The 245,692-nt window shown below is 38.4% G+C and overlaps 1 protein-coding gene and 1 long non-coding RNA gene across 14 annotated transcripts; one reads left to right on the forward strand and one right to left on the reverse strand.

Annotated features, from left to right (window-relative positions):
- Positions 1-49,696: 49,696 nt before the first annotated feature.
- LOC120756726 (uncharacterized) lies at positions 49,697-237,650 on the reverse strand. Of its 3 annotated transcripts, XR_005702230.2 has the most exons (4): positions 237,499-237,650; positions 202,065-202,195; positions 97,285-97,376; positions 49,697-50,013 (listed from the first exon to the last, which is right to left on the reverse strand). It is a non-coding gene; the product is annotated as an uncharacterized LOC120756726 (long non-coding RNA). The 3 variants fall into 3 exon arrangements; XR_005702231.1 differs by lacking the exons at positions 49,697-50,013; positions 97,285-97,376 and adding an exon at positions 122,768-122,806; XR_009208138.1 differs by lacking the exons at positions 49,697-50,013; positions 97,285-97,376 and adding an exon at positions 162,154-163,757.
- Positions 156,267-217,857, forward strand: LOC120756725 (uncharacterized). 11 transcript variants are annotated; one of them, XR_005702227.2, is made up of 6 exons: positions 156,279-156,719; positions 186,254-186,366; positions 192,119-192,236; positions 216,764-216,834; positions 216,914-216,985; positions 217,070-217,857. XR_005702227.2 is itself a non-coding variant. In XM_040073332.1 (4 exons), exons 1-4 carry the CDS (start codon positions 186,528-186,530, stop codon positions 216,919-216,921), a joined length of 288 nt encoding a protein of 95 aa, XP_039929266.1. In that variant the 5' UTR covers positions 186,512-186,527; the 3' UTR covers positions 216,922-217,857. The 11 variants fall into 11 exon arrangements, 2 of the variants coding, with proteins under 2 accessions (XP_039929266.1, XP_039929265.1); XR_005702226.2 differs by adding an exon at positions 196,164-196,262 and having other exon boundaries at positions 156,267-156,719; positions 216,764-217,857; XR_009208137.1 differs by lacking the exons at positions 216,764-216,834; positions 216,914-216,985; positions 217,070-217,857 and adding exons at positions 196,164-196,262; positions 213,459-215,996 and having other exon boundaries at positions 156,267-156,719.
- Positions 237,651-245,692: the final 8,042 nt, after the last annotated feature.

The following is a 245,692-nucleotide window of genomic DNA, read 5'->3' on the forward strand; positions in this document are numbered from 1 at the left end:
CAAGAAAAACACTTGCTCTGGACCTTCTGAAAGGAAAAACAATTTAAAAATCTGTCTGGGACAGCATCCCTGTCTCCCAGACTTGAGACATCTTGCAACCATAGGAGCACAAATGTAAATGCAAGATGACCTGCACTGTGTGCAAGGAATGTGAAGTTTTTCTGAAACGCCTCCTTCCATTTCCCCAAACTAATTAGCACGTGCAGCCTTTCAACAAGGCTCTCTTGCTTTCTCATGCAAATGCAGTAGCAGGGGTGCACCGCACAGCTCAGCCCTGGCAATGAGGGCAGGGTTACCCTTTCTAGAACTTGCTTTCTGTACGTGCTGCATGAAGCTGCAGCAGTGTTACGCAAACGGACAGCGCAAATAAACTCCAGCACGGTTACACTACTTTCAGGTTTGATTTACCTGGGCAAGGTCTCCTCGGCTTGTCTTTCCATGTAGCATCAACTGCTCTTTCGACCTGCAGGAAACCAAAGGAGAAAGTTTTCTGTGCTGGATATACACTTGTTTTCAAAAGAACTGTTGTATAAAACCCTCTATGCTTTCTGTATTGCTGGAGTTGCCTGAGGCAGCTCTGTCATTGTTGATAATACATTAAGCACAGTACATCAGCATGCCAGAGAAAAAGATTTCCCAGGATCAGCTATGTAGAGCAGTAAGCAAGAATGACTAAGGTATAAAAGGGCATACTGTGGTGAAGCTTTTATGTGACTGGGGACTGCAGGGCCAGAGAAGACAATAATGCCTTCTGCAAGCCATGAAGAAATTAGCAAGAAGTATAAATGGGAAATCAAAGACAAGTAGAACAGTCACATATCCAAAAATTCACCTGGACAACAGAGCTGTCTGAGTGATCCAGATCCAAGAATTCTGTTTTCATGTGATGGCCCAACTGGCTGCAGAGATGGGTTAGTTTGGCATCCAGGGGCTCCCTCCTGCTGACACTGCTGAATCAGAGGAGTTTATTGCAGAGCAATCTGAGCAAAATCTTGAATCCTGAACCCCAGTTTTGCATGATTAAACCACAGTAGTTCAATGGTCAGGACTGTAAGTGAAAAGAAAGGACAGAGTCAGTTTGCAGGAAGCAGATGTCCTGTGACAGATGACCAAGTTATCTTAAAGCTGATACATAAACAGGTTTCTTTGCAAATCAGCAGAATGCAGTGCCCAGCTGTTATAGCCTCCCCGAGTGTACTGTGTGCATCTGCACTTTCTACTTGATTTCCTCTGCCCTGTCCCCTGCTGTGCTCTGTGAACCTTCCTAAGGTTACAAAGGATCTTCCAAGTTACAAAATTGTCCCTGATAAAATCGATACCATAGTGGTACTTTTTGATGAAGCTACTAGTAAACCCAAATATTCCACAGTTCTTGCTTGTTCCAGCCAACTCCTCATGACTGAGACAGATGTGTTTGATAAAACAAAAAACCAAACAACCCTCCTCTCCTTTCCCTGCCCCCCCCCGCCCACCCCCCCCCCCCAAAAAAAAAAAACCCCAAAAAACCAACCAAAACCAAATCAACAAAATCAAAACCAAACAGGCCTATAATTATTATATTAGCAGCAGACTGGTGATTCTGTAAACCAAAGACATGAGGATACAAAACTTTGCATGGGCAAATATGCCCAGAGTTTTTGAAGTTATAAACTTTGTACTGGCAGTTGCTAAAATCCATTTAACAGTCGATTTTGGAAGGCTGACCAGAATGCCTTTGTAGAACTTCCTGCATTCAGGAAAGGTTCACTTATTTGAGGGTAATCAGCACATCACCTTCTCATTTTCATATCGTTTACATCCTTACAAAATGACTTATCCCAGTATCATTCCAGTCAAATTTTAAAAGGGTTTAATTGCTCCTGTCTCCAGTACAGCAACATCCCCTCAGTGATCCCTCCACCTCAGAGGGCTGCATATAACAGAGTGTTTTGAGTTGAACCCCAGTGGCCAAGGCTTTGAAAAACCATTTGAAAGCCCAGAAAGTGCCAAGGTGTATAGAGTGTGCCAAGGTGTTGGCTAAGGGGGTGCAACCCCTTTTCTCCAGTAATCACTCAGTTTAAGGATGTAGGGGCTGCTAGGGCAACCCAGGGCCATCCGTCAAATCCTTCCTGAAAGGTATCTGAGAGCTAATCTACATTTTACACAGCAGCTGCAAAAAGGAGCAGTGAGGCTAAATCATGAATCAGCAAGCCACTAATGTATCTAGCAAACATTTTCTTAGATTTTTCTCCAAGATTAAAGGCTTTCCTTCGGTCATCTTTCATGGCAATACAGAGAAAATAATGCCATTTTTGTTAGAGTGTCTTTTGTTAAAGAAATACTCCCTTTTGGCTAATGGAAGATGTGTGCTGCTTAAGACATTGAAGGAAATGACATGATTTGCTTAATAATAATTAACATTTTATAAAAAATAAGGGATTGTATTTGATTTCATATTCTTAAGTAGCATTAATGAAAAGTATCTGGTGGCTAAATAAAATCCTCCTCCTCCTCCCTGAATGTGGTCCCCTGCTGAAAGATTGGGAGGAGAAAATTGCAGTTGAACATCACAGCAGAGACTTGTCCCCAGTTCAGCTGTGATGGCCTTTTTTCCTCTGTTTCTGCCTGAGTGAGATGGTTCACTGCAGGGAGCACCTGAGAGGCCTTCAAAGGAGTGCAGGGCTGGAGAAGAGCAGCTCAGAGCTCTGCCCTGCTCCCGTCACCACAACAGCTACAGAGGGAGAACACTGCTGACACGGCATTTCCTTTGCTGCATCCTCGGCCACTGCGTGATGGGCAGCAGTAGCAGGAGGTGACACCGAGGATTTCAAGCTGTAATTCCCAGCTCTGTGGGGCCAGCTTCCAACAGGTGGGTGACGTGAAGAGAGAATGGGGCTTTTTTCATGTTGATAAATCCAGCTGAATCGTGAGCATTCCTGAGAGTGTGCAAGGCCCTGATAAGAGCTTTATCAAGCATGTATTACATCATCTGGCTGCCACACTGGCCCCCTGATCAGCTGCTTTTCCTAGCAACAGTACCCAGACAATCAGCTCACATCCACTGAGGGAGTACTTCACTGTCAGGGGAGGTGCTGTTACGGCAATTCATGAAACCAGGTGTAAAGAAGGACAACCAGATCCCAGGTTTACATACACAAAGATAGATACTGGGAGAACCGAGGATCTTTTAAAGATCCTCTTCAGCTCAAACTTCAGTTCAGTCTGAGAATCCCTCCATCTCCATAAGCAGCTCATTGGGGAGTAAAGAGAAATAACTGTTAGTACTTAAACAGCAACTTGTGAGAAATGTAATTTCCAGATGTGTTTTTCATACAACATGTAATTAAGTTTTAACAAGGTTTATTCAGCTCTAAAAGGACTTTGCAGAAAAGCTTTAGTGGGGATGTAGAGGACAGAACTCTTGATCTAGAAAAGAAAAAAAGGCCCATGAATATAATTTCTTTTGTTACAATGAGACTGAGTTTACAATTTCTTGGATTGAACTGGGACAGACTTGGAGAGACTGTCTCTCAAAGATCTAAGAATTCTGAGAGACTTCAAGCATTCAGATTTTCATCACTGGCAATACTAAAATCCTGGCTAAGAATACTCTTTGTCTTGTACTCATATGAATAAGGCCTAATTCCACTTAGGAAATACAATATCTTGATTTAAAGGGAATTAATTCTGACCATCAAAAGTGGTAGGAGAATATGTCTCACATTGAAAATAAAAGCCAGCCTGCCCATGGAACAGTAACATAACACTGCTGTCCAAATCTGTGCACCTCCCCTGAAAGAGGTATGATGGTTTTTCCTGAAGCTATCCTGGGATAATTATATCTTTGTCCTTTATAAATTCACATCTATTTTTATAAGAAAAGCAAGGGTCCCAATGGTGCCATTAGAAATAATCCTTTAAGAGATTTCCAAAGATATGTCTTGTTTAACTTCAACAGAGAGTTAACTAAACACTACAGAAATTTTATTTTTCCTCATAACCAACAATAGATCCCTGTAAGTGTAAAGTCAGTCATACACAATCAAATGTGCTGGCATAAAAGTAGTCATGCTCTCACTCCTGTAAAAAGTAAATAACTGGTGCCAAAAAACACATGCCAACATGTGAGAATAAACCTTTTGTTTTAAAGCACATGTAACCAAAGAACATAGTATAAGCTTTTAAATTAATTTAGTCTTGGCTGCTTGGGAGTCTTTCTGAGTGACTGGATCACCAGAAGACTATCTGGGGTGCTTTTTCATGCACAAATGCTATGAACTATCAAAAAAGCTTATTTTACTTGAAAGTGCATTCTTATTGAGTTATCACAGAAAGAGAATAGAAGTAAATTTGTCCTAGTCTGTCATGTCCTTGCAACACTACCCACTGCAGCTAGCACTAGGGAAGACTGGTTTTTCCAAGTCAAAATGCACAGTAGCATGATCTAACTGAATTATGCTTGCCAGGAATGGCCTTATACTATCCATGTAATAAAAATTACTCGTATCAAAGAATTAGAAAAAGGCTGTTCACCATGGATGGATTTACCAAATCATCTGACAGGATTATTAATAGAAAAAAAATGTGAATGTACTGCTTTTAGTAGAGACTTCTTTACCTCACAAACTAAGCAACAGTTCTTTCAGAAAATCAAACAAACCCCATGGCTGATTCCTCCATTTTTTTTGCCATCTGCATCACTTTAAAATAGTCACATAAAAATGACATATTTGAAAAGTTGTGGTGTTTTTTTTTTAACAGAAAAATTTAATTCTCATTCAGTGTTCTGTGAACAAAAACTTCAACACTTCTAAGGAATTAAAAAAGAAAGTGGTGAGCACATAAGGTTCTTGCTACATCTGTTAGGAAGCAGAAGAAAATCACAGAACCTCAGAAATGTGGAGCGTGGAATAAGAAAATTGGATAAAAGAGCTGTATCCCAAGGACAGGTATATGATGACTATGAGTCACAAGAACTCCCAAAAAACCTCAGAGTGCTTTATAATGACATAATAAGTAAAGGATGGGCTGTACCTCTAGTAAAGTATTTCAGAAAGCTCCACTGAACTTACTCCTCCTGAAATACTTTTTTTCAGGTTCCCTAGACAAAGGGAATGATCTAAGCTAATATATTTCACTGCCACTAAGACAGGGTGTGAGGCATGTTGTTCAGCCTGCAGTGCAGTAAGAGTGTGTGGTACCCAACTGATACAAAGCAACTCTTATTTCTCAGAGGACCGAACCCCATGGCTCAGTTGTGAGAATCCAGATTAAAAGATTTACAGTACATAAAATCATTATAATACTGTCTTACCTGGAGTGTGTGTCTTCCTCCATGGCTTCAGTGATAGGATTTCTGTCTCTGGCATGAATTTCTACTGGCTGGAGCTGGGAACATTTCTTGTTGTGCTGTTTGGCAAAGACAGATCTTAGATATTTTAGAAAACAGTGATATATGGTTGCTCCATAAGGGATATGTTGATTTATTCAACTAAGTTTTGAAGGATGTCTGTACCTAATAGTATTTTATTTTAACTTGTGGAGCTATAAAAAGATTTACTGGGGCTCTGGAGCCTTTATTTTCTACCTGGATATTCTTTGCAGTGCTCAGATCTGACCATGTATTATCATTATATGTTTATCCACCTTGTGACCTTCTCCAAAATAATCTAACCCAGTTGGTTTTGATCTTTTTCAATTTGCAAACCTCTAAATGTTTTCTAGTAAGATTATGAACCCTCTCTGCATTCCGAATTTGCGATAATGGGTAATAGCATTGCTTCCTTGGCTACCTTGGAGGGATTGCCTGGAAATGGTCCCTTTGCAGTGGTTACAGGCCAGAGGTTCAAACCTGTGTGTAATTTTATGGCCAAAGTCACAACTAGAGTAACTTGGCATAATTCTGCTGATTTCAAAGTCTTTTGATAGCAGCAGTTAGAATAATGGCTAGTTTATTGTACATTAACTGAGGAATTTCCCCTGCCTTTAGTTCTCCTCTTAGATTTCATTGTGACTGAGCTTCACTTCTATGTAATTGTATCTCCTTTGTACTCCTTACCTAGTGCTCGGACTACAACACATTGAAGAGCCCAAGAGGAATCTTTAAAAAAATTTACATAGGAAATCGCATCAGAAAATTCCTAAAATTTGATTTTATGCTTAGTCTCAGATGCATCCTAGATATCTAGTTTTTTAAGACAGCCCTTCAGTCAGGTATTACCTTTCATCTCAATGGCACAGTCTAACACATACACAACTCTGATAGAAATTATACAGTTACTAACATAAATTTTTCTTGCCTTCTCTGATCAAGCAGTTCTACTGTTAAAGTCTTGAGTGGGGTATTTTTGAACAGAGTTATGTTGATTTACACCAGTTGATCATATGCCCAATTTTCCCAATATGCATGAGGCTCTTCAGGAGTGAGTGCAAAGAAAATTATGTTTCTGTTATGAAAAAGAAAAGCACAAATTGTTTGGTAGATATTAAGAAAAGTAATAATTAGGTCTGAAATGTTAATACCTAGATATATTTTCTGAAGATAGTTGGAAGTATTTACATTTAAAAGACAAGAAAATCTCTGAAAAATTAGAGAAAAATGGAAAATTGTCTTTTATGCTGTGTCTGTGTAGCTCACTTTGTAGCTCCATCACATGACAATGAATAAGTAAAGAAAACTATTATTATGCAAACTGCTCCAGGACAAAAGGGTATTACATATCTCGTACAAAAGGGGATTTCTTTAAAAAGCACAGCACATTCAGTGTTTAGGGTTTGCAGTTGAAATTCATGGCCTCGCTTGCCAATATTATAATGCAGCTGGGTATTATGCTATTGATTTACTCTGAGGGGAGAAAAAATTCACAATAAACATTTTCAAATGGGCTCCTGTTAAACAGTTGTATTCTCTTATGTGGCAATATCAGTTTTAATGATTTTAAGCATTTCTTCTCTAGTGCAAAGGTCACCATAAAGACTACCACAGAGAATTTGACTGCAAACATAAAATGCCAAAAGGTGCTTCTTTTGACTTAAAAAAAATATCACTGGAAAAGATTATTAGGTATTATTTTAGTATTGAGAACCGATGGGCTTAATAATATTTTATCTCTTACTTAAAAGCTATGAGACAGAAGTCCATCTTTCTGTAGAGAAGGCTGCTGACAGAATCTCTTGCATTTGTTCTGTAAAACAAGAGTTTTAGAATTTTAGTTCAAATTCATTTATTATTTTTCCAGAAAGTTTCTCCTGTTTAAGTGAAAACAAACCAGCTGACCACAAACATTCCTGATGAATAAAAGTTTAAATGAAATCTTCATCTCTTCATGACATGATTAATCAAGCACTCATTTGGATGAGTAAATCACATCAGTATTTACAGATGGGTTGGGTGTTTCCTGCACCTTCTATGTGCAACTTTAGTCACATGTTTATTGTGAACTAGCTTATTAAGTATCAATATTTTTTCTAAAATTCTTTTAAATTAATGTTTTGCAGAAAATAATAGTAAGTCATGAAGTACAAGTCAAAGAGTTGCAGCGGAACAGCTTAAACTCTCTTTCATTTGCATATGTCACATTTCTTCTCTGGCTCTTAGATACATCCATCTCTGGGTATGTCCAGCTACGTTTTCAAGTCATTATTTCTGATTTTATTTTCTGTTTTTTGCTGTTGCCTCAGCATTGTCATCATAGGCTGCTGAACGATATGTACTCTCAGTGGTGTTATGTACTAAAATATGAAGGAATGGCACAAAAGGAACAGGTTTGTGGCATAGGGAGGGAAAAAAAAAAAAGCTATGAAATTGTTGCTTGGCAGGAATTAGTACAGAAGCCAATCTGAGACACTGAGCACACTATGGCATCCAAACACTAAATTCATACTAGCCCTGGGTGTACAACAGAGTTAGCGAAACAAAAGAGGACTTTGAAAAGCTCCGTCTGTAGCAGTCAACATACAGTTTGTTCATTTCCTTTACATTAATCAAAAGTACAACAGATGCCACAAAATACTGCCCCAATCTCACTTGTTTATAAATAACTGTTCTTTTTGGTGCTTACAGTCTTATTCCAAGACAAATAACTTGTTTAGTTATTTGGACTTGTTGGGTATCAGGTTTGTTAGGAAAAGTCGTGGTGACAGAAATCTAATCCCAAATTAACACCAAATGGTGTACTTAGTTGTGTGCCAGGATCAGCATTGAGATAGATTTTATTTGCACACCATTTTCATCCTGGTTCGTGTATAAAGAACCAGTTATTGAAATTTACTACACATGATTAAGCATTTTGATATTCTCTCTTCTATTTTTTTCTACTATTAGTTACTAAAAATACAGTTCCAAACCTGTGTCAAACGTACATCAAGAACAGATAGATGCATTTTGCGGTCACCAGTGTGCATGGTACTTATGCTCTCTACATCACTGCAACCTTCCAGCTTCCAGAAACTGAAAGGGGCTCAGCAATACAGATCTGTACTTCTCACAATACTCTGTGCAGCACCAGGGCCCAATGCCACAGCCCTTTTAAAAGAGTCAGACCGATAATCCCTGCTTTATCGAAGGGCAGGTTTGGACACAGATGCTGGAAGAAGTTCAAGGTGAGGGCAGATCTCTGCAGTGCCATGGCTGCTGTACCACCATGGGGAAAGTCTGCGCTGCTCCAGTGATTTTGATGACTGAAAATTTTTTTTTGCTTGTAAGACTGTTAGAAGATGAGCCATCCTGATAGTTTTGCGTATTGGCTTTAGTGGAATGTAAAAACTATGTATCGATCCATAATGGTTCAGACTCCTCCTGAGGAAATACTGGTTTGCCAAGATTTGTGTTACTCCACTTACGCTGTGCCGTTCATAGGACTAGGAGAGAAGGAATTTTGTCCAAGGGGGGAACTGGTTTGGAAGCTGTTTTCATTCAGAGGAGAGTTCTGCTGACGCACTGAAATCGCTTTCCTTTCTCTGAAGAAAAAGTCTGAAACTTCAAAGTTTAAAATAACAAAAGTGTATCCTAAACATTTGGATTAAAGTAACCAAAAGGAGTAATTTGATTGTTCAAATGATATAATCTTTTGTGAACAGTGAAGCTGCATGATTTGTGGTGTCCTGATACAATTTGTAGCTGTAACAGTCTCAAAAAATTAACTTTCCTTTTTGGATTTACATTAAAAATTCTTTACTTTAATGCTGTTCTTTTTAAAAAAAGCAGTAACATGGGAAAGCTAGGCTTGACCTTGTACTAGTGTCACTCAAAAAAGTGGTACCACTGACCACTTTAAACAAGTGGCACTTCAGCAGCTCAGAGAAAATGTCTACAGGAGCAGAATCACCTATCTTATCTTCATGGGTTACTGAGACATCTCCAATCATTTTGAGGATTAATATCTTGGAGATGATACGACATCTTCCTCCCCCTGCTCAAGAGTCGCAGTTCACTTTACTCAGTTATTGTCCCACCCATATCTCATGAAGGAGAGAAGGAGCAGATCTGCTGTGCTTCCTCTCTCGTGTGTACCACTTTGTGTGGGACAAGCTTTGGAACAAGTGACATTGGGAATGGCTGTGTAGAACATCCCATGGGATTGGCTGGATAGTGTCCCTATACAACCTTGCATAAATACTGTTTTGTTCATGCTTCCATTTAAGTAGGATTTTTTGTTTTTCACGTAGAAACAGTTTGTATTTTTTTTTTTTTAATTCTTGTTTTTTCTGGAATAATCAGAACAACAATAAGAAAATGCATTAAATGAGACATACTAATTGCTGGCTGTGATTAATTAGTGATTGAAAGCCCACACACACACATAGCTTCAATTGCTAGTAATTTACTTGCATGAATTCAATAGAAGCAGACAAATTTCAAAATACCTCAGTCACTATTACTTTAACTGACAGATAAATTCTTCTGTTGTAACTGCTCCAAAACACTTTACATTTCTTAAATTGATAAGAGTCAAAGTAGGATTCTGCTACCTAGTTTGATAAGGATCCTGAAGCCTACCCAAAAATCTTTAGTCAACACACAAAATAGTTTTCCTTGCAACGTTTTGCTTTCAGCCTCCCAAAAGAGTTTCTTGTCTGTAGCGAAGGAGAGGATTTATTGCTTTGTTTTCAAGCATTCTTCAGTTCCAATGACAGGAAGCCACTCAAGCCCTATGTCAGTCTTGACCACTTGGGGAACTATAATGTGATGACTTCCTAGGGAATTAAGTCACATGGGTTTTAATAGCATTTGGGATTCTGGCTATCCCTGGTAGTAACTCAGGAGTGAGCTTCTCACGCTACCCTGGAAGACTTCAGCCTAATGCAGCCTCATGCTCTCGCTGCTCCCCTCAAAATAGATCTGCCAGACATATTTTTGCTTCAAAATACAATTCAAAAAATCCTTCAAATCTTCTAGGTTCCTTGTGTATTGTCTGTTAAGTGTCCTAATTCTGCTGAAAGGTGAGGGTCAATTCTTACAGAACAGTGTTTGCAATTACAGTATGACAACTTTACACTGACCACAAGTATTAAACCAGGGAATATGAGTGAACATAGTTTATCCTTCACTTAAACCATCAGCATGGCTTTTGAATATGGTTTTAAAATAGCATTATCTAAAACCCCCAAACGTTATTAATCACTTCTTACAAGACCTTTAGAGGTTCTCCCTTTTCCTGTTCATAAATCCTTAATCTTTGCATTAAATATTTTCTCAGACAGGAAACAGTAACAATTGATTTACATGGACAAAATCAGCTTTTCTCAGTTTTCAGTCCAACTTCCTCTGAGATCTCATTGACCTCTAAAGTTCAACTTCTTCCAGGAAAGTTTTCTTTGGGATTAATAGCCTTCAGCATCAAATCATTGAGTGCCATAGGCATTAGCAGTGCTATAAGTAAGCTTCAGCCTTTCCACATAAACTCTTGTTTTCAGAGGTTTATATAGTTTGGCTACAAAAATACAGTTTTGTGCTGAAACTTAGTTTAAAAAGCTCAGTCTGGAAGTGATTTCAGTTTCTGAGAAATCTGCACAACTCTGTGGGAGTTTTCAGACTGAAATTCTGACCAAGACTATGACTCGCTATCTACATCCCATTAGTGCCTGACTTTCTAAAAGTGCAGATCCACTCCTGAAAAATTACGGAAAGGCAATCTAAAAGGGTGTTTTTAAAATGGTTATCCCATATGTTAAAGATTTTCAGATTGGATCTAGTCCCTGATTCTCTGGAAGACAGTCTAATCACTTGAACATCACAGTCTTTTTCAGAGGATTTTGGCCAGGCTGAGATGGGAGCCCAACTGCTCTGCAGTGATGGAGGGCTCTCCAGGTTTCTCTGAGTGCCTGCATGCAGAGTAGTGGAGGAGCCTGCTGGTCCTGCAGCAGTTGGAAATGCTGATGGATTGGGGGATGAAAACCTTGTAGAAAAGAGGATCAAGAAAACCTGAATTGGCAAGAGGGAAACTGTTGCCTCCTGCTTCTTCAGGAGCCATGGGAGTGGGTGGGGCTGAGTGCCAGGAGGGACAGGTGAGGGAGAGGAGGAGGCTGACACCTTTCCAGCATCCTGAAACAAAATCTCCACCAGAATTAGAAATGCCTAGATGAAAACCAACAGAACTTACTTACATGCTGGTTTGCACAATCGCCTTCAGAAGGGATTTGGAGGCACCATCTGGAGGGAAGGATGACAGAGCGATGCTGTGGAGTTTCCAGTTTCCTTCGCAGGTAATTCCTGTAAAGGGATGATTTGGTCCTCAGTCACTGCTGCTGGAGATGGGAATACAAACACAACATGCCATGCAAAGGTGTTCAAGGCCACAGGCTGCAAATGTAATTGCTTCAAAACAAAATTTTATCATCTGAGATGCTGACCCAGTGCAATATGCTGCTTCCTGTGGCCACTCATTCTTTCCACAACAGAAATTTGAACAAGCCAGAGGCAATATTCTGCCCCCAACTTCCCCCAAACTGGTCACCGAAACTAAGAATATCCCATCAGTCTTTCCACACAAGTACAGCACAATTTCCTATGCCTGTGTCCAGCAGCAGGAAGACTTCATTTAATCAATATAAATAGTATCTTAAACACTTGCCATTTGAAGGAAAAGGCCAAGACACCCTCTAGATTATCCTCTTGTTTCAGACGTGTTGCTCCTACAATCCAGACAGATCACCCTTATAATCATCCTATGTTTTCAAATGGAAATATATTTCTGCCCAACAACAGCAAGGCAACTTCCTCTGAAAAATGAGGCACCAGTAACCGTGCAGAATTGACAGCGCAGCATCTGAGTAGGAAATACCAACCTTCAGATCTTTGGGAGGGCTCCATTTGAAGTTGATCCAGAAATTTTTTTCTTTGGCAACAGCTCATTATAACTAGGCAAATTCAGTCCAAACTCTGAAACTTCTTTTGAAGGCATAATGGCAGGGGAACCTCACAGACAGGATTAGAAGGAAGATAAGGAGGTAGCTTTACAGATGTCTGAAGGAGCACTTTCCAAATGTAAGGAATGGCATGGGATAAAGCTTCAAACTGAGTGACTGAAAAGCTAAGAAGTCAATGAAGGAGGCTGGCATCATGGGCTAATCAGTGAAAGAGGTGATTTCTTGATCCTGCATGAGAGATGATAGGTAGGATGAGGTGCAGGCTTTGAAGGTGAAGACAAGCTGCTTATATCTGATAGAAAAAGAGTGTTGCATTTGACAGCCAAAGTGATGGGCTAGGCAAATGATCTCTGCAGTATAGAAGCATGCTGCAAAATTGCATTTTTCAAAAGCACAGGAATGGCTATTGAAATCATCAAGAGAGCTTGGTGATTACATACATATATAAATACTTGCACAGTAATAATCACTAAGTTCTATAATTCACTTCCATAAGACAATTATTTTTAATGATTTTTTTTTTAAACTTACACTAAGCATGTTGCGTGAGAAGGGAAGAATTTTATTGGATATTTCTAATAACATTGTTTTGCGTCAGCATTTTCATTGTAGCATTCCTTTAAAATCTCTATTTTATAAGAGAAAAAATGACATAGTAACAAATCCTTTTTACATGCAACTTTTTTTGGTTTTGGCTAAATCTTTTCATTTAAATACAGCACCTGAGGCCATTCAATGCTCATATCCATGGCAATTACATAACATCTTAGCTGGTGGTCTCAGTTTATTCCTCTCTGGGCTCTGGTAGCTGAGGAGAGGCTGTCCATTACAACTTGGAGATGACTGTGGAAACTCAGTATGCTGGATAACACAGACATCAAGTTGCTAAATGCACCACACCTCTGAGACATAAAGATTTAACAGCACTTCTCCACTTTGTTTGGCAGTATTACATTAGAGTGGTTCTTTCCATAATGCATATTAAATTAATTATATTCCCTGTTGTAGCATATCCTTCATTTCCCCCATGCAGAGACTGGTGCATACACATTTTTCCAGGGCAAGGCTTTTCCTATTAATAGACAATTTGGCTCCACACACTGAGATGAACGAACAAGGTTTGGAGTGCCTAATTTAAGGGACCATATGTCATAAGCTATAGTATCCTGTTAGATGGGAATAAAATAAAAAAAGATTGAGAGGAAAAATAGCTTCCTGCCATTAGCTGACCTCAGACTAAATTTTTCAAAGATGTTTATTTAAGTGGGCTCAGAACTATTTACTTATTCTGTGCATCATGTGAAGTTATGCGTATTTCTAATGTATTCTTGATGGGGGTACTCCCTCAGAAAAAGAACTTCTGAGTGTTACCACAAGACAAAAATAACACAGTGATCCTGATTTTTTTTTTTTTTTTTTTTTTTCCTGGAACTGCCTTCAAAGTGTGGCCAGCTTCACATTTCTCTGCTTTGACTTTCCAGCTTGTAAAAACTGGAATACAGTTGTTTACTGTTTATTTAGTGTCTTGTGATTGTAGGATATTGCAAATTTTCCTTTGCTAATGTAAAATACACTGGTGGATGAATGTCCTTTTTTTTTTTTAAGCAAATTATATTAATTACTATTATTGTTTAACCAACCCATCTCAGCTGCACAGTTCTAAGAAATGTGCTCTTTCAGACTCCTAGGGTGGTTATATAATCAGCATTCCTCACAAATATTTGAATGGTTAGAACTAGCAATCATATTTTCCTGGCAAGTTGTCCACTTTTGGGTGCAACAGAGTCAGAACTAGAAAATGTAAAAATCAGCATTTTCATTTACTTCCTCTTGTTCATCCCATACATTTCTACTGTATTTTTTCCTTCTCTGCTTTGTCTTTCTCTTAATTTCTCTTGAAAAGTAGCATTGCCAGATCATTTCATTCAGGTAAGGGAACGGGTAAAACCATGACCATCTGATGGGCATATTTTTAGTATGTGCCATTCCATACTTCCAGTTGAGTTCCAACTTCCATTCCCCTTATGATCTAAATTGGCAGTCACAGGTTTGTGTTGGTATGAAAAACAGAAAAGGAACACATTTCTTAGCTAACATAAATCACAACTTAATTGTTTTCTTCTTACACTCCTTGTGACAAAGAGTAGCAGAATAAAAGATTTACTCTACCATATGAAAGGGAAAAAATTTGGAGATAAAAAATATTATTTGGACTGAGGAGGAACTTTGTGCACATATTTTTACCCATGATTATTTGGCTGCCCTATGAATCTGTAATAGTGAATATTGCCTCCATTCAGATACTTATAACTTATTCACATTTGCAAATACTACAGACACTCCTCACCTTTCTTTTTGTCTTAATTTAGTTGGCAACACAGAGTCGAAGGTGATGCACAGAGTTAGGAGCCCAAGAGCTCTGGGAATAGGGAATAAGGCTGATTTTAATCAACAGCAAAAGCTATGCAATGCAAAGGGCTGCGATGTAGCACACTGCTCTAGAGAAAACATTCCACTGCCCCAAACCTAAAACCCCTTTGGTGCTTTGCGCCTGTGGGAGGTGTCCATGAGGACCAAACTCATGCCTGTGGGATCCCATCTCTAAGGGGAAGAAGGAAATTTGGAACATGACTTTTGATTGCAATTTAGATGTCTCAGTCCTGCTGTATTTCAGTGGAAGACATAAGCCTTTTACCTGGGAATTTCTGGTCATTTGGCTGTTTGGCAGCCCACCAAAAGGTAGATCCACTCTGTATTCCAAAGCAGAGCTCAGGGCCAGAAGTCTGACACTTCCCAGGCATATATGAGAAGGCCCACCTCATCTGTGCCATGGTTCCTGTACATTTGAGCCACGCTGTCCTTGGGTTCTGCAAAAGGGAAGGTAAATATTTTGGAATTTTGCGTTAAAATGTCAGGAAAAATACTTTTTTGTTTAGTATTTTCTCTTTTACTTAGACTAGTGAAGATGTAATTTAAGGAACCATACTGGCATGTGTCATTGGAATCTAGCAAACAAGGCTTTGGAGTTGCACTGCTGAATACGCTCAATGCAGAAGAAAAATTGAAAAGTCAGGCTTTGGCTAACTGTGTTCCCTTTGAAGGAAGAATTGTGATTGTTGGCAGAGGAAGGAAGGAACTAGGACAAAACAAGGAAAGGAAGAAGTTGGTTTTTTCCTTCCATCGGTCAGCTCCTTAATTTTTGCTGCCAATATTATTAGTCTAATTTACAAGTTAAACATAAACCTATTTATATATTATTTACAACTAAATTACAGAAAATTACATTGATTGTGTGTTGAAATCTTTGAGTATTAAGAGAAGGGAAAATGAGGCAAATAAACATATGAAGCAAAGGTCATTTTACTGTTAACAGAATACAGCCCCAGTCAGAAAGAAAAAAGTTTCCATTCACATTTAATATATCTATAACTCAGTACATATTTCATTCCTTTGTAATGTCATTTCTTATTACAGAGATATAGGCAGGGATCTAAGATACTTAGGTCTACAACTTAGGTGTTTCAATCTCTAAATAATTAAACATACCAAAAAAAATATCCTTGAAAATGAAGACTGAAGGAGACCTCCCAGTAGTCCTTCTTCAACAATAGATTTTGGATATAACTTGGACCATAAGATGTCAAAATAAAAGTATTATCCTGAAAAATGTGTTATTGCCCCAATTATTTAATATAACACCTCTTAAGACTCTTCATGATAGTAAAATCATTGATATTATAGCCAAGTTGCTTAGGATCTTTTCTGCAGCAACTCTTACTGTTCCAATAATTATGAACAAATTTGAAATATATCAAAATAATTTTCAAATGTTCAGCTGAAAGACATGCATACTTGTTTAATTAACAAAACAGAAATTACACAGGGATACCCCATTAAGAAATGTAACCAACAAATTATAACTTGATTCAAAAAGGACTTGGGCGAGTTTCTCATAGGAAATAAGGGATAAAAAGGTTTGCAAACATTAAAAAAAAACTGCATTACTTTTATGTTGTCTTATAATAAGTGCAGTTCTTGCCTCAAAGAAAAGCAAGAATTCAGAATTTTGTATAAAGAGTCTTTAAAGCAATGGAGGCCTCTATGAGATTTCCAAGAATCACTTTTAAACCAAAAATGGAAAGAATCCACTTCTTCAAAATCTGTCCTTCCTGCGGTAAAAATGTTAAAACAGAATGATTACAAAAGGGCCACAGTGCAGGAACACAGCTAAGAAACCTGTAGCACATTTTGGTAGAGGTAGAAGATAACAGTAAGGATTCTACTTGACCCCATTTCCACTGATGTATTGTCTTTCATTTATTGGAAGAATAATACCGTCTATCCATTATGTAAAAATTCAATCTTCCTTCTTTACTTCTTACCTTCCTTGCAGGTGGAGTAATTGCCCTGTGCCTAGAAATATAATATGAATCTCTGTCAATAAAGAGACTAAGCCTCAGACAATTAAGTAACATTTCAAAGAAAATAAAAATTTGGCCACCAGGCTCTGCCTTTAAAATTTTGGAGTTTTGTTAGATTCTATCCCAAGAAAATCACATGATCAACAAGATTTTGGAGCAAGTTGTAGTTTTAATATTTAGGCTAAAAAAATATGTGAGACTATAAATGTAACTCAAAACCTCACTTAAAATAGTATCACCATAACCATTAAGGTGGCCCATTCTCATAACCAAAGTGCAAGTAGGGAAGAAATCATGTCAGACACTGGAATCTTCACTTCAATTGCAAAATCCCCTCAGCTACAACTTCTTTGAAAGGGCACTGAAGGTACTGACCCCTGCACAGAAATTAATCCTTAACCAGGACTGAACAAACGGTGCTGCAAACATCCAAACAGGCTTTTCTGCAGTTTGGCCCAATTTCCTAACGACAGTCAGCTTTATTCTAAAACTCTGGAAATGACTGTGATCATCAACAAAAAGACACTGGGGTTTTCCTTGGTGTGAGTTTCTGCGGGGTGAAAAGCTTGCAGGATCTTCCAGTGGAAGATTAAAGTCAGTGGACATTTATTGCTGTGTTTTTCCTCAATATGATAGCTGCATTTACTTGGTTGGAGGTGCTTGATGCTGCTTTGGTAAGTAGTGCTAAGTATGACTCTGAAGCAAGAACAAGCACTTATACTTCCATGGTGTTTCTTTCTTGATCCAAACCGAGGACAGTAATCTCACAAAGCAGAAAGGGAGTAAGTCAGTATTTGATTTATGGTCTCTCTGGAAAAAGGTCATCTTACTGGGAGATCTGAGATTGAACCATGCAGTATTTAATTTTTGGTGGGAAAGAAGCAGCCTTCCACCTCCCCAATACATAAAGAACCTAGCTGAACAATCCAGTTCTTTGAAATATTCAAGGGTGTCAAATCTGTAATGAAAATATTAAATGTTTCCTCTGATCCTTTTTGGGCAAGTAACTCCTGTGAAGACAGTGTCTGGCATGCCTTAAAAACTGTACAGCTCAAGAGCCAAAGAAAATAGGAAAGGCAGCAATATCCAAGAAACTTCCTACTCCTTTTCACATGGTGGGACTTAAAATCCCACAGGATCAGGTAGTCTCTGAGGAAAGCACTGTGTGGTGGAGAAAATAGGTTTATGCTTTTGACATTTTCTTAAAAAAAAAAAAAAAAAATTACAATTTTTTATTATTACTTGGGCCCATTATATTTGAAATAATTCATTTTTAGAAAACTGTTTCCCAGCTGACGTGTATCCACCAGGATATCCATCAGGAAAATCAGCGCCATCCTCGACAGGCGCTGTCAAATGGAAAACCTTTTCACCAATGCAGTCTGAGGACTGAGTATCTGATAGGGAAAGATTTTGGAGCCAACATCCAAGTCTTAATGACTCTACCAGAGTGGATATTTGAATAAATACGTAAAGAATAAGTCCCAGCTTGGAAGAAAAAGCCTTTAACAGGAATCAGAACAGTGACGCTTGTTGGATGGCTTTCTCTTTTCATCCCAAACCTGGATTTGCATTTTACCCTAAATCTGACTAGTGTCTGGAAGGGTCTGAATGCTCTCCTCTCTTGTTCCCAAACCATATTTGTTGAAGGGTGATTTAAACTCTTTCTTTTTAGTTACATGAAGTTTCATGAGAAACCTTCTGCTGCTATACACAGACCTATTAGGGACAGTGAAAATAGAGCAAATGCTGATGATGTATAAGTCATTGACAGCACGTTTCTTTTTTAAATCTTTTAATAGGAAGAAAACCTAAGACATGAGTCACAGGACATTGCATTTTAGATTTTCAAAGTATTTGTCATTTAATGAATATGTATTTAGGTCCAGTCAGGGACAGAGTCCTGGTGTAGTTTCAGTGGAACTCTCTTCATGGCAGCTGAGAACAAAGCCATGGGTGGGCTGGTAAATCCCTGTCCAGGGCACTGACTGTGACCAAGAAAAAGGGAATTACAAGGAGCATATGGAATCACAGTAGTTTATCTAGCAAAGCCTGTGCTTCCACACACTGTTCTTACTCTAGAAGCAGTACAGTAGCAGCATATTAGGAACATTTCCTGAAATTAATATCCACACCTTCACCAACAGGGTCTTGAAATGCTTTGAAAAAATAACTATTAGTCTATCTTTGCTTTATTTCTGTAAGCTATGGACAGGCTCACTGTTGTGATGTTGCCTCTGGATTCTCTTATTGCTGACAATAACCGAGGCATTGAACCCCACTGCTGTGTGTTCTGCAGGAGGTAGTCTGAGCAAAGCTTTTATTTTGTTTCCTAGTATGAAAAGATGGGAAAAACTGTTTTGCCAAACCAACATGTAGAACATTAATGATAAATGTCCAAAATGTTTTCAGTGCTGGTTAGCTAGAATTATTTTAAAATTTGTCTAGCAGAGTATTTGGAATGAGTCATGTAGAAATGAGTATTTATGTTCCCTCTGACCTCAAACATTCGTGGCCTTGTACAAGGTCACATAAGGAGACTGTGGAAAGCTTCCACATAACTTACTTCTGGATAATTTCTCCCCTTAGTTCAGCAAGCTGTGTATGTGATACACAACACATGGTTTTTGGTGCATTCAGAAGCACTTTAAGTTCTCATAAAATTCAGTTTATAGCTATTTAATTGTGAATGATAGTAACTGAAAATATAGAAGAAATGTTGGTGCAGGGAGACAAATTGCAAGGGACAGCATTTTGCTGTTGCTGCTGGGGTTATTTTTAAATCTGGCAATGATTCTATCACCATTACACACACTGTTTTACCCAAAAAGATATTCTGAAAACAGCATAAAATTCCCAATCCAAAGACTAAGAATTTCAGAAAATAAAATGCAAAGGCAGATGTCTAGGTTCTTGAAAATTTTCTTGGATCTCCTAAAATTATGTTTCCAGAGCTACTTTCTTCTGCGTTTTCCAGACATATTTAGAGTTGTAAAAATATTTCTGAGTGTGGTGGTTTAACCCCAGAAGGCAGCTACACAGCCACTCATCCCAGCAGCTCATCCTCTAGGAAGAAAATTAACTCTATCCCAGCCAAACCCAGCACACAGATACAAAAGCACATATTAAAGAGCGTGATTCAGTTCAGAAGGACTGATGAGTCAACCACATCAACCACAGTGGAAAAACTGAAATGGCCAGACAAGGATTTCCTTAACACCTGATTAGGAGAAACTTGGATTCCACTAAATACCATTTCATACAAGGAATTATTTTGCCCCTTGAAAATGTGGACTAGCTGGCAGAACCTAGAATGGTGAAAATCCAGTACCTAAGAACCACAGACATCTCTGGAATTGTATGTATTTCTTAGCAGCAAGATGAAAAACTTCAGAAATCACAACTTTCTACCACTACATTTTCAAATGCCAGACTGAAAAAAACCCTGTCCTGCTACAGAACAAATCTTCAAATACATGACTGTCTAGAGTGAGAATAATACAAATACCACTGGAAAGAACATTCATAGATAAATGAAACATTATGAAAAATATAATGAGAATTATATTGGTTGGAAAAAATTGGGGGGGGGGGGGGTGGAGAGGGAATTGAAAAGGATGGAAAGCATTAATTCACCTGTGTTAGCTGGGAGAACAAACATGACATTCTTTGTTTATTAAGTTCCCTTATGAATTTTGGGTTGCTCTGTTAACCTGAGGCCAAGGCAATAAACAAGTTCTTTTCCTTTCAACTTTTGAATCAATCTTTAAAGGCCAGTAGGATTGAGTTAAGTAGGAGCTACTCCTAACAGGGCTGCACCCATTCATACCAGCCTAGAATTTGGCCCACTGCTGGAATAATCAATTAGGTGATGACTTTATTAGCTAGAAAAAAAGATGAAAATGCTGTTGGAACAGCCTCAGGGTACATCTTTTACTTACTTAGGGGTAGGAGTTTTTGTCTGGGGGGGTTCTGGGTTTTTGTTTGTTTGTTTGTTTGCTTGGGATTTATTTTTGTGGTTTGTTTGTTTGACTTAAAAGATAAAAACATAGGGATTTGATTGGGGCACTCACTAGCAGTGACTTTGGGTGGTCTTCACTCAGCAGCCACAAGAAAGAACTCCACTCAGGAGCCTGATTGCTCTCTGAGAGTGACAGCCACAGATCTGGTATAATTGTGTCCCTTTCATGTCTTCCCCTCCCGACTGATGCAGACACAACAGCAGCAGCGGCTCAGAGTTCTGCAGGGCCATGGATTAGTGTGAAGCCTTTCCTCCTCCTTCCTAAGACATAGCCTGGGATCTTTTACTCCCTGAACAACTGCTCCTTCTTCCAAGAATAAATGCAGAGTCAGTGGAAGCCCCTTACACACTGGATTCAAGATTTGGGCTACCAGGTAGCCCTGCCAGAGTTTATCATATTGAATAGAAAAGTGATTTATTGATAAAAGTCCCATTACAAATGTGGAAGGGATCCCAGAGTGGGAGGAAAGGGATAAAGGAGGAGACGGATCCTCTCGGTACACGAGACTGAAGCTGAGCCTCCACTTGGTTAGCTACAAAAGAGGGAATTCCAAGCTACATGTCTGAGGCAAAGCATTCTTATGCCTGAAACTACAAGCATTTAAAACTATACAAGATACCTCATAGCTATTAAAAAGACTTGTGTTTTCTTCCACATTCTTAAGGTCTATGGCCATCCACGATTCAGTCATATGTGACTCTCATTTATATTCTTGTCATAACCTATATTCTTGTTATGCCTGACTATTAATCTGCATCAGCATAAGAGTTGCAAAGTATTGTGTAATTAATCTGTTCAAGTGAGATCGTTCTCCTGGCTCATAAAAACCATTACTTATAAAGGCCATATTAATTACTTACAAGAGTAAGACCAACTCGAGGCATTGTTACGCATTCCCTTTTCCAAGAAGAATGTTGTCAAGTGCTGAACTCCCAGGATCCTTTGTTTCACTCTGATTTCCTACTGCCTTCAGCATCAGCTATCTTAGATGCCTTCACAGACCCAGAACATAAAATGACAGTGCTCCTATAGGATGCCCCTCTGTAACACAGTTCCCTGAGACTGCCAGGTAGGTATTACAGTTTCCGTTTTTAGAATTCCTTTCAGAGAACTCGTACAGATTTGTAGATGTGAGATTTTTATAAAGGCTTACTGAATTTAGGAAAATAGACTGATCTTCTAAAATTGGGTCATTTCACTGAAATATGCTTGTTATAGAGTTATCAAATCCATCTTCCAGGAAAATTGTCAGATCTCAATAACAGCACTTAGTCACTCTTTCACACCATGACTCCCACGCTTAATCATCATCAATAAAGCTGGGGCTTGCCTGTTTGATCCTGCTAGAGAAGTTATTAAACCATGTTACTTCAGCTGAGCAATATCCTAATGGGGAAATACCACAGAATGAAATGTTTTCCAAACTAAAGGTTTTAATGTAATGAAAGAATGCTTCTAAATCAAAAAGAATGGCTCAAAATTCAAACTAGAAAATACAGTCATTCTTATTTATTCCTGTGTGTCATCAACACGGAAGAAATAATAAATGGCATAAAAGATTGAAGACCTGAAAACAGAAAGGGTGAACATCGACATTGTCAGATGCTACGGAATGCGACTTCACCAATTGATGCTCTTATCGTCCCTAGCCTGATGGAGCACTAGCAGGAATAGTTAATGGCTGAGAATGGATAGCAGGGAAAGGCAAGTGAGGATCTGTCACCCTGGCTCTCTCAGGCGGCTGCGGCTCGGCCTCGCGGCTCCCCGTGCAAAGCGGCTCTTCCGCAAGGAGCGTGCTGCGCCCGGGGAGAGGTTCTGCCCAGCCGAGGAAACACGGACGGCTGGCCCAAGCTTTCTGTAAGCCATGACATACTGTCGGTTTTAGTGAGGCACTACCCACGAATGTCTTCACACAGCCCTACCCTTTCTGCCCTCTTGGAGTGCAGCATTTCAGGCTCTCCACCCTGCAACACTCTCTAGTGTTTCCTCTACCTATCCTTCATCCTGAGCAGACCCAGGACTCCAGCACGGTTCTCACAGAAGCATGTAGCCTGCCAAAGGGCTAGTGTGAAACGCTAATGGTCTTGTTCCTCGAACAAACACAAAAGGAAGAAACTTAAAAAAACACAACCCAACAAGCAAACAAAAAACACCCAAACAAACAAACAAAACAATAAACCAGACCAAACAAACAAACAAAAAAACCCAACCAACCCCCAAACCCAAAGACAAATGACTGACTGAACACTAACATTGAACAGAAGCAACATCTGATTCCGATCCAAGTATATCTAGAGTAGGAAAGAAAGGTAAAATTGGCTGAAGCATGTGCAAAGCAGTTTATGAAGGGACCGCAAAACAACGAAATAGTTTGAAATCTGAATATTGTCAAATAAATTTTCATTGTGATGCAGCAAACAATGCAATAAACCCACTGCATCAAAACAAAACAAGAACCAAATAATCACACTATGTAGTTAACCCCTAGTTTTAATCTAGTGACATTTGTGGTAGAAGGCATAGATAGTCTCTGAAAGAGAGGCTGGTATACAACATTTTTCTCCTCTCTTTCCTCTGTGTTGGTAAGTGCTTTGAACAGTAAACCCATGAGCCACGTTTCTTCTTGCTTCCTCCTATCTGTCGTAGTTTCCTTTCTACAAACCTCATTCAGTACTTAGAGAAATAAAAAAGTCATAAGCACGAACAGGACTTCACAGCTCGAAAAGATGAAAAGTCCTTTCTTGCATCTTTAACTGAAACACCAATTGTAAACTTATCTTCCAAAATCTTAAAAGGAAAATGTGGTGTGGTTTTTTTCTTTCACAGGTTTTCCTACATCTGAAGGCATTTTTTCCTCTCACTACAAAAGTAGTTCAAATGTGCAAAAATAGAAAGACAAGAGCAAAAAACCCCAGCTACAACTTTTTTTTAACTAGCATTTGCATTCCATTGACAATATTTGCATTGGGCATGTTTAGACATGTCCTTTTTATTTTTTTAGTTTCCTCAGTTTTCAGAGCAACCACATTCAGATGTTGCATCACTTCAAGAGTAGGTGAAAAAGATAGCTAAAGTCTGAAAAGATCATTTTCCTCACTTGATTAGATAATTTTAATTGGAGTAGCTGATCTAATTGATACAAAAGTATTTAACTCTTCTCCACCTCGTTTCCTACATGCTGCTAAAGAAATATGTAGGGGCAGTAGGAGAAAATGATTCAGTTTTGAATGCATGATTGTAACTTTAAAAATACAGTAACATTAATTTTTGAGAATAGCTGTTGTAAATTTAAAGCTTAATACTTTACAGTTTTAATATGTTTAATAAAAATAGTTCAAATAATTACAATGAACCTAATGGATTAATATTTGCTTCCATATATGCTTCTGGAATTGAATATTACAACAGAATTAATATTAAATTGGATTTTATATATTATTCAAGACAAGTCTTTGTCTCTATCCCTTCTGACTAGATAGCAATAAAGCTGTGCCTGAATGCTGTTTCCTCTTACAGGGTTACAGCATAAACAAGGATCTGGTCATGGTGATTAAAGGGATTGTTAAAGTTACGAGAAACTTTGCAATCAGGCATGAAATTAATTGGTAGATCAGCTATACACTGACTCCATAGGAGAGCAGAAGTCAACCCCACAGCAAAACAAAAATCCACTGCCTCTGGGAACGAAATCCTGGTGATTCCAATGCCAGTTATTTCTGGAGCTAAAGCAATTGCTGCCAAGAGAGGCCAAAGAAGACTGGGACCCACAAGCTTGGCCTCTGTTCGTATCAACACGCTGACACAGGGATGAACTGAGCTGGGTCGGGGAAAGAAACGTCATTCCTCCCATTCACAGACAGACAGTGGGAGAAACTGTCCACCTCTGCTCCTAGTGAGTGCAGCAGAAGCAGCTGCTTTTAGTAGCCAGACTAAATGCAGACTGGCACTGTGCCACAGACATCTCCTAAATGACTTTCTCAGGCAGGGACAGAGAAGAAATCCAGTCAAATGGTCTCCAAAGCCACTGCTTTAACCACAGCTCCCTTTCCATTGCCCAACTCTGCCACCTCCTGCTGCCTCTCCCCCTCCATGGCCATGCTGTCAGAGGCGATTCACACAAGAGCAAGGCAAAATGTACTTTGTTAAAGACCACGCTGTGCAGCTCCCTGTTTTCCTTAGTTTTGGATCACTGGAGTGTTCAAATTTCTGCTTTTATCAGATTCAATCATCCTCTGTTAAACTCAGCAGAATTCCTCTAAACTACAGAATGACATTTCCTATCAGTTTCTTTATGTTTCACTAAAATAATACAGATTGTATGTAACCTGCAATTGGAGATTATTGAGGCACATCCTCAGAAGCCAATTAGAACAAATACCACACTTGGCAATTTTTTTTTTTTTTTTGTGTATAAAGAGGGACCGGTTTGGCCATCTTGCTTTAGTGGGGTTAAATATACCTCAATATACATACAGAAGATACTCATGGCTGTAACAATAACAGATCTGAGTGATAAGCACTGCAATTCAACAATATAGCACTGCTGTCATTTTTTGAACTATGGATGAAAAATATCAGAGCAGGTTTGCACTCCATTATGAAGTAATGAACACATAGAATTAATTTCACATCTCACAGCTAGAATAGTGCCTGTCAGAAGATGCACTTGGATTTTTAAGTGCAAAATCCACATTTTTCCTTGTGTGCCTTTTAGGCATACCAAGCCAGAGTACAGAGTCCACTGGGAGCTATGTTGTTTTAAGAGAATCATGCAAAAAGAAAATATTTGTGTCTTGGAGGCTGTGGGGGTAGGAATGGGGTTTGGATTTCCTTCTCACCATTCCAGGTCTGATCACTTCAAATAAAATAGACCAGAGCTATATCCTTGTGTTTTCCATGCCATCTCTACATAGGGTGTATTTGCTTGAAACAGGGATGGAAATGCAAATGTTTCTGATTTTTCTGCTGCTTACATAGATCCTGAAGTGGCTAACAGCTGGAACTTGGGGTTCTTTTTTCATCTGACAGGGAAGAGAACTCAATAGCTGTGGGACCAGACTAGGCACTTGCTCTGACTCTTTGCTCTGCTCAGAAAGTCCCTGCAGGCTGGCTAGGCCCATACAGTTGCTGCAGTGTAAAGGGTACCAGCCTAGTTCATGAGCCTTAACTCCTCTTGGCACCACTGCCACAGCATCCTCTTGGAGACTTTGGCAGCCAGAGAATGTGAGTAGGTGATCTGGACAGGGAGACTGAAACAGCTTTCCTTGCACCTTCCCTCCTCCTCAGTACCTGAAGCACAGGAAGTCCCTTGTATTCAGACTAAGCTTTATGTTAATTAAAATTTAAACAGCTAGACAAATGCAATATTTCAGTTCCACATTTAAAAAGAAAAACGTGATTGTCATGAACAGACAATCAGCAACTAAATACTTCACTTCCTAGGGGAAAACTAACTTGAATACATTGTACTCAACAGCATTTCTGTTTCTTTGCTCTTTAATGTGTTGGTCATAAAACCCCTTCAAGAGAGGATACAGGTGCTATAGATGATTGCCTGTATAGACAGGAATAGGCAGGAGCCTGCACATTATATTTATTGGCTTTGCTGTTTATCCTTTAGGCTAAGGTCGTACGCATTAACCCAGCCACTTCCTAGGTTTATTTTAAAAGGAAAAATAAAACACACGCCTAGAAATGCTAAAATTTAAATGATTCCAGGTGTGGTGTTCAGTGATCAGTCAGTTGGACCCTTGTTAAATCTTTTGTTAGAGATTTAATTTACTCTGTTTCTGTGAGGCATTGGTGCCTGAGCTATCTGCAGGAGGAGTGCAGCTCTGAGATGCATGAGACCTGCACAACTGGCAGCTGAGAGAGTGACTTCACATGGCACTGGAACAGCACATGTTCAGCCTGCTGCATCTCTGCATGCTGTTATCAGGAGCAGCTCTGGCTCTGGAGCAGGGACTGGAGCAAGGATTGGAGTCAACAAAGGCACCAGCAAGGGACACAGGCCTAGGTCCTGTTGAGGGGAGAGCGCTGCAAAGCCTCGGAGGACAGGGGCATGACAGGAAGAGAGCAAAAATGGTTATGTTAGAGAAGAGCTAAAAGGAACATTAGGCAAATCAGGGCAATCCACACCTCCTTCGTTTCCCTGAGCCTCCTTGGTAGCACTCACTGCGACACAATGACGGCTCAGCAGGAGTGACGGCTTGGTAGAGGGCTGGGGTGTAAAAGCAGAGCAAGAAGCCAGAGGAGCCTGTTTGTATTAGGGGAGTGGAATCAATAGAAACCTGGTCTTGGTTTGGGCTCTTGAGCTATTTGCAGTAGAATGGTAGGTGCTTTCCAGATGAACACCCGGAAAGAAAACAGGATTTAAGGGAAAAAATTGAGATTGACATATTTGAAAGGAGTGGGAATTGCAGTACATATCGACAGATCTTTTAATGGATATTTCATTAATTTGTTTCATGCAGGCTTGGACTAGACATTTAGAGGTTATTTAACACCACTAAATTAGACTGTATACAACTAACCTCACACTGTGTATGTGGGGAGTAGGTTGGTAAATGGTCACAGTTCCAGTCTTCTGCCTATGTTGTTTGCTCAGAGACAGCTTCTAATTGGTTGTGTTAAACACAATTGTATAACCATTATCACATAAAAAAACTGCACCTGCATGTCGGAGAAAGAGGGATAGGGGGACATGGAAAAGATCACAGGAAAGAGCAAGAATTTTAGAGAAAGCAAAATCATGGGGTCCACAAGAGCATGAATGATAGTGACATTTCATTTTCTTTGTATAAATGACTTTAAGGCACTTTTATAAGCTTCCCCAGAGCTGTATTAATTTTCCAGTTCTGCCACCAGCTTCCAATGTACTTTTGCAAACCACTTACTCTTTGAGAATATATAAAATATATGTTACTTGTTTCTAGAAATAAAAATGTGATCACCAGTCCTCCCCTCCCAAATGCAAACTCCATGACCTTCGTGGAAGTGAAGCTCTTTTTGAGATTGCAGTATTCTGAAGATTGCTGAGCACAGCTTAAAATCCACCCCCATCTTTTCCTCTGGTCCCTGGGGCCATCTCTTTCCACACAACTCACGCAACACGGGACAGTGCTTATACACTAGTTTGCTACTTTTGCTGTGGTGGACAGAGCTTCCTCACAGATATCCTCTAAACCAAAAAGGCTGAAAACAAGCTCCATTTCCCTAGGTGTGGCTAAGCCATATAGTATAAACAGACCTCATTTTTGTCTGCTTTTCATTTATCCCTAAGAAAAGTACTGCCAGGTTATATTTAGCATTCTGAACAAGTCACAAGAAGAAGCATTGGGCAGGGCTTGTGGTTGCTTCATGCAATCTCATGATTATACCGTCTTGGATAATTCATTAATTCTCTGCATAGTGAATTCTTTGGGTTTGCTTCTCTTTAGAGGTCAGTGGGACTCCTTTTCTCTCTTTCCCAAGAGAAAAAACCTTACCTAGAATGACACCCAAATGCAGCCAGGACAAAGTGTGCCTGGCAGGTCTTTTGTTCCCACCTCCCAGGCCAGAGCTTCTGCACAGCCAGTTCTTCAGACGAAGAAGATCAAAAGTTTGGCACATACTCTTTCCCCTTTTAACTTCTCTCCAGCACACACAGACAACCATATAGGAAACAGATCTGTGCTCTGTCCCCACACAGTGCATCAGGACTGCTGCCCGTGGGAGCTGCAGGAGAAGCACAATGACACCAGGTGACCCTTCCAGGGTGAGATGCCTCAAAGGGCACCCACAGCAGCACTTAGAAGTCAGATTTATTCAGGAATCCTCAATCCCATTATTTAAATGTAGAGCTAATGCCAAAAAAATGCTTGGGGTTACATCCCATAGACTGAGGTTCCTTAGGCTCTCAACCCTCTAACAGGGGATTCCTCACTGTTTATATCAACATATTTCTCCCAGCAGATGGGCCATCATTACAATAGTTTAAGGGATTCACCTGCAAAACCAAAGCAAAGCCTGTTAAGGAATTAGAGAACTTCAAGAATAGAGAAAAGAGCAGCTGTTCCCCTTTGTAGGTCAAGATGAGAAATTTTTACTTTCAAGAATTAGTTTAATTTCTAAATACCAAAGAACAGTATGAATCTTTTTTCTGATCAAAAGCAGGCTAAATATCTTTCTGATGTGGTACACATGCCAATTATTACAGGTAGTCTCAGTAAATTAGTAAAACTAATTTTCTTTCTTGGAGCAAAAAGAACTTAATTATCTGTAGTTGAGATGGAATTTCTTGAAATGGAGATCAATAACTACTAAACAAACAGGCCAAAAAAGAACAAATCTAGAGGAATGGGTTGAAATAGTGAGATACATCATGAAATGTGATTAATGACACCAAGGGAAATATAAAATAACATGTTTCCCTGGAAATGGACTGTAAGTGCACAACGTCTGCTCAATATTGTGCATCTGCAGTTCTCTGTCCTGCCACCTAATATCCAAATTGTCTGCCAGTATAAACACAGCTGCTAAATGTCTTCTACAACTGCAAAAATAATGAATCTCCACTTTTTTCCCAGCTATTGAAGTATATTTTTACAGAGACAAATGCAATGTTTACCCTTGTTCAACGGGAGAAAATGCCAATGCCCAACATGTATGTCTTATTAACCCACGCTGAGAGTCAAATATCATAGATCAAAGAAATCCGATGGCTGTTTTCTAGTATCCTTAGATGAGCTGAGATTTAATGTTTTTGGCTTGAATGGTTTCTCATCTGGTCTCTGCATAGACATACATATGCCTACCCGTCGGCGTAAAATCACCATTCTAGTTGGTTTTGACCATCACTACAACAGAATCTGGCAGGATTGTGAAGGAAGGATGAGAAATCTTTTTGTAAACTCTGCTTTCCACATTGTGGATTGGCCTGCAGACTCGTCTGGGGAAGAACTGTGCTCAGCTTCTTCCCAGCCTGGAGACATAGGTCTGCAGCAGCCGGGGGCATGGGAGACTCCAAGTAACAATTTTCATCTTATAATACTAGCCTGGACTGTAAGAAGTAATTTAAGATAATTTACTAGGTTGCATTTACTGAAACAACTTCTTTTCAGAAAATACAACTAAGGAAAACCCAAGAAAAATGGAAAATGATAGTCAGGATTTTCAAACACTGTACTCTGCTCGGACTTTGCATAGATGAAGAGAGAATAGGGAAAAAAAGAGTGAGAGAAAAAAGAGAAATAAGGCTCCATCAACCTAGGAAGGGTACCAATCCATTTATACGCTTCCTGGAATGCTTAGAACATTTAGTCTTACTGGCCACAAGAAACCACTTCTGTTGTGCAAAACGTTTCACACATGAACAGAAGCCAAAATTTTTTCATGGCACCATGGGAAGAAAAAAACATTACTGTAGAATTTGGTGAACTACAGACAGAAATTGGTCTGTAGGCCTCCCTGGTAAAACTTTCTGAATTTATGAAAATAGTATCACTCCCCTCAGCCTCCTTCAAATCATAGGCTTGAATTTACCTCTTCTGTTACAAGAACAGAAAAATGGCACCTAATCATGATTCGGCAAGTAAGCAAAGTACTACTGCTACTCCTGATTAGCTAAAAACTATGAACACACTTGTTTTTTGGCAGTTTGTCTCTCCCAACCTATACTCCAATTTTATTTTACTCATCTGTTACAACCATCAGCTGGCATGCTGTGGGGCAAGGAATATGCTTTTCTCTAGGCATGTACATGAAATAGCTTCAGTCCACTTTCCCCCTTATTATTTCCCCTTTTACTCTTACACAAGAAAGCAGGATAAAGCACAAATTTTAATAAAATTATAGAAAAAATTGCATAATTATTAAAGACAAATAAGAAAGATTCAGTAGGTCAAACCCTCATGATAAGGAGTAAGATACAACTTTAGTCCTTTGTTGGAAGTTCCAGTTACCTCTCTCTATTTAAATTATTTCTTCCAGATATTTAATTGCAGATGTTCCCTATCTATCACTCTGCCAGGCAGAACACAGTTTTTGGGTATCACTTTGCCAACGATCCCCTGTGATCTGGAGTTGTGCTTCACGGAGTTCAAAAGTCTGATGTGGATCAGACTTTTACACTGGGGAGAGGGGAGGTCCAAGACCTCTATAAATAATCTTTACAGCAGGTGAGTATTTCTGCACCCTTGCATCAGTATCCTGGAGCACTCTCTTTGACCATTAGAAGAGAACATCCTGAACTGGAAATCCAGACTTCCTTTCTGCCAGACTACAGTGCACAGTTGGATCTATGAACCCAGCTCTCCAAGTCAGGTATGAATTTGAACTCCAAGACTTTGTATTTGTTTAATAGCATCACATTTTAAGTAAAGGCTAGAGCTGAAACAAACAGTTGCTCCAGTGGAGAGGCGGTGTTTGCATGCTGTTCCCATCCTCTGGGCTGGCCCCGAGGAGCAGAGCTCGGAAAGCACACAGCACTGCTCTTCCCAAGCAGTACAGCTCGGGATGCTGCCTCACGGGGGTGGGATAAGGCCACAGTGCTAGGTACAGCTGTTGGTTGTGCTGCAGTAAAAGCAGGCTAATGCCTTTAAAGTCTGTGGATTTATTCTATCCCACAGTTATTCTGGCATAAATCACAGCAGGAATTCGACTACAGCAACAATATGGGAAGAGGTGGGCACAAAATACAATGAGAACAGACATGCTGAAGACAGTGTCTGATATTGTGCCCCAAAAGGAGGCAGGAAAGCACAGGGGGTAAACAGTGCAGAGCTGAGAGACCTCAGACATTCTGCCTGGAAAAGCAACAATTGAGAAGTGGTCAAGTACCAATAAAGAAATATAATTGTGCTCTCATGGTTTTTACACAATAGGCATCCATATCACATGATGAAAGAAGTGGGGAAGACTGTCAGCCTCATTTATGATATATTTCCCTCATTTACTCCGCTTTTAAAAAGCCCACAAGTTTTCCATGTTTATGAATCTGCTAAAACACTTGTCATTTCACAAAAAAAGACAAATATGCCTGCAGACTCTCAAGGTAACAAAGAATGCCTGGATAAGGATGCCGGTCACTGGGAAGGCACCTCTTACTATGAAAAACCCTTGGATGATGCAGAGGAAAGGCTTGCCAGATGCAATGGAAAAAATTAAGTGGCCTGATATTACAAAAGATCAGTGTGTGCAGTTCCCAACCACTTCAATGTAAGACGCTCTTAGGTACTGTCCTGTGATGGTTGGACCTGAGGGACTCCAGAGAACCGTGACCACAAAAACCAACCCTGGATCTAACTCTATATCCCCTATAAGGCTACAGGAGAAAAACATAACAAAATAAAATAGGAGAAGCAATTTTCAACAAAACTGTCCTCTTCCTGCCTCAACAACACCATTCATGTTGCCAACAAAACAAATCCAAGTGATCACCACAAACACACACCTCTCAGGAAGTCTGCCCTCACTGCTGGCTTCAAACATTTGCTGGGTTTTTACAGTGCTGAAATTATTCCTGCAGCAAATCCTGGAATTACAGTGAGGCACCACCCTGTCTGTGGCTACAGGCTGCAGAGACAAAGCCTTGGAGAGAATGCTGGGTGCTTCCTCTGGAGAAGCAATGGTGGAACGAGGTTCCAGCTGTCCTGTGCCTCCCCACCCCTCGCAGGGATTTGCCCTCCTGCCTGGGAGTGCCCTCCAAAGGCCAGGGCTGCCAGCCCGGGCAGCCGGTACGTGCCAGGGATGTGCGTGCGGCTCCTGCCTCTCCAGTCATCCCCACTGCAACCTGTCATCTTTTCAGTGTAGCCACACAACATTTGAAAGAACAAAACTGCGGGTAGGATACCTTTCATAATAATAAATAGGAATAGCAGTGCTTTTGTGAATTTAGGTCAATGCATCACCCTTAGAGCGCATTATAAATTCATCAGAATCACAGCCTGAAGAAAATTTTATTCCCTGGCACCAGCTGCTTTTAGCTACGCCACAGATCTTTAGCAGAATTTAAACTCCAGATTAAGTATTGATTGAGTTTAAATAAATTATAATATGTTATAATGAGAAAGCTGGACTCTGGTATGGATGGTTTCCCTTTTTACCTCCTTTCTCACCTCAAACATTAACAAATTTATTCACTGCATTTTAACTGCACCAAACAACCAATTCAGAAATGTATAATATTGAAGTACTAGTTTAAGCAGCACCTTCAGGTACTTGACACAGGAATGAATAGAAATTGTAAACTAGGTACAGAATAAACATATCAACTTAAAGGAATATGGGAATAGGAATAAATTCCTAAGGAATTAGCTGCAGGGGGAAAGTAAATGCAAAACTGCAGTTTATATTAACATTTGATTATATTTCAGATGCTTTTTTCTTTTTTTAAAGTTTGAAAATATCTCTGTAGTGATGGCTACAGACAGGCTGCAACACAACGATCCACTCTTTTGTCATGTTCAGTAGCTTCAGCTGCTTGTATACCCAGCACGTTTTTTCTGGATGACAAACAGATGAACCTATCATTTTAAACTCTATTTAATAGGGAATGAAAACTTGCATGAGCAGGTATTCAAAATGTAACAGTGATACAGTTACTGTAGCCAACTAAGAAACACAACAAGCCCAAATTTTACAGAAAAAACCGAACTATCTTCTGCACTGCTAAAAGAGGACAAGAGGACACATAAGGACATATAGTTTTGTGTTTGACCTATTTTGGTTGATTTAATTTTCAGATTTTGTAAGCCAAGCTCCAGTGAGTTCCTGAGGAAAAAATTCTAACTGGCATTTTACTGTGAGTCAACCCTTACACAAAAAGTGCTTTGTGAATCAAGATAACATTAGAAGCTGTCTAGCTGCACGTACCAAAGTAACAGTCTGGACAAAAAAAACCCAGAGCTGTAATGGACTTCTAATAGCAATAATACTTTGCACTTCTGAACTATGTTTCAGTTTGAGATCTCTAAGCATTTTGCAGTGCACTGACAATTAAGTCTATTACTTGGAAACTTGAGTAGAAACCAACTGTCATAATTTTACTGATGAAGACACTGAGATGTAGAGAGGTTGAATGACCTTCATAAGATCTTACAGCAAACACGATGCCAGTGCATCATCAGAAATGCCAGGCAGCATTTTGGAGCTCCAGCAAGGGCACTAACTCCCATTTACAAACAGCCTATCTGCTGTATGTTTGACTAATATTTCACCAGCTTTGTGACCAATAGAGTTCATCTCTTCATTTAGAAGTAGCTTATTTCCTGGTGCTGTTCTTACCAAGCTGATGACAGGAACAGTAATTCTTTTAATGAAAAGTGCAGTTTGGGGTAGGACAGCAATCCAGATAAAGTCCACTTTGAGATGGAATGAGTGCCTGAAATTGCACACAGCACCACATGGCATACAGACATAGAGTGATAAAACTGAGTCTAGTTAACACAGTTAGCAATCATCCATTTTAAGAGACAAGCCTAGAACTGTAGCAAGCAATATTGTCCTGAGAATATGCACATAGCAGGGTCATAATCTTTTTTCTCCTAAATTCTTCACTGTGAATAGAGATAGCAAGCTTTGAGTCTGACTGTTCTTTTCTAGTTACCACTGAACAGCTGTGTTATTTATTGCCTTTTTTCCATTCTCTGCTAAGAATGATGCAATTGCTTTCTTTTCCTGAAAAATATAAGGGAGGATTTCTCCAAATGTCTCTATTTTTAGTTAGACCTTCCACTGCAGTTAGAATAACCCAGCCCTTCTCTGAGGCTCTAATAAAAGCAAGAGGAAGTAGAATTAGATTTTGCAGTGCTGTACATTTTCACCTGCCTACACCTAATTAGCTACCACTGAAATCTTCTTGGTATTTAACCCTGGACATCTAAGCTTCTGTCTGGCCCAGCAGGGTTAGCAGTGGCACGAATCAGTGTAAGTGCATCGCTGCAAGGGTATATCCCAAGGCCTTCAGGGATTAGCACAGAAATGCCATCAGGCTGAGCACTTTGCCTAAGCCCCATCTGTGACCAGGGCTGTATATCCACTCTCCGGATGTGGCAGCCCTGTGTGAAATTGAGGAGCGGTGACAGGGAGGTGAGAGATGGAGTTCAGGGATCAGGCAGTAACAGCACAGTGACACAGTTATACCTGGTACACCATAAGATGAGGGAGGATGTTGCTGTACCAGTAGGCTTCCTTTAATATTATTCCCAAATCACTGCTCTAGCATGGTTATCTGGGAATATGTGAGGGACTGCCTCATGGCCTGGATGTAACCAGTTATTTTGGAGGAATGAAAGAGGCCCAAATTTGGTAATCCCCACTAAAAACGCCCTGCGCATCTTATGCTCCTGGTAGATGCATTCTCTACAGCCAGAGAACGAGGTTCAGGGATTAGCTGTATGCATTTCCCATATATCTGTCAGTTTGTACTTGGAATCACTCAGGAAGAAACAGCAGAAGGTGTGGCTAAGAGCAGTCGTAGTGCTAACTCACTTGGGTCATGGTTGGGTATGGTAAAGATGGCTAAGACATATCACAGCTGCAGAGCATAGAAACTTTTTCACGATTTCTAAAATTTTTGTCTTGCTACTTAAGAAAACTCTAGTTTATGGAAGAAAATTAAACAGTGTAACACCTCACTTTCTTCCTTGTCCTATCCTATGGAGGTACAACACCTTTCCAAATCTTTGGAGACATAATTGATATAATGTATGAAGCCAGTCTGTGCAGTGGTCACTGTACCATACAGATTTGATACATTACAGGTTATCCTTTTCTATGCATTTATGATTCTGATCAGATAGCTTTATATTTGCATGCTGTTGTTTTGTCTTTGCTTGAAAAACAATTGAATTTTAGATTCATAAAACAACAGAGACTATGCAAAGACCTATGTGATGATGGCTAGCTACATCTGAAAATTCTTTAGCCTGAAAGCCTGGCAAGATTCTGAAGGGAAGTGTTAAAGCAAGCTGACAGAAATCCCCTGCAGTGCTTAAGAAAAAAACCTCAGCTCTCCCTCCTCCCAGCTAAACCCTGAAACAAGGTCAATGCACTAAAAGGCTCTGGAAGTAATTTTTTATAAATAAATATCCTGGGGAATTAGTGCAGCAAGTGCCACAGTCATGTCTCTAAAATAAAGGTGGCTGTAAGTATGTAAGCATTTCCTTTTCGTGCAAGCATGGCACACATCAGTCAAGGTGAGATTAAATGCATCTCTGACTAAATGCTACAGAAGAAGCAATATTTTTTTCTCAGTTAGAAAACTTTGATCATAACCTTGAATCAGCAAGTTGTTCCAGTCCATGCCTAGTGTTGTCTGTGAACAATCTTTGATACGCTCCACTCACAGACCCCTGAAGGACACTTGTGGCCCTGACAAGTAAAATGTTGGAGTAAATGCAGAAGTCTCCCAAATATGAACTAGTGCCCAGTTTCTAAAGCTTTGGTCAGCTACTCCGCTGACCAGATTCTGACACCCTGATAGTCACCTCTGATTGAGTCCTGCCTGTCATGGAAAGTGCCTTTTTTACCCATCTAATCTGTTCACATACTGCATTATGGCACAGAAGTAATTAGTTTTTCTTTTAAAGGGATCAAAAGTTCCAATCTCCTATGACTGAAATCAATGGCAACCATTTCCCTCATCAACAGGGCATGAATTATACAAATATGCACTGTAAATCTAAATAAGGTGAAAAAATTACATTCTTTGGCAAGGATGTAATATTTTGGGAATTTACATATTTGGTGACATCAATGGGATGCTTTGCCCTAGCGAGGATCAGGCTTTTGAAAATTTTTTCAACTTTTCCTCCTCTCACTTTAATTTTATACAGAAAGCTTCTCTTTCATTTGCTGAAAAGGAGAAGAATATGGAAGAAGGGAGATGATTCAATCACAAACCCACTTGTCTTCACTGCATCTGTGATGTTGCTCCCTAAGCAGTAGTAATCTCCTACATTCAGGAAACCTCTGCAGGTTTCACACGGGAAAAGCACAACATCTGACCCAGTGTGAACACAGCAGTCAAGGACTGGAAGAAATAAAAGAAATTAAAACCCAACCTAAACAAAAGTCCAAACCAAAACCTTTTTAATTTCTTCATCAGGATATCAAGTAGCAGCCATTTAAATTAAGAAGATATTTATGCCTTCCTCTTTTGGAGGAAATTTCCTAAGGTTCAAAATGCAGATAAAAAGGCTTACAATTCTGTATTAGCACAGCCTGATTTTCAGTAGAGCTTATCACTGCCTGCCATGCAGCTGGCTTTCTTTCTTTCTTTGAAAGTTTGAGGTTCTTTACACAGAAAATTATGTTTTCAAAATACAGTTGAGAATCCTGATGTTATAATCATTTTCAGAGCCACTATGTACATTACTAATGGTGTACATGAGTCCCTTGACTGACTTCACTGCACATGCTGAGATTACCAGCTACCAAAACATCGTTATGAATTATAAGGTAAGGAGAATGAGGCCAGCTTTATATTTCTGACTTGGTGAAGGTGTTGATAGCTTGTAGTGAGTGGAAATTCTTGTAAAAAATGAGGTTGGAAAGTGTTCTTTTTCCTGAACAGTTAAAATGATAAATACTAAATAAACAGCTGCAAGTGAAATGGTTCCCTGCTGTCCAACAACTACTTTTCTAAACACCTAAGAAAGTATTCATAAATACAGCCAAGTTTAGGTCTGATATCCAAAGTAAATAAGGTACACACAAAGTACTGGTCACTTCAGAGTTTTTCCAATATATTCTTTTAAACTGCAAGCAGGAAGACCTCTAATAGTCCACAGCTCCCAATTCAAAAAAAGCAATGCCTAGATATTTTAACAGGATATTACTTAGAAACCCTGAAAACTACTATAAAGAGGACAAAATCAGCAAAATACTTAGCCAAGAAGGAAATGTATATGCATAAGGAGTTATGCTCCATTTTTATATCTCACAGAGAGAAGAATAACCTCTCCCATCTTATGTTGTCTTTCCATAGTATTCCAAACATGTTGGGAGCTGAGTTATGAACTAATACAGACTTCAAATACTGTGAAGAGTGGATGAGGAAAAATGAAACATAGATGCATTTGGCCAGTTTAAAATGTACAAGCTAGGAGTGCAAGTCATTTAAATATATACAACCTCTGTCTTATCTTGAACGCGATCATAACTGTCGCCAGTGAGTAGACAAGAAACTGCTTGGCACTTTGTTTCTGTTAACTCCTTCGAAGAGCAAACATAGTTCACATTGCAAAACTTGTGGGATCCTTTCCTTTACTGAATAATGTAAACAAACGTTTTCTTATTTAATCTGTTTAATTAAGTGTTATTTACTACCAGTTTCTGAAGCACTTCAGATAATAAAACCTAAATCCTTGATCCTAGTGGGAATTTTAAGTGTCATTTTTTTTTTTTAAAAAATACAGTTACCCATTAAATGTTTTAACTATGACTTTAGGAATTTTAAGAAAGTCTCATAATTTTTAATGTTTTGATCTCTACATCTTAAAAGGTAAGTAATTTTTTTACCTACTTTAACTGTTTCAGACTATTTTAATGGAATATGCAATCAATACTTTAATAACATCCCATGCATTAGCACTGAATATACCAGGTGAAAAGGGGCACAGATTTTCCATGAAGCCTTTTTAATGTTTCCTTTTCAGGATTTTTCTGAATCTGGGAGTCGGTAGATCCACTCCTAGATCTACTGCTCCAGTCTGGAGAATGATGCCACGAAAGCATTTGTAACCCCTTAAATATCACATGGTATATACCTTCTCAATTCCTGTACATTGCCCTCAATCCCATATCAGAAATTCACACCATGCATGACAAGGGTCTCAGTCTGCAGGAGAAAGGCTGCAGATAGGGCATGAGAGTCTGGAAAGGCCTCAGGAATGTTTTGCAGAACTGGAAAGGGACTAAATTCAGTTTTAGGCCATTTTTGAAGCGTTTTTTAAAAATAATGTACAACATTTCCATGAATGTTACCTCATTCTTCTCTGAGCAGTTTGATTTTGAAGTCTATTTTTTTTTTTTTTAATTGAAATAACATTACCAATTTTAAATTCAGATCGAACAGGAAGGGAAAATAAAACTTTATTTCTTGCTCCTACTAAGATTATTTTATCCATTTCTAATTTTAGTTCTTTTCACGTTTTGTTTGTTAGGCGTAACTGGGTCAACACTTTCATTCTTTCAGGTTGAAAATCCTGTCTGAAGAAAAGAAGTTACTTGTCATGAAGCAAAGCAAATGACTGTGAATAATTTATAAGAAAGTAAAAATATTCTGCTTTTGAGATTCTAACAGGAGAACAACCCCAAGTTATAAATTATTATAATTACACTGGAATATGCACTCCATCCTCCTATTCTTTTGCTCTGCTCACTGCCATAATACTTCTTGCTTGAATGGGTAACAGTATCTCGAGCAGCACAGCCATGGGTCTCCCCAGGTTCGGGGACAGTGCCCCATAGACCATGAATCCATCAGTGCTCACAACCCCCTCCACACCTCTCAAGATATTTATTAGAACTCCTGCAGGTTTCTGTCTTTATAGAGGATAAAATGCAAATATATATCAAAGTCTAGTGGGATGTGAGGTGACAGCTGTCACACAGCTGGGGGCTCCAGAAGCAAAACTGGTGCTCGCAGGAGATTCTGGGAGCATTATTAAGCTGTGTCACTGATCCACACCCCTATTGCTCAGTTGCAAAGCAACAATGAGAGATAGGTAGGTAGTTAAATTCTTGGGGTTGTTTACTTCTAGCTCCTAAAGGCCACAGTGGTCAGAGGTATTTGTTGTCATAACGTAATTGTTATACTACAATGTATTTCTCTGTATAAAGATGGTAAAGTGAAGAAATACAGTATATGTAATGGAAAAGTAGAGATGACACCAGCTTGGTTTGCTGAGAAACCAGTTTCACTAATGCTCTTATTAAAATGTCTGAAATTAATGTGTCAATTCTCTGTGGCTCCAAGGGAAGAAGACGAATTACTTAATATCAAAGTCTGTCACTTCTTCAAATGTTTTTATACACTTTCTGAAATACAACATCTCCAGTGTACTAATCCTGGCATAAACTACTGTGATTTCCAGCATCTTGTTCTCAATAATACACTTCTTATATTTCAGACTAACGTTTAGAAGCACAAGTGGAGGGAACTAAAATGTAGCCATGGGTATGTACATGACAGCTTCCATAAAGAAGTCCTTGCCACTGAACTTCACCACTTATTTGCCACTGACCTCTGAAGTTCCTATGCCCTCTTGTGCCAAGCAACCCTTAGAGATCCTCACCCACTTCTTTCACAGAGACCAGACTGGAAGGAGAGGGAAAGGACAGCCAGCACACAGGTTCTTACCCATGTGCAAGATTTCAGCCACGCATTCCATAATTTCACATAAGGCATGGTCACATACACAAAGACTGCTGCTACCAGTGTGTTCCCACAGGAGAGACTCAGTTATCATGGCCTGCAGGAGGAGATCAAAGTGTGTAATTCCTACTGCTCATCTTGCTTGCCATGTTGTGGGTCAGCCACTATTGGTGACAGTCTGAGCCTTGGAGGAAACAGAACATGTCCTTTTTTCAACCTTACCCTTGGCTTATGGCAGGTATTAATGTGAAACCTCTGCCCAATATTCCCCTAAACCTCTCTATAAAAAAACTAAATTCCTGACTGACATGTTTGCCCCCTTATTTATCACTCATGGAGGATGTAAAAATTCTTCAATGAAAAGTTGGTGGGGAAGTTGACATTCATTTTGAAGTGGAAGACCTATCTAAGAAATATTATAAGGGGGACCAGGCTTGCTGGAAACAGCCCTGCTTTAGATTTGCCTTTCTAGGACACTTATAATTTTAAATTTAAGTCCAAAAATTTTTGACTTCAGAAAAGTCAAAATATCTGTGAACAGATTCTGAACATCCCAACTGATTGGTCCCAGACACATTGAGTTCCAAGTGTTCATGGTATCTTTTATTTTTTCACACACTATTTATACAACCTTGTCTGACCTTCTTTTCCAGGACACTAATTAGATTCCTCTGAGCTTTACAGTCATTAACAATCTCCATGGAATTGCACCTCTCCATGTCAGAATTATGCTTCCCACTTTACTTATTCTCTTCACCACCTACAACCTTGAACTGAAATATCCACACTCTCATATTTCATTCTTACCCAACCACTTGTCATACATTCAGGAAAAAACATTAGTGCAATTGAGCAACTCAGATCTATACATTCTGGCTGTGTATAGAAGAAGATGTGCTTTGATTCTTCCCCTCAACAAAATGTACTAAGCATCAGAAATTAAAGTTTATTAGCCACAGTTGTACTAAGAATTAAACTGTCCCAAGCAGGCTGCTACTGAATGGTATCCAATATATGACTCGTCTGCAGGATTTTCAGGAGAGTAATTTGCTGACTATCCTCTAAGAAACTCTTGCTTAAGTTAAAAGCAGCCTTGGGTAAGTGCTGATCACCCTTCTTGTGATTTTCAAAACTCTCTCTGTGATTTTAATACCCAATTCCATTAACTTCAGCACTAGGCCTGCTAATCCTGTAGGTAGGCTAGAAAATCTTTAGCTGTATGCAGGTGCTTCAGAGATGATAATGCTAATCACTCACATTTAGCTGCTACTATCAATATGAGAAGGAAAACAAAGCAGAAGAGACAGACAAGCTTGAATTTACAGACATATCTATCCCATATGCTTTTTGCCTATTTCTGAGCAAGAATAACTCAGTCTTCTCTCTGTCATCCTTATCCTAAAGTTTTGGAGCCCAAAGCACTTCGAACAAAGGGTAGATTGAGGAACAAAAAACATTTTTGGGGAAGGAGGTTCTTTTGTTCCCTTCAGTGGGACATTTTCTTATTGTAATATAAAAAAATTACGAGTTTTATTATGGAGACTTTTCTACAACCAGGATGTACTTCTACAGGAAACTTGTGAGATACACTCTTGTCACATCATCATCATCTCTGGATGCGATTCTAGTGATCCTTCACTAGACAATGTTCACCTGAACACTGACAGCTGTTGAACTCTCCTCACTTACAATGCAATGGCCTTTAGAAAAACGATAAATGAGTGGTAAGAACCTTGTATTTGCAACAGATTTTACTCCAAGGAGATCAGCCGTTGTGCCCAGTTAACCTGTATTCTCCTCCTTAGGCATAAAAGGGGGAGAGAAATGGGGGATATTCTGTGATTGTAACTGTATTTTCACTTTTTTGATCTTGGTTTATAGATTTTTCTGTGTTTTTCTTTAAGCAATTATATCCAGGTCTTTTTGTGTTTGGGAATGTTTTCACATGGGAAGGTGGCTGTTGCATTGAACAGTTGAATTATATTGCAGAGACCATTGAGAGCTGCCAAATTACAACCAGGGCTCACTGAGAGTATAAGAGATATCAGCACATTTTATATGTCAGACTGAGAATATTTTTGTACAGTCAATAGAGAGTCATGAAAAGTTTGATTTTTCTAGGCTTTGGAGTGAAGAGAAACAAAAAAGGCAAATTTCCTTGATTTCATGAAGACTTTTCAATGCTGCTTATTTCAAAGAGATATTTAAGAGAATGTAAGACTTCTACATGTTAATGTTCTCCTGTGGAGAGGAGACATCCCTGTTAAGTGAAAATTAAGCCCAGAAAGCTTATGTTTGATGGAAGGTTTATTGGTACTGTAGCCAAAGATTTCCTACAACCTCTTGTCTTTGTCAGTAAAGGTTCAAGAAATAGCTTGATGCTATCTCTCTTTCTCCACACCTGCTCTTCCAGGGCTGAGTTGCTACTTGCTTTTATACTGTTCAATTTAGGATGTTACTGCACTGGAATGACTTATATATATATATTTTTTAAAATATTATTTTATTTACTTAACTGAAATAATGCACTGAATCATACTGTTTGGATTCTATTTTGTGTGAGCCTAAAATGAGACTCTGTGTCTTACTCTCTGTAGCCTTGGAGCTGATTTCACAAAGACTGGTGAGAAAAGTGGGTGGGCCACTGCGAGTTTGTGGACATCTCCAGTTAAAGTTCCTTTGTAAAAGTTCAAAGGACTGCACAGCCAATAACTGAAATATTTACCATGATGAATTACTTGCTTTACTATAGCCTTTACTGATACTGGAGCAACTATCTAAATAGCAATAATATAAAATAATTTACGCCTGTGGATCTTAGATTAATAGAATTGCTAACAATTTTCTTTTACTTCATTCTAAAAAACCTTATTATGGCACTTTTCTGCTACAGGCAAAAGAAAAAGAGAAGCTCTCCGTATATTACGGACTGAAATAAAGGAAAGTTGAGGAAAGTTAAGATTCCTTTGAATGAGTTTTTTCAAACTGTGTGTGGAAAACCACATGAGAAAATACATGAGTATTCACTGCAGAAAAACCACTCTGGCCTTCTGTAATGCCAATTAGAGAGCAAAGACTTACTTGTTTTACTAAGACAGTGTGTGTCTTCATAGCCAGAGTAAGAGAGAAGATGGATGCTGGAGATGGCCCTGAGCAGAAACCTAAATTTATTCCTGTCAATGCTGAAAAAATGATTTGAACCCTGTTTCCCCAGTGAAGAAAAAAAGAACCTGATAAGAAATGGCTCCAGACCTCCTAGGATGAAATGTGGTTACTGAAAAGACCTTAGAAGGGAGAACTAATAAGAGAAATAATAAGGACTGCAATAATTAAAAAAAAACCAAAAAACCCTCCAACAAACATTAATCAGCAGGAAAAGATACTTCTTAAAGGCTGGAATATGTAGAAGTAAACAAAGAATTGACAGAAGTGAAGTTTAGCACATATAGCTAAAGCAGTCAGTCCTTTGCAGATTGCCAAAGGACTTTCAACTGTACACACAAATAGAACCGGGAAAATAAAGGTGGTATTACAAGCATTTGAGAAAAAGAAAGAAGCATGGGCTAGACTCAGGTAAATGCATGGAAGTATGAAAACAGACCAAACTAGAAAGTGGGATAAAAAGCAGTATTGCTTTTGTACAGAGCTATCATGGCAGATCAGGCCATCAAACTCCCTGGCAAAACTGATTTGCTTAACAAAGGAATTTTAAAAGATTAGATGCTCGTGATCAAGGCATTTGAGGGTGGTGCCACATAAGAAATTAGTTCATCTGAGGAGAAGAGTACAAATGGGGATGGGACTGGTGGAGAGGAAGACCACTGTGTCATATGGAAAACAGAAGTTCTGGACTGGAGACTCCCTAGAAGGTACTATTCTCCAAGGACCAGTGTCGGAAAAAATGCCATTTCACATTTTCAATAATTATTGTCATAGAAAAGAGAGAAGTATGTGAATGAAATTTAGTGATAGCACTGAAGAAGGAGGGATTACATATATAGGGGATATTCCAAATACCATGGAGGAAATTCTAGTTGACAATGGAAAAAAAAGTGATAGTAACAGTGAGAAATTCAATAATAGAAAATTCAAAGGGAATGATAATTTTAATAAAGAACATTTCAGCCCAGGGTGTTGGAGTGGAAAAGGACAGGGTATGGGAGGATCACAGAAGAGTTATACATCCCTTGTAATTAATTTGTGAAAAATGCAAATGCAGTCCTAATGTCCTAGGTGCAGTATTTCCAGTGATGAGTAAATACATTGTTGACAAATTGTGTAGCATGTACAATGATAGTTCACTCAGAAAAGCTGTATTAAAGTATGTGACAGATGAGAATTACTAAAACTATGCTTATTTTGCCAAGGAAAAGAGAAAACGCGCTATTTTCAAACAGAACTTCAATAGCAAGCAAACCTGGAAAAGCATACATCCCAGTTTCCATTGTTCCACAGAGCTGACCTTATTGCACACTCGAAGACACCTGCTGCCCTTTGCTCAGCTCTTGGACGGTGCCTGGCTGCAGCCTCTCGCTTTGGGTGTTGTTGCATCCCTGTTGCAGAAGCCCCAGTGTGCATTCCTCAGAAATGCAGAGCAGCGGGGGAGTCCAGCATGTCTCTGCCTGGCGACTCGGCTGCTCTCCCTCAGGTGAGGCCCTTGGGTTGACTCTGCTCTCCCAGATCACCTTGCCAGGGAACCAGGCCCAGCAGTTCAGGGCCTGCCTTCTGTCTGGATGGACCTGCATGTCCTGACTGTGACAAGGAAGTGAAAAGGGAGAGCTCGTTCCCCATCTGTGACACCAAGACGTGTGTTAATCTCTCCACTCCGTAAGTGGCCCCTCATCAGTTCAGAGCTGCAGTTCCCACAACAGCCAGGTCATTCATTTGGCTCCCTGTTTCCACTCAACAAACCACTCAGTGCAGCAGTAACCAGTGAACTGTGAGATTTCCTGTGCAGAACCATCACCTGCTGACCGTGTGCCTGCTCCCGGGTACCCACTGCTCACCAGTCAGTGAGCAGCTCCGCTGGCCACACGGACAGATCTGCGGGCAGCAGCAGCAGCGGTTTCGCAGGGTGCAGAGTCAGCCTGGTGACCTCTTTATCTGAAATCTGGTGTTGCTTGGGACTACTGGGATACAGATAATCCTTTGACTTAATTTAGAGCTGCTCAACAGGCAAGAATGTGTTCCAGCTGCATGAAAGAGAGAGTACTTTCATAAAGATGGTACAACGATAAGAAGTGTGATATTTTTTGACTGCTGTTCCGGTTACGCTCACATGCTTGTCCAGCATGCCCATGGGTCATATAGCTCATGACTAAGTTCCTTTTATTTCCTACAATGATGAATCTGTAACCAGTGAATCTACATGTAGGCAATCCTACATGAGACAGAGCCAGCAGGAGACAAAACAAGGCAAAGAGGATTGCATCTGACAGAGCTGTTTAAATAAATTGTTAATTTTCTTAGAATACCAGGGGACCTGTCTGTAGCACCAAATCTCCATAGGCTGTAATCTTATGAGCCACCTGTCTCCATGTATAGTGGAGAAGGCTATGAACTCGGAAGAATGATGAAATATTGGGATGTAAATATTGAGGGGGTGGGAGATTATTCCAATATCTAATCTTGCATCTCACAAGATGATGGGTTCCCCAGCCTCCTACTGTGCTAAGGGAATACAGGCCACGCTAAATTTTCAAGGTCTGAGCTCTGAAATGCACACGCGTTTAGCAGATTTGGTAAATTTTACTGTTAGTTGGGTGAATATGCCTGAATTTTATTTTTCTTTTAAATAGATAATATATCCACTATAAACAAAAATGTTATATTAGCATTATATGTTGTAAATAATAATCAAAAACATAGACAAAAACCAGTCCATTCAGTTTTTATACCTTTAAGACCTATTACAAACCTGTTTTCATTCAGCTTTGCAAATAATAAGAACTGGGTTAAAACTAATTAATACTTGTTCATCTTTTTATAGGAGAGGTGTGTCTTGGAGGAAAAGAGCTCATAAGTTCTTAATGGTGTAGGGCATATACTGCATTTACTTTCTAAAATTAATAAACTCTGTACGTAATGATGTCCTGGTTTAGGGCAAATTTGGGAGGAAACCTCCAAACGGGGTCCCTCTAGGAAGCAGATTCAAGCGTCCCCTACCCCACCAATTCAGGAGACACTTCATCTCCTTTGAGATAAGCAGAAAAAACCTGTTTATTTAGCAAGCAAAGTACTCACAAACATGGAAAAATGAATAATATTAAACAATGGAACCTCTTGCTGTTCTGAAGAGTTGCTAAATTCAGACAGTCCTTGTCGTGGGGTGTAGCTCGGCTCGCTCAGTCTCTCATCAGCTCCTCCTGCTCTGGAAAATTCCACATCCCAGGCCTGGGTGGGCCACAGGTGTGAGCTCCTAGAGTTTATCTGGGTTTTCAGTTCAGAGCAGGGCCCATCAGTTCCAAGAAAAAGAAAAGCCACAGTCTGGGGAACTTCTCTGCCTCAGCTAGCTAAAAACTACCTAAAAGCAGAGGAGAGCTCTCTCCCGCTGTCCATGCTGCAGACAACACACTCCGTGAGAAGGAATGTGGGGCAGTGAGTGCAGGTTCTGAAAACAAACTGTGCACTTCTTCTCTCCCCTTCACTCCCAGAGCCAGTCTGAAAGGCACAGAACATAATATCCAGCATAAACAGAACAGACAGCTGGGGATACAAACATCATAAAGTCACCCTAGGACAAATGGGAAGTCTTCTTTTTAGTCTGAATTAAATATTCAAAATTAGGTCAGGTCTGTGGCCATGAAATGAATATATTTATACATCCCTCTCCTGAATAGTGATGCGACTTCTTTGGAAGACTAATAAATATCAACTCACAAACCCTTCAGTATAATAATTCATGCCCTCTGTGGCTTTGTATCTCAAGAGAGACAATATATACTTATGGTAGAAGATAAGATCTTTAGGAGACCTGTGTTTAAAGTCTAGTTTAAGAACTGAGAAGTTTGAAAGAGTAGGAACCTAGCTTTAGAAGTATCCTTCATTCACCTTTCTTTGAATTTCTCCACTGTAGCAGTATTTATATGCCTATGTAAAGCAATTTTAAAATCTTTGCCTGAACTCTATGCATATTTTTAATTGGAATCTATTATGTATTAATTATAATTTACAAAGAAACTATCACATACTTCAAGTTCTTACAGTTATTTTTAGATTTGTGCTGTGAAATGCAACTCCTGCATTTTAATAAATATTTAACTGAATGCCTTCTCTCTAACTGTGAAGATTATTGACTGTAAAACTCAGCACAAAATCTCTTCGTTCATTCTCCTTTAGCCACATAATTTAACAAACCACCACGCCTTCTCATAGAAAGCAAAACTAAGAAAGCACACATTCTAACTTAGCCCAAATCACCATCCACAAGCCCTGTTTTACTTCCTTTGCAGTTAACTGCCAAACCATTTTTTTTATACAAGAGATTAATACGACTTTTATAAACTAATTATCAACAAGTCTATAGGTAAAAGAAATGTTATATATCAACTTCACTGAATAGCGTAGAAGTCTTATAAACCAGATGACAAAGATCAATTTCCCCTTCTGATTATCTCCACTGAAAGCACATTGCACAGATGGACTGCCATCATTATAATCTTCATATAAATATATACATATACATGTACAGATACTGGCACTTAGAGCATTTTCCAAACTTTTCGAGAGTTCTATCTCCTGTATGGAAAGATTTTCTTTCTGGAATTCCTAAACATATCTTAAAAAAACCCTAAAACCAAAACCACAAAAACCTCACTTCCACTGAAGGAAGATGTCAGAACAGTAGGTTTCTCAGCTGAACAGCCCTAATGAATATTGACAAAGATGAGTGTTTTGGTGTGATCCAAGAATATGTATAAACAAATTTAAAGAAAAATTAGCAGTAGAATAATCTTTATAAAGGCATGATGGAGTAATGCAGAAATTTGCAATGTAATAAGTCGGCCAATAGCTAAAATAATTTTGCAGCTCTGATAATTTAGAAATGAGTTCTCTAAGGAACATTGGCAATGGATTTCAGATATTTGTTAGAGAATAAATCATGCTCTAATTGCTAAAATAGTTCCAATGAACTAGAAAGCACATGGCAGTGCAGAGCAAATGATGTTACCAACCTTGTCAGAGACTCCAAAAGCGCAGTATCTGCACGTCAAATAACAGCACTCTCATTTAACCCTTTATTTGCATACTATTTTTGGAAATAAAAAGAACTTGCCTTTATCTGAGATGTATCTGTTGCAGTAGAGACGGACAAGAAACCTTCACTTCATGCAACAAATAATGATCTTTATTGTTTACAGCTCATAGTTATAAGGTTTTGAGAAGCATCGTGTTTAATTCTAATTGGTCAGTAACTTTTTGCTACCCAGTTCATTGGACAGTAGTTGCTTGTGTATGTTCTTGCTAAAGGCTTTCTTCCTTAAAGATGTTTATATTTCTTCTCACAGGTACAAGCTGGTTCTCACAGGTACAGGCTGATCAAGTCAAAGGCAAAGTCACTTATGTCCGTGAGGCCTTCACAAAGTCACTTGTATGGACTAGTAAGTCCATTTTTTGAGCCATTAGACTATCGTTTTAAAAACAATGAGTGTGCAATTGAGAATACAGATTCCTTTCTTTTTACAAATGCTGGAACATTGTATAATCACTTTCTTCTGAATGAAACCAACAACAAATTCAATCCAAATACCCCGTACACAATATAGACAGCAAATGAAAAAAAAATCTAAATTTGAAAATTATATATTGGGAAGAGGCTTTTGAGCCATCAATACTTCGGTCTTGCTACTTGAGAGCTATAGACACCTCTTGGACACAAAACTTAACATCATCCTTACTATTTTATTACGGAGAGAAAAATGCTCTTTAAAAGAACCTCAGGATACAGACAAAAGAAGATGTGGGAGGAACATATTTATGTTCACTTCATCAGGAGGTATTCAGGCTAAATAGAAAAAGGAGTACATCATTATCTTGTTTGTTTGGTGCAGTTTTGGCATTTTCAGTAGTTGTTTCAGTAGGAGGTTGGTGGGACTTGAGACCAAAACTTTGTTGTATAACCCTAAAAAATTCCTCCTAAAATTAGGACAACTCATAAGACAGTGATGCAAATTTCTTTTAATGACTTTGGATCTCTTCTGATGGGAAAACATAAAATACATAATATATTATCCGTTGATATATAAATCTCATAGAAGCATTTTTCTTAACAAGGCATAAAATTGTGTATATGTGTTATACAGTATGTAGAAGATAATACACTTTTAATTGGGATTTTTATGCAGAATAATCCAAATATCAGAGGATTTACTGGCTTACTTCTCTCTTTACTGTCCCTTGTTTTAGGCAGTTCAGTTACACAAATTATTGACCTCTATTTTTACACTGTGATTGACACAACTGTGGCTTTTCCATTCTATTTTTTTTCTTGCCTTGAGTTTCAGAGGGGACATGCTGTAATGGCTACACATTAGCAAATGCTTCCCGGCCATGCTTTCTGTAAATTAACCTTTTGAGAGCTGGATACAAATGGACTCTCAGCCTGGGATTGTTATTCACCAAGGCCCTGCCCAGGACTGGCAGATGAGAGCAGAACTGCCGCCCAACACGTGCCCAGCTGCCGTGGTAGCGGGAGTCAGCCCAGGACACCCCACACTCAGCTACCTAAATTGCCATTCTTGTGTTCTTAGGTAGGAACAACTTGCATAAAAGCTTCTGGACCAAGACATCAGTGATTCAAATGGTGGCATAAGAGGGCAAGCAGAATAATTGACATTTGTCTGCCAAGTTCCAAGTGCAGAGAATTCTGTTGGGATAAGAGTGGAATGAGTGAAAAAAGATATGATGCTTTACCCTTATATTTGTCCTTTGGTCATGAAATGAATGCAGAAAAATCCATTTTGCAAGTGATGAGCCTGTTTCATGGAACCAAACGATGAGGAAAACTGTTTGGGGATTTTTTTCCCCCCACCAAATATAAATATTTTAGTACAGAACATGCTTCAGATAGGATTTTGTTTAGGACACTGGCACAGATGCTCTGCATTTTCTTATGCAGAGGATTTGGGTAAACATATCTTACCTCCAACCTATTGCAGGGCTTCGATTGTTTCCTCAACTACCTTTGTGCCTGTTCCCTCACAAATACTGCCCAGAAAACCTTTGCAAATTTATATTTCTTGGGGAATGAATAAGCACTTTACCATGTGGATTCCAAATGTATTTATTTCTAAATTCCACAGAAGCCTCTTTGTTCAGCGTGTTCTCAGCTCAGAAAGAACCACACTCAGGATTTTGCTGCTGCATATCAGTGCACCCTGCCAGTGAGGGAGGGCAGCCACACAGGACCTGTATTAACAAGGGTGAAGTCAGAAGGGAAAGGAAAGTGATTATTCCCCTCTCCCTGGCACTTGGGAAACAATATCTGGTGAATGACATCCAGAGGTGGTTTGCCCGGTAAAGGAGAGATTCACATGCAGTGAGAATCCAGTGGAGAGATGGTGAGGGGCAGAAAAAAGGGGTGAAGCAGGAGATGCTGAAAATTCATTTTTTCAGCTCAAAGAAGAGAAGACTGGGTGGACCCAGGGGAGGGTGCAGAAAAGATGGAACCAGACTCTTCTCACAGGTGCTGGATGATAGAACAACTAGCAATGGACACAGCTGACAGCACATGAATCCTCATCAGGTACCAGGAAAACCACAACTTTACCACAACAGATGTCAAATGGTGGAAAGGACTGCCTGAAGAATCTCCATTCTTGGGGACAGGCAGAACTGATGGGCATGTAGCACTGCGAACATGGCCTGGAAAAGGTCTGCTCTGAGCCAAGGGGACTGGCACATAAACTCAAAAAATAGACCTAATTATATTCTGAAAGGAGCAGTAAGACAGGTTCTTCTTATTAGTCTCAATGAGGCAAAGTCATATGAAAACAGAGGACAAGGGGCTGGGTAGAAAAAGAGTCCATAAGAATCCCTCAAATCCATCTTATTCAGAAGTTTTCTTGTGTTTTGCTGTCTTTTATTAACTTCACCTGGTTCATTTGAGAATATTTAAGATTATTTTGTGCTCATAAATGACAGCAGCATGTAGATTAAATGTACCATATATTTCAAGGACTTATAAAATGTGAGCACCACAGCACAGAATTCAGCACATGAAGAATAAAATGGTAGGCCTACAAATCCTGGTTTCAAGTCTAAGCTCTGTGGATCCATCCAACAATGTAAAAGCAATAAATTGCACACATAGGTCTGGCAACTGTCACAGGGAGTGACAATTCTGAGAGCTGCAGGCACCCTGCACTTCAGGATTAATACCTACATCTATTTTAAGTTTTGTAGATACTTTGACTTGCTCTGGGGAAAACACACCAAGAGTGTCTCAAAAAATTGTTATGACAGATATGATGCTCTTGTAGTCATCAACCAAATGATAAAAGGAACAGATTCCCAATCTCTCTTACTACAGAAAGCACTCTAAAAATCCTATTTTTTTTGTTTATAGAAGACTGAAATAAATGCAAGAAACGGCACTTTCTTATGCAACCTCCTGTCTGATTTTTTAAAAAATAAATTACCTCTGTATTGCTCCAAGCTGCCATGTCTGTACCTCTGTTAGGAGACAGTCCACCTCAAACAACAGATTTTAAATATCTTGACAGCAATAGTCGTCCCACTTGAAAACCCAGCATGTGTGGCTGTAATATTTTCATAACACCACTGAAAAGTGCTGGTTTACAGCAGTTGAAAGAATGTGTCTCTTGGTTTTTTTGTACAAAGAGGTTGTCTCTGAGTTGTATGTCTTATTTTTTGGTGAGGACTTATGTAAAAGACAGAAGATAAACCCAAAACTTCCCAAGCTGCCCCTTGTTATACCACTTGCTACCACAACAAACAGTCTGACCCTGTTGTCTTTGCAGCTGCTCTTCAAGTCGGTTTTGGCTGCTCTGAGCTTGGCCTGAGCCTTTTCTTCAGCTGAGTACACTGGCCTTTCCTACCACAGACCCAACTGCAGGTCCCACTGTAGGGTAAGTGAAACAGAGTAACACTTTCTATTTAATATTTAATAGCTGAATCATCCTTTTTGGAGTTCTTTCAATTTATAGTCCTGAACAACAATCAGTGTAACCCTCAGCGCAGAGTCTACTTGTACCAGTAGTCTTGCTAATGGGTGATTTTAAACACAATGTTCCTGTTTCTAGTAAGAGCACAAGAATTTCTGTTTAACCTACTATGCTGTCAATACCTAACAGAGCTCCTTGCCATAGGCAGTAGTGCTGTTCTGTTGTAATTCTAGCCATAAAAATGCTACATCTCTGCAATACCATCATCAGTAGTTGACAATCTGCCATCTTTCTCTTGGAAGCGTTATTTCTCTGACATATTATAGAATGACATGATGGCAAATGCATGGCTCTAAGAATCCAGAGTACATTAAAATAAATCTTACCTTACATCAATGTGAATACAAAGCTCTTTTAGTGCGTCTTGTTATATTTTCTGTGCTGCTTTTGGATATTACAAATGAAACTGGATCAGGCTGGATTAGTACCTTCAGAGATTACCAGCAACTACATTCTTCACGCACTGGTACAAAAGATAACAAGCTATTTGAGCACTTATTCCTAAATGAATATCCCAGAATCACCCCAAGAGAGGGTGTGATATAACACGCTGCTGTAACAAACTGCCATCTTTAGGAAGAACACAAAACAAATATGCAGCTAAGATCTGGTTGCAAGTACCATAACATTGGTGGCTTTCCAACTGGGAGATTGCTATTTTTAACTAAAAAAGTAAACGAAATAAAATGTGAATGCACAGCATGGCTTAGTTCTGAAACAGAGTTTCTCACAGCTTTTGTTCTCAGGGTGCAGTGCTGCAGGAGTTATCAAGGGGCTTTCCTGTCTGTTGATGCCTGCTGAACTGGCTAGGGAAGGGCAGGGGCTTTTCTACAAGGCAAGACCCCCTGCAAAAAGGGTCATCCATTTTTGTGCTCTTTTTTACTTTCACACTTTCTATCCCGTCTGAATTCTAAGAAAATCTCTGCAGGTTTAAAAAAATAAAACTGAGGCACTGTTATAGATATTGAAACTAATTGATTGTTTCAAACTGCTTCAGAGCACCTTCTACTTTTAAATTGAAAGCTTATTTTAATAGAGAGACATTCCAAACTGCCTGTATGTCCACAAGGGCTTCAAGCCAGGCCTGAGTAACTGTGGGTAATTACAAGTATTCTATAACAGCATCTGCCTTAAGATTCCCCTCATGCTTGGCCAAGGCTTTAGAGAGGCTTTCAGGTCAAAGCAGGCAGGAGGACACGAAACCCTTGGCCGGCGGGGCTGTGCAGGGCAGCGCTGGCTGTCACAGCGCGCTCCCCCCTGCAGCTCACCTCCTCTCCACCCTCCTCAGCACTGGCCTGTCACAACATTCTCCTCGTTACAAAGGCTCTGCCCCGCTCCCGTGAACAGGCACAGAATTGAAAAAGCAGAAAGCCATCAACCTGTACAATGCCAAAGCACTGCTTTTTATTAATCGAACAAAGTCAATCACAGTGAAAAACTTTGAGAAACTTTTATATGCAATGCTCAACAAACCCAAAACTTTTGGCAGGCCCTTGGCAAATAAAAATGTTAACACTAGGCAGTCGCTCTAATGATGTAACAGATGGATTTTTTCTGTTTAGTTTTCGTCATGTTACAGGCATATTGTTTGTATATTGCTTCTTTGGCATATCTTTCCAAGAGAAGGAAAGCGCTGCCTTTACAGGGGAGGCATCTTTCTATGACTCTGTTTGTGCCCATGGGCAATCACTGCTCACCCTGGGTCATCTTTGCTCATGATCTTTTATGACAGTCATAGGATTTCTTTCTAAAAAAGAAGCTGTAAAAATCAGACAAATTTAATCATCTCTCAAATTCAAAAGCAGCTGACTGAAACCCCACAGTAGAAAACAGATGCAGAGGACAAGCCAGATCAGAGCATGGTAGCATGGTGACAAGTACTGTAAAAGGTTTTCTTTGTAAATCAGACAAAACACATGTTTATTAAAAAAAAAAAAAAAAAAAAAAAAAAAAAGCTGCATCGTATTAATTTACTATAGTAATTCAAACTGAGCAGTGAATTATTTGCTCTGCTGCCTCACCAAGAAGTACTCAAGATCCCAAGCCAATACTTGGTCTTTAGTCTGTCCTTTGGGATTAAAATATATTATAGCAAAAGATATTTTCCATATTCTTGGCTTCAAGTTGTGTTTTCCTATTGATATGATAACTCTTTAGGCTTCCTTTTGCTTCATTTGAAGGGTTTTTTGACTTTTAGTACTAATTTATTTCTAAGTTTCAAAATTCACAGTAGTAGAGTTTTTAAGAAGTAATCACTGTGGAAATTCAAATATCATCTATGTTAATCCTAACAAACTGCATTCAGATAATATTAATGGGCTGATTTACAAGTAATAAAGGAAGGATGGGACTATTCTTAATTTATCCTGCTGTGTTCAGATATTACCACACATATGGCAGAGAAGATTACCAGCAGTTCTGAGACCCCTGTGATTCTTTAGGCATAACAAAGCAGATTAATGACAGAGTAATAAGGTCAGCTCAGGTATAACAACCTTTTCTCCTCCATTAGTCAGTTCAAAGCTAAATTTGGCCCAACTTAACACAAAATTACCTGTCACTTGTTGATTTGGTTAAATATTTGAGAGCAGAATAGTAGTGAATTCTGTGTCTGAAAGAGATGAAGGATCCACAACCCAGAGGATTAAATCTCTCATTTAGTCTCTCACTAGTCAAAGTCCTAGACAACAAAAACTAGCACTTGCCTTCACACAACTGGTGAGAAAAGGACTTGCTCTCCAGCTTTAAAAGCAGCACTTGTAAAGCATAATGAAACAAATCAGAGAGATAGCACAGACCATATTTCTGGTGAATTTTGGGCCATTTGGGAAGAATTAAACCAATCACATGTGCAGTTGAAAATAATTAGTCTAGCTGCTTAGACAAACTGCTTATTGTCATTGTGAGAAAGAAATGAAGACAGTAAACAGGAGGTGAAAAGAAGCTAATGGTGTATGTGATAACGCAACCCTGTCCCAAATGAATTCACTGTTAAAGAAGATAGTTACTACCTATAAAATCTAAGGCTATAAATAAAATGCAAATAGTCCTTGAGAAAAGCTGATATATCACCAAGATTTCATATACAGTTTTGGGTTGTTTTCTGACAGATTAATTATCTCATAATGAGACCATAAAAACATTTAATTAAATATAAAGTGAAAAGTCAGGTACTCCCATGTAATGGAAACATCAGTAGTGATAAATGCTGTTGAGCTGCAGTGAATATTTTGTTATACCTGTGTTTATTGGAAGGCAAAGAGAAACAGGTGTGGTCCATGGGATAAGCAAGGGATTTAAGGTGAGGGATCAGGTTTCTAGGTCAGGGATAATTCCTAACATTTAATTTCTTTGTTTATGGTTGGACTGATTTATAAGCCTACATAACAAAAAAAAGACTCCCTTCATGGCATGGCGCAAGACTGAATTCCCCATGCTTCTGAGTTAGTGCTCTGAAAATTACCATGTTAGTTTACATAAAGTCCTTTGTTATCTGGCCTGCAAACTGAGTTCTGCGCTCACTTCTCTACAGGATCAGGTAAAAGACTACAAGAAATGAGTTCCAAAGTTAAAGGGCAGATCCCTCATTTTCCTGATTGCACCCACTTCAGCCTTTACTCCCTCTTTTCTCTTTCTCCTCTGTCTCCCTTGAGACAGAGATGCACACAGTTTTCTGACCATAGGATAGAGACAGTTGGCTTGGGGCAGGGCACCTGCCTTTCCATCGAGCGATCCATGTGAAAACCCAGCCGGGGATGCCCCGATAGCACCATGGCCTCTAGTGCTTATTAATCACAGGTGAATGCTGCTGCCTTCTGCATGCTCTGGCCAGGCCCTGTGTGATCAGGCATGACAGCACACAGAGGCTCTGACTGGGTGTGCACAGCTGCTCCCACATGTGCCCATTTCATTAGTGTTCACTCTCCCTAGGAAACCAACTACCCATTGTCAGTGCAGGAACTGAGGCACCCTGATGCTAAAGCCAGGTACAGTTGAGATGGATAATGGGATAGGGAGTGGAAAGCCATGGTAAAACATCAGGGAGCCCATGTGGGCATCATCTGGGGAATGCTGACTGCCTCACTCTATTGCCTTTGGTTAGGGAACCTGCAAGAGCACAGAGTCTTCCTGCAAGACTCTGAATGAAGGACAGACAGATCCTTGTCATACACAGAAACTTCTTAAACCAGTTGATGAACATTAATACGGAAATAAAAATAAATTGTAACAGCCACAGGTATTGGAAACTTTTTACCACTCTGCTGTCACCCACATATGAAGGATTCAGGAGGCTGCCTAGGGATTTAAAAAGGGCATCATATTGGAGAGACTTCTGCTCCTGCTACTCCAGCTGGAACATCTAAGAATACCTTTCAGTCACCAGAACTTCTGCACCTCAAGAAAACATTCAAGAAGCATTAGCATCTCTAACCAAAGCCTTGAAAATATGTCATAATATTTTTACCACAAGAACTTTTTAGGAAAAAATGTTGCTTAGGTTATCTAGGACATTATTGGCAAACTTTACCACAATTTCATCTTTTACAATTCATTCAGACTCGAACAAAATAGTTAGATAAATGAGTTAATAATTTTAAAAAGTGGAAGATTTAAACAGGGCAATGCAAACAACACATCATCTGTAAATTTCTTAGACCAAATTCCTGTACTTTCTGTCTTAAGTCTCCCAGGCCACTTGAACTTTTACCACAATTGACTCCTTAGCCAATGATGGCACCTTTGAAGGAAGGGACCTTTTTTACTGAGAGTCCAGAGGGCAAATGCCTTTATTGCAAGAGAGGTGACAGGACTTCCTGGGGCAGTGTCTGTGCAGTGAGCCTAAATGCTCACAGCATGTGAAAACACTTGAGTGGAATGGTTCCTGGGCTTGGTCTTGCTCAAGGCAGACGGAAGGATGGGAGATGCTTGGAGTTCTGGGCAACATTCAGTTAATCAAACACAACTCAACAACCAAACAACCTATTATGGATCATATTTTGTTTAAACCAAATACAGTGACGCTTCTGAGATCTTAAGGGATTGATTATCACTAGCCCTGTGCTTACTTATGACCCTAGTGTGCCGTTATATTTCTGTTTCTTTGGCATAACAGAATAAATAACATTGATTTTAAATAGGGTGGGGGAGGAGTGAAAGGGGGAAAAGAAAGAAGCATATAGATGAGAGTTCACTATGTCATCTGCAAAAAATGTTGGCTTAGAATTCAAAAATATTGTAAATATTAGTTTTAGTAGAAAGTAGAATAAAATTGAAATATGGTTTGTCTAAAAATTCAACAGAGGTTCTACCAGTTGATATTTCTCAGATTGATTGATGTGTCCCTCCTTACTTGACTCTTTTCAGCCTCATGCTCCAAATATACTACTTCTTAAAGCCAACCGTCCAGACACAACACACTCATGCTCTTTGCCGAAGCTGACTCCTACACCATACAAAAAAAGGACAATGCGTATCTACAATTTTCTGAGGGATGGAACACAGAGCAAACCTCAATTAACACCCTATTACAGTGTTTAGCAATCTCTCCCAATTCTGCACTGAAACCCTTCACCAGCATTAAGAAAAGTCTTACTGTTAAGGCTATTTCTGAGGACATGGAACAGTGTAGCACACTTTATTATTTCTCTTATTGGATTAAATATTTTGCAATGTATTTAAAAGCACTGGAGGGTGTTCTTGTGAAAGAAAGCTATAAAAGTGTATTTGAAGTTTTTCCTCTATGACAAACAGTAGTATTAAAATGGAAAAACTACAGGGTATGAGATAGAATTTATTAAGCTTTATTATGTTGAATAATGTTTAGATTAATAACAATTAGGTAGAATAAAAGCATGATGTGAATGTGGTAAAAAGAAATACTTAAGCCAAGTGTTAGTTATTAATAAGTCAACATAATTTTTGATAGCTATCCAAATATCTTAAGAACCTTTTCGAAGTAATGGTCCCTCTAGACGCAAAATCTGTATTTATTTAAAAATTGCATATCAAAAGGAAGATAAATATGCAAAATCTAAGCACCAAAATATGTGTCTATTCTAATGAAAACAAGTTACCCAATGTGAAAATCAATGGAAAGGTTTTTTTATGGTACTTTTGAGACATTTTTAAAGATTCTTGCGTGTCTAAAGATACAGATGGATTTGTACAGGAATTTTTCAAAATGCTCTGAAAGACCTACAGGATTTGTGTACTTACAAAAAAGAATTTCTGAGAGAAGTCCTTGTCCATGATCTTTCATGCAATTACTTATTACACACTTTCTCATTTAATTGAAGTCTTAAGCTCTAGTACAGCACCCCATTGATTTAGGTAGGGCCCAGTGTTGCCTCACAAGCTGTTTACAGGCCTAGGGTTATGGCACTAACACAGAAACTGAATAATAAAACTCACCTGCCTACAATGTACATGGGTACTTTAAAAAAAGACAACCCAAATGTCACAGGTATTTATGAGAAGGTTTGATGAAAGGCAGCAGGGCCCTCAGGATCGACATGAGCTACCAGAGGCCTAGACAGAGGAGAGTGTTTTTAAGGGAACAAATTTAGCTACTAATTTAAAATAAATAACCCAAATGTTAAGCATGGCATCTGTCCTTTTACAAAATGTTAAATATTACATTTTCATTTGTTATATATCTCAGCATGACCAAGTGAAATGTTGCTTTTTTTGTGGTATCAAAAGTCTGTTTTTATTGATTACAGAACAGAAACTTCCACTTGTGCTATACCACCTTAGTGACAAAATCTTTTTAGTTACATGGGAGAAGAATGTCACAGAAAAAACAAGAAAGAAATTCAGTCTTTGAACGCATTAGATTCAAATACAGACTAAAAGTAAATTCTACCTCTACCCTTCTACTGACTTTGTGTAACTTGCTTCAGTATTTCTTATATGAATTTAAAAAACTCCTGTTCAAAACAAATTTCAAGAAACTTCAATTTAAGAACACACACTTTACGCACAAGTTTAAATTCCATGAAGTTCCAAGTATTCCTATCTCTTGATGCCTTTTCTGATGGTGAGCATTTGTTTCACTTTTCTGCACACAGTGAGTCCCTTTTTCTCCCAAGGCTACTGATCGTACTGACAATTGCTGCAAACCACGAACATTTCGTGCTGCTACCATTAGTTGAATCCGATTCAGTGTCTGAGGTACCTGTGGCCGCTATCGTTGTCCCCCAAAATAGTGCAGTAAAAGGCTACTTCACTCAGGAAGAGAATGAAGCATTGACATGAGAAAGCAATTATGTGGGAAACATTGAATCAAGCATTCCCAGGTGGTATGTTTATATTGAGAATAAACTGTAAGGCAGCCAAGTTGGAAGTCTGTGAAACTTCCACCATTGTTAAAGGGCCACTGTCCCTTAGACTGGGGCCCCCAAACTGCAAGGGGTTTGCAATTTCATGAAACTTAAGATGAAATCCAAAATATAAATTACAGCTCAAATCAGTAATTTTATTTCTCTTAATATAAACTTCCATGTCAAATACTAAGAAGACTAACAGTACTGTCATGCAAGGGTACAAAAAATAAAAGAAAATAAAAGTGGAAGTGGGAAGAAGTCAGGCTCAGTGTTTTCTAGTGTCACAGTCTGGGCTTTGTGAAACACAGAAAACAAACGAGAGGGGGAGAGATCCAAAAGGAAGTATTTAAAATTTGTTTCCTTTGTAGTAATCTTCATAGACAGGTCAGCATTTTCTATTTTTTATATTAAGTATCAGCTTGATTGACAGCAACCCCTTAAAGAAAACAGTTTGCTACATTAAACGTCAATGGAAAGGAATGAGTAACTGCCCAGATATAGTGACCCCAGCAGCAAGAGCAACCAAAGCAGAAAACAGTTTGGGTAAGAGCTGCAGATACTCTCAGGACTATTTATAGCACCAGACTCGACTTTTATGTAAATAAAACCCCCTATTTTAATAAGAACAGAATTTCCACCTTTGTCCTATTTAGCTTTTGGTATAATGAGATGCCAAAATGAAAAATAATAAGTGTAGAAATTTTGTACCCACCACCAGCAGTCACACTGCATATGCTTTCTCTTTCAGCAAAATTTTTGAAGGCCAGAAATGGATTAAATTTGTGACTTGTTGGTTTTTATTTCAGTTAGCCAAAATTCTAAGTGTTACTCTCAGGTCCACTTTCACTCCTCACAGAAATGAGAGGTCTCCACATTTTTTGAATACATTTGCATATTAATATATGCATAGCAATTTAAAAAATAAGCTAAATATGCACATTTTCTTGTGCATGTTGTCACAAATTTGAGCAAGAATCTGAGAGAAGAAACATTGTGAACATGAAAACTGGAGAGAATAAACTTCTCTACACATCTTTAAACCTCCTAAATATCTGGGTGAAGCTTCAAGTCAGTTAATACAGCTGAACTCATTTATGCATATTGAGACAAACCTACTGCAAATCTGAATGGAGTGAGTTAGAAATCAAAAATAAATGTGATGAAAACAAATGAACAATGTTAAGATAACAAGGAGCCATAGTGGATGTGCAAATACTGTAAGTAATGTTTTCATCGTTAAAACAGAAGCAGGTTAAAAATAGAGAATGAAATTTGAAAAGAAGCAAAATCAGAGTGACATAATCATAATCTTGGGACTTCATATATTCTTTTCAAAAGTCCCATTGAGTTCTAGCAAACAAAAGGAATTATCTGTTTCTTAGCAAAAAAGCATAGCTGGCATGACTTGACACTGCACTTGCAAAAGTTCTGTAGGCACTGCAGTCACTTCACAGGCATGGCAGCAAAGCTTACCTGCTGCCTGACATTATCTGGCTTCTTCACTCACCCCGTGGCCAAATGAAATGCATTGTAAAGACAGGCACCTATTGCACCTGACAAAAAAGTGCGTGAGCCACAAGATGTGAAATGGTCATTAGAGAAAAGGAAAATGATTCTGGTGAATAGCCAGAGCCTAGGACAAGTTGAGTTTTGGACACCAAGGACATTACTCATGTAAAAGCCTGGGCTTGGCTTTCCTCAGGAATGGGCAAAGTTCCCAGTTCCTTCAAACATCTGTTTGATATTACCAGACTCACTGGGGAAGGATTCAAGGAGTGCAGAGCTGGCTCAGAATGTCTCGGCTATGGAGGCTCAGTCCAATTTTCTGGCAAAGGGAGTTTAGAAGTTTAGGGGGCCAGAGGGGAAAAGGACTTGATGGGGTCATCTGGATTCAAGAAGAAATTAGAACAGAGCAGTTCTAGGGCAGGAAGGATCTCCAAGGTTAGCCAAACAGCAGGATGGAGAGAGGAAAGTGAAGTCTCAGGAGGATCTAGAGGCAAGCAGGAACTCATCAGGCTGGTCTGGGTGGAAATGGGCCAAAAGAGAGCCATGGAGCACAGTGGATGCAGCCACTGCTCCCTCTCTCCTTCTTGGCTACCTGTACTTCTCAGTCTCTGCTTCCAACTTACATGTCAGCTGGAGTGGCCCCTCCTTCCCATGTGCCTTCTGCTCACTCCTAATCCTTCCCAAGCTCCTGGAGAAGGGAGAGGGGATGGGTGTGGGGGGAGCCAGTCTGGACTCAGTGCCTGTGCTGGGGGAAGGAATATGGATGGGCTGAGGACGCAAGGGCAGGTGTGGGAAAAGCTTTAGAGCCGTGTGCAGGGGAGTGGGAGTCCCCAGGGTGGGACGCCAGCCTTCTCCTGCGGGACAGGTGCGAAACTGGTGCGGACTGGAGGAATTGCAGTGTTGGGCCAGAAGGAAACCTAAAAAACAAAATGATCCCAGTAAAAAAAAAAAAAAAAAAAAAAAGAATTCTGACAACTAAGGGAGAAGATTCATCAAGATGATTATACAAACTCCTGGAACAGAATGAGGAAATTGACTAAAAAAAATTGTGACTTTGTCCATGAACAGGAGGATGCTTTCTGACCTATACAGTGTGAATAAATAATTTCAGGATCCAAAAGATAGTATCATAAGCTCATATAACATCCTGAGTCAGAAGGGACCCACAAGGATCATTGAAAACTAACTTCAGGCCCTTCAGAGGACCACCTCGAGGTGAGGCTGCCCCAGTGCAGAGCAGAGGGGACAATCCCTTCCCTTGCCAGCTGGTGATGCTGCCCCTGGTGACCCCAGGACAGGGATGTCCCTCCAGGCTGCCAGGGCACTGCTGGCTCATGTCCAGCTCACCATCGAGCAGGACCTCAGGTTCCTTTCCACAGTGCTGCTCTCCAGTGTCTCATTCCTCTGTCTGTTCCTCCACCCAGAGTCCCTCGTTCCCACACACAGAGTGATTTTCTGAACAGCCATTTCTTCACAGGTTCCAAACCTTGGTGATCCCAGACAAAGCACTGTACCAGGGAATACCCAGTCAATTGAGCTGCAGGGGCATGGCAGTGTACCTGAAATTGCTTTCATTTATAGAAATAGCTATTTTCGGAAAGTTTCCTAGATATTTTTCAGTTCAGCATCCCAGCTTTTGAGACACAAATACTGCAGTAGTTGGCTGATTTAGACACCCTTGCTGATCACAGTATATCAGAATTAATAACTGGCTGATTCGTTTAAGCTGGCAACAACAACAGAACTTGTGGTCCAGGGACAGCATCCAAAACATTAACACAAATTGACTGCCCACAGCTAGGCCTGTTTGGGTTTCATCTGCATTCAGATTCACTGCCACAGCCCAAAAAAGACAAATAAACCACTAACACCTGAACCAGGGAAAAACCGAAATAAGCTCAACACTGCTTTCTTTCTCCTCCTGTAGGGTGAGCTCACATGTTACCTTAAATCACACACGCAGCACGTGGCGTGTGTGGCACACAGAGCTGCCCAGAGCTGCCCCTTTGGAGCCTCAGCTGGCAGGTGCTGCCCACAGCCCTGCAAAGCCGGGCCCAGGCCACAGCACGGGCAGCAGGGCACGGCTGCTCCCAGCAGCTGGCACCAGGCGGAACGGCAGCGGCACAACCATTCCCACAGCTCGCCAGGACTCCATTGGATCCATGGCTGGCTGTACCAGGAAAGGTGGGTGGCCTTTGCAATGCAGCCCAGTAATAATATTGCAGGGACTGAAGAGGAGGAGAATTGTGGTAGCACACAGCAAATAAAATATGCAAAATATCTGCATCTGGTTGAAAGAAAATGCAGCAGCAGAGTCTGTTATCTGTGTAATTTTCCCAAACAAGCTATAGAGCTGCACTCAGATTTCAGACCTGAGATCTGGGTCTTCTCTAACTGAAACAAATGGGTGTTTGCCAACTACTTCAAAGGAAGGGTTTAAAAATGAGACTGTTAAACAGCTAAGGGAGCTGATGTAATCATATTTTAACCCAATTATCCTTTCCAATATGTATTTGTCAGCATTTAATCCCATCTGCCATTGTGCTGCCCAAGTGCCTAAATTGTATTGGTCCCTCAAGAGTTCTCTAGTCTTGGCTAACCCAGTGATTTCTGTGCCATATGCAAATTCTAATTTGCAAATGTTCTCCCTCATTTCCAGACACTGTTAAACAACTGGTCTTATTATGGGCACTCCTCAGTTAATTCTTTGCTATTTTGGAATTTTACCAGTTTTTCTGGTTTATTTTCTATCACTTCACCAATCTCTAATCTATGCCAATGATTGACCTCTAAACCCTTGAATACATAGATACTCTACTAACCCTTCTAAGAGACTTTGAAAAAAACACTAAAACAGTAAAAATTACCTGAACCAAACAGTTCCTTTGGTCACTTTTCTGTTGACAATACAAACAGATGCTAGTAAATTTAAGAGTGTTTGTTTCTTTTCAATAAAATATTCCTTTTTATTGTTTTTATGTGCTGTTTGTATTTCTGCAGATAATTCATTATTGTCTCTAGTTACTATTTTAGTCCATTTACCCATTTACCTGGAACTTCAGTGAAGTCCCCTGGCTCCAAATTCTAAGGATATTTTAAATTCTTTTTCAATAAATAAGTCCAATATATGCTATCCAAGCTAATAGAAATTCAGGTAATGGTATATCTTGTGATAGGAAATAATCTGTGCCTGAACCAAACTGGTCTAATTCACATGTAAATAAAACCATAGTAGGGCAAAAAGTCAGCGGAAGTAGTTACAACAGTGTAAAAACTTATGAAGTTTAATACTAAATGGTATTTCTGTTTTTATGATTTAAGATTAAAGGTCCATGAACTATTTTTTTCTGCAACTCTGATTCAGCAAGGTATTTTAAAGTGAAAGATTCTAATTTTTGTTACAGACTTTTTAATAACACTCTTGAAGGAGAAAAGAATCTTAGCGTACATGAAAATAGTTCCAATTGGATTATGCACATACTTGAGTCCTATGTTGAATTGAAACTTGAGAGGAAAAATTGCATAAATTTTCCCTGCAGGAAAAGTCTATTGATATAATCCAAAGTAGAAAACAGTTTTCATTTACATCAAGAAAGTTTCTTGCAGAACAGTAACTGAAATGGTTATTTCAGTTGATGGATATTGGTAGCCAAATTTGTTTGAACATTTAGACCCTGTGTTTCAGAGACAGACTCATGCTAAGAGCAGAATTTAACATTTGGAGCCACAGGAAGGCCTCATTACTATAAATGTCTGCAATACTAATCAAGAGAGATAATGTTCTAGTCAGGATAATAATTAACATTTAACTGACTTGCAAATGTAAAAACCAGGACTCTCAAAATCCAGACATCAACGGATTGAAAGAAACAGGCATTACCTTTTTAACCACTTGAATTTCTTCCCCTAGAGGACCACGGCAATGCTCAAGGGGGATGCTTGCACATTGCAGCGCAGTCAACACTAGCACATGTGCTGAATGGACACTGTACCTTCTGCCAGGCCTGCTCCATCTTTTGTACTGAGAGCCAGCCAAGTTTACTGTATCCACACATGAAAAAAAAAGTAGAAGATTCCATCAAGAAGCTCAAATGTGAGTTAAAAGCAACAAAGTGACTGCGGTGTGATCCTTATTGCTTATATATGCCAGAATAATATCAACAATCTTTTTCCAGTACAACCGCCAGCGAGCAAGGAATAGTACTAGACTAAACACAGAATGTAAAAGAGCATATAGAACTGGGGTCTGTGCTAAAAGAAATGTGAAACCCCAATGAATGGAGCGGAATGAATTGCAGACCATTCAGAGCAGCATTACAGGTTTCCCACGTGGGCACTAACAGCAGAGTTCCGCGAGGTTTTGGCGACGGTACAATTTGCAACAACAACAAAAAGAGTTTGCTGAATTATTTAAGCATGAAATCAACATACCTCAGACAAAAGTAGCCAATGTGTGATAAGTGAAATAACTTAAAAATAAAGCACTGCATCTGAGAGGGAATGCAGTGACTTTAGTTCAATCCTCTCGGTACACTCTGATTTCCCTGGAAATGCCAGCTGACTGTGGGGCAGAGTGCTGTTGGAGAGCTTTTCCTGCAGTGTGCTCACTGGGATGGGCTGGGAGAGGGAGGAGTTGTATGAGCATGTACATCTCACTCTCCTCCCTTTCTTTTGCTCTGTCTAGCCTTCATTAATTCATTGTGATGTGATCCCTGCCATCCCTGGTCTTATTTGCTTGTTTCTCACAGAACACAGGTGCCTGTAGTTTTTTGGGTAAAAGAAGAGAGCTTTACAAGAAATACATCCTTTCCCTTTCTCCCTCTGCTAATTTTCTTCAAAGGTGAAGAGAATAATCACCTTTTGCTGGGAACTCAAACTTTTGTTTTAGGCTTCCCCCACTTTTCCTGCACAGTAATCTCAGGGCATAACACAGACATTTTTTAGAACTTCTGTTTCATATGGCATGGCCCCTGCATACAGCTCACACAGGGAAGTCCTGGGAGAAATGGGGGGTGAGAACAGAGGCTGTAATGTATCACAGGCCTTTCAGGATGCAAGCATCACACACTTTCAACGATGCAGAAGCACTGCTCAGACCTTCAAACAACAGAGAGGCAGAATAACTGAGCTATCAAACACACACAGCCATAGTGAGGGAAAACATTAAATGCTTTTGCATCTTTTTTAAAAGTAAAAAAAAATTCAATTTTAGAGGAATTCTCTTAGATGAACATTCTTGGGAAGAGCAGAATCAACCAGGAACCTTTCAGACCTCTCTCCTTTTGGTAGGAGAAAAGGTTCCTGGCTAATTCTGGTTCCTTTTGGCAGGAGGTTTTTCTCCCAGGGAGCAGTTACCACATCTGGTAAGCAGGAAGCAGGAGTGTGGCTTTGCCACAGCTGGGGCAGTGCTGCCTCTCCAACACTGCAGTGGGAGGGGAGGAGCCCTGAGGCTGCCCAGGGCTCCCCCTCCTACTCCTCCCTCCTCAGAAGAGAAGTTGAACAACAGTTGTATGTATTGGTGGTGATCCATGAGACCTGTGAGGGGCGTGGCCAGTGGAGAAATTCTGCTCATCCCAGTGCAGATACAACCATCTTTTGGAGGTGCAACCTTCTCCAGAGATGGATGGTGTTTCCTTCCAAGCCCTGCTGAAAAGGAATTCTGCTGTGGTGGACAGTGAATCAGTTGTCAGACATTGTGAAAACTCACAGCTCATGCTTCATTAGAAGTTGGCATTAATTGCTTTCTGTAGAGCACACAGAAATTAAGCTCTCTTATCAACATAGTGACTAAGAAATAATAGCAGCAAAGTCTGATTCAGAGAAAAAGATGCAGTAAAACTATCCACTAAAGGCTTCTAAGGGCAGGAGATTATCATAAAAGATCAAACCATCATTAAATTACTTTAATAATGAAATGAATGAATTTAGAAATGAATGAATTTCTTACCCAGAAGGGTTGCTGCTATAGAAACAAATATTGCATTCAAATGTGAAAATAAATTCCTTTATTGCTCATCCCAAAAGTATTTGGAAATACTTTTGAAAGGAATCTGGGTGTTAGAATGAGGAATCAAATAAAATTCCAAACCCAACCATGTTAAAAAAAAATAGCCAGTTATAGGACTGAGTTCTCAGCTAATTAAGGAGGAGCCTGACATCAGAAGATCACATTCCAGTGACATGACACAAAAAAAAAAAAAAAAAAAAAAAAAAAAAAAAAAAAAAAAAAAAAAAGGACTTTTTTTTTGGACATTGAGAAAGTCAGCTCTTTCTACTGCAGCAGATCAAACATCTCAGCTTTAAAGAATGACAGAGAAAATTAAAGTAAAGAACAGCCAAAAAAGCAATTTGATTCTGTGAAAATAAGCAGGAGGAAAACTGCAATGATACCTCCATTTTGAGACTGGCAAGGTCCATCCCTTCTTAGTTTTCCAATTCACCAGAAGTACTAGTCAAAATTTTTCTTTATTAGCACTGCTTATGCTAATATACACACACAAAACACATGTACAGTTAGAGTTTCAGAAATTCTTGGATACTAAACCCTCCACTCCCACAAACTTCGCTCTCTAATTCTCCAGGGTGCTATATATTGAAGGAGTATTTATTTTTCTACAGTGGCGCAAAACGAAGTTAGTGAAAGCAAGAGCTGGGCCTCAATGCCTCTCTGAAATTTGCCATCCTACTTTGCAGCTGTGCAAGGCAGTAGGAGTGGGAAGCTGTGGAGCAAGAGGTCACCAGTGCCACTAGTGCTCCTCAGAGTATTCGGAGGGGTTTGAATTCAGACCACTGTAGTATGAGCTATTGTTTCCACTGTTTTTCTCCTCATGGTCCATGAAGGCCATTTAATGTGGTGTGGGAGGAGGGGTGTACCGAAATAAGAAGGGGAAGCTGAGGACATGAGAAAGATTATGCAAGCGCTTCGGCGAGGGTTTTCAGTGTGCCTGTTTTCTTTGTAGCTGCAAACCAAAAAACCCTCGTACCTGGATTTTACATATTACACAACCCCTGAGACTTTCTATTTGTTGTGCCTATGCTCTTTCTAAGGCCAGCTGATACCGTGCCTTAACACTCCATTTGAGATGTACTGCATGTGCACTCACAGGAGCTACAGTGGGACCAGTGCTGTACTGGATAAGAGGGCCCCAACGTTGCTGTAACTCCACTGGAAGGTAAGGATGTGGACTTGAGGAATCCATATTTTCTCTCAAGATGCCTGCAGTGGTGCGGAGTCTAGCTGGACTAAGAGTGTTGCAGCCCTCGTGTGCATATTCAACTGCTGGAAAAGTTACAATCATTTAAAAAGAATATGTGATTCAGATTATATGATTTATATAAAATGATTTATACTAAATTTCACTGCAAGGAAAAGTAAATTACATGAAATTTTACCAGTGTCAAGAAGGGATTTTACTTTGTTTTAGCTTAAAAGCTGTTCTTCCAAAATCACATTGTCGCACTTAGTTGAGAATCTGGTTTTTAACTGCTATGCAAGGATACTTTTCAGTCTGATTTCAAAAAGGTATGATGTAAGTCAAATGGTTTTAGTAATTTTCATCATCGTTTTCCTGGGCCACTTTTGCATTACGGATTGATCTGTTTGGGACCTTTTTTTTTTTTTTCCTCCTGACATCCATAGAAGTCAGACCACACCAGCATCAACTCACTTCCTTATATAACAGAGAATTTCTCCCAGTTTGACCTTTATTCACCACCAGTGATCCAGGTCAGAGGCCTTTTTGGAAGTGCCATCTATAATATGTTGTAAAACATTTTAATATTTTTTTAGAATTATTTCCCCTTTCTAGGCTTGGTGCTAGTTTCCAGTGGATTTAAAAGTAACATTAAAACTTATAATTTAGTTTAGCAAATCATGTACCCTAAGACTGTTGTTTAATCATTTCCTCCTACGAAAAGGAGCAGGCAATTTGAACACTACTTATCAGCATAAGCATCAGTATTATATCAGCATCAGGATAGCAAAGAAAAGGTGACACAAACAGTCATGATGATTTTTGAGCCAGCAGACTTCCAGCTGCATGCCAAATTGTATACCTTACATTCACTGAGGGGAAGGAAACACAGATACAGATTCACACATGCAAAACTTCAGGTCTTTTCTGTGGAAGGCATTCCTTCTGCCACAGGAGCCTGCCTAAGTCCCATCCTACATGTGAAGCCATCTGGCAGAATCAAGAGCTCTAAGTCACCTCTGCACTGCAAACCAGGGGCATGGCTTCCCCCTTAAGTACACAAGGGTGGAACTATATAGCAAAGTGTGCAATATATGTGCTAGGCCACTTCTGGTATACAGCCAAGCCTGAAATTCCATCTCTTAAATTACTTTATAATTGTTACTTAAATAAGTGGAGCCAAAAGAACCCATTTAATGTTTTCAGACTCTTGAATATAAAAGACAAAATGGTCTATGCACATAAAATCAGACATGATTTAGGTGAAAAATACTGACATTTGATTGCCTTTATGTTGGCATATCAAACAACGAAATAAAGACTCTAAGGGCTTACATGTAAAAAAAAGTGTTGTTACTTTTCTCTGATTTTATTTGATATAAGCTTGATAGACTTAGCTCTACATTTAAGAAAAAGGATGAGATGCTCTACTGTGTCACTCACTACTTGGGATACTCAATGCAGAGAGAACCAGAGCTGTGCTGCACACAGAAAACATGAAGAGAAACCTCTCCACAGTAATTGTTCAAACCAGATTATTCTTGCATACCTCATATTTTAGTCTCTTTGTATTGTCTTATCTGTTTGCATTTAGATTTTCATTGCTCAAAATAATTTCCTCTCAGCTAACAGGTACTCGAATTCCAGGCTCCTGAATTTCACTATTTTTTTTTTCTGTTTGAAAAGCTCAGCTTTCCCCTTTGGCATGAGGTGTGGAGGCACTTTAGGAAGGTGGCAGCAAAGCATTCAGTTCACCTTGCTAATGCAGAATGGAGGCTTGTACCCTCATTCTCCCTGCTGAAACAAATGCAAAAAGGGTAAGAGAAAGGCAATAGGCTGGTGGATCTGAAGACGGTTTGGTTTGGTCTAGTCCAAAGCAGAACATAAGTGTGAACCATAAGTGTGCCTAAAGGTCAGCCGAATTTTTGAAATTTATTTTTAGGAGAGATGTTTGCCAAGGTCTACAGTGTGATTCTAAAGCATTTTTCTATTTCATTGAGCCAGTCTGAAATTCCCGTGCAATATATGCAGGAAGGAGATTGGAGAAAGTCTCACTTTGAAGAAGAAATAGTATCATGGACTTCCCTCTGTACTTGTATGGAAATGGGTGGCATGCAAAGCAGTGTCTGACTGACATGAGAACACGTGGCACAGTCACCAGGTTTTCTGTGCCTTTTAGTTGGCCTATAGAAAGCATTCACTGCTCCAGTCCTGATCACACCATCCATAAATGAGAAAGACGCCATTATCCAGCTCACAGAGATGCTGGGAGATTACGTAATGTTTGCACAGCTATTTTAAAATATGAAGTACTGTGAATTATGCAGTATAATTGCTGAGAGCAAAGACTTATCCTCTCTAAAGAAAATGAGAATGACAAATTCAAAGAAAATTATTTTGGAGAGCGCCTTTAACTGCATTAATCTACACTATTTATCTATTTGCTAATTAAAATTATTTTAGTCTGTTAGAAATTATTGGAACAATTTACATGAAAAAAGACACCTGACTGTAGTTGTCACTGAAGTGTACTCAATCCGTAGAGAAAATCATTAAAAAGTTAGCACTGTACTTTCGAAAGCTCCCCCTTATTCTACGCCACATCTTCATAAGCTACTTAATAATTTAATTTTTTCTGTGTCTGTGTTTCAAGTTGGTTAAATCTGGGCTGCTAAGTGGTGCTTTCCTTTCAAGGGATTCATTTACTGAGGAATCCTCTTCACTCTGATTTAGTCTTTCATCTTGCATGGATGCTGCTTTACTCATCACTAATTCACACCACACATCACAGGCTACATCAACATCTGCATCTTCTGGATGGAAAGTTTTCATTTCTTCCCCTTTAAGAATATCTGTCATTCTGCAGTCCCAGTCATCAGCTCCTAACAACCTTCCCAGCTGTACAAAAATGCATTCTGAATAAACATTGGAAGGAAGGAAGCATAAATATTTGACAGCATTCACAGTTGAAGCAGGTTATTAAGCACTCTGCATTTCAGAAGAATACTCAAGACTGTCTTCCAATGAAATATTACAAGTGATACTCCAAGTATTTTTTAATCTAAGTAAGCTTTTACTTGAGAAGAGGCTATTAGTGCCCTCATATGGGAAGAGAAGATTGTGGGCACACAGAGTATTTTACAATTTCATTTTCATTCTGTCTGGTTTTGTGATTATCATATTCTGCATACCTGGATCTTTGTAACTTGGAATTTTGAGCATGCCCAGAACGGACCCGGTAACAGAAGTTAATGTCAGAAATTAATGACTTCCTCCCTGTGGAGTTAGTTGATGCTCATCCCATAGGCCAAACTTTAGGTGATTTGGTCATCTGAAAGACAGCTTGGTTCTCTCATTCTCCATCTGGGAAGTGTTTAATGCTATGGTATTGTAATATAAAAGCTAAAGAGGAAAGCATTAACAGGGAGAGTGTGTTGCTTTTATTCTCTCTCAACACCTTCACTAGAACTCTGACAATTTTTCCAATAATACCTATGAGACATTAGGGTATCAATGAGGTAGAACTGAAGCCTAATATGAACACATTATTGGAAAGCCAGTCTAAGATGTTTTCTTTTCCCCAAAATATTATTTTTAGCTATGAGATGCAATAGCTTCTTGACAGAATTAATAGTTTATTTCAATCTGAATCCTAAAGTTTCTAGGTTTTCTTAGCAGGCTGACTTCAGAATAACTTCAATCACCTAATCTAAATTAGGTCCAAGTACATTATTTTATTCAAGGATTAGCACAAATACTTGTAATTCTTCCTACATTTATATCAATACCATTTATCTGTTACAAACTTCTTGTCCACAACTGTATCATAAAGTAACCATTGCAATCACTGTTCCAATCTGTTCCCCTAATCTGGGGCCTACTTAATTTCTGGAAATTTTATGGTCTGGGCTGCTGGAAGCCAGCATGCTCCAGCCTCCTTACACCTGTGCAGAGCTCTACTGCATCTGCACAATTAGTCCAGCTGTAGCTTCTGGCACAAGTGGCTGCACTGGCAGAGCCAGTTCTTCAGATTATAAAACATAGATTAGCAAGATTTTTCCAGTGATGTCAATAAAACACTTTTGGTGTTGAAGTTTGGCTGGGTAACGTTCCACATTAAAACATGGATTTTTAACTAGACATTGGCCTAAAATTAATCTTTTTTCCAAACAGTCCCAAACACTGCAAAATACTGAAAAAAGTTACTTACACACTGGATATTTTTTTTTTTTTTTTTTTACAGTGATCACACTTCACCAAATACATTTTCCCATCTGAATTCCTATTCCATGCTTCCTTTCTTTGTCGGTTAATGTGAGATTTGCCAAACAGTAGGGGACACAACTCCAGCAAATGCAGAACCTGCAGATGGTATGTACAGAGCATCCCCTGTGCAGGAAATTTTTCATTTACAGGAAAATGCTGGATATGTAACCAGCAAATCCAACCTGCACGTTTTTTCTTTCCAAATGAGGCTTCATCTCAGCATATTCTTTTGAATATGTGTGAAGCACACGCACCTGAAATACATACTGCTACTACACTGACAGTAAAATACAGCATGGGATAGAACAGTCAACCTGACCGTGCAATTATGAAACCTCCCAGAGTGAGAACTATCTTGCACACGCAAAATTGCCACATGCTATCCAAAAAGCAGACATATTCAGCACTGAGCACTCAGTATTTAACTACTTAATCCCTGTCGTCGAATAGAGCAGCTCTAACTACAGGGCACCCACTGCAGGAGCAGGCATCAGCATAACCGAGCACGTCAGTCCAGACCACAATGATAAGCTCCTGACAGAAAGGACAGAATTCAGATAACTTGTACTTCTGAATTTCCTTCAGGTATAACAACTGTTCAGGCTGCAGTGCAGAATGTACAGAAAAGTTTCAGCTTTAAGGTTTTTTTTATAATGGAAATCCGTATCATATCTTAAACTCGGTTATTAGTGAGAGCATTTTAGAGTATATAACATCTTTGGGCATTAGCATTTATGTACAAATGCTTGAGGTTATTTTGCACATCATACTGCAGTACATAACTGACCTCTGAGGAGACAAAAACCAGCAGGAAAAATCATACTTGCTGTCTTTAGGAAAAACACTTAGAACAACATGAGCACAAGTCATAAATGACTTGTAGTACATCAGCATTAAACTGATGAATCTGGCTTACAGCAAACCAAAATTGGACTGCACAATCCTACAAAATCCTGCAGCCTGTAATAGCTTTATAAGTGGTACTAGACAGCAAAAAATTTGCCCAGGAACATAAATATTAAAAAGAATATAGTCAAATATGGAAGTTGTTTCAAACTTTATAGAAAAAAACTTAATTGTGGATGAAATGTAGTTAGATAAATGGGATTTATTTGTTAGATAGACCCATGTCCTGTATGTACATACATTTGAAAATCTTTTTAACCTGATTTTTTGAAGTATCTCGTTCCATTTAAATGTAATCTTTTAAATGTGTTACAGCAACAAGAACTCATATGTCACATATATTCAGCATCTTCAATTTGATAAGCTAACTAATGTAGGAGCATAAATTGCATTTTTCTGCTTTGAGACTAACTACATTATTTTTTGTCTAATCCTCTATTTTACACCAAATCCTTCTTGAGGAGTTTTAAAAATTCAGAGTGAAGAATAACAAGTTTACAATTTCAAACGGGGACATATAAGTGGGCTCCACCATAACCTGCAAAAAGGCACACAACCTGCAGACACACCTAGAGTGGATACTTAAAGAGCCTTGATGTGTCTCCAGCCCTAGTGGCATGTGTTACAGGCCAGACAAAATGGCTAATAAGTAATTACACATCTTGTGTCCAAAAAATTAAAAGCATGCAAGAGATGAAACCCTGGTCCAGCAAGGGACATCTTCTGGCTGACTTCAAGTAGGTTAAGCCTGCACGCACGCCGCAGCGTTAGGATGTGCTAGAAGGCAATGCCTTTGTTCCTGTGCCCTCACAAGCACATGACTGGCGGCTACAGAAGTGCAGCACAAGCTGTACTGCAGCCTCAGTGACACTCAGAGCTGCGTGCAGAGTCTAGCACCATAACCCCGAGTGTTACTGTGAGATCGAGGCTACAGCCACACAGCTTCAACTTCCAGTGTGTCAGAATGAGGCAGCTGGAGCTTCAGCATAAGCTGTGTTCACCTGTTCTGGTTGCTAAGCCAGAGATACCAAACTCCAGTCACTAATTTCGTATTTTTTTCTCCAGAGAAAAAAATAAAGCTCACTCGAGGCTGAAAAAACCCCTTGCACCAAAACACAATTCTTAAGCTGAACTACAGTGAGGTCAGGAAATCCTGAACAGGAACAGTTAGGTGGCCTCTAGACACTTGTTTCATTTGCAATTGTTCCACAGAGAATCTGTGGTTCTCATAAACATTACGGTGAATCCAGGGTTTGTTACAAGTGCATTTTATATAAGACATGTCAAAATGCTATCATTATGCATGGATGGACAGAAAGTATGAATTAAATATTTCAAAAAAGGATCAGAGAGTTCAGTTCAGAAACCAAAGTCAGCTGGAAAATAAGTCCTGCTGTCCTTGGAATTTCTAAACTATTAGGTGAGACAAGCAATTTGAGGCAAATAGGTGCGAAGAAAGCAGTCTGTTTGTATTTGAAAAATCCCATCTTGACAAGACAAAAATTACATCAGTTATCTATAAGAGAATCACGGTTCTTTCTCCAGATGAAAGACAATGCCTCAAGAGTGGTTTGGTTGAGTTGTGCTTCTCAAATACAAAGAGAAAAATTCTTACTTCAGTCAAAATGCTTTTTTTTTTTTTTTTAAGATTTAAAACTACAATATCTTTGTGCAACAAGACATAATGTGTCTTTTACTGTACATTTCTCCATCTTGATTTAATTTCTACACTTTCCATAGCCAATAAACAAACTCCTAACAAAAACTGCAGTATATGAAGCATAGAACTATACTATTGTGTCTATGTTTTCATAACTAGGGAAACTGTAACAATACTATAAACCCAATCTAAAATAGCACATCCCAGATGGAACAGAAGGGACAAAAATATCTGTGAAGCTTTCCAAGGCTTACTATGCATGAAGCCATTTTTATGCGGTGTTTTTTTTAATAGCATAATGTATTCAAGTTCAAATTTTCTCTGAAAGAGCTTTCAGATGTCATAGCTAATCCTGGAAGATGTTATAGAATCTGTGATCTTTGAAACTGCACTCCATCATTTAGGGGCAAGAAGGCAATAAAGCAGTTCAACTCATACTTACATAATTTTATCTCTATGATCTAAACACTTTGCAAAGTGCTTCAGCCTTTTATAACTCAGTCCAGGAAAATGTAAGTACCCTCCACAGGGTGCATGATCATCTTCATCATGCTTGCCATGGAAAGCTAGGATTTTATTTGTTTTATACAAAATCTGTCTTAGAAATTATCCAGTTTAAGTAGGATTTAAGGGCTGTTCTGCCTTGATCACTGAAATGAAAAATCAGGTGCCAGCTCCTGACCAGCATAATCATTTTTTTTTGTTTTGTTTTGTTTTGTTTTTATAATATTGAAGCAGGGCATAGAAAGTTGTTCTAAGGACTGCCTAGTAAGACTGATGGTGGTGATATTTGCAAGACCTTTACAGAGTTCAGAATTAGCTTCTTTACAGGTGAAGGCTGTGGGAGGTAAGAAGGATGACTGAGGTCTGTGCTGGCCAACTGGTGGGTGTACTAGCACAAGTTGATGTACTTTGAAAAATCCTCTAAACTCTCATGGAAACCTCTCTCCAGAGAGCACATAAACAGACTCCTCATTGATGAGAATCCTAATTTCCATCTGATAATGAATAACTTCTCCTTTCAAACCTTTCAGATTTGGCAACATCCAAATCTTCTTTTGGATTCAGAATGTATTGATATATATTTAACCACGATACCTCATATGGATTGGGATGAAATAGGAAGTGGGACTCTTAAGTTCATATGTTCAGTGGCTCATGCTGCAGAAAAACATTGTGGCAAGCCCCTGGTTAGACTTCTGTTTTGTCACTTCTTTTAACATCTTCAGTATGTGCCATGGCAACTTGATTTCTCAAACTTTTGCGCCATTATAAGTTTTATAAAGCGCTATTAGCACTATTTTTGATATAGTCTTGTAAATAAACTGATCTGACAAAAACTTACTTCTCTCATCCTCTGTTAAGGAATATTATTTACAGTACCATTGTTTCAACCTTCATTTGAGTTTTAAAGGCCATTCCATCATTTTTCCCATGGCTGAAGTCAGGTGAGCAACACTTATAATTACTTGGATTATCCCATTTAACATTTTAAACAATGGGATATGAGATTTTTTTTCCCCCCAAGGCTTCTGAAACATTCTCAGTTTTCCAAGATGTGTTGAAAATAAATACTAGCAGTCAAAAATACTCTATGAGACACATCTCCTAAAATACTTGGGGGGAAATTTCTGATGACTGCCAACTCAGGTGATATTTAAAAATTCTCCTGATTAACTTTAAAAAATGGAAAATATTTAATCTATTCTATTAATATATTATCTATTGATTTCCTAGTTATAGAATTGAAATATTTATTGAAAACACCTACTCCTCCCTTTACCCGTTCATCTAGTAATTGTATATATTTGATTTGTTCTTTTAATTTTAATATATTACTATTCTCTAATGACTATAGACTTTTTCTAGTTTTTTCCTTCCCTGATAAATCTTCTATTAGTCCTACTTTTTTCAGTTTCATTTGCTGAATTATCCTTTTTCTGGATTTAAATACTTCCCTCCTACCCCATATGTTTCTTTTAAAATCAGTATAAGGTTTTCTTTCCTAGATTTGAGGCTTTGGGTTTAGGGATAGAAGAGTAAAATCTTGCCAACTACTGCCCAAGAATAATCAATACTTATATTTTTCCCTTATGACTGAACTCATAATCAACTACAGATTTATGCGTATTAGCTAGGATTTTAATATACTCATACATATCTCAACTAATCATTTCATAATCAGGACAACCACCAATATTTAGTTCCAAGATCAGTTCCTACATAAGCATTAAGATGAGGATTACTATGGATTTCCCATGGAAGATGTAATGCTTATCAAGTCAGGAAATTGATATTTATAATTTACAAGTTTTGAAAGAAATTCCAACATTCTCCAGCACAGAAGTTTGAGTGTCTGAAGGTCCATGATCATCCAGTCATAAACATTTGACACTGTGCTCACAGGCAGGTTTTTCTAGGCATGCTCTTTGTTTATTGTCAGTGTTTGCCACAGGTCCCCAAACCTTCTGCAGGCTGCCAGCAAGAGCACTGGATAAAAAATTTATGCTCAGGAATGTATCTTCCAGTAGTGAGGATTTTGGACCCCTCTGCTAAGTAGCACGTTCTGATTATAGATTTAAGTACAAGCAAACAAAGCTGAAGATATTCTCACAAACGACAGAATCCAGATCGTTTTATTACCCATATCCATAACAGAGAATAGTTTCTCACATCACAATGCCTTAAACAGTTTTGCTCCCAATACTTTGAACATAAATAAATAAAATAAAATAAAACAAAACCTCTCACACCCCCAAGGCAGACTCCCTCCAAAAGTCTTCTGGTTTTATGTAACTGGCCTGCTTCCCTCAATCCTGCAGAACAGGTAAATTGCTGAAATTTTGTTAGGAAAACCATTAGAATGAGAATTAAAAATATTTCACCAGTAGTTACAGCTGCCTAAAACATTGAAAAATCTGGTCATTAATTTGCTGGATTTTGGTTAACCCACTCACTTAAAAACTTTTTCCTGTCTTTGTAAAATTTTTTATTCTCTGTGAATCCAAAGTGATGGGTAAGAATAAGTGATCATTAGAGTAATTTCCTGTTCAACTTGGTCAAGTGCTTCAGATTAAGTAGATCGTTCTTTTCCATCCAGATCAGAATATTTCTTTTTAAAGGACAATTGCTGCTGGTTTTAGAAGAAGGAAATTTTTATAAGGGCTCTCTTTTACAAAGACTTGTCCAAATTAAAGATTTCAACATTTTGAACATTTCTCATTTGTAACTAAAATCTGAATAAAGGAGGGTGATTTTCAATGCCAATCTATGTTGTATTCCTCTTGCTGCTGAGTTTATTCATTTTATTGCTATAATCTGTGTACTTTCCAGTGACCCATATGACATCTAGGTCTGGTGCAAGACATGCAGCAAATCCAGATCTTATCAAACATGTGAATCTTCATTTTAACCCTGGAAACTGAGGTTCACATATGAATGTTTCACAGAAATATGCACTTTCAACCATGGCTGCAGGCTAGTGTTCCCTTGTGTAAGTCATCCATTTTTAGAACAAACTGTACAATTAGGCGGTTCAAGTCATGCAGAAGATCCATGGAATTTGTGCATATTGCTCAGACGAGGTTTTTCATGTTTTTAGTTGTTGTTAAAGCATTTTTTTGTTCACAAATAGATCTGAAATGCAGATAAATAACTGTGTTGAAATGATCAAGGATTGCAAGGGAGGCCATGTCAAAGGACATTTTCCTTGGGTGACTGAAAGTCAGCACGGTACTTAAAGCTAAATTATGGAAGGCTTTTATTAATCAGTAAATTGCAATATTTCTTTTGTTACCACAGCATTTGGCAAACATTTCTCACATTAGGCAATTAAAAAAGCCATAGCAGTGTTGTCAGGCAACTTTGGAAGCACTAAAGTTCAAAATTACGAATTAAAATGAAGACTAGAAATAAAATAATTATGTTTTGTTGCTTTTGACTTCTGGTCTCACAATCAGAAATCTGGGATACAGTGCATCAAGGCTGCCTGGGGGGTCACTAAGCTAAGTGATTTCAATTAACAATTCCATACGAGCAGCTTCTACACTCAAATGAAAAGGACATCAGAGCATTTATTTATGAAACTGAAGGATTTAAACTGTTTAATAAATATTACAGTCTCAAAAAGTCCTCATTAATGATATTTGAAAGAACAAAGCTGCGCTGTAGCCCTGTGTAGAACCCTGACAATATTCAAACCAAATCAAATTTTCAGATGCAATGTGGACTATTCTGAATACCAGTAAGATAAGTAATCCTGCGTTAATCCTGTGTTAACCTTTGTCAATTATTGATGCCAAGTATATTCTAAATATAAATAGAGAAATGAGTGCAGGAAAATGACTCCCTTTTTTATACAACCTCTAACCTGAGCAGCTTCTGAAGTTCTGGCATGTCCTGCTTTCCTAAAAGGACCTTTGAAAGTCCTTGGCTTTGACAACTTTGTTTACAGAGCCCCTCATCCAGTAAGAAATTAATTCCACTTGGATGATACCTGAGAGTTTCTGAAATGTATTCAAATTCCTGTAAATTATGGCAGTGTAATTTCAGATAACTTGGAAAACTGTTTAGGATAATTGCCCTCAAGAAGCCAGACATGTAACTGAGTCTCCAGAACAGGCCTTCTTTGTTGATTTTATGTGGCAACCTAATGCTAGACTCAAATTTGATTATTCACATAGTTTAAAAACTACTGATCATTGTGAGAGTACCTGGTGCTTACTTGTTCTGAAACTAAGGACAGGAATTAGAATAAAAAAATTTAGCTGCCTGTTTTTCAACATCTTGCACTTAAGCCTAAAATTTATGTCACATCTCTCCCAAGAATGAGATTTCTTGCATTTGTAATAATGTGTTCTCTTTTTGTCTGGCCTAAAAAAACAAGTACAGTCACCACTCTTTGTAACTAGAACTTATATCTATTTATTGGAAATTAAAAAAAAAATTCCCAAACAAGGAAAAGCACTAAAAATGTTGTTTCCACCCTTCCTCCTACTAGTAAACCCATTCTAGACCAAAGCTTGGGTCAAGAGCCCAGTTTCATCCAACCCAGGTTATCTTTTCTACAAATCAACTCAACAAGGTGACATTCTTTGTGGTCTAGGCCACTGGAAATTCCCAGAATACATTATAATTTATGAAACAGTTGGAGAGAGCCTGGTGGGGGAGTCAGCCATGCCCCTGAGTCCTGTCTGCTGAACAGTTTATTGACTGAGGTTGTCACATCAAAAATCTCTCCCCTCCTGGAGCACTTGTCTGATTCAGGGAACACAAGAGAACGGACAGGTTTGGCAGCAAATGGGCACAGCTCAAGCAATGCACGTGATTTATTCCACTTTTCTTCACAGCCCCTGTGGCTCTCCTGCAGCAGCAGCAGCTCTTTAGAGACTCTTGAAGGACTTCAGTTTTCACTATCAAATTTTCCCTGTCCTGCAGTCCACAATAGTTTATTTGCTTCCTATTCACACTGAGCACTCAAATTTTCTTACTCCCAATTTTTAACCCTTTTCCAGAAGGAGACTCCTATGGATGTCTCTTCCCTGCCTAGTTTCCTCCTTCTTCTTTATTGGTTAACTGAATGTCTATACCTCAAGGTGAGGTTTTTTTTCCCTTCCCTTTGCTTTTAGCCTGTGTAATCCCAACACAAGTCTAACAGGGAAATGTAAAACCGGATCTGAGCTGTTTTTAATACAGTGTTGAGAGGTGGAGTTGGCTGAAGTTCAATTTTGTGCTGAACAGCTCACTGTAGCTCAATAAAGACTTGTGTCTGTGTTTCTGTTTATATGGCTGGAGCAGAGCACAGAGTGTGCTTTTTCATTTATAATCATACAGACACAAGACAAACACCTCTTAGCTCATAGAAAGACAGGTCATAAAATGAGCTCCCAGGAGACTGGAAACCTACATTATCAGTCCTTTTTCTACTGGAAGCAACCCAATCCAATGGAAGTGCTTCATGGAAGTTTAGTTTGATGTCTTAGCAGAGTCTAGATGACCTGGGGCATACTCAGCATCTTAGCATCATGTTTACTCAATGCAACTATTTTAGACAGGGGTCAGCCATATAACATGAAAAAAAACCCAAACCCACACCAAAAAAACCCCAACAACAACAAAACACCAAACAAACAAACAAACAAAAAACCCCATAAAAAAACCACAACAAAAACAAAATATAAGCGATAAATCGGAGGCTCTACCTTACTCCACACCAGTGTTTTGTACACATATGTGTGGGGAGGAAGGATGATTGTGACTTAAAAATTCAGGACAGCATCTATTTGAAAACCAGATTGTCATGCTTAATGCATAAGGCCCTGCAAATTGCTGTGTTCAACAAACACAAAAGAACTTTCAAAACACATTCCATGCCTGGTTTCAACACAACACAGAGGAGTAAGAGTCATAGGTAATTATGTTGTAGCCTCATTTATTATGGCCCAGTGTGACCTTGTGCTACCCTGTCCCATAGAAGCACCTGCCCACTGTGACTTGCCAGTCAGGGTCACTTAGAATCACCCCAGGTGCCACAGCCAGACCATGACCCTCAGCAGAAGTTACACCTGGAAACGGAGTGGCCGTAACAGCAGGGACAAATACACACATTCGAGTGTGTGGATGCGCACATATGTGTTCCATATATTACTTATTAACATATACTTCAAGCATTGTAAGATATGGATTAAAACCCTTTCTTCTTATTAATAGGCATTTGCTTCAAATCCTGCTTAAGTTTTGGGCAGAGACACTGAGAAATGGCGCAACACAACAAAACGGTTTTGCTGATTATACTTTCGGATGGCCTCCCAAAGACACGCTGGGCTGGCAGGAAAAACAGTGCCACACCCACAGAGGATTACCCAGGTCATGCCAGGGAACAAACCCACTCAACACTTCTCAATTTGCCTTTGGAGCAGGTTGTGCAGCGCAGCCCTCTCTGCTCTCATCCATGTTAAACACAGACTGCGCTAAGAATTCCTGACACATGCATATCTGTCCTGAAACTACCCACAACAGGGATTAAAGAGATGTACATTTTAACCTCAATTCATAATCCTGCTTAAATCAGGAGCAAAATAAATCACTAAGAGCAATGACAGCACTGTTCTCAGTGCTCTGTATGTGACCAGGCAGATCCCTTTGGAAGAACAGGAAAGCCCTCTGCATGCACTAAAGGAGCATGTTAAGTGTCCACAGAGTCCTGTGTGCTTTCCATGAATCCAGGATACAAACCATGGTATGGACGGACATCACAGATGCATTGAGTTGACTTTCTCAAAGAAATAAATAACTTCCTAGGTCAAGCTGACTGTATCCCAGATATATGCCATATGCTAGAGAGAGGAGGTCTCTCTGGAGATAACCTCAACGGCATCAGCAACTGTTGCTTAATCACAGAGCCTACCCGTCTTTCTGCTTTTCAGTGTTAGGAGTTGTTTATTAGCAACTGATCCCCTGACTCTGGGTGCCAGCTGTGTCAGGATGCTCTACAATCAGGATGCTCCATTTACTGAGAAAATTTACAAATAGAGTGTGGCAGTCATTTTACAGCTGAGATCACTGAAAAGCTGAACTACAGGAATTCCATCCTTCTGGGAACATCTTAACACTTGCAGTTTTGCTGGGCCCTTGTGGTCAGTTCATGTCCTTATTCAGGTCAGAGCTGACAAAGCATGGGATTGTATTTCTCTTTTAACAGTGAATTCCTCCTCCTCTTTTAGTGAGGAGATGGAATTTCTGTAGCATTCATCCAGGCCAACACTAAGCCACAAAATTATTCCAGTAACATTTGTCTAAACAAAATGAGGATCATCCTGTTGTGCAAGGCAGACACTGTGCACCATTTCCCACCATGCTGAAATGAGTTCACACTCAGACTCGGTCCTTATAGGTGCCCCCTCTTTGCTTTTATGTTAAAGTGCATCATCTCTTTGGGAGAGATAACTGGAATGCTCTTCCCTGCCAGAAATATATGGCTCTAAAAAAAAAAAAAAAAAAAAAAAGGAAAAAAAAAAAGATTTTGTGGAAAAGCCTAATCCCATTACAAGGTCTGATGCAGCTGCAGGAGAGATAAACTGGACAGCCATTTAAAAATTTAGGTTGGTTATAATAGCCCAAGCTAATCTATTTCTTACTCACTGTATTTTCTAATTCCTTTCCTAACACATTGCCTACAAAATTTCATGGCAAATTATTATTTTTGAAGCAACATTATATGTTAGCAATAACCAGGATGCTCAGATCTGCACTTTCAGAACATTTGAAGGTATGTTCAGAGATGAGGTTTTGCACCGAGTCTGTAGATTGGGGGATGGGTACAAAGTTTATATTGATCAGATTTATTCATAAAAATAAGATCTCAGAAATTTGATACATAAGCTGATTCCTATAATTTTTAGAAATTATTATTAAAAACCAAACCCGAACTCACAAAATCTCTCATTCCCTCTCATCCACACTCAGCAGGTCTAGCCAGTGCTCTATTTTTACACTGAGGGACGGTAAATGGAAAGGAGCATTTGCATCACTTCATGCCGGCTGTGATCACACAGCTGCCACTGCTTTGGCTGGCACGGGAGCGGAGCTGGTTCCTCCTGTGCCACAGGCAGGGCAGAAAGGCTTTTCCAGGACAGCCCAAGAGTGGGCTCAGGCAGCTGTGAGGACGGAGTTGGGCACTGCCCCTCAGGCTCTGCTTTGTGCCGCTGCGGGAGTTCTGAGCGCTTCTGCTGCGGGTGAAGCACTGCTCTGCCTCTACCCTGCCTTTACTGCACACGGGTCAGGGAAAAGGCCACGGAATAACAGGTTACTTGTTCAATGTCTTCTGTAAAAGCGGGAAGGACTTATTTTAATTTTTTTAATTCCACAATACCTCATTTTGGATTTACAAAACATTTGTAGGAAAAGTTTGCCAGAAAACGCAACTCCTTCTCCTACCCAAAAATGGGAGTATTTTTAAATTATTTTTTCTCAGGAAATTTTTGGTTAATTTTGATTTAGCCTTTTAATATTTCATTTCCAAATGGAAAGAGAACAAAAGTCACAATTAAAGGAAAATTCCCATCTAAACTAAAAATAATTGCTACCTTTACCGGACAAAACTGGTTTTGATTTAAACTCCAACTTTTGTTGGCACAAGTTTTTTAGGCAAGACATTCCAGACAGCTTGAAATTTGAAGATAATTTGAGAATTATAAACATGACCACCTACCACATCTGTAAAAGCTACTTATTTAAAAGTTTGAAAATGTGAATATCCATTGATGCAAGTAAATGCCCATGGGGCAGACTTCTTTTTGTCTGACATAACGCTGACAGCAGCTTCTTAGCCAAGAAATCTTGGTCTCTCGATAGTCCCACAGGGAATGCAGAAGGGAGCACTTTGAGTAGGGAAGCTGGGGTCAGCCTTGCCATGCAAAGGTTTCAGAAGCTCCACTGAGCAGCACGGACATACCACGAACAACCTGGAATAACGGAGACGCGCTGCCCCTTGTCTCTAGGTCTTTCCTCATTTCCATGCTCAGCTTTTCCTTTTAAGCAGTCTACATATCAAGGGTTAGCAGATCAATCTTCTGTAAATAACACTCCTACCATGCAACTTTCAGTGTTATATTTTAAATCAAAAAATGTATTTTCATCCAGATGTAGAACATAATTTAAAGAAAACCTAGAATCTTCCATTTTAGTAGACGCATTTTAGTCTCCAAAACTCATAGAAAATAATTGCCAATGTCCGCCTCAGTGCAGATAGATTTCACTGTAATCCACCCCAATGCATTTAATTTCTTTTCCCTCTTTGTTCTGCCCTAGTGCCATTTAACTGGCTCCCTCTTTACACATATCCACGCTGCTTTTATATATCCTTCATCTTATAAAGTGTGCTTCACCAACAGGCTAAGTAAACATTTACAGTGATATATAACACTTACTGACAACGTCAAGCCAAATAGACTGTGATCCAAGAACAGGCTTGATTTCCCTCAGTCTCCTCTCCTCAGGCAAAAGCTCGAGTGAATAGATGAACCCTGTTCTGCACCTTGAAGGTCAAAAGAATAGCTCTGACAAACCAACAGGGAAGCAAATTCTGGGGCTGACAGATTTCCTCCAAGAACAGTCTGCCTCCAGCATCCCAATAACCAAACTTAAAGATTGCTAAGAAAATAATCCATTTATTGGGTGCTATCACAGCACAGAATAAGAAAAAATCACTGACCCCCAGACAGTCGGCATGCCAACTGCAGCCCCATGGCTTCTAACCAGCATTTCAAATTAGGCTACTTGCAGGCTTGGCATTTGAGAGCAGCTTCTTGTTGGTGTAACTGGGTTTTCACAAAATTGTACAGGCTTGCCTGCTCTGTCCATTATGATTTTTTAACCCTTTCAAATTTTTGAATGTGGGCTTCCCATTTTACTTTGCCTTAACAATCGCTTTTAACTCTCCTTAGATTCTTCCTTCTCTCAGAAAAGCACCACGTTCTCTCAGCAGTTCTCACCCGACTCTCTCGGATGGATTTTACACAACTAGCGCTATTCCTGCAGTGGACTCCACAAGCTGTACTGGGAAGCTCCCCAGAGGAAGCTGCCACTCCCCCTGTGCCCCACAAGGGCGGCGGGACCGATCCCATGGAAGGGTGCCACGCTGCTCCCCGGCACCGGGGGCACAGGGATGCACCCAGGGATGCGTCACACGTCCGCTGGCAGCGGGGGCAGCTGGGTCCCACATGGAGCCCCGGTGCCACTGCTGTGGCCACCCCCCTCCCAGCCACTGCAAGTTCAGGCTGCCTTCTGCCAGCACAGATATTGAAGTGAGAGTGTGAGGAAGAAAAGCTGATGTAATGCCTTCCAGGAAAGTGATGGAAGAAAGAGGAAATAAATGTTTGGCTTTTTGTCCTCTTTTTGTCTCAGAGTCACTCATTTATATTATTAATATCGTTATTTAAAACTGTTTAAGATACAGTGCATCTGCACTCACTTCATGGGTTTCAGAAGCAAGGGATTTAAGGGTTTTTTTTGGAAAAACTAAGAAACATTTAAGAATCTTTCAGAAAGATAATCCCGTAATTCCAGTCCCCATCTATCTCTTCATTTGCATGCCACAATCTTAGCATTTTATGTCATAGTGGTTTGTTTTTTGGGGGTTGTGTTTGTTTGTATTTTTGTTAATGAGGTAAAATAATATAGTCCTGTACAGAGAATTCATAATTTCAAATGTTGTCATATTTTCACTTGCTGCTTAAAACAATGAGAACTAAATCTGAATCTTTTCTACAGTATAAATAAACCAGTATGTATCTTATGTAACCCATACCCTCAATTTTCATGATTTTCCCTACAGTAGTAGTAGATGAGCAATAATTTTATTACAAAAGATGCCACCTATACTTCTATAAATTATTTCCACGTTGCCAGCAAGCCAGCACAGAATGAGAGTAGAGATGTCTGCTGTAAATTTAATGTAGCTGATTATTTTCAAGCAGATGGACAGAACAACAAAAGCTGTAGCAAACATCCATCTAACCTGTCTGTTCCGAGTATTGCATTTCTGCAGCTCAATTTTATTTAAATGTTAGGAAATTCTGCTGTTCTCAGTATGTGCCAGAATGCAAAGCACTGATCATCCCAGAACAACCATTAATCCAATCTGTGGTCAAGGAAAGAACATTGACTTTCAGCTAATAATCATTCTGGCATTACAGATAACATGTTTATAAAATGAGAGGGAACCATGTCCTTGTGTCCTGGTCAATGAATCCTGCAGTTTTATATTTATTATGACCTTAAAAATCTATATTCAGACTCTTTTGTGAATCACCCACCTAATTTCTCTCTCCTTTAGTGACTTCTGTATTTCTTTTCCAGAATTTCTATGAGAAAAAAATACCTAAATACCTCTTCAATGCACTTATGACATCACATAAGTGATGCTATCCAAATAACTGACCCACTTCCTAATGGCTTTGCTTTTAATGATGTCAATTTTTGTTTTCTTTAAAAGAAGAAAGCAAAACAAAACAAAAAGACCACTAAAGAAAAAAAAAAAAATCCTTCAAAAAAACCTCCAACCCAGCTTTAGTTAGGAAAACTTTCAAAGAGTTTTCCAGATAGTGTCTGAAACTTACTGGGTTACTTTGCAAGTCCAACTACAAATTGTTTTTAAAATTTTGGATTTTTTGATTGTCATAGCAGACAGGCATTTTTTGCACAGTCCCCACATATTGCAGGCTTAAGAGCAACTCAATTTGCACCATTAAGACAATTCTGGGTTGATTGCATGGAGGTTTGAACAACATTTCCTGCAACTTCACCTCTGTAAGATGGATTTACTCCCTTCCAAACCCTGCTGGCAAGAGCAATACAAACTTGCCAGAACAGACTGGTGTGGCACATGCAAGAAAACTACAGTAGCACTTCAGTCAAGCCTGTGCGCTGAAATTCTTAAGGAAGTTACATAGCATGGGCTTTTTCACAGAATTTACTGCATTCTTACAATAATAATTAAAAAAAAAAAAAAAAAAGTTTTCAGGTCTCTCCATAGCAAAGAAAAACAAAAACAAGATCTAAGTTCAGCCAAACTTGGGGTTTTTTTAGAGCTACTTTTAAAATGCCATGCCTAGAACATAGTTAGTGCTGGGTCCTCAATTATATTTAAAAGTGGTCTATAATGCAATCTGCTGGTATTATAAAGCTGACAGTCAAAAACTAGCTCCAGTGGTTTGAAAATTTCTGTGACATCTTTTCCCAAGTCAAAAATAAAAATAAAAACAAAAATTAAAAAAAAAGGGGGGGAGGGCAGGGGGGAGAATTTTGCTGTCTTATTGTTCTGTTTCCTTGCTGAAGACATGAAAGAGTTAGAGAGTTAATGTGGTAGTGTGTTCATGTGTTCACTGCCACAACCCAACTCCTGAAGCCTCTGCACACTCCTAAGTTATGCTGCAAACAGCTGTGAGTTGTGCAAAAATGACCTGCTACACTGGGGATTGCTGTATACATGCAGAGATGACCTGTTACAGTGGGGATTGCTGTACACATGCAGAGATGACCTGCTACACTGGGGATTGCTGTATACATGCAGAGATGACCTGCTACACTGGGGATTGCTGTATACATGCAGAGATGACCTGCTACACTGGGGATTGCTGTACACATGCAGAGATGACCTGCTACACTGGGGATTGCTGTACACATGCAGAGATGACCTGTTACACTGGGGATTGCTGTACACATGCAGAGATGACCTGCTACAGTGGGGATTGCTGTACACATGCAGAGATGACCTGCTACACTGGGGATAGCTGTACACATGTAGAGATGACCTGCTACACTGGGGATTGCTGTACACATGTAGAGATGACCTGTTACACTGGGGATTGCTGTACACATGGCAGAGATGACCTGTTACACTGGGGATTGCTGTACACATGGCAGAGATGACCTGCTACACTGGGGATTGCTGTACACATGCAGAGATGACCTGCTACAGTGGGGATTGCTGTACACATGCAGAGATGACCTGCTACACTGGGGATTGCTGTACACATGCAGAGATGACCTGCTACACTGGGGATTGCTGTACACATGTAGAGATGACCTGTTACACTGGGGATTGCTGTACACATGGCAGAGATGACCTGTTACACTGGGGATTGCTGTACACATGGCAGAGATGACCTGCTACACTGGGGATTGCTGTACACATGCAGAGATGACCTGCTACAGTGGGGATTGCTGTACACATGCAGAGATGACCTGCTACACTGGGGATTGCTGTACACATGCAGAGATGACCTGCTACACTGGGGATAGCTGTACACATGCAGAGATGACCTGTTACACTGGGGATTGCTGTACACATGCAGAGATGAACTGTTACACTGGGGATTTCTGTACACACGCAAAGGTGACCTGCTGCTACACTGGGGATTGTTGTATAGGTGCAGAGATGACCGGCTGGGTGATTGTTGGTTAGAGGCAGCAACACGCTGCAACACCGTAGCCCTTCGCAGCCTCTTCAGCCAACCCACTGCACTTCCCTTCTGCGCTGGCCTGGGAAGTGAGGGGTTCCCTGGGAAGTGAGGGGTTCCTGCAGCGTTACTGCACAGATCTCCTTGCTCCCGCAGCCTGCTCCTTGCACATGTACGGGGAACTGCAGGAAAATGCTGACCCTGACTGCTGGCTGGGCTGACACAGAGCTGGAGGAAACGCAGCAGCAACACGGCTGTCCCTCAAAGTGCTTCATGGAACTGCTGGAATATTAGTGCTTGAAGCCTAACTGGAGGGGGAACACAAACCTCGGTGTTTCTTTCCTTCTCCACGGCTATTTTCAGACAGCTTCACACATAACCCGAGGTAGGGGGGTCAGCCCTTCCCACTCGGAGCGGCCCATCAGGAAGGATTAGTGTCACCGCCCCGCACTGCAGCATCTCGGAGCGCGCTGCCCGCCCTCCTGCCGGCCTCACCTGCTCTTTCCAGGGACAGCTTCCTCCCTCCTCACGGCCTCACCTGCCCTTCCCAGGGACAGCTTCCTCCCTCCTCACAGCCTCACCTGCCCTTCCCTCCCTGCCCCTTCCCAGGAACAGCTTCCTCCCTCCTCACAGCCTCACCTGCCCTTCCCAGGAACAGCTTCCTCCCTCCTCACGGCCTCACCTGCCCTTCCAGGGACAGCTTCCTCCCTCCTCACGGCCTCACCTGCCCTTCCCTCCCTGTCCCTTCCCTGACCTGTCTGCAGCCCTGATGCTGCAAACGACATTTGACAAATTCAGGGATGGGCCTGGAGCGTACTTTGGGTTTTGGTGAGAGTTTTCTGGTACTGCTGCTTGAACGCTACTGTGACAGCCATGTGACCCTCTACTTCTGCAAATTTGTAGTGGAAAAGAGATCCAGCATCTTCTGTTTTGGCCAAAAATATCCTTTAAATATGTACAAAGTTATTCATGGCGTCAAGCATTAGGACTTGGAAGAAAACAAAATCATAGACACTGAGATTAAAAAAAAATGTCAGAACTATATTGTAGTATTCATAATTTTTTAATCTCCAAAGCTGCGTCTCTCCCACTTTATGCAAATACTCTCTAGTTAATTTATTTAATTATCTTAGCACTGTCCACATACCACCTAGATTTCATTTCTAACCCAACCAAATTACTGATAAAATACAATACAGGGACTGAATGTTTTTCAGTCAGCTTTTTGAGTTGAATGCTTTAAATATTTCAAAATGAAGTACATAAAGAAAACACTTTAGTTTTACATGATCATAACCCTGTCACAGGTTAAGAGGCTTTACAGGTCAGTTTCCCAGTGTAAGATAAAGATATAAAAAAGGAGACCCCCATCATGTATCAAGTAAAAATTGAGCTCTGGTACATATTTAAAACAATCCTAACTCAAAATTTCATTTTAGGGGAAATTCTACTGCATAAGCATGTCTGAAAAAAAATGAAAAAACCTTATTTTAAAAGTCAAAACAAGACGTCAAAATTTGAACTATGTGATATAAACACAAGCCATTTGTGCTGAAGATTTGAAAGAGGTACTATTGTGATTAATTTTTATGAAATCTGCAGTGCAATAATGTCATTGACATAGAACATGGAAACTTCTTTTGTTAGTTCCTATATTTAGACAAGCTGTAGCCTACCAGGGGGTTGCCACAAGTACATTTTATAGTCTGCCCAGTTATCACTTTTTAATTACAGAACTTCATACAGCAATATGGCAAATATGAGTCCAAACAAAAGTATGGTATAGGAAAAAAAAGATTAGTTACTTTAAATGGCCATTGAATTAAAGAAGAAAGAGGCTAAGAAAAATATGTCAAAGTAATAGTAATTTACAGCTCCTGAGTATTTAAAACTGCAATAAATCAGAGACAGATATTTTGACAGAAGAAACTAGAACTACTTTAACATGGGTAAAGTTTCCCCATCCATGAGACTGGTAACTTGTATTCAAACTTATGTCACCAAAAAAAACAACAAAACCCACAACAACAACAACAACAACAACAACAACAAGAAATTGGCCAAAACTCAAACCCAAACAACCAAATCAGACAATTCCCATTGAGAAGAGTTCACCTTTTTTGACCTGGTGAAGTAGAAGCAGTGAGAATGAACTTCACTTGGAAAACAAAAGAATTGACTTTATTTCTAATCTGTATATTTTCTAGGGCTAAGAAAGGCAGAGGCAAAATACGCAGGGTTACAGATGACAAGTGACTTTGAAAAGGAATCTTTGGCATCTGAAATGATGGAAATAGCTAAGGAAAAAAGGAAGCAGAAGTTGGGGAAGACCTTTGAGTGAGACAGTACCTTTCCTTCAACACTAAAGTAAACATTCTTTTGGAAAATGAGAAAAAAATATGTTCATTTGTCCTCTTAATGGCAGAAAATGTTGTTTTATGTAATTCATTGATCTCTGATAGATCCTTATCTGAATTCCATGACGAGGGCTCTGAATGCTTCACAGAAGATGATCTATTTACCTCCAGAATATTTTAGTGAAATAGGGCAGAGAGAGAAGATAAAGAAACAAAATTATGGACAGATGTGACACAAATCAGCCCTGGTAAAACACAAACTGAAGCCCACAGCCGAGATTATGTTACTGACTGGTGCAAAGCCATCTTTTCAAAGCCAATTATGCCACCAGTTAAATACACCATAATGAGAAATAGATCAGCAGCTTTGGAGGTTACTTACCTCTCTCTTTGTTTTTTAAATACACCAAACGTCTCCTTAGCATGCAGGACAGTTTGGGGAGGGGGTTGTGACTGGCAGGAAAAGGTACTCTGGTGAACAGCTGAGCTTACAGTGCACATCTTCGTAGCAGGACAAGGATGTACAGCTTTGGTAACACAATCTCAGGAATAAAACACCGGGGGGAAATAAATTCTTTCCAGCAGACATAAGCGGGCTGTATTCTTTCTCATGAACTTGGGAGTTAAGTTGGTTGCCTAAAATACTTTACAACACGATCTGATCAACAGGTTTAGCCCAATGCTGCCAACAAACTGAATGGTCTCTCTTATCTCTCTGAAAGGCTCAAGGGCAGACAGGAAGCTAATTGAAGAATATATTTGCCCTACCAGTCCTTAAAAATTCAAGGGAAATTATTTCAACCTATCCTATCTTCCTAACCCTTAATTAAAAAAAAAAAAAAAAAAAAAAAAAAAGTCCAGGCAGAAAGAATGCACTAAATTGATCTGAAAATACAGATTAAAAAAAAAAAAAAATCACTGTCACAAAAGAAGTTTATAATCTAGTTAACATATAAATATACAGAGCAAGTAAAAAAGCTCGAACAGACAACTGTGCATACTGCCAAAAGAAAATCTCAGCATACCATACATACATCTTCAGCATCTTCAGGACTCATATGACAAAGTCACTGTAGCCAAATGAAAAGGAACAAATGTATAATTCATGAGGAATAGCTTTTTAACACGCCAGAGCTTTTGGCTGTCTAAAAATAGTTTTTTAGACAGCCAAAAGCTCTGGTGTGTTAACATGTGTTAAAGTGTTATAGTGAAACATAAAAAGCAGTATTATTGTCTCTAAGACTACAATCATATTTTATTTTCCTAATATTGTCCTCAGTAAAACCTGTGGTTTGGAGCTCATTCCTATCTTCTGTAGTCCTTTTTTCTCCTGTTGATTTATGTATCTTTACTGGAAGGCTTAAGAAAGGAGTATGTTTACTAGTAACATTCCTTTGAGCTACAATTTTTTTATTATTATCATGGCACATATTTGACACACAAATTTTGTGTCACAAAATGATCACAAATGCAGGAAAATATATCCCCCACAGTCAAATATTTCTCCTTTGATACACATTGTGTGTAAGATAAGGCAATAGTTGAAAATTAATGCAACATAAAGACTGTCCAGCCTGACCTTCAGCTGTCCCTTGGATACATTTTCAGATTTCCATCACCTTTTATTTTTTTCTTCATTCAGTGTAAACATCTGCATTATAAGTGAATAGCAATGTTACTACAAAAAATAATCCACTTTTAAAGTTTGTGCAAGAATTAGAGGACCTAAGTGCTAAATGACTGGACAAATCTGGACAACAGGAGCAAATACCAGAAAGGAAATACATATGCACACTCTGGCAAAATAAAAATGCACTACTTGCAAGATCAATTATAGATGATCTCACTTTTTTTTACATAGCTGGCAGGTAGCTTTGAAAATGAAAATAGATGTCATCCTGCTGACAAGAAAGCGCCTCTCATAGAAGATTAGACACAAGTACCCCGTTACAGTTAAATACTAGAGACTTACATCTTCATGTTAATACACATACTCCAAACCTGCTGCAGCCCAATGGACACACAGTAGCTCAACCCCAGAACTGTCAGGCTATATTATTTTCAATACAGTAATTATTTCAGTGACCTACTTTTTCTGTGACCAGCTTCCTACTCTAGGCAAGAATCAAAGCATAAAGCAGGAAAGTTTTATTAATATTATCAGAAGTTTCCTCTCTGGTTTAGACTCTACATTTGAGTCAACAGGAAAGAAACTTGGTGTGGGCATTCTAGGTAAAATTCTATTGCACATCAAAACACAGAGGTTACAGAGGCAGTGGCTTCCCCTGAAAGAAATGTGGCTTTATGCTGATTCTTCCTCTATTTTTGCCAGAATGTGGAGCAGTGGACACACTTTTGCCAGCTGAGGACCCACAAAATGAGAAAAAATATGTGATTTAATCCAGCTCATTACTTTATTTGTAAAATGTACCTTCAGTTTCAGAAGAAAGGCAAATAAAAATGGTCTCAGCATTCAATTGTCCTGCGTTTATTAACATAGGATTACATTTCTCTATTACCCTAGTTTCTTCCTCACTTCAGGGGGAAAAAAAAATCCATTATTGATGCCACATAAGAGGCAGCTTGTCTCCTAATTTCACAGCACCTCTTGAAATAAAAATATATTTTGACAAAAGAAGGAGTATGGTTGGGAAAGGCCCTATCCTTTTGTATCGGAACAAGGGTGAGATTCCATCCTAGCGGATCGGTTTCCTACCAGCAGCTGGTGAGCACCGTAGGAGCAGCTGGAATATTGAAACCTTCATCACTTTTCAGGTTGTGAAAACTAAGGACTACGCTTGTCCCTAAATAAATCTTTTGCATGTATCACCAATAGAAGTATTAGTTCATTATTTATCTTCCTACGTGGGAAGAAGCCGCCTTCCCAGCTGCCGGGAACCATTTCACCGTCAAAACTGTCACTACTTTTAAACTTGCCAAGGGCTACTTCTCTGAGCTCTATTGTCACTGACTCATCAGATCTGAAATAAAGTCTCTGACCTTTGAATCTGTTGTCTTGTTTCTCTTTTGACACCAATGACAACTAGAGGAAAAATGTAGATGAAACAGATAATAACAGTGAAAGCAAGCTGACAACGCCAAATCCATCTAGGAAAGCATCAGTTCTTAAAGATGCTGAATGCTCTGTGTGAAATAAAGATGCTCTCAGCAGTTGCTGCTTCTTCGGGATTCAGTTGTTCAGCTCTAAATATTTTGACTAAAAAATTAAAAAGCAGAGGGATACCTGCAGCCTTCTCCAGTGACTTTCAGTGCACACAGAAGTGTCAAAGACCTTGCATAAGAGCCAGTTTTACATAAGGCTCAAGTCTCTCGTACACCGTGGGGCCAAGGAAGGAAATCTTATGGAACACTGGGGAACAGCCAGTCCTTTTCATCTGTCTCCCACCACCATTGTATTCACTGCACCTAGCTTATTGTAACTCTCAAAAATCAAACTGTGAGGATGCTTCTCCAGGCAAAAAAATTTGATCTGTCCGTGTCCAATATACTTCCTCTTTTGGATCAGTTAAAATGCAACAAAAAATATTCAAGTTGTATAACATAGTGCAATGTATCATTAACTTTGCACAAAGGTGAAAGTTTTAAACTTGAATTCTGATAAATGCTAAGCTGGTAAATCCCTATTTTAGGTCATCAGGCCTGAAATGCTGTGCTGAACTTTAAACAGTCAAAATTCACCCAAGCTATTTATTTGTATGATGGATCTTTAGGAATTATGGTCCCCTCTATGAATCCCTTTGAACTCCCCCAGGCAAATGGAAGACCTGACTTTCACACTAACCACGAAGCAGCTCTTCTATTTGCTCACAAATCACTTCTGAAAAACTCTTCTTCCAGTGTCTGTCCTTTGGATCTTTTCAGTGTTTCTAAGATGAAGACATCAACCCTCCTTTTTACTGGCATAGATTATCAGAACATGGTAGAAAACATTTCAATAGAAAAGAAAACACAACTCAAGGGACTGTGCTACCCCAAACTGTTACATACTCATGTTTTACAATAAAACACGAGTGTGTGACAAATCTCAGCAAGACAAAACCATTATAATATACCGCTAAAAACAGAGTGCTGGAAAAAAATGCACTTTGGTAATATGAAGTGCATGAAAGAAAAAAGGGAGAAATGCCAAAGGAGGAAAGAATTTCTCCTACTTCTGTGACTTCTTGAATAAATGACCTATTTCTATTTTGAAGCTGAATTCTCCCAAAGAACTACCATTGTTACAGATTTTTTACAACAAAGTTCAAACTGCAGATTAATCTGATATTACTAGCCATACTAGAGAGAGAGAGATTTCCCTTAAAATAAGCAGACACAGACATTGAGACATCGATGATTACTAAATGTCAAAAATTAATGCCAAGTTGTAAACCAATATATTAAAAAGATTGTAACTGCATGATGCTGCCTCATAATGTGTAATTAATGTACAGAAACAGAAAGAGTTTAGTACTGAATGAAAGATTTGTGTTCCAAGCTAAATTGGGTATCAGTGCATTCATACTATGTGGGGTAAAATCCTAAAAGATAATTACTTGCTCCAAACAGATTTTTTTCTCACTCCCTTTTCTAACCAGTCTCAAATTTGTCTTTCGAAGTTTTCTGTCTGTGCTTGATTTGGGAATTATTTTAATTTCTGTTCTTTGAGTAAGGATGGTTTAAGATTCTCACTCATCCGCTTATTGACATTAAATTATATTTTATTTTTCTTGTGCTGCCTTTTTAGTGAAGTAAATCTGTCTAGTTGTTTCTAACAGGAACTTTGGGATAGGTTTTGATGGAATCAACAATCTAATTATAACTCACATTTTCAATGTAATATAAGTATATAATAATAATATTTTCACCTCATACAGAATAAGAAAAGAGTGAGAGTGAGCATAGTGGCACATCCAGTCTAGAACAGTCTATAGTAAAAAATAAAAAAAAAAGAAAATCACAAATCAAACTTGAATATTTATTTGACTTGATTTAATTCTCCTCCATTTAAAAGTTCTCTGTACTCAAAACAATCATCCTGCATATGTATTTTCTCTAAATTTAATCCTAGCGACTTCAGGAAATGTCCATCAGGCTAACAACCACAGTACAACTGTAAACTCTCAGGTTACCGAACCAAACAAAAAGCAGCCAGCACATGTTCTCTACTCCGAGGGGATGCTACAGATGTTTGTGATGCATTAATGAATGGAGTTTACTCTTGCATTTCTTTAGATATTTAAAATATATTTTTCAAATTGTTATATTCTATAATATGTGGTTCCCATAAGCACCATGAATTCTTCCTTTGCCCTATTTCTGACTTACCTGACTGTTAGGCATTAAGTACTGAGATCTCAGTTTGTCTGTCTAGTCACAAGAAACCAAAGAAGCAACCATAGATAACCATCTCAATAAAAAGAAAAGCTAAAGGTTTGGAGATTACTTACTTAACAATGTTTTCATCAAAGGTGAAACTGTGTTATTACATAGGCAAGCTGAGATTTTAAAATCTGTTTTAAGGACGCACACATCACAACAAAACATCCAAAGCTTTGGATTAAAAATGTTATTCACTTGAGGAACAGTTGGGACAAACACTGGTTGCCAGAGATAGCATTGCATTACGGTTCTTAATGTCAGTGGCATTTTGCTTTCCAGGTGTGAAAAGAAAAATTCCTACAGGAACACTCTGTTTGTAAAAAACATCCAGATAATTCAAATTTTAAAAAATCCGTTCAAAGTTACTGAATTATGCAAAAGAAATAGCATCTACTTACCATGTCAGTTTGTTGGGATAGGAATCACACATTTCAGATTCAAGTATTTTTGGTAAAACAGGTTTCCAAATATGTAAATACATTCAGAGATTCTGTGGAGACAATAGAGAGACAACATCAGTGTTTGTGCAGGATCTGTTGCTTAGGAGTGCTACAGAATACAGTTACAATATTCCAGTGTAATTATATATTAGCCCTATGACAATTTTGAAAACCTCTTTGTATTAAAAAAATTGGGAATTTTGGTATATGTATTTTTTATTTCATATAGAGTCAATCTGTCTCTCTTAGGAACACCATGTCCTGGAAAAAAATGCCTTTTTTTTTTTTTTTTTTTTTAAACAAGGGAACAAGAATTTTCTATTCAGCTACAATAATCATTTTCCAACTAGCACATTCATCAAAGAATGAGCAATTCACTAGGGTAACATATGCAGGAGCTTGCCTGTATATATTCATATTGTCTTCTGCCTGAAAAGAGTTAAATAGAGCATATAAATGATGAATACAGAGCGTCTTGGGATACAAAACAACTAAAATGGGTTAATTAGTGAAAAATGTGCATCAGACTATAAGGCTCAACTGTAAATGTTACGGTTTTTTAAACCTATTATATCTGCTGATAGTATTTGGGATTATGGATAATATATATAAAAAGATGTTAATTTCCAAAAGGAGTTGAGTGGAACATATTAAAGAGTAAGAAATATTCATTGTTTGAATAATAGTTCAGATGCATTCACATTAAACATACATTAGTGAATACATTTCTTTGACATGCTCATATATAAGCATAATACGTAAGTGACCTAGAAAATACAGACATTGTATAATCAATGACAAAAATATTGAGACAGATAAGCCCCGAGATCTTTGATCAAATATATTCATTGGCGAACACACAAAACATGTTATGCTGACAAATAATATTCTTTGGGGCAGTGGCAGCGTGCTTTCCGCCAGCACCGCCCTCCGAGGCGCTCTGCGGCAGCCGGGCTGCGGGAGGGGAGCTGCAGCCGGCCGATGCACCCCACAACTCCAGTGCCCCTGTGCAGGGCAAGATCGAGCCGCTGCCTGCTGACAGCTTTCTGAGTGAAGACTGTCTCTCCCTTTGTGCTTTGTCACGTTACAGAGAGCTGTCCCAGCTGCTGTCATTTTGACAAATAAGAAATGCACTCTCAGGTTGGTAAAAAGATGTTTTATACAGAGAAAAAATGATGTGATCTCTATTCAAGTGCCAGCAAGGTGTTTTAGGATTTTAAGGACTTCTTCTCTGCCTAACAGTCCTGCACAATGCTGTTGTTACCAATTTTGCTTATACTCTTCTTGCTGGCGAATCAGTGAGATTTGCAAGCTGGCTGAAGTGAATACTGACACGCCATTATTATTTCAGTAAAAATGCTTTGACTTTTCTCCTGTGATTCCCTGCTTGGTTTGCTGTGTTTGTGTCTGTGGGCTTCTGAAGAAAGAGACACCAGAACAGAAGGGATAAATCTCCTCCAGGGTCTGTAGTTGAAGTGACTCCTGAGAGGCTGAAATACGCTAATTCAAGATAATAATAGTACTTTAGTTAAAACTATCCTCTGGAACTGAGAAAATTTGGAGTCATAATACTGTTTCATAAAGTCTTTGAAAACCCTCATGACACAGATGTGTGGTTCCCTGTGACCTGTGATCACTCATTTATCTGTACAATGTGCTCACACAGAACCCTAAACAGAAGAGTGCAGTGCTGACAGAAAACCCATGAACTTGCAGCAGAGCATTGAAGTTTGCTCCAATTAAAACAAAAGAATAAGTGATGCATTTAAGGAATACTTGTGGTATTTAACATCAACATTAAAGTGAAACTGTAAAGTCTTCTTTTTAAGTTACCCATTTTCGAAGTAAAAATGACATAATTCCAAACATGTAGACAAAGTCTTTTCATATATGGATGTTCTCAATTTGGGTTAGGCAATTGACATTTTAAATATGGGTTGGAAGAGGATATACATCAGAGTATGCAGATAGAAATGTTAAAATACATATTTTATTTTGACAAGCAAAAGCTCTGTCAGAAGGTCTTTGATTCACAAAGCTGGAATACATACATAGTTTTGAAATATGATTCTTTATCATATTCACTTCTTAGAGAAGTTAATGTCTTCAATACAAACAAATGTGCATCAGACAGAATCTGAGCCTGATTTGCTTGAGGGACTGTAAGAATAATAACAAAACCCCACTAATATTAAGTAGATTTAGCAAGGAAGGAAATGATTTTTTTCGATCTTTTCTTATTTGTCTGAAAAATAAATTCTACCATTATAGTGTGTAATACATGAGGTATCTGTTAATAACCACATTCAAATTAACAAATTTTTCATTCTAAGGTGTTGTCTAAGTATTCCCTGTTGTCCAAATATAATTGAACAGTGGCATTCCAGACAAATAAATTTTAGTAAAATACGAAAGAATTTGTCTGATAAAGAAAATATTAGTATCAACTTATAAACCATAAGGTTTATACTAAAATATTTCCATTGGAGAAACCCGATGGCAGCTGACTCTCAATAAGAGGCTTTGTAAAGAAAACCACTAAATCTCTTCATCTTCTGGAAATGCCACCTTTTCAGCACTAACAGTCTTTCAAGCCCTTTATAAAGGCTGCATTTGCAGACTAATTTTTTTTTTTTTTTCTTACTCCTTATTTTCAGCCATCTTTGATATCATGCTGATAGAGCCAATATAGCATAGTTTGGACATTTTTTGAGGAAGTTTTTTAAGGAAAGGGTGATCGGGCATTGGAAAAGGCTACCAGGGAGGTGGTGGAATCACTGTCCCTAGAGGTGTTTAAGGAAAGACTTAGGATGTGGCACTCAGTGCCATGGCCTGGTTGACAAGGTGGTGTGGGGTCACAGGTCTCTATGGTCTCAAAGGTCTTTTCCAACCTAGCTGATGTTGTGATTCTGCACTCTGTATGTATTAAATCCATAGAAACTAGGAGTGTGGCAGGAGTGTGTTTACTTCTTCTCTGTAAGTAAACACCTTTCATTTCAAACAATTGAGTATCTGCTACCCCCAAACATGGCCTGCAGTTCCTTATTACACCCCAGGACATTTCTTTATGTGAAGTACCAATGGTGTGAGCTTTGTACCATCAACACTAGCTAGGAGCTCTTCAGAGCCCTTACATTTAAATTGTTGTATTCATTCTCTGGATGTAATTTGCCATATTCAGTAAAGGGTAACAAAACCACATGAAAGGTACTTAAAAGTTTCTTTCAAAACTGGGCTGATATATTTATAACAGTGTCTCAAAGCTACATATTTGATGAACAACATGCTCAAACTAGAGGTGAAGCTGCAAAGTTCCTGTGACTCTGTCCGAACAAGATGCAGCAACACAGTATTTTGTGATGACAGTGAGTAGTAAAAATGGATACAACAGAGCAGAAATCTATCCATGGAATTTGCATTTCCCAAGCACAGTACCTGAAATACTGTCAACATCATCTTGCTAACTACCAACATTCCCTCATACCCATGACAATCTTTGAGCCAAACACAGATAAATATTAGCCAGAGGATCCACCCAAGTAAAATTTCCAATAGAGTTTTCTGTATGAAACTTTGAAAAATTGAATTATCTGTCAAAAACCTGTATTGTTTCCGATCTTTAACATGACCTTGAGGCAAGATATGTTTCATTACAGTATAAGCAAACATGCACCCAAACTGCCAACAGATAAACTGGTGAAAGTTGTCCCACCTTCTATTCTGTGTCCTCGTGTAGTCAGTTGTAGACTGAAATAAAGTACCAAGACTCCCCTAAAACAGAACAAGGCTCTCTCACCTCTCATTTTGAAGGAGAAGGTAAGTTTGATCCCTCTTTAAGTCAAAATTAAAGCCTTTTAAGAGCAAATCTATTTTAAAATCACAATCAGAATAGAAAGGCTATGCATAGCCCCAACAGCAATAGCTTTTTTCTGGTTTCTACTGCAATATTGTATTCAGAATGGATCTTCCATGATGCTAATATAAAGACTTCATTAGTCTGATAAAAATATCAGCAGGTGTAGGAATGAAATCAGACAAAACATGAGGTGGTGTGCAGAGAAGTTCCTGAGGGTTTATCTCCAGTGGCAGGGAGACAGAAGGCATGTGGGCTCAGGTTGGCTCAAGCCCTTGTTGCCGTGCCAGAGTGGCTGGGGCCAGTTGCCAGAGGGGGTGTTTTAGGGAGTGCTGATATCCTGAGGGTGGCTGCTTGACTGGAAACATCAGTTATCACCTTGGTACCACTGCCTTACAGAAGTCAAAACAGGCAGAGCAGGGGGAGGATCTGAAGTGTGAACATAGAGAAGCTTGCCTGCTAGTAGATGGGATGGTGACAGTATGTTATTTCTGCAGCCACTGGAGGAAGGAAGATTCCCGTGTGCTTTCAGGAGGATTTTTGGATGTAGAGCCCTATTAAGACCATGAAGCTAAATCCTGTTGCCTGCACACATGCAGCGGCTCTTTGCTGTTATTTCTTGGGCAATTCCCATACCAGATACAGTGTAAACTGAAAATTTTCCAGAGTTATCTATGGTCAATGAGCAGTTGGGTTTGCTGTGCAGTTGCACAGGAGCCAAGATGTGCCCTGGCTGTACATTAGAGCTCCTCCCTGTACTGCAGCACGTCCAAACACAGACGGGAAGCACTGGCGATGCATCTCTCAGTAGATGGTCAGGTAAACTCTCAGAAGGAGTCCCTGTCTTTTTGAATCAGTGTTTTGGCTGTCTTGTTGTCTGACATTCCACATAGTGATCATCTCTTTCTCTTAGGGTATGTTTCCTCACTTTCTTGGTCCAGTAGAACTAGTTTAAGTTATTAACCTGATCCTCATCTAACAGTTCTCCTGTTCAAACTGAAACAGCTCCTTGCCTTCCTCCTTTGGTGACTGAGCCTATGAAGTGGCCACTGAGAATGCCAAAGAACAGGACAGCCCTCTGCCACAGCTCTTGGTCTTCATACAAACATGACAAGAAATTTCTCATATTTGCTTGCATCTCAGAGAGGCCCCAGATATCACCAGAAACAGACCCATTCACTCAGACAACCGCTTCTTTAAAAGACAACCGAGTCTTTCTGGAATGGTTTAAAATTTTATCACAAAGTAAAAGACCTAAATGACAATGTCTTTATCTTATTTTTGGCTAGAGACTTCCTTCAAGTACCTGTTCTTACATTTACCATTCTAAATGGAGGAACAAAACACAGCAGCCTACATAAATTGTCTACTAGAAAGCCTGCAATTAAAAATATGACCAGGAATAACCCTGCATTAGAAAAGTAACTGTGAAGTTTGCCTTATTGAAATCAAATGTCTTGGCCACAACCACAAAGAAAGAGTCTGCATTTTCATAGTAAAATTTCTGTTCCATTAAGAAAATAGTTTCCATATTAAAAAACAATTGACTTTCTGCAAACAAGTTTCACTAAGTTTCTAACTAAAAGAAAACTCAAGAATCAATTAAATGCTAAAAAAAAAGAAAAGAAACAAATAGGAAACCAAGATGAAATGTTAGCAGCTACATATCTGGAGTTTAGACTGTTCTTATAGATAATTAATATGGTCACATTATTTAACTGAAACATCATGCATCCTGCCACATGTCATTCCTTAACCAATCAACACATATGAACTATGCTTACATGATAGAGAAACGATAGAGAATCATGGATTTTGTAGTGAGATGAAAATGACAGATCCCTTTTTAAGTGAGGAATAGAATATAGGATTGAGGAATTTGTAATGGTCACTTAGGCTAAAAGGATGGCCATATCATGTATTTACATTGCACAAGAGAACATATTAAACATATTTAGATAAATGCCCATTTTCTCACTTTTTATGCTTGTCAGATTACATATAAACTGTAAATCAAGTAAAAGGCATAAAACCTTGTAACCACTATGTCAAACAGCCTTTTAAGTAGTGGAGTAGTTCCATCATCTCTCAAATTTAACTTTCCCATTAGTGGTCATGCAACCCGATAACTCAGGGGGACAAGGTAGGTAAAACAGTTCAGCTTAGTCTAAATAGAGTCCTAATCAGGGTTAAAAAATCAAATTAATCAAATCCCAGGATTAATTCCAGTAATTATCATGTCTGAAGAAAAAACCAAAAACCTGTTGGGTTTTTTTAATTTATTTCATAACACTTGCTACTAATTACAGTAGGTTTTCATCATTTGTATATCAAAAATATGGACTCTTGTGTGGGTACACAGCTATCTCAAGAGAAACACGCTGCCAACATATATCCAGCGTCACAGAACGGGCAGGCTGGAAGGGGGCGCAGCGAATTGTCCAGTCACACCTCCTGCTCAAGCAGGGTCACCCTAGAGCACACAGCACAGGATTGCAGCCAGACAGCTCTGGAATTCTCCAGTGAGGGAGACTCCACACCCTCTCTGAGCACTCCGTTCCTTTGCACAGTAAAGAAGTTCTTCCTCGTGTTCCTGTGCATCAGTTCCTGCTCATTGCTTCCCATCCCACTGCCTGGCACCACTGAGCAGAGCCCTGCCCATGCTCTGAGCCCTCCTTAAAATCACTGACAGACCCTGACAAGGTCCCCTCTCAGTTATCTCTTCTCAAGGCTGGACAGTCCCTGCTCCCTCCGCCTTTCCTCGTAGCAGAGGTGCTCCAGTCCCCTCATGACCCTTGTCACCTCTGCTGGACCCCCTTTGAGAGCTATGTGTCGTGCTGAGGAGCCCAGAACTGGGCATAGCACTCCAGATGTGCCTAGCCAGGGCTGAGTAGAGGGGTAGGATCACCCCTTGTGTGATGTGAATGCTCTTCCTAATGCATCTCTTGGCCACTAGGACACACTGCTGGCTCATGGACAGCTTGCTGTCCACCAGGACCTGCAGGTCCCTCTCTGCAGAGCTGATTTCCATCGGGTTGATGCAGTAGTAGGACTTGGACCTGCATGCTCAACAAGAGGACTAAATAGGCATCTCCTCTACTCCTCTTCACATGCCTTGGGCACGTAACTCCATTTCACAGTGGTGGGATCTGTGCCTACGCTTCCAAGTGGGACAACATATATCTGCCTTTGATATTCCAGACAATACAGCCTGTTTACTGAATGCTTTGGTTAATGATAAAGCATCTTTCAGAAAGCTCTGTTATGTTCACCCTGTGAAGACAGTTTTGAATAAACGCAAATACAATCAATACAATGATCACATTTTAACTTGACAAGAGAAGGACTTGGTGTTTGCTACTAAATTTACTACAGAAAATCAGTGGTCTATTTTCTTCCCTTCCTTAGAAAATTTTTTGATTGTCTAGACATGCACAAATTTCTCTGTCTAGTTTCACTAAATACCACCTTCTGTAACTGTGAACAAGCTATTCCCACAAGAAATAACCTCTGAAAATATGTTTAACATTTTGTTGGTACCTGATCAGCCAGAAAAGTCTGTAATGATCTGAAACAGTTTGGTAAAGAACATGTGAGGGTTAGAGAGAGGACACAAAGAAGAAAAACAGAATTTAGCAGAAAGGAGCATGCTTTGGGTTTACCTAAAATCAACAAACCAGAGAATGAAATCCTGTTGATCTGCAGTTTTATGATGCTTGGAGAGCACCTCTTTTGTCATGTAAGAGAAGGCTCGCCCTACATTTGCTTGTAACAAACAATATTGTAATAGGAATCAGGGACAGTTAAAGGCACTTGGCAAATTTTAAAGGCTATGAGTATGTCCTGAGGGTTTCCAATCTGGCCTAGTAATTTTATAATAAACTGTAAAGAACCTTTTATCTGTGCTCTGTTTTCAGGGAAGTCACATCAAAGAAAAGAATGGATCATTTACCTCCACTTGGAAGTTACTCACCATATGCCTGGGAAAAGGGTGCTACATCACTTCTTTAACACACTCTACTCAAGCCCTGTCATTAAGATGAAACTTGTACAAGTATAAAATCAAGCTCCAGAAAATTCACAGGCTGCCCATGCACCCCCTTTTTTCCATCTCTGTTGGAAGTCTGCAGCCTCTAGAAGCCCTCACACCAATCTCCATGGTTTTTGCTCCCAAGCATCTGCCCAGCCACTTCAACACTGGGCTGTGGCAGGGTCTTTACATGAGAGCAATGAAATGCAACTGTCAGACGGATGCCTTTGATAAGATGACTATAGCCTTTGTAGTGTATCTGGACTCACCAAGAGGTCACTAACCTTGCAAGGATCTTATTGAGTCTGCGTGCTGCTCCATAGGAGAGAAGAATGAAAGTTTGGCGAAATCTCCCTTATGAAGAATTTTAAATTAAGCTTTTGGTAAACCAAAATTGAAACTTCAGATAAAGATCTGAAACTTCTAATTCCCTTAATTGTGAAGGTTACATTTGAAGTTTCAAAGACAGTGTTTTAAGAGACAGATTGTGGAAGTGATAGCTCTGAGTCATTAATTTTGTCCATTCACCAGAGGGAAGAATTAGCTTCAAATTCATTCGATCAACTGAAATAGTGATACTAAAACTGAAGAAACTTGGAGATTATGCTGCTCACAAGATCTGCGTGAATTTTATTGTTATTGTTTTCTGATGTACTGAAAAAGTTTGGAGACATTCCAACATAATTTTCATGTTTCAAGCCAATTCTGGAATAAAATAGAAGAAATATAATGCTTAGCACTTGAGGAGTAATATCAAATAGATCACTCTGGGGACAACAACTACAGTAATAGAGCGAAGACAGTGTTTGAAATGATCAAATGTTGGCTGGTGCAAAGGTAACTACAGCATAGTCTCTCCTCAGAGACACGCACAGGATGTAGGTGTTGAGAGCCACAACGCTCTTTTCCAGGACTAAGTGGGAAGGGAAACCAAACACTCCTGGTGCATCTTTCAACATCAGCTCATTGCAGACTGCTGAATCACTGACACCAGTACAAACTGCAGACATAATTCTAAGGAATATGAATGTAGTTCTATCCTCAGAATGCAAGACAAATCTCATTGAAAAAACCAACCAACCAACCAACAAACAACAAGCCAAACAAAAAAAAAAAAAAAAAAAAAAAATCCAAAATAAACTAAACTAAAAGTGTTATCCTTACCACAAGCTTATTAATCTCTACCTGGAATCCCCTCTGTACCTACAGTCACAAGTTTAGGAGTCTATCTTTGTATTCAGGCTCCTTGGTGGTTTTCATCTGCAAATTATTAATAAAGCTTGGCCTTTGTCAGACTATGTCTGATAGATTAGATGTAATTAAATTTTAACAGTCTATTTCATATCTCTTCAAGTTATACTTCTTTACAGCCCATAATATTTTTTATAGGTAATAGCCTTTAATGAGCTACAGCAAGATCTTTCAGAAGGGTTGGAGACTTCCAGGGACACAGAATATTTCATACATCTGTAAGTAAAATCACCCAAGGCTCCATAATAAAAGTGAGGTAGGGTCAATTTCTGGTGTAGGAACACGTATCAGTATGAAAATATAATTCTAAAGAATAAAAGCTACAATTTCTATTTAGATATAAAATAACCATCTTTATTTAAAGTGTAACTTCAAAAAAGTAAATAGGTATTATGCTAAAGCTGATTAAAATAAAGTAAACCAAAATAAAGCTTGATAACTCTTACTATAATCAACTGTGACTTCCCTGAGATCCTCTCTTTGAAAACAAAAATATAAATTAAAGGTTTTGAGAATTAAGAATAAACTATGGCCAGAAGTGTTTTTTTAAATATTTCAAGACATTTCAGAAAATGGTATGACATTTCCCCTAAATGCCAAATAAAACCAAGTATGACTATGTATATCCATAAAGTAAGGCACGCAGTCTTAAAATCCAGCTATGATTAAAAAATGAGCTTCTCTAAAATAGCAACAATTTAAACTGTGAGCTTACTTGTCACTGAGCACATGAGAAAAAACAAATCTCCAGCCATGCCAGCAGCGTTAAATTTGCACAGTTTGGAAACGCAGTCATCAGCTTTGCTGAAAGCCAGTCACCGAATCAGGCTGTACAGAACGGCACCTTTGTTGCACTTGGTATGCATAGACAAAAGATTAATTCTTTGCATTGTTAGACTGACTGCTGCAGAACAAACCACTGCTATTCAAACTTGTCAGAACAAGCTTGGAGAAGACTAGATAAGAGCACCTGAGAGATCTGTACACAAAGACAGTTGAACTGGAATTGAAGTTACACGAATTAACTACTGTGTGGTGCAGGTTTAACTATCTCAAACAATTCCTCCGTCTTGTTTGTAGTGATAATATTCCATTTTTAAAAGTTCTTGTTTTATGTATGTTCCAAGGCACACAGGTTGCATGCTTTTGGTCTTCAACAAAATCTATGCTATCACGTGGTGCCAGGTGCTTCACATGGAAATATAAATTTCCAGGCTTGTTCAGATTTAGTTTCATTTTACATGCAGTAATTTATGATTTTAAATAACTGTGCCACACAATAATCCTGTACAACACATGACATTCAGGAATGGCTACAGATGGAGCTTTCCCATACATAAAAATTGATGATTCTGAACTGCACCTGTTTCTACCAGCCAGACTATCTTGCACGGTAATCTTACGTTGCACTAATAATTGTCAGATTAGTATTTAACTGTTCTTACCTAACAGTTGGTATAAACTGTGGCATGCACGTCCCCTGAGATTTGAGCCTGCAGCAACTGGGCACATGTGTCACCACACACATATTCTCAGTCCCATGGGGTTGTCAAACCAGCTCTGAGCACAAGAGAGGAAGGTAAGGTCATATGATGAGGAGCCACCTTTGTACCTCTGACGCTGTGGCTGAAGAGGCTTTCAGGAAAAGTTTCTTCTCAAAGAATGGTCTAAGAGTGGAGATGGTTATTCAAGTGACATAGAAGGAAGATAAACAGGGGAACTGCATTCATGTTGATGCTCTGAATCTAGATTAGAAATTAAGATTTAGAAATAAAGCATAATGACATTCACGCAACCAAAAGTACTATGCCAGAGAAGCCCAAGTGAAAATGAACATACAAGATGAGATGAATGGAAATGGTCTTTTAGGGGACAATTTTTCCAATAAGAGAGCTAAAAGAATTCCAAAATCACAGATACTACTACTAATTAAATAGGCTTCATGTGGTATTTTCTGAAGTTTATTTACTTCAGTAAAAATAATGGCTGTCTAATCCTGTACAACATTTTTTTTTGTGTCAAATCATTGCAATTTTTTACTCTTCACCAAGTACTAGCTCAAATAGTTATATATCACACATATATATTCAACTCTGGCTCATATTTATCCAAGTAATACATGCATTTTTCTACTACCCAGGTATTAATGCATACAATTGGATCAAATAATAGCCTTAAACATACTTCAGTGCATCAGCACTTCGACAAAATTGGCGCTTCTTGCTAACTTTCACACTTGGAAAAAGACTAGAGATATCACTTGACTGTCTGAAAAGTTACATCAGTAAACTTCTGTAAATAAATGAACAATACTGTATTACGGCCAAATGGGAAGAGTCCTGCCCACAGAAGGGTGACATAATTAAATCTGCTACAAAGTACATCCTGTGTTGGATGCACCTATCCCAGCCTTAGGAGACAACATCAGACACTTTCAGAAAGGTTTGTTGGGTTTCTCAAGTTCTTGAGGAACTTTGATCTTAGCTATAAAAGAGTAACTTCCTTACATGGTATTTTTTAGTATTTGTCTTACATGCAGATTGCTGACAAATACAGGGACAACAGCATGATTAGGTGACTGCATAGTTTTTTACCATTATAGCTATTTTAACAGCACTGTAAATGAATTATTATAATTTTAAGGGTTAATAGTACTATTCAAGCGTTCAAAATTCTAGATTCATCGGTGAGGTGTGATTTAAAAAGATCCAATTGCAATAATACAAGTTGAGGCAGAGGTAGGTACCCTAATTTTTCAAGGTCAATCTGTGTCCAAATTTAATACTAATGGGATTAATTTTTTGTTCCACTCTTATGTTTCATACCATTTTACTCTTGTGATTATAATTTGTTTTTATTTTGGGATTATAGTAACTGACAGCTTATTCATGAATTAGGTCCTGCAGACTGTTTGCGACAGCTGTAGACTTGAATCATCCCCTGTGTGAGCAAAACACAAATTTCATAGACGTGCATCAAACTGTGTTCAACCAAAATGTGAGATGACTGTTAAAACCACAGCCCTCAAGCCTTCAGCAAATGTAAAGCCTGTCATGTGAAATTCAATGTGGATCTTAATGCGTGGTGTTCTATTGAGCTACTGTACTTGATTCAGAACTAAACTTAGGTGTTAGAGAACAAAATTATCAACACAAGACCTTAAGGAGGAAAGAAGGAAAACAAGAATAATGCAATTTATTAGCACAGTGGGACTGAAGAGCCTTTCCATATAAAGATAATGTCCTTTTTGTTGTTGTAAAAGTCTACAACCAGATTTATTTCTGATATTATTTAACTGATCTCATCTTTGCTGCTCCTACAGTCTTCACTGACATTGCTAGCATCTACAGCCTTTGGAAAAAATGGCATCTTGGTTGAAGCGTGAAATGAATTGACTTTGACAGGAAAGGGAAAAAAATAACTTTCATGATTTTAGACATAGTGGACAAAAAAATCTCTGCAATCAAAAAGTTTATAGTAAAGCAGATTGGAAAAGTGCTCATGCACAAGAACCCAAGTCCGTTTTCTGAAAAAGCTTGAGGGCTTCCAGAATATCACTTGAACCTGAGATACAGTATACAAGCTTAGGATATTGTATAAACTTCCATTGTTTTATGGCTATATTAAAGCTCACAAAAGCCCAGTAAAAGTTTACTGTGGCTGAAAAAGTATCAGCATTTTTATATCAAAGCTTCCTCATGCCTTCCAATAAAGGAGAAGTGCTTTAATACCACCCCCAGCAAGCAAATAGACATTTCGTTCAAATCAGCCTTTGCTGTTAGGTGCTGAAGAGAACTATTTGCTGCTTAGTTTTCCAACAGTCTCATCTTTCACAACTCTGATTCATTTACTCAGAGCTGCTAGAATTTAAAATCTGGATGCACTGCAACCACCTCAAAGATTCTGAGGAAAAGGCAATTGAAAACCTGACAAAAATTTTAGTATATTTCCATTTGTTTGGTATTTGCATGAAATTTTTAGAGATGAAAACCTATACTATCATTTACAATACATTCACAGTTACCAAATACACTAATAATTCTGCAGAATTACTTTCAGCCCAGCAAGGTGAAGAGACATGGGGATACCAGACAGCATAGCAAAAGGACCAGGGACTAAGAAGCAGGGATAGTGAAAGAAACAAAAGATAAGGGCAGCAGGAGTTTAATGATGCGGGATGTAAATCCATTGGATTTACAGGGTCCATAAAGCTGCACTCTGCTGTTCATAGAAAAGCTTGTTTGGGTAAACCACATACTGGATGGCACAGCTTCCAATAAGGCAATCCTTTAAAATGCAGAGCCATACTGGATTGAGGCTAGTTATAGCTGTGCTCCAGAGTTATTTCCATCAAAGCTCAGGAATCACTATCTGAGAACTGGAAGGCAGTTACAGACTATTATACATCACCCAACTCCAGCTGTACAAGCCAAATCCCTCTCAAATCTTAGCATTAGGCCTTTATTTCTAGAGTGGATGGAGCTGAAACCCAAGGAGAGAGCTTCTCACACTGGGAAAAGTCTGGATTCAGAGCTGACCTTCTGGGGTCCTGGGCTTACACAATTTGTGAGCTAGTGTGGAGAGGACATAGCATTACTGAAGACAAGGATCACAGTACTACTGCTCTTTTACAGCACCACTGAAAGGGTAATTCTTTAAGATAGTGATAAAAACATTCCTGTCTGGATGTAAACCCACTGAGTTATACAGCAATTCATACGGGAAGTGAGAGGATTAAGGCCTGAGAGCTGCCACACTGAAAACCCAGCCTGAATGGACTGGAGTAAGGGAGCAGTTGCTTTATCCAACAGCTCCATCACCCTCAGCCAGACACCGCACAAGGAATGGTTCCTCTGCACTTGCAGGATGCTGTACCCCCATCAGGCTCAAGGAACTATTTAGTCTGATTCAACGTTTCCAGGCTGCCAAGCGGCATTTGCTGTCTGAGTGTGCACACAGGAACTCCTGTCTCTGTCTCTGCTTAGAAATACACCAGTGTGGGGTTTATATAAGGTTGGGATTAAGAGAGTTGGATAAAACAGCAACACATCCATCAGAAACTGAAATTAAGCCTCTTTTAACGTCTTAAGCAGAAAGGAAGTGGGTCACTCAATTATCTATGCTTAAAATTAGGCATTTAACTTACTTCAGCTTATATCAAATTCTTTAAATCATTCATGGGAATTGACTGATAATTCAGGTTAAATATATGAAGTAATGAGAACCAGGCATCTAGAGACAGACACGTATCAAACCCAGACTACTTAATAAACAGGTTTTGATTTAACAATCAAAGAGGCATCAAACTTTTTAAGGGTAAATTCAAATTGCCTGTGTTTTGGTGAGAAAGGCATAAAACGTAGTAGGCTGTTGTTTTCTCAGGCCTGTGCAGAGAGCCTGGCTGTGTTGATCTGTCACAGTCTCCTTACCACACGTTAAGGGAATAACAGGGAAACAGGAATGCAAAGCGTCAGGTATAAAAGGATGCTTGACTTAAGTGTTAATGCTACAAAGGTGTTGTTAAATAAATGCCTAGTGAACGACCTTATCATCTGTTTTCTTAAAGTTCAGAGCAGCCTAGAAAGACCAAAACCAGGCTAATACGTAATAGTTTCAATTAAGTAGAGTATCAATTAAAACAAGCCAATATTAACACATGCATGATGAACAATCACCTTATAAAAACTGATTTGGTCAAGCATTACTTATTCCAAAACAGGCCTCTCTCAAAAATATTCACAAAGCAAAATACCTAATACTTAAATATCTCAAATTTGCAGTTAACATTTATTTTTAGCTTTTTATTACATGAGTATTTTGGGAAATGTTTAATGAGGAGACTGTCCTAATGATACAAGGGTTCTTGAATTCTGGTTTTTTGTTTCATTCAACCATAACAGAAGCCAGCGGCTGATGTTAGATGTGGATTGGCTTTGATGTTCAGCAAAACATAGAAAATCCCCTTTCTAAATCTCTTTCTAGTCCCACATTTTATGGCCACAGTGACCAAAATCCAGAGAGCCTCATAGGCCAGTCTGACCTAACTGCTTGGTGGGGAGGGGTATGGAGCAAGAGTCACCTCTCTGCAGACAGAGAGCATTTTTTCTAAAACCACACAGTTAGTATATCCTGTGAGGGTGGTGACAAAACGGTTCAATAGGACCTTTGTATTGAGCTTGTACTGCCCCTTGCTTGAGCACTCTCACTGATGGCTGCAGGACCTAGCAGCTTTTCTTTCCATCACCTATTCTCCCACAGCACTTTCCCCAAGATGACCCATTAGCTAACTCCTGGGGTACTTTTCTGAAGAAATGTAGCTGTAGCTAGAAATAGGAACAGAACCCTTTGGCTGATATAAAAATCCCCCAAGTTTGTGTGATGGCTGGCTCAAGCACGTTCAGATTGCCAGACTGCAGCTAGGAAGGCATTTCCACACAGGGCTGCCCGGCAGAAGTGGGTCTGCAGGACTCCCCTGCTCGCACAGACCCAGCCTTGCACCTGAGGCTCACCTGGAAATTGGACTCAGCAAGTCCCTGCTGCTGCCATGTCCTGTGACAGCAATAAAGCTGCTAAGTCTCCTGCCTTCTTCTTGTGGCACACTGTAATTGTGACCACAGATCTTTTATCATGGGTTTAAGCTTGTTACAGGGTATTAGAAGTGCTGTGCAGTCTCTGAGAGGAGGAGCAGATGATGTCCCCTGGGCCCGCCTGGATTGACTGCTTGTTACACAATTGTCAGTCTGACAGCCCAGTTGGTCCTTCTCTTGCTCGAGATTCTAACTTGTAAATTGTGAACCCACCCTCTTTACAAGAAAAATAAAGCTTCTCAATTTTTTGATGATTTCTTTCTTGTTCCTGGTTTTTTGTTTTCTCTTGGCAGTACCTTCGACAGATCCATTTTTTTCCTCCTGCACAGCAATTCTCTTCAGAGATAAGGCAGAAGTAAAATCAAGCTTAAAAAACCCCAACCCTCAAACAACACATTCTATTTAAACAGATGGATTAAAAAACAATTGTTAAAATGCCTTATTATCCAATGTGAAACAACCTCTTTAAAAGGAAGAGCATAAATTATTCATTCGCTGCCAAGGCAGTTCCCTGCAACATAAGTTTAGAATAGTTGAAAAGTTAAAAAGGTTTTAAAGTTTGAAAAGTTTAGAAGTGTTTTAAAATTTGTAAATGGATGTAAGGAATCAAGCTTCCCCTAGCTTCTCAGCAAGATAAACCATATGGATATTAAAGCATGTTTATGTTTCTGTCTGGAACTGTTTTCTTTAGCTAAAATACCGTCTTAACTCAGAATAACTAAGACTAATTTTTGTTGCTTTTCTCATAACAATATAAATGAAATATTTGTTTGGGATAGATTTATGCTGACTTCTAAAATGTAGGGGTAGTTTGGACTTAGAACCTGAATACAGGTGATGGAAAAAGTACTTTCCATGGAATGCAGACTTTCCTACTTTTGATAAGAAGACACACCATCAAAGGATCTGACATGCAGTTTCCTGTTTGGTTCGTTTCGGGGAACAAAGAGATTGAAAAACATATATATATATGTATGTAAAATAACGCAAGATTAGCCATCCATCATTAAATGTTTTCATGTCACATGACAATACAATGGCAAAAAAATTAAGCTTGTACATTTTAATAGTCAGTCAGAAGAAATTATATTGTTCTTTCCTTGCTACACACTTCCTTTGTACACAAATGCATAAATATTGTTCCATCTTTAGAACATGCATTTCTGCAAGTGGGAAAACCCACTTGCTAAATAAAATTCAATCATTTGTCCAGTGAAGAATAAAACTATGTGTTCATACTTTATGCAACACACTGACCAAAGAAATTCAAATTGGATAGCACTACTACAAAAGATTCACTGTGAATTTCTGTATTTGAAGAATGTTGCTACAAGGTTTATGAATGTAGATTAAGAGACTGTGCTGCAAAGGAGCCATTCTTCTCGTTAAGCAGTAGCAGTCTAAGACCAAAACACAAATAACTTTTATTTGGCAAATGCCACTTAGGGGTACCACCTCAGACCAACCAAATTAATCACTGTATACTACTGGTAAACAATGTACACCTTATGTACTCCTCTATCAGCCGAGGCCATGCTGCTCTGCAGTGCAGGCTCCATAAGAATTTATTTCCATTTTAGATGCAGAAAAACTTCAGAAAATAATTTTCTTGAGGTCAACCTCAGCCAGATTTTTTCTAGCTTGATCTACACAAGTAAGACTCAACCCCCTGAAAGGACACGCTGTAAAACCCAGAGAATGAAGAAAGAGAGGAGCTGGCACTGCTACACCTTTCTCCCATTAAACATTTCACGTTCTGGTGAAGGTGTGGCTGCACGGCTGCCCCTCTGCCTATGTGTTTGGTCAATGCTCAGCCACAAGCTCAGCCCCTCAGGCAGCACAGACAGTGGTCACCTAAATGTCTGCATATAACCAGGTACTGAAACTTCTCCACTCAATTTGTGCAGGATGATACCAGGGGCTTATTCATTTTCTTTTCCAACTCTTTCCATTTAGAGTATCAGCACCGAGCTTCTATGTTCAATATTAAATACACAGCAGAATCTAATGGTCTTCCCAGACTTGTTACGTGCCTGTTATAATAAAAGAGAATTTTATGTTTGCAGTCTTGTGAAGACTAAAGAAAGCTGTAGGTTAGATCAAATAGGAGGTTTGGTTTTGATAACCTCTGTAATTACTTCCTAACATCAGTGAGCATGCTCAAATACATCCAATAAATTCCCTAGAATTCTCGTGAGGGTAAAGAGGAGTTTCCATGCAAATGTAACAGTTCAAACACATGAAAGATGTTTGATTCCTTTTAGAAAAAAACAGCAAGTCTCTTTTCTGGATTTTCCTTTACAGACTATTTATAGTTCAAATGTATTTTCCATATTAACTTATTTAAAAGCAGAGGCTCTAGCAAAAGGAAACAACACATTGGGGAGAGGCACTGTGCTACATAATGAGTTTTCAGCTGAGACTTCATTTACCATACTGAACTAGTTTCACACAGTAGAACAACCTTATGACCAAAGAAGACAAAAGAAAATCCCTTGTGGGTATGTAGCACTGATCAAGGGAGCTTCTTTTGCCAAAAAAGACAGTTTCAGCGTGGCACTTAAGGGGTTTCTGACTAGAAAGAAAATTGTGTTGGACAAACAATTCTGCTAGAATTGCATATACTACATTGTTATGACAGGGAATTAATTTATTTTGTACTATACTATAGTGCAACTCTACATAACAAAAGATTATATTATGGGATAGACTTATATTTTAGAACTGAAAGGAAATGACATCTTTACATGAAATGCTTTTCACGTTATATATTTTTTTTATTCCACTTTGATAAACTAACGTAATGAATCATCCTTATACTTAAAAAAAATCTTTCAGTCCTTTATCTTAAACTGTTAGATTTAAATAGATCCAGACACAAACCCCCACAAAAATCTAAGTGATCCCAAGCTTTGTGACAGAGCCCTCTTTAGAGCATTCCCATGGTAGAAGACAGACACATGTTCAGTGTTTATCATTTCAGGCTGCTTCAACCTTTGCTGCAAATTTTAGTAAATATTCAGCTACAAAAGCTTTTTTGGGGGATGGGACATACATACATACACTTAGCGTGACCAACAATGGAAACTTTTCTTTCTAATCTTAATAGAAACACCATCTGTATCACAAAATAAACCCGTAAAAGAGAACATACACATTTTCTTGTAGGTCCCATATTGTTTCTGTAGCTATATCACAACAATTCTCTCTGTATTTCTCTCATCACAACATATTATCATGCTGATCCTAGCTCTTGGAAAAAGGGAAATGCAGAACACATATGTGAAATAAAAGAAAACACATATGTTTTAGATTAAGCCAATCTCAAGATGTTAAGTTGCAGACCTGCTCCACAGAAGAGTGAAAAGCTTATTAGCACCATATGATAACTATTCAGTCCAGGACTAGACTGTAACTTGTTTTTCCTAATAAAGTGTCCTCATTTGGTTCCATCTCACTTCTGAGACACTGTCTCATCAACGTTTGTTCAGAGCTACAGTCACAGCACCAGTAAGAATTGCAGCTATTTTTCTGGCAGCCTGCAGCTCCCTCATTTTATCCAATGCCGAGTGAGATCATGGCTCTCCTTTGTTGAGAGCCAAGCAGTGAGCTACTTAGTTTCTTGACCTCAAAAATTTATTGGGCTACAGAAGAAGTTGTTTCTATAGAACCCTTTGGTTTGGATGTGGAAGATTTAAACATTTGACTCTTCCCTAGAAAAAAAATTGTTAATTTACTTTGTGGTGTCTATCTGCCCCTTCTCTACTACAGCTGAAGAACGAAACATATGAGATTTACATACCTATTCTTACCCTATGTCTATCTACCCACAGAAAATAAAAATATTAATGATTTTTATTGCAATTCTCATGACGGTTTTTTATATTTTTGGTACAGACTTTAAACTGGCTAGATCACCATATATTCCGTATAAGAACTTTGTACCACCACCTACTCAGCCCAGTTTTGAGTGGAATATAAGTAATAATTTTCATAAAATATTTGTAAAACCATACATACATATGTATCGCTTGAGAACATACGTTGAAGTAATTATTAGATGTCCCTATTCAGAATGATATAATTTGAAAGAAATATCATGAAGCAATTCTCTAGTATAATCAGGAGAGAAAAGGAAATAATAGCACCACATCAAGTCTAAGGTCTGGTTGAGTATGGCTAGCAAGAAACCAGGAATTGCCAGGTTTACAGCATTTTTTTGAGGCTCCATAATTTGTTGTGGTTGTACATCAAAAACAAATGGACCTTTCACAATCAATCAAAAATAAAAAGAAGATTAAGAGAAGCAGGTCTCTCATTCTCCAGATCAAAGTTCAGACCTTCACTTGTGCTACCACATGTCAGGTAATGAACCCAATTACCTGGGTCTTCTGTGCTCCTCTATTCCCCTTCTCCTTAATTCCAGCATAACTCACCAAAGGAAAGAACCTCCCCACGAGAAGTCTGGTGTTCAAATAACCAAGACTAGTGGTCAGGGTAAAGTTTAGTTAAAATACATCTCATACGGAATGGTTTAATTTGGAAAGTAGTTCTGAAGATCATCTGGTCCAACTTCCTGCTCAAAACTGCATTTTGCTATGCTTGGTTGAAAAACAGATGCCAATTCCATTTTTACAGACTTTTCCCATCCTGTGTTTGATAATTGTGTTCACCTCCTCACCACTGTAGTGATCAGAAATCACAGTTACATAACGAGTCAGGATGAAAGAGACCACTGGAGTTCCTCTGGTCCAAACTCCCTGCTTAAGCAGGAATACTCTGGTGACTAACAATAAGTAATCTCAAGCCAGCACCCATGTAATTCTGATTTTTATATCAAATACAGGATTCACTTTATTCCCTAAAACATGTCAGCTAAAAGGGAACCATCCATGGGTCTTAGACACAAAAGCACACCTATTAGCTAGTGCTTTACTAAGATCATGTCTAGGTTATGTGATTTCTACAAAAAATCAAACTTTTTGTGCCAATCACAAAAATCAATAGAAACTGCAAAGATATTATTTGTCCAGTAACACTATCACAAGTTTCCTCACCAAGTTTATTAGAATTATTAGTGTAAGCCAGCGCTTTTCAGTCACTCAACAACTCTCCAACTGCTCCATTGGGGGGTAGTGGGAGGAACAGCTTGTGCTGTGTTCAGAGGGGTCTGTGTACAGAGGAAACATCGGTGAAATTGGCTCCAGCTTTGTGTTCTTATCTTCTAGCTCAGATCTGGCCCAATGCTTGGTCAGTGTTCCACAAGTTTATTAATCCACAATATTTATATAGCATTAAAATATATTAAATTCTTCCAAATTTCACCACTTGTACTGGAAAAAGTCAGAATTTTAGCTATGTATTTTCAAATAGACATAAGTGTCAATAGAGAACAACCACAAAACAAATTTAACTGCAGAGAGTTTTTGAGCAGTTTGCAGACAATTCAAGGAAATTTTTTTCCTACCCATTCAGTGAAACTAAGGAATAATAAATACATGTTAAAAAAAGAGAGCACTTTCCAAAGAAGGCCCACTGAAGTGTTTATATTTAATATTGGAAGGTTTTCTGGTTTGGTTTGGTTTTGTTTAATGAGTAATTAACCAGTCCTTTATAGTGTCTATGAGATTTTAACTAATGTGTGTCAGCAGTTAAAAATGAAGAGTCTGTCTGACAGCCCAGATACCCAGGCTTTGAGATTTAATATGACCCACACAGAATTAAAAAAAAAAAAAAAAAAACAAAAAAAAAAAAAAAAACAACAACAACAACAACAAAAAAAAAAAAAAAAACCAAACAAACAAAAACTTCAACTACTAAAGTGTTGTCATTGTTGTTTTAAATGAAAATTTAATGGGATGGAATTCAAGACACCTAATTATCACTTTACTTAGCCAGATGGTTTATTTGAAATCCCAGCAGACAAGTATCTGAATTTTGCTTTAAGTTGGGCTCAACAAGTTAGCAAAGGCAAAAGTTGCAAGAGTATGCAACACTCTTTTGCTTGCTTTAACAACTAAAATTTTGCCTGCCGACCCCCTTAAGCAATGTTTCAAAGGGAATTTATAGAAAAAGTGGCAGCCAAAGGAATATGAGTGTTCCCCAACCCTTCAGATATCTGTGGTCACTTGATCTTGTTACTCCCCTGACACTAAATTTCCACCAGTTTTTCAAAGAAAAGGATTTGAAAGCAAACTTCCATGAAAACAGAGACTTTTCTCTAAACCAGAAAAGGAGTGATTTGAATGGTATGCACCATTTTTTTTCTCCCTGAAATGTTTTGGCAACAAATAGGATTCCTCATTGGATGACTTTATGGGCGGTGGGGAGGAGTCATGCATCAACAACCCCAGAGTAAGAGCTGGTGGTATGACTTGGCTGTGCTGTGCTGTTTCAGCAGTCGGCTCTCGAGCGGCTCCTTCAAATGGTCTCAGCACTTCCACAGGAGTTTCCATTAGTGTCTGCTCCAGACGTGAGAAGAATCCATCAGTTTCATTTTCAAAATGTCATACCATGTAATAACTGCCTTTGCTCAAACAGCTTCTCTTAATACAGAATGTTGAATTCTGTCTGGTAACTGCATCCTGAATAAGTTTGTCTTGGGGAACAAGTCATTATTCTTGGAAGTTTTTCAGAAGTTTTTGGCTTTCACAGGCTGCCTGAGCTATGGACAGATACCATCTGCTCATATAAGAATATCCATCTCTAGTGTGTCATCGTACTCGTGTATGAAGTATACAGACACAGAAGAACATCATCTCCCATCCCACCCCCACTGTAGATGGGACAAAAGTCTTTCTTTTGGGGCTTGAATTAGAAGAGTTAAAATGATAATGACACAGAATGTCATTGTCTTTAAAATATTATTTCTCAGATGACCCTTTGAGAACTGAATTAGCACCTCATGTACCCACCAAGGTGCAGACCTCGGCAGGACTCTCTTCTCCAAAGTTAAAATACTGGTTCAGAATGCAGGAACAGATTGGAAAACTAGGCAATCAAAGATATTTAACATACGAGTATAAATACAGTGGCCTCTGAAAGGTGGTGTTTCCAAGCAGAGAGCTACCACAATTTTTCTTTCCTTACTGGAGATGTGAGAAACAGAAATATTAAATGGCTTGTTCAGAATGACATTGGTATCTCTGGCAGAGAAGAGTCATGCCTCGCTTCCCATACTTCAGACCACATACCTTTTGGATATCTGCCCAAAGAAGTTAAACCCCTTGTTTTATGTATTGCTCTGATGTAGCAATTGGTGAAACTTGAAACAAAACACAACAACCAACCTCAAAAATTCAAATCTCAATAATTTTCAGTGAGACTAAAATTTTTTAGCAATGAAACACAAGAACTTTGAGGTGTTGCCCAAGAGGATCAGCACATGGAAATATTAACACAAGCAAAACATTAACTAGGATTTCCAGTAAAGACAGCAAAGTCGATTTGGTTCTTAGTATCAAATAGCAACATCTGCACTATGGTAGGTATATACTAGCCCCATTACTTTTCTCCTTTACATAAAAAACAGATTGTCAGTATGAGAGAGAGTGTTTCTGGGTCATGACATTAAAGTCAAGCTAATGCATACCAAATGCATCAACATCTATGTATTTTTATAGTTTTGAGGTTGTCTGCACTGTAGAAAAGTTGCTTTTTCCAAGATTATTCTTGCAGAGGCTAAATATCATAAAGAACTGCAGACTATTCAGTGTTGTACCTTATCCTGGGTGCTTCTCTTCAGCTGAGATACATATGCTTAGATTTGTCTAGTCATACCAAAGCTTTTTGGATGAGTATTGCCATTCAGGAGCCTTTTGCTTAACAATTGTACCATGCTCTCCCCCTTCCAAAGAACGATGCTAAAACAATATAATCTAAAACCCGCATGTGCCTCATTTCCTAGGACTGTAAGTAGAAATGACCAAAGTAATCTACAGTAGAAGTACAGATTATTTTGCAAACAAAATTACCTATAAATTCCTCTCTATTGCTGCCTTGAAATCCTGAATACCAAAGATGACCAAAATAATCCTGTCTGGCATCAGGTTTCCCTTTCTCAGTTAGGCTCCCCAACTCCTCACTGTAGCAGGGTTTGCCAGTTTGTGCCTCTCAATATGTGTGAACTATCACATCTCTACCTTCTTCTTCATCCTTTAGTATATGAAATTATGCAGACTGTTCCTAGATAAAATGTATACCTCTTAAATTAGAAATGTTTATCAGTCCAGGATGTCACAAGCAGCTCAAACCCAACTATTACAAATTAAGTTATGGGAATACATAGCATATAGAGAAACATGAGGTTTGCACTACAGAGGGAGCCTGAAAAAAAGCTTGAATATTTGAGACTGCTATAGGCTTGGAGGATAGCTAGTTTTTGGGGAATATTTTTGGAACAGGTTTTTGCTTCAGAATATGTCTAAAAACACGCCACCCCAAGTGCAGCTCACTTTTTCTGTCGCTGAGGAGAAGTTCCTATGTGCTTGAGAGACCCAGCTTTGGGTGTCTCTGAGAACAAAGGGACATGGGGTTTGGGTGGGGGACATGTAGCTTTGTATAGACAAATGTCACTCTAAGGTGTATGACTTCAAGACTTGACATCACACACGAACACACATTCACTACCCAAAACAAAATATACTAAATGTTGCTTCAAAATATACAGATTTAAAAAATCGCAAAAAAACGTGACCAACCTTGCCTTGGAAAGGACAAAAGCAGAGATGAAATATCTTGTCTATGGTGACGTAACAGGTCAGTAACAAAAGTGGAACTAAAAAATGTGCCATCAGTTCAGTGAATCATGTAGTACTCTTATAAACTATAATATTGCTTCCCTTAAATCTCACTTGAAAGAAAAATATTGGCTTAAAGCGCATGCTGGTCTGCTTTGTCTCCAAATACGTACTTCAAAGAAAAGTTGCAAATATTTATTCCAAGGGTGCTAGTGGGCAATGCTTTATTGGAGCGGAATAGCTACCAACAATATGTCATGAGAAGTAAGTGATGAAGTTACTCAATGGCAGAACACTGGACATTTTTATGGGAAAAATAATCTGTCTAGTTTTTGAGACAGTCTAAGGAAAGTGGGGGAAGAAAGACGAACACCGAGCTGTCAGCTCACAGCTCCTGCAGATAACTGAATGACCCCAAGTCAAGGAAATTTTGCCCAGCCCTTAATGCAAAATAGCTGAAAGAATAAAGAAATTGTATGACTGGGGAGTGGGTTGGGTGAGGGAATTAATTACACTCAGAAATGGTTTTAAATGTAATTTTTCAGAAGTTACACTAGCTGCTATTTTTTGGCAAGCAGGTTTGTTATAAACTATGGAGCCATACTCTGTTTCAAAAATCAAAATTCACTATTTTCTTTCATAGTTTGTGTTTTTCAGTGCAAATTCTGAAGGCCATCCTATATAAATTTGATTACACATTTGCAATTTATTGTTTCCCTACTGTTAAATCCATCTTTTCTGTGAAACTGCTGAGCCTCTGAGAGGGAGTTTTTAAAAGGCTGCAGCTAATCAGTCCTCTTTCTAGAAGGACTCTCTCAGCTAGAAATGAGGTATAAGATCTGTGGCTTTCAAGTTCTACTGTCTAAATTGTTCTTCCGCAACAGCTGGAGAAAATGCTTTCAAGAGTTTTGTGCTTCTTCCTGTGTGGTGATGCAGCTTTCCTCTAACGACTATTTCCCATCAATACCCACAGACACCTACCTTCTTAACCACTGCTTTAACGGTCTCTCACCACTTCCACCTTTCCGGAAAAAGAAAAAAAAAAAAAAGAAAAAAAAAAAAAGAAAAAAAGAAAGGAGAAAAAATGAGAGAGAGAAAAAACCTCATCTGGGAGAAGGTTTACAAATACGCACACACCAGGCTGCTGAAGGTGATAAGATCTCAAAGAACTTAAAATTAGGTGTACCATTCTTGTCTAGAGGAAAAAAAACTCAACCAACCAACCAACCAAAAAACGGTCCTGGGCATGTGGAGGCAGCAGATGTGAGCAAAATGTTCAGTATATATCATTTCCCATGCTAAGATTACAGTGATCTTTACTGAAAACTTCACAGCAAGGAAGAAATAAGGGCTCTTTTTCCATGCAGTATAAGATGAATAGTTAATACAGCTCTATACAGTCCATTTTTCTGAATAATCCCATGTTCATTGAATTACAAGAAGTTAAAAAAGAATTTCTCAAAACCTGAAAAACACATGAAAGATCTGTTTTTATCAAGAGCCACTATCTGCTGAATTTTCTGGGAAATGTAATGTTTGCTATATTTTCCAGAGGACTCTGGCGATACACTGAACTGACAACTTAAACTCACACTGCATTAACAACAACATATTTTAACCTTATTAGGCTAATCATTCACCTACATGATTATTCAAAATTCAAGTAAAATATTTAACTAACTGGCGTTTCTTTAGATAGTAACCGAGAGTATCAGAACAGCCCAGAAATCAGTGTGTATTAATAGTAACATATACTCTAAATTATCATAAATAATAATCGCTCTCATCTGGTTTAGTTTTTTGTTAGAAAGAAAATAACAAGGACAGCTGCAGCAGAAGAACCTGTACACAACACAGTCTGGTACCTGGCCATATAGACCATTATTCCATGGAATATTCCCAAACTTCGTTTGGGGTAAAAGATGATTGCATGATTCAAAAATTCTGAACTGCCACCTGTTTTCAGACCTGTCTCTAACAAAAATACAAACCAGTTTCCACATAGAATGCTGAGGGTTGCCACCCCCACCCCTGAAAAAAGAGAAGTGCTTTTATTTAAATCAAATCATGAAGACAGTGATGACGATGTCACAGAAATGCATTTATAAAATCAGTTAATCAATAGGTAATTCTGAAAAAAGAAAATCATATAAAGTCATCGCTGATATCCTCTGACCTCATAAAGCACAAGTTAACATCAATGAGAGAATGGTAAGTAGACAGCCTGCAAAGGCTGAAGTTGAAAAGTGCCACAGAAGTATTTACTGAGTGTAAGGACGCTGCCTGCAAAGGCAAAACAAACATGAAAAAGACCTATTTTAAAACTTTTTGTTTTCCCCGCTGAAAATAGAAGGCTGTTCACAACCACAGGATTCCACTCATTCAAATTAATCATAGAGTGGAGTGGATTAAATTTAGATTAAAAAGAAAATAATTTTTACCAGAAAGGTTAGCTCTGAGGTATTCACGAGCAAAACAGCAAAATGAATGCTGAGGGTTTACAGAGAATCACCCAGGAACCTCCATCCAAAGAGCCCAGTGCTCCAGCACTAAACCCATGCCCCAGCTATGGTTTGTGTGGCAGCCAGGAGCGATCTCAAGGTTGGTCTCTGTGGCTCTGACAGACTCAGATGGGGAAAAGAGCACTCTGATCAGTTTGTTTTTATTAGCAATCCTTCATTATGGAATTGCTGTGCCACTGCACAAACACAACAGTCAGCATCACCACTCCCTCCAACAAAAACCACTAGAAATGCATTAATAATAAGATTGATAACACTGTTATTATGTGGCTAATATTACTAAGTGTGCTAATTCACATGTGGGCCTTTATGTAAAATATATTCAAACTTTTGAAGCAATATGCCTTAACCTGAGAATGAGAAGCTGCAAATTCAATTTGTGTGGCTAGAACATGGATTCAAATGCATTAACTCCATTTTTTGTTAGAGATTCTCTATAACAGCAATATAGGAAAAATAAAAAGTGGAATTTGTAAAGAAATAGGACAATATCAAAAGTTAGGTGAACAGTTAAAAGCTAAGTGGAAATTTGCAGTTGATTCCAATATTAGAAAGCTTTTTATGGAGTTAGAATAAGAACCATTTGGGTTTACTTGACTGCTACAGCAGTTCAGAAAGTTGTCTTGCATGCTGATTTGGGAGAGTTAGTAAGAGACAAAAGACTGAAGGACTTAGTGTAGGAGGGAAAAAGGAACAGTATCCAGAACCATCCACAAAAAGATGCAACAAAGACAATACGCAAGTAGGTGACTATTTTAATTTCCTCTACTTATTTAGGAGAGTATCACAAAGGAAAATTCTGAAATTGCAGGTTTTTATTTTTTCACTAAATTTTTTTATCAGCTAAAAATCAGAAGAGAATTATCAGCAATGTTTTTATAGAGCTTAGTGGAAATAGCTTTATTTCTACTTCCAGTGCATAATTAAAGGTTTTTTAGTTTGATATCAAGGCTGTTCAGATCCTTAATGTTTGTGTTCGAACATCAGACAAGTTCATCCTATGGTTTATATTTTCTTTTCACTTTTCTAATTCATAAAACATCTCTCTTTTTTTTTTTATGCAGGAAATTCAAATGAGATAAACATTCAAATGTAGAACATGTACAAAATTTTTCTATTGCAAAAAGCTGATTTTCTGTGTTTCCCATTCTCAAAAAAGCAGTTACTTAATTTTTGCCAGTTTTATACTTCTACGTCAACTAAAGCTATGGATATGACCTAAATTCGGTTCAAAATTTTATTTTAGACACTAAAAACCTATTTAAACATTTTGGTTTAAATGCACATTTTTAATTTAATGAGTACGTTCACCAATTATAAAAGAATTAAAGACTATTTTTATTGTAAAAAAATCTTAAAATTACCACATCTTAATTAAACTCTCCATGCAAATAGCCTTGTAAAGAAACAGCCATCCTTTACATTTTGTTTCATTTTTTAAAAAATGACCATGCAAACCACTAAAATTAGAAATAGCTCATTGTTGGTAACGAAACAAGTATCAGATTCCAACATACTGGTTCCAAATCAGAAGTAAATGTATGCCCTCATCAGACCGTAAGCATTTGATTGTTTATTTTTATTTATCCCTACGAGCTTGTTTGGAAGTTTCACATCCATAGATATGAATATCTGTCAGTGTGAACACAAACTCCAGCTTGTCAGCTATGACACTTTGATTCTCTGCCTTCACGAGAAAAGGAGCACTGAAACCCACGTCCCTGTCCTGTCCCAGCTCACCAGTGACACGCCACAACGTGCTGTGTGTCACAGCTTTCATCCTGTTCTTCCACACTTCGTGCAAACCCATTCTGCAGCATTAAGGCAGAGTTTAGATTTTGTAACCAATATTAGCACAAAAGCATTAAGCTTATAAACAAAACGTTTCTCATTTCTGTGCCAGCAAGTGCAGTGGGATGAGGAGCTTTCACTGACACTCCTTTCAGGCCTCACTCACTTCTCCCATGCACTGAGGTGTTCAAAATTTATCCCTGCCTTCACAGGTTAACAATGGCATCAGCTAATAATATGCCAAACCAATGGAGTCTTATTTCATTCACTTCAGGGCAGCCTAAAGTTTGGACTTGTGGGTTTTTTGGTCTTGGGCTGGGAAAGCAGGATGAAGACAGAATTTTACTATTCACACGCTTTTGTTTGTATAGGTGACAGAGCATTAGCAGAGACAGAGATACACGTTTTTTGAATGTAAAAAATTAACATACATAATCCAAGGAGACAATGCAGCAACCTGAATCCATTCACACACAACTGAGTAAAAATAATCTGTCCATATTGCAGCTAGTCTATAGCTAGCCACCATCTGTATCTGAGCTTTATATAGATGGATGATACACTGACTCCTGCAGCACTGCTCCAAAATCTTGCAGCAGAGAGAAAACTTTAGTTTGTCTTTCAGCTACCCCACCAAGACAGCCTTCAGCCAGTTCCACACCTCCAACACCGCTAGAAGATGCCTGACAACATCACTGCAGTTTTAGGGTGATTTATCCCAATGGCATTGAAAGAAACATCCACAAACAAGGTGTGCAGCTGCCCAAGGTAGAGGTGCTGCTGTGTCTCACAAGCCTAGGATATAAATGGGACAAATTCCAAAATAACTTGCTGCTAAGCTTCCTTTGAATGCATACTTTGCAGTGGTCAAATTCAACCCTCGGTCATTCACGTGGGCAGCGGCCACTTTCAGCCCTCACTGTGTGAATCAAGTCAGGGCTGAAGTGTCTCGTGTTTCTGCCTGCCACCACAAGAACTGAAATCCAGAGGCACAAAATTCCTAGCAAGGAGGGTCACAACAGTTTCTGCTATTCTACTGTATATTTAATGTTAAATTTTCTACCTCACTTAATTTATTCATCTTTGATGAGAAAAGGGGTCACTGGTAACATTTCACTAATTCGCACTGGTTGCCAGGTTGGCATACACAGCTGAAAAAATAGGGAGTTGCTTTTTTACCTTCATTTTTCTTTCTTTCCTTTCCACCCCTTTTAAATATAAACTAAAAAATATTACCTTTGTAAGACACAAGCAATCCCTTTCCTGCACAGTCTAGAGTTGTAGGCCTTCCATCAGTCTTTTTCACCACGCTTTTAAAGCCACTTCAGCATTAGGGAGCTCCATAACTGCACAGAAACTGGCTGGCTGCCAACCAGCTGCAAAACAAACGCCCCTTGTATTGACATTAGAGATTCCTTGATCATATTCAATAAAGAACCTTTGATGTTAGCACTATTGGCTAATATCATCTTACAGAGTCTTGAGGGAGAGTTTATCAAATCTGTAAGAAAGATCATGAAGCAAAAAATGACCCTCTAGTATAGGAAATACAACAAGGTTTGTGTTTTGTGAGGTAAAAAAATAGTATTTATAGGTGGGAAAAGGTCAAAATACACACAGCATCTGTGATTCACCGATTTTTTTGTGTAACATTTGGTGAACCACAGATCTCACCTTGTCTGGCAAAACCAAAGTTGTGCTCTCTTCTTATCCAGCCTCAACAGAGAAGTCCTCCATGGGACACTAAGCAAACCAGCCGTGCATGGGTACCTTTCTGTCAGTCCATATCCTCCCGACTGCCATCCCATATCCTCCTGACCTTCCTTTGCTCTAGCCAGGCAGCTGCCTCCTTCCTCGCCTTCCTGGCAGGCTTTCTGCTTTCAGAACTGTCTGTCACCCTGCCCACAGTGTGGCACTTCAACACTTGGCAGGTTCAAAGAAAAACTTCTTGTGCTCTAGTACTATGGGCTGTTTGGTTTAGTGAGACCTCTTGAAGTACATGAAGCCATAAAAACAGAGACTGACAGGCTGCCTGAGAGGTTCTGAAACAAAAGGGACACTGGCTCAGGAAAAAAAAAAAAAAGTGATGCAGTACACAGTGCCTTGTTACAGAGTGCTCCAAAGGAAAGACTCCTGGAAGGGTAGAAATCTTTCCACATCCTTTACTGAAATATGGAAGGTGTACTAGGTTTTGGTGGTGGTGGGTTTGGCTTTTTTTCCTCCCTTGCTTCATCTTTTTCTTTCACCTTTAATTTTCTGTTCCACTGTGGGAAATACCATAGAAAACCCTGCTTCTTGTCCTCTTTTTCAGCAATTGCAAAATTTCACCTTTCCCAGCCCTCTAGACATGGAACAGCATCTGGCTAAATGTTCTGATCTGGAGATTCCTTCCAACACTAAGCTGGAGAAAACAACTTCCCTAACGTACCAGGACATCTCCTTTCATCATCCATGTCCTGGGTGTGACAGGTCTGTTCATAAGCAGGTTAAGTGACCCTGCTGGAGGGCTGGTGTCAGTGTGTGGTGGTCTCAGGCTTGCCTCCAGCACTGGTTATCAACAAATGCTAGTGAAATGCACAAGTACCAAGCAGTCACGCTTTTCTATTATACTCTTCTAGCTTGCAACAACCAGAGGTTCATTAGCTCACAGATTTCTAAAAATTTCTCTCCCCTGATTTTTTAATAATAGGGGAAAAAGGCAGAGAAAGGCTATCACATATCACTTACATGAGAAACTAAGATACTCTGTTTCATTTTTGTGTAAACACACAGGCACAGATGGAGATGATGATGATCATAATCTTTTGAATGCTGGATTATGCTTACATGTTTGCCTGGCTTACTCAGCAAGGCACATTCTATGTCGTTAGACGTAGCCCATATGAAATAGTTGACATAATTCTATTTCTTGGGTGAGCTCCTCCCTCTTTTTCCTGTTTTGTCTGCCCAGCTGAAGGACTGCTGCCTCTTCACTCCCACCACCGGTCCACGTTCAGGGATATTTTCAGTTTAGCTCAGCACCTCGTGCACTCTCAGCTCTGCTGCACCTCCCGCTCTGGGAACACAGAACTCCCCACTCCCCACACAACACTCCCCACTCGTCAACACCAGTGGGAAAAACCCTCAGCTCTGCAGGCCCTGAAAAATGACTCACTCTATCTTATGTCAAGGACAGAAACACTAGAAATGTGCTTTCAATAATAAAAATATTTTCTTATTAATCTGCACGTTGGAGGGAACACCTGTAGATTTATTTACCATTTTGCTGTGTGAGATATTCAGCCTAATTGATTTCATGCCCTGTGGCAGATATTTAAAACTAATTAACAAATGTATGAACTTCCTTCAGACATGAACTGTTCAGGTTACCACATTGCATTGAACCAATATCCAAACACCAGCTCACAATATAATCGTAGCAGGGAGGAACTTCCCAGTTCCACAGCATCCAAAAGCAGTAACATTTTTCCTCCAGGTGTTCCTTTTCCTTCCTCATTGTGCTCCTTTTCCAGCTACTTTCTTCAGGTGAACACGTTTTTGAAAGCTGTTTTACATTCACTTCAATATGCTTTTCTGAAAATGTTATTGTTTCTTTGAAATAGAAAACTGAATAGTAGAACAAACTATGACCATACTTTGAAAAAAACTCCATGAATGTGTAAAATTCCTAATTTGTGAATGAACTGATTAGTTACTCAACTCCCCAAAGTTAAAAGTGTAAGATCACCCAAATGTTTTATACCATGGCTGTGACTCAGTTGCCTTTTAACAGTGCGTGTTCATTAAATTATTAAAAAATATCTGTTCTAATTTAAATCCATTTGTGTGTGTATCTAGATAAAAACCAAAAAATAACCGCCTGACATATAAAAACAATTTTCTTTAGTAAAGGAGGAAAGGTGACATTAAGAATAGCCAGAAAATTATATAGATGAAAAGAATTCAGACAGACAAGACATTGCTGTCCAACAGCTCTAATTCGCCCCAAATAAACATTATATTTTAGTAAGCAATTTTCCAAGCATTAGAAAACACTTTCAGAATGGAGAATAACTTATAGAAGAAAGGGGAGAGGGTGGCAGTTAAGTTGTAGTAGAAAAAAAGATATGGAACATGAATCCCTGAAAGTGTCATTTTCAATGTGTTTAAGAAGGGTTGTAGAGAAAGAGAAAGGGAAAAATTTGATACAACAGTGTCAAATTTCCTGGAACTGCTATAATTATTAATGACTTTAACTGTAAAAAAAAAAAATCACATATACAAAATGATGTCTCAAACTGTTGGTCCATGTCCTAAATTACATCGAGGGTGATTGTATTGTGTAGCTTAAAGAAGATGAATTACTAATTCTAATTGTCAAAGGTGATTTGAGATCCAAAGAGTTGAAATGTCTAGAGAAGCCAAAGAATAGTTCTTGCAAAGATAGACAGTTTCCAGACCAGGCAGTGAGAGAAGAGAGCTTTTTACAGAGCTGAAGTCCTGAGACTTCTGAACAACTTTGTAGATTTGGGCTGTGATAAAATAGAGCAAGCAGTGTGTTCTCAACATCTGATGAATAAAATTAGATCTTCTAAAATACTTTAAAGGTTTCCTGCATTTTTGCCCATTTTCAAACCTGATTTTTAATGTATACTAATATTTTCATAATTCTGTCTTTACATACATTAACTCCACTGCTGCTAAGACAGGGGAAAAAAAAAAAAGTTTCTCCTCACATTAGATATTACTTGGATAAAGCATTAGGAATAGAAAATTCAAGAAAAGGTTAACAAAATGAGGTAACCACATTTTAAGCATTACTATTTCAGGCAATCCACAGGTGTCTCTAACTTTCATGAGACCTGCCTTCATTACAGGTATTTCATATTGAGAAGAAGATGCCTACTTTCATTTTTCTCTTCAGATCTGTACATCTTTTTTTCTTTCATTTTCTTTCAATAACCCTATAAAATCAAAAAGATCACTAGTGATTTGCACATTTCTCATATCCAATGAACATTAAGATGAAAAAATGCAGCATTTTTTAGAAAACTGGATGCATAAGAGAAAGTTTAAAAACTGGAAATGTTTAGAGTTTGGACATTTAGTTCTTCACACTCTCGAGAACCTGTGAATTTCCTTTTTATAGCTGCAAGTTAATATGACAGTCAATTTTATGTCCACAAACGATGCTAAAGTGTTAAACACTAGATAATATTATTAATGGAATTTTAAAAGATAGCACCGTTCTGTTCATTAACACAACACTAAAGGTGAGTATTTTTCCTTCTTCAGTGTGAGATGACGTTTTGATTTCACATAATAAAAAACTGAAGCCAAACAACCTGGGTTTTCTTTTCCAACCTACCCTATGTTTTTCTAAAATAACAAATTTAACCATCAAAGATGTGCATGGCATAAAAGAGGCAGTCAACTGGTAGTTTACTTTGCTTTTTATAGCCACATTACTCTCTATTTTCACTGAAAAAGGCCACACATGCTATTTTAAAGTCTGATGACTCCAGCCTTTTTAGTGCAAAGCCTCAGCCCCTCCCCGCCTCCTCCTCAAATCCTCAGACTGTCCGGTGACTTGAAAATGTATTGCTTTTTCTGAGCAAGCATCTCCCTCCTAAACCAATATACCAGGGTGAAGGCAGCTTGTCATTTCCTGTCACAGGATACCCTTCTAAATTACCCTTTTCTTTTTAAGAGTTCAGCAAATCATGTTTCAAGGAATGACCATTTTTATTTCCTTTCTGATTTAACATGTTAAAAATAAACACCAGCCATAATGCTCATGAAGTCCAGAACCAGATGAGAGAATTGCCGATCTAAAATAAACATCAGATTATTTATTCTCATCTAAAACAAGTTATATTTGAAGTCAAAAAAGAAAACAATCTTTAGGTGGGATATTTTTAAAGAGATTTACAAAAGTAGAAAAGGGATCTGAAGAAATTACAGCAAATTCTTTCCCCTACTTTTAAGATTTTTTGTTGGAGCATGCATTCTTGATTGATAGAAAACAAATGTCCACAAAAAAGCTTAATACGCCTCAGATTTAAGCTGCAATAATCTGAAAGGTGTTGAAATTAAAACCAGTTAAAGTTATAGGCTTTCACACCACGTTTTACCTTGGAGTTCATATTTTAGACGAGGAATTACCACACATACTATACTGTTAGCACAGTTCTCAGAGCAAGAGTTACAGCCACAAATTCCACACAATGATGTCAAGAATAAAACTCTGAAAAATGGGAGTCTTACTTGAGTGGCCTAACCAAAACCTTTAAATAAATAATAGCCGTAGATCAAATGATAATAGAATATCTTATTTGATTTGCAAACTAACCTTTATTGAAACTTCATTTTGATTATGAATAGTTTCAAGCTATAAATGTCTGGTTTTAAGCCTGGGATGGGGCTGGCCCACGCCATGGGGTCGGTGTGGAAACACCTGATTTAGGACACACAGAATGTTTTGGGTTGGAGGAGAACCTAAATACCATCTAATTTCAACCCCTCTGCCATGGGCAGGGACACCTTCCGCTAGCCCAGACTGCAGACAGAAAAGACATTTTATACAACCCTAAAAACCTTGGCACGGCAAATTGAGGGCTCCAGTGCAACTTCCCTATCTCTGTAACTCCACTCATGCCAACACGTGCTTAACTGCTTATATGTGACCAATTTTGTTTCACTCATTTCCATACACTGTTAATTTTATGTCTGTTGAGATAATTTTAGAAATATCTAAGGTTTAAATCAAAGAAAGTCATTAGTAATCATCCACCCAAAATTACAGCTTTTAAATGTTTGTTCTGAGGTTAAAATAAAAACACAGGGTATTCAAACTTCTCCCATTTCTTATATGTAACCAATACTGAAAAAAGAAAATTAAAAAGTCCTTTTTTTGTCTACTAGAATTCCTTAATTTCTTAACTTCATTACTTTACATCTGTTTTATAGCAACATTTCACTACATTTGAGACTAAACGTGGTGGGACTAAACCAGTAGTCATTCCTCTACTTTAAATAATATGGCAAAATATTGACTCTTCGTATCTTCTTCTGTACTCTTTATTTTCATTTTGGAAAAGATGGACAATAAAGGTTAAAAACCCCTCTACAACCTACTTCAGCTTAACAGCATCAACGTGAAAAGCAAAATGACACATGCCAAAAAAACCCCAGCATACATTTAAACCAGTGATGTTCTGTACAGTCCCTAATGTACCTCATTAGTTCAATCAACTTTTACTGTTGAGTTGCATTAGTGTTTTGGTCCATTCCTCTGGTCTCTAATCAGATGTCCCATCATAAGAATGGATTTTTTTTTTTTTCCCTTACATATGTTGAAGATTGTTGAACATTAATCTGAGTGTAGAAGATCCCCAGTTTTAGAGAAGCACACAGTTTTTGAAAAGTAAGCAAAAGCCTGGCTTTGCCACATGTTGATTAAGGTTAAGAAAACCAGCAAATGTCCTAAAATTAGACCACGACTTCCACAGTATTTTCCACCTTTACTGGGTTTTTCTAGGTCTCACACATGACAGATCTTCATTATGTTAGCTATTCCTTCATTATTAATGAACACTCTGATTTCATTCCTTCTTGTGTAAAGAGCCTGAGGAAGTTGCAGTCTGCTTTTCTTCTCTGGGGTACCCCAGGTCGTTATTAGCACACTGGAGGGAGTTACTGCAGTGCCCTGTGTGCTTACTGCTGTTTATGTTTGGTAGTATTGAGATTTCAGTCAAAGCATTACTGCTGCAATAGTGAACTCAGCATAGGGAAACTTGATCATTGGTGTTTCTTTTCCTTACAAAGTGAAAGAAAAGCTTTAGGGTAAAATATAGCTTTTCCATTAAGCTCCTTTCTCAGCTATACAGAATGCTATAAAAGCAGCGGTGCTTTTACTTATTTGGTGGTTGTTAATTTACAATCAGATCAAAAGGTATGATTAGGTGTTTTAACTTTCTCTTTCCCTACTGCTCTATTTTAACTAATTCTACCAAAAGAAAGTCAACTTTAGTTTCTTTAAATAAAGCTAATAACTTACTAATAAAAAAAAAAAATTAAAAAAGAAAAGAGTTATATAGTTTTCAATTTGCATCCAAAGTACAAGGAGGTCAGTAAAAATACCCTCATTAAGTTTAAACAGGCTCTGACTCAGACATTTGTATGGTAATAATGGGACAATCAAGAAATATGGATGTCTTTCACAAGGCCAGAGCATTTTACATTAGATTTTGCCATTTATCATGTTAACATATGGATATCAATGACTTGGAATACAAACAAGAGGCATTACAGTATTTTACTGAAGGCACTAATAGATATTGAAGTTTTTAATTTATTTGATGAGGGGCCTCCACTTTAAAAAGTCAAGAACCTAAACAGATGAGCATCTCATTGTAATGTACATGGGTGAGTATGGACCTTAACTCAGAATAATCACAAGCAGAAACATTCAGAGATACTTTGCATTTCACCTCTATCTTTACCCACAGAAATCTCAACTGTTTTGCTGGTTGTTTCTGCCCTTCCCTGTCCTTGCCCTTCCGTGTCCTTACATGTAGCTTTTCCTCTACATCACTCAAACATTAATTCCAATAGGAGTTAATAAGTGAAAAGTCCTAACTTCGGGGTTTTTTGAAAATTAATATCAAAGAAAAACAATTTGGATTATAGTCACTTTTTAAATACCAGAAGATTTAAATTTGATTCTGAATTTGTATTAGCTTTAATTTTTAATTTCAAGTGAGAATTTTATAAGAATGTTTTTCAGCCAAGTAAAAAAATTCACAAGGCCCTTAATTTTAGATACTGAAAAATGCCTTTGACTTTAATGAGATCACACATACAATTAAGACAATTAATGTGCATTGCACATCCCAGACAGTTCATGACAAAGCTTCACCCTGGTACTGTGTCCATGGTGAGCCACTTCCCCACACTGGCATGCCAGGTTATTGTTGCTTACTTTTCCTTGCTCAGGCACGCAAGTACATAATCGGCATTTTTGAACCAGCACAATCCTTTGTCATAAACATGTAACATTTGCTGGACTTATTTTAAAGCCAAAGATGCTGTCAAAGCAACATTAGAGGATTCCTTCTAGTGTGGCTATAATGATTTCTGAAATTACAGCCTGTGCATCAATGGGTATCTCTGGCATAAGGAAACTTCAGGTTGAGTGAGCAGGGGCTTGTACTGCAACAACCAGCTGTGTTTGCCATGGGCTGATTCACCTGCTGCCAGCCACACACCAAGAGAAATCACTAACACAGCAGCCAGACTTCCAAATCCATAGTGCTCCTCTGTAAACCCCTCTTGCACTGTCAGCAGCATGCAGAAGAAATAAATAAAAAGCTTACCCTGCTTCATGCTAGTCAGATGAAAAAATTATGTAAAGGCTTGGTAGGCCAGAATCAAAGGGGTTTAGGCTTTGGGATGTTACCTACAACTTGCAAAGTGAACTTTTTATTTTGATCAGGGTTTTAAATTATTGTTAAGGAAAAAACAATCTGCCAGTGAGTTCCTCCTTGAAGAGGTCCCATAGACCACATAAACACTTGCTCAAAACCTTTACTCACTGTTATCCCTATTTCCCTTCCCTGTCATGTTAATTTTGTAGCTCTCCTCCATTTTTCAGACCTCCCACTTTTCCTCTTTTATGGCTATAAACACTCAAAGTCCTAACATTTTCTTCCTAGTCATCAGCCTTTTCTCCTGAGAGGTTTCTTGTTACCTCTGAGGTTTGCTGTGCACGGACAGCTTCCACGCTGGCCTCCCCACACCAGTGCCAGTCAACTATGCTAAATCCAGACATTCCAGATGCCACAGATACTTGTCCATGACATTATCTCCCTTCAGCCCATCTGCTGAAATCAAATTTGCTGGATCGGGGACTAAACAAATGCTTCCCCTTCCCTGGCCTCTGGTAGCATTAAGCCAGCTTAGGGTCAGTAATAACTTTGAACTCGGGACTTTTGGTTTTGCATGAAGATACCCAACTCAATAAATTAAATTTAAATGAACAATTGAGTTCTCCTGTCATATTAAACACTGTTACAGTATTGAAAAATATTTAGAGAAAGTAATCTTTGTGCTATTTTAGGACCTGAAAGACCTAATGTTCAAGCCCTAGAATGGAATCAGAACTTGTTAACAAATAAATAATAGCAGTATTTATCAATGCAGTTATCTTTGTAGTCCTCAATAACCACACAGCTATTTTGTATACACATGTAGTGCATACCATCTGCTGATGTTTATTTTAATTCACCAGGAAAGGCCTGTGTTTAAGTTGGAATTTAAGTGACAGAATCAGAACAAAAGAAAAAGGGCAGCAGAATAAACTGAATAAATTCCAAGTCTGACTTGTAAAGGCAGACAATATAAAAGCTATAATCTTAGTTTAATCCTCACACTTTTTAAACATAGTAATTACTAGACATCTGCTGGTAACACAGCCTTGCTATTGGATAACCTTAATTACCCTGTAATATTTCCTGACACTCCCCAAAATATGCCCTATGGATAATAATTCATTCACGGTTCAGCCCCATTATTAGCTACTAATTCAAACAATCAAGACAAAGACAACGAACAGATGACCTTGAACAATTACCCACTCACTGAACAGAATTTATTTCATGCTTTTCAAAGACTTTACTGCTTTCCTGGCTTCATGAGCAGCACCCAAAAATTAACAAAACTCAGACAAGAAAAGAGCTGCAGAATAATTTGCTGGGGTACCCCAGCTCCCTTCAACATCATTTGCTTGCATTAACAACATAATGGCTTTTGCAATACTGTTCATTTTCTAAGATTAAATAGGGACCCAGACAGACTGGGTGTAAAACCCTGTACAATTGTTTTAATAGACTGGGTTTGTAAGCTGTTCAATTATCTGCAATAAATGTATTGGGAGAACTGGAATGAAACAAAATAAATACATATAGGTATAAAGAATGGAATTCAGGCAACTGTTGCAGAAGCAGAGAAGTGTCAGTGACTTCAGTACTGAAGTAGATTGCTGCGAATGTCTGAGGTTTTTCTTTGGGCTGCCCAGGAAATATTTCAAGTCACAAATCACAGTTTCTCCTTGTTTGAGCTGCCATAACCTGGCACTCTTATTTCTGATTGCACAGGTAAAATCTAGTGCAAAAGATGGACCATTATTTCCAAATAAACCTAACCTGTACCATTTTGGGTGATTCTTTTATGTTGTTCAATTAGAAAAATTATTGTTGCAATGAACATGAAAGGGGCTATGGCTTTTTAAATAATTATTATCATAATCAAAGTTTAGACATTTTGTTTTCAGATTAAGGTAAGGAGAAGGTACACCAAGGAGTGTAAAAAGCTATTGCTCTTTTCTCTGTAACTCAGGTCATTCCCTCTTGAGAGTCTAGGTGGTCCTTTGCAACCCATCTGAAAGCCAAAGCATTCAGGTTGAGGTGGAAATGGGACTAGAATTACCGAACTGCTAGGAAAATAAGCTTGAAGGAAAAGATAGGAAAAAAAAATTCATTCAAATTCAAAGTCAAAATTAAATATCTCTTTTCTGAGATGGTTCTGAGAATGACATTATCAATGTAGGAATATAGTTAAATTCCTTAAATACCTGTGGAAGTGAATGGCAGAAATAGTATGTAGTGAATAAAATCGAAACACAGAGATAGTACAATATTTCCCCCTGTCAAAATCAGAACTATAATAAAAAATTAACTTCTAAATACAATCTATGCCCTAATCACATTGGCTTTAAAGATAAGATTTTTTTTTATGTAAAGTGCATAAGAATGAACAACCTTGTAAATTTAGAGCAGGATGTTTAGCCCTAAGTCCAAAAAAATAATCAAAAAGCCAGAGATAAAAGGACAACTTTAGTTTTCCTTGACCTTAAAAGGTATGCAGTCTGCAAATATAAAGCACTTCATGAAAGATGGAGAGGGAAAAGGAGTTTTTTCCTCCAATGGCAAGCATGTGATAAAAAAAAAAAATATTTGTGTCAACACAACTTTACAGACTTCTTGAGGTTTCTTGTTGAAGCTATGTCCTCTGAATGTGCTTTGCTTATCAATAATACCTAATAAAACTTCTGAGATTTTAAAGTCCACATTCCAGAAATGAGGTACACATGATGAAATTTCTTACTGTGAGTGGATTTCTTCTACTTTTGCACTACCCATCAGAATTTCCTCTTCGAGGATGGCACTGAAGTGCACATTTATATACAAGTCTGTATAATATTGCACTTTTTCAGTCTAGTTACTGTAAGAGGGAATCCTCACTTTGAGACATTTATCCAAGTAGTTTTGGAAGCAGTTTCAAAAGGAATATACTGGACTAGCCTTGGTATGGTCTCTTCTGGTTTCAAAAACCTATTAATTACATCAACATTCCTCCTTTTCTTGTTTTGCTTTGATCATTACAAAACACACAGCCCAACATTTGAGATTTTTGTTAGGAAGTATGCTATTTCTGTCTAGAACTTTTATAGAAATGAGCACTGGACGTTTCATTTCTATGTAGCTTCTCAGGTCATAATCAAACCTCTATGAAACAAATTTGTGATCAAGGCTTTGTAAGAATCATATACTCTGCTTCTTTTTAAAAAATTACTCATGTACTAGACTGTCAACATAAAATATTTTCTTGGGGATAAACCAACAAAAAACCCTTTGGCCAAGGGTCAGAAATAGCCTTTTCTTATGCATAAATATTCAAATTATTATTTTTGAGGGAAAGTTTGAAGTACATTTGTTATTAATTTCTATACAGACCAAATGAATGCAACTTGCCTGAAGCTCATATCCCTGTTCATTGAGGAACTGAAATGTCATCTACAGCAAGATAGTCTTTTCTTCTAATTAATGTGGACATGAAACAAATGAAACACAATATGCAAATAAGACCAATGATGACTAAATAAAATGCTGTCCCTCCAGGAACAAAACACTCAAAATAAACTTGTTTCATATAGTTGGTTTTGAAAGGCCCATCTGTTAAAAGTGAAAGTACTTTGCTTCAATTGCATCTGGTTACTAATAGGTGCTGTGTTTCACTTATTTCAGGGAAACTTAAAAGACTGAAGTGTTTGCAAGAGTTCAGGTCCAGAATGAACTATGTTACTGGGTTATCATGTATTAATGTTGGGCCAAGCTCAAAATTAAATTCACATTTCTGTTCACATCTGAAAAACCTCCAATGTGAATCTGTGAATGTGCCAAAAGATGTATTAAAGATTACAGATTTAACCTCTTAATCTTACGATTGCTACAAAATGCCATAAAGTCAACACAAAGAAACCAACCTTATTTACAGAGTGAAGGTGTCTTACTTGGACAAACATCTCAAAGTGAGGATTCCACTAAGAACTCCCTCTTACAATGACTGTGTGCACTGTGACAGGGACACATGGAGTTCAATGCCGTCCTCAAAGAGGAAATTCTGATGGGTAGTGCAAAACTAGAAAAAAAAAAGACTCTAAGAAAAACTACTGTTTTAATTCAGTGGTTCCATTTTCATGTAGCACATTTAACTTAATCTCCTGAAACACACAACAATATCTGGCATGATTACTTTAGAAAACACACATTTATTAAATAAACTCTAGAAACAGAAGAAAAGTGAGAGGATACACTAAGAGGAATTCTGTTTCAAACATTTCCTTGGCCAACTTGTTTCAACAGGGGGTGGTTTCCCTTTCAGACTGGAGAAGAAAACTTGGCTACTAACACCATCATAGCAGAAATTAAACCTTCCTGCCAAAACTCCAATGGGAATTTTGAAACTGGATCTACAACCAGTTTCATCTGCTGGACCCTCCTGAGGCCTAGAGTCTGTGACAGCCTAGACTCATTTGCTCTTCACTGGGTGTGCCCTTTTAAACGTGAAACACCGGAAGCCTTTACGTGGTTGTGGGTTTTTTGTTTGTTTTAGGTTTTTATTTGTTTGGTGTTTTTTGTTTGTTTGTGGGATTTTTGTTTGTGGGTTTGTTTGGGGTTTTTTTTGTTTGTTTGTTTTGGTTTTTTTTTTTTAATATTGTGTTCCAGCTATACCAGACAAGGTGAAAAAAAGATAAGGAAAAAGTGACCATTTCCTCCAGAAAATCCAGAGACCAGTCCACTGGTCATTGACATGAAGGAAATCAATATTTCCTGGAATAAATAGGGTTCAAGACCTGGCATGCAACTTTCTCCATCATAAGCAATTATTCTGACCACAAAATTGTGTTATTAATTAGTTTTGTCCATCTAGACACAAAACTTTTCCAATTAAATCTCTATCAAAACTCTTAGACTTCTGTGAGAAGTCTTAATGTCAAGCTTTTTTTCAGTTACACAAAATCTGCTTAATTTGATTTTTCAAATGAGAATTTAAAGCCCCTAGAAAAGTTACAGGTACAGAAGGCAGTGTTACTGAACCATCTGTATAGGCAAAGATGACATTTTGACAGAGTAGACACTCTAGCTACAAGAGAGCTGGCCAGAACCAGAAAGAATTTAAGAGAAGCAGGGTTTTTGTTGTTGTTTTTTAATTAGTAACACTGTTTAGGAATCAAGGCTTCAGAGCTTCTAAGGCCTAATCCACACAGTCAATGGAAGAGCTGAACTTCAATTGCTACCACCTGCTTTTAATTTTTTTTTTTCCTAGCTCCCTTACATATGAAAACTTATTTTTCTTTCTTAGACTGAATGCTTTTTCCTGATTATCTTTTCCCTCTCCTTCCTGAAGTCAGGACTGCTTTTATCTTCAATGTAGTCAATGCCAAGATTAAACCAAAGACTGTGTACAATGTACTTTTTAAAACTGATATTAAAAAACCTACCTGCTTTTTTCACTTCTCCCTTCTTTCTGATACCTTCTTGATGCTGCCTAAATTCCTATTTTATTTTCTTAGCTTAATCTCTATTTTTATACACTGCAAAATGCATTTGCTGTACCATGCACACCATTATTCCTTACTCTTTATCTTCCTACCTTCATTTTCATGCACTATCTTCAAAATCTAAATTTGATTTCAATTGCAAAGATCTAAGAATTTTTTTTCTCTTAAAATAACACTCTCATTCCTTGACTTTAGTATGAAGCAAAATATGTTTGGTTGTTTGAAATAGCAAGGATCATCCCACCTCCTACATGGTGAATACCAACTTGAGTCATAGAATCTTCTCTCTCTGAAGATGAGTGCTAAATCCTTGAAGGATTTTTAGAACTCCCATCTTTAGTTTTGCCACAGATGCGTTACATCAGTCTGCTTTGTAGTTTCCTACTTGACGGGAAATCTCCTGCATACTGCACCATTTGTAATTGTACTTTACTGCAGTCTGACCTGAAACAGTTCTCCTGGATGGTTTTTACATCTGCTCACTGCAGCATGACCTGTATTTCTGCAAGGGACAGAAATCATCATTTCCACATTTTTACTTCATAGATTGTCTATGTGAAGTAGAAGCAATACTATGTTGATACACAGAAAGCCGGTGGTTTTTCCATCGCTGTGTTGCCCATGGAAGCTCAAACATTGTCTGGCAACTATCCTCAAGGGCAATTGTCTGGCCAACGTAGCAGTGGGCCCACTGCCATCCTAACAGATGGGCACCAAGTGTAAGTAGCCATAAGACCATATAAGTGCATTTAGTGTGAAACTTGGGGCATAATTCCCAGCCTTGATCACCATATGGCTTTTCCATACAGAGTTTGTGATAAATGGGATGCGCGGTGCTAAATTGAACACGAACAGCATTAAGGAAAATAATAATGAGAATAGTTCCCACCATGTGATAAGCAGCAGGTAAGTTTGAAATTAGCAGGAGCAGTAGAAGAATAGGATTATTATGCATCAACATCTTCCCTACACTTTTGTTTCTGTTGATCCATTGAGCTTTCCATGACTCAACTTCTGAAAATCAAGGAAATGGGCTCCTTTATTCCCCTCCCACTCCTCTAGAGGGAAAGTGCAAATTTGTGAAAGCCTGTGCCTTCAAGAAAAAACTTTGGACTGATTCACAGTCTCATAACTGAACTGAGCCTACATTTCAGTCACTCCAGTCACTGAATTCTGCAGGACTGTTTTAGAAGAGAAGCTCAGGATTTCATAGACTCATTAACCATGCACATATTAACGCTTTTATTCTGTATTCTTATTGGACATGGAAAGTATTTCACCTCCCCTCAGCACACAGTGTTTCAGACATATCTGATCTAGTGCTCAAGGAAAAAGGGAAGTCAGTAGAATGTGTGATTATATTTGTGGCCACCATCTTTCCAGTAAGCAATTCTAAGTAATGCCTCGCTGCCCATGGATTCTAGTTATTGCAGCAAACTGCATTTGTGTGTGCTAACAGAAGAGATTGTAAACAAACAGTAAGTACTGAAAAATGGGCTTAGTTCCAAGAATGTGGATCTTAAAAATCCATACATTGGTTTAGAGTATTTTTAGATAGCACTTAGGAGTTTTAGTTATTGTCAGCAAAAGATGCTGCTTGTGACCTTTGAAGAGTGAGAAGTCCTGAAACTGTGAGAAGTCCTGAAATTATGAGAACTCTGAAGAAATATTTCATCTAATTTTAAGATTTCAAGTGGTAAGAAATCATACAGAATAGAATTTACCTGGTTATGTTTTTTCCTTTTCTATCATACTCTAAGGTGGAGTTCATGGTTGATTTACACCAATCTAATAAAATGATACCAGCAACAGAAAAATCCCACCTCTCCCATCCACAGATACATGTCTGTGCTGGAAAGGGCAGGGCTGTCTTTCAGTGAGGCAGGGATTGAGTAGCACAAGGTATTTACAGAACCATTGTCTTAGATTAAAAAGAGGGAATTTTAATGCTGTATAAACCAATACAGATTTTGCTGGAAACAGTTCCAGCTGTGCAGCCAAGAGTCCAACACAATATAGCTCTGTACTCTTGGCTCCTAAATCTGAGAGAGGAACACCATTCATGAACAGATATTTGAATTTGCTTGCTTTCCAACTGTATTCAAATAATCAACTCTGCTGGCATGAGCACTTGCAGAAAGCAAATGTCAAAGTTGCTTATGCAAACTTTTCCAAAAACACAATTTAAGTCTGGCCCTCCAAGAATTTCAGTTGAAACATTTATCTAATTAGGAAGAGAGATAACTGACAGGCAGTATGTAATCAGAATCCTGAAGTAAGCATAATAGAGAATCAAACACAGTAATGTTTTTGGTTGAGATATATGATCCCTTTCTGAATTAACTTCCTACTTACCTGGAATAGGAAGAGTTAAATTAGTCCCTATTTTTACATTCATTATTTAGGCTACCAATAGCTTGTCTCATATAAAGTTAGATATGATTAGAGACCATTATGCTAATTTCCTCTGAAGAAGATTGGATCTTTTAATTTTATTTTTAACTATTAACATAGAAAGCTTGAAGCTGAATCAGTTTCAAAAATCAGGGATTTAACTGGTCAATACATATACTATATATACACATACACTAGATGTATATATATGTATATGTATACATACACGACACACACACATATATACACTGGTGTGTGTATGTATATGTACACACACACACACACACTATAGTGTGTATATATATTGACCAGTATATAATTCCTAGTATATATTTTGGCAGACCTATGTACTCACAGGAGGCTCCAGTTTATTCACTCGTTGAAGACGTGAGTGACACAAACCAAACATACAAAGAGAACGTGTCCCAGTCAGCATCAGAGTGTAATTAGTAATGAAAAATCCCCTTGGAGATACAGATCTACCACAAGTATTAGGAGATCAAATTCACAATAGAGAAAAGGCCTTTGGGCTTCAATTGTGCCTCTGTTAAGTAATGAGTCTAAAAGTTGCACAGCTTCCTGTTTATGATCTTTCAGAAACTTCCAGGTCTGATTCACTCAATCTATCTGAAAGGTGTTTTTATCAGTTGTGAGATATCAGCCCTGTGAGACTGACCTTAAGCACAAGTGAAAGCATGGACTTCTTGTGATGCGTTAAATTTTAGCTTTTATATTTTTCAAATCACTACTGCTTTAGTGTATATCTCTAAAACTCCATAGCCTGTCAGCTACTGTTCTCCCATTTTATTTAGACAAAATGATTTCTCTCTAGGCCTGAAATTCAAGGACACCTTACTGTCTCAGACCCTGAAAAATATCAACAAAAAGTGAACTGGGGGAGGAGCAAACTGGGGGAATGTGATTGCATTACCTGGAGCTATAATTGGACAATTGACCTCTAATAGCAAATAGCCCAAACTTATATCTGTCTGAAAAAACTCCTGACTGTTGTCCATCTTGTGTGTAGTGTCTGTGGGACCACTGCAGTGCCCACCAAGGTGTACCCTTCGAAGGCCTTTCAATAAATACCTGCCTTTATCCCTTAACTCTGTCTAGCCTCTGTTCTAGGTAGCCTCTCCAAACATCACATCTGATGAGTACAACTATGAGCACACCACTGAAAATGGCAGGTGGAATCATGATTACTCCCTGTCGTGATACAATTCACTGCATAACTTGTCCATCGAAACTAGACATGGGTGAAGTAAACGCAACCAGCAAAAGTTGTCTAACAGGCATTTCTCATCCTATAAAAGCAGAAACACTCATTTTGATAAAAGAAGTCACAAAAGTACTCTCTTTAGGTTACCAAGAAAGAGACACATTTTTCACAACAAAACTAATCTGCAGAACTCACTACCTGCGGGTGATTGGACAAGCCAAGAGTTTCATTTCTTTAGTGTCCCATATATTTGTCTGGAAATTGAAATTAGGGAGGGAGGGTCTTTAGGACAAGAGGATAGTGCTTATCCAGCCCACTGCTTCCTGCTGTAAATCACAAGCCTGTGTGAGGGCAGGGCTGTGCATAAATTTTCCCAATGGACAGCTAACTTGCAGAAGTTTCTGATGCTGGCAATTCTAAGAGGAGCGAGAGCCAAACAATTCTTGGCTAAGTTTACAGGGTTTCAGCTTCCTCGCACTCTCCACTTGACTGAGGTGTGCACTCCACTCTGCACAGGCTGTGATGCAGAGCAACCCAGCAGGGACACAGCCCTGCCTCTGCAGCCTGCAAACTGGCAGAGTGCACGGGCAACACCACGATACCCTCAAGGCCTCAGGGGCTGAACTCAGAACAAAAGTTAAAAACCTGTTACTGAAGTAAATTACAAAGTATTGGTGCATCTTGAAAGGAAGTCAGTTCTATTTTGTAGCAGGTATGTTCGTAATATTAGCCATATTTCCAGAATTAAGAAGCAACCAACTTTTAGAGAAAAGCTTTCTCTTTTACAAGTTCTGGCTTTGTTCTACAGTACTCATCCTAGGTTGTGCAGACTACTGAATAACCTGGTGTCCATAGTAATTTATACTAGGAATTAAACCTTCCAAAGCCCTTTCAAAAAACTAATCAAAAAAATAAAATTCCTTTTTGTCTAACTTTTAATAAACTGGCAGTATTTTAAAATGTGTTAAGATTTTTCTCTAATAACTCTTGCCTTGCATCTTTAAGGACACAAAATTGAGAAATTAATGCAATAGAAATAATTTTTCAGTATAAAAAATCCGTTTTAAGTCTTCTTCTTCCCAAAATATTTTACTTTCTAATGTATCAATAATATGTTCAAAATTGCAAACTGGACAGTGTAGTGACCCTTTCAGATTCCACTTTCATAATCCACAGAATCTTTGCATTTAATCTTCTGTTAGAAGACCCTGAAGTTCTTTGATGCATGCGCATTATTTTCTAGTGATTGCCACTGCATGAAAAGGGTGTTAATCCTCTGCTAATTAACAACTTGTTGAGGTCAAAGGGGGTCAGTACTTTACATTTTTGGACTTGGTGAATTTTTTGTTCATTGGAACTTCTTGTTCTCATCAGTTCAGGTATTCTGTAATTTTGCATCCTCTGGCTCTCTTAGCCCAGCAAAGAGCACACTAAAAGGAGGTTTGACATGAGATTCAGTCTGCATGTATTTTTCTACTCTACAAGTCCCTTTATTACACACACTGTTGTTTCCGGCAGTTTAGGCAGTTTATTTACACAGGACATGGACTTCCACTCCTTTTGATAGTCATAATTCACGTTAATAAAAATAACACAATACTTCTAAAAATAGAAGATTATAAAAGGTATTAAACCCAATCCTTATTGATGGGGTAAAAGATTGAAGATGATCCTGCCGCTTTTATTTATTCAGTATTTTTATATATACATATACACATACTTATTTATATAAGTAGTTGTTCATTGCCTTATTAATTTGAAAAATAGCTTCATTAACTCCAGAAAATTTCAGCTTCTCTCACTGAAATACAACTATGCTGCCTGATCTGTGTATGTTCTCAAAAAGATTCTGCAACTTGAAGAAAAGCAGCAGCAAGGCAGTAGATGTTTTGTTCTGCATTTAGTTCCCACAAACTGGAAAAGGTGCGTGAGAAAAGGCATTGTAGAAACAAACAAAACTTGGGACTGGCAGAGACTATGAAGAAAAAACGCAAGGGCACCAAACGAGTTGACATTCATACAGTAATTAAGACAAGTCTCGCCTTAGTAATCCTGACAGTGAGTTCCACAATTTTATGACACATTGTATGAAAAGGCACTTCCTCTCATAACTAATGAATCTGCTCTATCTTTTTCTAATCTCTGCAGATCAAACTGAATCATCCCTGTGAGAGGTAAGGAATGCAGACATTCCTAAACTCTCTTCTACAAGCTTCAGGACTTATAATTTCTTAAAAAAACCTACCATAATCTTTGCAGTTTCCTTCACCCAAACCAATGCCCTGCATTTACTTGACAGTTTTCATCACCAATTGAACAACTGATATTTTTAAAATACCCTAAAAAAGGATGAGTAAATTCTCTTTGGTAACCCTGTTTCTTAGTCTAATTTAAAATGAAATGAAACTGCTTTGAAAGAAAAAGAGAACCACCACCACAGTATAATTTTAATTATAATTTCACCAAAAATTCTTTTAAAAAGTACAAAACCGTCTAAACTGAAGTGCAGACTTAGCCATGCCTGTGTAGACCCTGTCACTTATTCCCCTTTATATAAATAGTATCTCACAGACACCACTGTATAGATGAGAGCACAGTTTACAAAGGGAAGTGAGTGATCTTAACCTTTTAAATCTTGATTAAGGGAAAAAAATATTCTGGATGTGTTGCTTGGTCTGAAATGATTTAGTTATCCGGAGTGCAGTAGAACCTCAGCACAAGAGAGATGATTCATGATCCAGGATGTGCCTATTTTTTTTCTGACAAACGAAATCCCTCCAGGGTGCTGAAGTTGTGCAGCTCTTCCTCAGCCATGTGAGGGCTGAGGGTTTCCCTGAGGCACCCTCACCGAGTGCTCACCTTCAGCTCCTCTCACAAGGCACTGCCAGAATCCTTTCTGAATGCTTCTGAGTGTTGAAATGAAGCAACTTCTGACATTTCATTTATGCATACGTTATGTCAAAGTGAAAATAGCTGAAGAAAGAACACTTGTCTTTCTTTTCATGAGTCTCTTTTCAGAACCTAATTAAAGAATTTTCCCTTTTTATTAAATTATTAAGACCACTTTTTATTCATTCTGATATTAAATTTGTAGTGATAGATTTCCATGCAGATAAACTAATGATTCACTTGAAATTCTATCCTTTTCTTAACATATTAACCAAGTAAGGAATGTGAGTGTAAATAATGGCATTAAAACAGTGCTACTTTCATCATTTGAAGCAGTTTCATTACTTGAGAAATTGGAGTATTTAGATGAAGTTAAATTAGGCCACAAGAAAATATATTTTTAAAAAAGATGATGACCTAAATGGTGAATTGTGACAGCAGCCAAGTAAATAACTTAACAAGAAAAAGCTTTGCAGAATATTGATTTAATGCATCACTTAAGCAACAGAATATCTCAAACCCGCATTATCCATGCTCTATTTCCCTGTACCTTGGACAGTTTATCTATTCACCTCTCTCAAAGGAACAAGCACATATTTCTACATGGATTGTTTGCCTATGATGTACAGTTTTTAACACCATGATAAAATTAATCTTTAGAATAATTCTACTTTTGTGAAAGATACTAGTTGGTAGAAATTATTTACTGCAATTAAAGTCGCAGAATTTTAACCAAGATATATTAATTATCATCTTTGCTCTGGGAAAATCCATCACTGCAAAAAAAGATTTTCACTGTTTTAAAGGACTGCAAACTGCATTTCAACTTCATTGGAAAGTTTTTAAAAGAGCAGTAAAAATATCAAAAATCTGATATAAAATTACAGTGATTTTAAATCATGGCTTGAGATGTTACATTTAGGACAAAGACTATAAAGGCAGTGTTTTCTCTAAGAAGGAGGGAGAAAAGGCAAAAAAAAAAATGGGCTTTTGGGGTTTGTTTTGTTTTATTTTCTTTTTGAAGAAATGAGTGAAAGAATCTAATTTTTTAAATCACATTCTGTTTTATTACCCAAAGTAAAATCTGGTGTTGTAAAGACCATTTCAGCTAAAATTAGACTTTATCAGTGTTATGCCATTTAATATGCATGAATGACATCTTGATGGATAGAGAGGCATCGGATGTGAATTCTCTGATTTCCTCTCTGAGGCTGCAGAGCTGGAGCTGCTGCCTGACTCCATGTGCCCCAGCTGCCACGGCAGGTTCTGCACGTAGACCGCTCTGTTCCTGCAGCACACACTAAACAGCTCTACCAGGGTCCTACAAGAATTACGAATATTATGAATGAGGCCCTTCCCACACGCCTGTCCTCAGGAAACACTCAAACCACTTTTTCTAGGATACTTTTGATTTTTCCTTATTAAGAACTCAGTTTTGTGGGAAATGGGCTGAGAGTACCTGTGCCATTCACCAGGGTAACAGAAGTCCACCTAAAATTATGATTTCCATGGCATTTTTCAAGGATATGGACAGTCAGAATACAGTCCCCAGCATAGGATTTCAATCACTTTTTATTCGTATCTTCAGTATTTTCCATCACTGTTACTTAGTCTCAAAGATATCTCACCACAGCACAGCAAAAGATATGGAGGTAAATTCAATAGTGGGGAAATGAACCAGAGCTAAACTCCTTTTTAGCAATACCTGTTTCACCAGTCAAAAAGAATTGGTTTTCATTTTCAGGTCTATTCTCAGTCTTGAAGGGGTTGGCCACAAGCTCTCACTGATTTCCCTGCCTCCCTCTATGCTGTGGTAAAAAGGTCCCCAGCTATCTGCAGTTTACACTTTGTAGTATCTGCAAAGCAGATTTAAGGAATTACAGAAGTTACCTCCCGGCCAGTTTTATTTGTCTTTTACAGCTAAAGGAGGTTATAAGAGCATTGTTGGAGACTATTTGACCACCCTTTGTAATCTCTCCAGATGAGCAAGGCGGGGAATAAGACTCATCTGTTCACCTCATGTTGATTTGTCATTTGACATCTGTGTCAGAGCAACACCCTGTAAGAGCAGACACTTTGATGCCACTGCAGCTTTATCTCTGTCGAGACTAGAGCTGGGTGCACTATTTACTGAGAATAATTTATTCAGCAGATTTCACCCTTTCTTCAGTTTAAGAGTTCCCTATACATGTTCTAATTAGAAGAGATAATTGGCTTAATACTCAAGCACTTCATTCTTACTTGTTCCCTTTGTCCAGAGGTGTCCTGAATAAAGGCAGGGCAAAATCCTGGTGCCACTTAAGACACTGAAACCCACTCTTCTCCTTGATTTCACTAATGTCAGGATCTCAGTCAAGGTCCCTCAAGCAAGAAACCTCCAGTTTAGATCGTGATAATACCAAAAATGAAGTTCAAAATTAAACAACGGGAATGAACAAACGCTACAGAGTGCAGGATGGAGCAACAGGATATTTAGATATCATCATGATGGCTCTAATTAAAACAAAACAAAAACAAAACAAAGCAAAAAAACAAAAAACAAAACACACACACACACACAAAAACCCAAAAACCAACCAACCAACCACCACCACCACCACAACAACAAGAACAAAAAACAAACCACAAACGAAAAAAAAAAAAAAACAACCCACCAAGGGCAACAAGGGCAAAAAAATGCAATAGAGATTATTTTAAGTAGATGATATGCAGGATGGCTCAAGGTAGGATTCCATTCCCCTACAAGGATCAGACAAATATGCAAACATACTTTTGCAACTGGAAATATTTGAACAAGTGCAGTTCGCATTGACTTGCCCCCACTGCCCCAACACTTTGGTCCCCTCTGTCTCCATCTTGTTCATTAACCAAGATCAAAACCCTCCTGCTAAATGAATTCTTCACTCTGTAGTGTATAAGAAATTCATTAATCAATACCAAATGTATAATTAAAGATAAAATGTCATTCCTGGAGTAGCAGTTCTGTTCAACTATACAATAATCTATTTCTGAAAGCATCTGTACCCTGCATGCACCTAGCAAGGATCAGTGCCTGAAGGCAGTACTGAACTATATTCTCTAAAATGTCTCGTGTTTTGTTAGCATTTCAAACTCCTCTGTTCTTCAGCACTCGGTCACTAAACTATGCTGCTTAAATTATTAAATCCTTTTAATTTAAAATTTCATAAGCTACCAGAGGAAAAATGCACTTCCTTATAGTAACAAGTCTGACTTCTCGTAAGGAAAACTATGGTTTTGTTGTTGCTTTTATGCAGTATTAACATCCTTTAAAGAAACAACAAAATAAATTATTTCATTAAGGAGTAAAATGTGGAAGGCAGATGGTTTAAAAAAACAAATCCTTTTGAAACTGTCCTGGTTTAGGACCACCCAAAACTAGAACAGAAATCAGACAAACAGTCTACTATGTTAATCCCTAAAAGACTGAGCTATCAGACAAGAACTACGAATTAAAAATGGGAGATCTCATTACATCAAAATTATTGACAAAGAAGAAAAATAATCTCTAAGATTTGTTACACCAAACAATATACTACTTTGAAAAGTTTGGGATATTTCTTTACCTTAATATATTTTTACTGAAAAAGATGTTTCAACTGCTATGGGCTTGTCTCCTAGTGATGCTTTAATCTCACCTAGAATACTGCAGTTCTGTGCAACCAGTGCTGTAGGGGTGGGACAGTGCAGGGAATACATTATTTAATTTAATGAATTCATACAGTTTGAAATACTTTAACATTCATCTATTTTCTCTGGGAAGAGAGAGATGATTTATCCCAGGGAATAATAAAAATTCAAATAAAGATTCAATAAAAATATTCAAAATTAGACCATGTAGGATTTTTCCAATGAAAAGGCTTCTACATTTGAAACATGACCTGCTAAATACTATCATTCTTCACCAGATACTGGATTGCACATGATTTGATAAGCTCTAGATTTTGAAACCAACCTTACTTTACAAGGAAACTAAAATACAAAGTGTCAGTTGTAGACATCTATAAGGAAATGACAGTTTGATAAATAATTTATAATATATATATGGTTATATATTACTATGGGTTAATTGGGGATGAAATAACTTTCATCTGAAACCAGAAAAGGCTGCATAACCTCATAAGAGTAGTCTGCGGGAAAATTTCCTGTTATGGTCACCAGGTTTGACTGTCCCTATAAAACCTTCATCTTATAGGATGAAAACTGAGCCAGCTGAGTATCAGCTAAGCATCTTTTAGGAATATTAAATAGTTTATTCTGAAAGGACTTAAGAGAATAAATGATTAAAGGGACAAAAATGGAAAAATTTTTTAAACCAAGGCAATTATCCAGGGGGGGAGGGGGGAAAAAAAAAAAAAAGCGCATTATTCAAAAGAAATGACCAGATTTTCTGGAACACACAGATGTGAAAATGTTTACCTAACTTTCATATTTAGGTTTAACTGATCAAAAGCATGTTTGGTGCTAGCTTTATTGATCAAGTCTTTCTGGATAGCCTAATTCTATGATGATCTCATTTGCGGCCAAGCTTTAAAAGACTCATGTCACCCAGTTTGATCTGAGGTATACCGCAGTTACTACCCACAGTTTAAATAACATTTCGTTTTAGCCAGAATTTTTCTTTTACAAACACAATTCTAAAGACATGATTTTAATTTTCACTTGAATAAATGAGTAAAAATTTTAGGATTGATTAGCTAATAATCCAGGATTTTTCCTGTTGTATTAAGTTCACCTGAATGAGATCTGAATTCATCACTAACAGTCCTGTAACCAAAATTAGGTTTATAAATATACAACTACAAGCTCAACATACGTATCAATTCCAGTGCTCAGATCAAAACATCAAGATAATTTTTTTTATAGTGGTTAAATTACAGCCATACTATCTAAGCTACCCACCAAAAGCTGTCCCTGAGAAGACAGAAGACATACAGAGGAAAGAATAGTTAAGTCATTCTGACTTTCACTAGTGAGGGGATACCAGCTTCCTCCCTGACTGCTGAAAATCTTCCTGGCATCTCCTTAATTTCTTCTACAGAAATAGAGGAGACCAAGGAATAAGACTCAGTTGGAAAAAAGTAAAAGCAAAGCATACCACCCCCCCCCCAAAGCCTTGCAAAATCCCTTATGATAGTAACAGCTAAACTCATAATTTTTCTTTGTGGCAATGGTAGATATTGCAGCCTGCCTGCCTAGGTCATATACAGCAGAGATGATTTGCTCAGACATAGTTTTTCAGTTATCTTCACCCCTCTTGGTGCAGGAGATGAGAACAAACCTTCACTCACAACCTTCTGGTACCAGACACATCTGAAAAACTCCTGTTAGCTTTGGGCTGCTATTAACCAGTGTATAGAATGTATGCACCATTTCCAGAATGTATGCACACACTGCATGTGCGTATTTCCAGGCTCTGCAATTCCTCTCCATGAAGTGGCTTTTGGCTGCCCTTCATCCACTTGCTGTCCCTCAACGATTTTCAATGACTTTGCTTCTTCCCTGCCTTTTCTGGCTTCTCCAGTATCACCTGGGATATTTTCTCTGTCTGATTTCTTCTTTGCTTATGCACTACCAGCCTCAAGGGATTTTACTAGCAGTGACTAATATGAGCTTGAAACTTTAGCAAATACCACCTACTGCTGAATTATAAAAAGCAAAGGTGTATAGAACAGCAAAAATTCTCTGGTAAAGTTGTAAGCAAATACACAGTTATGAAGTTCAGCTACTTTCCACTGAAAGAAAAATGGAAAAGCTTCAAAATGTTGGGCAACATGAAATCTGCATCATACACCTGAGAGGACTACATTTGATTGTCTAAAGGAACAGTTAAAATATATATTTTCGGAAGTAACACACAAATTGCATTAGTTCCTTTATTCTGTTTCTGAAAGAAATTTACCTCAATTTTTGATTTTTGTCTTTCTAAATGTTGTATGCCGTACAAAGAAGGAGCCATGGGGCAAACCTGCTTCCTCCCTCCCAAGCAGACATTGAGTTTATATTTCCACATGAAAAAATAAAAAAAATCAATAGCTGTTTTTAAAAGTTATTTGTGAATGCACCCTGTACAAGATGTTCAAGGCCATCCTACTTTTCCTCACCCTCACACCAACCATCTGCTCTCTAGTGCTTCCACATATTGAAAATGCTCCTTTAGTAACTATAATTTCTAACTTCAGTCAGGCCTTTCCTTTCTTGGTGTTCCTGGGCAGAGAAGCTTAAAAATCCTTAGGGGCAGGATCTCTATTAGACAGGAGTTAAGTGTCTCTACCAATCTTTGCTAGATTAGGGGAAAAAACTGCAACACCCAAAAACTGTAACACAAACCCAGGAATGGAGATCTGTGGTGTTAAGGGATGGAGTCACAGAGGACCACAGAGCAGTAGGATCTCCAGACCCTAACAGGTCAGTCCATCCAGCATCTTATCTCATGTTAAACTTCATCACAATGACAGAATTTGCAAAGTAACTATTTTCCACACTGTGATAGTTTCAAGATGCTCTTATTCTTTGACTCTTACAATTATAAATTCATCTTTACTAACAACAGTGGTGAAAGAAGCAGTTTATTATTCAGGGAGAGTGAATATGATGTAGCCTAAATCTTCATGTGTCTTTCTTTTCAATGGACATGACAGGGAGAATAAAATGTCCATTTAGATGCAAAAATACATATAAAGATGCACTTCTCTCTCTGGAGGCAACAGCAATGCAAAGTATTCATTTGGTCTTCAAAATACTATGAGTCGCAAAAACGTCTGTTTTTATCATCTAGGTCTTTGATTCATGGCTCAAGGAATTCACGTAAATAATCATTGCTCCAGAGTCCCTAGATTTTCCTGAAATTCACTCCTGAGTTTTTTTGAGGAAAGAGCTAAAGAATAATAAATGAACTCAGATATTTATTCCCTCTCTGTAAAGAGCTTTTCAGCTTTTTAAAATCAGAAACTGACATTCGAGAAAAATATGTATTTAAGACAAGACCACGTATTGGTCTTAAAACCGAAGTTTACTACTCTCTAGAGTAAGGTTTCTTTTATTATTATTTCTTCCCTCTTTAATTGAATTAAACAACAACAAGAAAAAGCAACCAAAATTATGAAGACCACCAGCGCAGCGAAGAAAAGAAAATGTCTCCCAGGGTTTTCAGTTCTCTTCCCTCAGTGTTCTGGAGTCCAGATGTGGAAAGCCTAGTGGAGCTGAAAATTTTTGGTGGGTGGAGAGAAAGTTTTGATGCTACTGCTGTATCCTTGTTTTATCCAAACCAATTATCTTCATGAAGATTAAAAATCCAAACAACACTCACCAAGCCACACCTTTTATATATAGTTACTAAACAGTATTTAGAAGTGAGCCTGCTGAAGAAACCCCCACTCTGCATCTTCTTAGCACCAAGAAGCAAAGAAGGTCTTTATGAGGCCTTCTTAACTCAGAGTAGAGTATTTACTCTCTTCATCTTCTTTAAAATCCCATTTGTCAGGTGTGTCAGTTTATTTTTATGATTTGTATTTTTCCTGCTCACATATCAAGCAAACACATATCGATTTGCTGCAGCCATAGCAGGTCACAGGATATGGAGGAATGTCCCCATATCTTATGTGGCTAAACCTGGAATATGGTGTTCAGCTAAGTGATGATAAGGGTGGTCAGTGAGGTGATGATAAAACTCTATAAATAGCTTAAAGAGGGTGAACTCTGAGGAGGGAGAAACACTGGTTTAAGGTGGACTGAACGAGCTTGACTGGGAGAAACAAAAGATGCCCTGACAGCCAGGGCCAGGCATAAGCTGCTAAATAGGATCTCGTACACACTACGATTGCCAGCAGAGCAGTCTGGGCTTGGCCTTGCGTACACTACAGACATATAATGAATTTACTATTCCAGATTAATTATTCTGGGAAATTTCCAAGCATATTTAAGCACTTCAACTGCTAAATTGGGCCCCAAGTTCAACAGTCCGCCAACAGGAGTCACACGCTGGGTGTACTCAGAACTACACTCGACATAGCACTGGAAACACATAACAGGAAATAAACCTGCCCAGAGAGTAAGATGGACACAAACCCTGCAAATCTGTCATACCTCTGTTTTCTGTAGTTCTACAAAAACTTGCATGTGGGATTTGGGAAAGGTCTTTTTAATAAGGGTTAATTGGAGAAGTATGTCACACATGACTGAGTACCGTTTCAAATTACTGCTCACACTGGCATAACTAAATCAGACAAATGACAGAATACCAAAATAGGGAATAGTCAATCTTCTTCCCTCCTACTTAATATCTTCATTATTCTCAAAGATCAGCAATTACAGAGTTTCTGGAATCTGTTGCTTCTTTCAAAATATTACAAAGACCATATCATAATATTCCCCAGAGATCCAATAGTTCTGTAAATTCTTTCTTCTGTTGTCAAACTATTAGTCTAGGCTTTCAAACTGCTGGGTTCATTTATCTGGCTTACGTGATGCAAGAGTTCAGGATAAATGATCCTGATATAGCTCTTTCTAAGCATTAAAAAAAAAAAAAAAAAAAAAAAAAAAAAAGGAAAAAAAAAACCAGTTTAGTAAACCAGATTAGTTATTCCCATGAAAATCATTGTACTGCCTGTAACACTCTAAAGGTCAGGTCCCTAACCCCGAACCTGCAAAAGTCACTTCAGTTTCTCTCTGCTGCCCAAGTTAACTGCAAGCATTTCCTGACGCTGAGAATGCAGGCAGAAAAAGGAAAAACGTCGGCTTGAGAAAAGCACAGCTTCCAATCCCCACCCACCAGCTTCAGTCAAAGGGATGACTTCAGTCCCTTTCTTAACTAATCCTGTCACTGTAAAATCCTACAGTCATTCTTCCAACATAAAGGGAAAACGGACTCACTAGGAGGACCTAGACTCTTTCAGCTTGAACTGTTAACCAATGGTGGAAATGCAAGAATGCTGAAGTTGTGCCTTCAGAGCCAATAGAGTGGATTTGTGTGTCCCACATGACTGTGTTTCCCCTGTCTTTCACATGGGCAGTATTTAGTTCAATTCAGAACTGCAGATAGTATAGCGTGCAGAGCAGCAATGGGATGTCTGAGCACAAGTGGCTGACTTCCAGGCGACTTCAGGAAGCATATTTGTACATTTCTCCCGAATTAAACTGGGATTCTGCACCCTTGACATTCTCCAACCCTCCCTAGCGCTGGAGAAGGAGACAGCGACCTGCACAGCACAACAAAACTGTGAGTATGGGCTCTATTTATTTTTATTTTCACCCAGAAAAGCAAATCTCTTAAAAATGTCAAAATGCTATGTGCCCTAAATCAATGATTACTTTTCTTATAAGATGAACAAGGATCTAAAGTGTTATTCAAATTCAGAAATATTTTTTGCATGCTTCAATAAAAGAAAGGCAAAAAAAAAAAGCAAAAGCGAGTTATCCTCCAGGGCAGTGCCTGCATGCACGCTGCATGACACACTGCTTCCTGACATAGCCAGCGTGCTGCTTTGTTCATAAAGAAAAACAAAGACAAAAAGCCCTACACACGTATGTTGTTCACTTTTATTTGTACTCTGTGTCTAATCAGGCCTGATCTGTCCCCAAGGGGAAAACATAAAGGCAAACTTTAACTCTGCCAGCAAGGGCAGCCCAGACTTTGCAGACATCTGACAGTTATTCTAATTAGCTATGAAAGACAGCGAAGACACTTTGGGGCAAATAGCTCTTACATTTGGAACAATGAAGTCGAGCAAGGTTCCCATCCCACCCCTTCCACGGGGGGAGGGGGAGAGGCAAGGCAACGGGGGGAGTGTTAGGAAAGGGTTATGGCTGGACTGAAAACACACAACTAGTATGATATCTGCACTCGCTCAGCACGAGGAGAGGCTTTTTGATAAGGAACTTTACCACTAGATTGCAGCTTGCATTCACTCAGATTCCTGGTGGGGTGGGAAAGGGTGCGGGGCTCTTCACGGTGTAGCGTCAGAAGGTCGGGGTGGAGGGGGCAGCAGGGACGAAGGGGGCAAAAAGAAGAGAATATTCATAGCAGGAGACGTTGAAATTGTTTCCCAGAGCTTTACTGGCCAGATCGCCTTAAGCCCAAGTTGCTTTCTGGGCAAGATTTATGGGAGTTCTCAAACAGAAGCAACAGACAAAGCAGCGCTTTTTTTCTTCTTCTTCCTCGGAAAAATTGAATCCAAACGAATAACCGTACAATAAACAGCACTGATTTGTATTTTGCTCTTTTTTCCACCCCCCACGTGCTCGTAAGACCTTTAGTAAAGTCTTTCCCCCCAGTCTGCATGATCCTTCCCACCCCCCCTTCCCTACCAAAAGTTAGATTTTGAAAACTACGATCAGAAGGGAAAAAGCAAAGACAATAGAAATCTGATTCGGTCCTGGCTGGGCTGGATCTCTAATAATGCATGAAGTGAAAACAGTTTCTAAGTGAAAGATGAGCAGACTTCTTTAAAAAAAAAAAAAAAAAAAATTAAGTGCAATAAGGAGAAATTGTTGAAAGACTCCAGACGCTACTAATTATGGCTTAAATAAATCTTCCTGGACAGATGTTTGCTTGCTCCCACTGCAGGGAAGGGAACGTTAAAAGAAGCATTTTTAAAAAAGGATTTGACATGAATCTCCTACATATGATTTTTTTTTTTTTTTTTTTTGTAAATACACTGTTTTATTCTTTGTCTGCCCTCCTGTTATCTCCCCCTCCCCCAGCCGCCGCCCACTGTGAGCTGAGACACCTGAAGGCTAGACACAATGATCAACAGAGCACTGCGCTCGCCTGTCTGGATTCCAGCCAGATTTTTTTTTTTTTCCCTTCCACAATCAAGGAGCCTGCACGCAATGCACGGCAAGCCCCTTGCTCTGCTATGTGCAGATCAGACAGAAGTCTGAACCATGCTGCAGAAAAGATTAAAGACAAACACAAGCCTTTCCTCCTTATGTCGGCCAGGCTCAGTTTCAACTTTGTTATGATTTGCAAAAAAATTACAAAATAATATATTTACAAAACTTTGTAAACATATATACACATTATTGTACAAGACATACGCACACGCACTTTCCAACGCGGTGTAACTAGGAACATCCAGTGTTTCCCATTTTACTGTGATTTCTACTCTAGGTTTACAGTCAATGCGGTATTTTATGTTAAGTTCACGCATCACTTACATAATTGCTGTGTAGCTCTCAAATACATGTAACGATTTTGTATGCGCATATGATATATTACATAAAGGCGAAAAGCTACTGTACAGATACCCATTCCTGAATGCCCATCTAGCTGAAATCTCACAAAATATTTGTGTTTAGAGAGATTAGCAAGAGCTCCTAGGCAGTTTTACGATAGTTTTAAATGAGGCAGTAGCGAAATGCTTTGTGAAAAGGCTGACTTCAAGCCGAAGAAGGGGAGCATGGCAGGGGACTGAGCATGGCAGGGGACTGAGCTGGCCCTGCAAGCCCCAGCCTTCCTGTTGCCACAGCCCAGAGAAATGCCGAGTGGCCCAGTGTCATCGTGCCACAAAGTTGGGCTTGGGAATGCAGTACTCCCCAAAATAGTTACTCTCTGTTTGGTGTGGCTATGGGTGGGGTTAGCAGAGACATACAGGGGAAAGGCAGATTCAAAGCCTGTATTCTATTTAATTTTTAAACGTATGCTGTGCAGAACGACCTATTTTCTAAATTCTTTGGAATTTCATTGTCTTGCAGTACAAATTATGTTGTGATAAACACGATGAATAATTTTGTTTTTCAAGATGAACTTTATATGAAAAAGACCTAAAAGAAAATACATTTTAAAACACACAACCACATGCACGCATATACAGTGCTTTTCATTTACTCCCTGGAAAGGCTTAAACTATATTTTAATCACTCTAACAGGTATCCTAATAGAAAGAGAAGAAATTTCTTAGCTTTTTTTCCCTAATATTCCTTATAAACACTATGAGAAAAGGAACTCAGCATAATTATCCCATAAATTTAATCTTAAACAAAACTTCTTTTCCAAATAGCAGCAGTGACATGCAAACAAAAGACTGCATGTAGTGGCAGCAATATCCACAGCAAAGTAAAAATTCCTGAATAGAGATTTCAGAAAAATTAAGTCAATGAATCAAGAGCTCTGGTCAAATTTGTATTCCTGCCTTTTTTTTTTTTTTTTTCGTAAATAAGGGAATTAATGCTTCCCTAAAGGAGCAATTCACATTCCTTATATGAAATACATGAACAAACTCTACACAATGGTCATACGTGAGGAGTATATATTTGTAAATTATGTGTATGTACACATGTTCAGTACTATTAAGCTGATAATTTCCTTTCTACTTTTCCTGGCCTATTATGTTTTAAAACAAAATTTGTCACTTGTTACAAAAAACGTGTTTCAAAATAATGCCTGTAGCTAAATTATGAAGTGCTCACTTTCATTTCAATGAAAAGACAATCATATTTTTATCCTTTCCTAAAGGCTGAAATCCTATGCAAATCAATTCCTCTAAACTTCAGAAGTGATTTACACACTAACTTGTCTTAGAAGGGTATTTTAACTGGCAATTTATGCAATGTTTGTCAGTGTAAAAGTACTGTCTAATCACATCAGAGATAAGCCTTAAGCCAGAGAATATGAGTACAGGGTCCTTGCCTCCATGTTTACTTCAACACTCTCCCCTTCTCCCAGGAAGGTCTCTTGGGTTTTGTGAGTGTTGGGTACAACAGCTCTGACTAGAGTAGGGAGGAGAGACCTGACCAGTGTTGCTTTAAAAATGGCATTACCCTCTCCTGCTGTTGTTGTCCGTGCATCTGTGATTTGGAGCTGTGTGTTTAAGGTTTTTACAAGAAGAATTTATTTACCTTGTGTGAAAATTGCTGATCTCTGTTTTTTTACTGACTTCTTTAAACTTTTTAATAGTTGATGCTGAAATAATGCAATCATGGAAGCTCATGCATATTTATGATTCCATTCCTTAAAAATTTGATACCTATTACAGCTTGTCTCTTAGCCTTTGGCCTACATTTGGTTGTGCAAATTCCATGGTGCTACTCACACAAACTTGAAGTTCTAATTTCCTGTTTTAAACTCGCCTCTTCCTTCTTCCCCCCATGCTTCCTGTTGCATTGGCTTTTTTGAGCTTTTCCTAATTCAAGAAGTGTGATTTTTAGTCTTCAGAATAAATGAAAGATGTTTACTTATAGAGAAGGAGAAAAAAGTCTGCCACACTCCTATTTTCTACGGATTTAATACATACAGAGCGCAGAATCACAACATCAGCTAGGTTGGAAAAGACCTTTGAGACCATAGAGACCTGTGACCCCACACCATCTTGTCAACCAGGCCATGGCACTGAGTGCCACATCCTAAGTCTTTCCTTAAACACCTCCAGGGACAGTGACTCCACCACCTCTCTGGTAGCCTTTTCCAATGGCCAATCTCCCCTTCCTTAAAAAACTTCTTCCTAATGTCCAACCCAAATGCTATGTTGGATTTATCAGCATGATAGAATGCTCAGAATTACTTCCAAAACTTTCAAAAGATTGGTAGTTTCACTTATGCCTCTACAGAGCTGAAGTAACTTGAGAACCTACCAGAAACATAGACAGTCTCAATAAGGTAACGGGGTCAAATGAGCTCATGCATTACAGATAGTAAGAGAAGTGAACATTGCATTTTTACAGATAAAAAGCACGGAGTGTTCTAATGTAAATATATTTCTGTTTGATATTTTAACAAACTGTTGCAAAGCTCAAACTAGAGCAGAGTCAAAACTACTTTCAGCATGGTACAGTTAGACCAGATGGCCACGTGTTCTTTTCTTATTTAGATGAGACTTTTCCTTTCAATAACATCTTTCTTCCTGACCTGCTTAAAAATTCCAGCGAATGAAATCAGCACAGGATTTTCAATTCTAATTGACCATGTGCAGAGGAAAGGCCAGTAGAGAAATCAGTAGGACCATTGTAAGGCACGCTGCATCAATCTCTCCTTTGTCCTGGATCTTTTCTAGTATGAGCTAAAATAATTAAGAATATTTAATCTATATTATTTGTACAGCAGCAAATCTAGTAGCATTTGAGCAAAACTCATAGTGAGTTCCTCTTTTAGAAATGCATGTAATAAGGAAGATGTATGTCTGACACTAGACAAGCAGGTACTTGACATAATTTAATGGCCAAATATAAAAAAAAAAAAAAAAACAAACCCATAACAACAAAACCAAAACAAACAAACAAAACTCCAAAAAACCCTTCAAAACCAAAACAAAAACCCAAACCAAAACAAAACCCCATAAAACTGGAAACAAACATCCCAAGACGAACTCAAGGAAAGAAGGACCAAAAAGAGACAAATGTGTGTCTGAATTAAAGCGTGAACTGCTTTACCTTTTCTAATGAAAGCAAAAGATATGAAGGATATAAAGAAATTTTTGAAAAGCACATTTTAGAAGAGTCTGAAAAATATATTTTTCCACTGTCGAAAACATTGACCCTTAAAACATCTTTAATCTTCAAATTTGCCTACATAGATTTTACCCACACACATCCCCCCCCACAACTGGTTGTGATCAGCCTAAATTGTGTCCGTGTGATCTACTTGTGAGGTACAGTCTGTAAAGACTGTGTATCACACACAGGCATTATCTACAGAAATACACACCCAGACGACATCATTCATTGCAGCCTTGCCTACTATTTTATTTGCATTTAGTAAGATATGTGTGAAGGAAAATATCAATATTTGTGATTTAACAAGTACACAGAGGATGCCCAAAGTCCTGCCTCTGTGTTTATGTAGCCCATGGATAAGGTAAGTGGGTAAAAGGAATCCTTCAGGAGAAAAGGGGATGGGGAAAATGACTAACAGAGCAATATAGAACAAGTCTGGTTGGTTAAAAAAAGTAGCAACAAACTTATGGCTATTTTGTACAAAGTCACTCTACTCCTCACAGTTTAGTTTAACATTTTGCTTGAATGGCTGGCGGTTTCATATTATCACTATAAGCTTAAATTAATAAACAACACCTGTAGAATATAAACTCTGAAAAATAGTTATGAAAGTGGTTTAATTAAGAAGAAAAGAAGGGTTTCATTAAAATCCCAATTATGTTTAAGGTGAAAAACAATCCAGGAGAAAATTCAATGGGCAGCATGGCCTTTGGTATATGTCAAGCATGCAGTCCAAATAACATTTGCATGAAGAAACATGCCTGAGAACATAAAAGCACAGACCTTGTGTCTGACCAGGCAGACATGGTAAAAGGTCTGATTTCAGCTCTCTAGAAAGATGTTTCATAGCCTTGGGCAAGTCATTTAACTGCCTGGCTTCTCATCTACGTCATATTAGCAGAATTTAAGTTTTGAATGTATGATTATAATTACGAGGTCAGCAATGAGATACCACAGAAAAGGATTCAGGAGAGACCTCGGATGCTTGAAAACAACATAAAATACTTGACAGAACAATGGCCTTTTGTTTTTGTTATTAAGTGGGATCGGTTTTGGTGCGGTATTACTACAGAAAGAAAGATACAAAAAGACAAGATACAAAGCCTCTTTCTCAGGAGATCAATGTCATTCAGTTCTAGCTTAATTTTCTAAAGTTCTTCATGTACCTGAACATTCATTTCTTATTTTTTACTGACTTGCAACAAAGTATCAGAATATAGGATGAATGGAAATACTGCCCCATCTGTAAAGATGCTCTAGATTCGACAACGCTGACTCACCGGACTGTCCCAGAGTACAAATGAGATGGAGCAGATTAAATGCTGCACTGCATGACCAGAGTTCAATCCTAGGCCCAAGGCTTACACTGCCTCTGGTGTTCTTCCCCAAGGAGCTGATCTTGGAATGGCTTCGAGCATATTCTTACTTAAAAAGCCTGAAGGCCACTGAGCAAACCACTTCCACCCTTGAAGTTCGGCACGTGCTCAAAGCATCCTGCTGAAACAGGTCTTTGATTTCTACAGAGCACATTGCCCTAAAGAGTAAATACCTCTGCTGGGTTCTGCCCTCGTTGAATTGTGCTCTCACGTTCGCCTTTCTGTTTCTATTGATGGCTCTTTGATTCCCACCACTGAACAGACCAAGTTGGAAACCCTTCAGCCTCAATGCTAAAAATCACAGCGAGTAACAGAAATCAGTGAGCCTGCACGGGCCGAGAGACTTGACAGGAGACCTTTTGAGGCCACCATTTTGTGACTGAGTAATGACCATGTCACACACACGGAACTGGAAACTTTGTTTTCTCTCCCCAAGGAAATATGAGGGAACTCTGTGCAAAACAAACAAACAAACAAACAAGGAAACTTTTTCTTATTAGTGTTGTTACTAATCAATATTCATGAACAGTATGAAAGAAATACTTAGACTTTCAGCTATCTTGGGTCTGTTGCTCACTGGATGCAAAATTTAATGAAAAAGGCAAGGTGACAGAGCTGCTGAACGTCTCGACAGGTTTTCAGAAAGGCTAGGGTAGTGAAAAGTGGGTGAGAGGAAAATATCCTGCGTGGAAGCACAGCCTCGTGCAGTGCTCAGAACAAGGAGAGGAAGTGAGCAAAATGTGCACAGTTACTTGCAACTGATGGGCTGTATTTCACCAGCCTATTTTTGCTGTCAAGGCTCCAGGTTATATTAGGAGTCTATCCAGTCTCTTAAGCCATGGGACGTGGTAATGGGGGCAGATAAAATGATTAAAATCAGTTTGGTCTCATGCTTTCATCTAAGTGTAATAGATGCAAAACTGAAAGACTTAATTGTATAATAAAAGTACAAACACCTCTTTGTTTTACCTCTGCATTTTTCCAGTTTAGAGAAATTGATGAGGTTTTTCACTTTTTGTTTGATTGAAAAAAACAACAATGGCAAACAAGACAATTCTTTTCTTGCAGCATCCCAGCTGCAACTAGTTTCATCTATCCAAACAAATAAGCTCAGAAGTAGTTGCAGAAAAAAAATTATACCACATCCCATGAGGTATTTTACATAGAGTGTCTGGTTAATAAGCTTCAGAAACAAAGACTGCTTTTAAGTAGATAACAGAGTTTAACTGCCTTTTTTTAGAAGTAAAAATCTGATAGTTTCCCAGAATGTCTTATCCACACCCTGAGTTTGTATTGCTTTTCAAGCATTATTTTTTTAGATTATTTGAAACAAGAAAAGGGATTAAAAAGATAAGTCTAGCAAATGACAGCAGTGAAGAAAAGCAGTTCCCAAGGTTGATTAAAAGACTTGGAAAGGGTTAAAAATTCAGATCTTTATGTAAGAATTATAAATGAAAAGAGAGTTAAAAAGGGGGAGAAGCGGGGGAAGAGCTAAGCTGCTGGTAACTAGAGTGTATTTATGGATTACTATGTCCTGAAAAGAAGAAAACCAGAGTTGTAAGATGACACTGCAGGGGTTGTCTGGACTTTTCACCGAGTGTAAAGTCTGTTTAGTCAGTGTTTTAATGCCTAATGCTGACCTTTGCCCTCTTCACTCCTCCCTGCTCCAGGTGCAACATTTTTGCAAGTGCTTTAACATTACTGGAAAGATTTTGCAGGTTTCACACGCTGCAAAGTGCACAGAGCACTTTACACATCCATTACGCCCACCCAATATCAAGGGTTAGCACATTTTTTTATCCTAAGTACACGCAATGATTTGTTTTACACATTTTCCCTTATTAGTATTACTGCATTAAATTAATAAAAACAAAAGCTTCTTTGTAAGGGGATTTAATTTACATAATTCTATACAACAAGATACAGGATTAAGTATAAACTTGTCTCATGCTCCCCAGCACTGTGGAATTACACCAGGAGTATGCAATATATGCCGGCACTGCTATTGATCTCTCTTAAATTAAATCTCTTTGCTATGGAAATGGAAGACAAAACCAAAACGCATTGCTACAAAATAGTCAAGGCAATACAGTTCATTTTCCTCAGGAAAAAAAAATTGATTTCTTGTACAGATATTAATTAGATTTGGATGATGTAAATGTTAAAGAAAAGCAGCCATTTTAGAAAATAATAATAAAAAAACCTAAGCTACATAATGTCTGTACAATTTCAATTCTGATTTACAAAAATAAGGAGTGTATCAAATCTATAAATTCTACAGTTTTCGGTAATGAAGATAATATAAAAGGACACACAAAATTATTTCTCTGTGCTTTATGTTTAGTAGATGATTGCTAAGATTTTTGAGGCCTGCAATTTAACTTTTCTGAGGAGAAAGTATAATCTGGAAAGTAAACCATCATCTTCAAGACCACTAGCCATGCTGTGTTGTTTCTGAAACGGGCACTGTGGGCATTTCTTGCTACTGTGAGCAAGGACCCCAATTTCCTCATGCACCCAATGCTGCTGGACTTCGGCTCCTTTGGGTTTCGCCTGGCACTGAAGATGATTTTCACTGTGTAATACCAGGTACTAAACCAAACTTTCTCCAGAGGCATAAAGCTTACTGCAAATCCAAGACTGTCCAGTCATGGTTCCTGCACTTTGTTATCCGTACTAGCTAACTATGCCCCCCCCCCACAAAATTAAGATTCTGATTTAGAAATTTAAAACTTTAAAATAACTGGCTGACTTCCCCACATTCCTTCCTCACTGAGCTATGCTGAGAAGTGCTCATCACATTGAAGGAGAAGAAAGAAGGAATAGGATTGGTTTAAAAGAGGTGAATAGCAGCTGGTAGGCTTTATGGAAAACGCTACTAGTCTAGCCAGAATAACACATTTCTATGAACAGCATTACTTCAAGGTGAGACTTACCTAAAAAGAGTTCAGATGAGGGTTTCTATTTAGGGAATTGCTTTGTTAGAGATATGTTTGCATCTGGACCATAATATTTATTTTACTGGATTACCTTTCAGATATGCTAAGCACCTATACTGCTTACAGGACACCGTGCCTCTCTCTAAAAGAATTCTTTCATCTTTTACTATGACATTGCTAAATAAAAATTAGTCTACGTCATTTTTATTGCCTTGATAGTTTTAAGCGGTCTGATTTTGGCGGAGATTTTTCTTTTAAACAAAAGAGGGATCTTAATATAGCAGTTTATTCCAGGAGTAGGCACAGGTCAAGGGGTCAAAATATTCTGGGAAGTGTGTCCTGAAACAATTTTCTTGTGTTTTTCAATTTAATTTGTGACCCTGCAACTACAAGAGAATAATGGGGGAAAAAAAGGTTGTTTATTGCATGACAGACTATTTCTAGAGCTGGGTAGCTTTATCTCAGCACAAATAGTGCTCCTGTTCACAGTGCAGCTGTGAACAACTCATCAACATGCCTCGATTGAGGGTAGGGTACGATTAGAAGTCAAAACTTTAAAAACCTAAAAAGTTACTACTGCAGAAAGCCATGCAACTGGATTTGATTTCTAGCCAGACTGTATCCCTTTGCTCCCAACACTGTTTACAAGACATATTTAGTGCAGGTGGTACTCTCCTTAATTTCACTGAAGGTCAAGTGTACTTGTCATAATTGTATTTTTTGCACAGCTGAGAATTCAACTACTTGTGCAGACTGAAAACAGACATTGTTTCTGTAAAGGAAACACAGAGCACTGAAGAGTTGGACTTGAAATAAACAGAATTAAGTAAATTCTCACAGTTTTCACCTACTATCTCATAAAGATCATCACTTTTGTGTCTGCTGTGTATCAGTGGAAGCAGCCATTTGGGGCCTTCACTCCCAGAACTTCAGAATCCTCTGTCTGGAAAGCTAGCTTCATTTATCTTGCTTTAGGTGGCTATTTTAAATTTTTTTTCAGGACTAAAAACTAAGATGAAAATTTTGCATTATTTGAAAATGACTGACATTACAAAGATTTACAAGTATTAAAAGGAATAAAACTGAAATTTATCAAGATTCTAATTTAAGTAAAACAGATTACCAAAAATATAAATTCATTTTCCGCTATTTTGGAACATCAAAATCATGGCTTTCAGAAGAGACTCAGTCTCTGTAAATTCTAAACTGATTTCTTACAATTGTCAGATAGCAAACTAAATCTGCTGAAAAAATAGCATGGCAGAAATAGGGTACTATTCTTGTGCTTTGATTCATTTACTCTTATCAGACTCTCCTACGTGCCATACTAATCAGACTCTCCTACGTGCACCTAAAACACAAAATTTGTCCACTGCACCTCTTCTTTTTCCTGTGCATACATTTCGCTCATCCTCTAATCATTCCTAGTGCCCTCACTATGCATTTTACCTGGAGAAAGAAAATTAAAGCAAAACATCTCTGAATTGTGCTTCATTGTAATTTTTTTTTCATGTCCGTTGAAGAGAGCCATAACAAAAAACGCCTAAAACAACCAGGTGTCTCCTTCTGTAATTCTTACGTAATAGTTCAGTCTTGCATAACACCTAAAAAATCCTTTTGTTTTCTTCAAGTAAAATTTCTTAATATACCAGAGAGAAGGAAGAGAAATCATCCTTCTTTCCAGATCCTCTTCATGTCAGGACCAGAGCTCAGGTTTGCTTCAGAGCATCACAAAATTCTAAAACTAGAGACAGATTCCTCTTGTGAAATCCATTTGCTGGTTAGCAGCTTCTTACCCACCTCTTCTACCCCCATCCAATCTGCTTCTCTAAACAACTCTGCCCTGGATTGCTGTATTCCTCTGCAAACAGCAAAATGGAAAGATGTAAAAATCGGAACTGGTTACATAAATACACAACTCTACATATGATGAGAGTTTAAAAAAAACTTCACTTAAAAGCATAAATGCAAGGAAAATAGTGCATTTTTATAGAGCAGTTCGAAGATACAGAAATACTTTCATTAAATTGACACAAGAAAGTTTAAGACCTCAAATCTACATTTTCATTATTGTGGAAACCTCAAAAAATAACCAGGTTGCCATCTGATTATTTCCTCAAAGTACAGAATAATACAGTAAAGCAAGCAGCAGCGTCTCATGAATTTTCACTGAGTCAACTTATAGGACATTGGTATTTCAATGTGTGGGATTCATCTAACATTTTGTTTGTAAATTCACACTTCCTCTTTCCTCACCCCATTGGCAAATTTATTTTTAGTCATATTTATTTGTAATTATGAAGTTTTACTGCTTTATTTTAAGGTCAAATCCACAAAACACATTCATTTTGAGGGTTTTTAGCTGGTATTTTTAAAATTATTTTTAAAGAGGAGAAAATATCCCTCTAACTACTATCCCATGCCAGTTTTGTGTTTATATTCAGGGAATAAATTTTACACAACTTCATTTAGAGAATCAATAATCAGGACTATTCCTTCCATATCAGTATTCTAGCCGAATTTCTCAGACTCGGTATTAAATTTGGGAAAACTTAAGATCTTTTCCATGAAAAAAAAATTAAAATCTATCATTCTGCTAACGAAGGAAGTGAAACCTAAGTAACTTAAAAAGCTGATGAAGTTCCTGTCCTTTTGGAGGAGGAATTGAGACTTTTTTTCTGAAATACTGGTTTAAATTTATACTACCAAAAAAAAAAAAAAATCCTGAACTTTAAGAAATAGTTCAAAGGGAACAAGGGACTAACACTGAATGTGTATGTCGAGTTCATGGATCTAATTCTTAGATGCACAACTGCATTGTTTCTCTGAGGAGATGACAACACGCTTGTACCTTGGTAGCAACCAGCACAGGGAATCACATTAGGCTCATCCCAGCAGGCTCCAGTGGGGTAGGCCTCCATCGTGTTTCCAACACCCTCCTGGAGAAAGGAGAATGCTGCCTTGCATGCACAGGTTGTGCGAACATCAAGGCCATTGAAAGGACCAGTGGGACTTGGCTGAATTCCCAACTTTTTTTTGTATTAAGAAAAGGTCTCTACTCTGTCCTCCTGCAATGCTTCTCTGATGAGTAACTCACTGTGTCGTGACTATATCCTGTCCTTTTCTTTCCTTCTTTGGGATTTACACAGAACAGACAGCAATGATTTCCTGCTGGATGCCCTCAGGATTCACTGCGTGTTTTGGATGTTGCAAAGGAAGAGGAGACAGTCAAGAAAATTTGAGACTTTTATGGGAGGGGGTTTGTGGCCTTTGGCTACAAGATCTTAATGAGCTTCCTGCTCCTTTTTTCCTTAGCTCTCTACAACAGGAGGTGGCAACCATAACGAAGACTAGAATTGTGCACCCCTCCTTGCCAAAGATTTGTCCTCCAGAAACTTTAAATTTAGCGACTTAAATTGTCTGCCATTTCTTTTACTGCACAAATGCAAAATAAGTGATGTTAAGATAGAATTAAAGAGAAATGTGGGGGACACTGCTTCTCAATTGTTCTGTTTGAAAACTCGTACTTTATTTCATGACAAACAGCGAGATTCTTGGAAAAGGCATTCTGCACTGAAAGATATTGGGCATACTTCAGTATATGAGAACATTTCCAAATGAAGACCTTCTGTATTGTTTTCTATTTTCTTAAAGAAGGCCTCAGACAGTACCACCTGTCTAAACATATTTACAGTCTCTCCACTGGGCTGCAAGCCCACTGTAGCAGAATTTTTCTAAGGGTCAAAGGTAGCACACTGAAGAGGTTTTGTTTTGGTTTGTTATTTAAGACACAAGGAGATATCCATGAATATTCTGCAAATCTACCTGCAGATATAAGTAGCTCATAATAGAAACATTTGTTAATCTAATCTAGAGATACAAACTCTCTGGCTGCTAACCCTTCAATTAACTTTTTAAAAATTTAGTACTACATTCTGCAGTTTGCTCTTGACTTACCTACTTTGTTCTCTGCTGCCTGCTTTTTCCACTTTTTTTGTTTGGAAGATGTTAATTCAAGCACAAAAGCAAACCCTGTATCTCCCAGCATACTTGCCAAGTTAATTTTACTTCCTCATTGAAGGGGAAAAGATACATCCATATCTGAAGACAGGAGCAAAGATGAGACATAAAACTTGCCCTAAAAATGATAAGCAGTTATTGAATCACGAATATAACTTATTTATCACTTGGATAAATTGCTCAAAATTTGACAGTTGCCATCTTTTCTGAAATTTGTATTTGGAGGATCCCACCCCCATTCTCCAGGAAAGACATCTGGCTACCAGTGAATGGAGTGTTTGAACATCCCATCTGGTTTCATCATGTTAACACATGATTCCAAGTCATTCAAGAAGTATGAACAATGGATATTGTATTCCATATAGTGCCATGTGGATTTAATCTTTAAAAGATGGTGGCACTGTAGAACTCAATCTTTTAGTTAAAAGTCAAAACATCTCGTACTGAAAACTCATTTCCCACAGCCTCAGAAGCCTCACATTTTATCCTGCTCTGAGAACGACAAGGAGACAATGTCTCCCTCATACAGTGCCATTCCTATTGTTACCTACTAGAATACCTATCTTGATAAATCAAGAAGATATTTCCTAAACATAACAGTTAAAAGCAGCATCAAAACACATTTTTCATGAGAATACTCATTATTTTCATATTCAAATTACTTCCAGATTGATTAAAAACAAAAGCAGAAGTTTGCTGGGGCAAATGGAAGTTGGCGCTTTTGCCTTTCAGAGCTGGTAACTACCTTTCACTGAAATAAGCAAAAGCTAAAAGAGTCTCTCCAAGACAAACTGTAAGTGCTCTCCTCAACAGACCAGCACTACTTTATCTCAGTGATGCTGAAAGAACTTCTCATTTCTTTATACATTCTTGAATTAAAATTCAACTTTCAGTTAATAACATTTCTTATTCAAACAGCTCTTTCACATTTATTTCTTCATAAGGATGATTGACTCGTGGTCTTGTAACACTGATCCCAATATATTTTTTGTATTTCTTAAAGGATGCCTAGTAGGAACAAGTGTTCAATAAGTGGCTTATTATGAAAACTTAATAAAAACCTATTTCAGACTAAAAAGAAAATTATATAATCTTCAAGCGTAAGCAGGTATTTAAATATTTTCTGGCTGTCATTTAAGCCACCTAATAAAATGGCATTGCTTCATGAGAGCATTTTGGAAGGTGACTGGTTTTACCTGTAAGGGTGAGAAGATGAAGAAAAAATGTAGATATTTTGGAGGGAAACACCTTTTTTAGTGGAATGAAGCCGGGCAAACATACTTTACATCTCTGGAACTGGATCACAAAGAGTGATTAGTTTATCCTCAAAACTGTGAGGCCAGAGTCAGATTTGTGTAACAAGACATTATAGATGTGCTGATGAGAGAAAACAATCCTGTGAAGATTGATAAAGGCAATTGCACCACCCAACTTTTTCCAAATTCTGTTGAATGTATTTATTTAGTATCACCTTCAAAAGTTGAAGCTGGTTAGGTATGGATCACATGACACGAGGATTTTCACAGAAACACCTAAATCAAAAGTATTTAAGAGGCTACTGTTGATGCTTAAACAATCACTCTTTTCTGAAAAATTTCTTTACCTCCACTGTTTCAGTTGACAAAACCTGTTTAAAGGATGGGGGCTACAATATTTAATAAACAGAAAGGGCAAAAAAAGAAAAGATGTGCTCAAATTTATTGAAGTGAATTAATTCCTGTATGGAGAACTGGATAAACTCCCAGCAAAGCTGGTTTGAAGGCTGGCTCCATCAGCTGGAGATCATACAGACTGTTAAAACAGTGGATTATATGGATTGAACAGAGTAACTTTCAGCTGATTATGTCAGGGAAGCTAATGAAATCCCTGAATTCAGGATGAGAACTACAAAATGCAAGATTGAAACAGATGACAAACTATGCTGATTTTAACCATGTTCCACTGTTCCTACCACCTCTAATAACTAAATCATTAATACAGTAGTGACTACGTTCATTGATGACCACCTTAGTTTTACAGAACTAAGAGAATTTTTTGTTTCATTTGGCAGTAGTTCTATTGAGTCTTTTCAAGTAATTCTGGTTGAATATTCATTCAGCATAGATTTATGCAAACTATAGCAGACAGTCTGTGTCAGAAAGTCTTCAGAGTCTGTTTTTCTAATTCAAGTGCTCTCTAGAAAAGCATTGCTTTTGAGTGCTCAAAACCTATTCATTCAGTTTGTAATCCATCTGCAACACCTGAATTACTACAAGCACTTATCATACACTAAGGCAAAAAAAGGGATACTGACAAAAGGAATTTAAGGAAACTGAAGCCCTAAACTGAATCTCTCTGAAAGAATTAAAAAAAAAAAAAAAATATTTCTGTGCCCTTAAGCCATGAATGTCTTAAAACATGCAAGATCCATGCTTCAAAAGAACTAAAACCCTGTCTTCTAGAATTTAGGAAGTTAGTTAAACTTGTGGGTTCTATGTAAGTATTTTGTACTAGTGGAAAGTTTGACTTCTCAGACAGGATCCAGTATTACAGCCGGTTCTACTCACAATCAATTTCACTTAAGATGTAGCAAGAGAAATTTGAAGACCTAGCAAGACTTTCCCAGGGAGATAAAATTGATTTGAATGCTTTACTTCAAGATAGACTGCGCTGGCCTAGCTAGACCATGTGAAATTGGTGCCAAGTGATCCTCAATCAGATTAGCAATACATCCCTTAAAAAGGGCAGTGATACAGCGCCTTGATGGAGCTCTTGCTGTTGTATCAGTTCTCTAATTTGCAAAAATGTGTGGGATATTAATGCTAATTTTTTAGTTCTTGTATGGAGTAAGGAGCATTTATTTCCTACAACATTGTATTCAGTCACCGTGTTCCTACCTATGATGTTTAACTTCCCAAAACTAAAGCAGAATGCCTTCACAATCCCATCCTTCATTAGGGGAGAAGAGCACCTTTGCAATTTGACATAACTTTCAGTATTAAGAGAAAACCTGAGTGGGCATATTGAATCTATCCACTCTTTCTGGGTATGTACATAGATTCCACATTAAATGAAAGTAACACTTGTTAAAGTGAAATCTCACAGTGGCAGTCTGAGTTTTAACTTGGACTTAGCTTATTTGTAACTCATGTTTAACCTTAGCGAAGAGCTAAGTGCATTATGATCCAAATAACTAAATTCAAACTTAAATCTCTTCTTCTTTCAGTAATCTAACTCAGATATTTGTGCACTGCAGACATTGGATATCTCGCTCTCTCCCGCTTGCTAACACAATCTTGTTTTCCACACATAATGGCAAGCTGCCAATTAGGGAAGTACACATGGTGCAATGCAAAGGAAAATAAGTAGATATGTCTGTATGTATTAACTACAAGTCAGAGTATTGTCTAGTGCAGCTGGAGTGAAAAACACTCCAAAAAAACTAATTACAACTCCAGTCTTTATTATTACAAGCAAAAGCTTTTGTGAGCTAGGGTTACAGCTCTCACTGCAGTATATTTCTTGTTTTTAAGTCTTCATTATTCTTTTTCTACTGATTCAAACTCTTGAAAATAAAACTGTCTCAAAGCTATTAAAACAACAACAAAAATCTTAAGACAAGGCAATTTATCAAACTATAGTGCAAAGAATAAAATTCTCTTCTTTCATTCCATCACCTCTATGGCATTATAGTTGTTTTTTTTTCCATTTGTAGAACACAATTCCAACAAAAATGCCAGAGCGACAATTAAACAAAACCTATTAGTGTAGATTGAAACATTTTTATAAGTTTCCTTAAGGAGAAACCAAGCTACTGGTGAAGCCAGCAGGACAGCCAGGTTCATCTGGGCTCCTGTTCCAGATTCAGAGTCATGTAATATGAGAAACTCCTCTTTGTTTATTCCCTGATTCTCAAGCTGTGAGAAGCTGTGTTAGGATTATTCCTTTTATTCATCCTACAGTAAACCAAAGCAGACAATCTTTTGGACACTGCTACAGAGTAACAGTGAAGTCTAGGTAGTTCTGTGTGGTATGTGATGCACAGAATTGTGTATCACTCTCAAACCCTAGCAGCAGTAATTTAGATCAGGATACTGAAGTTAACAAACCTAAAAACCCCCATATATTATCTCTTCCCTCTCTGTACTTATTGTACAAGTTCTGTTAGTATATTGATCATCTATAAGCCTGCTAAAAAACATAACTAATTATATTTTATTCATTCTCCTCTCTATTTAAGAAAAAGAGACTTAACATGACTAAATTTTGTGGGCTCTGTAATCTCCACATGACTGTGCTGCATTCTCTCAAGAAATGCCTGGCATCTTCTTGTGCCACACTACTCAGCATAAGCTGCTTTTCTGTAATTCATAGGCCACTTCTGTACAGGGCCCTTGCCATTTTTCATTTCCAAAAGCAAGTATATGAAGTGATAGAACTCTCAGAAATGGAAAAAATGTGTCCTACTTTTAACTTAAGAGAAAATGGCATTTCATCTTATAGCCCTGCCAGTGCACTTGCTCGTAATGTGATGTGTCATGTAGGCTGAAGTGAATTTCTTTGCCTCAAGGATCAAGTGCCACTTCTCACCAAAAACGTAAGAAGATTTCACTTCATGTTTGACTCCTAATTCACAAGTACTGCAGTCTTTGAATATCAGCTTTTCTCTCAAGCTGGAGGATGGTGATTCATAAAGTCAAACTTCATGTGGAATGGTACCATTTTTAAAGAAAACTCCTTCAGAAAACATTTCCAGGGATTAAAAGGGAATTTATAGTCAAAAAACAGACACACTGACTCCAAAATAGCTGTTTCACATTTAGCAGTAAATCGGCTGTTTCAGACAGATCTCTTCATTCTTCCTAAATTTTAGCAAAATTCAAAGTAGAACAGGACTAGTTTTGAACTCAAGAGTTTTGTGGGCTGGAGAAAGTGAGTTTTCTGCTTACCTGTGGTCATGAAATATTTATCAGTTTGCCAGTTAAAAAAAAAATAGCAATGAATGGCATACAGCGATTCATTTCTTTATGTGACGGACTTCGTATAACTTAGCAATCCAGCATTCAGTGGTCACATGTATTCAACATACTGAGTAATGCTACTTTATCTCACCCTCATACAATCACAACAACATGGCCTCCCACTGAGTTATTTAGTGCCTAATGTAGCGGGCCAGAAGTACCTCAAAGTTGTTTGGCATAATTAATAACTCCAGATAGAACTAAATACAAAATTTGTGAGGAAATTTGCAAACAATCTCATGTGCAACAGTAGCAACCTAAATAGTTTCTAATAAAATGATTTTAGTCCTATTTGGACAAGTGCAACTACTTATCCCAACTTTTCCAGTAAAATATCCGGTAAAACCATTTAATAAAACATAAAAATGCCCTAAGACCAGTCCTCCAGTTAAGGTATATTTATCACAATCTCTATATATTCAAATCTACTTTTCAGGTGTTTTAATACACAATTGCAATTGCTCTGAGTTATGCAAATTTATTCAGGGAAGGAGAAGGACGACTTTTGGACTTTGATCATTGCAGTTTGGGGTGGAAGAGGGAAATAAGATTCAGCTCTGTTTTCAGAATAAATCTGCTGCTAGAAGATTCCACCATCACAAAATAGGTGATACCTGTAACAAGCCAGAGAAGATAAAGATCTTCTCAGCCTCTGCTTATGACCAAAGCTAAGCAAATGTGCAGCTGACAAAGGTAGCTGAGACCCTTTCTGCTGGCCTTCAAAACCTCCATCATGGTATTGTAGATAAGGATGTTAAAGAGATGCTTCTCTTCTTGAGAAACTTATTCAGCCTTTATCAAAGTTATTGCGGGCTGCAATTTCCAAGCCATACTAGTGTGGTATTTGGTACTGATTGCAGGGGACTTCTAATGGAGAAAACTCCATATTTCACAGGAATTCAGCAGAAGAGCCTTTTACTGCAGCTTTCATCTTCCATTTTAAAGCGATGAAGAGGGCAAGGTATATACTTTAAAAAAAAAAAAAAACAAACAAAAACAAAATGGAGGAGGGAATGTTTCAGGGGGTCTGCAAAGATTTTTCTGTTTGACTTCTGGAGTTGATGAAAATACAAGTTCAAAATATTTAAGTATTTTGATCTATGATCAAATTTAGGGCAAATCCCTTAAGAGAAATTTCTCACTGTTAATCATACGCCGGACTTGCTTTTGTTGGTTTTTAACACCAGGAAGTTTCCTCCCAAGTTAAAATGCTGGTTTGTTTATTGCAGTATTAAAAAAAAAAAAAATCCAACAAAAGAGATATTTATTTATTTACAAAGACAAAATACCATTCAATTAGAAAGGTTTATATGATTAAAAAGAGAGCTACATAAATATTTAACAAATATGTATCTTCCTTTATCAAGTGGAAGCCAATTATATGGCAGCATGCTTGGGATTTAAAGGTGGAGGAGGACTAAAATTTCTTCTTTTAATGGGGTCTCATTAAGGTTAGAGATCTCTAGATTAAAACATCAACAACCCCCTCAGAAGTCTCTCCAAAAAACAAAGCCGAAGACCACTTAATGCACACTACTTCATATACTTCAAATCCTTCTGGTACTTTAGGCTGTTGGGTTTTCTTCTCTACATGAATTTTTACAGAAGATTCCCTACACATTTTAAGGCAGCGGGATGAGTATAATGCTTTTTAAGAAATGAATATGCAATTCTGCACCATTTAGTGATTAAGGGAAAAAATGGTTTTAACAGTCAATCAAAAAGAGTAACAAAAGGAGCACAAAGGAGAACTCAGTTCACTGAGTACTGCTTGTCCTTGCAGAGAGAAACTTTGTCTAGAATCATTCAAAATACAGAGTCAAAGCACTCTTCTGCAATGTCAGAACTCGGTGTCATGAGGCAAAATGTTTTTTCTGGATGGAGAGTGATTTAAAAGTTTTCCTCTAAGTAGAAAAGAATTAAAATGTACTGTTGAAACTTCTTCAGTGAACCAAGAGCATTGGCCAGGCTGTAGTACCTGCACAGCAGCAACACTGCCCAGGCCACGCACGGCTCTGCTACCACAACTCGTGGTGGAGGAACAAACAAGAGGCCAAATTGTTTCAGCCAGGCAGAACCACCCCCAGAGTCTCCCAACTATGGCCTAACTGCAGGTGAGAAACAGATCGAAACTGACAGTGAAATGAGTTGGAGAGGAAACTTTGACAAGTATGACCTGCCCTAACTTGAAGGCAAGAAGCATTTAAATGTTAATGTCTATATATGCCAATTTAATTAGCAAAACGAGGTATTGTATGCCATACTAGTTAAAAAAAAAAAAAAAAAACAACAAAACAAAACAAAAAAAAAACCAAAAAAACACAACACCAACCTCACTGCATCCACCAAAATATTATTTGATGCATTATATACTTATGAAACAAGTTTGCCATACTATCCCACTTCCTATAATGACTTCAGGGAGAAAGTATTATACAGAGCCTGGCAAGAAAAGGGTGAAAGTCGTTTAACAAAACTCCCTTCTTGTACCATAGATGAAGACTTCTACTACACCTGTGTCAATAATACAGTCCAGTAAAAAATGAGAACTTTAAAAAAGTAAAAAAAAAAAGCACTGGATGCTTACAAAAGAGAACAGTACTTATTCTTTATGAGCATAGAAAATTATCTCCTTTTAGAGAAAAAGCAGTGGAAGAGGAAAGTATCACTGTCTTTTCTTCTACATCTCTAAATGCTTTATTATTAAAAAAGCCCTAAAAATCTATTTATTTAACTGGTCACATTATATTTAGGTCACCTGGGAGAAATAATGCATCTGGAAGGGTACACCCCAAGGTAGCTACAAAATCCTTCATGAGAACATTTAAGTAAACAAATAAAAATCTTATTTCATCCTCTCATATTCCTATCTCCTGGCTTTTCAAAAAATACAGGTAGGTGTGTTTAAAGGAGTAGAGAGAATATGAGGCACATTGATTTAGCGAGTCTGAACTTAAACTAGGACATCAAGAAATAATAGCTGCAGGTATTCCCTTACTCCTCTGCTGCCAAAAAAAGATGCAACTCTACTATTTCTTTCTCTGATTACAGTCGTGCATTTGAGTTTCTAAAGGTTGAAGGGGGCATTACAGGAAATTCAACTCTTTTTGTTTTTTCAGTCACTGTTCTGTGTAAAGCAAAAGTTTTAACTTGCAGAATCTGCATGTGAAGTATTGGAATTTTTCCCCATTTTTGACTCCCAACACTGACTGTCACAACAGTGAGAGCACAGTGAGGACTCTCAGGGCATTGCCCCTCCTTCTGAACCCCTTGTAGGATGCATGACACAAAGTCTTGGGAGATGCAGGAGGCCTCTCCACTCTACAGCATCACTGAAGTAAATGCAGCAGTGTCTGTCCCTTTCAAAGATCTTTTCTAATGTTAGCAGATATCTTCAGTTCCCACAAAGAAACTGAAAGTCTAAACATCTTTTTCTAATTGAATCTCTAAAGTGAACACCTTTGAAAATTAAATGCCTGGACTCACATATCCTGTTGGCCTTCCTTAGATTTTATTACCTGATGGAGTTCAGAACAGTTTTTCTATTTCCCTTCTGTTCTGCTCCCTGACAACCTGGAGAGCTTTTTCACACAGCAGGCCAATCCATTGGCTTGCTTCTAATTTAACACCTTCAGAGAAGGTGTTTTGGATTTTCATCCAAAAAATCATTATTTTATTTAAAATTCTTTAAATTGTATGCCAAAGTATGTTTATTGCTTTAAAGAAATAAGCAGAGCTTCCCAACTTCTATGAATTAAAGGGATTCTCAAAGACAACTTAGAGTAAATGTGAAGCACAATAAAAAGAGATTCTTTACATATTTAAATAATGGTCTGAAATGTAATTAGAAACTTTAATATTTGAAGTTGGATTAAAATTCATTTTTCTTTATATTCTTCTAGTTTGGTTTCTTACAAGGAGTCTTCTGTTGAATCAGAAATAAATCTTTACTGTTAGACAACATTTAAAAACTACAGAGAAGGGATGAACCAGGTCCAATCACAAGCACACACACCAAGAAAAGTATGCTAAAAGTAATTAAAAACTCTAGAGGACAAAAATAAATATTATATTAAAAGGTGAGGTATAATCATGGTACCTTCAGATACTTTGAACCTTGTGACTTTAACAGAGTAGGGTTTAGATGATACCCTATCAAAAAGAGTCTTCATTCTTTTGGAAAAAGGCACAAGATGATCCTTACAATAAAATGAACGGGAAATCTAGATAATGTCCTGGAAACTGCTAGTTATCGGGAGTTCCACTTGGAAACTATGTACTATAAGGTTAAAGATAGCAAAATGTTGCCACCAACACCTAGTCCCGTTAGAACTGTAGCTTTTCATATCAGCACCTTTTAGATTAAACGGAGGTTATATCAGCAATCTTACTCTACATTAGTCTAGTATTTACTATAGTCATTAATCTCTCTGAAATATGCTTTTAAACAACCTACATGTACCAGTGCACACAGCACTGGTAATATATAATCTGACAATTCAAAGAATTCAAACTGTTCCACTGATGGATCACCCTTCTTTCTGAAAGCAATCCCCTAAATATGGAAATTTCCACCTTTTTCATGCAAAACCACATCAAAAACTGAATGCAAAGATCAAGCTCATTATAAAAATAATTTCTGGGACATGACATTGAAGATACTCGAGTTTGGTATTAAAGAGACTTGTATATTGTTTCCTTCTTAATTAGAAAAAATTCTAACCCTATATGCTGCACATAATAGGTCTAGACACATGGTTTTCAAAGGTCCAAAACAGATGAAAAAGTAACGCAATTTTATTTGCAGCTTTTCTGTCTAGGGTAACTTTTTTGTGGCAAAGAAAATGCCCTGTTTCCACAATAAACTTCACTGGGAACTCATGATTTATTACAGCGCTGAGCTAGGGAAAAAAATTGACAAAATACCTCACAGATACCCTGAAAGTGCACCTTCAACAGTTGTCTGTGACTTTTCCCTGTTACAACAGGCATTTGAAGTGACATCTGAGCTATTTATTTTCAGTAAGAAGCCAAGCACTTGTGTCAAGTAGCACCACATTCCACAAGTTGTCTCATTTAAAAGCTGTAAGTCTAGCTAGATATTGGCATGCATGATTCAAGGGGACAGAACTCAGTACTTAGCAGGGGAGGGAAAGGCATTTAGAAGATAACAGAAGTCCGATTATGAACTGTGAAAATACAGAAACTCATTGAGGAAAATGGGAGAAGCCTATGCTCAAGTTAGATGCATGCGCTCAAATATCTCAATCAGTCAACAATAAAAGAAAAACTGCCAGGAAATATTTTAACCTGACAAGGTATTGTAAACAGCATGGTCCTCTTTTGGGATATAGTCTCTTGCTTTCATAGTACACGCTACAGTTGGTGGAAAAAGTTATGGAATACAATGTTGGGGTGTCTTTGAATTTACTGAATTCCTTCCAAAATGCCGTATGGTGGACTATTTAGTATTCATCACCATGCTTCTGTGGAGCAACGGCTGTTAATCTTCTAAAATACACAGAAAAGGAAAAAACATCAGCCCTACAAACAAGCTTATTTTGTCCTATCTTGTCATTTATAGCAGAAAGCCCAACAGCTCACCTATGGGAGGGGAAAAGAATTTAATAGTTAACTGTAAATTGAATAGCTAAAGCAGGAATCTACTGTCCAGTGTACCTAAGAATCAGTGAAACCAATTCCCTTCCCTTCTCTTTTCAAGGTCAGCACCAAGATGACAAACAGTCTGTATTACAGAGTTGTATCATATAGTCAGCATGCCAGACGATGAACCCATAATTCAACAAGCCCAGACTTAAGGTCCAGCACAAACACAGTGTTAAATGAGCTTCCCGGTACTTCTGAATATTGCATTCAGTCATTGCTGCTCCCTAGGAAAACAACCCAGCCACATAGACAGAAACCTCCTCCTTTTCCTGCTCTTCCAACCTCCCACTCCAGTGTGACCCAAAAAACCAAAGAAATCAGAAGTATGGCAGGCAAAGGCGAGGAAGAATTTTTGTCTATGCAATGTGGAGTTACTGAAATGAACTTAGCAGCTCCGTGAGATAAATAGCACTGCACTGGTTTTACACTGGCACAGAAGAGATGAGGGTCTAACCCCCCTTTTGTTGTTTAACTGATTTTAATGAGAGGAATTGGGAGGGGGAGAGAAGGGTTTCCAACTACTTTCTAAAAGGGTATCTTTGAAGGGAAAGTGCAATCTTCAAAAAGGAAGAAAATTGAAAGCTTTTCGTCAGTTTCCTTTCATTTCTTATCTTCCTAAAATACATATATACAGTTTGTTCCAGGAAATGTCTGAAATGCCTTCTGGTAGCTTTTAAATAAACATGAAAATCTCCTTTTGAGTTCAAAGAATTTCAAATGACAGGGGAAGAGTACTTGGACTGTAACACAGATGTAAACAAAGGTCACGAATCACTCTCAATAATTAAAATGCATTATCATTACTTTTTGACTTTTAGTCTGATATCACATAACTGAATTAGATATGAGCCAAGCTCTAATGTGCCTCCACAGTGATCTTTTCCTGTGCGCTAAAACCAACAGACCTCAGCTACATTTCTCAGTCAGGAGCTAATGTTTCTGGGTACATGTTACTGCTGCTGTTTCATTTGTCAGTAAAGCCTTATTTACTTGCTTCCTGTTATTAATTATGGGAAACAGGATCTCTTCAAACTGTAGGAGAGGCTCTTTTAACTCCTGTCTAGACTTTCCAAGACAAAATATTGATGAGCCCTTTAATGTTTGTGCAGTGACACAATCTGAGCAAAAAAACCCCCATCGTTACCTCAAACAGCTTAAGGCTCCTTATCACACATTCACCAAAAAAAAAAAAAAAAAAAAAAAAAAAAAAAAAAAAAAAAAAAAAAATCCTTTAAATCACTCGGGCTCACATCCTTATTGTTAGTCACTGAAGTAAGGTTTCCTTTCATAGTTGGATACTTTCTTCATCTGTCACACTGATTAATTAACAGCTCACAGTATGAGCCCTGAGCTTAAATAGCCTACTGAAACGAGGAGAGATCAACGTTAATACTCCATAAAAAGCTGAAGAGGAAAAATGCTTTCCTTAGTATGAAGGGATCTGTCTTCTAATAATAAAAAAATTAACTAATTTCTGTTTGGTTATATTACATGAGGAGATGAAAGCACCCAGCTTGCGAAGTGAGATTGCAGGAAAGGATTAGGACGGAAGTTAGAGAAGACTTAAGCATTTTAAATTAAGCTGTTGGTTGGAAACAACCAAGTGTTGAACACCAGTGAAATTATTTTCATCATCATTAAGAAAAGCCAGTTTATCAACTCATAATGAGCAAATCTATAAAAAAAGTACTGTTGCCTGTAATGATCTATGGGGAAAAGCCATGCAATTACATGAAATGGAGAGTTGCTAAAACCTTAGAGCTAAAGCTGGTTTTAGCCAAAGCTTTTGTTGTTTCTCTCATACACACCTCTTTCCCAAACTGTTACAGTCCAGTAATTATTTCAAGAGTTTGACTTGCAACAACTGCAAGTTCTCCCCCTTTTTTTAAAGCCCTCCAGTACTGCTGAGTGGGCAAAAATTACAGATGCAAGAAAAGCTGACAAATGAGTGCAAGGCCCCTCCTCTCGAGTGCCTCGACAGTCAGAACCCCTGCCAAAACATGCCTGAAAGCTAGTGCGGAGACAAAGACACAAAGATTCCATTTTTTCAGGGAAAATAGATTTCATGTAGGAACTACTAGGGAGAAGAATAGCACACTGGCACGTGTGTAATCTCAAAAGCAGAGCAGGAATGAATGTTTCAAGAAAAAACAAAATTATATTTGCTTAGTGAGTAAGCTCAACAAATGCTATTTAACACATGGCTCTTTTTAAAATGCAAAGTGCTACAGGGGGTAGGAGGGGGAAAGCTCCCATAAACTCAGAAAAATGTTTTCAGTCATGGAGAACCTTCAGTTTAAAATGATCCAAGCTGAGAGTTCATGGCTATTGCTCTAAATCATCTCCCAATAATGGCACTGTACACAACCAAAACAAAATAAATCCAGCTTTTTAGCTCAAATCTGTTCGACTATGTTTACTACTAAAAGATGCTTCCCCCAGGGTGTCATTAATAAAGCTACAATGAGTTTAAAAGCCTGGCACCTAGGCACATCCAAGTTTTTAGGCTTTTTATAAGAAGTTTACTACTTTCACGACAGGCACTCCTCACTGAGCTGGAACAGGTCTGCCTCTGAGCAGGGAGAGCAGCAGCAAGCAGAGCAGGAGAAAAAGCAGCAGGATTTCTCTATGAAACTAGCCAAAGCTGAGGGCAAATCCAATTTATGGCAGGAAGATTGGGACAACTCAAGAGTCTCACTAATTTAAAAATAAAAAAGATGTTCACAACAACATCTAAGATCAGAATTTAGGAAGTAGAGGTGTAAAATAGAGTTTTAGTCTTCAGAAAGGTTTTCAAAATGCTCCCAGCTCTGATGATTAGTGTTCATCAACATTAGCATTCTTACAATCTCACTGCTTGTAATGCACCTTTTCTTTGTCTTATGGGAGGCTGCTTCTACAGAGGCACTCAAATTCAGCCAAAGTCTTCTGCCCTTCAGCAGAACATTAATGCAGTATAAACAGAAAATATTATATAAATATTATATATTTTTTTTATATATTATATTATATAAACATAGAAAATATTATATAATAAACATTCTAAAAATGTGATTAATGCCCTGAATTGACGGGTTTGTGATTGAGGATAAACAACTGCTGAGAGCATTCTAAAAGAACCCCCCAAGGCCCTCTGCCTTGCAGGAATAACCATGAGCAGAGAGCTCAGCTCTGCTGGGCTCAGCTTCCCCTTACTCTCACATTCCTCTTCCTTCAGCCCAGGAGGAAGTGGCACATTTCTGACTCTGAACCCAGGTGCTGCCTCTCTTTCCTTCTGTCTGCTCCTGAAGACGGCTCTGCCAAAAGACTTAAGAAAGAAAGGACTAACTAATAAACCTCCTTCAGGATATAAACACTGATTGTTACACAGGGATTGTAGATAGTACAGTACAACTATTAAAAAAAAAAAAAAAAAAAAAAAACAAACCAAAACCAAACCTATTCTCCACATTACACCTGAGGTGAAGTACCAGGAACATCAGAAAACTGGAACACTGGACATTTGGTTACAAATCCACATTTATTTTTCATGAAACTTCCTCACATTCCTTTGGCTGATCCCACTATCCTCCCACTTGCTAACACCTCTAACACTTCATAGCCAGCCAGTATCTAAATTGTTTTGGGTTTTTTATGGGGGGCTGCAGTTAATGACTTAGGTAAGAGAAGCAGCAGAGAATGAAATAAGAATTATGAACAGTTACAAACATGCTTCATCTTATACAGCTGGTAAACTCATTCTTCAGAGTAGCATTACAAAGTAATCTTTACCAAGAAAACTCAAGTTAGATTACAGAAAAAGTGCAGCAGTGAAAAATATTATCACTTGATTTCACATATGTTCCATCACTCACCTAACACTATTCCTATCTAAATACTTCTAAAGATTACTTGAAAATCAAATGTTAGCATTATTTCAACCTATAGAAGCTGTTGAAATTCAACGTGAAATCTTGCATCTGTGTCTAATGTCTGTCGTGCAACTGAGCTCATGTTAATGGCTGCATGTCCAGGCAGTGTGAAGCACAGGGCTTGACAAGGAAGGAGACTTATGTTTTACTTGGCACTGGTACAGCATAGGTCTTTAGCATGAAATTTATTAGCGTTAATGGGCATTGTGTAATTAAAAGCACCGTGCTTTAATGCCCTGAGGAGTGATGGGGCTTTTTTCATGTCCTATAAAATAGACAAATAAAAAATGTGAGACTTTTCAAAGCTATTCAAAGAATTCAAACGTGCATGTTCTTCTATTAATCATAATAGAGAAGGCGTAGCAGAACAAGATGGATCCGAAATTCTCAAAATGTCTTCCATGAAACCACAAGATGGTTAATACTAGACACCAGTTTTTTTGAGAACACGCTGTGTAATTACAGCATTTTTCAAGGGCACAAGTTCTTCAAAAAGTAATCATTAGACCACTGAAAAGTATAGATTTGAAAAAAAATATTTTTAGATCTAATACACCATACTTACTTGGCACTAAACTTGTTTGAAGGAGTCCAATTTAATAAAGTAGCTTTGAGAAACCACTCAAATATTTGTTACTTGAGCCCTGGCATTTTCTTTCCTGAATGCCAAGAATTTAGGCTTTGAGAATCCCATCACCTAACCCACTGCACTTCAGGGATGGGGGGGTTTATGTAGCATTTGTGTAGTTCCTCATGTGCTTTTGAATATCACAGGCTGAGAGTGGAATAATATTCAGAGCTACTAAAAAAGTGCAGGAGTGTTGCGGGTGTCATCAGGATTGGTGCGTATCAGCAGTAAAGATCAGATTATTACCTAGACCTGCATTTCAGTAGTTAAGCAGGATTAATTTTCTGTAGGAGAAAATTAATTCAGAATTACACTATTGGAAAAAAAACAACACACCCACGTCTAGTATTTGATTTTTCAGAAACTGATCTTGCCAACACTTATCTGTACACTGCAAAATAATCCTGGAGCTCATTTTCTGGCAATTTTTTCTTGTTTTATATGTCTGAATGATCCCACATGGACAGCAAGTCAAAACAATGTGGAAAAAAATACCACTGATGTAACTATTTATGATGTTTAAACTATTAAACATGTAAGGCTTATTGACAGCATTGTGTCACATCTCAATACTCTGAATAATCTAATTTCACTTGGAGTTAAATTGAAGCAAAACCTATTTTATCTGAAAATCTGAAGTTAGTACAGATTGTATAAAACCCCTAAGACCTTTACAGTGACACTAGCAATTTTTCCTTGGGGAATGTCGAGATCAATTATTGGTTGATCTGTTGGACATATCCTAACATATTGAACAAAATTCTTTATTTCTTTGTCTTCTAGACAGATCACCACAGAGCTGCAAACCAGCAATGAAGGGAGCTGAGGGCAATTTGACCATCATCCACTGTGTCGGTTCCCCAGAAGTCGATGAAACATGTAATCAGGTCTCCAAGGTACATCCCAGAGATTAGTTGCTGTGCCATTCAATTAGTAAATGATTAAAACAAGATGTTTTCTTCGATTACATTAAGATACTGGCAGCAGGGAGGGCTATTACCTTCCATCGAAGAGTCCACCTTTCTCAATTACATAGTTTATTAACACATCATTAACAATGTGCCACCTCAGCCAAATGATCAGTGGTCTCAGGTACAAAGTAAAGATCTTTACAGAACTCCACCATCTGCCTCATTTGAGCAAATCAAGTAAGTACATCTGAATCACTGATTGCACAAAAAAAAATTTCAAACGCTAGTTTTCATCTTCAGCTTTGTGCCTTTTTTGCCAAGCCCATAAGCCTTCTTCTGAGAAATCAACAAAACCATATAGAGAGAGTTAAACAGAGAAGTTCTTGAAACTGAAACACTTTTCTTTTCAAAAGAACAGGAACCTCGGTAAATGATGCCTTTTAATACAGCACATGAAAATTTCAATTATGGAAATCATTATTCTAGGCACTGTGTGCCATTTTATATTCCCAGCAGGATGTTTTTCATCTCATCAAGAGTTTCCAAGGCTGTTTAGTGCTCCTGTATATGCAAAACACATTTACGGGCCCCCAAGAAGATCTGTTAATTAAAAAGCCTAGTCAAGTGGTCAGACAGACTGGAACTTGAGGATTATAGGTAAGAGGGATGAAATGAAGGCTTGGAAATTATAATTTCTCTTTCTGTGGTAGCAGCCAAAGCAGCTGTTATAAACTGGGCAAATTAAAGATGTGGCTGACTAAGCCAGCAGTCTGGAAACAAACATTGCAAAAACATAACAGCAAGTCGTCTGCACCCCACTTTTAAAAAGCCAAAAGTGCTGACCATTTCTTTTTTACTCTTCTCTTCCTGTTATTCTGATCTGTCACAAATATCCTCCAGCTGGTACCCTTCCAGCCCTTGTTCACCAGTTCTAGTTTCCCACCCCCGTCTGAGGGAGTTAGTAGTAATTCCCAGGACTGTGGACAAGTGCTCCATGGTGGGAGTAGTTAGCGAACAATAAAGGACATGTTTAAAAGAACAGGTGAAATAACAGAGTTGAAGTTCTTTTTTTTCTTTTTTCATATGAGAGCTGTTCATGTAAAAACAGTCTTTTCATAGTGAACAATATTTATCATTCCTTGAGAGCTGTTTCATCTGCCCAGTACAGTCAGCATCTAGGCACAGAAAGGTCTCCAATTATAAAACCCAGATTGCCACCTCACTTTCCAGACACATTTATTTGGTATAGTAGATAATAGTCTTGTAATTGACTATTTTCAGGGAAAGAACCCAAACCATCCAACCCTTCTTCTTTCTAAATTTTCTAGTCTGTTTTCACAAATATTTTTAAAAGGGCTAAAAAACAGTTTTGCCATGAGCTAATGAGGTTATACATATTTTTTCCATTTCAGAAAGTGATGAAGGATCTATGAATTACTACATAAATAAGTTACTTAAAGACCCCAAAAAACATCCCAGAACAACCCTTTGTCTTTTCTCAGCAGCAGATACGGACTTCCTTTAGAACCAGAATAAACATTAGCTGCTTTGTTTAGACAGCTTTTAGGTCAGTGTTGCCAAGCTAGAATTTGTCTCAATTTATATTAACATAGACCTGTGGCCTATTTTTGATCTCATTTTAGACATCATCATGAATGAATACCTCCCAATCTATTTCCTCTGTGTTTATTTGTATTCAAGACAAACTCATCATTTCAGATTTGTGGTAGATGAATTTTTAAGTGTTGCCATTTCAATACTACACTAACGATGCTGTTAATAATATTGCTGCATTGAAACATTGCATCTGATTTGAGGCACACTCAAGCCCTTTGCAAACAGTTATTCAATAAATACATTTGAAAACTGTTTATGAGATTCATACCATGAATCTTTAACAGACACAAAACTGATACAGGCAAGCTGAGTACTCCATTTTTTATCAGAAATTAGTTTTAGGTGGCATGGGGCCTTTTTCTGATGCTTTTACCTGAAACAAATCAATTGCAATTTCGCATTTTCATACAAGTCTAAGAGCATGATAGACCAGAAAAAGAATTCTAAAGGTTAAACCCCATATTCAGTACAGTCTCTCCCCCGCCTCTCTGTTGTAGTGGGTATTTGAGGAGGTTCTTTACATCTCCTCCCACACAGTTTCTCTGCTTCATAAGCAGAAAGCAGCTGCTGGTTCTTTCAAGTCTAGCGGTTAGTTGACATTTACCAATAGTTAATGGTTTTCATTCTACCTTAGCAAGGAAAAGAGCTAGAATATCAGCTTTAAAGAGTGAATACTAGATCTTTATATATCTCCAAACTGGAGGGGCCCACAGCCAAGTTTTTGGTGGAACTTGAGGAAGGGACAAAAACAATGCTCTGAACCAGCACGGAGAATAGAACCAATGGGACCTGGCTTTACTGTTAAAATTCTTTCCCCTGGAAAACACCTCAATGCAACCTTGACCAGCAGTGTTGATTTAATTATTTCCCTTTCAATCCCACTCTCTAAAAAACTGCTGCATACAGTGTTGGCTACATATCTGACTTGACAAACTTGTCAGCATTATTTAGAAACTGCCATAAAAAGAAAGAAAAAATCTTGCATAAATACCTATGATATGATGCTTTGATGGCAGAGATGGGAGGACTGAGAAAGGTCTAGGATACAGCACAGAAAACACCATTTTCCAGAGCAGGGAGAAAAAACCCTGCTGAAACATACAAAGAAAGATGTTATGCCCTGCCAACACTGCATAGCACATTCACGTGAAAGGTGAATGTGAAAAATTTAACTCCCCCATCCAGGCTGTGACACAGCCTTGATGTCTGACTTCGCTCCCAGATAACTGCATTGATGTGACTCGGTTTAAAGTTTATCTTTCTGAAGTTTATCTTGAAAATAATGAAAATTATGATTTGTTATATGTATGAAATTATTATCTCAAAATACAGATGAAATATAGTATTGTCCTGGCCACTATTTTAACAGTGGAATACTCTTGCTAAAATTATTTTCAGATTTGCAGGTACTCTGAAATCATAATAAACAAAATGTAGTTGGAGATAGCTCTCTTTTAGGGCAAATTTATATAAAAGGGAATTGAGAAAACAGAGGTGATCCAATTAGCAAAATTCCCCCCAAATCAGGAGGTAAAAAATGTCATACTTGTATTTGTTAACAGCTTGCTAAAACCCCCATTAAACCTAAACTCGGACTCAATTAGCTGGTAATACTGTGTTTATTTCATGGACTTTTTCAGAGCAGAAATCCCGAGTACAAAAGGTTTTATCTGATGATATTTACTAACAAAGAGTTTTAAAAGGGTAACATTAAGAGGATTGCTGTAGATGCAACAAAAAGGAACTTGGAACATGCGATTACTGGATGACTCCAAACTTTACCTAATGTGTTTAAACCCACAAAAGTAAACCACCCCAGACAGCTCAGCACACAGACAGTGCAAGAAGACTGGTTTTTTCCAGGTGTAGGTCAGGACATTTGAAGACATCGATGCCTGAACCTCGTTTTTTTTTCCTAAATCAAGGCTTCCATGACTGAACATCATAGAGGCAGTTATAAAAATCATCCTGGCTCACAACATCTGCAGGAACTCAGTGGTGCAGCACTTTGCTGCACACATGTTAAACAGGCAGCACTAAAAACTATGAAAACAGTCAAAGCAAAATTAAAAAGTATTTGGAATAAAGAATTTCACATCAATAACAGGAAGACAACATGGAAGCAACATTTTCTGCAGGTCAGCCAGCTAAAAGCAGTAAGAGAAAAAGCAGTTTGCAGCAATCCACACACAATAGATCTTGAGCATTACTTCCTTTTATCATGTATTGCACAGCACTAGATTTTTCTAAACCGCAACCAAAGAAATACTTTCAAGTCCATCCAGCAAACATCTGAATGACAGAGCAGACTGAAATATTTCCAAGCGATCAAATGTACACCAATGGCTACCTCTTATTCCCTTGAATTAAAAGTGGAGAGCAGCTTATCTGAAAAGCAGAATCTAATGAAAAATGATCTTTTCTAAGGAATAAAGGAGAAAAGCACCAATCTTTAAGGTGGAAGCTCAGCTGGAGATGGACTGCAGTGTCTGTTTCTTTTTGCAAAGTAATCATTCAGAAGCACGTTCAAAACCACATTTAAGTGGCAAACATTAAAACATGAAGTACCAAAAAAGAGGATTGTGGGAGCATGATCCAAGGACCACCCTTCTCCACGCACCAGTAGAAGCTTTAGGGAAAATCAGACATACCTGTATTCAAGTAGATAAAAAGGAAAAGAAGATCTGTAGTATCTTACCACACATGTTTTTAGACAGATATTTGACTGATTTCAATTAGCATCTGTACTTCAAAAGAGATGATGTAATAGAGCAGCTAAGATTTTTTCATGTTTTGTATGAATGGAAAAGAGATCCAGACTTATCAGACTGATTATTTTCTATTCTTCCATAGAGACTTACTGTGACTTTATGAAAAGGCTTTCTTTTTTCCCCTCAAACTTGTTTACTTCTGTTTGGTTTTGAATTTTTTAAAGAAGCCATCACATTTTCAACATTAGGTCATAGTTTTTCACTATGCACAAATGAAGTCAAATAGGTACAGGTACAAGTGTACAAACAGCAAGGTGTTTCTTTGTAATATTCAGTGGAATAAACACAAGAATTTTCCATGGCTCCAGAGCTCTTCAGCCACAGCATCCTCCTTACATACGGATACAGTTCCTTCAATTTTGTTACTAACAGCAAACTCTATTATTATTATGCTTTTTTCTTTACTAGACAACATGAACTCTGGATCTATGCATTACTGTTAAGATTGATTAGAAAATAATATTCCTGTCTCAGAGAGATAAAAAAGATTTTTGAAATTTTATTATTAGATTATAGAGAGGTATGTCTAAGTGATTTTTTAATTTTCTCTTGGGAAAGGAGTTTATCATAAAAGAAAGAGGAGAAAAAGTAGGCAGCACGATCACTTTCCATATAGATAGTCCAGTCATTAGGACTTTCACACACAAAGTATCACAAACCCACGTTTCCAGGCCCTTCTCCAAGGACAACAGAGCTCTGACATTCCAGAGGCACACCAAAACACCAGGCCATCAAACCTTCTAGGGCAGCAAGGGGGCTTTTTTTCCTTTCCTCACACAAAAGGCCTTCCCAGAAGAACTTCCACTAAAATATGTATTTCTTCAAAGCCTCCTGCATTTTCCCCACAGAGGAAAAAGCAGATTAAGTTTTCAACCAGATGTAGTTACAGTTTTGCATAGAACTGCAATTGCAGGGAAAAACTAACACAATGAGGAAAAAAAAAACCAAAAAACCCCCTTCTTCTATAAAGTTCTAGTAATACCTTTAATCATATTACAAGCTTAATGCATTACATTAATTTTTTAAATTAACACAGTTGGACTTTTAGATCAAACAGAGAAGAGAAAAAAGATTGTGATCCAACCAAAGCATGTTATAAAAACACTGCTGTTCAAAACAGCTCAAGTATTTTCTTGTGCTTGAAGACTAACAAAGGGGTTTTCCCTTAAGGCAGTCATTAGGTGTTTTGTCTTTATTTTTGTTACTTTTTTTTTAATGGTAAGATATAATTTCTACCTCTCTATTAAATACATTCTAATCTGTATTCCTGTGGAGAGCAATTTTCTTAAGACAGTTTTTTAGCTATTAGTTGTGATAGGATGGCTTTCTCTTATGTTTGCATTTTGCAGACCACAAGCCTCAGAAGACACTCTGGAAGAAACACACTGGGCCAACCCATCCTGTTGATATGACACAAAGTACAGTCCAGTTTGGTATTCTTTCCACTCTGAAGAAGTCTCACATCAGGTAGTAGAAGCTAACTTATTTCTTTGCTGTTGAATGACTACCTGTTCTTTTCCCCAGCATTTCCCCCTTAGGCAAAATTTATTTTAATGTTCTGGAGAACCTTTAAACTGCTACTGTCCAAGATCCACAAATAAGATGTGGCCATTCCACCCAGTCTGGGGGAAGAAGGGGGCTGGTTCTGGAGAACCCACACCTTCCCTTTCTCAAAGAACCAAGGAAAGTCCATTAGAAGCAACAGGCCATGCAGAACACAGGAGAGAGGGCTAATTGAGTTTAAAAGCTGGGTAGCTGCAGCCTCATTTAGGAAATGCCTCCAGACTTGCTCAAGAGTTTAGTAATCAACCTAGACCACAAAGCAAACTGAATGTTCAACTCTACATGCCCAGAAGGGAGAGAAGATCCTTTTCCCCATACTCCTAAGCCCATGTTGTTAACCCCTCCAATCTTTCTCCACAGAGAAGGATTCCAGGAATCATCTCCATTTTTCTTATCCTGAAGGCAGAACTGCATACTGCTAACAGTTTCTATAATCTTGATTACAAATTTCTATTGCAATAAAACATCAGTATCATTACATGAAATCAAGAGTCCATCTTGCTAAATCTTGTTAAAAAAAATTAATCATTTTCAGCCTAAGCCAATTAGGTAAATAGAAATGGCCACAGAGAGTTTCAGAATGGAAAAAAACCACATTTGATCTTTTCTGCCACAAGTGGCAACTACAGTTGGTACGTGAGAAGCTTTCTGCCCTAACCAACTGATCACTAAGGCATTTAAATTATCTGAAAAGAAGATTTAAAATGGGAAAACCCACAACCAGAATATCCACAGTATTTAACGGAGCTATTAAGTGTGGAAGGAACCTGGGACCAGCCCCCAACCCAGCCACAAACACATTCAAGAAATTTGAACAGATGCAACTTCGACTATAGTAGGACATATTCTGAAATAATACCAAAAATATGAGAACAACCACAACTAAAGTAGTTCTCACAGGCTTTGTTTTTACTGACTCCAAGCTTTATTAAGCTTTTAGTGTCCTATATAAACAGTTCCATGAAACAACAGGAGAAACACTGAGGCTGAACATCTAGGAACTCTTACATAGATAGGTTTATACACGAACTGCAGTCATGACAAAAGCGAGAAGTTGCATGATTAAAGTGGAGGGTCCAGTGCCCAAGTCCACCCAAGAACAGCTGAGAGAACTAGAGTTACGAACTCTGGAGGCTCAGGGGAGAATTTATCACTCTCTATAACTACCTCACAGGAGGCTGCAGCAGAGCATGACTGAGTGTCAAGTGTACTTTTTTTCCCAAGTAACAAAGTGATAGGATAAGAGAAAATGGCCTCAAGTTGCACCAGGGGCCATTTAGATTTGATATTAGGAAAACATTCTCTACCAAAAAGCCTATCAAGCATTGGAAAAGCATTCCCAGAGAAGTTATGAAGTCACCATCCCTGGAGGTACTTAAAAGACATATACACATGGTGCTCTGGAACAAGATTTAAGTAGTGTCCCTGGCAGTGTTAGGTTTGCTGATGGACAGTGATCTCATGAGCCCTTTCCAACCTCAGTTATTAAATGAATGACAGGCTCAAATCACAGGCTCTGTTACATGTATGCTGCTTTAGATAATGGTTAATTCCTTCCTTACCTGCCACTTAAAATGTCATCATTTTATTCTCAAATCCAAGTGGTTCTTGCAATCACCTGGGCCATATGAATGCGTTTTAAGACTGAAATCCATAATATAGTTTCTTTCCTAATGTATACACACATTCCTGCAGCCACAGTGAAAGTATTTCTACAGATAAAGCATTATGAGAGAGCCAAATTTTATCCTTGCTGTCCAACAGTTACAGCACTGCTCCATACAGCAAAACGGGAACATCTGGAATTCTGCTCTTGTGAGGGCAGCTGGGACTGCACTATTACATCAGGAAATGAACTGTGCTCAGGTTATAAAATATACTTGGGGCTGTTCACAGAAAACTAACAACCATCCTGGTATTGAAGAAATTACTTGTGTACAAGGCACTTACTTGGAAAAAATTGTCAAAGTGCATAGTATATTTTTCTGACACATAAAAAAATGTGCAGATTCACTCTATATTTTAATCCCATTGAGTGTGAATAGTTCCCTTTCATTTCAGAAATTATTTCCTAAGTAGAAAAATAGTGTGATAACCAAACCTGCCTCTAAAGAGAGTTTTTTCACTAACTCAGTATGATCTAACTAAAAATAAGTTTGGGTAAATGCTAGCTATTACTTCTCTCAATTTCTGCTTTGGTTTCATGTTACTCCTCAGAGTTTGTGGCAACAAGTGCAAGACAAATAATTAACTTCTCTTCAGACAAAACTGAAAAGTACTGATTGGAGTAGCCAGGAATAGTGGCCTATGCAAAATCTTTCTTTGTTAATATTCTTGAGTGTGGTGGTTTGAAGTGGCTTGGTTTTTGGTTAAGGGAAAAAACCAAGAAGGCTGGGCCAGTGCTCAACCTACTACATTGAGAAAGAAATAAACAAAGACAATTGCTTCCAGTTGGCCAATCGTACCATTTTTTATTTTATTGAGTATTCTGATCAAGATTCCTTCCAAGATCAAAACACACATAATATTCCCTTTTTTGCACATGTTGGCATCAATATTTTGGGAGAACCTGAATTGTTCTATGAATGCACAGGTTTAGTAGAAAGCCATTTTGATGAACACAGATTTGAAAGACCCTGTTTATAAACACTTGAGACACTAGATAAAGAAATTCTCAATAAATTCTTCTGCTAAGAACCAAAGATTAAGTTAATACAAACTTAATAAGAATAAATTAACTATTCTTCTTCAATTCTATTTACCTTCAGTATTAAGTAGATCCATGTCTACTTTATACACTTTGAATTTCAGGTATGATTTGTTTTTAAGTGAAAACAGAAAGACACCTAAATACCTACATTTACCACTCTGTACTATAAAGAGAAACAACTTTCCTGAAACTGTGTACCTAGCTGTTTAGGAACTTTTAATATTTCATTATAGTTCATGGAGTATCAGTTGGTTTTCAGTTTTGTTAACACTGCATGAATATTTTGATAAGAGTCCATCCACATAGCCAAAATTGGAAACAGCTAAGTATTTACATGGTGTAGTACCATGTACACACAGAGAACCAGTTTAAAGGCAGAAAAAAAGCCTAAGGGAAATTTACAAAGGCATTTGTAAAGAGATAATGTAATAATACAACTATTGTAACATCTCCTGCTAGAAGTGGTGGAGCACTTTAAGTAAGTTGCACTTATACAGCATTTCTTCTCCTCCTTTGAAATATGTTCTAAAAAACCTTCACAATTAACATATTGTATAAATTTTCAAGATTTTCAAAGACCAGGAACTGTTTCTGGAAAGACTCACTCCAATTTGGCAAATAATTAGAGCATACATTACACCAAGGTGCATTAAATGTTTGACATCTGTGAGGGTACAGAAATGTACTTACAGTGAAGTTCAAGAAGCAAAACAAAGTCAGATATAATTTTAGATGGGGGCAAGAAAGAAAAAGGAATAAAGAGAGCAAGGGAAAGGACAAGTCTAAGTGGCAGAAAACATTACAACAGCCAAGTGGAAACAAATGAGATATTATAGCTGGGGTGCAGTCACAGGACTATGTGTAACTCTGTTACAGCTAAACACCAAGAGCTTCTGGTGAAACTAGTTCTGTGTGTGACTTTAGGAAAAGTATAAAGAAGCATATTCAAAAGACAAGGGGCACAAAGAAAACACAGTCATGACTACTGACAATAGCGAATTCTCTACTGAATGTGTGAACAGGACATGAGTGAGGCAAAATAGAATCAGCCTCCCTTTGCCTGGGATTTTTGCAGTGACACAAGCCAAGGAATCTAAACAGAAAATGTCTGTCTGTGCTAGGAGAGGAAGAAAAAACACCACAAAAACAAACTGCTTTCCTCATGGAAACTTTGGACAACATTTGGCATGACAAGTTCAAAGGGCTAATTCATCTGCATTGTAAGTACCGACCCAAAGATTTTACAGTATTCCTGTCTCTATTGTTTTCTGTGCCATTAACGGCATTTAAATTATAGACCTGCTGTAGCCATGTAGTCAAAACAACCACATCACCCAACGACAGGCTGTATTACAATGTCAGTGTGTCTGGGCTTTAGCCGGGCTTTCATATATTCTACTTCTCTTCAATCACCCTTTTTCTCTGCCAAAGGATAGATACAGGAGACAAGTCTGTCTTTAGCACCACAAAAATTTCTTACTCAGGCAGCTGCAACACTTCATTCATCACATATCCAAGTCTCCTGTTTGCAGCAATGAAATTTTCAGACGTACAAATAATACAGAGGCAGATAAAAAAAATCATGGAGAATTTAAAACGAAAATACAGGATATTGCTAGAGAGTCAGAAATATGCTTCAAAGCAAACTAATTTCTTCTAAACTACATCAGGTGGGATTTCTTGTTTCTATTGGGTTATTTTGAGTATTAGGTATTTTTTGTATTTACTTTCAGTAAAGTATTCCATATTTACTGAAATACTGTTTCTCAGAAGCATAATACTGTATGTATTGACCTTTACATACAGTTATTAACAATGAAAAATACTGATTAAATAACAATTTATTCTTTGATAGCATCTTAAAAGAAAATATATTGATATTTCTTAACAATTGCAAGGCAATTCTGAAACATTTCTTTTTCTAAATTATACTACTAGAAAGCTAAACTGGTCATAGCAGGTCACTAAAGAGCAAGGTACCAAATTCAGAATTTTAGCCAGCATTTAAAACTTTTTTCAATCTCAAAAACCTCAAGCAAGCTATTTCAAGGTCACAAAGCTCTTGGGGGGTGTGCGGGGGGACATCTGCTCTTATAAGCTGGTCTGCTGCTTGTAGCCCTCAAATGGACAACTCCACTTAAGATGAAAGATTTTTACATGGAACAATCTCCAAGATTCCATTATTTCCTACTTTCTGCATGTGCAATTCATAATTTCAAGCACCCACAATATCAAAGTATTCACAGTAAGAAAAAAAAAAAAAAATCACAATATTTAGTCAGCTAATTTTACTCTGTATTAGCTTATTTTTAAGGCCATATGCAAAACATCAGTGATTTTTGCTTATTAAAGACAGTCTCAATTCAGAAAAGCCAGATATCAGGAATTCATGAAAACTTTTGTGCATGTTCTAAACTTGCCAAGAACACCTAGGGCAACTGAATATATTTAGCAGCTCAACTAAAGTTTTAAAATTGTTTCCATCGAGCAAGGGAAGACAAAAATTAGTCTACAATTTTCTTTCAAGATCTTGGAATTATCTTATTTTTTTCTAAATGAAAAAAGCATTTAATATCTTAGTGATGTAGCTTCTTTATTTCTTTGTTTTCCCCTCCAATGCCACATGATTTATCTCCTCCCACACTCCATTTTCAACTTCGTCCCAAGTTACAATGATTTGGCACTGTACAGAGGACTATGGAAGCATAACGAAACTCCACCCAGCTTTTCACTCATCCTTTCTCACAGTCAAACCACTGCAAAAGGCCACCACACTATAGGCATTGGAGAAAGTCATGTGTATACAGGAAGATCCCAAATGTTTGGGGTTTTTTTCAAGTGTCAGTAGTCAAAAAGATATATTTATTATTCCTGACCTTTAGAACAGAAAGCTCAGTACAATTCAGATACAGAAGTTCTTCTCAGACAGCTGACAAACATTTAGATGTAAAGCTCCTTTAAAGTCTTCTGCTGTCTGAACTATCAACAGAAGGGCCTCTGATGCAGTTCAATCAAAACCCATACACAGCATGACTGAAATCAGAGACCCTCTGGAAATAAGTGAGGTTGGAAGGGACCTCAGTCCCTCACCTAGTCCAGTGTGCTACTCAAAGCAGAGAAAATCTTGGCACTACCCTGTGCTGGGCAACTTGTCCATGTTTCAAGTATCAGTAAGATGGAAGACACCAGCCTCCCCTGACATGTCAGTAATAATACAAGGCAAAATTTTATATATTTACTTGATAAAAAATGTACATAGGAGCTTATATCAGCCTGTGACTGAATTGGAAGAAATGTACATTTAACTATTCTTTGTGACACGCATTCTCCTTTGTGAAAAGAAACAGCTGTGGTATGTGAGATACTACCCATGGTAACCACTGCTAAATGCACTCAATTTAGACCAGACCACTAGATAATGGTGTATTAGGAGACTTGGTACAATCTCCGAATCTTGATATGGACAATCCTTTGCAAATACTCTTAGTTTTTGAATCATTTAAATCTGACCATAGTTATCAATGCCTCACTAATATTTAATTTCTTATCAATTATTGTCATTCAGTACAACTGCCTCAAAAGCTCTTAAGGAGTTGGTGGAGTCAGCCTGGACTAGATTCATTCCAGGTACTGATGGTTTGCTCTAACAATTCAAACAGAAAATCCTCCTTGCACAGAAGTAATCATCCTTTCCTAAATTCAGCTTTAAAAGTCAGCACAAGAATTTCCACTTAACTTCGCTAAGAGGAAAGTCAAATAACATCAGGCCCTTTTCAACACCTACTTTGAAGACATACTGTTTAGCTCAGAGCTAGCCCTGGAACAATTCACTGTTTATAAGTGAGTGTGACAATCCCCCCAAAAGAGTCTATTAAAAGATATTCAGTTTGAATTCTCAAAAACTGGAGATCCTCTGCATAGTCTACTTCCTTTAGTTGATTCAGTAAACTTGATCTCTAACCTTTAAATAAGGGTTAAAATACCAGATAGTCTCTTCAGACATCTTCTTAAAAAGATGTGGTATTTCCTGACAACCATTTCATTCATACTTGAAAACAGCTAGCTGTAACCTGTGTTTCAGGTGTAGAATGAAAGGACTTACTTGGGAAAAAGTAGAATACCTTTTTGCTCTATCCTGTGCTGCAAACTGGGATAGCAGGACCATTTTTAGACTTACTGATATGTCCTATTGATGAGGCAATAGGAAATTCACTGAGAGAATAGGAAGGGGACTGCATTCGAACACTAACCAAAGTGAGAATGATCAGTACCCTCTGCATTCTCTCTTACAAATCACCAGTCCCCTGTTAAACTACATATTTCCAAGATTTTCAGGGATATTAACGACTGAATGCATTCCATTTTACAACTTTTTATATATTTTCATATCTTTTTCCTTTTAAATCGAAGGAAAACACCATTTTATTATTCAGTTCAGGATGTACCCCAAAGAAATGGGTGTACTGTGTTTCCACTACATGCATTCTTCAATACTTGTGTAGAACAACATAAGATTAAATGTTTAGGTCAGTATATTTTCTAGCAGATATTATTGATGGAGTGCTGACAGAAATAAGCCTTTACAAAAATCAGTATCAAAATATTTTGATTTTCTTCTCAACTACATGGAAAGTTTTTGCTCTGTGAAGTCCAGCAAACAAACAAAAATATTTGACACTGTAAAATCCTTTTCCACTCTTGACCATCATAGAAATCTGTTACATTGTGTCTCAAAGACCCTCTTTTATTCAGACCTGTTTACACTCAGACATGTACTTGGTGACCAAATTTTGACTTTCCTGATAAAATATATCTGTGTATTCATGACTTATAAAATTTTCAGCCATTTCCCTGGCTTCTCCAGATAAAGTCCTTCAACTACATCTTCCAATTTCAACTTGCATACAATGACTGTCAGGAATACCTAATTTCTACAGACAAAAATCCAGGTGCACATATTAAATAACTTCCTTGCACAGCCAAGTGGCAACCACCTATGTTCAGGGATGTGTGATGGGACTCAAGGGCACACAAGGAGGTAGGAACTATTCCTCCTGTCCACACTTTTCACTGCTCACCGTCACTCAGATGTATAGGGTAGTAGAGAAACTTGCAGCAGGCCTACCACATCTATAATTTTAAAATTAAGTTATAGATTTAATAATATGAAAAATCAAATAAATTTGAGTAAAATTTAAGCTACCACATTAGAAGGAGTTTGCATATCAGTTCAATAATTAATTACTTTTTTAATCAGATGATTAGATACTCTCTGGAGTGAACATAAATTCGCATAATCTGGGAACTGTTTTGCTGAGCTCATCAAGACACCTCTTTTTAAGGTGCAGGTCTGGACAAACATTTTTAATCACATACCTAGCAGATGAAACATTATCAGTTTTCATTATTAAGTGCGTATGTTTGAGTTGAAAAAATACGGAGAGAATACTTGAAGAGCAAAGAGACCAAAACCAACTCCAAAGAAAAGGAGACTTTTCCAAACCCACAGAAATATCTATGCCTGCATTCTGGTCCTGAAAAAAATACCTCTACCACTTAACATAGCAAAAGCTTTCTGACCAGATTTTTCCCAAACATAAGAAAAGCAGGAAGCTATGTGAACACAGTACGACGAAAATGCCAAACCTAAACAGAATCACAAGTGAACATACAAGAAAATTTAACAAGAAATTATATAAATAGTGCACTGAATTATCTTCAGTTTATAATTACCAACTTAGTCACAAGCCACAGACACATAGCCCCTTGCAATGCAATTGCCCAGCTGCCACAGTTCACAACAGAGAGCTCCCAAGGCTATTATTTCCCTTTTTCCAGTGCATTTTTGCAACATATTTTTGAGTTTTATCTTTAGAGTCCAGCTGGAAGCACACTTCTGTTGCCAGCTAGTTTTCCCCCTATAAACTCCCTCCCTCATGAAGGGAAAATGCAGATGGGAGAAGCAGGAAAGTAAAGAGGAAAAATACAATCAGAAGCAGTGGAAGCAGTAGTTCTACCAGACCTTTATATTAGGCAGCATCTTTTTAGTCATAATAACTCTTCAAATACACCTCACCATAAGCTATTACACACCACACCTCTCACAAGAATAGGCATGTTTGCCATGCTTCTGTGCTCTCATTTTACATAAGCAACCTTTGTTCTTCTTGCCTCAAAGTAACAAATGAAAAATCAAATGAAAGCGAGCAAGATTCACACTACAGCACATTTGTACAAGCAGTTTTTCCAAGTATGCCCAAAAGGCATCTAGAGAAGAGTAACTAAATTAATTTCAATCACCTGATCTTCTAAGCAATAAACAAAAATCTGCATAAAGTTTCAGTAATAAAGCAATCAAACATAAGTAAGGAAGCTAAAAACTCATTTCACTGCTTCCAAAGTCAATGTAAAAGAAAAATACCTTAAGAAATCCCCACCTGAAAAGGAAAGTACTCCTTTATTAGGACAACTTGAGTTGGCATACATAGAGTAGAAGAAAACTGCATATAGCACTTTTTAAGGTTCAGCTTTGCAGATAGGAAAGGCTAAAACTCTCTTACACTGAAGGTAAATCACAGCATCCAAAATAAAGGTTATTTAAGGAGAAAAACTGTCTTAAAATATTATAGGTTGCTCCCACTAGTAATTAAAAATATTAAAAATCTTTAAACAAGAAATTTCTCTCAGGTGTTTGTCAACATTTATGTCCAGAAAAGAGCTTATAAGATATAACAAGCCTTCTGTTTGTGTCTGTCTTGTTGACAGAGTAATAAACCCTAGAGTTTTCTACATATAAGTATTATTTTCTTTAAAATTCTCAGGTTTAACTTTCAGTGTAAGATTTAGCAAAAAGTTAATTTGCATTCTGAAAATCCTTTTCAGACCTTCAAATTCATATGCTAACGTTTTCAGTTGTCAAAGTCATATGCATAAATACTGGGTTCATACATCTGTATTTCTAGAATTAGGAGTTGAAGCTAAGGTTTTTGATAATGGAAACAGACTTTGGGGCTCTGGTTTACCTGCTAAACCTCTTCTTGAAAAATTATGGAGCTGGAGAAAACACATCCTGCATGCAGATTTCTTGGCTGTGCAGTATCACACATCACCCAGGAGCTGTCACTTCAGCAGAGGGAGCAATCTCAACTTAGACCTATGAGGAAAGAAGAACACCCAACAAAGAATACATTAGCTTCTTAGTTAAGGACAAGGGGAGTCAACCAAAACCCACAATCATCACAGCCATTTCCTAGTTAGAAGGCAAAGAAGAGTCCTGAAAAAGGGTTAGAGCAACCAAAGGTCTGAACTCACAGTTCAGCAAAACACTGCAGTTATCTTCCAACCATCAATACCCAAAAATATCCATAGAGATTCATGTCTAGGCAATACACAGAGCTGCCTAAAGAGCTGCACACATAAAAATACCCTCAGAGGTCTGCAGGTTGAGGGTAGTCCTTCTGAACTATATGGGGGAATAATGAGAGCCACAGGCCTAGAACTGCAATCTTTAAAGTTCCACTGGCCTTACAACAATACGGCCAGAATCTCTCTCCTGGAATTGGGCCTTGAAAACACTTCTCTGCCAACGGGCAAAGGAGCAGGCACTTGTACCACCTATCTCTGAAGAAACCGCTTACCCACCCAGGACATAGACCTTGGATTTCAAACCTAAACCCACCTCCAGCTACAAGAAGATATCATGATTGAGGGATGCTCCCAAATGCTTCCTCAAGAAGCAAAGAGCGATTTAAACATTGATTTGGCAATGGAGGATACACCTGGTAATGGAGACACCATCTTCCCTGATGTGTAGGATTTGTTCTAATGCCTGCTCAGAGGAGCAGAAAGCCGAGGGAAAGGGACCTGCACACGCTGTCAGCCTGCTGTGCAAGACGCGCTGAAGTGAGGCCAGCCAGGCACTTCTGCAGAGGGGGACTCGGCTCCAGCCTGGCCCAAGCAACAGAAAAGTTGCCCGGCAGATATTTTGTGGCCAGTGGCTTTGGGCTCCTCCATGGTGAGACAAGAACTGAATGGAATGTTTTGAGAATTCAGATTTTGTATTTTGGTACTGTGTGCTAATTAAGCACCTTAACCCAGCTTTGGAACATATTTAACAGAAATACAGCAGCTTGATTACACTAGGCTAATTTTTTTATGATTGTTTTAAATGCCTACTAAAAACTATCTGCATATTTTAAGTTTGATTGAAAAATTAATTCTATTTCTTCCTATACAAAGAAATGGCTCTTTGCATTTTTAGAAAGGTCCCTGGATGCTATAAGAATTGGAAATGCCATGAAGATGCATTTGCAATTATGAACAAATTTGTTTGCACATTTACCATCAGCATTACTTTTTCCGAGTTTAATTTTCATATTACACCATTTTAATTCCAGCATGTAAACTCTGCACAAGCATCATCTGTGTGGTGAATGCTGGGGGTAGCTGAACTGCTTTACAGGAACTCTGCTGGGTCATGTTCTGTGCACATGTGAGGCAGTGTGATATCGATGCTTAGACCTGACTGCAAGCAAACCAGCTCTTTAAAACAGAGGAATTTCTAAATTCACAGAGCTAAAGGTCTGGCAAGTGAAGAAGTAAATGACAAATACCATATCAGCTGAGCATAAAAGCGTTCCACATAATACAAGATACCCTTTCAAATGCACTTTCAGAGCAGAGACCACTTTAACTCCTTAACCATGCAGGATGGCAAAACGTTTGTTACATAACAGCAACTTCACATGGCATTTTACATCCTGCCATCTTTTCACTGAAGAACAGAAGATTAGACTTCTACCGACTCTGAGAGACGGGGAGTGGAGCCAGCAGCAATATTTAGCACAGAGTGACTGATTTCTGGCACCATCTAGCTTCTCTGCAACAGGAATCTGGCAGCGTGGTAGGTGCTTTTCAAAGTCTCTGGTGGAATAGTTGATACTAGTGCTATACAAAGGCTCAAGACAGCACAAGAAAGAATAAGAAAAAAGTAGTTTTGGGGCTTAAGACCTACTATTTTTTTTTTTTTCCCCACCAAATGAACATTGTGAGGTAAAAATCATGGGCAGCACACCAAAACGAAGAGAATGCAGACTCTGTTCATCATTCAGCTTCTGACTATGCAACTCTGCCAAATATCTCTAACATACATGAAAGTATTAGATACAACGAAGCCATAATGCAAGCAAGACTATTAATTGTTCGTTTTCATGAAACATGGTATAATCTGAAAAGAACAGATTTGTTTTGAACAGTGGAACTATTCCCAATTCCACTCAGGAACCACAAAATTCCAACAATTATTTGTAACTGTAAAGAGAGTGGATTTATACTCATTCACTGCACTTAAGGGCTTTTAAATGCTAGAAACTTCAATCCACCACCAGCTCTGTATGGAGAACTGCTGACCATTTGAGAAATGCAGTCATGCTTTATGCTGAACATCAAAATTCATTAACTGATGAGATATGCAGCCTTTGGATGCTTGTGCTCAGTAAAATTTTGTTGAAACATATTACTTGTCAGCATGCTTACAGACTCCCACGTTGGTAAACCAGAAAGGAAGACAAACAGGTTGGTTTATATTCTCAGCAGAGGAGGAAATGGCAGAGAAAAAGGAGGAAAAAAGAAAAAAAATCTTTCTGGACTATACCAGACAAGCAAGCACAGTCTCTCCAATTCAGAATTTTTTCCAATTCCCACAGTGTGACTTTCTTTCCATTTGCCTGAAATCACCTGTAGTGTGCTTTAGGAGCTAATCCCTACACATTTGGTTTACTCGGCACAGGCCCAATAAAAGCAAGGATTCTCAAACGCATGACAAACCCAACCCACTTTCTCACTTCGTCTTTTCAGCTGCATGTGACCACAGCTACTGAAAATAGAACATTAGCTACATTTACACACAAGTAATACATAGGAGTCTCCTGGATGGAAAAAATGGAACATAGTTACATGCTTTTTCCTATAATCCACTTAAAGTAATATTTCTCTCCCTCAGGGTTGTAACATATCCAGTTAAGGCACTTTCTCAGTAAAGAGGTCTAGGGCTATTCTGCTCTTGATTCATTCATGATCAGCTCTGGTTTTGTGATATCATCCAATAACTAAAGTGTAAATGCAAGGGAGGCATAGCTATGTGTTTTAACGTATTTCAAAGTTTTTTTATTAAAAGGGGAGTCTTACGTTCTCTTCTCCCTAGATATGCAGGTTTTTAGACTACACATGTTCCGCTACATTTGGTTATACAAGACTAAAAGGACCATATATTTTCCATGACATAGGGACATGTGATGACTGAAGATCAGTAAGTCAGTATTTGATGTGGCATGAATAATATCCAAGTGGGAGGGAATTTCAAAATTTAGATGTAAGAACTCAAATACACCCAATTTGAACCACAGGCAGAAGCCTAAACTAAAATTTGAAACTGCCTTCAAAGTCAGCACCCATTATTTGAAAACGCTTTATACTCACTGAACAGTTACAGATCAAAATGAAAGAGCAAGCAAAGCAAAATGAGGTAATGAGAGCAAAGCAGAGAACATGTTGATAGCGGGGAAAGGGAAATTGAGACATCTGTCATTAACATCTGACTTGGATGTCCCTAATGGGTTTATATTCAGTTCTATGTTACTCAGCTGTAATTACTACAAAGAATGAACTGTTACATCTCAGAATATTCTGGGTTGGAAGGGACCCACAAGGAACATCAAATCCCACTTGAGTGAACAACCCACAGGGGATTGAACCCACAGCCTTGGTGTTAGCACCACACTCTCACCATCTCCAGAACTAGAGTATCTTGGGTTATTGCATAGTGTTCACCTGAGAGACAAACTGCAAGGAATTTAATTTCTGGGATATTCTTACACTCAGATTTCAGTCTTCAGTGATGCACAAAATAAGAGCACTGGGATTTCAGCAACAATTCCCCTGAATATCAAGGAAAGAGAATTTTTTAAATACTTTGGTCCTTTTGAAATTCTCTGCATGCAATTTCAGGGTAATGTATTGTTTTAAAAGGCCTGGTAGGGAATTCTCTAGAAAGCAAAGACTTGCACATATGTAAACCTCTGTCTCCTGCGTTCTCATGTACCAAAATGTTGCCAACTTTTGTTTGTTTTGTTTTGCCAAAAGTCAAACCCATAGACACCAGAATGTACTGCATTTATGTAAATATTTTCAAGAGACACATTATGCAGGCAATCCAATGTAATCATAAAGAGCTGAATGAGATTCCAATCCTGAGTTCAGGTACCCAAAACAGGCGCTTAAGGATTGGAAAGATGGCAAAAAACAGAGGAGACGGTAAAAGTGCTAAAAGCATTATAGGCACCTTTGTATTTTATATTCAGATGGGGTTTGTCGTGAGCATCCCAGTCTCTTTTTGCACTGAATAATTCCAATATCACATCTCAGATACACATATCAAAGACAATTTTCTTATCTTGCAAGTGTACTTAAGAGAGAAGGAAAAGGAGAGAAAAATTACCAATAAACTCCCCCCTCCCCCCTTGTCCTCACCTTACTGGCCAATACTTCTCATTTTTATCAAATACCTGAGGAATTCTCCTCCTAGAGAGAGGAGAAGACTGAAAGGAGGTAACTGATTTGTATATGCATCCTATTGTGCTTTTATTTTATAATTTAAAATTAAATTTATATATATTTCTCCAATAACCGGCAAAATTGCAGTTCTAGACAAAAAAATCTGTCTAGGATCTGTTACTTTTATTGGCTTGTAAATGAATTTTATATTAGAGGAGAATCTAGATTTCAGAAATCATTTGTCTTCAAATTCCTCCCAGTTTTTACCTCAGAAGCATGGTGAATCACTACGTATTTGAGCTGTTTGTTCTTCCTCACCTCACTGTGTTTGACATTAGATTAGCAGTGCTGTGAACACCATGTGACAAAAATCAGCTCAAGACAGGACCCTCATATACCAAGAAAAAAAAGAAATCTAAATTTCACAAGAAGAATATTAAATTTCAGAAACATAAGACTGGTTATATCCTTTCTTTAGCCATATTCTGCTCTTCCTTCCATCCTATTCACTAATTTATTTCTTCCTCAGTCCTGCACTCCATCTCCCAAGCCTTAAGTGACAGCTTTTGGAGTCTTAAACCAGTCTCAGTCAGTAGGTTGAGGTCAGCTGTCAGGTCCATGGGATCAGAAAGATCAGAACACATTTATCCAACTTCCAAGTGCAGTGCCCTATTCATACAGCTATGCTGCCTGCAAGTTATCAGGTGGAATTGAAAACAAAAGTTATATTAAAAGACAGCAGGATCATTATTTCTCCTTTCTGCCCCACCTCCTCAAGTGCCTGAGGTCATTTTCCACAACAAAAATGAAAGCACTTCTTGAAAGTGTTTTTGTGCTAAACAGCAGTGGTTAATTCTTGCAACTAATTAGTTATTCAAGTGAAAGTATAATGATCCTCCAACATGATTGAAAGCACTTCAACTGGGTTTCCTGCTAACAGCATACTTCTAGAAAAGATGCAATAAATCAGCAGGGTTATGGAAATCTTTAAACAAAAGCAAGTCTATGACAGGAATCCATTAAAGATATAGCCACATAATATTTATGCACTTAGTTGACTTGTGCTTTTAACCCAGCACTTTCAGATAGAGATTTTTAGCACCTGGGTCATATTCAGTAAGAATGAAATTCACCCTATCTGCTAAGAGCCAGCACAACATCTCTGCCTTAGGTGTTCAGAGTATAGAGTTACCATAGGGCTTAAGGGATGGAACTTCCCTCCAAATGGAATTTCATCCAGATTTTTCAAAATAAAATAGAACACCCTTGAACAGCACAGAAAATGCAATCCATGAGCCTCAAGCTCCCTGATTACCTTTAGCAAGAAAAGAGGCAGGTACAAGAATGGTTTATAAACCACAAGAATGGTTTATAAATCCAGGGAGATATTGAAACAAAACTCCTCAGGCTAGCCAGTATCATCTATGATTGTTCAGATTATGATTTGTGATTAGGAGTGGTTACCAAGATGGTAGAAGGGGATCTCTTGAGACTTTTACAGAAAGTCCTGATGGCGTAAAATGCCATCCACTTACTCCTAAAGCCTACTAATTCATTACAGGGTTCATATTTAAATGTATTGGGTACTGCAGAAAAGCAAGACCCTGCGGTAGAAAAATGCATTTTGATAATGTTTGAGGCTTCTGGGTTCTACAGATGTACTGCTTTGTTTAAATCTCCAAAACAAATAGATATTTCAATTTCTTTTTTACATTAAACTGTTGGCATATGCGCTTGCATGTATATTTAAGCAACACATAGGTGCACGTGAAGCAAAGAGAATGGTATAATTTATTAACTTATTTGGCTGTACATGCATTCCCTCATCCCATTCACTCATTTACTTCATTGCCAATCTTCCAGTCAGTCCTCCCACAGTTTTAAAAGACAGAATTTGAATTCACAAACCAGTTTGAGTTGAGGACTCAAATAGTCTCCTGGCCTAACTTTCCTTGCTGCTGTGAGGTTGGAAAAGGGAGACTTCAGGGAAAGATGTAGGAGCTGCAGTTTACTTTGGACTCTGGGAGGTGTGGATTGAAGGACAGAGAAAAGGAAATCAGATATCACTCCCCCTTCTCACTAAAATCAACTTTATCTTCACCGTAGGTTTTTGGGCCAATGACCACTTTCAACTCACACCTTCTATTGGAAAAATAAATTAGGCGTCCAGCTTTATTTTGTCAATAGAAAGTTTAAAGTAGTCACTGAAGCACAAAGCTTTTCAAACGGTAACTGAGGTCAATGAGGACAAGGGGGAGGTTGCTGAGAAAGCCACAAAAACACAGGCAGATTACAAACCATTAAAGGCCATGCCATTTTTCAATAATAAAGATAAGGCCTTTAGAAAAGTTCTGGTAATTTCTATCTGTGTATTGTGGGCTATTTTTCCTTAGAAGGATATGCATTACTTAAAAAAAAAAAACCTCTGGCAGAGCAGGAAAAGGTATTTTGTGTTTGTGCTGGTTTTGATAAATAAGAACCACCAGAAAATGGTAAACTAACTAGGCATTTTCTCCCTGAATACATGGGATTATGCTTCGCATTTGTGCTGTAAATCATTGGATCCTGTACAAGTAATTGTACTGCAATGGGTTTTGCTATGCTAAATATTTAAACTGTGTGCCCAGTCCTTCAAAGTCTGAGCTTCTGTGTTCAGAGCTTTTTAGAGCTGAGTCAATAGCATATTTGTTTTGAATGGCTGTTCCTAGATAACAGTTACAAAAATCCAAAACTTGTTTACATCATTTAACATGCTTAAGAGCTTAACTTGAGACATTAAAAATGCCACACAACAAGAAAGCAAAAAAATGCATTCCTTTCGAATAGTCTCCACTGGTGAAAAGAAGTTACACCATCAAAAAGCAAAAAGAACATTTTGCCAGCTCTGGACCAAGAATTGCTTTGTTTTTAAGCTGGAGCAATGACAGGCGTAAAAAAGACTTCAAGGAATTTCCTCTTCTCCCTGAAGATAGTCGTGAGCCTTCCTACTGCCCCAGACTTCATGTCGTAGTGATTGCAAGGATAGGCATGCCTTGAGGGGCCTGAGCAGAAGCCCTTGTTTATCAGAGTGTGCAAAATGTGGAAAAGAGTCCAAGCAAATCAGGCAATTGCTTCCGTCCTAGGAAAACTGTTCCCATCTGAGCTGTACCATCAGCTCTAACAAGCAGTTACATCAGCTGGGCAGCAAATGCCCCTGGCCTGTTTTTTAACTTGTATTGCTACCTTTAAGAACAAGATTTCACCAACAAACATTTTACACACAGACACTCATGAAGTGTCCTAGACTTTCTCAAATTGCATTTGAGGTCTAAATTCTGTAAAGTATGGTGATATTTTTGGGAACAAAAAAATCTCATCTGCTTCAAATTACACATGAAAAATACCGAGGATGTTAGTAACAAATAGATTTGCATACAGAAATTTCACAAAGGAAAAAATTGCAGAAATGCCAAAATACAATTAGAGCAAAGGAAATAATGCAACTATGCAATGATTTACCATCCTCACATTTGCAGAATCACAGTTCTAATTGTTAGAATCCAGTGCAGTGTAGCAGAGTATTTGAAAAACCAAATATCTTTCATGTCTCTGTGCTACCTCAAGAGCTTCTGATACCTAATCTGGAAGCAGACAGAACTCAAAAAGGTGCCTCTTTTCCAGTGAAGACGTGACTTCCCCTCCAAGGGCCTGGGGCACTCTGCCTCCAACGCTAATAGCTTGAGTTGTGTGCAATAGCCCTATATTGTTTATATAGCACTTCACATGTTCAAAGCACTATGAGATATCAGCCATCACTACACTTTTATGAGGCTGTAAGTATTACCCACTAAACATCAGGGTTCAAATGGCTTGCTCTTGATCAAAAGAAACTTTGTGCAGCAGGACCATAATTATTTGAATTTGGTTATTCTCACAGACCATTCCTATGGTAACACATAACTAGGAGGGGGAAGGGATATTAAAGCCAATTGCTATTACACTCTGCTGTGGCAATGAGATGGACACATGGAGGATCTCTCAAGCAAAACTACACTCACAGCATCTCTGACAGAAAATTCTAGAAAATTGTTTAAAAAAATCAGGAGCAAAAATTAAACAAAAGGCTTTGAAAACCCACAAGCATGTTTTTCTAAATACATTCACATATGCACTGTGAAGAACATAAAAGACAACATGCAAATGGTACTGAAGGACTCAAAAAATCCTAAAAGGGGGTTCTGAATTCATTCCAAAGCAGTTTGGGATTTTTTTATACCAAGAAGATTAGTAGGCAACTTAAAAGCAAGTCAATTTTCTGCAGAAAAAGAACTACAATCTCAAGTCTTATGGCTGACTACAGTAGGACTCAACTTTTAAAAATATAGAATGTTTTTGCTCTCCATTTTTAAATATATATGTTCTTCCTATGAAAATTCAACTATGCTGACATTTGTATCTCTAGTCTCAATGTATCAAAGCTTTATTCCTGAAAAAGAATAAAAACACATAGGAAATATTGAAAAACAACCAATGATCCCGCAGTACATATGACAACCAAATAAAGGCTTGACATAAATGCTAAACACGATAGATGCTGAAGATTTTTTTCTTTACAACTGAAATAATTCTATCCAAAAATCCTAACACTCAGATTGAAGGCAGAACAACATAACTCTTATCATCCTCTGCCTTCCCATGTGCCTATCCTATCCTACAGCATTGCTTTCCCAGCTCTTACATTTTGCCTCATACATAGCCCTGGTTTCTACACACATTGTACGTTTTCAGAGCACACGTTCACAGTTACTGGCCTTAGAACTTTGCCTGCAGAAGCACATGGGAAATAGATCAGGCTACTAAGACAAAAAGGTAGACAACTACACACAGTCCAGATTCATCAAATAAGATAAGGATGCCTCTTTAAAGCTGTTGCAGGGAGGGGGAGGGAAAGAAATTCTCTTCAAATGCAGCAATGAACCCAGAGAGAAAAACTAACAGAACCTTTTGTGTTTTAGCCAGGTTGATCCTGTTGCTATGAATATTTACCCTCTATCTTACAATTTTCACTTGGCATTTTTCAGGTACAAGCCACGCAGAACTAACTCTATGCCAGACTGTGCTTGTAATTTCTACTGTTTTGACAAACATTGCCTGAAAAGCTAAATTACTGAAATATTTGCTAAAATATTAAAGTTTAAGTATAACATGAATAGGTGACTATTACTTCACAAATATTAATGTAAGAACCAGTTACCATACTCCAGCGACTGATCTAAAGAACAGATGTTTGTATATGATTTATGGACACTGAAATATGTGCATATCTTCCATAAATAGTAATGTGTTCCAGTAACAAAGAGTGTAGAATTGTGATCCAACAGACTGGGAAATTGCAGGCAGTATTAGAATTTATTAACCAATTTCTTGGCTTTAAATAAAAAGCAAATCTCATAGAGCCAGGGCCTGAATCCTGTATGCTAGGAAAGTGCTTGCAATTTCAAACAGGACTAACAACATAAAGTAATAAATCAGCCAGTCAGGCTCAAAAGGGCAGATATAAAAGTCCATTTAGAACATGAGTTCAACTATGACTTGTTAAATAAGAGTAACAGTTTATACTGATAGAGATGCAACAAGTCTAAACAGTAAGCAAAAAGCCAATATTACTGTGTGTACTTTCACATTAAATTTGGGCTTGGAAGTTTCTTCAGTATCAGGATTTAACAAAATACCAATCAGGTAAAATCCTAACGGGCAAAGCATAGTTTTGAGCTCTGCAATTAAATTATTTCTGGAAGCGCAATCAAATATTTGATTGAACTAATATCACTTCTGCTGCTCACATTTGTTCTGTTCCTAAATTAGCTTGGCTAATCAGTATCCCACCTCATAGCCTGTGTTGTAAACATGTAATATTAGCTGATGGGTTTCATTTCAAGAGCACAGTCAATTTCTGGACAGCAAACTTTCACAAAAAACTTAGTCAAAGCCTACAAACACACAAATCAGCATGTTTGGAGATGTCACTGTGATGGCTAAGCGTGTCAAACACATCTTAATAGTTTAAAAGCCAGCTTTGTGGATGATATTTCACCTCAAAGTGTCCTCTGTTTTTCTACCCTCTTATTCTTTGAGCAAGAACTGGGAATGTAAAAAAGAGCATCTTCGCAGAAAGCAGAATTCAAACAAGGAAATCACAATTTTTTGCTCATGTCTCTGGACAGGCTGGCATGCACTAGTGTTTCAAGATGTAATGCAGCTGCTACTTTTTCCCAGAGATGGCTGTATTTCAGTAAATGGTGAAATACTCCCTCAAATGTCTTTTTTTTTTTTTTTTCCCCCAGCAGAGGTTAACAGAGATGTTTCCACAGGTCTAAGGCAACATGAAAACATGGTGGTTGGATTTCTTGAAAAGCATTAGCCTTAGATTAACTGCATCAGTAATTAGGAGCTGATGCTACACTCCAATACACTGCAGAAACAACTGCAATTAATGTCTGTAGAATACAGTGAGAGTCCAACTACAGTGATCGCTATTTGATTCTGTTCTTGCAGTTTTTAAGACCACAGAAGAAACAAATACTTTTCATTTTGTCCTCTTGATAGCTGCACAGATTTTTTACTTTCAGCACATAACTCAAAGTCATCTAAGAATGAATTGAATTTCTAATAACTACAGTCAACTGGATTTAATTCCTTTCGGTTGAAGCACAGCAGTGTCAATACTTACTGAGATTTAGTATTACTGCCGATTTATTGAAAGTAAAATGTCAATACAACATGAAAATTTGTCATTTTCAAAAGCTTTAATAAAAAAGATGAACACAACACAAAAAATTGAAAATATAAGCGCCAATAACTGATCATTCTAATTCACTTTTTTCCAGATGAGCATCCAGGTGTCAGCTGGTGTAAATGCAGATGCCACTGACGTCAATGGAGCTGTGTCAGTTTACTCTAGCTGAGAATCTGATCCCAGCTACGCTACTGCCATTTTTAGATGCTGCCACTGGAATTCCCTTTTGCAAGACAATTAAAAAAACACATCCACACATTGCATTTCTTCCTGTCCCCAAGTGTATAACTGGAAGTCTGTTGACAGACTGTGGAAGAAGACAAGTGGGAGTTGGAAGCAGCCAACAACTGCATCCATGAGATAACTTTGCAGTATCAGTATGAACACTGTTCTGTTGTCTTCCTTTTATACAAATGAATATTTGGCTTCAAGAAGTTTTAACTCCACCTTCCACTAACAAACAAATCCATGTCAGCAAAAGAAAAATGATGCTGTAAATCATGTGGAGTATCTACATTATAAATCTGTTAGCATGGTACTTTAACCAGTATAAAATCTGGATAGACTGTTCTATTTTCCCCTTAGAAAAAGCACCTAAAGCTACAAGACCCCCAAGGCTGAGTTCTGTGCATTCACCTCAGTATTTGTTCCTAAGTATTCTCCCTGCTGTACCAGCAATAAGATCGGTAACAGCTCTAAGGCAGCTGTTCGAAGTGGCCTGCAAGCCAGCCTTCTATCTGGCTGACATCTTTCATATCTCATCTAGCATTTGTGTGGGCAAGAGAGGAGGAAGAAAGGAAAAGTTGGGGCAATAAGCAGGGCAGAGTAGTACTTGACAGCTCCACCGTTTCTAAGCAGGGAGAGGGAGCTTTTGTCTCGTTCACGTAAGGCAGTTATTAACATGAGTGCATTTTATAACAGTTGCCCAGTATTAAGGAGTGCAATGAGGTTGGAATGTTGGTCTTTTGATTCAACATAGTAAGGTCAAAATGGAGAAGGTAATTAATTAGAACTGAAGCTGCAGTTTACATAGTATTGAAGTAATTGTCTATTTGTGCAGCACAACAGCCATATTTTCAATTTAGGTCAGGCCATCAAGAGGAGGAAAAGGACTGAAGATGAGATGCTCTACTTCACACAGTTGCCCTCTGGAAGGACTTGCAAAGGCAGTCACTTAAATTAAGTACAGGTCATCAGACAAGCTATCTAATCTATTCCTAAGACAGGCAGCTCTGGCAGACCAAATCCCTATGGCTTTTGCAGCAACACTATGAACTACTTCCTCATGTACCTCTGTCAATTCACATTAGGTTCCAGTTTTTTAAAGTGATATTTCATGTACATCATGGTCCTATTGCTCAAAGCAGGGGAAGTGCTTTGGTTTATTTATGACATACTAACCTTAAAAAAAAATACACCCGATCTGAATGTTAGCATAAGCATGCAGATCTGAAATAAAATTTAAAATAAAGCTGGCATTTGTAACAGCTAGCTAAGCCCTGTAAGGGATTAAAAAAAAAAAAAAAAAGAAAAATGAAAACCAGATGAAAGAATATTCACCCTGCATAACTGGTACACACCAGGAGTCAGGGCTGGAACCCAGAAATACCTTTTGTACATAGAAGTTTCAGCCCATTTCAGAGGCTAGGTGACCAAGGAAATACTGAGGTTTTCCATGGTGGAGGGCAGAGAGGAATTAATAAAAACTTGTGAAAGTAATTTCTTCTAAGATGTAATCCACCTGGCCACAAGCCCTACACAGCTCCTCTCCTTTCCCTGCACCCCATCCCAGCTGCCAGATATGAGCCAGGCAAGCCCCCATACTGAAATATGAAGGGACAGACGGAAGCAGGGAATAAGGGCATAGGAATGAGTACTGAAAGAAATGACATACATAAAACAAGCTTGTAATAAGGCAGATCTTAAACATGAGCAACCCTAAAGTTAATTCATTTGGCTAGAACAATGTTGAACTGATGCACATAAGACTGAGCTGGAGAGCCTTATTCTCTCATCACTCATGCTAGTGTGCAGAGGTCTTCTCCTAACATCCATGGAACTAAACCTTTGAAATTTCAGTACAAATAAATGGAGAAATAAAAATAATCAAAGCTAAATTATTGGCAGCAAATATCCCATGCTGCTGTATTGGGAAAGAAAGTGAGCTGCCACATACAATTAAAATGTATTTGATTTAGCTATATTCATTATCACAGTGGCCTAAACAAAACACATCTAATCTAGCATAAAGAAGAAAATTTGTTGATTCTACTCTTGTGTGGTTCTCCAGTAGACTATATTAATGAATTTTTCTTTTAGTGGTATTAGATAGAAAATACAGTTGAGTTAAATGACATAATAAATACCTCTGTACACATAGCAACTAGTTGAAAGAAACAGTTAGGAGAAAGTACTTGTCATATGTTTGTTCACAAAATAGGCACGGGAGCACACGGATGAACTCCAGTCCTTTAGTGTGGCTTCCCTTAACACAAATACAGACAAAATCCCAAACATTTATAAAGCCTTATAAATAACAATGGATGAGTGAGAGAGAGTAGAGGGCATCTTTAACCAAAGGATAAGGTAAACAAACAGCAATTCATATAAGTCAATGAATGAGTCACATAATTTCAGCACAGTTAAGAGTGGACCTAGCAGAAAGGAATTCTGACAAGCTGAGCTTCAAGAACACCTTCTGCATAAGAACTCTGCTCACAAATGAAAATAAGGTAAAATTTCTGGATTACCATATTTTGCCTTCTTATCCAGCCTCTAAAACCCTTCTAAAAAACAACTACAACTTTTTTTTTTTTAATTATTATTTATTTTTATTAAAAATTAGGACAATTGAGTTGGAAAGCTCAGAAGATTAGGAAAAATTGCTGTGCTACTGTGGAAATTCTTAAGAATAAGGACTTTCTGTGTGATAGTCAGTTCGATGTGCACAGCATGCTGATGTAAAAAAAAATGAAAATAAATATAGGTCACATCTTGTTATTCATTTACCTTTTTTCCTCCTGAGAACTATCACAAGAGATTCTGCATGTGTGAAAATTTTTTAAGGAAAAAAAAAAAAAAAAAAAGCCTTCTGTCTCTGAGATGCTTTTTGAAAAATTAGGGCTTCTTTAAAAAAATTTACTTTTTACCAATCCTAAAGTTTTAATCCAATTGAACCACATCAGTAGAAGAAATTTTGCTATATTGAGCAATCCTTAATTGGCAACACTAATTTCTAAAACTCTCAGCCAGCTCTGTTCATTTATGGGATCTCATGTTTTTTATTGTGAAGTTCAGTCTTGTGAAATAACAGACAACATTAATCCACTTGTCCCTGGATCTCTAACCTTTATATTTTTAAAGTCTGAATAACTGGAACATATTTTCTTTTCATAGAAAGAAGTCTTGGAAACAGCCAGCTCCTTGCAGGAAAACTGAACCACGATGGGCAGAGAAGTGTGTTGTTGGTAAGAGAAAAATGAAGTTGTATCATCTGTATGATTAAAATCACCGTGTGAATTTTGATTTCACCCCCCCTGCTTTCAGACATTTGAGGATGCAGTCAAGTCAATGGAGTTCTGTTGTAGTGGTTGCTTCAGTGAACATTCAACGCTGTCGGTGAGTTTGGAATTAAAGTGAAAACCATCGACCGTTGATTGTACCCTCCAGCTAACCATCCTCCTCCTTACTTCATGCTTTCAGGCCTTAACACCGAAGATAGCAACCTAACCATCATATGATGTTTCTCCCTCACCCTGCCAAGCTTTACAAAAAGGTCACAATCAACATTCATTGCTGTCGGTGGGTTTAACTATGTGGACAAGCTCACTGAACAATGAATGCAACTGTGGCCCCACACTGTACAGTTGTCGTTGAGAGGAGCAGCTGCTCTGAAGGCAATAGTGAGAAGCAAACACTTTTTATAAGCTACAATTTTCTGGTCAAAAAAATAGTTGGGGGTCTCCACTTTCTGCTTGCTTGGTTTTGAGTGTGTTTAACTTAGCTGACTGGAAAAGAAAACCTGCTGCCTTTTTCTGGGGTATTGTCCTCACAGGGTTCAGTACCATTGAAAATGTGAAAGTTCTTCTTTAGTATGTATGCAGAAAGAATGACAGGACAACCTGTATACCCACTCCTAAGGACTCTGACATAAGAAGAAAGAATATTTAATTGCCATTTAACTAGGCACTGTTGAACAGGTCAAGAGTTTATTATTATACTTGTCATGACAAATACAACTGGGAACAAATGGTATTTAAGAGTTATAGATAAAAATGTTACATCAAAAATATTAATTAATTTTACATTAAACTGATTTTAAGAACACAAATACTAATGCATTTGCTATTTTTAGGGATCTGAAAGATGACAGAGAAATGTATATTCAGAAATAATAATGGAAAAGCAGTTAAATTGTAAAGTTACTGTAAACTGAGTACCCATGTCATGCTCTGAGTTTTGCGATAAGAAAATAAAACATAAATACACTCGCAACTGTGTCCTTATTTCTTTATAACCCTTTATTAACTGGTCAGACACACCAAAAGACCAGGCTACATTTCTCACTTCACACAACTGTCCAAGGTAAGTTCAGCCTTTAGACTCAGTGCAACTCAAATGGAAGCAGGAATTGCTTTAAAAATCAGGAAAACTCACAGCATATCGTCCTTCTCATTATGGGAATGTGTATAAGCAGCACTTTAGTCTGATTATTTAAAAAGTTTCCTCAGCACATCTGTCACACAAGTTATCTTATGTACCGAGCTTGCTTGATTTATCCATGTTTCACTGTGTAGGAACTGAACAGCATAAAAGTGTCAAGGCTATCAAGGGACAATATATCTATAGTCACTTCTTGAACAGTTATCAGTCTAATTAAACGGTAGAAATGTATTTCAGTCATGAAAGACATCAGTCCTCTGTCACATGTGAAACTAATATTTACAGACCCCTCCCCAGCCCCTACCCCTCAGGTCCTCAAGAAACATAACCACACTAGCAAAATAAATCCTGAAATTATTTGGATATTATTTAAAATTGGTGTTTGGGGAGACTATCTTTTTTCATTCCAGTATTTACTGGAGAAGAACCCACATGGTCTGTTGCTCACTGAATACTATTATGGTCAGAGGCAGAAGAGTAAAGTATTAAAAGGAAGAGTTGCTATGGATAAATTATTTCTCAAATGTTCAGAGATAAGCCCATATCTTTAGGTTTACCCATTCCTACAAAAAGGGGAATTTGAATTACTACAGACTTACATATTGCAGGGAGATAAAGATCATATTAAAAGCAAGACTCAGAGGTATACATTCTGTCTAGAAAGAGAAAATTTCAAATTAAGCTGTAGCTAGAATGCTTCTGCTACAAAACAGAGTTCTTTATGAAACTTAAAAACCACTTATAGATGTGTTACATGTTTTTAACATAGAAAATATTTACCAAAACAGAAGAATTTGCAATTTCTCAGCACTGGAAAGAACTAATGTCTTGGAACATGAGTGGTTTCTATATATATGTTTTCTCTACTAACTGAGAATGCCTGAAAGATTAGCATTGAGGAGGGACAGACTCCACTGCAAGAAAAAGATCAAGTTACATCCTTTTCTAAGGCAGCGCTTTTCCTCAGAATAGACATCTCTCCTGATTTTGATCATCATTTTGTTCCATACACTTACTAATGGAAGAACAGCTATTCCTACCCCTACTAGGTCAGGGTGCAGAAACTTCAGCCAGCATTGACCAGGGCACAGATTATTACAAATATAAACCAAATATTTCCACCTGGACTGCAAGTTTTTACTGGTATGTGAAGAGAAGAATCTGCAGCAGTTGTCTTTTTAATGGTGCCGAGCATGGGAATTTTTCAGTGATTTTAGTTACACCATGTTTTCGTATAGAAATAGAAAAATGTCTCCTTAGTGCACAGATGCACTTCATGCAACTTGAAATTCACCTCTACAGACTAGTTATTTAACAATATTCATTGGAAAACAACACCATTATTCCAAACCCCACAAGAAATGTTGGCTTGCACACTTTTCCTTATGTTATAAAGCCGTAGAACAATCCCAGTTTGGCAATGATAACTGTGATATACTGTGGAAAGGTTTCATGGTAATTTTCATGGGTTTTGTTAATATCATACATATGTACTCAGTACAATGCCCACAGGCCATAGAAACATTCTAAAAAATGGCTCCTCGGTGTCATTGTAAATAATTCACTCACAGCAATATTTTTAGGTCAAGCATATCAAAGTTGCAGTAAATGCAATGGACCTTGACATAATAGGAGCACTGCTTTTACAGCAGTGGGGGAAAAGGAGAGGGGATGCACTTCCCATCCATGAGATACCAGTTGCTATTCCCTAGTGCGCACACCACCGTGTTTGAGGAGAGCAGAGGTGGTACTAAGGGCTTGTTATGAGGTCTGGAGTTGTTGGGTTTTTTAATTACCTCTAAGTTCATTTATTCTCCTTAGCTTCTGGCATAAGATAATTTTAAATATCCAACCCAACAGCTTCTGTATCAATTCTGTAACTTCTTCTTAGCAAGTAGAGAAAGACACTTGGTTTTACCTCTAAAACTACAAGTGAAAGAATTCCTATGACAGAAATAGTCTGTGATATTCAGGACCACGGCAGGATGAATATGATAGACTTGCTTTTTGGCACAGCTGACACCACCATCTCTTGCTTTACAGATGGCGAAGTGACACAGTAAGTTAAAGAGTTAAATATAGAAGTCATTTATAGTTAAAACGGAAGCAGTATCTGGACAACTTTAAACCATGTCTTTCTGGGGAAAAAAAGAAAAAAGAAAAAAAAAAAAAGCGCTCCTGTAATCCTGACTTTTACCTTGTGTAAATACCTGCTTTTCTTGCCAACCACCTTTTATTTCCTACTAATGTATATCTGTTACTTACCAGAGTTACAATAGCAAACAATTATTTTTCCAAGCAGTTGCATGGTGACATCCACTAGAGCATAATTTTTATATTTTGCCATTTCTTTTATTTAGATTTGTATAATTTTGTTTTCTTCCCACACTTCCTCCTTATATGCAAGTGCCAGAAACTTAAACCACATTCCAAAGAGCTCAGACAGGGCTAGCTGAAAAAAATCTGATGCCTCTTTATTTCACAAGTAATCACTGATCCTTTTCAGCCAAAAAAAGCATTTGTAATGGTACCACACAGTTAACACATTTAAATTTATCTGACATTATTCCATAGATACAGTGTCCACAAGTTCTTTCCTAGTTTAAAATAGATTATTTCATCCCCTGGAAACTCAACACTTGCAGTTTTCTGAACTTAAGAGGTTTTTTTCAAAATATAGGCCCTCCTTCCCTCCCAAAAAATCACTAATGTTTTCAAAACTAGTGTCAGAAATTACTTGGTAACGCATAGTAGTGGGAATGAACTTCAAATAAAAGCACAAGCCTATAATGATTTAATTTAAAAAAATTAAACTTTCCATTGTACTGTGTTTCCCCCACATTTTTTTAGGTATAAACTGCAAAAGAGGCAGCAGAAGCACGATTAATTTTTCCTGCTGTCTGCACCTAAAGGTTATTTACAAGCTCAGTATTACCATGGCTGTGGTAGAGCCTTCACTACATAACAACCAGTAATCACCCACTGAATACAAATATGTGTGACAAGTGCATGTAAGGGAAGGTTTATGTTTGAGTTTAGCAATTATTGATCTGAGGAGGAAACAGGGCAAGTTTTCAAATTGCACAGCTCTCAAATATAATTCTTATGAAAACTGACAGAAATGCCCAGCTTCTGGATCTTCTTATGAGAGTGCCTTCACACTGCCACTAGAAATGAAAATACCCTCCCTACGCCTAGGTTTGGATATGAGGTAACACCACAAATTTAGGGATAGCTTCAGGTACAGAAACTAACCGACACGAGACGTGTGTTAGAACAAAATGTTTATATTTCACAGTAAATCAGAAATAAGCCCCCAAGTTCTGCACAAAGACTATAGTTCTATATTTCACAGTAAATCAGAAATAAGCCCCCAAGTTCTGCACACAGACTATAGTTCTATGGTACATATTCTGATCTTTCCTGATTTTACATCATGAAATACAGCCGCTTCCAAGATAACCCTAAAATTTTTGATGTTTTAACGAATATGCTTTAATCTAACAAATTCACAAAGATATTATAATGAGACCTGATATAAATTTCTGGGTTTTGTTTGGTGGGGTTTTTTGTGGATTTTTAAAAAAATCATTATTTTCTCTACTAGGAATGTCACACTACATCTTTATGATGAAAAACAAAATCAAAAATGGACCAGACACCACAAATCTATGATATCAGTGTTCAGAAAGTTCACATACCAGGTCAGGTAAAGAGGAGAGGGAGCTGGAAAGAAACAGGTGCCTGGCTTTCCAGATAGAGGAAGTTTCACCTCGCACTCAAGAGAAATTACAACACACAAATTGTGTACCTCAGCTACAGTGTCACCTCTGGGTACCAGCAACTTGTCCCAATAATCATACTATTCAGCTAATTGATTTCATGGATCTATTATTTAGTGATTAAACAGGGAAAGGATTTCACCACAGACACTTTGAAACACTGAAACAAAAAGAAATACAAAATTATTTGTTTTAGCTAGTGAGAGTTGAGTCCAGGTGGTTGCCCTCAGAAGCCAACATCATCATATGATGTGTAAAACATTCCTAATTATCACAGAGTACACCCCGTGCTAATTACTGTGCTTGCCTCAAAATAATGAACCATGATAAGCCTAGAGCTCATAACAATAGATTTACATTTAAATGGCATCCAGTTCACCCAGTATCAATACACTGCTGGTTACCAGACCGATGGATATGATGAAATTAGGCTCTCCCACAGACAGGGTCAGTGAAAACACTTTAGGGAGGCCACAAACTGCTAGAGGGATAACAAAACTAAAGGAACGTTGAGAGACACTCAGGATATTACTGTAGGAGACAACAGGAGGGGGAAAAAAGAAAGAAAAAAAAAAAAAAGAAAAGACATTACTTTAAAGACAGCAGCCAGCTGTGGCTAACAGCAAATCTTAAAAGAAATCTTTGAATTACAGCAGATTGTTCCAGAAATTCACGTGGATCATGGTCTGCTACCTAATGAATTCAGATTCTCTGCTGGTTTTGGAGTCAACATACTTGTATCAGTTTCAGTGGAACTATGCCAGTTTGTACAAGCTGAGGATTTGGTAAGCCAACACACAAGGGAACTGTAAAAGAAGTATGGTCCCACACATCCTACACTAAGGGAAAAATGCAGAGGTGGATGTCACTCTTGGGGGAGGAGGAGAAACAAAAGAAAGTGTACTTGAAAAAACATTTCCACCTACAGAGAGAGCATTTCTGCCCACAGACAAACTGTGGGTGCCCCGCACAAAGAGCACTTGTACACTTCACTGCTCCATTTGTGCGGATGGCGGCTTTGCAGGTACAAATAAGGAGCTTCAGAACACAACAGGCAGGAGAGTATTTTTGGGCAGAAACATCTCACCCACATTATGATAATCTGGCCTTTGCCACCACATGACAGTCTCCTTCGCTTCATGAAGCTTGAGCTATGTGGGTGGGAAAAAGCTCACAGCTTATTTTTGGCTAAAGATGGCTCCCACAGCACAAGTGTATATATTTGAAGCAATGGCAGCTTGCTTCCTCTCTCTCCCTTCACATTGTGCTCTTTCCATCATTTTCCATTATTTTGATACAGAGCTAGCAAAGTAAGCCTCTCATTGGTTGTGTTTGGGAAAAAGAAATCCAAGCAAAACATTATCACATCTTTTAAAATGCCTCCTGTCACAATACCCAGGGGCTTCTTTAGTTTGGGAGCTTATTGGCATCCCTCTCTAGCCTAGAGCTACAGATGGACTTCAGATGCGTATCATCCTTTACAAGACATGATTTATGTTCTGCACAATTTGGGCAATGCAGGTATGTGTACAAATGCTGGTAAGTGCTGACTGGAAGTGCCTTCTGGAACCAGCAGACGCGTATCAAGAGCGAGATAAGCAAACCACAGGTCTGCTCAAAGTGAATACCACAAACTGACTGTTAAGAGTGAATTCTAAAAACAAAACCAACCAAACAAGAAAACCTCCCCTCCTTCATCGCTCCATTGCTACACCACCCATTCCATCAATGCCTTTTGTGGATGCAGACAAGCACTTAAGTTACTTCATCCTTGAAGGAGAAAAATAAACCAAACCAAAACCAAACCAAACATCATGTTTTCTTCCTCCTTGTAGAGATTCCTATCTATATAGGAAACGGATTTCTGTTTTAACCTCGTATTGAGGTTCTAAGGCATTACTGTGTCTATTGCTAATTAGTCAGGAGCATCTCTGAGGAGTAATCCGAGACATGCATGCCTGTGCAGAAGGGTTTGTTGCTTGAACTTAGGCATGTGCCTTTCTAGTCTTAGTATCTACCACTAGTGGCTCCTCTCTACTTAGGTGAGTACCAGAGCTATATTTTCCCAAAACAGAAGTCTTTCTAACTTTTTTTTTTTTTTGAGGACACCATCAGATTAGCTCAGGATACTCATGACAGAATTATTTACCAGGAGGAACCAGCCTTTGATGAACTGAAACTCTAAATTAATTTAATCAAAGTGCCTACAAATATTAGACCATGTTTTAAGGACTATTTATAGTTATCAAAACAGATTATTTTGCCTTCTTTCTATCACAAACAAAGTATTATCAATAACAAGTGGTTTTTTTGTTTATATATATATATATATATATATATGTATGTATCAAGTCTACAGAGAAGTTTTGACTTGGATCCCAAATCAGTAAGATCACATTAGCAGCTCACAGGTGCAGGAGCTCTACGAGGAGGGCCCACAGCTGAACAGGCAGACCCTCCACACTTGCTGAGAAAAGAACTTGGAATGTCTGCATGGCACCCAGAGATTGGCGAGTTCCTGAGCTGACTACAGGTGATGGATCTTCATCATCATCAGAAGCTATAAGAGCTGCTGTTAAAGCGAACACAGAGCCTGCACAGAACACTGCTACAGGAGCTCAGGCTCTTCGTTCGCTTTAAGACTGTTAGCTGCTACATTTTATCAGCTCTTTTGGAAATAAAGCTGCTCAGTAACTGCTTTCCAAGCTTCCACGATTCCCATCAGCTACGAGTGTAAATTTGCAAGCAAGGGGAACAACACACACACACACATACACACACACGGTCTGATGGAATCTGTAGAGAAGGTAAAGCTGTCACCAGATGGCATTTTTAAGCCAGATATTCAGAAGCAGCATCTGAATTTTGAATGCTTCATTTTTTTTCTTTTCATTTTCTTAAAACACAGCATTTTACTCCTAGAAATAATCTGGTGATATTCTGTGGCTAAACTTTCAATAGCTCATTTTTCATAACCACATACCTAGACTATAAGAGCTCTGAATTAGTACTTGGGTACAGACTGCTCAAAAATTCAGTTTATAATGTCAGTAAATAAACTCCTTATGAATATAATTTTGAGTCAGCCCTAACAGTAAAAAAATAAGTAGGTTGCCTGTTCCCTTCCTACAGGGAAATGTTGCCAAAAATATATAACTGTCACTTTTCATCTCTGGAATAATGTTAGCTACTGAAAAAAAAAGATTCACAATGAGCAATTATGTCTTCAGCTTTCATGTCGTTTTACATCATTCCACTATCAGCCATGCTCAAAAGCTTAGAGGCAACATTTAGGTCAGTGACTTTTGCAGGCAGTGTATTCACTGTTTGGTAATTAAATTAGATACACTTTAAATAACCAGATTCTGAAACAGACAGCCACTTACAAACATGTGACTAAATGTATCACTGCCACTGATGACATTGGATGAGGAAAATTATGCACGTTAGCAATCATTAACTATCACTGAGGATTATAAATGTAAGGATTATGATATTAAGAATAACTGGATCAGCAAATCACTGCAGAGAAAAATCTTTAAGATGTAGCTAAAAGCCATGCTGAAGGACTGACCTACTTTTCTTCACCAAGTTTTATTTATACATGTATAGAATTTTTTCTTATAGTTAACAAAACATCTCCCACCAAGAAAGCTCTTAACTATTAATAAAAATAAACAGAGAATTAAATACTGCAGTAGATGCTCAGCTTTTAATAAGATTTTAGCCTGCATCTCAGGCAATAGCCACTAGTGCTGTTTCAGATAAAACTTTAAATGGCAAAATAGGGACACTAATTTTCACTTTATGTGGAATTTTTATGGATAAATTATTAACTCTTGACATAAAGTTGGAATGTTAAAAAACTATTTCATATCAAACATGGCTCAGAGGCATCTATTTTGTAAAAAATACATAGCTTTGCCACTTTTTCAGACCTTGCATTTGGAAATTAACATTTAATAAGTCAGAAACAGGTCTGGCAGGGGCTATAAGACATGTTCTCTTTGTAAGAGCAGATCCCATAATTCCTCAAGGGACAAACAGACGGTTATTAAATGAAACCCCAAACCCAACAACATACCAGACGAAAACAACCGAATGCACAAACACAGTAATTTAGAGAGGTACTATAAGAATTACTAAGCAGCAATGCTAATTGACTAAGGCATGCAAATGATAAGAACACAAAGAACACAAGTTCAAGCCAGTCTAGTAATTCATGTGTTTTCACTTATTTCTCCACAATAGCAGAGGCTGTTGGTATTCCATGTTTTGAGCAGACATTCTGCATCCACAAGGTGCAATTCACTTTTGGTTACCTTAGTTCCCTTGCCCCCAATAAGCATTCATATGAGAGTCTTGATTTCTGACAACTGTGCAAAAAGGTCCAATTTAAAAATCCCCCCCTTTTTTTTTTTCTTCTGGAGACTGAACCGTTGGTATTTTATTTCAAGACAGACAAGCTACAAGGCACAATCCACAGTCACAGGTTATTAAAATACCCTGTCCACCTATGCCTGCAGACCACTATGAGCACTGAAGGCAGTCCCACAAGCTAAAGATATCACAATCCAATTGTAGCATTGCCATAGTTACTTCTAAAGTCCTGAACTGGAAAATTATTCTTTCAGTTTGCAGATCTTGCGTTGGCTGAAACACATGGAAAAACTGGCTTCAAGGAGGAAAATGCAACCCACCACATGTATATTTCAGACTATTATACAACATGAGGCCGAACAAGGGGTTTCTGTGTCCCTTCCTGTGCCAGAGGTAGAGTTTTGCAGGGGTGTCACACTCAGCTGCCAGCAGGTGTTACAGTGGGCAGCTGTGTAAAACTCTAATTCACTGAACTCTGTCACTACAGTTATGTGCTCTTTATGGCAAGGGAAACAGAGGAAACAAAGAGCCTGTTATGCTTTAAATTCAAAGCCTCCTACCCCAAGCTTCAGCTCTGCACCTCAGGCAGCACAGCCCAAAAGAGAGGCAGCACAGTCTCAGGTAAAGATACTTTTCCGCTCCAATACCCTAGTCTCTGTAGTACTTATAAGAGATTTGGGTGTTTTTTAAAAAATCTTAAATATAAGAATAGTGATAGCAGCAGGTCATCTGATGTTTGTCATTTGACTGACAAGTAAATTTCACTCTGAAGCTTTCCAAGTGCACAGGAAGGGTTTGTCTGAAAGGCCATAGAGGAACCTTAAGCTTACCCATAACTGCTGCAAGAATCTTGCTGCACAAGAAGTTAGGAGTTAGTGAACTTCCCAGTTTACAGTTATCATTCTCCAGTTGCACCAATTTCCTCTCCATCGGGGTAGAGCTTTTATGAGATCCCTAAAGCCTGTGTGCAATATTTATTCTGTTAGTCTAATTAAAGGTATTACTATGTACATATTACTGAAGCTGTCCCCAGTGGTGCTTCACATCATAAATAACAGATGTGAAATGTTCTCCTATTGGGACAAGCACTAGTATCAATTCTTATGCTATCTCTTTAACCATTACATCACCACACTCTTGCTTAGGATTTTTCTTAAAAGGAGAGGACAAAGTACCATGAAAATGCTACTTTGGGACAGTTAAATTTACTATCTCTTCACAGGCCCATATGAAGACATAAGCATTTTGATTATGTAAAATGAAATAGTTTTACAACACAAGTGAGAAGTACCAAATTTCTGGTGTTTAGTTGCGTAGGACTGTCCCAAAGATTAGTCCATGAAAGATGGGAGAAGGGGCATATATTTCCCCAAAATACTTGCATCTCCCTTTTCCCAATTATATTAGCTAGCCAAGATGCTCAAATTCAACATCAGGCTCTCAGTGAACTTGTTGAATAGTCATGACTCGGGACAGAAGCTTGCACACCCCCACTCAATAGCTTTGTACCTGGAGGGCAAATAACTGACAACTGCCTTGAACCTTACTAGTACAAGGCTACATCATTGCTTCTCTGTTTTCTACAAGACCTATTAGCCCATTGTATTGGAAATTTTCCAGCTTGTTCCTTACAAATCCTCAATACAATTCATTCTGCTCACACGCCAAGAGATTTTTAAAAGTTGTACCATTTATTACAATATTAATCCAAGGAATTTAACTTCAGCCAACAGACAGACAATCGTGTGATTCCCCTTATCCTGTTCCACTTCTTAAAGATGCAAAAGATTGTTCCTCTTTCCAGGAATTATCAGTCCTCCACCAAGCTTTTCAATCTTTCCTTGGAAGCATATCTTTCAGGCATTTTTTCAGGAAAAAGTTTGCGAGAGAATTTGGAGAGTTTCACAAATGATTGACACTGTCAGCACTGGACACTTGGCAGTAGAAAAGAAAAACTACTTGAGCGGAAGTATACCAGAACTGAAGAAAGACTTGCAGACAAAAATACATGTCCCAGTTTCTCACTGCAGGCCAATAGTGGAATGGAACAAGCGACACGTCCCATGGTGAAGCCTGCAGGTATCATAGCTGGTCCCTAGGCAGCCATGCTTTGGGACAGCAAGGATGTGCTTGAGTGATCCAGGCACTGTGGACACTGACGGCACAGGTGTGGATTAGGTCAGGTAGGAATGGGAGGAGGAGGAGAGAGCGTCAAGATTAAGGAATTGTAGTACTGATAGATAAGAAAAGAGCACTTCATAGATTCCAGTGAGAAAAAGTTTAGAATGGTTGTGTGAAATGAAAACTTGAAAAAAAAAAAACATAAGAGAGAATACAAAAGTATTAGATGGTGTCTCAGGAGAGATTAAAAAATATAATTCAACAAAAGGAGGTGAGATATTTTGCAGGAATAGGGAAAAGGGGGAAAAACAGTATCTCAGAAAAAGGATCACGGAGGAACACCAATAACTGGCATGCAGCTGTTGTACCCCTTTTGCTGCTCACTTCCATATTTGATAACAGCCCTTTGCAATCATTGATTCCTGCGGTTTAGACAAATATGGCATAATGACAGCCAGCTGGCCTTACCTCAGCAGCAAAAGCCCTATGGACCCAGGTACCCATCTTTTCCAGACCCTCATTTTTAAGTCAGCAATCTGGCTGCGTTGCCTTGCTGTGACTCTACAGGTCAGACTCTGGACTGGAGTCCACTCAAGGTAGGCTTATACTGCACCAGAGACTGGCAACACCTGGCACATCACTGGCCTCATTCCCTTACACACAGCTAAGGGCACCTGTCCTGCTTCCCCTGCTCCCTGGGTAAGATATTAGTGATGAAGCACATCGACTCTGCCAGCCCACTCTCAAAATAAGCTTTCCTGCTTCTAGCATTGGAGCAGGAACTGAGAGATAGAAGGATCAAAAATGTAAATACATTTTGCTTGTACAACTATGAGGATTTCTTCCCCTCCTTGTGGGTATTCTGCAGATTTGAAGAAGTTGACTGTTTTGAAGGAAAAATAATGTCTGAGAAATCCATTGTGAATTCAGGCAAATCAGTATTAGTCACTTCTAGCCGGAGCAAGATAAAAAGCCTTAAACTTTTCATTGCTCTATTTATTTATTGAAATGTTTTGTCTCTGGTTGGAGTTTTTGAGGATGAACATCCCATTGCTGCCAGCATGCTCAGACAGCCATGCCCATGCACAGCTGCTGATCCCATGTCTCACCATGCGGTTGCCTGCACTGCCATATCCAAACAAATAGTCAAATTTTTGTTCTCCACTTTGGTTAATCAAGATTTTTCATTTCTTTTATTTTAAGAAATGTTCACAATATATACTTATGCTATAGCAACTCTTCACTGTGTGATGTCTTTATATGCACAAGAGGATGTGCCTCATCCAGGAGGCTTTAGACAACAAGTCATTGCAGTGCCTGGCTAAATTCTTTCATCCTCCTGAAATAACATTTTTAAGTTGCTTTGTCCTAAGACAGTAATAGTCAGACTGCTTTTGCCTTCTGCCTCAAAACTTAGCAAAAACTTAGAAAAACATGAACAATAAAGGCATTTGTGATTTTCTAACAAGCGGCAAAAACTCTTTTCCAGGAGTTAATTTTTTTCATCTCAGTTCTCTTTTCTTTGAGCCAACTTCATTTTTTTTCCCCAGACTGTTAAGAGTTCATAAAAAAATCTTCTGGCTTCTAGCAAACTTATGTTCTACTTTCATCTAGAAAGGCATAAATGTGTGGAGCCAAAACCACAGTATTCACCACTATTGGAAACAATCCGTGTGGGTTTTTTTACATTCCTGTTTGCAGCGTCCGGTACAAAACTCAGTACACAACCACAGCAGTAACCTTTCCAACTGTCCACACACACCGTGCTCTGGGTAAACACTCATTTATAGCAGCAGTCTGTGGAGGGGTTTTTTTATGACTGGGATCAAAATAGCTCCTTCAACTTGTACATGTGAATATTGCCTTTATCATATAACCAAGACTCCAAAATTAGAATTACAGTGGGTATTTCTGATGATCTGAAAGATTTAACATCTCTTTTCTCATAAAAAATTTTATTTGAAATAAAAAATTAATGCTCCCAAATCTAGTACTACTGTACACAACATAGGAAAGACACAGTAATTCGGTATATCAATAAATTTTTTTAAAGAATATTGAGCCAAAAAACTCCATACCCACCAATGAGACATTGGAGAGAATTTTTTAAAGGCTCTATGACAGGTCCATTTTTTATATTGCTTTATATGGACAGACCTGACATTCAGGGCAGCTCGGGTTTAGAAATCATCCTTCCTTCAGATCCTCTATCTTGAAGAACAGCACTTCAACATGCAATGAAGTCTAAACATTTTGTATAACTGAACTTCCTTGTCCTGTTCCCCTTCAATAAAATAATGGATTAACCATAAAATAGTAGGACAAGCCTTTTGCGATATCCAGCTAAGCTGCATCATCCACGGATCAAAACAGGGGGGAAAAATTGGGATCTCAGATTAATTTCATTCATTATTTTCAAGGAAATACATTGACCATGTTTGTATAAAAAGCTCTCTTTTAATACAGATTAAACAAATATAAAATAATTCTTAAATTACTACATTAACTTCAGACTGTGTATTTGAGTTCACCCAAAAGAACCTGATAGGAAAGCTAAGCCCCACCTTCTTCCATCTGGTTTGGTTTGTCCTGAAACCATTTCCCCCCTCTTCCTTTCAAACACATTACTTCAATCACTGAACTGTAAAGGTCTGGCTTTATTTAACATCTGTGCTTTGATGCACGCATGTAACTGGAAGATTGTAAAGCTTTCTGCTAAGCAGCATTTATATTGCAAAGAACATCTTTAAATTGGGTAGGATTTGATTAGCTGTTGTCAGAGGTCACACACGAAACTGATAGGCTGGGGACAAAATCCATACTCATCTTCTGTGGACACCACTGAAGAGAAGGTTTGACAGTGACAAACCATTGCTTCAGGGACCTGTTGCAAAATTCAGACAGCCCTGAGTCACTTTCTTGCTTCCTCTAGAGACCTCCAGTAAGCTTGACTGCTGCTTTCCCCACTTAGAAAAACTAAATATTATATTCTACAAGCTGTTTTATTGGATCCAAGGGCTTCAATTGAGGAAAGGGAAATAGATGTCTGTTTGATTTATAAACACTACATACAAGCACAGGAACATGAGCAAAAAGAGACAGCGTCCACACAGAAAGCATTTCCTGCACTGCTTCAACTTCCCTTCAGACTGAGGCATTACCGGAATCTATGGGGTTTTGTCCTACACAAGAAAACAGTATTTAATCATAATAGAGTCCAAGAAAAACATGCATGAAAGGTGAAGATTTCACTATAAATGATGGCACCCAATCACACACCTCTTCTCACTAATTACAACTGGCTCTCCTGAAAATTTCCAGGCATTTTGAGAAGCAAGTCTCTCCCTGAGGGAATCTACATAAAATCTGAGTAGCCTGATCAAAAAACATAGCATCTTTAAAGTATGCTGTATGTCCTCAAGGGTAAGGGGATGCTGCCTGGCACCAACTGATATAGACAGGCATTTTTATTCACTTGCACCTTGCTCAAAATTAATTTGTTTTCTATATTTGCTAATTTTAAAATGTTGGTCCTTCTGAGAGCAAGCTAAGCTTTTATCTTTCACAAGAAGCAGTATAGAAACATGCCTCATAAACATATCTGCAGGAAACCAGGGTTCAACTGCGTTAGATCCAGAATGAAATAAAATGTGGCAAACTAAAAAAAATAGTTTGAAGAGTAATTTCAAACACAGAAAACTTGATGGCAGTTTGTTCAGTTACTGTCTGGACTTGGATTTCCAGTGTTTTAGGAGTGTAAACTGAATACATGACTTATGCACCTTTGACCATTCCAAGTAGTAATAAAACCATCAAGGAAAACTGGATAAATTAAATCCATTACGTTAGCTCCAAGGATACAGTATTTGTTTTCTTCCAGGTAGCTGCTCAGGTACAGGAAACCTGGTGACATGAGATGCTTGCTCTCCACTACAAAGGCAAAAAAGACCACCTCGTTCAGACACATTCCAAACTTGTTACCTTTTACCCTAAATTTGGGAACTGAATGAGATCAGTAGTACTTTTCATCGCTGTTTCAGGAGAAGGGTTTATTCTTACGTGTAATACCCAATTCAATATTCTATCTGAATATATTTAATATGAAATTGCCAAAAGATAGTGCATACAAGCACAGAACAACTAAATCTGCACAGCAGAAGACAGAAGAGAATGGACTGGCATCAGAAACCCAGACTGGAATTTACATCTTTGCTAGCGCAACTTGCAGTTCACTTTTTTGGGGTGTGAGGTTGGATGGGGTGGGGGAAAAGGTAAGAAGTTGGGTTTGTTTTTAGGTGTTTGGGGGTTTTAAGATTAAGGAGTGAATGAATATGAGACTGTAGGTACAGATTCTTTGGCAAATAAAAACACACAACAGTTCAAAAGAAAATAAGAAATCTTAGTTTCTTGACACATCCTTACAAATAAGATGTATATAACCTAGCAGAAGTCAGACATGAAACCAGGCAGCAATCAAGAGCTTATCATGCAAAATTGTTGCATAATAGGTCATTAAATTAGCTGTAAGGTTCTCCAAACTGACACAGGATAACATCATTAAAACACTGATTTTATGCATGGCTGAGACTCTAAGAGTGGCCCCAGGAGAGAGGGAGGGTGCCTGCACTGGTGTCACCGGGGCAGCCGCATCGTTTGAGAGCTCACCCTGACGGAGCAGGTCAGCACCCAAACACCCTGGGCATCCAGGGAAGTTAAGGATTTAAGTTTGCAGTTTAGGCCACCTTATTGAACTTGCAAAGGAAAAAAAAAGTATCACTCTGGGATGACAGCAAGCAGTGACCTTATGAGAGGGAGCCTGAAAGAACCTGATGAAGGATGTTGCTATCACGCATCCTTCAGCTCCATCACAGCTCCCACACAAAACAGAAAAGTCTTGTGCAGCGCCGCTGTTTCAGTCTGTCAGTAGTGCCTCAACACCTTGGGGGTGTCTCACCTTCCAGTCAGCTCTCAAACCACAAGAGGTGAGGGTGAGCAAGCTGCCAGCTCTCACTCCAGGCTAGAGAGCCTCCAAAGATTTTTAAGCAGAAGCCACGCAATTCCATAACACGGATGATGTTATGGTGGACTTCAAATAAGTCACAGGCCTATTAAAAAATGAAACTAGCAAATTCTGAAAGCTAATTCCAGAAACAGACTACCTGCGGCATACACTAGTCTTAATTCTATATTTTGACAAGTTATTGGAGGAGAAAGATGGTTCCAAAAATTCTTTCTCTACAGAGGGCATTGAAAAATACACATGGTAAGCAAAGTTGAAAAGAAAAAATAAAGTCAGGGGTTTTTTAAATATCAACTACAGCAATTTTAATGCTATGCAAGGCTCAGGGAAAAAAGTTCAATTTCTAAGTTGAATTAGTCACATTAGGTTCAATAGGGTGCAGAAATTGAAGTCTGAAATCATACTTAATGATACATAAAAATTACTGCTCTTTGGTAAGTCTAAGAACTTCCTAAGCAAGAAAATGACCCTGTTAAAACACAGGTATAATACTGAACACCCAGCTTTCAAGTATTACCTAAATACATGGTGGGTTGAACTGGTCACATGGAAAGCCAGCTCCTTATCAAGTTGCCTATCGGGATTCAAATGAGCATTATTTAAAGTAAATCAAAAAATAATCAGGTTAAGTGAAAGGACTGCTGATTATTAGCAACCTCAGATATTAGATTATGCAACATACCGATAAACCTTTATTTAGGGGCTCATTGGTTCCTCATCAGGCATTCTGAGTAAGGTGTTAAGCAATAAAGTCCTCACTAACACAACAAGAAACGTTACAACTTCAAAAAAAGGTTTTAAAAAGAGATAATTCTCACTTGGTATCTTTAGGCAGCTATTAAAAACAGGGTCCCATTTCTAAATCTGTGTTCACAACAGCTCTCAGAAACAGCCACTGGAACTTTGTATCCTATACTAGAAACTTCATCCCTTGAAGCAATCTTTCACACATTGCTTCTGTGCTTATCTATAAATATAATGAGCAATCAGCCCCCACAGTGGTGCCTTGCTGTCTGTCTAGAACTACTCCTCTATTGTAAAATTTTCAGACCGTTAATAAACAGAGCAGCCAAGCTTGCCTCAGAGTTTAATCTCACAATATCTATACTGCACACATACCCATATATCTTTATGAGCAGATACTTGGAACAGAAACAAGCCTTAGCAGAGATCTGCATTGCAAGCTACAAATCAGAAATGCAGTTTTTGATGACCTTTCTTTATATATATAGAACAAAGTACACTATTAATAAACAAACATATGCACTAAATTCTCAGGATCAGCTTTATAGCATAGCTGTCCTTATGAACACAATATTAGGTCTCTCTCAAAAACCACATTTGTTTAATAAAGAAAACTGTGTGGCAGAGTACATCTGCAGCCATACTACCAGAATATACATATATAAATTGGAGACTATGAATGCATATTGTGATACAGAAACGCTTCATTTCTGTTTAGCCATCTACCCCAAAGGGACACAGCTGTGGATCTCTTGTTCCTCTTGAGTTTTTCCATCATGTTCTAAATCCAACACCTGCTTTAAATCATGCAGTCCACTAGAGGTTAAGAAAGCTCTTAGGAAGACCCTTTCAAGTTTCAACTGCTGGAGCTCTCATAGGCGGCATTAAAGACTTATAATACCAGACATGGACACAGTCCCAAGTCAGAAGCTGGGACCAGCCACAGGGAGATGCCAATGGGCAGTCAAAGTGTCTGGATTCAGCAGGGCAGACATGCATTGCAGCTTTCCACCCCTTGCAGATGCATTTAGGAGAGGCACCACCTGTTCACCCAGATGTCTCCATGCTCCTTTCACAGACAAATCATCAACCAGCCAACCAATCCTGATTGTGTTTTGAGAATTTTAGAATTAGTGGATACTCCAGATAGAAAACAACACTCAAACTTATTGTATTTCATCTAGCCACTGTAATCCCATCAATTAAGTTGGATCTGTGCTTAAAGGAAAGAATCCCAATGAAACACAGAAGAATCCAAAATGAAGTTGTTGTAATTTTTTTCAGGGTATTTATGCTCTCTGTAAGTTATTTTACAGCTTGACCTCCTTTTTTTCCAAAGGGGTTTCTCAACCCCAAGACAGGCACTGCTCTGTTAGCTTTACAAGGACTACTATCACACTATTCCAGTCACACAGGCCAAATTCTGTGACATTGTTCAGGTTACATAGCTGCCCATTTTCTTAGTTCCTGGTATTAAAGGGAAAATAAGTGTGATCTTACCTTACATTACTAATGTAATCATAAATACCTAAAGAAAGTACAACATAGATCAGCTAAACAAATCTTAGGCTTACAACATATAGTTCAATTAAAGTGCCACTCAGGTCAAAGTTTGAGAATATTTTGTAGTTTAGGAACATGTACAAATATTGCCAACTTACATAATGAAATAGGTAACTTGAAAATAGATATAACAAGAGCTCATTAATATATGAGCACTTGCAGCTCATACACATTTGCAACCTTGTAACTGAGACCATCTGAAATGAACAAAACCTACAGCTTTCCGTTATTACAAACAATATGTGATGTTTAATTGGTATTTGGTTTAGGTTATTTTTGTATGTGTTCGTAGATTGGTTGAACTTCCCATTTTGACCCTTATTTACTAGAAGGGGCTTGCGTGCTGACGCAAACTGAATGCATATCATTTCCTCTGCACTTATTTTGTATGTTTGTGTTTGTAATCAGTTTCTAGTTGAAGGGAAACTAAAAAGTTATGGAGGAAACAGAGCCTTTTCTGTCCCAAAAACATGCTTTCACAAATACAGAATATTTCATTTGCCTATTTGGGTGTTTTTATCCCTGTCCCCTATATTTTCAAAACCCTTTTCTGTCCTTTTTCAAAAACTGGGTTCTGCTAAGTGGGAAAAGAATTTATTCAGTTCTGCATTTGGGTTTTTAAAAGTCTTTTTAAACCCATAATTGGTAAAGTGAGCTCAACACTAAATAAAAGTAGATTCCCGAGAACATGCATTTTCTTTAAGTTTTGCATTAAAGACCCACAGATTGAACACACAGAGGTTGTTTGTCTTGCATGTTACACAGAGCACGGCCTTTTTTCAATGTCTATTTCGTAAGCTGTTTTTTTATTTGTTCCCATGGCATACACACACTGATGGCCAAGAGCATAAATTCTTGCAGTTTTCTCAGACTCAGAGTTCCTTGCCTATGCCAGTAACTACCATGTTACTTTTGCTTCAACAATTCATTCTGTAACCAAATTCCTCTATCAAGAGAAAGTGATCTTCCTGGAAAAATAGTAAGGTGTGGATAAAAACCACCTATTCAAGCTTTTGATTATTTCAAGACTAGCTTCTTAAACTTAACTTCATTTTGACCTCAGTCTCAGTGTATAAAAATTCCACAGACAGACTTTAACTTCACACATTGAAATAAACCTGCTTCCCCCTCCCCACCACCCTCAATCCAAGGAACTGCCACTAACTGGTTTCAGGTGCAGCTCTGATGTAAAGTAATTGCACATTCACATTCCCTTTCTTTGTCCATGCTGCAGAGGGAAGTGATAAAAATTTTTGAATTCAAGTAGAACTGGTAAGGAAAAGGAAAAACAAAATCTTACTAGTACCAAGAAAAATTGAATGTATAATTGGATTATCAACAATACACAACTTCCAGAAGGAAAGACAGCCACTGACAATTTATCCTCCTTAAAAAGCATTAAACACTTTCACCTACTTTTTAAAGACAAGTTTAGCATAAGAATATCTTACCTGAGCTCAGGATCTGTGACTGCACCAGAAAAACAAATCCTTGTGAGACAACCTTGGATACCAAGAGCATATACAGGAGACAATGGCGCATTCAAATTTCCCTCACGAACACTTGTTGGGAATCACCTCAGCCCGTAATTTACTTTGACAAAACCTTTCCCTAGTTTCCCTGGCCACACCCTTTAAAAGCCCAAGCCTCCTTTCTGTGTCAAACACGCTTGTGCAGCCACTGTCCCCAAAATGCAAGAGCAATTAAGTAAAGAGAAGAGCCTGGGGCAAGAGAGCAGAGACTGGGCATACCCAGGGAGGTTCTCCCAAACACACAGCAACTGCCTTCTTTAAGCGTGAAGGCAGAGCCTTTAAAAGCTCAGACTCCAACTCTTCAGGAAGAAAGGAAACTTTCCCTACCTTAGTACACCAGCTCCTCACGGGGCACTGCCAGGATCCCCCCACAACGGGTTTGCTGCTGGCTGGAGACTGGTCCGGTACAGCTCCTGCCGGGGCCTGAGGGTGGGCTAGGCTCCGGTGCAGCCCCGCAGGTCCCAGCGCAGCCCCTCAGACCCTGGTGGAGCCCGCAGGTCCCAGGTGCAGCCCCTCAGACCCTGGTGGAGCCCGCAGGTCCCAGGTGCAGCCCCTCAGACCCTGGTGGAGCCCGCAGGTCCCAGGTGCAGCCCCTCAGACCCTGGTGGAGCCCTCAGGTCCCAGGTGCAGCCACTCAGACCCTGGTGCAGCCCCGCAGTTCCCAGGTGCAGCCCCTCAGACCCTGGTGGAGCCCTCAGGTCCCAGGTGCAGCCACTCAGACCCTGGTGCAGCCCCGCAGTTCCCAGGTGCAGCCACTCAGACCCTGGTGGAGCCCGCAAGTCCCAGTGCAGCCCCGCAGGTCCCAGTGCAGCCCCGCAGGTCCCAGGGGAAGCCCCTCAGACCCTGGTGCAGCCCCGCAGGTCCCAGGTGCAGCCCCGCAGGTCCCAGGTGCAGCCCCGCAGGTCCCAGTGCAGTCCCGCAGGTCCCAGGTGCAGCCCCTCAGACCCTGGTGGAGCCCTCAGGTCCCAGGTGCAGCCACTCAGACCCTGGTGGAGCCCGCAGGTCCCAGGTGCAGCCCCTCAGACCCTGGTGGAGCCCGCAGGTCCCAGGTGCAGCCCCGCAGGTCCCAGTGCAGTCCCGCAGGTCCCAGGTGCAGCCACTCAGACCCTGGTGCAGCCCCTCAGACCCAGGTGCAGCCCCTCAGACCCTGGTGGAGCCCTCAGGTCCCAGTGCAGCCCCGCAGGTCCCAGGTGCAGTCCCGCAGGTCCCAGGTGCAGCCCCTCAGACCCAGGTGCAGCCCCGCAGACCCTGGTGGAGCCCGCAGGTCCCAGGTGCAGCCCCTCAGACCCAGGTGCAGCCCCTCAGACCCAGGTGCAGCCCCGCAGGTCCCAGTGCAGCCCCGCAGGTCCCAGGTGCAGCCCCGCAGGTCCCAGTGCAGCCCCGCAGACCCAGGTGCAGCCCCGCAGGTCCCGTGCAGCCTCACCCCGAGCCTTGCCACGTTGCAGACCTGGTGCAGCTCGGTCAGGTTCTTTGCACGGACGCGAGGTCTCAGGGGTTACTCCATGAGCCGCAGCAGGTGTTCCCGTGGGGGTGGTGAGGCTCTCCCAGGCATCACTCCCAGGGCCAGGCTCCTGGCAGGGCTGTGGGTGAGGATCTGTGCTCTGAGATGCCTCCCCAGGCTGGAGCTGTCAGGCAGCAGGCCTCGATTGACCACAAAGATATTGTTTTATATATTAAAGACAGTTACGAAACCTAATGTCTCCCATCCTGGAAATTGTTTAGCTGCTACATTCCTACTTGTGCTCCACCTGGTCTTGCCAGGAGCAGTTGTTCTCATAGTGGCCAGCTAATGGGAGCCAACGAGAAAGCTTTTTTATAAGGGGAGTTCACTTCTGATATTAAACAGCAAAAAGAAATTACATTGTGCAGTAATCCATGGGCATAGTGAGTTCTTAAAAGTTTTCAGGGTATTTTCTGGTTTGTGAAAATAATTTTGCCTCCTGAAACCATGCCCGTGGGGTCGGTTTTTGTGAGTGGTGTGATCAATCTTTTGAGTTACACCAATTCTTAATTATGTCTGTAAAGAATCTGCATTGTCTAGCAGCTCTGTCCTACTGTGACTTTAAAAAATATCAATTCCAAATTTCTTGAGCACTGCAAAAATGTTTCTGCATCTAATGCTAAGCATCTGCCTAGAAAATATATCAATCATATGATCACAAACAGCTGTTGCATTAGACTTTTAATCAGCCATGATTTTCAAAGGAGACAAAGAATGTTGGATGTGGTGATGGAAAGTTATTGCAGAGAATGCCCTACTTGAGGAATAAAAATCCAGTCACAGGGACTCAGAGCTTTACTAGGAATTGTAAAAACTCTTCATGTGTACAGCCAGTAGGGTTTTCTGATAGAAATTGGAATAAAATACTATGACAAAATGCACGTACAAGCTAAAGTGTAAAAGGTGCTCCAGGCAGGTATTTTGTTATTAAATGTAAAAGGTATGTACCACTAGCTTGCACAGATTGCAAAGAATAAAGTTGTTGCTCAGCAGTCTCTTTTCTCTTCAAGTTTCATAAATCTATTTAATGAGGGGTTATGAAGGCCTATTGGAGGTACAGCGTATCTCTTTGCTTAGAAATCATTGATGTCCAAAAACGGCCAATTTCTCCTCTCAGTAATGTTAGTGTAAATCTGCATTAGCTCTGTTTGGTTCAGGAGGTATTATAGGGTAGCTCCTGACCCATTTTCAATAGAACATGCCAATTTGAAATAGTAATATAGCTAACTCTGTGTCATCCATCTGACACAAAACCACAAGACTGAAGATAAGAAAGGCTACTTCTAGAATTGCTTTGGGGTTTTCTGCTTGTTTGGGTTTTTTTGGTTTTATTTAAATCCCAAACTCCTGGCATTCAACTATTATAAATAGCTTCACAAAGTACTAGAAAGGATATATAATGCAATACCTTTAAAATAGTTTTAAGTTCAGAGCCGTAAGGCATTCTAAAACACGTCCACACTGGGAACATCAGGCGTGGTGTTTGCTCCACAGCCAATGTGCATAAGATTTCCTAGTCTCTGATTTGATCCTGCCTCACCTCCTGACCGCTGCCTGACTTAGCTGTTTCCTGCTGACCCCATTTTTGGCCAGAAACAGGGGATGGGTGTCCTGCCAGCCCTCTCCTGCACTGCCTGTGCCTGTAGCACAGGTGAATGTTGCAAAGGCTGATGCAGCTGCTTGGGAGCTTTTGTTTCTGAGGTCAGGAGAAATCCTGGAGCTAAGGTCCATGGGCAAACAATCAGCAGACATCAACCAGCAAGTGATGCAAAGTTCCTGGCAATAGCCAAGAGCTTTTACTTCTGTCAAAGACCATGTACTTTGGCCTTCTTTCCTCATAGGCAGGTGAAGGCCTTCCTTTTCATTTTGGGCAGCCCAGGTTGCTTGAGGGAGCTCACAGCAGACATTTCTCTGCCTACTTTTTGCCTCCTTCTCCAGCTGCTTATTCTTGCTGTGCCCAAAGCAGTTCAAGGTCAAAACACCTTGAATAGCAAAGGCTTTCTTTTTTGAAAAAAGCTTCTGTGAGATGGGCAGGGCAGACCCAGCATAAAATTGTGTCCTGCAGCAAAAAAATAAGTTTATTCTGTCACACCATGATTTGTAGTTCCACCTAAAAGAATAGCCATGGGATCATGAGGTTCTGCAAGCCTGACGTTGCAACCAGAAACAGTCACCTTTAACAAATGTTATCTAGAAAGTATACTCTAGAGTGGGACCCAGAAGTCCTCTATTGTCTATCTAGCTGAGACAACATTAGCAATTTCTTTTTACGTGGTCAGGGACATGTATGCAGTGGGTTGACTCTGTCTGAGCATCAGTGCCCCCTATCATAACTTTTCCAACAAATCCAATGCAACACAGTGGATTGTAATTTAATTTCTGGTGTTGTCCCATTCCCATAAAAAATCACAGACATAGGTTCTATGGATTCCTTCGTATTGCAAACAGTCATGTGAAAGACAGATGGAAAACTCATGGGAATGAATGTTTTCATGTCCTTCAGAGATTTTTCACGCAGTTCCTAAATAAGGTGCATTTCCATACAGTTCCCAGACACAATGTTAATTAACACTATAAATCAGATACATAAAATCAATAAAGCCATAAATTAATAAAACCTGTAGAATTACATAAGCATGGAGCACAGAATGATTGTTAAAAAAAAGCAGTAACAAAAGATCCTACCAGCATTTGCTCAAGGCTAATTGCCATGGAGCTGACATTACCTGATCTGGCTGGCTGGCAGAGTTCTGCTACCAGTACCAGTGACTGACAGAGTGCTTTCTGGAAAAAGCACTCATGCATTTCAGATGTGATCTGGGGACCTTCCATTTTCAAAGTCTGAGTTGCACCACTTTCACCTGCCTTGATGCCCTGCTTTGTGAATGGGTCAGCACTTTATCATGAAAACACTTTTTAAGGTACAAGAAAATGTTTTTTCATTATTCAGTATCATTAATCAGTCTCAAATGCCATATATACAGCTAAGAGGAGGGTGCTTATTGAAAAGAAAGTAGCCAAACTAAGTGTCACTTTAAGCTTTTCATGATAAATATTGCCAATAATACGCTAATAGGTAAAAAAAAAATCTTTGACCCTCTCTCAAGGTTTAGCATCAAAAGTTCTAACACTGAAGATCAGATTGGACATTAAGAGGAAATTAGTCACATTGAAGACCAAAATTCTTGAAAGTCATGCTTAATTCCCATTTCTCCTCCTCAAAGCAGCCCTACTGAAATAGAAAAGTACTTTTCTCAGGCGTCTGTCACATTTAGGAAATAAAATCCTATCAAGTCTGGTTCCATTGCAGTAAAAAAACCTAAATTAAAAGAAATGTAACACTCAGAAAATAAAAGTGGTAAGAGGATATGTGTATTTTTTTCCTAGGGCAATTATAATTATTCTAAAATATCTCAAAAGAAAAGCAAATAAAGGAAGATAGGAATTGCCATAACAAATGAGATCCAAGAACCACCATCAAAGACAATTGCTTGACACAGAAAGCAAAAAGTTCTGCACTAGGAAAGGGTGAGGTGGTATTTCCACTCTCAACATTCCTGGTTCCTTTTCTTAAATCAAATCACTTGATTTGGACCTCATTGTGTCATTTATGTATTCCCTGCTAAAGGCCATTACTCTGCATGTGTGTCTTGAATGTTCTTCACTTCTGCTTGCAGTTCCCACTTTCAGTCAAGCCTCCACATTCAGCAAGAAATTAGAAGTGCTTTTTTAGCTGTTAGTACTCACTAATAGTCATCTTGGAAATTTGTTACACCTGGGTTGCCAACACTGTGAAACACATGTCTCTGACAGCCTCTTAATTTAGGCGTGTTCTCAAGAAAAGCATGTTCCAACAGATCTTTCCCTCTCCACAGTTACTGCCTGCGCACATTAATGATATGAATCAGCACTCCTGTTAACATGTCTCCCCATTAGTGCTGCTTCTCATAAAAATGGTTGGGCTGTTCTTTTTCTGGGTTTTTTTTTTTTTTTTTTTTTTTTTTTTTTTTCTTCCTTTAGGGAACACAGAATTTTTACAGCATATTTTTGCACAGAAAACTGCAGACAGTATCTGCTCCTTTCTGAGCTACCTAAATCTTACCTTGTGTTTCTCCAGGGATTCCTAGTTGAGATCTTCAGTCTTGGATTTTTATTCCATTTAGCAAATTGAGACATGTAAATTTAATGGATAGCTCTGAAAGTCCTAATTCCTATTCTGTACCCACTCTGCCAAACTACAGCAGCATCTGGCCCTGAGCACTTTGTAATGCAGCAGCAGCTGCTGTGTGTCATATATAGCTGTACAGAAACTTCACCTGTGAACACAGACTTTGTTGTAGGATCAAGCAATAACTGTACAGTGTGAAGGATGCAGCCAGGGACTAACCTACCAGAGCAGTGCCTCTCTACTGATCCCATCAGTTATAGGTACTGATGTATATACAAAACACTTTCTCGTAGTCACATTTTCATCCTGCTTCTTCTTTGATTCTCACAAAAACAAGCCACATAACAGTGTGGGGGTTTTTTTAAATGCTTGTTTGTTCCCCAGTTACTGAAGATAACTTCACAGTCTTTCAATCTTACAACCCACCCTAGTTCAAAGTATTATATTTCTTACTTTCCAAATAGCCTTTGTGTCTTATTTCCCAGTGACTTGCCCAGAATCACACCAAAGACAAGAGGAAGGAGCTGGGTCCTCCACCAGTATTCCCTGGAGGGCAGATAAGGCTCCAGGTCAGTCCTTGCCCCTAGCTGGGGTTACTGTGCCTGGCAATAACAGCTCATATACACAAGAACCCCATTCGATGAAAGGCTCACGTTACCTGAAAAGGCCTTAACATCAGATTAGGTTTCCAAATTCCTTTCTTCTGGAAGCTAATGAATGTGAGTTTATACGCTTAACTATTACTTAGTTGTGTAGACTTCAGGAATAAAATATAGGTCTACTGTTTGCCAAACATTCATTTAAAGGGTTCTACTAAGTAAAGTTGGATTATCGTAGATTAGTGAGTGAACAGATTAATCTTGGAGATCTCTGATACTTTAGTGCATATCTATATATTCCTACTTCTACTTCCATTCTTAATAGATGTACTTGCATATGAGATGGGAAAAGGAACTGCTTTACTACAACTTAACATTTTTTGCTGAATTCATAGAGAATGGTTTTTCAAGCAGGATACTCAGATTCTTCCTTCTCTTGAATCTGCACCAAAAAGGAAAATCATAGGAGCAAACCTGTTTTAGATACAGCCTTCTGCATATATCATTGAGGCAACTGATCTAATAAATAGTGTGATGCGGCACCATTTAAGTCAGTCTAATTTTCTCAGCACTGACAGCACTTCTGTATTGCTGCAAACAAACTGGCTCAGGTACCAGGCTCTATAGCTGCTCTGTCTGTGCAGTCTGCCCAGGCAAAATCTGTCCTGCCTCTCAGCCAGGCTAATTAATTCTGATGAGACTGCTGGAATAACATTGCTCCAAGTGCACTGGCTTGGCATTGGCTGGGGAGCTCCTGAACTGTGCTCCGCTGCAGGACTGTCAGATACTGCATCTCACATTTCACATACAAGGTACTCAGGCTCTTAATAACATTCAAGATTTTGGCAGTTTTTCTCTAGTTAGATGGGAACTAAATACAAACTGCAAATCAGTGGGTGACTCATCGCTTCCCCTTTTCTCTGAAAGAGTTAACATCAGGTACATCCAGGAGGCCATGAAGGGTTTGGCACCAACACCGTGTTCTCCTCATCCATGGCAACAAAGATTAAATAAATATTTATTTATGTAAAAAAATTGCTTTAGTAATACATTCTTGATACTTTTTAAATTTGGGGGTAAATGTTAGTGAAGTTTAGTGCTCATAAAAATGAGAGATTAATCCTGGCCAGAACAAGATTTGGTGCAAGTGGACTCTGTGTAAACTCCCACACATGTCTCTGTCAATGTTCCTCAGTCAGGAGCAGCAGTGAAACGTGGCTGCTGTCCCAGTGCTCAACCTCTCCCGAGGGGAGGAAGCCAAATCTGCTGAAAAGCTCAACGGTTTGCTTGATTGCAAATAGGTTTCAAGCCCAGCAGAACAGCACATTAAATTACACTTGCCTGGTTTTGACACTGTAACAGGTACTTGTGTGTCCTCACTATGCTCATGTAATTAGCTCTATCCGAAAATAAACTATGAGGCAGCAGAAGTTGTATCTGTGATGGTGGGGATTGGGATTTTTTTTTATTTTTTTTTTTTAAATTACATGTGAATTTTTAGTCTACTGGATTCAGTCCTGATGTAACAGAAGCCACTTCTTAGAGCAAATTCTGATTGCCTATTGCTTTGATCTTTTACAGGCACAAAAAATAATCCCAAGGAAAAATAATGCAGAGGAAGAGAGCACTGAAAAAGAAACAGGCGCATGACTAGAAAATTATATAAGCAGGCCAATAGGAATTTCCCACTGGCTGTTCAACGTGTGCCTGTTTGCCAGGTAACCAGAGCTAACCACACTGAATTTTCCCCACTTTGTACTGCTGGCAAGCAATCTTATCACTGAACCAAATTAGTGGGAAAGCATATTCTTAGACTGCCATTGGCCAAGGACCAATTTAACAGTGGGCTCCCGGTCAAACTTGACACAGATTATTATTTTTACCTTTTTTCTTTTGTTTTGGGGTTTTTTTTTGTTTGTTTGTTTGGGGGTTTTTTGGTTTTTTTTTGTCCTTAAAGAAGCAGGACATGAATGTTAGCAGAGTCCGCCACAATTGTACCCAGATCTGTTCTCCACTTACAGGGCAGCAAAATCCAAGAACTGAATTATTTCAATGCAAGTAGTGCACCAAATGCACATTTTTATGTGCATGACCTGTTTTCCCCTTAGTTTTGGGGAGAAGAAAGAGCTTATTAAAGAAGGGAAACTTTCTGCATACAGGCAGTGTTTGTATCAGTTTCTCTGGTACTGAGGAGAAAAATATGTTGAATATAATCTATTCATACTTGCTTCTCTTATTCAAATCCCAACTTAC

The sequence above is a fragment of the Hirundo rustica genome, chromosome 9 (assembly GCF_015227805.2).
Source record: "Hirundo rustica isolate bHirRus1 chromosome 9, bHirRus1.pri.v3, whole genome shotgun sequence".
NCBI lineage: Eukaryota > Metazoa > Chordata > Aves > Passeriformes > Hirundinidae > Hirundo > Hirundo rustica.

Excerpts from the sequence above, each read along its gene's own strand:
- LOC120756725 (XM_040073331.1), top strand. The coding sequence starts at position 186,528 with ATGTGCCACCTCAGCCAAATGATCAGTGGTCTCAGGTACAAAGTAAAG. Across the intron at positions 186,619-192,118 it reads GCCTCATTTGAGCAAATCAA|ACCACAAGCCTCAGAAGACA; the intron begins GTAAGTACATCT and ends TGCATTTTGCAG. Across the intron at positions 192,237-216,763 it reads CTGAAGAAGTCTCACATCAG|AAAGAAGTCTTGGAAACAGC; the intron begins GTAGTAGAAGCT and ends TTCTTTTCATAG.